Here is a 282,616-nt window from a genome sequence, read left to right on the forward strand (position 1 = left end):
AGTGGTCGGGATTACATAACAGAACGCTTGCAAAGTTCACAGCGAAAGCCTGCCACTTAGTAAGTGCTCAATAAAGTTTTTTTCCTACGGTCACACTAATATTTGGAGTTTTATGTTTGTTGTAGAACAAATACGCATACAATCGCGATTTCATTCAACAAAGAATTTAAAGAAACCTGCTGTGCTGCCCTGGGCGGGATGGGAACGCGGGTGGGGTGGGAGGAGGCGCAGCGGCGGGGCGCGCTGGCGCACCGGGAGGGCCGGGGGCGGGGTCAACCAGGCCCCGCCCACAGCCACCTGCGACAGGTGGAGCGCACGGCGCGGGAGCACGGCCATGTCCGCCGAGGGCGCGGAGCCGGGGCCTGAGCCGGGGCCACTCTGCCCCGAACACGGCCAGGCTCTGAGCTGGTTCTGCCGCTCCGAGCGACGGCCCGTGTGCGCCGCCTGCGCGGGGCTGGGCGGTCGCTGCCGGGGGCACCGCATCCGCCGGGCGGAGGAGCGCGCAGAGGAGCTGCGGGTGAGCGGGCGTGGGTGCCGGAAGGCGAGGGCTCTGGAGGGACTGGGCGCGCCTGGCGGGACCCGGCAGGGACTGGGGAGCCTGGGGCTTGGCGGACACGACAGCCGGCCCCGGAGCCCAGGCTCCTCTGTGGCTTTGGCTGTAGGACTAGGCGGTTAAGGGTGTGGCCTCTGAAGTCAGGCTGGCGTGAGTTCGAATCCACTCCCTGTGAGTCACGTAACTGAGCCTCAGTGTCTTCATCTGTAGTTTGGGGACAACAACAATAGTACTAGCGCGTATTTATTAGAGTTGTGAGGTATAAATAAGATAGTGGGTAAAATGCTTAGCGATAAGGGGATCCAGGCTCCCCAGGCCCCTTCCATTGCTCTGTTGTGGGAGCTGGGGCTGGCATAGGACAATGAAAGTCTCAGCTGCTCCAGTTCTCAGCGCAAGGTGTGCCCCAGCTCCTGCCCCTGTGGAAACTGACACTGATAAAATCCAGCGCGTCCTTATCCCTTAACCCCTGGACTCAAAGCCCTCCTCCTCCTTTCTCCTCTTTCCCCTGCTCCTGCTGCCTTCTGGCGTCTGGTGCGGTGATCTTTTTCCCTTTCAGGATTGGCCTTGAGTGTACTTCAAGCTGGTTTAAGGGTTTCAACTGGATAAACGCAGGGAATAGGGAGAATATCAGGAGACTCCCCTTCACCCAGGCTTTCTCCCCACCTCCACTTCCCCCTCAGCTCCAGGATGGCCACCTCCTTGTCATCGCCATTCTCCTGAGCTGCTGAGACTGGAAGAGTCGGAGTCACCTTGGGGCTTCTCTGTGGCCCCTGGGGATTTCCTTGCAATTTGATTAAACAGCTTGTTTCTCCCAACCCCACTCTGGAGTTCAGCCCTGCTGTGAAGCCTGAGGGCTCTCGCTGGGGACTTCACCTACTCAGAGTGACCTGTAATAAACACATCTTATATAGGGTACTGGGCTTGGGAGGGGTTCAGTTTTTCAGCAACCCCCAAAAGTTCCTGGTTGGTCCTACCTGTTACCTCTATTAACAATAATGATGACGAAGATAAACCTGGATAATGCGGTGTAATCAACTTGCATAACAGACAAAAACTGCAAACTCCAAAGTACTTAAATGTCTGTCATCTCATTCTGTCTTGACCACGCCTTTGAAGGGGTCCTACTTACATTTTACAGATGAGGCACCTGAGGCCCGGAACAAGGCAGTAACTCCTCCAAGCTTCCTAATGTTCAGGGGTGGGACCCAGGGAGTCACTGACTAGGCAAGAGGAAACTGCTGCTTTGCTTCGGCGGTTGGAGGGAGGAAGTGATGCTAATGGGGGTGAGAATGTCATGGAAACCTTAAAAGTAGCTATCAGGACTGGATTTGAGTGGTGGAAAGAGTGAAGCCTGGGGCAGGTGGCAGGCCTGGTGCTAGTTTCGGTTGTACTCTACCCCAGGGAGCCTTCTTTGAACCCCTCTGAGGCCCTATGCATATTTATCTCCTTTGCCTGAAGGGAGGTGGGTCTTACCCTCTCTTCCTCTGTATTAGAGTAGATTTCTGTATTTTGCACATTCCTTCCTCTATCCATCCAGTCAGCAAATAAATCTCACCCTAGGGCAAGATTGTTACCAAAACCAGCACCAGTTCTACTGCTCTCCTACCTCTGGATTCCTGCCCTGTGGTTTTTCAGAAGCCTTCTCAGTGCTCTCAATCCATGGTGCATGGTGATCACAGCTTCCTCCTAGTCAACTCAGTTCTGTAACTTTGTATTTGGACCTGTGAAATGTAAGACTAATTTCTACTTCTGAGTGGAAAGATTTACAAGGGCTTCCTGGAAGAGGTAGCTAAGTTGACTTTTGGCAGATGGAACTGAGGCAGAACTATTAGGGGAAACAGTGGAGGGACTGTTGCTTGGACAGGCTTTAGGTATTACCTGGAGAAAAGGAGAGCAAAAGCAGGGCCCTGGCCCATACCTTCTCGGGGAAGTCACAAGTCACTTCTCTTTGGGCCTCAGCTTTCCCATTTCTTTTTCTTTCCTTTTTTTTTTTTTTTTTTTTTTTTTTTTTGAGACAGTCTTACTCTGTCGCACAGGCGTGAGTGTGGAGTGCAGTGGCACTCTTTCAGCTCACTGCTACCTCTGCTTCCTAGATTCAAGAGATTCTTCCCACCTCAGCCTCCCGAGTAGCTGGGACTACAGGCACATGCCACTACGCCCACCTAATTTTTGTATTTTTTGGTAGAGATGGGGTTTTACCATGTTGGCCAGGCTGGTCTCGAACTCCTGATCCCAGGTGATCTGCCCACCTCAGCCTCCCGCAGTGTTGGGATTACAGGTGTGAGCCACCGTGCCTGGCCAGCTTTCCCATTTCTAAAACTCCCCTGAGCTCATGGATGATGCTGATAGCTTTGAGAGCCTTGAACTGCTGAACCTCTTGTGGTCAAGGCAGTGGGTGTTCATTTATTCATTCAACAAACATTTATTCAGGGCCTTCTATGTTCAGAAACTCTCTTTGCGGTACTAGGACATAGAGAAGTCAGACTTATGGTGCTTCTGTTTCAGTGGTGGGAGAGACAGATACCCCAAAAGGTAAACAAACACATAATATATATTCAGAGAGTTATAAGTGCAAGGGAGAAAAATAAAGCAAAGTAAGAGATTGGGTGAGGAAGGAGATGGTCAGTGAAGACCTATCTGAAAAGGTGACATCTGAATGGAGTTGGGAAGTGAGACACACACACACACACACAGACTGGTGGAAACGGTACAACAGGTGCAAAGGCACTGAGGTCAGGTCAAGTTTGGTGCATTTAAGGAACAGAAAGAAGGCCAGTGGCCAGGCGCAGTGGCTCATGCCTGTAATCCCAGCACTTTAGGAGGCCGAGGCAGGCGGATCACGAGGTCAGGAGATCGAGACCATCCTGGCCAACATGGTGAAACCCCGTCTCTACTAAAAATACAAAAAATTAGCCCGGCATGGTGGCAGGTGCCTGTAGTACCAGCTACTCGGGAGGCTAGGCAAGAGAATGGCGTGAACCCGGGAGGCGGAGCTTGCAGTGAGCCGAGATCGTGCCACTGCACTCTAGACTGGGTGACAGAGCAAGACTCTGTCTAAGGAAAAAAAAAAAAAAAAAAGGCCAGCGTGGAGAGAGGTAGAAGGTGATGTTGGAGAAATAAGGTAGGGCTAGGTTGGCTAAGCTAAGAAGCCTGATGTCATTGTGAGTGTACTGAAAGCCATTGGAGGGTTTTGCACAGGGGCATGACCTGGTCTGATTTCCTTACAAAAGGTGGCTCTGGCTAGCTGGGGGGTTGGGGGTGCAGAGTACCCAGTTAGGAGGTTCTAACAGTGGTTCCTGTGAGAGATCATGGCAATCTGGATAGAATAACTGGAGTAGAGGTGACCAGAGGAGAGAGAGAGACTTTGGAGATGGGGTTGATAGGACTCACTAATGGAATTGATGTGGGGTTGGAGACAAACTCCTGGGTTTTAGGTCTGGATAACAGGTGAATGATTGATGGTGCTGCTTAATGAATGGGGATAACTTGGGGGAGAGCAGTTCTGGACAGAACAGAAGATATGGACAGTCAGGGACCTGTCTGTATGACAGAGGACCAAGAGTGTGTGCACCAGAAAGTGATTATAATGGGCTGAGCATGGTGACTTATGCCTGTAACATCCCAGCACTCTGGGGGGCTGAGGTGGGAAGATTGCTTGAGCCCAGGAGTTGGAGACCAACCTAGGCAACATAGCAAAAGTCCATCTCTACAAAAAATGCAAAAATTAGCCAGGTGTGGTGGCACGTGCCTGTAGTTCTAGCTACTCAGGAAGGACATGGGAGGATCACTTGGGCCTGGAAGGTCAAGGCTGCAGTGAGCCTTGATCATGCCACTGCATTCAGCCTAGACGACAAGCAAGACTCTATCTCAAAATCAATACGTAAATAAATTTAACAAGAAACAAATGGCCAGGTGCGGTGGCTCACGCCTGTAATCCCAGCACTTTGGGAGGCCAAGGCGGGCAGATCACCTGAGGTCTGGAGTTCGAGACCAGCCTGGCCAACATGGCGAAACCCTGTCTCTACTAAAAATACAAAAAGTAGCTGGGCGTGGTGACACACACCTGTAATCCCAGCTACTTGGGAGGCTGAGGCAGGAGAATCGCTTGAACCTGGGAGGTGGAAGTTGCAGCGAGCCAAGATTGCGCCACTGCACTCCAGCTTGGGCAACCAAGTGAGACTCTGTCTCAAAAAATAAATAAATACATACATACATACATACATAAAATTAAATAAAAATAAACACAAGACAAAATGGACTTTAAGGCAAACGTACTACTAAAGATAAAGTCACTTAGAGAATGTGCAGTTCACCAGCAACATAAAATGATTCTAATCTTAAATGTTTCTAAATAATATAGCCTGAGAATGTTCATAAAGGAAAAATTTGTTTTAAAGTTATTATAATGATAGGCTGGGGTTCTGGGATAAAGACGGAAGTCAGGTCACAGAAGGGGATGATGGACAGTGAAAGGTGTTCCTACTAATGTGTTGGTGGCCTCAACTGAGCTGTTGCTGGAATAGGGATCCTAGAATTAGGGAGTGAGAAGGATAGGGCATGGTGGGGAGAGTGTGGATCCTTGAAGTGGAGATTTAGGAGGTGGTGTAGTTTTTGATAATCATGAGATCTGGGCTATGACCATGGGAGTGGGTGGCTGAGGTGTGGTAACAGGAGAAAATCACTGGGATGGAGTGAATGGCTCAGGTACATGGACCAAGACGCCATGAGTGTTGTTTGTGTTGCAGAACAAGATTGTGGACCAGTGTGAGAGGCTGCAGTTACAAAGTGCTGCCATCACCAAGTATGTGGCGGACGTCCTACCAGGGAAGAACCAAAGAGCAGTGGTAATTCCTCTTCTTTCCTCTCTACTCGGCCCCCTTAGACTTACGGACTTGGGCAAGTCTAGGGTCCCTTACCAACCTCACAGACTCATTGTGCTACTAGCAAAGCTTCCAATCCCTCAGAGACTCAATTTTACCATCTGGGCAGGGTAGACTTGTTCCTGTACCATACTTGGTGCAAAGACTCTGCTAGCAAATGACTTTCTTGGGTATCTTGGCAGAGGGGATCAAGAAAGGTCATATTCACCTACCATGTAGTCATTTTCTGCCCAGCTCCAGAATTATAAAATAACCTAGGACTTTTACATTGAATATTCTCTGTGACAATCTTATGAAGTAGGTAGCAATAACATTCCCATTTACAAATAGGAAAATGGGTCCTTGTAGAGGTTAAAGAGGTTAACTGACCTGCCCAAGGCCGCCTCCTGGCAGTGGGTTCCGTGACCTGGATATTCTGTCTCCCAGGCTAGTGCTCCTTCTGCTACATCCCACTGATGATTCTTTTTTTTTTTTTTTGAGACAGGGCTTCACTCTGTCACCCAGGCTGGAGTGCAGTGGCGCAATGTTGGCCCACTGTAACCTTTGCCTCCCTGGTTTCAAGCAATTCTCCTGCCTCAGCCTCCCAAAGCTCTGGGATTACAGGTGCCTGCCACCATGCCTGGCTAATATTTTTAATTTTTATTAGAGACGGGGTTTACCATATTGACCAGGCTGGTCTCAAACTCCTGGACTCAAGCCATCCTCCCTCTTTGGCCTTCCAAGTGCAAGGATTACAGGTGTGAGCCGCCGTGCCTGGCCTCCACTGCAGATTTTTTGTTCAGTGGACTCAGACCACTGCTGTGTCATCACTCTTAAGTATGCGTATCAGGGGAAGAGCCTATGAATTTCTTTCTGCACATCCCCTCCCTTCTTTCCCTATAGTACATGGAGCAGACTTGGTACCACATTAGTCAGGCTTCTTTTAATTACATGAAACAGAACCCAGTTGAACAAGCATAAGAAAATGGGGCATTTCCTGACAGGACACTAGGGGTCCTCTTAGGACCTTAAAGGGGCTAGACTAGGAACCAGAAAGCTGCTAGAAGTCCAGGCAGCTATTTGTTGCCCATCTATGCTTCGCTTTGCATGATGGTCTCCATCTCCCTCCTCTGCCCTCTTCCCCTCTTCTTCCTTATCCTTTTTATTTTATTGTCTTAATGCACTGGTTATGACCTTAGTACTGTGTTAAATAGATAAATAGAAGCTAGTGTGGCAAATTCTGGCTTTTTTTTTTTTTTTGAGACAGAGTTTTGCTCTTGTCGCTCAGGCTAGAGTGCAATGGCGTGATCTCGGCTCACTGAAACCTCTGTCTCCTAGGTTCAAGCGATTCTCCTGCTTCAGCCTCCCATGTAGCTGGGATTACAAGTGCCCGCCACCACACCCAGCTAATTTTTTGTATTTTTAGTAGAGATGGAGTTTCACCATGTTGGCCAGGCTGGTCTTGAACTCCTGACCTCAGGTGATCTGCCCACCTCGGCCTCCCAAAGTGCTGGGATTACAGGCGTGAGCCACTGTGCCTGGCCTGACAAATCCTGACTTTAAGAGAAAAGCTACCAACATGCCACCAGTTATTTATTTAACAAATCTTTATTGAGCACCTACCATGTGTCAGATACTGTTGTTCAATGGGTTAGGCATTCCCCAGTGAACAAAACAGAAATTCCTATTTTCGTGAAGCCTACATTCTTGTCACAGAAGAGGGACAGTAACAAATAAAATATATGTTATGTCCAAAGGTGATATGTGCTTTGGGGAAATATAAAACAGAAAGGGGAATAAGACGGATAGCAGTTACATGTGCTGTGACCAGGAATGACTTCATTAAGAGGGTCGAGGCTGGGCGCAGTGGCTCACGCCTGTAATCCCAGCACTTTGGTAGGCCGAGGTGGGTGGATCACGAGGTCAGGAGTTTGAGACCATCCTGGCTAACAGGTGAAACCCTGTCTCTACTAAAAATAGAAAAAATTAGCAGAGCATGGTGGCGGGCACCTGTAGTCCCAGCTACTCGGGAGGCTGAGGCAGGAGAATGGTGTGAACCCTGGAGGCGGAGCTTGCAGTGAGCCGAAATTGCACCACTACACTCCAGCCTGGGTGACAGAGCGAGACTCTGTCTCAAAATAATAATAATAATAATAATACAAAAAGTTAGCCAGCTGTAGTGGCAGGCACCTGTAGTCCCAGTTACTCGGTAGGCTGAGGTGGTAGAATCGCTTGAACCTGGGAGGCGAAGGTTGCAGTGAGCAGAGATCGCACCACTGTACTCCAGCCTGGGGGACAGAGTGAGACACCATCTCAAAAAAAAAAAAGAAGAAGAAGAAGGGTGACATTTGCACAGAAACCTAGGAGATAAGGGAATGGACCACACATCTGGGGAATGAGTGTTCTGAAAAGAAGGAATGGCAAATGCACAGGCCCTGAGGCAGGAGTGTACCTGATATGCTGTAGGAGCAGCAAGGAGGCCTGTGAAGTTGGAGCAGAGGAACGCAGTGAGAAGGCAGTAGAAGATGAGGCCAGAGAAGCAATGAGCTGGATTGTATCCTCAGTGGCGACATAGGGATTTTGCCTTTTATTTGGATATGATGGGAAGCTTTGGAAATTTTTGGGCAGAGCATGATAGTATAATTTAAGATTTAAAATAAACACTTTGGCCGGGCTTGGTGGCTCACTTCTGTAATCCCAGCACTTCGGGAGGCCGAGGTGGGCAGATCACGAGGTGAGGAGTTCAAGACCAGCCTGACCAACATAGCGAAGCCCCATCTCTACTAAAAATACAAAAAATTAGCTGGGCGTGGTGGTGGGTGCCTGTATTCTCAGCTACTCGGCAGGCTGAGGCAGGAGAATCACTTGAACCCAGGAGGCGGAGGTTGCAGTGAGCCGAGATTGCGCACTGCACTCCAGCCTGGGCAACAGTGCGAGACTCCATCTCAAAAAAAAAGAAACACTTCGGCTGCTATGTTTAGAAGTGATTACAGGCAGCAAGGGTTAAAGCAGGGAGACCAGTTAGGAAGCCATTGTGATAATCCAGGTGGGAAACAAGTGTGGTCTGGACCCAAGCAATGGTGGCAAAGCTACTGAGAAGTGGCTGGATTCTGCATATATTTTGAAGAGGCAACAGGATTTGCTGATGGACTAGATGTAGGCTATGAAAGAAAGAGAAGATGTGTCAGGATAATACTTAAGTTCTTTTATTTGAGCAACTGGCAGGATGGAGCAGCCATGAACTGGGGTGGGGAAGGACTGCATGTGGAGTGATGGTTGGCGGAGGCGGGGAGGGGAGTGGGGGAGACCAGGCGTGTTAAGTTGTTGTGGGCATGAGATACCTATTTGACATCCAAGTGAAGATGCTGAGTGGGTAGCTGCATATATGAGTTGGGAGAGGGCTGGGTTGGAGATAAAAATTTGGGATTTATTAGTGTATAAATAGTATTGAAAGCCGTGGAAGATGATGACATCACTAAGTGAATGAGTGTAGACACGAAAGAGCAAGGATCCAAAGACTGAGTTCTAGGGCACTTCACCTCCTATTGAGAAGACAGGAGGAACCAGCATAGGGGACCAAGAAATCAGCTAATGAAATAGAAGTAAATTAAGAGAACAGAGTGTCCCTGCATGGGTTCCAAGGACGTGGGAGAGATCACTGCTCTCAAATGGTGTGTGTTTATTTAACTATCTTATCACAGGTAGAGATTCACGTGATTACTGCCACAATTAAAATACAGAACAGTTCCATCACATGGACTCCTTGTGCTACCCTTTTATAGCCAATGTACCCTTTCCTCTCCCCTTGTATTATTGTTAATACAAAATTTCTGAATTTGGATTGCTAATCTCAGTAAAGCATTTTTTATTTTTGTTTTAGGATTTTTGCATGTATGCTCAGGAGTGAGATTAGTCTATGAATTTCATTTCTTGTACAGTCCTTATCAGATTTGGTATCAAGGTTATGTAAGCCTTATTCAATGGATTGGGAAACAGAACTCTTTTTTCTTAAGGGTTTACTTAAGATAAAGTTGTTCTTAGTTTTGATCAAAGTTGCCACAGGTTTGACTATTAGTCTTTAGAACCAGCTTCTAGTATTTTTGATCTGCTCTTTTGTATCTCTGTCATAATTTCATTATTTATTTCTTTTTTTTTTTAGACAAAGTCTCACTCTGTTGCCCAGGCTGAAATGCAGTGGCGCAGTCATAGCTCACTGCAGCCTTGAACTCCTGGGCTCAAGTGATCCTGCTGCCTTGGCCTCCCAAAGTGCTTGGATTACCAGCATGACCCGGTACTGTGCCTGGCCTGTAGAGTTCTATATGTATGTCTATTAAGCATATTCATTGGGCTGAGCATGGTGGCTCATGCCTATAATGCCAGCACTTTGGGAGGCCAAGGCAGGAGGATCACTTGAACTCAGGAGTTCAAGACTATTTTGGGCAACATAGGAAGACCCTATCTCTACAAAAAATTAAAAAATTAGCCAGACATGATGGCATGAGCCTATAGTCCCAACTACTTGGGAGGGTGAGGTGAGAAGATCACTTGAGCCTAGGAGTTTGAGGCTGCAGTGAGCTATGATTGCGCCACTGCATTCTAGCCTGGGTGACAGAGCGAGACCCTGTCTCAAAAAATAAAACACTTATTAGTTGGTTCAAATCTGCTCTCTACTTAATAATTTTTTTTTTTTTTTTTTTTGAGACAGAGTCTCGCCCTGTCACCCAGGCTGGAGTGCAGTGGTGTGATCTCAGCTCGCTGCAGCCTCCACCTGCCAGGTTCAAGCAATTCTCCTGCCTCAGCCTCCTGAGTAACTGGGATTACAGACTCCCACCACTGGCCCAGGTAATTTTTTGTATTTTAGTAGAGGCAGGGTTTCACCATGTTGGCCAGGCTAGTCTCAAACTCCTGACCTCGGGTAATCCACCTGCCTCGGCCTCCCAAAGTGCTGGGATTGCAGGTATGAGCCACTGTGTCCAGCCACAACTACACTTTTAAAAGGATGCTTGGGCTATTTTTCCAGCATTTCTCTACCTTATTCTGAGAGGGTTTTTGGTTTGTCTCTCTCTGTCATGTGTTTGGAAAGGGAAGTTTTTTTTTTGCCTTGCTCTCCTTTTCTGGGAATGGCTCAAGAAACTTGTTGAGATTGACTAGAGTCTTTTAGGCAGGAATCAGAATCTGATTCATCTTGGGTGAGGATCTGTTTTGATCCAGGATCAAACAGTACAACCATGGTTTCAGGGGCTCACCCTGTGGGTAAGGCATTAAGGTGGGATAAACAGGAGAATAATAGTGGGCTGGATATAGTTGCTCATGACTGTAATCCCAGCACTTTGGAAGACTGAGGCAGGAGGATCACTTGAGCCCAGGAGATCAAAGCTGCAGTGAGCTATGATAGTGCCACTGCATTTCAGCCTGGGCATCAGAGCAAGACTCTATCTCTTAAAGAAAAAAAAAAAAAAGATGAAGAAGAGCAATAGTGAATGAATGTTATTGAACACATAATGTGGCAGGCTTTGTTCTACTTTATATATATTAACACATTTAACCCTCACCATAGCCTTATGAGGTAGGTACTATTATTATTCTCATTTTACAGATTAGAAAATAGAGGCATAGGGAAGATAAGGAAGATGTTCCAAGTTCCACAGCTAATGAGCGGAGCAGTTAAGATTTAAATCTAGACAGTATCTCTAAAGCTTAATTTCCTGACCGCTATGTTATGTTGCCTCAAGAGCACACTATAAACTTGGAGTCTTACCTTCTGGGTTCACTTGCCATTCACTTAGCTACTCTCTCCTCCCTGTAAGGCAAACTGTGGGTCTCAGAGTTTTCTGTGAAATAGGAATGACTGCCCCGTGCACTGTACAGAGCAGGTCTTCAGGGACAGGGCATAGGGAAGCTGCTGGCCATCCCTGACTTTCTCACATGAAGGAGGCAGTTCTATTCCCACTTGTCTGGCAGGAGTACAAGTGCAGCTGCTTATGCGACAGGTGCCTTTGGGGAGGATTGGTTGCCAGGTGGCATCTGGTGTAAGGGAATGGGATTGGACTGAGAGTCAAGAGAACTGGGTTCCAGTCTCAGCTTTGCTACTGAATTGCCATGTGAGCACTACCAAGAGATCTTTTCCTAAGTCAGAAAAAATTTCCTGGGTGGGCACAGTGGCTCATGCCTATAATCCCAGCACTTTGTGGGGCTGAGTTGGGCATATTGATTGAGCCTAGGAGTTTGAGACCAGCTTGGGCAACACAGTGAAACTCCATCTCTATTTTAAAAAAAAATTTAAAAAAAGAAAACATTTCCCATTCAGTCAATATTTGAGTACCTACTGCATGCCAGGCACTGTGCTAAGAATTACAAGAAGACACCTGTTAACTTAATTGTCTGAGAATTGATTTCAGGCCTCTTCTGTGGCAGATAAAAATGCTACCACATAACCAGTTGAAATGGACAGCTTTAGGAAGCCATCAGTTTTTTCCCTCAAAATGGTGAAATATCAACTCTACCACTGCTGGTATGGATCCTGCTGATGCGGATGACTTTTTAGGCCCTCTGCTCTGCAATTCTGTGATTCTCTGACCTTGATCCTTTGACCTTGTATTCCCAACTGTGATTAAGCAGAGTATTCTAGTCGGGCTCTGAGTCCTGCCCAGGTCTTCCATTATGTGATCATGGCTCCCTGAGATATGGCCTATGTGTCTGTATCTCAGATTTCTTTATCCTAAACCATATTTGGGAAGTCTTAGGGCAGAGATGTCAAAGTAAAAGGCTTACATGCTATTATTTTCATTACTAAGCCTGTGGCAGACATTGCTAATCAATCTCAACACTCCTTTCCACTGAGCCTAAACCCTTTTATTCCTGACCGGGGCTTTGCACAGACCACCCAGCTCCTCATTTTATCCCTCATCAGAGCATGGCCAGTGCAGCGAGGGAACTGGTTATCCAGCGGTTGAGTCTGGTGAGGAGTCTTTGCGAGAGCGAGGAGCAGCGGTTACTGGAACAGGTGCATGGCGAAGAGGAGCGGGCCCACCAGAGCATCCTGACACAGCGGGTGCACTGGGCCGAGGCACTGCAGAAGCTTGACACCATCCGCACCAGCCTGGTGGGCATGCTTACCCACCTGGATGACCTGCAGCTGATTGTAAGTCAGGCAAGGGTGAGGGCATGACCAGTTGGCCAGGCTCCCCGAAAGTCTGAAAATATGGAGAATGTTTGTCAGTGTGAGGAGGGTGGAGATGAGAATTTGGAGCAGGGATGAGTGACAAAGATTCTTTGCTTGGCCAAACTTTAGTCAGGCTTCTGAGCCTTCTCCCAGGCCCATCTGTGCACTTCATTATAAAATCTAGTTTTTACAAAAGAACCCTGCTAAGTCGGCGTAGCCAGAAACCCCCATCTTTGATATCTGATCATCGTTGATATCTGATGAGGTTCCTCATCCACCACCATCCCCCAGGTGATGTCTGATCACTGTGCTCTGTCTGCAGCAAGAATCCTGTTAGGTAGGCTTAGCCATAATCCCCCTTACCCCCAATGTTTCCTCTTAGTAACTTTCCATCCATTAACCCCCGACCCTGCTCCTTAGCTATAAATTCCTACCTGCCCACGCTGTGTTCAGAGTTGAACCCAGTCTCTCTCCCATTGCAAGACCCCATTGCAATGAAGTCTTGAATAAAGTCTGCCTGACTGTGCTCTAACAGGTATCATTGAATAATTTCTTCTCTAACATGAGGCAAGGGAATAAAACTATGTTTCTTTGGCACTGATAATAGTTTTCTTTTGATAGTGAGTCAATGTGTACTGAGTGCCTATTATATGTGAAGCGCTGTGCTATGGGGCAGAGTAACCAGATGCAGCTGTCAGCTGCTCCCAGCCTTACAAAGGAGACAAATACACTAACTGACAATTAGGATATGGAAGGATATGTGCTGCAGTAGAGGAACTCACCCATGCTGGGGACTGACAATTCAGGCTAGGGGAAAGAGGGGTCAGAGAAAAGTCGCTTTCCCGATGAAGCGACTTAGAAGCTGATGCCTGAAAGATAAGAAGACTAGCTGTGTCAAAGGAAGTGAGGAGGTGGAAAGAGTTCAGGAGCATGTAGAGAGAACACTGTGCTCCAGGGAGCTGACGAGGTCTTCGATATGAAAACACAGAGCTCATCCTTAATCCTACCACCCAGAAATCACCATGATTCATATTTGGTACATAGCCTTTCAAAGTATTTTATATAGATAGGCAGCTGCCTGCAGTTTTGAGGGGAGAAGGTGGCATCTGAGTCACAAGCAGAGGAAGGAGAATGTGGAACACCTGAGCTGTCCCACTGCCTCTGCAAGTAGGGCAGTTTCCATGACTGCCTGAAACCGTGCATTCATTTAGTCACAGCGTCCATGGACAGAGCTTGCTCTTTCACAGACACTGGGACAGTCACAATAGAAGACTCAGAAAGAGTCGCAGCCATCCAGAAGCTGGCAGTCTTCATGGGGGATGCTGTCGGTAAACAGGCGATGGTCCTGAGTGGAGTTGAGGGGAATCCAGGATGCCCTGGGACATGGGGCAGAGGGATTCATTGTGAGCATGTGTTATGGGTGTGTGTGTGTGTGTGTGTAGAACAGCCTAGAAAACTTCATGCTGGTCTTAAAGAGTAGAAGTTTTTATTCTAGAGTCCACATGGAGCCCTTTCTGGTGGTTAAATCTGTCCTAGCATTGACTCCCTGCTGGGTATCTGGTGCCAAGCTTGACTTTGTTTTCTTTTCTCACAGCAGAAGGAGCAAGAGATTTTCGAGAGGTGAGTATAGACCCTGTGATTTGACTGGGTAGTCTTGGAGACCCTTAGGCCTCTTCACACCCCACTGCCTTCAGGCCCTGCTGCTCTTGGGAGAATGCACAGGGTATGCAGCTGAGTGGCTTTCCTGGAGCCCGGCTCTGTGGACAGGGAATCTGTCTGCCCTTGGCTTAGAGAACTGCTTTAAAACACATGGAAAGGCAGTGGAATACTTAGTAATCCAAGGCTTGCCACTGCTTTCTTAAACTTCCTCTGTAAAAAGGTAGTCACCCTGTTGGAGGGTTTTACCACCTCCATCTGCAGATGAAAATGTTGACACTAAAAGGGGAAGGGACCTCCCTAAGCCTGGAACCAGGGGGTTGGACCCGTCTAACACCTGTCCTAGTACTGTCACCTCTGCCTCATTCTTCCTTTCCCCGATGGAGGAATCTTTGAAACTTAAGTCTGCATTACCACTCAAATTTTGCATTTTAGCTCTTCAATAATAAAAGAATTTCACCAGGTCCTGCCTGAGTTCTAAAAGAGCTGAGTGCCTGAGGAAGTGGTCAAGAGGACATAATTTGCCAGGCAGAGTAATTCACAAACCTTCTGTGTGAAATTTCAGAGCTATACTTAGGGAACACAGTCCGTTCTTCTTATTTACTTAGTTTTCTATATTTCAACGGGTATAAATTATTTATTTTCATATATAAGTTTCAATAGCAATACATGTGCATGAGAGAAAAAAATTCCACCAATATAAAGCCATTTAAAATGAAAAATGAATCTTTCTGGGCATGGTGTCTTACACCTGTAATTCCAGCACTTTGGGAGGCTGAGGCAGGAGGATAGCTTGAAGCTTGGAGTTTGAGACCAGCCTGGGCAATACAGTAAGACCTGATCTCTACAAAAAAATAAAAAATTAGCCATGCATCATGCTGAGAACCTATAGTCCCAGCTTCTCAGAAGGCTGAGACAGGATGATCACTTGAACCTGGGTGGTTGAGGCTACAGTGAGCTGTGCTCACATCACTGCACTCAGTCTGGGCAACAGTGTAAGACCCTGTCTCAAAGAAAAAGAAAAAATGAGTCTCCATCACCCTTTCCCAGTCCCATTCTCTGACAGCAATGGGTTTGAATAGATGTGCATTTGTGGACTTATATATAGTCATAGGAGGGTATGGAGGTTTTTTGGTTGTTGTCTTAAAAAAGTTTTTAGGCCTGGTGGCTCATGCCTATAATCCCTTCACTTTGGGAGGCCGAGAAGGTGGATCACTTGAGGTCAGGAGTTCAAAACCAGCTGGGCCAAGATGGTGAAATCCTGTCTCTACTAAAAACACAAAAATTAGTCAGGTGTGGTGGTGTGCGCCTGTAGTCCCAGCTACTCAGGAGGCTGAGGCAGGAGAATCACTTGAACCCAGGAGGCGGAGGTTGCAGTGAGCTGAGATGCTCCACTGCACTCCAGCCTGGGCGACAGAGACTCCACCTCAAAAAAAAAAAAAAAAAAAAAAAGAAACCTGGGCATGATGACTCACGCCTGTAATCCCATCACTTAGGGAGGCCTAGACAGGCAGATCACTTGAGGTCAGGAGTTCACAACCAGCCTGGCCAATATGGCGAGATCCCTTCTCTATTAAAAATACAAAAATTAGCTGGGTGCAGTGGCACACGCATGTCATCCCAGTTACTGGGGAAGCTGAGGCAGGAGGATCACTTGAGTCCAGGAGGTGGAGGTTATAGTGAGCTGAGAGCCTGTCACTGCACTCCAGCCTGGGTGATGGGACTGAAACCCTATCTCAAAAAAAAAAACAAAAAAAATTAAAACACAGATAGGATCATGTTATACCTGTTGTTGTGAAACTTGTTAGGCTATCTGGGACATCTTTCCAAGTCAGTACATTTAGATTCATGTCACTTCTTTGAAAGTTTGTGAAGTATTGCACAGTGTAGATGGATCATATTTATTTTACTGTCTCCTAATGCATGCTTGGCTTGTTCCCGCTTCTCCCCTTGTACAATGTTTTCACACTTCTGCCCATCTTCTCTATCTCCTTTATCTTCATCATCTTCCTTTAATACAGTGTATCCTTAATATCAAGCTGATCTGAGGTTTTTAAATTGATCTTTAATTTTTTATTCAAATGATTTCAAACTTAGAAAAAAGTTGCAAAAGTAGTATAATGAGCTTCACCTAGAAAATATCAATTGTTGACATTTTGCCACATTCATTGTCGCTCGTTCTCTCTGTCTTCCTACTTATCTATCTAGTATATATGTTAGAAACTTATTTTTTTATGGCCTATTTGAGGGTGAATTCCAGAAAACATGAACTTTTCTTTCAAAATACTTCAGCATGTTTCTCCTAGAAACAAAGACATTCCCTTACATAACCCCGGTGTAAATTGAGGAAATTTAACATTGATATAATACTATAATCTAATACACAGTCCATATCTGACTGTTTCCAATTGTGCAAATGTTCTTAACAGTGTTTTATTTTGTTTTCCTAATTCAGCTGGTCTTTTTAAGTCTAGAATAATTCCTTAGCTTTTTTTTTTTTTTTTTAACATTTTTAGAGTCAAGGTCAAGGCCAGTTTATAGGATCTCCCTCAGTTGGGTTTATCTGATGTTACCTTATGATTAGATTCAAGCTATACATTTTTAGCAGGAATACCTCATAAGTGATGTGTCTTCAGTTCATCATATCTGGGGGCACATGATGTCCCTTTGTCCGTTATCAAGGATGTCCATTTTGAGCACTTGGATAAGGTGATGTCTACTAGGTTTCCTCATTATAAAGTTACACTTTTCCTTTTATAATTACTAAGCAGTCTGTGAGGAGACACTTTCTGCATATATATCCTGTGTCCCTTCAGACTTTCTCCCAATACTTTAGCAACCCTTGGTCATCCTGCCTGAATTATTCCTTTATTTATTTGCTTGTTTGTTCTCTTATTCAATATTGATACAGACTCATGGATTCTTATTTTATTCAATACATTATAATCTGTCACTGTAATTACTAATTTTGACATTCAGACTGTCCCAGATTTGGCCAGTAGAAGCCCCTTCAAACTGGACCCTGTGTCCTTTTGAAAAGTTCCCATCATTCTTTGAGCACTTTCTTGCTCTCTGGCACAAGAAGCACAAGAAGAAAACCCCAGCTCAACTTGTGCTTTTCCTGCCCCTGAATCAGCTGCTTCTCCAGGGGACCTGGTTGTTTTTAGTGGAGAATGATATTTAGAAACCAAGATCTGAGCATTAAGGGTACTCAGTGACCTTGCTTCCAGGCCTCACTCAGTGTATAGCAGATAGAACTAGGAAGAGAGAGAGAGAGTGAGTGTGCATGTGTGTGTGTGTGTGTGTAGCTATTTGATGCATGAGTTTGAGTTTGTATCACAGCTTCTTTTTTTTTTTTTTTTTTTTTTTTGAGACTGAGTCTCGCTCTGTTGCTCAGTGGCACAATCTTGCCTCACTGCAACCTCCACCTCCTGGGTCCAAACGATTCTCCTGCCTCAGCTGGCCAAGTAGCTGGGATTACAAGCATGTGTCACCACACCCAGCTAATTTTTGTAATTTTAGTAGGAGACAAGGTTTCACCATATTAGCCAGGCTGGTCTCAAACTCCTGACCTCAAGTGATCCTCCCGCCTCAGTCTCCCAAAGTGCTGGGATTACAGGCATAAGCCACCATGCCCAGCCCATATCACAACTTCTAATTCCAATGTAACACCTCAAGGTTTTTCCTTTGCCCTCTCCCTTTCTACATTTGTACCTTTTATTATTTTACAGTGAGGACCGCAGCCCCCAACAACAATATTTGCTCAATCTTACAATACATACAAAGTTGTCTGGGCATTGCAAAGCCCATATTACTATTGACAAGCCTATCCATAGAGTTCCAGATTTGTCTGTATGTTCTGTATGCCCCCAGGCTGAGGGAATATACTCTCAAAGTACTGTGTTCAAAAGTTGTCAAGCCCCATCTAGCTGGAAACTCACTTATCTGAGAAGTGCCTTGTTGGCTCTGGTGTTTCCACGCTCGAGGTTGGGCTCAACTCTGACCGGACACTGCAGCAGATCCTGCTGCACCGTCTGGGTGTTCTGATCCTGGCCGGGGCATGCTGTGTTCAGGCCCTGTTTCATTCCCACCCCTTTGGGGCCATGAGTTTTGTCTTTGGTACCATAGGGCATCTAGCCCAGGTGGTTTGCTGTAGACTTTACTCTCTATGTTCAGCTTCAGATTTGCCCTGGGATGACAGCTTAGCACCACTGACATCAGCTCCTCTTTCTTACCCACCTGTTGGCTGGAGCTCCTGTATTCTGAGAAGATGGCAATAGACCCTCTGTTGTCCTGACCACAGAGAGGCTTTGTTACTAAGCTTGCTCCCAGCATTTCTAAGGCTCTATTCACCTCATGCCTCCCAAGACAGAACAGTCAGTGACAGTCTTGCAAAGAGCCATCAGGGCACATGCCCCACCCCTGTTTCCTCACTCCATTTATAGGCAAAGCCATGAGATATGGGGAGAGAGTGTGTGTATTCAGAACCACTGCCTGATCTCAAAGCCATCTTCAGGATTGGAGGCAGTAGGAAAGGTCTTTCTCAGCACCTGGGTCAAAAGGCTGCAGAGCTCCATGGTAAACTCCTACTTTGCTCTATATTCCTTTGAGATTTCACTCCAGGTCAAGGAAAAAATTATGTTGAATGCTGTCTGGGCTTCATCCCAGTTTTGTTCTATTTTTGCATGCAGGAAGGACTTGAATCCAGCTCCCCTTTTTAGCTCTGAATCTGTTCTGTCCTGTCAAATCAGATAACCACTGTCTCCCAGGTTATAGCAAAGGAAGTGTGATTCTATAGAGAAAACAGCAAGCCCAGGGCCTCGCTGCTGATACGTGGCAGTTTTCAACTCCTAGGCATCATATTATCCCAAATTACCTCTCCAGCAAAACCCAGGTCCCATTGTGAGCTGAGGAGAGAGTTATTAAGAGCACAGTGCCGTGATTCATTTGTGGCTGGGGTGATAACTGATGGCCCTTTCCTCTGTGGACCCCTCAGGTGTTTGCATTTTTAAAGTAGAGGAGTGGCTGTACCTTCTGACAAAACCCAGGGAAACATGACTGCCCCAACAGGTCTGAGAGGGAGGTGAGATATTTTCCAGGCAAGGGCAAGACGTTGGAGTAGAAAGACTATCGTGCAGGGGTTCCAGAGGCCCAGGTCTTGGCCCCAGCTCTGCCATTAACTTACTGAGGGACTCTGGCAAGTTGCTTCCTCTGCAGAGCACACCACCTTCAATTTCTAATACTAGCACCAAGAATACATCTCCCTGTAAACTGTCCACCAGCTTTGCTAAAATTAAGGTTTCTGCGGGGGGGAACAGGGGAAATGGCCACCTTCCCTTTGGGCCCAAGCCCCTGTTTGGGGCCTGGATGCCACTCTTTTTTTTTTTTTTTTTTGAGACTGAGTCTCGCTCTGTTGCTCAGTGGCACAATCTTGCCTCACTGCAACCTCCACCTCCTGGGTCCAAACGATTCTCCTGCCTCAGCTGGCCAAGTAGCTGGGATTACAAGCATGTGTCACCACACCCAGCTAATTTTTGTAATTTTAGTAGGAGACAAGGTTTCACCATATTAGCCAGGCTGGTCTCAAACTCCTGACCTCAAGTGATCCTCCCGCCTCAGTCTCCCAAAGTGCTGGGATTACAGGCATAAGCCACCATGCCCAGCCCATATCACAACTTCTAATTCCAATGTAACACCTCAAGGTTTTTCCTTTGCCCTCTCCCTTTCTACATTTGTACCTTTTATTATTTTACAGTGAGGACCGCAGCCCCCAACAACAATATTTGCTCAATCTTACAATACATACAAAGTTGTCTGGGCATTGCAAAGCCCATATTACTATTGACAAGCCTATCCATAGAGTTCCAGATTTGTCTGTATGTTCTGTATGCCCCCAGGCTGAGGGAATATACTCTCAAAGTACTGTGTTCAAAAGTTGTCAAGCCCCATCTAGCTGGAAACTCACTTATCTGAGAAGTGCCTTGTTGGCTCTGGTGTTTCCACGCTCGAGGTTGGGCTCAACTCTGACCGGACACTGCAGCAGATCCTGCTGCACCGTCTGGGTGTTCTGATCCTGGCCGGGGCATGCTGTGTTCAGGCCCTGTTTCATTCCCACCCCTTTGGGGCCATGAGTTTTGTCTTTGGTACCATAGGGCATCTAGCCCAGGTGGTTTGCTGTAGACTTTACTCTCTATGTTCAGCTTCAGATTTGCCCTGGGATGACAGCTTAGCACCACTGACATCAGCTCCTCTTTCTTACCCACCTGTTGGCTGGAGCTCCTGTATTCTGAGAAGATGGCAATAGACCCTCTGTTGTCCTGACCACAGAGAGGCTTTGTTACTAAGCTTGCTCCCAGCATTTCTAAGGCTCTATTCACCTCATGCCTCCCAAGACAGAACAGTCAGTGACAGTCTTGCAAAGAGCCATCAGGGCACATGCCCCACCCCTGTTTCCTCACTCCATTTATAGGCAAAGCCATGAGATATGGGGAGAGAGTGTGTGTATTCAGAACCACTGCCTGATCTCAAAGCCATCTTCAGGATTGGAGGCAGTAGGAAAGGTCTTTCTCAGCACCTGGGTCAAAAGGCTGCAGAGCTCCATGGTAAACTCCTACTTTGCTCTATATTCCTTTGAGATTTCACTCCAGGTCAAGGAAAAAATTATGTTGAATGCTGTCTGGGCTTCATCCCAGTTTTGTTCTATTTTTGCATGCAGGAAGGACTTGAATCCAGCTCCCCTTTTTAGCTCTGAATCTGTTCTGTCCTGTCAAATCAGATAACCACTGTCTCCCAGGTTATAGCAAAGGAAGTGTGATTCTATAGAGAAAACAGCAAGCCCAGGGCCTCGCTGCTGATACGTGGCAGTTTTCAACTCCTAGGCATCATATTATCCCAAATTACCTCTCCAGCAAAACCCAGGTCCCATTGTGAGCTGAGGAGAGAGTTATTAAGAGCACAGTGCCATGATTCATTTGTGGCTGGGGTGATAACTGATGGCCCTTTCCTCTGTGGACCCCTCAGGTGTTTGCATTTTTAAAGTAGAGGAGTGGCTGTACCTTCTGACAAAACCCAGGGAAACATGACTGCCCCAACAGGTCTGAGAGGGAGGTGAGATATTTTCCAGGCAAGGGCAAGACGTTGGAGTAGAAAGACTATCGTGCAGGGGTTCCAGAGGCCCAGGTCTTGGCCCCAGCTCTGCCATTAACTTACTGAGGGACTCTGGTTAAGCTCTGCCAGAGCACACCACCTTCAATTTCTAATACTAGCACAAGACCATGCCCTGTAAACTGTCTACACCAGCTTTGCTACAAAATTAAAGGTTTCTCTTGGGGAACAGGGGAAATGGCCACGCCCTTCCATACGTTTGAGAAAGCCCCTGTTTGGAGACACAGGATTGCCTCTTTTTTTTTTTTTTTTTTTTTTTTGAGACAGGGTATCACTCTGTCACCAAGGCTGGAGTGCAGTGGCATGATCTCGGCTCACTGCAGCCTCGAACTCCTGGGCTCAAGCAATTCTCCCACCTCAGCCTCCCAAGTGGCTGGGACTACAGGTGCATGCCTCACCATGCCCAGCTAATTTTTAAATTTTTTGTAGAGATGGAGTCTTATTATGTTGCCCATGCTGGTCTCAAACTCCTGGGCTCAAACAATCCTCTCCCACCTCAGGCCTCCCAAAGTGCTAGGGTCACAGGGGTGAGCCACTGCACCTGGCCCTAGCTGCCAATCTTGGTGTCACCTGGATAGGAGGATTTTACTTCTGTTCTTCTCTTCACCCCATATTGATGCAGATATATTTCCAGAACCATCCTGAATCTCTGTCTCTGTTTTTCCCCATATAAGGACTGAAGAAGCAGAGGGCATTTTGGATCCCCAGGAGTCGGAAATGTTGAACTTTAATGAGAAGTGCACTCGGAGCCCACTACTGACCCGACTCTGGGCAACAGCGGTTCTTGGGTCCCTCTCAGGTTAGCAGCAGTAGAGTCGTCCAGGATCATTAGGACAACTGGGCTTCTGTCTGTCTGTCTGGGGTTCACTCCTGGTTCACAATGGGGACTCGTGCTTCTGAAATGGTAGCTTAAACAAGTCATCCTGGATGCAGGCTGGTCAGTAGGGTCAAGGTTCCAGACAGGCCTGGGGCAGCAGGGCCAAGTCCTGCCCATTTCCAGACTAACATGTTCTGAGGTTGGGTCAAAGATAAATCTCATTCCTATAAGTCATGTCTTCCTTATATCCTGACCTACTAGGGCAGCTCAGTATTATTTATTGGAAACCTGGGGTTTCTCTTTAAGAAGATATAATTGATGGCCAACTGAAGAACATCTGGACCAAGAATCAAGCTGCCTGATTTGCCTCACTTACTCACTTTACACACACTGACTCAGACCAACTGTGGGCCTCACCTTGTGCCGCATGCTGGGGCCACAGAGGTAAACTGACATGGTCTTCTGCCTCCAGGAATTCCCACTTAGCACAGGGGTTCTCCAGAGCAGGCCTCCTCCAAGTTAGATGGAAGCTTCCATTCTCCCATGATAGTCTTTGCACAATTCATGGAATAGTTAGGTTAATAGACTGATTTTTTTTTTTTCAGTTTTAATCCTCCCTCCTCATATTATCCTTACAATTTTGGTACAAGCGTAGCTTGTCTACTGTAGATTCTGGTATCAAATGATGCCTGATTTACCAGCAGTTTAGATATTTGCTAGAAATTGCTTATCTCATGCTTCCTAGCTCCCAGAGGCTGTGTTTCTAGGACAAGTCCAATCTGGAGGTCACAGATATGACCAAGTAGAAAGGAGTATAATCAGTGCTAGGTATAGGAACAAAATGCTTTGTCTTCATTTTGCCCCTGCCACCAACTCAGTGTCTAAACTTGGGCAACTCCCTTTTTCCTCTCTGGGCCTTATTTCTATCAGAGTTTACAGATGAGGGTCTTGACTGATAGTAACTATTGTTATAAAGGCTACAGTTTACAGAGCACTACATGCTGGGCACTTTACATGTATGATTCTGTTTAATTCTTGTGATCACCCAATGAGAAGTCCTATTTTGACCTCCATTTTATAGATGAGGCTCAGAGAAAGTAAATGGCTTATATGAAGTCACCATGCTAATGAGTGGTGAGGAACTTTTGCTACCTGGCAGGACCAGGTTAGGGCAGGGTGGGCCCTCGGCAACTCTGAGAATTCTTTCTGGCAGGCACAGAGGACATACGGATCGATGAGAGGACAGTCAGCCCCTTCCTGCAATTGTCAGATGATCGAAAGACCCTGACCTTCAGCACCAAGAAGTCAAAGACCTGTGCAGATGGCCCAGAGCGCTTCGACCACTGGCCCAATGCCCTGGCTGCCACCTCCTTCCAGAATGGGCTCCATGCCTGGATGGTGAATGTCCAGAACAGTTGTGCCTATAAGGTGGGCGTGGCCTCAGGTCACCTGCCCCGCAAGGGTTCTGGCAGTGACTGCCGTCTGGGCCACAATGCCTTCTCCTGGGTTTTCTCTCGCTATGATCAGGAGTTTCGTTTCTCATACAATGGGCAGCATGAGCCCCTGGGGTTGCTGCGGGGCCCAGCCCAGCTGGGTGTACTGCTGGACTTGCAGGCTCGGGAGCTGCTCTTCTATGAGCCAGCCTCCGGCACAGTGCTGTATACCCATCACGGGTCCTTCCCGGGGCCCCTCTTCCCAGTCTTTGCTGTGGCCGATCAGACCATTTCCATCGTCCGCTGACTTCTGGCCACAGGAAGCCAGGTCCACCTCCCACCATCCTTTCAGGCCATGTTTCTACTCAGTGTCCTTTTCCCAAATGATGTGTGTGGTGTTTCTAAGGGAAACAAGGCCCACAACCAGTGGGCAGCTTTAGGAGGGATGGGGATCTCTTTCAGATCTAGGCACAACCTGTAAATCACAGGTGTCCAAACTTTTGACTTCTCTGGGCCACATTCGAAGAATTTTCTTAGGCCACATAAAATATACTAATGATAGCTAATGAGCTAAAAAAACAAAAAAACAAAAAAACTCTGTTTATACATTTTCGTGATATCTGCCACCACAGATAAGCAAAAAAGTCCTTGCATTCAAAGGGTTGGAGATTGCTGCTCTGAATGCTGGCTATCTGTGGGGAACCCACTATTCCCTGGGCCTTAGTCTCCCAAATCCACCATGCATCTGCCCCTCTGAGGGTGTCTTCACTTTGTCTCTGGCATCCAGCATGGTGCCTGGTGCATAGTGAGTATGCAATAAATATTTGGCAGGTGAGTGGATGGATAGATGGATAGGTGAATATAGGTGGACAGGTGACTTGGGTGGATGTGGTGGTCTCTGGAAAAGCACTGCCATTCAGCCTCCTGCTCCAGCTTTGCACATGCAGTAGTGCTTCTCTTCACAGGCAGAGGAGCCTGTGGCGAAAGTTTCCACATCCCATTAATTCAGTGCTTCTTTTTCATGACATGGCACATAGAGAAAATATTTTTTCTAGCACACAAGAGCAACCTGAAAGGCTGCTCCTGGCCAGCGGACTCTGTCCTAGAGGACCGTGTCCTCCCCCATGTCCTGCCTAGGCCCTCAGAGGACCAGGGGATCGTGTCTCCAGGTAACCTGACTGCAGCCCCATCATCAGCATCTGTCTCACACCTGCCGACTGAGCTCCAGCCTGTGCCCACCAGTAATAGCAGAGACAGCCTTTTCCCTTAGAGAAGCTGCTAAGTTTCCCTACCTGATGGCCCCCTCTAACATAAACTGCACACCTGGGGTGATGGCTTAAAGCCAGAAAGAGCTGAGGAAGCAAGAGGGCCAACCTCAGGGCACGTGGCATTATTAAAGGTCTTGAAAGCATTAAAGATTTATTCCATGTTCTTTGTTGCTAATTGGGTATATACTGTACGCTGGCCTGTCTTCATACCCTTATTGCATTCTCGGAAATAAGTGGGCGGCAGCTCAGTGTAGCAGAGAGAGCCTGGAGATGTTACCAAGACCCAAGGCAAGTCCCTTTATGCTTGTCTCCATGAGAAGTTCACCCTAGAACAGTGGTCTTCAAACTTTTATCCAGGAACTCTCTTCTAAAGTAATCTTACCTACAACGTTAGGCTCCTGGGTCCAAAGAAGATGAAAGGCAGAGCCCTCCCCACTTTCTTTGGGAGCCACAGAGCAGTTTGAAAACTAGTGTTTATTAATTAATTTTTGTTTTGAGACAGAGTCTCAAAGGGAGGCCAAGGCAGGTGGATCACCTGAGGTCAGGAGTTCAAGACCAGCCTGGCCAACATGGTAAAACCCCATCTCTACTAAAAATACAAAAAATTAGCTGGGCATAATGGTGCACACCTGTGATCTCAGCTACTCGGGAGGCTGAGGCAGGAGAATCGCTTGAACCTGGCAGGCGGAGATTGCAGTGAGCCGAGATTGCAACACTGCCCTCCAGCCTGGGCAACAGAGTGAGACTCCACCATCTCCAAAAAAAAAAAAAAAAAAAAAAAGAAAGAAAAGGAAATTACTGCTGTCTGGCCTTGGTGCCAGTCCCAAGGAAGACAGACCAAAAGGGGTTTGGTCAAGTCCCAAAGAGATCTTCCCTGCCTTTGCCTGGGCACAGCCCCTGCTCACAAATCTGGGTCAAAGCCAAGGCTTTTCTTGACACCTGAAGGTCCCCATGCCATGTTTCTCCCAACCCACCAACCCGGCTCCTCACAGCAGCCTTCATTCCACAGTTCATGGGCCTGCTGCAGGAACATCCTCCTCATCCCCCTGCTCATCTAAAGCCACCCCCAGTGCCACTCCTCAATTCAGCATCCACTCTAGAACGCTCCCGGGCTGCTGGCACCAGAACACACTGCCAGGAGTGTGCCTATGTTTTTAATGTGTGGCATCCCCTGGCACTGGGCAAGGCACAGAGATGTCCAGCAAATACCAAGTAGAAAGGTGTGGGAAGGTGGGGAGGCAGGAAGAGAAATTTTTGTTTTTGTTTTCAGAGACAGGGTTTCACTCTGTTGCCCAGGCTGGAGTGCAGTGGCATGTAGCTCACTGTAACAGAACTCCTGGGCTCAAGTGATCCTCTCGCCTCAGCCTTCTGAGTGGCTGGGATTAAAGGTGTGTGCCAGCACACTGGGCTAGTTCTTAAATTTTTTGTAGAGATGGGGTTTCACCGTGTCGCCCAGACTAGTCTCGAACTCCTGAGCTCAAGTGATCCTCCTGCCTCAGCCTCCTAAAGTGAGAAAAGGAATTGAAAAACCCAACCTACTTCAACCTCCAATTGTTCCCCCCTCCCCACAAACCTACTCCCTACACTCCAGTCCTTGTTCCCCATACTTTCCTACCTCCACACTGGTCCCTGCAACAGAGGTGACCTTCGAGATTGACATTCTTTAGGACACCTCCCCTATTCTCCCAGAATCTCCACTGTACCATGTTTCACATGACAAGCATCCCCATCTACTTACAACCTAGTGGTCAAGCCAATGGGCTTTGGATTCAGATGTGCCTAAATTGCAATCCTGGCTTCTTTGCATGCTGGCTGTGACCTCGGGCAGGCTGCTTAACCTCTGAATTTCAGTTTCCTCATTCGTCAAGTTGTGGTGGGGGTCAAACCACCTAGGCCCAACGAGGTAGCTTTGAGGGTTATATGTGCATATAAATAACTTAGCACATTACCTAACACGGGGCAGGCATATGTCAACAGGATTTCTTCTCATGACTGTCATGGGGTTCCTTGCTTAAATTCTCTTCATACTATGTGGTACTAATGGACAGTGTCCTTATAGGACGGCTTAGCATCCTGCTTTTCAAACTAAATGCTGACCCCAGGCTTCCAGAGGGAGGGTGTTTCAGAAGCTGAAAGAGAGACCTTAGGACCTCTGCTTCAACTCCAGCCGTTTTTCAGTTTGTTTTTAGTTTTGCATAATGGGGTTTCAGACCTCCCATGACAAAAGGCCCCTGCTGCTAAAACCAAGTTTGAAAGTGCCTGGTTTTGAAGCTAGTTGGGCCTTCTGTGAATCCTGTTGGATGTGAAGAGGCCTCCTAGTGGAAAAGGGTGCGAATGAGAATGAGGGAAGGCAGAGGCTAGGAGCTGGTTAGTGGGGCAAGGCTGAGAGCTCAGCACTCACTGCTTTATTATCAGAATAGGTGACAAAGGCTGCAGGCAGAGGGGGAAAGTCCAGAGCTGTGGAGAAAGAGGCTCCCTGTCTCCAAGCTTTGTTTAGGGTTTTCTCCACGGCCTAGGGCCTAGCCACTTCCCTCACCGGCCTCAAAGCCCTGGGGTGGAGCCCTCTAGGCAGTCAAGGGCAGGCAGGAGATGGGCCAGAGAGGGGAGGATGTGTTCTTTAGGTACAGAATCCCTGACTACAGGGTCCAGTGCCTGTGGGTCAACCACCAGGAAGCTGTGCATGCCCACGGCCCGAGGCCCCTGGTAATCGCAGAGGTAATTATCCCCAACATGGGCTGTCACTACCGGTTCCATATGAGCAAGCCGCAAGGCCTCCTGGAAAATGCGGGGGTCTGGCTTGGGCCAGCCAACAGCCTCAGAGGTCAGCACAAAGTCGAAGTGTTCACGCAGGCCAAGGCCCCCCAGGATGCCCTCTAGCCGTTGGTCAAAGTTGGAGATCACTGCCAACCTTAGACCCCGTGAGCGGCACTCCCTCAGGGTGTCCTCAGCCCCATCCAACACCTGCCAGGTGCAGGGGCGGCTGAAGTCCTCATACAGCTGTTCAGCGATGGGGGCTACAGCCTGAGCATCCTGGACACCTGCCAGGTGGAAGGTCTGCAGGACCACGTCCAGCCACCACTGGCGGGAGGTGAGGCCATGGCTCAGGCCGTAGTTGGGGAAGCTGTGGCTCTGGACCCTGTATGCCTGTCTGAAGCCTTGTTCCAGGGCTGAGGGCTCCACCTCCAGCCCATGGGCCCGGGCCTTGGTGGCATACTCCTCCCCTAAGGGGTGGCGGAGCTTGAGCAGCGTGTCCTTCACATCCCATGTCAGCAGTCGTATCTGCAGCCGGTGTGCCATGGAGGAGGCCAAGTCCACCCCAGTTCTGCCTCAGGTCCTACAGTGGGTCCCAGGGGACGCTGAGCTGGATAAGACCACCTCTGCACAACCTAACAATCACCACTTTCCAGGCCTTGTGGGTCAGATTTGCTGGCTAACATGAAGCACTTGGGAAATGTCTTCACAGCACAAGATCCTAGAATGAAAAACAGCAGGTAAGGTGAAAGCTCAGGCCCTGACATCAGACAGACTGGGTTCAAATTCTGGTGCTGCCAATGGTGTGACCCTAGGAAAGTCACTCTGAATCCACAACACATTTCTGAGCACCTTTTTGAGCTAGCTGCTAGCATATGGGACAGATTTCCAGCCCTTATGGCATTTACAGGCACTGAAGAACAGGCATACAGATATTAGGCAAAGAACTACACAAATACTTAAATACAATGAAGTCAATAGATACCATAAGGATATAAATCCAGGGAATGCATCTAGTCTGTGTAGTTAGGGAATGTCATAAGCAAGTGAAGTTTCTTTTTATTTATTTTTAATTTCTTTTTTGAGACACGGTCTCTCTCTCTGTCTCCCAGGCTGGAGTGCACGGCTCATTGCAGCCTTGATCTCCCAGGCTCAGTCAGTCCTCCTGCTTCAGCCCCCCTCGTAGCTGGGAGCCACCATTCCCAGCTAACTTTTGAATTTTTTGTAGAGACAGGGCAGTGGGGTGGGGTGGGGTGGTGGGGATCTCACTATGTTGCCCAGGCTGCTCTCCAACCCCTGGACTCAAGTGATCCCCCACCCTTGGCCACCCAAAGTACTGGGATTACAGGCGTGAGCCACCATTCCCGGCCCTGCAAGTCAAGTTTCAATGGAGATCAGAAGAATGAATGTGCAAGAAGCAGAGGTAGGTGAGTGCTCCCATCAGTGGAAATAGCAAGTGCAAAGGCCCTGAGGCAGGGCAAGGAGTCTGGTGCTTTGGGTTGACAGAGGCCAGCTCAGGCAGGACCTTGTAGGTCAGGACACAATTATTATGATTGCTATTATCATTATTAGGGATGTCAAAGACAGAAAGGGACTTGCAGAGCATCTGAACAATATCCTGGCTGCTGGGCGGAGTAGACTGAGCCTGAAAGGGGCAGGTACTTACCTAAGGTCACAGTGGGTCAGTGGCACAGCCAGGACCAGAACCCAAACTTCAGACTCTCTGACCAGTTCTTCCACTGTACCATGAAATATATTTGGATTTTTAAAATCCAGCACAGGAGAAAAGACAGGACAGAGCAGGCTGTCTGTCTCTAGCCCTCTCTGAACCCCAACTTTTCGATCTTTACTGGAGGTAATAACACTGGCCTAGGAGGAGAGCCGATGAGAGAACTGACTCAAGGCACAAGAAACAAATGACTCAGCCTGCTATCCAGAGGCTGGTGCAGCTTCTTTCCCCAGACAGAACTGATCCCAGACAAGGCCTGTTTGATCCCAGACAAACCCTTGAAACCTGAGGGGCCAGAGTTCAAAGTACAGCCAAGTTGATACTTAGGGAGGGGCATCGCTGGTGAATCTGGGGAAGCCTTGGAGGAAGCTTGTCTAGGAAATGAATTAAGGAGACTCATCCAAAGACCCTCTCATTTTGCAGGTGTGTAGACAGAGACCCAGTGAGGGGCAGTAATTTACCCCCCAAATCACACAGGGAGTCACGGTGGCACAGCTAAGACTAGAGCAGAGGGTTCTGGCTCCTGACCCTTGGCTTTTTCTTTTTTTTTTTGAGACGGAGTTTCGCTCTTGTCACCCAGGCTGGAGTGCAATGGCGCGATCTTGGCTCACTGCAACCTCCACCTCCCAGGTTTAAGCGATTCTCCTGCCTCAGCCTCCCCAATAGCTGGTATTACAGGCATGTGCCACCACACCTGGCTAATTTTTTTTTTTTTTTTTTTTGACGGGGTTTCACCATGTTAGCCAGGATGATTTCGATCTCCTTTTTTTTTTTTTTCAATTCTTAGTAGAGACGGGGTTTCTCCATGTTAGTCAGGCTGGTCTCGAACTCCCGACCCCAGGTGATCCGCCCATCTCAGCCTCCCAAAGTGCTGGGATTACAGGCGTGAGTCACCACACCTGGCCGGCTCTTTTTTTCTTTTTTTTTCTTTTTTTTCTTTTGAGACAGAGTCTCACTCTGTCACCCAAGTTGGAGTGCAATGGCATGGTCTCTGCTCACCGCAACCTCCGACTCCCAGATTCAAGTGATTCTCCTTTCTCAGTCTCCCGAGTAGCTGGGACTACAGGCGCCCGCCACCACACCTGGCTAATTTTTGTATTTTTAGTAGAGACAGGGTTTCACTATGTTGGCCAGGCATGTGGGGAAAAGGAAGAGAGATCAGCCTGTTACTGTGTCTATATAGAAAGAAGTAGACATAAGAGACTCCATTTTGTTTTGTATTTGAAATGCTGTTAATCTGTGACCCTACCCCCAACCTTGTCCTTGCAAGAGACATGTGTTGCGGTGACTCAAGGTTTAATGGATTTTGGGCTGTGCAGGATGTGTCTTTGTTAAACAAATGCCTGAAGGTAGCTTGCTGGTTAAAAGTTATCACCATTCTCTTAATCTCAACTACCCAGAGACACCTACACGGCCAAAGGTCGCAGGGACCTCTGCCTAGGAAAGCTAGGTATTGTCCAAGGTTTATCCCCATGTGATAGGATGAAACAATGTTGCTAAAAGGTTTATCTCAAGGCACAGGATTTTCCTTTGAACTTATTCATATCACAGAGGTTTTTGTTCATATGTCTTACTGCCGATTTCCTCTTTTTCCTTGATCCTATTGTCCTGCCACTCCCCTGTCTTTAAGATGGTAAAGATAATTATCAATAAATACTAAGGGAACTCAGAGACCGGGGCCGGCGTGGGTCCTCTGTAAGCTGAGCGCCGGTCTCCTGGGCCCCGCTTTTCTTTCTCTATACTTTGTCTCTGTGTCTTATTTCTTTTCTCAAGTCTCTCGTTCCACCTTACGAGAAACACCCACAGGTGTGGAGGGGCAGGCCACCCCTTCAAGGCAGATCTCGAACTCCTGACCTCGTGATCCTCCCGCCTCGGCCTCCCAAAGTTCTGGAATTACAGGCGTGAGCCACCGCGCCCGGCCTGGCTTTTTCTAGTTCTAAAAGCGCGGGTTTGGGGCTCTGCGCTGCAGGCATGAACTGCTCGCCCTTCTTCCCCACCTCCAGGGCTCGGGAAAGGCGAAGTCCAGGAGCCCGAACCTCACGCAGAATCTCTACAGCTGCCGTTAGCAGCGTGAGCTGGCGCGGGGGTCCTAGGGACCTTTGCCGCGGCCGACCCCTTGGATCCCCTTCTCGCTGTAGCGCATCCACGGCTCGGCGCCGGTTCCCCGGCCCAGGACCTACCTGAGTTGCAAGGAAGCCGGTTGAGAACGCAGCCGCAAGTCCCGCGGGCTCGGGGGAAGGCGCGCAGGCGCCAGGAGGCGGGGCGGGGATCGTGCGGGCCGCCCCTCCCTCCCATCCCGACCCGCCTCTGTCTGTCCTTGCCCCTTTCCCCGCCCTTGTCCCCTCGCTTTCGCCCTCTTCCAGCCGCCTCTCTCGTCGTCCTCGCCGTCCCCTCTCCCTCCTTCGTCTCACTGTGCGCCTCTCTGCGCCTGTCACCCGCCTTCACTGCGCGCTTCCGTTACTGTGCACCCGCTCCGCCCCTTATTCCCTCCCCGCTCCCTCTCGGTTCCCCAGCCCGCACACCCTTCCGCGCTCTCCAGCCCCCGTTACCAGCACCTTCTCTGCCCTGTCTGCGCACCCCCTGCCCGCCATACCTTCCCTCCCCACCGCGCTCTTCCCGCTCCCCATCCCCCACCCCGCTCCTTGCCTCCTTTGGATCGCATACCCCCGAGAAGTACCTGGTTGACTGGGAGGAGGGGAGCTGGGACCCAGCCTTGCTTGCTTAGTGTTGTGTGAACCTGGGCAAGGCCCTGCCCCTCTCTGGTCTCAGGGTCCCCAGTTGGTATTGGAGGAAATTGCTTTCAGTTGGAAACTTGTTAAATCCAACTTGGTGAGGTTAAATCCAACTGCAGTAACCTGCTTTTTTATTCTTTCTTTTTCTATTCTTTTTTTTTTTTTTTTTTTTTGAGACGGAGTCTCGCTCTGTCGCCCAGGCTGGAGTGCAGTGGTGCGATCTCAACCCACTGCAACCTCGCCTCCCAGGTTCGTGCGATTCTCCTGCCTCAGTCTCCCGAGTAACTGGGATTACAGGCGCATGCCGCCACACCCAACTAATTTTTGTATTTTTTTTTGTAGAGACAGGGCTTCACCATGTTGGCCAGAGTGGTCTCAACTGATTTGCCCGCCTCAGCCTCCCAAAGTGCTGGGATTACAGGCCTGAGCCACTGCACCAGGCCTATTCTTTTTTTTTTTCTTTTTTTGAGACAGAGTTTCACTCTTGTTGCCCCAGGCTGGAGTGCAACGGGAGCGATCTCGGCTCACTGCAACCTCCGCCTCCTGGGTTCAAGCAATTCTCCTGCCTCAGCCTCCGGAGTAGCCGGGATTACAGGCCTGTGCCACCATGCCCGACTAATTTTTGTATTTTTAGTAGAGACAGGGTTTCGCCGTGTTTTCCAGGCTGGTCTTGAACTCCAGACCTTAGGTGATCCGCCCATCTCGGCATCCCAAAGTGCTGGGATTACAGGCGCGAGCCATTGCGCCCGGCCTCTTTTTGTTTTTAAGAACTCTGTGGTAAGAGCCTGGAATCCTAACCACTAGACCACCAGGGAGCTTTTTTATTCTTTTGAAGAATAAAAAAAGACTTTTATTTTTGTTTGCAAAAGTAATGCATGTTGGCCGGGTGCGGTGGCTCACGTCTGTAATCCCAGCACTTTGGGAGGCTGAGGCGGGTGGATCACCTGAGGTCAGGAGTTTGAGACCAGCTGACCAACATGGTGAAACCCCATCTCTACTAAAAATACAAAAATTAGCCAGGCATGGTGGCAGGCACCTGTAATCCCAGCTACTCGGGAAGCTGAGGCGGGAGAATCACTTAAATCTGGGAGGCGGAGGTTACAGTGAGCCAACATCATAGCACTGTACTCCAGCCTGGGTGACAGAGCAAGACTCTGTCTCAAAAAAAAATAATAATAATGCAAAATACAAATGTGTACAAAGTAAAAAGCCAGCCCCCCACCACCCAACCTCATTCACTGAACACCTAGCATCTGTGGGCTCTGTGTCCCCTGTCCTTCTCTGAGGATTCAGTGGGAAACAAGGTGGTTCCTGCCTGCATGGGACATGGAAGGGGCAGACAACCATCGAGTAGATACATAAAGTGATTTCAGAAAGTGAGAAGTGGAAGCAGTAACACAGAATCATTTTATGAACAGTGACAGGGTATCTCTTTGGACGAGGTGGTCAAGGGAGGAACAAAGATCTGAATGGTGAGAAGGAGGTTGTCAGGTTAAGATCAAGGAACAAGTACTCCAGGTGAGGAACTGGCAAGGAGAAGGGTGTGGAGCTTCAGCCTGCTTACTGAACAAGGGCAGCAGCCTTGGGGCAGGGAGAGAAGGGCTTCGCCACCCCCATCTTTCTTACTCCCCAGGGATTGCTGAGGTGACAGTTTTGGTTATGCTACAACACAGATTTCTAGGAGCACACAAACATGCATCTAATTTTCTTTCTTTCCTCTTTCTCTTCCTCCCTCCCTCTCTCCTTTCTTTCTCCCTCCCTCCCTCCCTCCCTCCCTTCCTTCCTCCCTCCATCCCTCCCTTTCTCTCTTTCTCTCTTGCTTTTCTTGCTTTCCTCTCCCTCCCTCTCTGTCTCTTTCTCACTTTCTTCCATTTTTGAGACGGAGTTTCACTCTTGTTGCCCAGGCTGAAGTGCAATGGCGCCATCTCGGCTCGCTGCAACCTCCACCTGCCGGGTTCCAGTGATTCTCCTGCCTTAGCCTCCCGAGTGGCTGGGATTACAGGTGCCTGCCACCATGCCCAGATAATTTATGTATTTTAGTAGAGATGGGATTTAATCATGTTGGCCAGGCTGATCTTGAACTCCTGACCTCAGGTGATCCACCTGCCTCGACCTCCCAAAGTGCTGGGATTACAGACACGAGCCACCGCGCCCAGCCCATTTCTTTTTTTTCTTTTTTCTTTTTTTTTTTTTTTTGAGACAGAGTCTCACTCTGTCACCCAGGCTGGAGTGCAGTGGTACAATCTAGGGTCACTGCAACCTCTGCCTTTCAGGTTCAAGCGATTCTCCTGCCTCAGCCTCCTGAGTAGCTGGGATTACAGGTGTGCGCCACTGTGCCTAGGTAATGTTTTGTATTTTTAGTAGAGACGAGGTTGCACCATGTAGCCAGGCTGGTCTAGAACTCCTGACCTCAAGTGATCCACCCGCCTTGGCCTCCCAAAGTGCCAGGATTATAGGCATGAGCTACTGCGCCTGGCCTAATTGTCTTCCTTTCAACTCTTAAAAACAAAAAAACAAAACTTTCTCCTGTGTTCCAAGTTGGTCTGTTCACTGGGTTCAGGCCTGGGAAGAAACACGAAATGCAGAGTCACAGACTTTGGCCCTGCAAGAGAGAGCCCGACTCACTTGGGGACTCACTTGCAAAACTGGTTTTGTGTTACAAGCATGAAGCACAAGTAGGGGTGGGAAGGGCGACTGGGAGACCAGAGGTTCAGCTGCATTTCACAGAATCCAAGAATGTCTGATACTGTCCACTTTTCAAGGTCACTGGAAACCTAACCCCTTAGGTTCTGGTCCCAGCTCTGCCATCTGTCTGTGAGCTCTCCATTCAATTATTTTTCTCTCTGGGCTCAGTCTCCCAATATTCAAAATGTGAATTTTCACAAAGTGAACATACTCATGCAACCAGCACCCAGACCAAGAAAAAACAATTTCCAAAAACCCCCCACAGCCTGTCCACTCCCAGTCACTTACCACCCAAAAGGTAACTATCTTGACTTCAAATTGCATCGTTTTACTTGTTTTTGAACTGTATATAAACAGAATAATATAGCATGCACTCTTTTATGCCTTGCTGCTTTTGCTCAAAATTGTATTTGATACATTTATGTTGCTACGTGTAGTTGTGGTTAACTCATTCTCACACCTTTAATATTCCATTATATAAACAGACCACATTTTACTGTTGATGAACATTTGGGTTATCTCCAATTTTGTTTATTACATTTCTTTTTTCTTTTTTTTGGAGATGAATTCTCACTCTGTCACCCAGGTTGGAGTGCAGCGGCACCATCTCGGCTCACTGCAACCTCCCACCTCCTGGTTTCAAGCAATTCTCCTGCCTCAGTCTCTCAAGTAGCTGGGATTACAGGTGCCTGCCACCATGCCCGGATAATCTGTGTATTTTAGTAGAGATGGTATTTCATCATGTTGGCCAGGCTGGTCTTGAACTCCGGAGCTCAAGTGATCCGCCCACCTCAGCCTCCCAAAGTGCTGGGATTACAGGCGTGAGCCATCATGCCCAGCCTTATTACATATATTATAAAATGCTGCTATGAACACTGTTGAACATGTCTCTTGATGAACATAGGTGCTGTTGGGTAAATACCTAGGTGTGGAATCATAGGGTCATAAGATATGCAAATGTTCAGCTTTAGTAGAGCCAGACATTTTTTTTGTTTGTTTGTTTGGAGACAGGATCTTCCTTTGTAGCCCAGGCCGGAGTGCAGGCCAAACATGGCTCACTGCAGCCTCCACCTCCTGGACTCAGGCAGTCCTCCTGCCTCAGCCTCCCAAGTAGCTGGGACCACAGATGTGTGTCACCATGCCCCGCTGATGTTATTTTTATTTTTATTTATTTTTTTGAGGCGGAGTCTCGCTCTGTCGCCCAGGCTGGAGTGCAGTGGCCGGATCTCAGCTCACTGCAAGCTCCGCCTCCCGGGTTCACGCCATTCTCCTGCCTCAGCCTCCCGAGTAGCTGGGACTACAGGTGCCTGCCACCATGCCCGGCTAATTTTTTGTATTTTTAGTAGAGACGGGGTTTCACCGTGTTAGCCAGGATGGTCTCAATCTCCTGACCTCGTGATCCGCCCATCTCGGCCTCCCAAAGTGCTGGGATTACAGGCTTGAGCCACCGCTCCTGGCCTTATTTTTGTTTTTTAGTAGAGACGTGGTCTCACTATGTTGCCCAGGCTGGAGTGCAGTGGCATGATCTCAGCTAACTGCAACCTCCGCCTCCTGGGTTCAAGCAATTCTCCTGTCTCAACTTTCGGAGTAGCTGGGATTACAAGTGCGCACCACCCACCTGGCTATTTTTTGTGTGTGTGCGCTTTTAGTAGAGATGGGGTTTCACCATGTTGGCTGGGCTGGTCTCGAACTCCTGACCTCGTGATCCACCCACCTCGGCCTCCCAAAGTGCTGGGATTACAGGCATGAGCCACCGCGCCCAGCCAGTGTTAGGCATTTTTGTGGATATATTGTGGTATCTCATTGTGGTTTTAACTTGAATTTCTCCACTAATGAAGATAACACCTTTTCATATAGTTTTCAATTTTTATTTACATAGCCACACATGAATATATCCTTGTTACATATAATACATGAATAGAAATAATACATATAAAGCTCAAGTTCCTCTAAAACGAATCCCTTCACTAGTTTTATTTTTAATTGAAAAAAAAATGTTTTTGTAGCAATGGGGTCTTGCTTTGTTGCCCAGGCTGGTCTTGAACTCCTGGCCTCAAGCAATCCTGCCACTTCAGCTTCCTGAAGTGCTGGGATTACAGGTGTCAGCCACCATGCCCAGCCCCTTCCCGAATTTTGAGCACTGGGCTTGGAGTTAAGAGACCTGAATTCTAGCCTTGGTCTGCCACTGATGAGCTTGCTGTCTGATTTTGGACAGTCACCTCTCTGGGTCTGTCTCCCCATCTATAAAATCAGAGTGTTTAACCAGATAGTCTCTAAGGATCTTTTTTCTTTAATATTCTGACCACTGTTTCTGTGATCCCAAGAACCTCCATTAGGTAGAAATGGCCATTTGCCCCACTATCCATTCTCTCCATTTTCCTTAGTAACTGAACTCTGGAGTTTTAGTTGAGCATATGCCTGGCCCACTAGACTATTTCCAGCCTCCCTTACAACCGGGCATGACCATGTGACTAATTTGAGACAAGGGTGTGTAGACAGAAATGATGTGTGCAACTTCTGGGTCATGACTTTATAAAGAAGGGCCACGCCCTCCACTTGTTCTTCTCTTCCCGCTGGCTGAAAAGAGGACCTGATGATGGGAACTGGCCCAGCCATTTTTTTGTTTTGTTTTTGCAATAGGGTCTCACTCTGTTTCCCATACTAGAGTGCAGGGGCTCAATCACGACTCACTGCATCTTTGACCCCCTGAGTAACTGGGACTATAGGCATGTGCTACCACACCCAGATAGTTTTGTTATTTTTTGTAGAGACGTGGTTTCCTTATGTTGCCCAAGCTAGTCTCAAACTTCTGGACTCGAGTGATCCACCCATGTCAGCCTCCCAGTGTTGGGATTACAGGTGCGAGCCACTGTGCCCAGCACAAGCTTTATTCATGAGATGGAGGGCAAGACGTGTTGACGATGACAGAACAAGGCAAGAGCTGAGACCCCCTCACAACATATCACTGACATATCAGCCCTGGATTGCTTAGAAGTAAATTTTCATCTCAAGTTATCAGTATTTTGGCTTTTGTTACATCCACTGAACCTGAATCCTGATTAATACAGAGTGATGGAGAATGACTTTTTTTTTTTTTTTTTGAGACAGAGTCTGATTCTGTTGCTTAGGATGGAGTGCAGTGGCATAATCTCAGCTCACTGCGACCTCTGAGTCCTGGGTTCAAGCCATTCTCCTGCCTCAGCCTCCTAAGTAGCTGGGATTACAGGCACCTGCCACCATGCCTGGCTAATTTTTTGTAGTTTTAGTAGAGATGGGGTTTCGCCATGTTGGCCAGGCTGGTCTTGAACTCCTGACCTCAAGTGATCTGCCTGCCTTGGCCTCCCAAAGTGCTGGGATTTCAGGTGTGAGCCACCACACCCAGCCACAAGAATGACTTTAGATTGAGTGTTGGGTCAGGTTTCTCGGAGGAAGGGACGCTTTGAGCTGAGATCTTAACAAGAGAGACAGCCATATAGATTTAGGGGAAAAGCATTCCAGGCCAAGGAGGCCACTGGTGCAAAAGCTCAGTCCAAGACAGCATTCTGTATAATGAGGCCTACCTGGTGCTCCCATCTCCCATCCCATTGTTTAGTGACTGAACCGAGTGGACCATGTGACCTGAACAGGCCCAGTCAGAGCCCTCCAGAGATTTGCTATGTGAGTGATGGGACAGAAAGGCTCTTTCTCTGGGATTACAAATCTTAACGACTACTTAAGCCTAGAGTTATTGAGGATCATGTTGCTGGCAAGTGGCAAAAATCCACCTGAGTATAAAGCTGGGGAAAACACAGATGAGAGCTAGAAAGGGACAGAGTCCTCCATGGGGTTTGACCCTGGGTCCAACCACACCTGTCCTTATCTCAATCTAGTTATGAAAACCAATCATGTCCTTCTTCACTATTGAACTGGATTTCCATCACTTGCAACCAAGTAGGTGCCTGGTCTCCTTGGTCTCCCCCTATAACTGGAACTAACTGCAGATGGTCGCCGAATTATGATCATTCAACTCACGATTTTTGACTTTGCAACGGTATAAAACAAGACATTCAGTAGAAACTGTACTTCAAATACTGAATTTTGACTCAAAATTCTTTATAACTTTATTACAATATAGATTTTGTGTTGGATAGTTTTGGCCACTGTAGGCTAATGTAAGTGTTCTGAGCATGTTTAAGGCAGGCTAAGCTAAGCTAAGCTATGATGTTTGGTAGGTTAAATGCATTTTTGACTTATGATCATATTTTCAACTTATGATGGGTTTATCAGGATGCAAACCCATCACATAAGTGGAGGGGTATCTCTATAACATTGTAAGACCCATACTTTTGCTGCTGATTATTGGGAGGTGGTATGGCACAGTGGTTAGGGGCAGAGGCCTTGGAGTTGGACTACATGGGTTCAGATCCCAGCTTGGCTGTTTTCTGGGTGGTTCTAACCCAGTTCTGCCACAAACTTGTTGAGTGGCCTTAGGTGAGTCCCATAAGCTCTCTAGATATAGCTTCCTCGTTGCAAAATGTCTCAAGCTAAGTTTAGTATTCTCCCTCCACCCTGACCCTGCTTCTGTTCCTCTTCCAGGCTGCCCCAGCTCAGTAAATGGCCCATCAGCCACCCAGAAGATCAAGCCAGATTCATCCCTCGCATCTAATCTACCTTCTAAACACATCCACAATCCATTCCCCTTTTTCCATCCCCACTGTCCCCGCTCCAGTCCATGCCATCAAGACTTTTCATTTCCACTTTGCCACAGGACTGTTAAAATACTTTTACAAACTGCAAAATTTGATTGAGTCGCTCTGAAAAGGTGAATGTGGCCCTTGATCTCTGCATGGTTTGGTCCTGGTCTGTCTCCACTCAGTTCAGGCCATCCTCTCAGTGCTCCAGACAGGCTAGCCTTGCATTCCTCCAGCTAGCAGCCCCAGGGCCTTTGCACAACTCCTCCCTCTCCCTGTAACGTTCTTCTCCAATTATGTCTTAGCTTGACGGCTCACCCTTCAGGTCTAGGCTCAAATGTCAGTACTTCAGGGAAGTATTTTCTGATCCTTCAAAGCAGGTCAAGTCCTGGTGACTTCCTTCACAGCACCTCTCACCACATCACCGGTGCATGTCTGCCTCCTTCCCAACTACCGTTTCAAGAGAGGCCCCCTGCCCTGTTGTTCTTTGTCTCAGACCCCTTATTTCCTTCAGAGCACTTATCACAAATTTGTAACTGCTTTATTTCTTTGTTTTCTTCTTAGCTGTCTCCCCTATTCTCTTTGTATAATTTCTATGAAGAGACAAGCTGAGGTCTGTCCTGCTGTATTCCCAGGACCCAGCACTGAACCTAGGAACAGAGCAGAGATTCTCAAAAAGTATCTCTTGAATAAAAAGTATTTGTGGTGGTGGCATCTCCAGCAGTCAGGAACTCCCTCTTTGCCTCTGAGTTTTGATCCTCAGGCAGCATTTCTGCTGCTTAATGAGTAATTCTTCTCTGGGTTTATGGTTCAGAGTAGAACAGGAGACCTCAGGCAGCCTGGCAACCTCTGGCCTGTGTGGGAAATGCCTTCCAGTGGAATTGCAGCAAATTTCAACTCTAACCCAGGGGTATCGATCTAGGCCTCATTCCCACACCCAGCTCTGCTGCCAGAAGCGTTCCAAGGCTTCTCAGGCCCCGAGATCCCTCTGCTCTCCTCTTCCCCTAATGCTCCAAGACTCTCTCCCAGCCATGCCCCAAAGCCTGTGCCCCCGATTCCAGGTTGCTTTCAAGCTGAAGCCACACCAGAGGAAAGAGCTGAGGGTGACAAAGGTGAGCCTCATGGCTGACCCAGGCGAGGGGCGGGGAAGCTTGGGAGAGCTCATAGGATGCAGCTGCGAGTTCCAAGAGTCAGCACGCTGGCAAAACCACCCAGGGCTGCTGGGCCCCGCCAGCATGTGAGCAGGAAGAGGGCACGAGGGTACAGTTCTAAAAGCAGGATTTACTTTGGTTTTCACTTCTCTGAGGCCCCGGGAATGTTTTCAAGTTCTAGTTCTCAGGCCTGCACTGTCTCCGTCATTCCTTCTTCAGCCACTGCAGCAGCTGGGGTGTGTAGTAGGTGATGATGATGTCAGCACCTGTGTTGGGAGAGATGCGGAAAGTTGCGGGGGACGGTGATCAGCTCCGAGCACACCTTCTGGGATGGGAAGGCCAGGCGGGGAAGAAGGCTACCATGAAGAGGCACAGCCTGTGGGCACACCACATGAGACAGAGTACCAGCTTTGGGCAGCTCTATTTCTTGGGCAAGTCATTTTCTCTCTTGGGACCTCAGTTTACCAAAGAATAATATGCACAGTGAAGGATATAGGTAAGATGCAAGTTCCCTTCCTGTGCTGGTGTACAGTTCTAACAAAATGAGCCCCCTTTATGGAGTGATACTACCTCATTTAATCCTCAGGACAATCACGCACCAGGTATCTTGTCCCCAGTTATCCAGTTATGGGTGAGGACACTGAGGTTCTAAGAAGTGGCTTGCCCACGTTCTCACAACCAAAAATGAATGAAGGGCTCTGCTTGCTTCACCATGTCGTGTTCTATGCTGCAGTTCCATATCTCTTCCTCAATGTGTGTCTGTTTAGATCACTAGTAATTCCCGAAATAAGACTCCAAGCTCTCAGGACTTCATTCCTTGATCTAGGCAGAGTGCTTATCAGTCCCTGTGGCACAGGTCAAAACACCCAACCCCTGTCTGCCTACCTGCTCTGCGGAAGGCAGTCATGGCCTCCAGTACGGCAGCCTTGAGATCAAATGCCCCAGCCTGGGCTCCGTGCCACAGCATGGCAAACTCTCCAGAGACATGGTACACGGCGAGAGGGAGGTCGGGGTGCTGCAGGGAAGCAGACAGGGAGACAGGCTGAAATGGAGGGTTAATGTGGCTCTGGGAGCGTCCCTTCCCCCTGCTCAATCTGTGACCATCTTGAGCCCCGTGTCCTGGGTTACTGCAGCCAGCAGCCTGGCCCACTCGAACTGTTAAAGCAGGGCTGTTTGAGGCTCCTGCAAGCCCTGACACAGAAGGCCATGGTGGTTCCTGGGCAGGGATGGGGAGGAAAGGATTTCTGCTCAAGGGCAGACTGCTTCCAACATTGAGATTCCAGAGTCTGCGGAAAACTCTGTCCCAGCCCTCTGAGCCCCCTTTGCCTCGGACCTGCGCTCACCTTGTCCTTTACCTCCCGCACGATGTCCAGGTAGGGCATTCCCGGCTTCACCATGAGTACGTCAGCTCCTTCCCGTACATCCCGGTCCTAAGAGATGAGGGTCGAGTGTGGGCGGTGTCTGGGAGGGGCTGAGGGTGGGGCTCAAGTCCTAGTGACTCACCACAGCTCGGAGGGCCAGGCCTCGTGCTCCAGGGGGCAGCTGGTAGCAGCGGCGGTCCCCAAAAGCTGGGCTTGACTGAGCTGCATCCCTGCAAAACAGAGTCATCCGGGTGGGCTCCAGCTTTGGGCCAAATGGGCAGGGATTTAACAGCAGACCCCTGCCCACCCCGCCAACCCCTGCTCACCGGAAAGGGCCATAGAAACAGGAAGCAAACTTGGCACTGTAGCTCATCACTGATACCTATGGGGAGACAATGGGGATCTTGGCTTAGTCGGCCCTTGCCAGGTGTCCCAGGGTGATGTGGCAGGGAGAGAAAGAACCTAGGCTGGGAGGAAGAGTGCCTGTGTTCTGGTCCTGTTGGAGTGCTGGGCTTGATTTCCCCATCAGAGGCCCAGAGGTTGACATGGTTCCCCAAAACCTCATCCAGCACTGTCTTCAGTTCTGTGATTCTTTTTTTTTTTTTTTTTTGAGATAGAGTCTAGCTCTGTTGCCCAGGCTGGAGTGCAGTGGCATGATCTCAGTTCACTGCAACCTCCACCTCCTGGGTTCAAGCGATTCTCCTGCCTCAGCCTCCCGAGTAGCTGGGATTACAGGCACCTGCCACCACGCTCAGCTAATTTTTGTGTTTTTAGTAGAGACAGGGTTTCACTATGTTGGACCTGGCTGGTCTTGAACTCCTGACCTCAAGTGATCCACCCGTCACAGCCTCCCAGAGTGCTGGGATTATAGGCGTGAGCCACTGCTCCCAGCAGTTCTGTGATTCTTAGCAGACACGGGGGCAGGGCTGGTGCAGACTCTCTCCTCCCGACCCCGTGCTGCACTCCCTGCCCTTACCCTGTTGCCAAGTCCATGTGCCATCAGGGCCTCCTTGATGGCTTCCACACGTCCATCCATCATGTCTGACGGGGCTACCACCTGACATCCTGTGGGGCAGAGGGTGGCCTTCAGAATTCTGGGACCCTCCTAGCCACTCTGCGACCTCCCTGACCCAGAGGTACCCATCCCTGCTGGTGGTTCACTCACCTGCCTTGGCATATGCCAGTGCTACCTCAGCTAGCCGCTGGCGGCTCTCCTCAGCCCGGAATGCTCCATTTTCACTCAGGAGCCCTGCAGGAGAGATGACTGAGTTTTAGGGAGCACTTTGGGCCCTGGCCTGTCCCCACCCTGGTGAGAAGTGAACAGTGGGAGTGTGGGTGCCAGCAGGGCTGGAGGAAGGGAGCTCACCGCAGTGACCATGGGAGGTGTAGGGACATAGGCAGATGTCACAGGCCACCAGGAGGTTGGGGAAGGTCTTCCTCAACAGATGGATTGCCTCAATAGCTGGGGACTCCTCGGAGTCAGCTGCGGAACCCCGCTCGTCCTAGGGGCAGGGGAGGGACAAAGCAGTGTCTGTTACATGTTGCTTCGGAAGGCAGGATGGCAGCCATCACAGAGCACAGCCCTGGCCCTCTCCTTCCTTCATCGTCACAGCCCCTGGATAAGGAAGCACAGAGGACTGACCCTACTTGGGTGCTGACTTAAGGGCAGGGACCATGTCCATTTACCTGTGGCCCCAGGGCCAGCATCATATGGGAGTAAGGAAGCGGTCAGTGTGGACCCTCAGCTCACCCTCGCCCAACCTCCCTTCCTTTTTCTGGTTTGTTTTTTTTGGAGATGGTCTTGCTCTGTCACCCAGGCTAGAGTGCACTGGCGCGATCTTGGCTCACTGCAGCTTTGTCTTTCTGGGCTCAGGTGATCCTCCCACCTCTCCACCTCCTGAGTAGCTGGGACTACAGGCACGCACCACCACACCCAGCTAACTTTTGTATTTTTTTGTAAAGATGGGATTTTGCCATGTTGCCCAGGCTGGTCTCAAAATCCTGGGCTCAAGTGATCCAACCGCTTTGGCCTCCCAAAGTGCTGGGATTATGGGTGTGAGCGCAACCTCCCTTCTTAGCCCTTCCTTTGATTCTTCACCTTGGGAACTCTGCTGGGGACGCCAAAGATCAAGACACAGCGTAGGCCCTCTTCCACCAAGGGCCTCAGCATCTCTTCCAGCCGGTTCACACCATACCTGTGTGGGGGTGGGTAGAGGGGTTGAAGGAAGGCAGGTCCCAGGCAAAGGTCCTCTGGACTCCACCACACTGTGCCTCTGTTAGAAACCAAGCTGCATATGGCACCAGGAGGGTTCAAGCCCCCAGGACAGGAAGGGGCAGGGACACGTCCACTAAATAGGAGGGAAGACCGAGGCCCTGAGTAGCAGAGCTCTTCTGGAATTCGGCTGTGGAAGGCTCCTCCAAGGCCCTCTTATTGAACTCCCATCAGCAGTTCAGATCCCTTCTGCAACAGCCTCTGCCGCGACGCCTCTGGTGATGGGTAGCACATTACTTTATAGGGCTGCCCCTCCCACTGTAGAACAGCTCTGGCCCCGGGGAAACCCTTCCCTCTACTGAGCTGATGTCTGCCTGTCCGCATCTTCTACTTCCTAGGTCTGCTTTTACCTCCCGGCACTTCCACCTGTGGAATCTTTCCCTCCACCACCCCCTGGCCCCCCAACTCCATGTCTCCTACCTGGCCACTCCTGGGAGGCTGGCGATAGGCTGTATGTCATCAGGAACATCCCTGCAAGAGTGGGGGTGGGATATGGATTGGTGGCTGTGGGAAGGGCCAGTGGTGAGGGGGCAACTGAGAGGGATGGTTGGGAAGCAGGGAAGAAATATGGCAGTGGAGATGGTGGGAGGAGGGTGGGATCCAGTGTCTGGCTTCCCTGCCTGGTCAAGCCCAGGGCCTGAAATAATAATAGGAACAACAAAAATAACAGTGACAACAGTAGCAACTGTACTAAAAGAATGGTAATTACAGGAAAGAATTAAGTGGTTAAGAACTTGGACTCTGAATTTGGCAGGTCCTTGCTTCTTATCCCAGCCACTCACTGCCTGGGTGACCGTGGCCAAGTTCTATCATCTCTTGGAGACTTAGGTCTTCATGTCTATCATGCGTGGTTAATTCATTCATTCAACAAATATTTATTGAGTACTTATTATGTGCCAAGTACTGTTCTAGGCCCTGATGATACAAAAGTGAACAAAATAGACAAACATCCCCACCCTCAAGGAGCTGATGTTCTAGAGGATAGCTACTCCTTCTTCACACAAATGCTCTCAGAATTGAATGAGATCATGTGTGTAGGTGCTTAGCGTAGTACCTGGTACAGAGTAAGTACTCAGTAAATGTCTGCGTTATCATTAACAATCACGATTGCCATCTCTTACAGGTACATAGCACTTTACAACCTACAGAGCACCTTCTCAGCTTCTGTCTTATTGCAAGAGCTCAGGATGGCAGGCAAGGGTTATTCTTCTAATTTTCCAAATGGGATGAATGAGTTCTTTCAAAGTTTGTTTTGTTCCTAAGATTCCTGTCCTTAATCCAAGTAGGCTGCTTCCAGTACCTTGAATTTCAAGCTGACAGCTCACTTTGCCACCCCCAGCAATACTGATGCCCGCTGCAGTCAACACTCCCTCCCCAACCCCAACCAGCAGAGCAGAGGTCTGGCCAATTCCTGGAGACTCACGTGACAAAGATGGGGTAGATGAGGTTGGAGGCATTGAGGGTGGTGGTGGCTGTCTGCCAGGCCCGAAGCAGTGGGTGGAAGTAGCCGCTGTGCAGAACGGACTGGGGCTGCATGGCATGGGCCAGTGGGCACAGGGGCATCAGTTGGTTGGAACCAAGGGCTCCTGGGGCGTTGTTGGCTGCAGGTTCTGTCTGTGGGGCGAGATGGGCAGCACATGAGACATGGTCCCTGTCCTCAGGAGATGGTCACATCTGGAAGACAGCTCTTCCAGATTCCTGCCTCCCCTCTCTCTAGCCTAATGCTACTCACAGCATGGTTCACCAATCCCTGCTGGTCAACAAGGTAAGTTGAGAAATGAAAGTAAGTCTTTAGAAACTTTCATAATAATCAGAATCTAATGATATAAAATTTGGGCTTGTATTTTATATGACTGCTTTCTGTTCATTATTATCTTTTAAAGTAAACATCTGAGCAAGCAACGACTGTTTTAAAAAAATTATTTTCTTTCTTTTTTTTTTTTTTTCAGACAGGGTCTCTGTCACCCAGGCTGGAGTGCAGTGGTACAATCTCGACTCACTGCAGCCTTGACCTCCCGAGCTCAACTGCTTCTCCCAGCTCAGCCTCCCAAGTAGCTGGGACTACAGGTGTGCACCATAACACCCAGCTAATTTTTGTATTTTTTGTAGAGGTGGAGGTCTTGCCATGCTGCCCAGGCTGGTCTCGAACTCCTGGGCTCAAGCAATCTCCCTGCCTTGGCCTCCCAAAGTGTTGGGATTACAAGCGTGAGCCATGGTGCCTGGCCAAAAAAATAATTTTCTAGCTGGGCATGTTGAGAAGCCAATATTTAAACTTTGTTTATTCCACAAAAAATGCCCATGTTCATGGCAGAACTTTTAGAAAAGTGCAGATAAGCAAAAAGAGAAAAATCCCCTGCAATTCTACCTCTAGAAAAAGTACTGTTGGCCAGGCATGGTAGCTCACGCCTGTAATCCCAGCACTTTAGGAGGCTGAGGTGGGCAGATCACTTGAGGTCAGGAAATCGAGACCAGCCTGGCCAACATGGTGAAACCCCACCTCTACTCAAAATACAAAAAAATTCAGCTGGGCGTGGTGGTGCGTGCCTGTAATCCCAGCTACTGGGGAGGCTGAGGCAGGAGAACCACTTGAACCCAGGAGGAGGTTGCAGTGAGCCGAGATCGTGCCACTGCACTCCAGCCTGGGCGACAGATCAAGACTTCATTCAAAAAAAAAAAAAAAGAAAGAAAGAAAAGAGAAAAGTACTGCTAACACCTTGGGACATGGACTTCTTGTTAGGTACAATTCACACCAATAGGAGAAAATAGTACCATTCATGTCAGATGGACAGACAGACACATACATACACTGTGTAGAGTGCCACCAAATCTTTTCTAGCCCAAGGAGTTTCCTGGGCTCCACGAGCACAAGTACACCTTCTTGCTTTCCTCACTTTGTCCCTTTACCTGAAAGGCTGTGCTCTCCCCACACCCAAATCTACAGGGTTCTCCTTCCCTCTCCCACTGAGGCTTTCTTGTCCAGATTGCAGTCTCTCTTCTATAAGTTATTTGTGGACCTGTCTTATCTCGTGCCAGTAGACAGAGCTTCTGCAGGGCAAGGTCCAGAGTTGGTTCATTTTTGCCTCCCCCACAGTGCTCTGTCACACACTGACCTTGGCACACAGTAAATATTTAATTACGTGAAGTACAAAAATATGCCCCAAATGCCAAATTCGTGGATACAAGACAGAAGGAAGCTGGGGCATTAACATTTGTTTCTTGAGCACCTACTGTGTGCCAGACCATGCCTGGCATTTTCACGGGTGATTTCTCATTGAGTGGGTACTGCAGTCCTGCGAGGCAGGGCTGACTGAGTGCATGGAGCCTGACCAGAAGTGAGCCATGGCTCCAGTGGGAGTGAGGAGGTCAGAAGAGGCGTATTAGAAGAAGACAGGGGCCAGGTGCGGTGGCTCACACCTGTAATCCCAGCACTTTGGAGACCAAGGCGGGTGGATCACTTGAGGTCAGGAGTTTGAGACCAGGCTGGCCAATCTGGTGAAACCCTGTCTCTACTAAAAATACAAAAATTAGGCCAGGCACAGTGGCTCACGCCTGTAATTCCAGCACTTTGGGAGGCCAAGGCAGGTGGATCATTTGAGGTCAGGAGTTTGATACCAGCCTGACCGGCATGGTGAAACCCCATCTCCACTAAAAATAAAAAAAAAATTAGCCGGGTGTGGTGGCGCATGCCTGTAATCCCAGCTACTTCAGAAGCTGAGGCAGGAGAATCGTTTGAACTTGGGAGGCAGAGATTGCAGTGAGCCAAGATGGCACCATTGCATTTCAGCATGGGCAACAAGAGAGAAACTCCATCTCACAATAAATAAATAAACAGAAATAAAAATAAAAATAAAACAATTAGCTGGGTGTGGTGGCATGCATCTGTAGTCAGAGTCTGGAGGCTGAGGCAGGAGAATCACTTGAACTCAGGAGGCAGAGGTTGCAGTGAGCCGAGAGTGCACTACTGCATTCCAGCCTGGGCGACAGTGTGAGACTCCATCTCAAAAAAAAAAAAAAAAAAAAAAAACACGAAATCACAGGGGGTTCAACTTGGTTTTGCAGGATGAATGGGTTCAGCCTGGTGGAGAGAAGGGGGCCAACATTTCCTTAGGAAGGGAAGAAAGGGGCAAAGGTGGGGAAGGAGGATGGCTGTGGACTGTTCTGAGGAGCTGAGGAGGCAATCGGGGCAAGTGTGTATGGAGGGGATGGATGAGAGGGGGCCAGGCTGAGGCTGTGGGAAGATTTCTGAACAGTGGGTAGGGTTAGTGGCCTGGTTGACACCTGGCTTTAGGAAGATCAGTCCTGCAGGCTGAGCAGAGCAGACGGGAAGCAGAGGAATGCAGAGGCTGGGGGCAGAGAAGAAAGGGGCGTCTTAAGGCAGCCAAGAGGCAATGTCTCAGGGTAGATGCTCTAGGCCTGCCTGCCTGACCTGGAGGGCAGCGGAGACAGGGACAGGGCAGGAAGAGGGCAGTGGGGAGCTGGGCTTGGAGAGGAGGTGGAGAGCTCTGTTTTAGACACTTCCTTTTGGAGGTGCCCGGGAGAATATCCCATAGCCAAAGGATGGGGGGAAAAGGGCCACAAAAATGGGGGCTGGCTGGCCTGAGTCCAACTACACTTTGTATGAATGGGACCTCAAAGTCCAGAGAGGGGCAAGGACTTACCCAAAGCCACACAGCAAGTAAGAGGACTAGAACCCTGGTGTGTTAACTCCCAGGTGAACTGGGAGATCCTTTGGTAGGCTGGAGTCAAGTCAGATGTTGAAGCCAGGTCTAATCCCTCTGATTTGCTTCCCAGAAAACCACCTTTGTAACAGGCCCTTGACTTCTGGAATCCAAAGCTACATTCCCATGGCCTCAACTCCTCATTGCTTTCAGGAGGCCGAGGGAACAACTGCCTCCTGCTTATCAGAAACAGTGGGGCAGGGCTGCCTAGGAACTGGCTGTCCTTCTCCCCATAGTCTCTTAGGCCCCTTTGGCTCCCCACAGCCATCTCAGGGGCCCATTTTATCTGGTCTTCCTCCTTGGTAGGGTGGGGTTATCACAAGTCACACAGGGGCCAGCCCTGCTGCCACACCCCTGGGTGGGCCAGCCCCATCACCTGATACAGGGGCAGGCCAGGCCTCCCCAATCATGTCTCAACCTCCAGACAGACAATTACTCAGTAGATAGTCCTGAGTACCCATTTTCTACTTGATTTTGCTCTCATGTCTGCTAGAAGTTTCTTTATCTTTTCTTTTCTTTCTTTTTTTTAAATTGAGATGGAGTCCGGCTCTGTCACCCAGGCTGGAGTGCAGTGGTTCGATTTTGGCTCACTGCAACCTCCACCCCCTGGGTTCAAGTGATTCTCCTGCCTCAGCCTCCTGAGTAGCTGAGACTTCAGGTATGTGCCACCATACCCAGCTAATTTTTGTATTTTTAGTACAAACAGGGTTTCGCCATGTTGGCCAGGCTGGTCTCAAACTCGTGACTTCAAGTGATCCGCCAGCCTCTGCCTCCCAAAGTGCTGGGATTACAGGTGTGAGCCACCGCACTTGGCTGAGAGACTATTTTTGAATATTGAGAGAATTACCAAAATGTAACCCAGTTGCCCAAGACCACATAGCTACTTAGTGACCGAGCCAGAATTTGAATTTGTTCTGGACTCCAAATGCTGGGTTTTATACACTGTATTCCTTAATACTGATAAACACCTGATTCAGTAGGCGTCTCTTTGCCCATACTATTTCTGCTTTGGGCGCTGGAGAGACAGAATAAACAAAAGGAAAACATACTGAGTGTATTCATTCTGTGCTGGGCACAGCACTAAGGTACTTCGTAGTAGTATCTCATTTCATTGCAAGAATTGTTCTAACTTTTAGTGATAAGGAAACGGAGGCTCTGAGTGGTTTAGTGACTTGCTTAATGCCATTCTAGAGTCTAGTCAGATGTTGAAGAGAGGGCTAATCTCTCTGATTCACTTCCCACAAACAACTTCTGTTGTTTTCTGGCTTCTAGAATCCAAAGCTGCATTCCACTGGCCTCAACTCCTCATCGCCTTTAGGAGCTGAGGGAACTACTGGCTCCTGCTTAGCAGAAACCCTGTGGCAGGGCTGCCTAGGAGCCCCTGAGACCAGGGCAGGGTTAGAGTAAAGGGAACAGTCTCACTATAGCAGTTCACTTTGATCTGTTTTTGAATTTTAAGATTCAGAGAGAGATTTGATTTGAGAAACGGGTGTCAGTGCTGAAAATATTAAAAGCTTGAAAATTGCCAATCCTGTTTAGTCCCTTACATTTTAATGTGGTAAATGGGGTATAGAGAGGCAACGGGACTTGTTGGAGATCACAGTGAATGATATACAGAGCTAGAAACTGACCCTGCAGCTCCTGACTTCTATTTCAATGCCCTGATACCTATACCATAGAGTCATTCCGTTGTTATTAAACTCGCTTAATAAGTGGAGTTTCCCACTCCACTTGGCAGCGCCAAATGCAGGATGGGTTTTGCTTTGCAAAAAGGCCCTTAGAGTTTGGGAGGATTTCACAGACTGGGAGGGCACTTCTCCCAAATCAAGTGAGCTTGCAAGCCACAACTTAAATTCCTGTGACATCATCACACTGAAGACAGGAGCGAGCCACCAGGAGGTCCAGCACCTCTGTCCACTCACATCAGACAGGTTAGCTTTGCTGGGACGCAGAGTATAGGGCAGTGCAGAAAGAACTATGTTTCAGGGTCAGACAGTCCCAGTTACAAAGGTCTATGTTCTGCTGTGTAATTTTGGACAAAGTCATTGACCTTTCAGTGTTCGTTTCATAATCTACAAAATAGGCATGATATCTCTAACTTGCAAGGCTGTGGAGATTATTGATAGGGCTGAGGTAGGTGTCTGGCACCAAGTAGCTGCACAGTAAACATGTAGCTAATTTTATTACTATTAGGAGTGGGGCTGGGTTGGAACAAGATGTCCTGGTACAGCTCTGTACCTTCTTCACCACACCAGATGGGAATATGCGCTCAAACCCTTGAGGGCCACAGGGTTTTCCAAGATTTCTGAAGTGGAGTCTCTGCCTTCCAGCAGGTTATGTGGTGAAGGAAAAACAAAATAATCACCATCCAGCTGCCAGAGTAGAGGGGTGGCCCAGGTGCTGTGAAAGGGACTGTGTCTCTGAGTCAAGGGTAGTTTCATGGAAGAGGGGACAGTGAAGGATAATAAGTGTTTCAGATTTAATATGAAAGCATCTCCTCCCATGGAAGGCAACATCCCCAAACTGGGAGTAACTGAAGTTGGGCCCTGAGCGCTGCCACCAGGAGGGGCTGAGACAGAGCTTCATACACCACCCCCCACCCCCGCATGTTGTACTATGCTGAGGATTCCAGAGGCTGTGGGTCTTGGCACAGAGGATTAGGACCTGCTGCCAGCCCTGGCAGGCTCTGCCACTGGTCAGGGAGGAGGCAGTCAGGAGAGCCAGCTAGGTAGAAGGTGGCCAGAACTGAGAAATCCAAAGCCCCACAAAGGCCCAGGAGAGTGGCTGTCAAGCAGTTCTCAAAAGGGACGAAGTGTTCATTTAGCCAACCCACACTTCCTGAATATCTACTATGGGCCTGCTGAAGTGCTAGACACAGGGATTAAAGCGAAGAATGAGAACCCAGCCTTGCCCTGGGGTTTTGAAGAGCCTGACCCTCTCTGGGGTTAGCCATCTGGACGTAGAAGGAGAAGCTGCCATTCCCAGAATCCTAGAATATCTTGGCTAAGAGGCTTCTTAAAGTTTGCTGATTGAAACAAGGGTGAAACTGGGCTCAGAGAGGGGTAGACACAGGTCCAGGATCAAGCAGTGGGTCAGCGGCAGATCTGGGGGAAGGTCTCCAGCAGCCCGGTCCTCAGTGCCCACCATGACACCTCCATACTTTAAGGATAGATATCAAATCTGTTTCCCAGCATGTTGGGCTTGTGGAGAGCTTTGGGTGAACTGACTCTGGACCTGGTTGCTGTTGGTAGCAGGATGGTTAAGTGTGTGGGCTCTGGAGTCTGATAGATGTGGGTACAAATCCTAGTTCTGTAGCTTTCTAGTTGTGTGACCTCCGTTTCTTTGTTTAGTAATGGGGACTTGAACCGACCTCAGTGGGTTGTTGTAAGAAATGAATGGGTCAGGCCGGGCGTGGTGGCTCACGCCTGTAATCCCAGCACTTTGGGAGGCCGAGGCGGGCGAATCACCTGAGGTTGGAAGTCCGACACTAGCCTAACCAATAAGGAGAAACGCTGTCTCTACTAAAAATACAAAAATTAGCCGGCATGGTGGCACATGCCTGAAATCCCAGCTACTTGGCAGGCTGAGGCAGGAGAATCGCTTGAACCCGGGAGGCGGAGATTGCAGTGAGCCAAGATCGCGCCATTGCACTCCAGCCTGGGCAACAAGAGCGAAACTCCATCTCAAAATAAAAAAAAAAAAAAAAGGATCAATGCACGCAATGCTTAGTACAAAACGGCTGTTAGTGTTTTCACCTCCCTACCCGCCCCCCAACCACCAACCACCAACCACCACCCACACCTCGGGCTCTGCATCGATGGAGTCTGCCCCGGTGGTATCCGAGGGGCTAAACCCCAGAGAAGAGGCGCGGAACCCCGAACCCGGGCCTCCAACCCCGGCTGCAGTGGGACAATCTAGACCAAACAATCTAGACCAAACGCTCCACGGGACTCCGTACACGGCTGCACCGCCAGGGCTTCAGGCGCACAGCACAATCTGGGGACGCGGGACTCTTGGTGCCACAGTCCCCGCCTCGCCCTGGAGCCGTCCTCCAAGTCCGCCATCTCCCCGCATCCAGCCCCCGCTCACCTGCCTCCCTAAGGCCTCCCGGTCGCTGCGCCTGTCACCGCTGTCTCCCGCTCCAGTCTCCCAGGGACCATGTGGGGGGCGGGGGGGCTCACCCGGAAGCAGCTCCCCCCACGGCCCGCCCCCCCACAATCCAGGCCACGCCCCCTGAAGGCGCTCTTCAGGAGACTCCTCCGCTCCAGCCGCAGCCCCGCCCACACGCGCTGAGGCCTGGCCAATTGGGTGTGCCGAGTGCCTGGAGGGCCCGCCCCTCCCCGCTCCGGGTCCTGCGCTTGTGCAGCGAACCGCAGGAGGGAGGCCACGAGGGGGCGCAGGAACCGCGTGGGAGGGTCCCTGGGTGTGAGCTGGAATCGGAGGCGGTTACAGCCCAGGGTTCACTTCACAGCAGTCCTTTTCCCAGCCTAGGGCAAACTCGGCTCTGGTTAATGGCTTGGTGAAAGAATAATTGGATGTCAAAGCCGTTAAAACAGCACCATTATGCCTAACACAGTATTAGCTAGTCCATTTTTGCGGACTAAGCTAAAGTTGTTGAGTTCAGCGCCAGACTTCTAAGGTTTCAGAGAAATTTTGTACCAGTGTCATTTATTTCTCAGGGTACGGCAATGCTATGAGTTGAGAGATGTGATGTGAAAGACATGGGCATTAGGAAAACTCCAAGTCTTGATAGGGGCATCAGACCTACGATAGGTACAGTGATAGATCCGACCAAAGGTCTGTATGTGCTGAGGCAGGAGGGATCTGATGAGGCTTATGGGGGCTTGGGTAAACTAGTAGGATTGGATGGGTAAAATAGCGATCGGGGATCATCGCCCTAGCGAAGGAATGCCTTTCAAGTAGTTCTTCAGGGATTATTGAAAAGTTGACTTCGAAATGTAGAGGACACTAGTGGGTCACATTACACTTACTCTCAGATTTTATTTCTCAGCCCGATTCGGTGGCTCACTCCTGTAATCCCAGCACTCTGGGAGGCCAAGGCGGGCGGATCTCTTGAGGTCAGGAGTTCGAGACCAGCCTGACCAATATGGTGAAACCCCGTCTCTATTAAAGATACAAAAAATTAGCCGGGCGTGGTGGCAGGCTCCTGTAATCCCAGCTACTCGGGAGGCTGAGGCAGGAGAATCGCTTGAACCCGGGAGGCGGAGGTTGTAATGGGCTGAGATCATGCCACTGCATTCCAGCCTGGGTGACAGAGGGAGACTCTGTCTCAAAAAAAATTTTTTTTTATTTCTCAAAATCTGTACCCCAACCTGTTGTATACTTTATAATTTTAAATTTAAGGGGCATAGCGGCCTAAGGCTAGGGAAATATGACACTGCTTAGTTTCCAGCTACTAGAGTTCTGATCTGTATTCAACAAGGAAGGGGGTAGAAAGGAAATAATGTTTGCTGTGCATTAAAGAGTCAGGGACAGTACCATGCATTTTACATTCATTTATCTAATCTTGACAGCAACGATGTTACTGTTCTCACTTTACGGATTGGGAAAACAATTGCCAGCTAGATTAAATAATTTGCCCCATGTTACATTGGGCTCTCTCTGCAATGTCTGCTAATAACCACGCTCCATAGGGGCAATTATTATTTGTTTTTTCCCAGATTCCCTGCCCAACATTTCTTTCCTGACACCGGTTCTGTCCCTGAGGTTATTGATAACTAAAAATAATTAGGACCATCTAAGAGCCCAAATAGAATGGGAAATTTTAAAATGTTGCTGTTTGGTGTAGCCTATTTCCCTTATGTCTTTTCTTGTTCTTGACGGAAAGACCTGTTCCCACTCTCCCCCCAGCCTCCACCTTTTGAAACATTTTACCTTAATCTTTCAGTATTGTGAATGCAATAATATGAATAAATCTTAAACACATTGTTGAGTAAAAGAAGTGAGACACAAAAGAGTATATAATATGATTTCATTTATATTAACTACACAATCAAGCAAAATTAAACTGTGCTGTTAGGACTCAGAATAGTGATTTCCACTGGAGAGATGGGGAGGATTGAAAGGGAGATTAGGCTGGGTGTGGTGGCTCATGCCTGTAATCCCAGAACTTTGGGAGGCCAAGGCTGGTGGATCGCTTGAGCCCAGGAGTTCAAGACCAGACTTGGCAACATGGTGAAACCATCTCTACAAAAAGTACAAAAATTAGCTGGATGTGGTGGTGGACACCTGTAGTCCCAGCTACTTGGGAGGCTGAGGTGGGAGGATTGGTTGAGCCTGGGAGGTCATGGCTGCAGTGAGCTGTGATCGTATCACTGCACTTCAGCCTGGGTGACAGAGCAAGCCTGTCTCAAAAAAAAAAAAAAAAAAAAAAGGGCCGGGCAGCAGGTGGCTCAAGCCTGTAATCCCAGGTCACTTTGGGAGGCCGAGGCGGGTGGATCATGAGGTCAGGAGATGCGAGTTACTATGCCTGTGTCTAACATGGTGAAAATTCATTCAGCTCCACACTTATTTGTATCTTTTGGTTTGTATATTATATTTCAATAAAAACAATTAAAACTAAACTATTGTGTCTCCTAGGTAGGTATATGGCATTGTGCTAAATGCTGTGAAAAGCATAAAAAAGGAACAAGAAAGAAAGCAGACTGCTGATTACCAGGGTCTGAGGAAAATGTTTCCAAACTAGATAGAGGTAGTAGTTGCACAACATTGTGAATGTTCTAAATGCCACCGAATTGCTCATTTAAAAACGGTTAATTCTATGTTCTTTGAATTTCATCTCAGTCTTAAAAAGTGAGTTCACTAGATACAATGTGGTATTCTGGGTTGGCCCCTGTAATCGAAAAAGGACGTAAGTAGAGAAACTGTTGAAATACAAAAAGCTTATTTAAAAAAAAAAAACAAAAAACAAAAAACAAAAAAACCCAAAAAACAGAGCAAGGCCAAAGGTCTTTGGAACAGAATCCCAGTTTTCATAAATTCATGGTAAGGTCTTGAGCAAGTCACTTCTCTCTGAAGAACCTCAATTTCCTATCAGTAAAAATAGGAGGTTAGGCTATAAAAGTAGCTTTGAATGGGTAGGGACGAGAACCACCCCCCCCACCTCCCAAAACCAAATCCGCATCTCTGGGCATGAAGGGCTATGGTTTAAAAGTGTAACATTACCTTAGCCTAGTAAGGAACTTGAAAAGTCCAGATAACCACTATAGTAGTGATAGAAGTGTGGTGGGGGAAAAACTGGTGGGTAATGTCAAAGATTTTTCCCAGTTGTTAAATTCTGTAGTTTTTGTTTTGTTTTGTTTTGTTTTCACACAGAGCCTTGCTCTGTCACACAGGCTGGAGTGCAGTGGTGCAGTCTTGGCTCACTGCAACCTCCACTTCCCAGGTTCAAACGATTCTCCTGCCTCAGCCTCCCGAGTAGCTGGGACTACAGGATACCATGCCCGGCTAATTTTTGTGATTTTAGTACAGAAGGGGTTCCATTTTGGCCAGGCTGGTCTTGAACTCCTGACCTTCTGATCCACCTGCCTCAGCCTCCCAAAGTGCTGGGATTACGGGTGTGAGCCACCGTGCCCGGCGAAATTCTGTAGTTTTAAAGTAATAGTCCCTATTCTCAGGAAACATGTTTTTCTTAGGTAGTCCAAGTTTGGTGACGAATGGGACAGAATTAACTAAAGCCATATGGAAGAGTTCTTTTGGGGATTCATCGTTGACTAGAGCACACAGCCTTGTTAGAGTGGCCGGTTAAAATTGGTAGCAGGGCGAGCCCTTCTCATGCAGGCTTTGAATAATAGGTTTAAGTATATATTTAATAGGAAACTAGGAGGGTCTGTAACCCAGCAATGCTCCAGGAAGATCCCCATGCCAAGTAATCCACAGAGGAAGCTAGGGGAAGAGGAGATGAGGCAGGGGACTGAGCTTAAAGGAAGCCACAGGAGTTGAGCAGTGCTCATGGGAATTAAGAAAGGATGTTTCTACTGCGAAGGAAAAAGCTATTAGATCTAATGAGTATTGGGGGTTGTATCTTTGTGAAATGTTATTTATAAATTTATGATTTGAAAAAGCTATGTAGATTTGGCCGGGCACGGTGGCTCATACCTATAATGCCAGCACTTTAGGATTCCGAGCCGGGCAGATCACTTGAGGTCAGGAGTTCACGACCAGCCCGGCCAACATGGTGAACTCCTATTCTACTGAAAATACAAAAATCAGCCAGGTGTGGCGGCGCAGGCCTGTAATTGCAGCTATTTGGGAGGCTGAGGCAGGAGAATCTCTTGAACCCAGGAGGCAGAGGTTGCAGTGAGCTGAGATGGCACCACTGTCCTCTAGCCTGGGTGACAGAGCAAAAGTCCTTCTTAAAAAAAAAAAAAAGGAACGCCTGTAATCCCAGCACTTTGGGAGGCTGAGGCAGGCAGATCACCTGAGATCAGGAGTTCGAGACCAAGACCAACCTGGCCAATGTGGTGAAACCCCGTCTCTACCAAAAATACAAAAAATTACCTGGATGTGGTGGCTGGTACCTGTAATCCCAGCTACTCGGGTGGCGGAGGCAGAATTGCTTGAACCTGGGAGGCAGAGGCTGCAGTGAGGCAAGATCGCACCGCTGCACTCCAGCCTGGGTGACAGAGCGAGGCTCTGCCTCAAAATAAAATAAAATAAAATAAAATAAAATAAAAAAGCTGCTTACATAGATAATAAAACACTGCGGTTAAGAGATAATAGAGGTAACAGCAGTGCTGCTTCATAGGGTTTAAGAGTTAATACTTAGGGCTGGGTGTGGTGGCTTACGCCTGTAATCCCAGTATTTTGGGAGGCCGGGGCAGGAGGATTGCTTGAGTCCAGGAGTTGGAGACCAGCCTGGGCAACATAGACAGACTTGTGAAAAGTTCTTGCACCGGCCGGGTGTGGTGGCTCACTCCTGTACTCCCAGCACTTTCAGGCATGCGAATCACGAGGTCAGAAGATTGAGACCACCCTGGCTAACACAGTGAAACCCCATCTCTACTAAAAATACAGAAACAAAATTAGCCAGGCATGGTGGCGGGCGCCTGTAGTCCCAGCTACTCGGGAGGCTGAGGCAGGAGAATGGCGTGAACCCTGGAGGCACAGCTTGCAGTGAGCCAAGATCACGCCACTCCAGCCTGGGAGACAGAGCAACGATCCATTAAAAAAAAAAAAAAACTTTCAGCAGGTGTGGTGGCTCATGCCTGTAATCCCAGAACTTTGGGAGGCTGAGGTGGGTGGATCACCTGTCAGGAGTTCCAGACCAGCCTAGCCAACATGGTAAAACCCTGTCTCCACTAAAAATATAAAAATTAGCTGGGCGTGGTGGCGGGCGCCTGTAATCCCAGCTACCTGGGAGGCTGAGGCAGAATTGCTTGAACCTGGGAGAAGGAGGTTACAGTGAGCCGAGATAATGCCACTGCACCCCAGGAGGTTACAGTGAGCCGAGATAATGCCACTGCACCCCAGCCTGGGTGACAGATTGAGACTCTGTCTCAAAAAAAAAAAAAAAAAAGAAAAAGAAAAAGAAAAAAACACTCTTGCAGTAGTTCAGAGCCCTTGCCTGTGAATGAGCAGCACCTGCTGGTCATCCAAGGCGATGCAGGATCTCATGTTTACAAAGGTTTGGCCAAGTCCACATGCCAAAAACTTTTATGGAGAGTATCATCAGGGGTTCTCTCCAAAAACACACTACAAACAAGCGGCATGAAACAGGAGGCATCATTTTTTAACAAGACTTTTATTTGTACAAAGCATTACAATCTTCTCAGCATTCTTCACTCACAAACTTTTCACTGTATTTAACAAGTTAACAGTGTCAAACTACGTCACTACCTGTCAAACCCCAAGCGCTCAACTTAGAGAGAAACAAAAAGTGCTTGGAGCACTGAATGGAAACAGAAAAAAACTAAGAAAGGCCAACAGAGATATTTTAGAAGCAGTTAAAGAGGATGGTTTAGGGACAGTTAGATTCCTGAGCACCATCAGATTTCCCTTAAGGTTCAGAGGGGCTTCACAAAATAATTTTTAGAAGACACGAGACAAAATTAGCCAGGCTTGGTGGCACGCATCTGTAGCTCCAGATACTCAGAAGGCTCAGGTGGGAGGATCACTTGAGTCCAGGATTTCAAGGATGCAATGAGCTATGATCATGCCACTGCACTCCAGCCTGGGCCACAGAGAGACCCCATCTCTTAAAAACAAAACAAAACATGAGATTAGAACTAAGGAAACAAGAGATCAGAGGAACTCACACTTTGGAGTATTAAGCAGGTAATCAAAGCTTCCAGACTGACAGAAGTGAGAAAAGGAGGGAGAGGAGAAAGTGGGATGGGGGACAGAGGAGAGGCAGAGGAGAGAAAGGAAGCAGGAGGCACAGAGGGAGAAAGCTGTGCCTACAGGAAATAAAGTTCGGAACTCATGAATTGAAGAATGAAAAGCTATCGTCACAAGTCTGGGAGATGGACTTCAAGAAGAGAAAGCCTGGGGTTTTACACCTTCCAGGAGGTGATGACAAATCCTAAACCTGTATAGTGACAGAGAGTAAGGTACACCTGACACTATGCCATCCGTTTCTGTAAAAGACAGACACTGGCACCCTTGCTTGACTAATACCATTCTACACTGCTGATTTAAGAGTATCTGTGATCAGATTACCACTACACCAGCAGGTCAATCATCTGCAGGCAATATAGAAAGGTTTTGAGCCAAGCGGGTCTATGAAAAACAAAACCCAGTTAATGCTCCTGTCAAGTGAAGAGACAGATTTTGTTATTCTCCCACAGCATTTTAGTACTTTCCTAAAGCTTACTCATTCTGAGCAGTCTTAGTAAGCTACTGTCAAAGACTGTGCAATCAAACATAGGCGACCATAAGCAAAGCCCCAATTTTTCCTGAGCCCTGGCTGCTTCTGTGATCTGGAACACAGCAGGCAGCATGGAAGTTATTATTACTTATTTGGGGGAATAGGGAAGACTGCAGATCAAAAACCATCTAACCATACATTTAAGTAACCAAAAGCGATCAACTGACTAATTTAGCCGCTCAGAATCCCTCTTGTCAAAAAGTCATAATCTTCAGATTGATGAAGGAAAACAGGATTCTGCTACTCAGATGCTTTCAGTGTGGTGAGTGCTGGTTTGGATGGTATTTCTAGTCAGTTTTTATTCCGATCTTTTCAGGCACTTTTGCCTGAGACTACTCTGCCCAGCATGGAAAAGCTTCACAGAAACACGTAGCACGTCTCATCTCAAGTGGTACCTTCCAAGCTGCTACAGTCTCCCACCCTATTCAATTGTCTACTTCTTCCTCTTCATTCTGTTCTTCTTCTTCCAGCCTTTCTTCATCTTCGTCATTGTCCTCATCCCTGCTCTTGTCTTGCTCTTCTGAGTCTGTTTTTTTGTCTTTGTCCTTCTTCTTTTGCTCTGAGGCCTCCTTCTTGCCTTTCTGCTCCCGCCTATATGCTGTAAGGAGGAAAGAAGGGGTTAGGAGACAGAGCTGAAAGTGAGCCAGACAGACTGCAGGAGCTAATTACATTATACAACTGGAAAAACAGAGGCAGGTGGGTGCGGTGGCTCACGCCTGTAATCCCAGCACTTTGGGAGGCTGAGGCGGGCGGATCACCTGAGGTCAGGAGTTCAAGACCAGCCTGGCCAATATGGTGAAACCCCATCTCTACAAAAATACAAAAATTAGCCGCACGTGGTGGCATGCACCTGTAGTCCCAGCTACTTGGGAGCCGGAGGCAGGATAACTGCTTGAACCCAGGAGGAGGAGACTGCGGTGAGCCAAGATCCCACCACTGCACTCCAGCTTGGGTGACAGAGCAAGACTCCATCTCAAAAAAAAAAAAAAAAAGAAACGGAGGCAGAAAAGGAAAAATAACTTGCTTAGCATCACAAAACAGATCCGAGGTAGTGTCCATCAAACTGGGTCGAGTCACATCAAGTGCTGGCTTAGAGAACTTAAAGGGACCCGCGCTGAGAAAGTCTCAGGGCCAGATGAACAGGTCACACAGGATGACCATCTACGTGGTTTTAGAAGACAGAAGGCTCGTTACCTTCCAGAGCTTCCTTTAATGGGGTAACGAACCGCTGGAACTCCATCTCTTCCATGGCTGAGAGCACATCACTGGCATTCAGCGTCTTGCGCTTTCCTTTCATAGCAAAATTGTTGGCACTGAGAGAAGAGAAAGGCTGTCAGACTCCCTCTTGTTTGTAAGGGGTGAGTGGGAAAAGGAGCACCCAGAGGTGGAAAGGGAAAACCTGCCTCTTACATGCATGGATTTTGGTGTGACATGGATAAGTCCTTCCCTTCTCTGCACAAAAAAAGCTTAAGCAAAGTTATTTTGTTGCGTTACTTTGCTTCAGAACTTGTAGGAACTGGCTGAGGACTGTGAACCTGTCCCGACCGAGGGAGGACATAATCGTTGGGGTTTGTGGGCTCCCGGCCAGGAACTCCCAGCCAGGTATCCCCGCGCCTCCCTTATGCCTCTGCCCCGCTCACCAGGATGTGGCGTACAGCACGAAGACGCTGGCGGCGCGGGAGATGGCGCTCCGGGCCTCCTTGGAGATGTTGACACCGTCCGGGAGCTGCGAGGAGACCGGAGGTGAGCAAAGCTGCCGGTCCAGCACTTGCTTCCCTCCTGCCCGTTCGTCCGCCCCCCCGAGCTGCTCACCGCCTCCTTGATGATCCTGGTGATGACGGCGTTGGGCAGGTTTAGGTCCTCGGGCCTCTCCGCCATTGCCGCCGCCTGGGCTGAGCCTCCCTCTCGCCTCCGCTTCAGGCAGCTACTGCGTCCGGACTTCCCGCGTCGCTACGGTCTGACCCTCCGGAGCTTCCGTCCCGCCCCACGTGGCCCACAGTGTCCTACAGTGCTCTGCGCGCCATAGCCTCCCTCTTCCCCCTAGCCCCGCCTCCGCCTCAAATACCGGCGCATCCGGATTTTGAAGCCGCAGTGGTTTTGGCCCGCCGAGGCTTCCATCCAACCCCACCCCACCCCGCACGCCCCTCCCCAGGTCCGTTTCTTTGCCTCTCGCCATCGCTGCGTCGGGAACCTTCTCATCAGCTTATTATGGCTCAATGGAGTTTCCGTCCGTTTTCCATGGTGCTCTGCGCCGCTGCTTGGCGACGGTGCAGCCGGGCGCAGCGTGTGGGAGACGGAGGAGTGGCTGACGCGGCTGGGCGGGTCCCTTTAGGGCCGGAGGCAGGGTGTGGCCGGCCGGGTCCGTAAATCTCCTCACCGCGCCGCAAGGGGCCGCGTTTTACCACTTCTTTTAGCAACCCTAAGCGGTTTGGAATCCGCTTTGCTCTTACAGGACCTCAGCCCATCGTGATCAGATTCTCGCACTTTTTTTTTCTTTCCTGGAATGGAGCGGGCAATCTTTTTCCATCTCTACCGAAGTTGATGTTCATTTTTAATATTTTCGCCCCTCACACCTTTGTAATAATGGTACTAAAACTGAGTGTTATTTAGATTTTTGTTGTAGTTGTTGTTTGTTTTTAACGTGAACTATTTATGTAGCCCGGGGATAATGTTGGCCATATAGAGATGCGCCTGATTAGGTCTCAGGAGTCTATTCGGGCTGGGCAGGTAACGAAAGGGCGAGAAGCAGCCTTTTCATTGTAAGAAGAATGCAACATTACATTCGCTTTCAAAAACAAACCGTGTTAAAATTGTATTTATTTTTCAGTTAAATTGTTCATCATACCTCTTTTCCAGTTAAAATCATTCTCAAGGTTTTGCAATGGCGTTTTAAGTTGTTTTAAAGTTATTTTTATATTATGTTCGTGGAAATTCTCACTCCCACTGATTTGTATGTATGTATGTATGTATTTATTTTTGACAGGATCTCTGTCCCCCAGGCTGGAGTGCAGTGAGGCGGTCTCGGCTCACTGCAGCCTCGACCTCCTGGGCTCAGGTGATCCTCCCACCTCAGCTCCCCTAAATAGCTGGAGCTACAGGTGCATTCCATCACACCCAGCTAATTTTTTTGTATTTTTCGTAGAGACAGGGTTTCGCCATGTTGCCCAGGCTGGTCTCGAACTCCGGGGCTCAAGTGATTTGCCCTCGGCCTCGCAAAGTGCTGAGATTACAGGCGTGAGCCCCCGCGCCCGGCCTCCCACTGAGAATTAATGCTGCTTTTTTCCCTTCAAAACGGAAGTCTCAAGTCGCCATTTAGTTTTCCTGCTTTCGATAGAAGCCTGTTTACAGAGAAATATTTTAAAACAAAACAGCAAATGCTATGATAAGTGGCAACTGAAAGTGCTTCAATTAGAGACCATAAGGTCTGGTGGGGGTACTCCGCTTGGATAGAACAGACCTGGCTGAAAACAGGGCTGCTCAGCGCTAGTCAGTTGCAGTTCAGCTGGAATTGGGCCCAGTGTTGTCAAGTATTTTGGTCCCTAAAAGGAATCAGAAATCTGGACATTGTGGGCTATTTCAATTTTAAAATTGGTTTAAAGTGCCAGCCAAACAAAACAAGTCATAGGCCAGGTGCAATCCTAGGCTGGTAGTTTATCTTTGATCTAAATTATAAACTGTTTAGAACAGGGAGTTTGTTTATTACTGTTCATGTCCAAAGCAGGTCCCCTCACATATTTAGTAATCAATAAATGTGTTGAATAAAAGAAAGAAATGGACGCTGTCCTTAAAAAGTTCTTAGGGATGTGGTAGTGGTTATTGATTGCCTAAAACACCTCTAGAAAGGAAAAGATGATAATATTTATTGAGCACCTCCCATGCGTAAAAGTACATTATCTCATTTAATGCTTGTGCAGTCCTACTTAGGGATTCCCCTCCTGCTTATTTTATTTATTTATTATTTTTTTGTAGAGAGGGGGTAACTCATCTTGGCCTACCAAAGTGCTGTGATTACAGACCTGAGACACCAAGTCAGGACCCTTCCCCCTACTTGAGAGAGAGGTGTGAAGTCACTTGTCCAAGGCCATATGGCCAGTAAATGAAAAGCTAATGGCCTCTGATGCAACTAGGAGTGTCTAGTGATTTGCTATTTGAGCAAACACATTCATTGCTGGTGGGTATTTTATCTGCCTGCGTGGGAACTGAAGCACATTGAAAAACGAAACATGTCTTCCAGGAGTTTGGGCCTTCTGAGACACTTCTGTGACTACTTTGGTCATAATTTGATAATGCTTTTTGGAGATGGTGACATCTTCTCCCTGATGACTAACAAAGGGGAAAAGGAAAGGATGGAAATATTTATTTGGAACAATATGCCAGGCTTTTAATATTCATTAACTAATTTTTGTAATGACCCTGTGAAATAAACTTATCCTCATTTTACAGTGAAGTCAACAGGCTCCGACTGGTTAAGTCCCAGGTCACTCAGCTATTAAATAGCCAATTAGGAGACCTGAAGTCATTCTGCTCTCAAACTCTTGCCATTCTACCTCATTCTGAGATATTTTCATACTTGTTTGTTATCCAATCTTTAACTATTTTGTGGCCATCATTTACCTGTATAGGTTCAACAGAAATGTGTTATACTTTGAGTTCAAATTAAGATCTGGACCGTATGGCTAATGTATAATACTCCCTAATTATGTGGTTGTTGATTTTCCAGAGGACTGGAATGCTGCAGGGTTGGCCTTTGGCCTAAACCATTTCTAGGTATGGACTTGCCAGATGAGAGCCAGTGGGATGAAACCACCTGTGGCTTTGCTGTTTGTCAGCACCCACAATGCTGGGCAACTGTCCGCCGCATTGAAAGGGGCCATCCTCGAATCCTTGGCTCAACCTGCAAAACTCCCCTGGATGCTGAAGGTGAATTAGCCAGCTTCTGTCCTCTCCCTCACGAGGTCCTTAATGTATTTATGTATGTGACTTCCTTTCTCCAGGCAGCATGTTAACATGTTTTCTTCTGGTCTGTCTTCTCAGATAAACTCCCAGTGCTCACCGTGGTAAACATCTCGGATTCCTGCTTTGCACCTCGTCATCTACCAGAATGTACCGTTACTAAGGCCCGTTCTTTATTGTCTCGGAGTTCAAAGTTTTACTCCAAATTTAATGGCAGGTAAATTATGATGGAATCTTCCTTTAACAGCCTATTGTCTCAAAATTCTGGCTTATGATTTTCCTTATCCATGTAGTATACTTTGAGAAAGCCAGATTAAAAAGAAAATACCAATTTGGTTAAAGAAGTGGTGAATAGGCAGTGGGAGACAGAAAGAAACACTTCCTGCTTGTGCTGTAGGAATTGGTTAATTTGGGAGGTATATTGGTTCGGAAGGGCTGTCATAACAAAGTACCATAGACTGGGAGGCTTAAACAACAAAATTATTTTCTTATAATTCTTGAGGCTAGAAGTCCATTATCAAGGTGTTGCCAAGATTGTTTGCTTTTGAGACCACTCTTGGTTTGTAGATGGTAATTTTTTATTCCCTGTGTCCTTTTTATTTATTTACTTTTTTTGAGCCAGGGTCTTACCCTGTCACACAGGCTGGACTAGAGTAAAATGGTGTGATCATAGCTCACTGCAGCCTCAACTTTCCGGGCTCAAGCGATCCTCCTACCTCAGCCTCCCAAGTAGCTATGACTGCAAGTGTGCATCATCGTGCCTGGTTAATTTTTTTGTTTTTTGCTTTTATTAGAGATGAGGTCTTGCTTTGTTGCCTGGGCTGGTCTTGAACTCCTGGCCTCAAGTGATCCTCCTGCCTTGGCCTCCCAAATTGTTGGGATTACAGGCATGACACACCATACCGAGCCCCTCTCCCTATGTGTTAACATGGTCTTCCCTCTACGCGTCTGTGTCTTAATTTCTTCTTACAAGGACACCAGTCTTACTGGGTTGGGGCCCCCCCATGTGACTTCATTTTTACTTTAATAACTTCTTTTTTTTTTTTTTTGAGATGGAGTCTTGCTCTGTCACCCAGGCTGGTGTACAGTGGCCTGATCTCAGCTCACTGCAACCTCCGCCTCCCTGCTTCAAGCAATTCCCCTGCCTCAGCCTCCCAAGTAGCTGGGATTACAGGCGCACACCACCACGCCCAGCTGATTTTTTTGTATTTTTAGTAGAGACAGGGTTTTACCATGTTGGCCAGGCTGGTCTCGAACTCCTGTCCTCAGGCAACCCATCCGTCTTGGCCTCCCACAGTGCTGGAATTACAGGCATGAGCCACTGCGCCTGGCCCTTAGTAACTTTTTAAAAAACCGTATCTCCAAATACAGTCAAATTCTGAAGTACTAATTGGGACTTTAACAGACGATTTTTGGGAGGACACAATTCAGCCAGTCTTATCAGCATCTGTAGATCAGAAAACTGTCCATATATGCCATCTTTCTTTTTTCTTTCTTTTTTTTTTTTTGAGACAAGAGTCTCACTGTGTCATCCAGGCTGGAGTGCAATGGCACGACCTCTGCCTCCCACGTTCAAGCAATTCTCATACCTCAGCCTCCCGAGTATCTGGAATTACAGGCATACACTACCATGCCTGGCTGATTTTTATATTTTTAGTAGAGACGGAGTTTCACCATGTTGTCCACGCTGGTCTCAAACTCCTGACCTCAAGTGATCCACCCGCCTCAGCCTCCCAAAATGCTAGGAGTACGTGTGAGCCACCATGTCCAACCCTGTCTTTTTTTTTTTGGTGGGGAACAGGGTCTTACTTTGTCACCTAGGCTGGAGTACAGTGGCACGAACTTGCTCACTGCAACCTCCACCTCCTGGGTTCGAGTGATTCTCCAGCCTCAGCCTCCCAAGTAGCTGGGACCACAGGCACGCACCACCACACCGAGCTAATTTTTGGATTTTTTTGTATAGACAGGGTTTCGCCATGTTGCCCAGGCTGGTCTTGAACTTGTGAGCTCAAATAAATTGTACACTTAAAAATGGTTAAAATGGTCAATTTGTGTTATGTGTATATTTACCACAGTAAAAAACTCATATCCTTATATTTTCATATCACTTGCTATTTTCCTTATTTTTTAAAAGACATGTTACATGCATGGATGAATGAATAACATAAAGGGGTTGCTCTGTAATCCCAGAGTGTTGGGGTTATTCTGTAATCCCAGAGTGTTGGGATTACAGGCGTGAGCCACCATGCCCGGCCCCTGTCTTTCTATAATGATATTTTATTTTTAGGTATGAAACTATTTGTAAGCTCCATGCCCGGTATGGATATTTTGTTTTTAGGTATGAAACTATTTGTAACCATCATGCCCGGCCACTGTCTTTCTATAATAATATTTTATTTTTAGGTGTGAAACTATTTGTAAGCTCCTAAAGGAAAGAGCTGTGGCTTTTTTTTTTTTCTTTTCTTGAGTCTCCTACAATGTCTATGTACCCAATGAGTGCTTGCTGATACACGAAACTAAGGGACAGGCATCTGTGGAAAGCTTAGACTTAAAAAATTCAAAGACTTTGTTACCTGGAATCAAAGCACCAGTGATGGCTCTTATAGTAATTTCTTTTCTCCTGTTCCATTTAAGTAGCCCCTGATGATTTCTCTTTGGCTAACGATGGTATAGGAAGAGGCATGACTACTTTCATGTTCTCTAGGACTTGAATTTTGGTTAAACAGCGGTGTTTCTCAGTCAGGACCTATGATGTGCTTCACATTCACACGCAGGGACACACTCCACCCCTGCCATGCCCTCCGTGTATAGCGCAGAGCTGTGAGAGAGCTGCCTCCTCTAGTCAGTTCCCTGTTTCCACATCTTCTTCCTTCAGTGTGTCTGGCTTTCTGCTTCACACTCTGTGTCGGAGACCAGTCCCTCATGACATGGTGGGTGTTTGCAGTGGCTTCTGAACTGGCTTCTCTGCCTTTTCTCCTCGAAGCTATTTTACATATGGCCAACAGATTAATCTTCCAAAAATACTGCTTTGTTCATTTCCTTGCTCGAAAAGCCCCTTTATCAGCACTTTGTTTACTAGAGAACAGACTCAAACCTCCCAACTCTGGACTGGTGGCCTCTCTCTTTACTGTCTGGCTTCTCTAATCAGAGTCCTCTCTTCTTGAACACCAATTTTTCCTCTGTGCGAGACTGGTTTTCTGATTGTGCTTTTCTGTTATGCAGTTTCCTTAACTGTAAAGGCCTTCTTCCCTCCTGTCGCTTCATTAAGTCCCTGGCCTGGCCTTATCTGGCCTTCCTACTGGACCTCATCTCGCACTTCTCCCTTCCTTGTTGAATAGGCTCAGGCCACACTGCTCTTTCAATTCCTCATCTATGCCACACCTTCCACCCCAGGGTTTATGCCCCTACTGTTTCCCCTGAGTAGAACACTTTTCCTCTTTTTTTTTTTTTTTTTTTTTTTTTTTTTAAAAAAACACTATTGACATTTTGGACCAGATAATTCTTTGTCCCTTGGGGCTGTCTTGTGCATTATCTGATTTTAGCTACTTCCCTGGCTTCTACCCACTGAATACTAGTAGTACCCTGCCTCCAGTTATGACAACCAGAAATGCCTCCAGACATTACCAGATGTCCCCTGGGGGCAATATTGCCCCCTCGTTGAGAAATACTGCCCTAGATCCTTCCAGCTAATTCCTTTCGGTCCTTGAGTTTAAGCTTAAATGTTGCTTTTTCACAGAAGTCTTCCTCGACCAGTCTATTGAAAATTTTCTTACACCCTCATCATCATTTAACCAAGCATCCTTTTTCTTCAGTTCTTCTGATCTGAAATGATTTTTATTGATTTGTTTGCCGCCTCTCATGAGAATGTCAGTCCCTACAAGAGCAGGGACCGTATATTTCTTTTGTTGGCTGCTCTGTCTCCTATGTCTTCAATAATGCATGGCATATAGTGGAAACATAATAAGTATTTGTTGACTGAGAGAATATGGTCCTTTTCTTCTGTCAAGGTTGAGTTTTCTCATTTCCCATTAGCCTCTGATATTCTCTCTTCCAAACTACCCCTAGTACTTAGAGTCCCTGACATGCTTATTGATATTTATATGTTTATCTCCTAAGTCCAGCTGGATTTTAGGCCCTTTGAAAGCAGGGGCCATGACATTTGTTTAGTCATTCAATTCACAACTGTATGTTACTGGGGGCCACTGCGGCGAATGCTGGGGATACAACAGTAACAGCATACAGTCTTTACCCTCAAGGGACTTTCAGCCTAGTTGGGGAGGCAAAGAAATAAGCAGGTCGTATGATGAGTGTCATGAGAGGACTGCCCCCTGGTGTGTGGGAACACCAGAAAGGGTTCCCAAACCAGGGCACTGTCTTCTGTGTAAGTGGCATCTGTGCCTAGACCAGAAGTCTGAGCAGTCTAGTGAAATGGGGGTTGTAGGTGGGAGGTTGGCAGGAAGAGATTTCTAAACCATAGGAATGGCATATCCAAAGGCTTGGAGGCAAGAGGAAATTCTATCTGTATCAGGAAAATAGTTCATTGTGCCTAGAACATAGAGCAGGAATGGAAGAGTGGTCAGAGATGAGGCTGGGGAGCTGCGGTAGAAATAGGAAGCAGGTGTCTGTGTCATGTAGAACTTCATAAAGCAAGCTGAGTGTTAGGTCTTTATCTTTTTATTGTTTTTAAACTCGTCTTACTATCATTCCTAAAGGTCGTTTTCATTTACCCCTTGACATTATTCATTCATCCATGTATGTAACATGACTTTTAACAAATAGGAAAAATAGCAAGTGATTTGAAAATATAAGGATATGAGTTTTTTACTGTGGTAAATATATGCATAACAAGAATTGACCATTTTAGCCATTTTTAAGTGTACAATTCATTGGCATTAAGTACATTCACAATGTTGTACATCCATCACCATTATCCATTTCCGAAATGTTTTCATCTTGTCAAACAAAAACTGTATCCATTGACGGCAACTCCCCATTCCCTCCTCTTCCCACCCTCTGGTAATCTCTATTCTGTTTTCTGTCTTTATGAACTTTCCTGTTCTAAGTACCTCATATAAGTGGAATCACACAACATTTGTCCTTTTGTGTCTGGCTTATTTCACTTAGTATAATGTTTCCAGTGTTGTAGTATATACTGTAGTCCCCCCTTATTTGCAGGAAATGTATTCTCAGACTCCCAGTGGATGCCTGAAACTGTGAATAGTACCAAACCCTATATTTACTATGTTTTTACATATACATACATGCTTATAGTAAAGTTTAATTTATAAGTTAGGCACACTGAGAGATTAACAACAATAAGATAGAACACTTATAATATACTGTGATAAAAACTCATGGTGTGAATATGGTCTCTTGTGGTCTCTCTCTCTCTCTCAAAATACCTTACTTACAGGTGCTCCTCTATTTTCAGACCATAGTTGACTGCGGGTAAGTGAAACCATGAATAAAGGACTACTGTATCAGAATTTCATGACTTTTAAAAGCTGAATGATATTCTATTGTATGTATATAATGCATTTTGTTTATTTTATAATAAATTTTTAAATTTTATTTGTTTTTATTTGTTTATTATTTATTTTATGTTTTATGTTATTTTATATTTTGAGCATCTATCTCAAAGTACTTAAACTTTTATTGATGGTGATATGACTGTCTCTAGCTGGAGAGAAGAGTAGGCTGTGAATTCTGTTTGATGGAACAAATAGTTGTGAAGTGTTTGCAGTGTGCAATGTCTGTTTAGGAGCTGTTCCAGGAAAAACAAACAAAACTTAAGGATATGGTGAGACCCTACACTCGTTTGGTAAGCATAAAGCCCAAGGTTTTCTGTAGATAAGTAGAAGGGTTTCCTCTTAGCACTAACTTTATCATTCCAATAAGTGTTTTGTATTTCTGTTTTATGTGTGGAACTCATTTTTTAGGCCTCCGAAGGGTTTACCTGACAAAAGTTTGATCAACTGTACTAATAGACTTCCCAAAGTAAGTCACAGATTTTAAAAGGTACTTGCTCAACAATTTTTCTTTACTAGTGGAAATAAGCTATTCTGCCTTTATTTGAAATTATTCCTCAGGAGGACTATAATCTGAATAGTAATGTTGATAGTAACCATCTAATATTGGGTCCTTGCTATATGCTAGACTCTGTGCTATCTACATGCCATATTGTTTTCAGAAATCCTAGAAGTCAGTGGGATTGATTTGTATAGGTTAGGTGTAGGTGAGAATTTTCTGTCTCTTTCCTGCATAGAACATGTTCAGCTACTCAGTAAATACTGTCATCTCATAATCAGGGAAACTGGAATGCTGGAATGTCAGACCCAAATAGGCCTTAAGGTCATCTAATCTGATAACTTACAAACTGTTCAGCTTATGATCTACAGTAAGAAATAGATTTTACAAAAAAAAAAAAAATCATGGAACAATCCTTAACTATGAGTGATATACTCTAATATTTTCTGTCCTATTCTGTTTTATTCTATTTCGTTTTTAAACAATATGGTCTGTGATTCAAAAAACTTGATTTTATGACCTATGAATAGTTGCAATTGCAGTTTGAAGAACACTACAATGGTTTGATAGACCACAGTCTATCTTATATATCTTACAGATGAGGAAACTCAGTTGGGAAGTGATTTGCTAAAGCATACAGCTAGTTAGGGGTAGAGCTAAATTAGAACTTTAGAAAGAAAAATCCCTCCTACTTAACTATGGTAAAGAGAGATTTACTATTCTTTGCAGTCCTACTGGATGCCTTTTATTTTTTTCATGAGATGCTTCACTTTTCAATATTATGTGTAATGGAGAGTATAAGGAACTGCGATGGTAGATGGTTTTGAATGGACAAATTGACTAATCACTTTACCTCTTTGACTTCTTTAGAACAAGAGGATTAGATTAAATAATAACAACAACAATAATAATGATTATTATTATTTTAAGAGACAGAGTCTTGCTCTGTCACCCAGGCTGGAGTGCAGTGGTATGACCATGGCTCTCTGTAGCCTCAAATTCCTGGGTTCAAGCCATCCTCCTGCCTCAGACCCCTGAGTAACTGGACTATAGGCACACAGCACCACACTTGGCTAATTAAAAACTTTTTGTAGGAACAGGGTCTCACTATGTTTCCCGGGCTGGTCTCAAACTCCCAGCCTCAAGCAATCCTCCTACTTCGGTCTACCAAAGTACATGAGTTGTCATGCCTGGCCTAGATTAAATTATTTTAAATTAATTATTTGGAGAGATAATGTATGAACATGATTTTTAACTTCAAAAAGCATTAAAAGATTTATAATGAAAAGGAATCTCTCCTATTACTTCCAAGTCCATCAGTTCGTCTTCACAGGGACAACCTTATTTTGAATAGTTTTTTCGTATGTGTATCTTACCAGGAATATGAACTAGGTGATTTACAAGGTTTCCTTGAGCACTAGTGTTCTAGGATCCTAAATAGCTAAATGTGAGAAGAGTTAGCCTTTGACTTTTATATAGATGCCTATAATTGTAGTCAGATTGTAAAACACCTTGCGTCTGTTTCTATCAGTTCTCTTTCTGCTCCCAAGCTACAGATTGTAATGTCTGCAGGATCTAAGTCTTTGGCATGGAGTAGGCAGGATAAGTAGTGTTCCTGTAGGCAAGCCCCAGGGCACCCTCATATGGGATCGGATTGGGAGTTGCTAAATGCTACCCTAATGGCACAGGGAAGCAGGGGAGATTATTTGCTTATTAATACTAACTCTTGCAGATACCTATACTGATATCTGATGGAGGAGGCCGGTTTTTTTTTTTTGGGGGGGGGAAGAATATTATGAAGATGTCTTGGAGATGGGAAACTTAAAATCATCTTCTGTGCCACCAAACTCTTTGCTTAGCATATCCTTAATCTGATACAGGAGTTTAGCACCTCAAGCCATACATGGGCTTTATATCTTTCTCTTAGCTTCCAGTGTTGAATTTGAATGAGACGCAACTTCCCTGCCCTGAAGATGTTAGAAATATGGTTGTATTGTGGATCCCAGAAGAAACAGAGATACATGGGAGGTGAGTATCATATCTGGAACTCAGAGGCCTTTGACTCTATAAATCTCTGATGTCTTCTGCAGGCCTCCTTTTTGTGATCTTCCTTTTCGCCAACTCATTGCAAGTAGCAGGAGGCCAAGCAGAGAAGGTTGTGGTCTTTTGCATCTGCTTTTTGCTACACTGGAATTTTAACGTAATGCATTTTGAGATTCATGCTGTGGGATTTCTCCATATCAAATTTCACATGGCAGTAAATAGCATACAAGATAAGGCTCAACTTACTTGTAAGGCTTGACTAAGAAATAAATGCTCTCTCTTAGTTTTTCTGGTTAACCACTTGCAACAAGTGAAAAAGTTCTCAGTGAAGCATGTGAATCTCTGATCTCAACCCCAGGGCCTAGTACAGTGTACAAAAGCAATAGCATGTAGGACTTGTGTACAAAACAGAGTATGACAAAGATCATTTGGTGAAGGCCCAAAGGCTTGCTAATATTGACAACCATCAGGAAAGTGTTTGGTTCTTCTTTCCTGATCCTTGAGGCTTTCAGGTTCTTAAGTGACATTTAGAGATGATGAAACTTAAGAATTTCTTTTTATTTCATTTTGTTTTTCTTTTTAAAAAATAATGCTATGAGTGCTTCTCTCTATATATGTATGCATTTGTGTGTATATATGGTATAAACAAATGAAACACAACCCTAAGGGTTTATTTCCTTTCATGTGAAAGAAGCTCAGAAGTAGGCAGGCTAGGGCATGTGAGCTTCATGAGATAATCAGAAACCGGGGCTCCTTCTAGCTTTTTGGGCCTTCTCCTTAGCCCATGAATTGCACCTTCTAAGGAGTTTCATGGGTGCTTTTAAGGTATAAGTTGGCTACTAGAGCTTCCACTATCATATCCATGTCCCAGGCAAGGAGGAAGAGGACAGAGCAAAAAATACTTCTTACGAAACCTCTCTGTGTCAAGCAGCGAGGATTTGGTGAACCAAATAGATTTGGTCCCTGTCCTGTTGGAGCCTTGTCAGGGCGAGTCAGCCATTACAGACATAACCACACCTACGTATATCATTTCTAATTTGGATTCATGCTATGAAAGCAGATAACTGGATTGCCTGAGAGATTAATGGGAAACCTAATTTAGATAGGAAGATGGGGGGTCTTTTTAGCAGAAGGTGCTTGGGCAGCAGGTACTGCTGGGCTCCCGACCAGCTATCTTCAAGTACTGATCAAAGATAGGAATATCCTTGGAGCTTCTGTTTAAGATATCTGGGAATAAGTTGTGCTTATTCTTATTTCAAGTCCAGCTGAGAAGCATGTTTTGTTTTGCTTTGTTTTGTTTTTCTCCAGCCAGCATGGGAAGAAGAAAAGAAAGAACTTGACAATGGTGAGTTTGATGTTTTTGTGCAAATCTTTATAATATTGCTATGTAGAGTTTTGTTTTCCTTTCAGGTCTCCTCCACCTTACCCCCATTCTTTCCTGAAATGATCCAAATCTGCTAAAGAAAACCCTTCTTTAGGAATAATTAACCAAACCATTCTCTATTCAGAGACTCCTTTTCTCTGTCTCCTCCCTGTAGGGAGATGAAGAGCACCTTGAGATAATAGGAGGAACTGTTGTGTATTCAGGGGAGTTTTTGGTCAATTAAAAACTAATCTCCAATGTGATGAGATAGAATTTCAAAGGACCAGGAGTTATAAGACCTGGGCTTCTAATTCTAATTGTACCATTTGTGAGTAAATGTGACCTTGGATAAGTCACTGTAAGACTTCTATGTCCATGAGAGTAGTGTCTTGGTTCATTTTGTTCATTGGTGAATCCCCATCCCCAGCCCTGTGCCTGACACACAATTAGACAATAAATTTTTGTTCAGTTTGTTGAGTGAAGAAATGAATGACCTTTCGGGAAAATGAAACAAAACAACGAATCCCTGTGTGATCAGTATACAACAATAGAGTTGGGAGCTTGAGAGGGAAACATGAGGTGGCCTTCATCATTTAGAGGAGGCAAGCATGGCTGGAGTACATGCCAGGGTAGTATTGAGAGGCAAGAATGTTGATGGAAAGGACTAGGCTCAAAAAGAGCGCTTTGGAGAATTCTTTCCATTGTTTCTCTTCCAGAAAAGCAAGTCATTTCTGGGTCTCTCTGGAAATCAGTCCGCAGAAACACGAGTAGGAACTCCAGGGATGACTGTGCCTCCCCCAACCCCAGTGCAATTGTCTAAACAATTCAGTTCAGATTTCCTACCTCTCTGGGCTCAATCCGAAGCATTACCTCAGGATCTACTGAAGGAGTAAGTATCATGTAGGTCTGTGGGAGAGCCAGAGCACCTGCTTTTCACTGAAGCTGAGATGGTTCTAAATGGTGTGCTTTTTCTGAGTAGGGCTGGGAGAAAACGATCACCCCAACTTGTTTACTGAACTCTTAGACTTACCAACAGGCAGGGATGACCATCATAACCACCACTATTTATCACACTTACCGTTTGCCCAGCCCTATGCTAGGCACATCACATGTACTTTCATTTAAATTTCCACTAGGAGGTAGGCACCGTCACTCTCTTCTTTTTATAGGTGAATTATGAGTAAGTGGTAGGCAGAATGTGTGGTCTGCAGTGAGATGACCTTTGAATTTTACATTGAAACTTAACTGGCTATGTGAATTTTGGTAATGTATTTAGCCTCTTAAAACTTCATTTTCCTCATTTGCAAAGTGGAAATAATATCTGTTCTCAGGTGTTGTAAGGATTTGGTGTTATAAAGCACATGAGTCTGACATAGAATCAGCACTGGGTATATGCAGCCATGATGATCGTAGTTGCATCAGAAAGATGTTACCGAATGAGCACTTGTTGGTACAGGCCTTTTCAGACCCAAAGTGGAGATTTCTTGGAGCCCTTTACATCTCTTTCTCCTCAGTCATGCTTTCCAGGAAGAGCTGTTGCTGACTGTCTGGCTGTCCTCTGTCCCCTTCAGACTTTTGCCAGATAGAAAGCAAACCATGCCCTGCCTGGAGATGAAGATAAAATTGGCCATGATGAAAAAGAATCTTCCCTTGGAAAGGAACCGACCTGACAGTGCGATTTCTTCTAAGATGTTTCTATCTATACACCGCCTCACCCTGGAAGTAAGAGCAAGGAAGCAGCAGGGAAGAAGCCTATGTGAAAATTCAAACCCATCTCTCCTCAAATCTGGAAGAGTTGACATTCTATTCCTTATCTCTCTTCTTCCTTTCCACTCTGAACCCAAGCCCCACAGAAGGCTGGGCTCTATGTAGGTAAAAGTCAGTCAAGGGGGAAGTGTTGAGAGAGCAATGTTCTCTATTTCTTTCTTTTTTTTCTTTTCTTTTTTGAGAGACTGGGTCTCACTCTGTCACCCAGGGTGGAGTGCAGTGGTTGATCATGGCTCGCTGCAGCCTTGACATTCTGGGATGAAGCCGTCCTCCCACCTCAGCCTCCAGAGTAGCTGGGACTACAGGCGTGCGCCACCATGGCTGGCTAAGTTTTAAGTTTTTGTAGAGACAGGGTCTCACGATGTTGCCTAGGCTGGTTTCGAACTCCTGAGCTCAGGTGATCTGCCCGCCTCAGCCTCCCAAAGTGCTGGGATTACAGGCATGAGCCACCGTGCCTGGCCATGTTCTCTGTTTCTTCTGCACTTTGTTCCCCACACCTTTTCCCTTCCTCCGTAGCCCCTGGTACAATGCTGCAAAACACTGGATTCTTAAAATGTGCTTGTTGACTGGATGAATAAACGCATTTGGGGGATACATTTGGAGAAAAGGAAAGACCTGCAGTAGAGCTTTTCTTTTTCTTTTTTCTTTCTCCAGAGACCCGCACTGCGATATCCTGAACGTTTGAAGAAATTACATAACCTGAAGACAGAAGGTAGATTTGCTGTTGCTGCTGGATCGCTAGGCACCATTTTCTGTTAGCCCACATTTCTCATACTTTAACATGGTCCAGTTCAGTTGTATTTGTGGCCACAGTCATACAGGGTCACATGTAGAACTCAGGAAACAATGGTTTCAGGAAGCAGCCCCTCTGGCTTGGTCCTTACCAGGGAGAGTCACCATTGTGAAGGAAGGCACAGCAGGCATTCCAGTGGGAGAGAGGGGGCTGTTAGAAGAGGATCAAGCTGGCTCTCTGGTCCCCAGGTTACAGGAAACAGCAGCAGTGGCAGCAGCAGCAGCAACAGAGGAAAGTGAAAACACCTATTAAGAAACAGGTAGAGTGGCAGTGAGGGGCTTGCTGGGACTGGGATAGGTAGCTACAGTCTGGAATGGGAAGGGATGTGTGAAGGGTGGGAGTCTCCTTGTTTTCTATCTGGTTATAGATATAAAGTTCTTGTCTGGTTGTAGATGTTAAATTCCTTCTTTTTGATTTCTTTTGAAAAAGGTTTTCTTTACTTCCAAAAATCCTAATTTGTTCCTCCTGATGTGGGTTTCAGGAGGCTAAAAAGAAAGCCAAGAGTGATCCAGGGAGCCAGAGCACTTCACATAAACATCCAGTTACCACTGTTCATGACCCTCTCTATGGTAAGGGGAATATATGCTTGGTTGGGGGTGATAGGATCCCTGAGGGGTAGGTATCTGAGGGCTGGAAAAGCTAAACATGCTCTTGTCATTTTGAGACCTGCCTTTGTCAGGCACTCAGAATTTCTTGGAATGCTTCAGTCTGTCTGGTCTCTCATGCACCATCCTTCCTTCAGAAATTTACTAAACAAACAAGCTGGGCCAGATGTCTGCTTCACATGGGGGCTTGAAAGATGACCATGAACATGAATCACAGTCATCTTTTCCTCAGGTTCTACCTTAGAAAAGGCAGAGCACTTTGAGGATCAGGAGAGCAGCAAGCCCAGGTTATTGAAGAGAAAACCCTGAGGGCCCATTGTCCAATGAGGCAGGGAGAGCTGGGGCTCCTCACTAGAACCCCAAAAGAGTTCTAAGGAAGCAGAGCTCCAGGGCCCCCTAACTTTCCTGCCACAAGGTAGAGAGTCTCCGGAGCCTCATGGTAAAGTCACACACATTGTCTAGCTCCATCCAGGAGTCAGGGAGACAATTCTCGTCAGGCAGTTCTTTTGCTCCAGTGCTCAGGCTGGACACGAGAAAGAACATCTCCCCTTTTTGGAGTCCTTATCATGTCTGAGCTCAGGCATATACTTACCCCTATCCCTCTGAAATTTTTCAACTTGAGTGGAGAATGGGAGGAGGGAAAAAGAATCCCCCCAAACCTTGGAGAATGGTTGTGCCCTTCTCAGACTAGACATTGCTGACTTTAATATGAAAACAACTGTTTAATCATCAGAAAGAGCTTTCCAATCCTGGGGCACTGGGGGAGCTGAGATGAGGTTTCCTGTAGAAGGATGCTGCCCTCTTGCTTTTCTTCCTATCTCACTTAGTTGTCTGATGCCAATGATCTGCTCTAACCTGAAGGTTAGAAGGTTCCTGCCCTTCTCATGGGAGGTGGACAGAATCAGGGCTTGGCCCCGGGCAGGAGGTGATGTATCCAAGGTTAGCACTCCATCTAGGGTGACCACTCTGAATTCCATTCTGGTGCCTTTTGTACCCCTTCCCAATGCCTCCAATAGGAGCAGTTTTGCTTGGGTGACTGGGGTGCCCCTGTGAGTCATGTTCTTAGAGCAGTGGTCAGTCCTCACTAAGTTGAGAAAGGCTTTATGGAAGAGATGATTTTTGCATTGGATCTTGAATATGTGTGGGAGTTTTCCTGATATGGAAAATAACTCTTGAGAGGGAATAGCCTGTGCAAAGGCATCTAGGAGGATCATAGCTGCTCAGGAAACACTGAGCAGTTGAGTGTGGTTGTGGGGTTGGGTATTTAAGGGAGAGTGGTCTACCACGCCAAAGAGGTAGGCAGGGGCTTGTGTGGACTGCTGAGTCATTTGACCTTTATCATCCAGGCCAGTGGTGCTCCGCCTTGACTGTACACTAAGACCGATTATGAAGCTTTTATGTATGTATGTATTTATTTATGACGGAGTTTCGCTCTTGTTGCCAAGGCTGGAGTGCTATGTGTGATCTCGGCTCACCACAACCTCCGCCTTCTGGGTCTGATTTCAAGCGATTCTCCTGCCTCAGCCTCCTGGGTAGCTGGGATTATAGACATGCGCCACCACGCCTGTCTAAGTTTTTGTATTTTTAGTAGAGATGGAGTTTCTCCATATTGGTCATGCTGGTCTCGAACCCCCAACCTCAGGTGATCTGCCCACTTCAGCCTCCAAAAGTTTTGGGATTACAGGCATGAGCCACTGCGCCCGTCCAAGAAGCTTTTAAAACTCTAATACTCAGGCTGTATCCCAGCTGTTAAATCAGAATTTCTGGTGGTAGAAACTAGGCCTCAGTGTTTTTTGTTTGTTTGTTTGTTTGTTTGTTTTTTGAAGCTCTTCAGTTCTCCCAGTGTACAGCTAAGGTGAGAACCAGTGCTAGTAGGGAGTCGATGGAAATGCTATATTTTAGCATAATGCCTCAGGTGGCAGCTTGGAAGATGTTTGTTTAGGGAAAGGGAGATTGAGAAAAGAATGAATGAATCTTCTTACGGACTAGTTGGGGAAGCAGCTGATGCAAAAGAAACATAAAACTAGAGGTTTTTGTTTTTGCTTTGTTTGTGGGTGCATGAGGGATGGCGCAAGAAGATGAGTCACATTCTGGTAAGATAAGTCACATTCTGTGAAAAGGTAGATTAGGGTTTCTTGGAGGAATCCTGGGTCTTTTAACACACACTTGACCGTAATCTCTAATTCTGTAATAGATTAAGTTACAGTCCCAGGTGAGCAGAATCTCAAATAAAACTCAGAAGGTCTAACTACCTTTTACCTGCCATCAAGGTCTTGTCTTTTCCTGGATGTGGAGTCACTTGTAGACTAGGGGTCACCTAGAAGCCCCAAAAGAGGATATGATATGCCAATAAGAGGAAGATTGAATTGACTTTTTGGTTACTAGGTTACAGAACTCTGCCAGGTCAGAACAGTGACATGAAGCAGCAGCAGCAGATGGAAAAAGGAACCACCTCGAAACAGGTGACAATGTACCAGGCCTCTGCTAGGACCCGGTTTCAGTTATCTATTACTGTGTAACAACCTCAAAGCTTAACTGTAGTGATTTGTTATTTCTAATGATTCTGTGGGTGACTGGATAGTTCTTCTTTCCCTGCTTGAGGTCACTTAATGCAGCTGGGCTGAGGCTGTTGGCCAAGTTGCTGGTTTTCCTTCCTGAGGCCTCTGCATGTGGTTTATTTGGGCTTTTTGATAGCATAGTAGTCTCATGAAAGCAGTTTCTTAAGGGATGGGCCTGGAACTAAAACATTGTTACTTCTGCCACATTTTCTTGGCCAAAGAAGAAACAAGTCCATCCCAGAGTAAATAAGAGAAGAAATAGGCCCTATCTCTTGATGGGAGGAACAGCATGTGCATACTGGAATGGGATGAATTGTTGGAAGCCATATTTGGAGGCCATCTGCCCTTAGTTGACTGCAGGGAATGGGAAGGAGTGGTTCTAGGTTCATTTGGATAGCATGGAGGGCAAAGAATGTGTGATACAAGCTTCTCTTCAGTCCCAAGAGGTGGGTCTCTGGCTCATCTTAGATGTTAATTTCTTCAAGAAAAGCATCTTTTAGAAAAATCCTTTTAGTTTCCTAAAGTCTTGATTCAAATTTTCTTATACCCCGATGAATTTCAGGATTCCACAGAGAGACCAAAGATGGACTACTGTGACCATGTGGATTTCCACCACAATGTAAAAAGTAAGTTACTAGAGTAGAGGAACCTTAGTAAGTGACTGAGGATAGGGAGAGTTGAACCTGTGTTGTCCAGGATAGTTTACCTCCCTGAAGGCACAGTTCCCCTATCTCAGACAAGTCCTAAAAAACATCCCAGTTTTTCCTTTTCTGTCCTCCATTTGTCGTAGTTATTTGAGAGGAGTTTACAGGTGCAATTAATGACTACATCTTCTTTTAGGTCCTGAATTGTATGAAACAGAACCCACTAACAAGGACATTAGTGCTCCGGTGGAAGCTGTGCTAGAAGCCCAGGCTGCCAGGCAAAAGAAGATCTCCTTTAACTTTTCAGAAATCATGGTTAGAACAGGCTGGAACTCTGAGCTCAAACTACTGAGGATTCTTCAGGAGACTGATGATGAGGATGAGGAGAACCAGTACTCTGAGGCAGAGAAGCCTCTGGAGGAATAGACTGAAGGCATCCCCTGGGGCAGCCGTGTTCCAAAGTGGGATGGTTGGTATCCTGAGGGCAGCAACGTTTCACGTAAGGGCAAGAGGAGAGGGGCTTCTGCTCTCTGGAGCCTTTACCAGGGCCTGAGATCTGAGCTTAGGGATTCAGTTTTCTTTGTTCACCTCTACTTGCCTCTAAAATAAATGTAGGAGAAAAATCCCCAGCCCTTTTAAATTTAGATTATTTCTCTTGCATTAGGGTCAGTATAATTTTGGTGATTAAACACAACTGCTTCTCAATTAAAAGACTCATTTTCTGTTTCTAGGAAGAAGGGAAAGATGTCTCTTGGTATCTGTTTTCTTGGGTCACTCTTATCTCTGAAGCTCTGAAAGGTTTCCAGTTGGAGGAGGCTGAATTTGGCTCATGGGAGCTGCCATGGTGCTCCCTAGATTTTTCTCTCATTCCCTAGAAATGGTTTCTTTTGGAGATGGGATCTACATTGTTATCAAATAATGTTCATTGTGTCACTGGTCTTAAGCTCCTAGGCTCAAGCAGTCCTCCCTCCTCAGCCTCCCAAAGTGCTGGGATTACAGGCAGGAGCCACTGTGCCCAGCCAAAAGCTCTAGTTTGTTTTTTTGTTTTGTTTTTTTTTTTTTTGGATGGAGTTTCATTCTCGTTGCCCAGGCTAGAGTGCGATGGCATGATCTTGGCTCACCGCAACTTCCACCTCCCGAGTTCAAGCGATTCTCCTGCCTCAGCCTCCCGAGTAGCTAGGATTACAGGCATATGCCACCACACCTGGCTAATTTTGTATTTTTAGTAGAGACAGGGGTTTCCCTATGTTGGTCAGGCTGGTCTTGAACTCCTGACTTCAGGTGGTCTGCCCACCTCAGCTTTCCAAAGGACTGGGATTACAGGCATGAGCCACCATGCCCGGCGAAAAGCTCTAGTTTCTAAGGAACTGAGTCTTCAGGAAAGTTTCAGTGATGCTCATAAAGGCTCAGAATTTCAGAGTCTCAGGGAATCTCTAACTTGGTTTTGGAGGGTTTTTTTTTTCATGTTTTAGTCCTAATGTAAAAATTTCAAAATTACGTAAAGGGAAAGAGAATAATATAATGAAACTTTGATGTATTCAGTATTTTAGATCTGGGCAAGGAAGGCCCTTGGCCCCATGCTTTAGAAAGTCCTCTGGTGTTCTGGCTGTGCTGCCCCTCATGGCGGGGAAATCTGCAGAGCCAAGTGAATGTATACCTAGCTGGAGTCTGTGACTCCCCTTTTAGACTTTGTTCCTGGTATTTGGAACCCTGGAATTCCCTGCCCAGTGGCCTCTTGCCTACTTCCATGGCTTCTGCAGGCCTCTTTTGTGGGTCCATCCTCCCAAGAGTGGACTATCCCACCAGTATGTGCACTGCTGGGTTCAGAGGGATAACAGGAGGGTATTTGGAGAGGAATTTGTCCAGAGCTTGAGCCGATGGACTGGCGTATCAGCATTTGTGGCCTTTCCCAGTAAGGATGGGATTATGAGAAGTGAGGGCTGGTTCTTCTAGTGCTGCATGTTAGTGTGGAACTTCAAGGAATCTGTGGATTTTGAATGAACCTGGCTTTCTAGATCATGACGGTATACTGATCAAGATAGCAAGTTAGAACATGTTTTATTTAACAATTTGTTAGCTTAATTTATAGTTTTTAAATGTTCAGACATGGTTAGTAGACCTGTTTTTGTACAGTTATCCTGAGTCCTGCAAAACATTAGGACTGCCCAGAGCCATCATTTGGGACAAATTTTAAGGAGGAAGAATTTAACCACACAATATAGAGATCATTAATTTGCAGCCCCATTTTAAAGGTAAGGATAGCAAGGCTCAGAGAGGGGATATGTCTGGACTGAGCTCATGAGCTGGGAAGTGGAGCTGAGCTGGAATCTGGCTCTCCTAGTGCTAGGTCAGAGCTCTTTTCATTATTCCACTCTGCTGTTCTCTCACCTCATTCTCCAGAAACAATGGTAGGTTATTCATCATCATATTTAACCTGAGTCTGACTTCCTCTCCTTCCTGGTGTGCTGTCTGTCTTCCTCTATAATTGATTAATGTGGGTCCCGAGGATGCTGGCTCCATTTTTTTTTAAATCAGGAAAATTGGAAACATACAAAAGTTAATGAGCTCCCATGTGTCCATTACCTAAGAATTATCAATTTATGACCAATCTTGTTTCATATATATACACCCCCATCCTGAACAAGGTTATTTGAAGCAAAGGTCATTTTATCCATAAATATTTCAGCATACACTTCTAAAAGAAAAGTGTTAAAAATAACTACAAAAATTAATCATAGCTGTTTAATATCAAATATCCAGGCAAATTCAAATTTCCCTCTATTATTAATTTCTTTTCACAGTTGATACCATCAAACTAGAATCCATATAAGGTCCATAAATTGTATTTAGTTGATATGCTCAAAAATTTCTTTCTTTTTTTTTTTTTTCTTTTTGACACAGGGTCTCACTCTGTTACCCAGGCTGGGGTGCGGTGGCACAATCACCGCTCACTGAAGCCTTGACCTCCTGGGCTAAGGTGATCCTCCTGCCTCAAATTGTTGGGACCACAGCCATGCGCCACCACACCTGGCTAATTTTTAAAAAAATTATTTGTAGAGATGGGGTCTTGCCATGTTGCCCAGGCTAGTCTCAAACTCCTGGGCTCCAGTGATCCTCCCATCTTGGCCTCCCAAAGTGCTGGGATTACAGGTGGGAGCCACCTGGCCCCGAAAATCCCTTAATCTATAGGTCCCACTTTCTCCTTTTTCCTTTTTCTTTCCTTGCAATTTATTTGCTGAAGAAACTGGGTTGTTTGGTCTGTAGATTCCTACATTCTTGATTTTGCCAGTTGTATCCTCATGGTGTTGTTTAACACATTTCTTCATTCTCTTTATTTCCTGCAAACTGTTAGATCCAGAGGCTTGAACTGCTTCACGAGTTTTTTGGTTTTTTTGCAAGAAAATTTCATAGATGGCATTGTGTTCTTCCATCAGGAGGCCCATAATGTCTGGGTGTCTCTTCTCTGGTCTTAGCGGCCAATAATAATCTTTGCCTGATTTTTGCATGTTGATCGTGTATCCCACAACATTACTTACCTTGTTATTTAGTTTTGGTAGTTTTTTATTGGATTTCTTATTATCTTCTTTCTCTTTTTTGGAGTGTTTTGCCTTTATTGATAGTGTTGTTGGGGACAGAGGAAAGATTTCTTTTCTCTCTTATTGCTAGGAGACATCTATAGCAAAGGACAGATTAGCAAGAGAAAAACATACACATTTATTTAATATAAGTTTTACATGACACGGGAGCCTCCCTATTGAAGACAAAGAAACAGGGAAACCTGGGTATTTTTGTGCTGTTTGATGAAGAGTAGACAGTTGTGGAGAAATGTGATTGGAGGACAAAAGAGTATGATCTAATGGTAATAAACTGGGGGAACTTAGCAAGGCCTGTTTGTGCAGATTCTTCTTTGTGTCCCTTGTGTCTTCAGAGCTAAGGATATTCTTTTCCTTTGGGTATAGGGAGGGTCCCTCTCAAAATGAGAAACTTGTTTTGGGGAGAGGAGGGAATGATGAGAGTGACCTTCCTGGTTCTGCTGTGTTTTCAAACGGCAAGGTGCCATATTTTGGGGTTGCATGTCCTAAACCCCATCATTGTCCTCTTCCAAATTCATCCCTAACATGTCAAGGTGACTTTAGGGTGGTCGCATGGTCCTGAGGCTTCCATTTCATGAATGAAGTGTGTTTTTCTAATGTGATGCTCCTGCAGGCAAAGTAGGGAAAGATGCCTTCTGACATGCAGCCCAACTCGTTTTTGGCTTATCATTCTTTTCATCTAGCAGGAGCTAATACTGCACCTGCCCAATTGCTGGTTTATTATACTACAAAGGATACGGATGAAGAGATGTGTAGGACGAGGTATGGGGAAAGGGGCTTCCATGCTTTCCCTGGGCGAGCCACCCTTCAGGAATCTCCATGTGTTCGGCTATCTGGAAGCTCTTCTTAGGATTTTCTATATACAAGATTATATCATCTGCATATAGAGATGTTTTTGTTTCTTTCCTTTTAATCTTCATGCTTCTAATTTCTTTTTCTTGCTTAATTGTCCTGGTTAGAACCTCTAGTACAATGTTGAATGGAAATAAAGATATTAGACATCCTTGTTTTATTTTTGATCTTAGGGCAAAGCATTCAGTCTTTCACCATTAAGTATGATGTTCATTTTGAGTTTTTCATAGAAGCCCTTTATTATATTGCATTCCCTCTTTTCTTCTTTTTTCTTTTCTTTTCTTTTCTTTCTTTTACAGACTATGTTGCCTAGGCAGGAGTGCAGCGGCACCATCATGGCTCACTGCAGCCTTGAACTCCCAGGGCTCAAATCATCCTCCCAGCTCAGCCTCCTGAGTAGCTGGGACTACAGGTGTGTGCCACCATGCCTGGCTACTTTGTTGTATTTTTTGTAGAGATGGGGTCTCACTTTGTTGCCCAGGCTAGTCTTGAACTCCTGGGCTCAAGTGCTCCTATTGCCTTGACCTCCCAAAGTGTTGGGATTACAAGTGTGAGCCACCACGCCTGGCACTACTTTCTCTCTCTCTCTCTCTCTTTTTGAGACAGGGTCTCCCTCTGTTGCCCAGGCTGCAGTACAGTGGCACAATTATAGCTCATTGCTTGCAACCTCGACCTCCTGGGCTGAGGTGATCCTCCCACCTCAGCTAGGACCACAGGTGCACCACCATGCCGGGCTAATTTTTTAATTTTTATTTTTGGTAGAGACAAGGTCTTGCGGTGTTGCCAAAGTCCTGGGCTGAAGTGATCCTCCTGTCTCAGCCTCCCAGACTGTTGGGATTATAGGTGTGAGCTATGGTATACCCATCCTTGAGTTCCCTTTTTTGCCTAGTTTGTTGAGTGCTTGTGTGTTTTTTTGTTTTTGTGTGTGTGTGTTTTAATCATGAAAAGGCATAGGATTTTGTAAATGCTTTTTCTGCATCTATTGTGATGATCATGTATTTTTGGTTTTTCTTCTATTGAGATGGTGTATTACATTAATTTAATTTTGAATGTAAGCCAGTCTGTGTTCCTGGGAGAAATCCTACTTGATCATGTTGTCTAGTTATTTTTATATGTTGTTAGATTCAGTTTGCTAGGATTGTTTTTGCATCCATGTCATAAGAGATATTGTAGTCTTCTTGTGATGTCTTTGGTTTTGGTACGAGGACCTCGTAGAAGGAGTTGAGAAGTGTTTCTTTCTCTTCAGTTTTTTTGGAAGAGTTTGTGAGGAGTGGTAGTATTATTATTTCTTTTCTTTTCTTTTTTGAAACAGAGTCTTGCTCTGTTGCCCAAGCTGGAGTGCAGTGGTGTAGTCTCAGCTCACTGCAACCTCTGCCTCCTGGGTTCAAGTGATTCTTCTGCCTCAGCCTTCTGAGTAGCTGGGATTACAGGTGCCCACCAGCGTGCCTGGCTTATTTTTACATTTTTAGTAGAGATGGGGTTTCTCCATGTTGGCCAGGCCAGTCTTGAACTCCTTAAGTGACTGCCTGCCTTGGCCTCCCAGAGTTTTGGGATTACAGGCATGAGCCACTGTGCCCGGCCTTGTATTAATTCTTTAAATGTTTGGTAGAAGTTACCAGTAAGGCAATCTGGGACTGGGCTTTTCTTTGTGGGTAGTTTTTTTGATTATTTGTTCAATCTCTTTACTGATATAACCCTATTCAGATTGCCTATTTCTTGTTCTTGTTGTTGTTGTTCTTCTTTTTTTTTTTTTTTTTTTTTGAGACGGGGTCTCACTCTGTCACCCAGGCTGGACTGCAGTGGCACAATCCTGGCTCACTGCAACTTTCACCTCCCAGGCTAAAGTGATCCTCCTACCTCAGCCTCCTGAGTAGCTGGGACTACAGGCATGAGCCACACCATACCTGGCTAATTTTTGGTAGAGACAGGGTTTCGTATTGCCCAGGCTGGTCTTGAACTCCTGAGCTCAGATGATCTACCTGCCTTAGCCTCCCAAAGTACTGGATTACAGGCGTGAGCCATCACACCTGGTCCTATTTCTTCTTGAATCAGTTTCTGTAGTTTGCATGTTTCTAGGAATTTGTCCATTTCGTCTAACTTGTTGAATTTATTAGCATATATTTACTTGTAGTACTTCTTTTTCTTTTCTTTTTTTTTTCAGACAGAGTTTTGCTTTTGTTGCCTAGGCTGCAGTGCAATGGCATGATCTTGGTTCACTGCAACCTCCACCTCCCTAGTTCAAGTGATTCTCCTGCCTCAGCCTTCCGAGTAGCTGGAAGGCGCCTGCCACCATGCCCGGCTGATTTTTGTATTTTTAGTAGAGCCAGGATTTTACCACGTTGGCCAGGCTGGCCTCGAGCTCCTGACCTCAGGTGATCCACCCGCCTTGGCCTAGAAAGTGCTGAGATTGCAGGTGTGAGTCACTGCGCCCAGCCTACTTGTAGTATTTCTTTTAATCCTTTAAAGGTTGGTAGTAATATCCCCTCTTTTATATCTGGTTCTAGTAATGTGAGTCATCTTTCTTTTTTTCTTGGTCAGTTAGGTAGTTTGTCAATTTTGTTTATCTTTTCAAAGAACCAGTTTTGTTTTCACTGATTTTCTGTTTTTTAAAACATTCTTGATTTTATTAATTTTCACTCTAATCTTTATTACCTTCCTTCTGCTTGCTTTAGGTATAATTTGCTCTTCTTTTCCAAAGTCTTATGGTGGTATAAGATTGCTGATTTGAGGTCTTTTCTTCTTTTGTAATATGGTCATTTACAGCTATAAATATCCCGCTATGTACTGTTTTAGCTGTAGCCTGTAAGTTTTGATATATCTTCATTTTCATTCACCTCAAAGTATTTTCTCTTTTGATTTTTTAAAAATCCATTGGTTGTTTAAGACTGCGTTGTTTAATTTCCATATACTTAAGAGTTTCCCAAATTTCTCTGTTCTATGACTTATATCTGTATCTGAGGAAATCTCTGAGCCAAATTCCTGGTGGTGGGCATGGGAACAGTGATGTGCTTATTCCTGAGTGACACCCCATATTAGATTCTAAGTGCTTGGTAGATGGGAGAGGCAGCAGTCACAGGTCTCCTTGGCTTGCCTCTCAGCGTGGAACTCTGCCCATGAGCTGGGGCAAACTCAGAGTCCTAGGATTTTCAACGGTACCATGCCCAAGGTAGAGCCTATTTCCACAAGTGGAGGTTGGATTTATATCAGTTGTACTCACCTGGAACTTTGCCTACAGCAACAAGTAGTGGGGAAGGATGAGAAATGCTGACATCCTGTCCCTCTTGGGAAGATAGCTGAGGGGAGAGGCAGCCCTGTGTTCCAGGCTGAAGCAGCCTGAAGTATAGTTTTTGCCTCACTGAATTGAGGGTGGGAGGACAGAGTGGGCATGGGTCTTGGTTCACATACCTCAGATTCTTGAAATTCTGAGTTTTTGTAGATTTTTCTTGAACAAATATTTCTTCATTTGTGGTATGTCCTTAGGGCCATTTCCAGAGTCTTTAAATGTTTGTTTGTTTTTGTTTTGTTTTCTTTTGTTTTTTAAACAATTCTCACTAGTTTTACTGGAGAGCAGACCTTGGAGGTCCTCAGTGTCACACTGAAAGTGGAACTCTGGCTTGGGCCTGAGAGTGACCCAAACAAATAGAAAAACATTCCATGCTCATGGATAGGAAGAATCAATATCATGAAAATGGCCATACTGCCCAAAGTAATTTATAGATTCAATGCTATTCCCATCAAGCTACCATTGACTCTCTTCACAGAATTAGAAAAAACTACTTTAAATTTCATATGGAACCAAAGAAGAGCCCGCATAGCCAAGACAATCCTGAGATCTTTTTCTAAAGTGAAACTTCTCACTCATCAATTATTCGGTTCCCCTGAGTACAGTTCTTACAGGAAAGGCAGATTAAATGTTCAACTCCTTGAAAACATTGTCTCAAAACAGGCCAAATTAGAAAGTGAAATCTGCTGCCTGCTCAGGCCTCCTCTTTTCCAAGCCAAATCAAAAGTATATGACATCATTCGTGTTAGTAGAGTGAGCTATACTTAGCTGAATCTTCATAGGGAGAGGAATCAACAAGGTGTTATGTGGGTTGTTTCCCTGAAAATAATTATTTCTTGAATGTGCGTTACATTGCAGAATGACTTATGTGGGCTGGGTTTTAAAAATTTACAATTTTCGGCCGGGCGCGGTGGCTCAAGCCTGTAATCCCAGCACTTTGGGAGGCCGAGACGGGCGGATCATGAGGTCAGGAGATCGAGACCATCCTGGCTAATACGGTGAAACCCCGTCTCTACTAAAAAATACAAAAAACTAGCTGGGCGAAGTGGCGGGTGCCTGTAGTCCCAGCTACTTGGGAGGCTGAGGCAGGAGAATGGCGTGAACCCGAGAGGAGGAGCTTGCAGTGAGCTGAGATCCGGCCACTGCACTCCAGCCTGGGTGACAGAGCAAGACTCCATCTCAAAAAAAAAAAAAAAAATTTACAATTTTCTTTCTTTCTTTTTTTTGTTTTTTTTTTTTTGAGGCGGAGTCTCGCTCTGTTGCCTAGACTTGAGTGTAGTGGCACTATCTTGGCTCACAGCAACCTCCACCTCCTGGGTTCAAGTGATTCTCCTATCTGTCTCAGCCTCCTGAGTAGCTGGGATTACAGGGTGCTCGCCACCGCGCCCTGGCTAATTTTTATATTTTTAGTAAAGACGGGGTTTCGCCATGCTGGCCAGTCTGGTCTCGAACTCCTGACCTCAGGTGATTTGCTTGCCTCGGCCTCCCAAAGTACTGGGATTATAGGCGTGAGCCACCGTGCCCAGCCTACAATTTTCTTCACTTCTTATTAGCCTACCCTCAGACCTGTCCACTGGAGCAAACCCAATTTCTAATGGTCAGTGGTGGAGATGAGGACAAGGCAGGGTTTGCCTTCCATTTGCTTATTTTATCTAAAGACTCACGCAGAGAAGAGAATTTGTAACTATTTTATAACTAATTCAACTACTTTATTGGTGAAGCAACTCTCAGAAATTGGAACATTCTTTTAAGTCCTGTTGATGAGTACACAGTTACTTTTTAAATCCTGGTGGAGTTTGAGAAGATATGCACTATCTGAATGCTGACTTTTGTGTCTGTTTTCAAAGGGAGATAAAACACTTGCAGACTGAAACTTGTTTTACCTTTCACATAGCGATCCCTCAAATTTAGACGATTACAAACAGAACCCTGGGAAATATAATCTCCAAACCATGTTAGTTTTCAAGGGGCTTTACACTCACTATTTCAGTTGGTTCTCTGGCCAACTATATAGATAGATGTGGACTATATCCAGTTGATAAATTAGGCTCAGAATACAGGGCTGATGAGAGCCCATTTGGGACCTTTGAGTGAATTAGAAAAAGACACCCTTTAAAACACTTTACTATCATCTGTTGAAAAGTAACTCAATGACTATACAAATCTAAGATGGTTGTAATATGAGCAGCACTCCTAGAGTTGGTCCACAACGTTCACAACAGACCTAGTGGCCCTGCTGGAGAGGCCAAAAGTCAAAGGCAAGCAAGTAAAGGGGCCTGGGCTTAGAACCTGTCCTCACCCACTGTATCCTGACACCTCTTTGACTCCTCCTCTTTGATGTACAACTGAGACTGGGATACCCTTAGACTGAAAGGAAGGACAAGGCCATGTAGAAAAGAATTGACAGAAGGAGAGGAACACTCACGAACCCCTTGCTTGAGCCTCCCAATGTTCTGAGAGAGGAGGAGCCAGGTAACTGCTGCTAACTGCCATTTTCCCACCATCTGGACCTAAGGAAGCAGAAGTAAGGCTTCATTAATAGCCAGGATTGCTTGGAGATTCACTTTACTTATTTAAATCAACAAGAGGATATAAGATTTAACCTGTTGGAATATGGTTCAAAGAGGCTTATATTCCCAAGAAACTAGTCCTTAGTTTCTTTTGTTCTTTGCTACTTTGTGATCCCTGCTAGAGACAGGCCACTTGCTTTGGGTTACCATAATTTTCTTTTCTTTTTCTTTTTTGAGACAGAGTTTTGCTCTTGTTGCCCAGGCTGGAGTTCAATGGCGCCATCTCGGCTCACTGAAACCTCTGCCTCCTGGGTTCAAGTGATTCTCCTGCCTGAGCCTCCCGAGTAGCTGGGAATTACAGGTGCCCACCACCACGCCCGGCTAATTTTTGTATTTTTAGTAGAGATGGGGTTTCTCCATGTTGGTCAGGCTGGTCTCGAACTCTGACCTCAGGTGATCCGCCCACCTCCGCCTCCCAAAGTGCTGGGATTACAGGTGTGAGCCACTGCGCCCGGCCTGAGTTACCATAATTTTCTTTTCTTTTCTTTTTTTTTTTTTTTGAGACAGAGTCTCGCTCTGTCGCCCAGGCTGGAGTGCAGTGGCCAGATCTCAGCTCACTGCAAGCTCCGCCTCCCGGGTTTACGCCCTTCTCCTGCCTCAGCCTCCCGAGTAGCTGGGACTACAGGCGCCCGCCACCTCGCCCGGCTAGTTTTTTGTATTTTTTAGTAGAGACGCGGTTTCACCATGTTAGCCAGGATGGTCTCCATCTCCTGACCTCGTAATCCGCCCGTCTCGGCCTCCCATAGTGCTGGGATTACAGGCTTGAGCCACCGCGCCCGGCCCATAATTTTCTAAGCATACTTGCTAGTGACACCTGGCCCAGTTTGACATCTGTGTAGAAGCAAGAGTCAATGAAAGCATCTTCAGACATTCTAGGCCCATACTCTCAGAGCCAGCTGAACTTTGTTTTGGTATTGGTCCCGACCTCTGGGGTGACATATGCTGTTCTTCATTGATTTTGTTTTTGTATGTTTTGAGACAGAATCTCCCCTTGTTGCCCAGGCTGGAGTGTGGTGGCGCAGTCTCTGCTCACTGCAACCTCTGCCGCCTGGGTTCAAGCGATTCTCATGCCTCAGCCTCCTGAGTAGCTGGGTTTACAGGCATGTGCAACCAAGCCTGGCTAATTTTTGTATTTTTAGCGGAGACAGGGTTTCTCCATGTTGGGCAGGTTGGCCTTAAACTCCTGGCCTCAAGTAATCTGCTCACATTGAGCTCCCAAAACGCCGGGATTACAGGTGTGACCCACCGTGCCCAAAATGTTTTTGAATTATAGAAAGCCCCTTGGGTTTGGTGGGAGGGAGTGAGGATTTCATCCATGATACAGTGACACTTAAAAAATCAGTTTATTCAAATACACCTAAAGGAATTGCTTGATAAATTAAGGACAGCAATACTTCTGGCCTTAGATAGAAATGATTAGAAGGTCCTTCTTAGATAGAAATGGTTAGAAGTCCAGAGGAATCTGGGAAGGAATTTCTAAATTTTCTCTTTCCATTGACATAAGGTACCAGGGTATGAAATTAATTTGTCCTGGTATATATGCATTTATTTAACAGATATTGGGTACCTAATACATATTAGAGAATCATCCCCTAGATTATCTTGATAGAGAAAGGAAAAGTTCTGGAGAAATGGTGGAGAGTCATTTCCAGGAATATAGCTTTGTAAGAAAATTTTCCTGGATGAATTGGTAACGTTTTCTGGAACCACTAGGTGGTGATGCTACATTATGAAAATGACATGCTTTCCTTGACACCTTTCAAATAACTGCAGGCGTCTGGTCACTTCTGAGGCCAGTGTCTCCACAACCAAAGAAACGTCTTAGTGAGTAAATGAAGAAAAACATATTCCACCATTTACATGTATAAATTTACACATGTAAATTTAAATGCTCCGGGGTACTGGTAGTTCCTTGAGAGAAGGGTGGGTGCCTATCATTTTCATGGTTACAACCCCAGGTGATAGCCCTGGCATGTAGGAAGCCCTTGATCAATGCTTGAGGAATGAATCCATCTCTGAACAATTTCGATGATCATTGAAAGGATCATTCCAAGAGTGTGGCAAAAAGGTGGCACATGTCCAAAAGGCCTAGGAGTTTGGGAAGTTAGGAGCTATTGATGATCCTGACAGATCATCAGTTGGGCAGAGACTCAGGAAGGCAGTATTTGGAAGGGCAGAAATACCAAAAGTGATCCGAGGCACTTATAATTCTTTGTATCCCCTAAGCTTACCTTGGCCAGATTTCATCTGTTAAAAAATACAGGGAGGGGCCGGGCATGGTGGCTTACGCCTGTAATCCCAGCACTTTGGAAGGCTGAGGCAGGCAGATCATGAGGTCAGGAGATCCAGACCATCCTGGCTAATACAGTGAAACTCCGTCTCTCCTAAAAATACAAAAAAAATAGCTGGGAGTGGTGTCACGCACCTGTAGTCCCAGCTACTCGGGAGGCTGAGGCAGAAGAATTGTTTGAACCTGGGAGGTGGAGGTTGCAGTGAGCCAAGATTGCACCATTGCACTCCAGCCTGGGCAACAGAGCAAGACTCTGTCTCAAAAAAAAAAAAAAAAAAGAAAGAAAGAAATAAAAATACAGGGAGGGTGTAAACCAGTAAATTCTGAGAGAGAGATATATATATAAAATTTTTGGGGGGTCTGTATTACTTCTTGGGATGGCTTTGCCTTGGATGGAATCCTCTTCAAAAATCATTTTTAAAAATTCTTCTCTGCCTCTCATTCGTTGTTTTATTTGCTCATTCATTTATTTGCTATAAATTCATTCCTCAAATATTTATTGAGCACCTACTATGTACAAAGCACTGGTCAAGCTTGTGTGATCATCTTTGACCTTTTCTTTTTATGACCCATCTGAATTCGGTTAATCACCAAGTCATATTAGGTGCAGCATCCAAATCTATCCACTTCTCTCTGCTTTTTCTGCTATTACCCTAGTCCAGGTCTCTGTCTTCTTGCATCTGGGTTACTGCATTAACCCCTAGTCTTTTTTTTTTGTTTTGTTTTTTGTTGAGACAGCTCTGTTGCCCAGGCTGCCAGGTTGGAGCGCAGTGGCGCAATTACGGCTCACTGCAGCCTCGACCTCCTGGGTGCAAGCTATTCTCCCATCTCAGCCTCACAAGTAGCTGGGATTACATGTGGGTGTCACCATGCCCAGCTATTTTTTGTAGAGATGGAGTTTTACCATGTTGCCCAGGCTGATCTCAAACTCCTGGGCTCAAGCCATCCTCCCACCTCAACCTCCCAAAGTACTGGGATTATAGGGATGAGCTACCGCGCCAAGCCTAACCCCTGATCTTTACCCCGACCATCCATTCTTCCATCTTTCCACCATGTGAATATCATGATACATCTTTCCTTAAAACTTTCCTTTCCCCTTAGGATCAAGCCTAACCTCTTTCACTTGGTTTACAAGCCTCACAAGGCAGGGCTATGACCTGGCTTGTCTCCCACCAGCCCCATTGCTGCTCACTCTCACCTTATTCTGTGTGCTCCAGCCAAGATTTTTCCTTTAGGTTCTTCTAACGAACCATGTCCTCTCTTACCTTCTGACTTTTTTTTGGTACTTTTTCTTCCACTTCTTCTTCCCCCTTCTGTCTATTTTCTACTCATTCTTTAGGTCTCAGCTTACATATGACTTATTTGGGAATAAGCTTTTTCTGACCACTGTCAAGATGAGGTTCCCCTCTTTCACTTTTTCTCTTATAGCCACTATTAGGGTTCACAGCTTGTCTGTTGCCACCCTCTGCTGCCAGACTGACTTCTGCAAGTGGCAGAGCTCTCTCTGTCTTCACTGTATAAATATCCAGCACCTCACTGAGCGCCTGGCACACTGTAAGTGCTTAATAATATATGTTGAATGAGGGAATAAATGAAAACAAAATATAATGTGTCTTCTTTCTTCAGTGTACTTATAATCCAGCAGTGTGAGATAAGTGGTACAAAGAAAGAACTACAGTGATGAAAAGAAGGAGAGGTCACTTTGGATATTACCATTTAAGGCTGGGTTGGGTTTTGGCAAGTGAAGATGTTTGTGGAGGTGGTGTTTGAAGTAGAGGGAAGTGACATAGGTGGGAAAAATTTGGGGAGCGGGCAAGGAGCATAGTGTTCCTATCTCAGAAGAGTAGGAGTGGTATTGAAGACAGCTTGTGACTAGATTGTGCAGGGCCTCAACTGATAGCCAATGGGGAGACATTGATGGCTTTTGAATCAGAGAATGATAGCACTAAATCAATGCCTTAGAAAATGCTAATCTAATGGCAGAGTGAAACATGAATTGGAGAGAGACCAGCAAGATCAGTTAGGAGGCTATCATAGAAATCAAGATGGGAGGTGATCAGGTCTGAATTATGTAGATGTCAATAAGAATGGAGACAAAGGGATACTATGCAAAGGAAGAATGAACCAGAACCTGGAAACCAGAAAGGAAGAGTAAGGGAAAGGGAGTAGTGAGGTGCTGTATTATTGGAAATGTGAAGTCAGGAGGAAGAACCAATTTAAGGAAAGATAGAGATCATTAATCAAGCCTTTACAATGAAGTTGTGGTTATATATACATTTTACTTATGAAAATTCAATCAATATGTGGGGTTAAAACAAAAGCCCAAGTGGGAGGGAGTGACAAAGAAGATGTACTACAACTAATGGGAGCTGTTCCAGCTCTACCACTCTGAAAATATGTCCCAGAGGGAGTGTGAGATGGGGAAGGTCAAGTTGCTGTTCCTCATTTTATGTCAACCATGTGTATTTTATGGTTGACATAGGGATTATTTAAGGATAACTGTGGTTATTCATGATTTATGTCTTATACACTGATTTTAGAACCAAATTCTCAAGCCAGATTTTGCTTTTTATTTATTTATTTTTAATTTAATTTTATTTTTTGAGGCAGAGTCTCACTGTGTTGCCCAGGCTAGAGTGCAGTGGCTCAATCTTGGCTTACCGCAACCTCTGCCTCCTGGGTTCAAGTGATTCTCCTGGCCTCAGCCTCCTGAGTAGCTGGGACTATAGGTGCCCACCCCCACTCTTGGCTAATTTTTTGGTATTTTTAGTAGAGATGGGGTTTCACCATTTGGCCAGGCTGGTCTCGAACTCCTAACCTCAGGTGATCTGCCTGCCTTGGCCTCCCAAACTGCTGGAATTACAGGCATGAGCCACCATGCCTGGCCAGATTTTGCTTTTTATTTTTGTGTATTTTTATTTTATTTATTTTTACTTTTTTGAGACAGAGTCTTGCTCTGTTGCCCAGGCTGGAATGCAGTGCTGCGATCTCAGCTCACCGCAACCTCCCCCTCCTGGGTTCAATTGATTTTCCTGCCTCAGCCTCCTAAGTAGCTGGGACTACAGGCACATGCCACCATGCTGGCTAATTTTTTTTTGTATTTTTAATAGAGACGGGGTTTCACCGTATTAGCCAGGATGGTCTTGATCTCCTGACCTCATGATCCACCCGCCATGGCCTCCCAAAGTGTTGGGATTACAGGTGTGAGTCACTGTGCCTGGCCAGATTTTGCTTTTTAAAGCGTGTGCCAGGCCCCAGGTTGGGCAGTAGACTAAGAAAATGCATGTCAGTCACTGCATTGGAGCTGCTGACAGTCTAGTTGGGTAGAAATATATGGAAGCAGACAATGAGCACTACAGTCTAGGTGAGCAGAGAGAAGGGTGGAGGCAGAGGGAAAGGAGACTGGTGGCTGGTGTGTCAAGGCAGAGGTGGTGCTGGGACCTGGGAATGGAGAGACATCTGGGAGTCATTAGAACAGGTGGTGCATGAGCTCTCAGAGGGAAATAATATTGAGGAGGGAAGAGGACTAAAGGCCACAGCCAGGAACACACAAGAAGGTAAGCAGAGTCAGAAAATAGAGGAGTTGTCAGAGAAGCAGCAGGAAAATTCAGGCAAGGGGGTGAGGACTGTGAATAGGCAAGTGGTCTGCATATAAGGAAGAAGACAATGGTGACTGCTGAGTGAATGAAGTTTCAGCAGTGTGGCGAGGGCAAAAAAAGGGGTCCCCAGGCTGGAGGCGGTGGCTCATGCCTGTAATCCCAGCACTTTGGGAGGCTGAGGCAGGCGGATCACGGGGTCAGGAGTTTGAGATCAGCCTGGCCAATATGGTGAAATGCTGTCTCTACTAAAAATACAAAAATTAGCTGGGCATGGTGGTATGCACCTGTAATCCCAGCTACTCAGGAGGCTGAGGCAGAAGAATTGCTTGAACCTGGGAGGCGGAGATTGCAGTGAGCTGAGATCGCACCATTGCACTCCAGCTTGGGTGACAGTGCGAGACTCCCATCTCAAAAAAAAAAAAAAAAAAAAAAAAGTAGAAAAGAAAAAAGGGGTCCTTGAGAGATTGGAAAGAATCTGAAAGCAAAGGGAATACATGCCACTTCTCTAAGTTCCAGCTCCAGTACAACTAACTTAGATATGTCCTCTAGTTTCCAATCAGATTTCCCTGGAGAACGTTTGGGATCCCTGGATGCCATGACCTCTGCCCCTGTTTCTTTACAGTATGGTCGGCTATGTCCATTGGAGGGGTACTTCACCATCACAGTACATGGATCCAGAAACAGGCTTTACTCTACATAAGCCTTACGTTCAAACCTGAGTGCGATCCAGCTGATCTCAACTGTGGTTGTTGCATTTTAGACTACACATATTTATATTATTTTCTTCCATAAGTAGAATCCATATTCCCACATGACTGCTATTGCTAACTTGCTAATAGCTTCCCTGGAGTTTGCTTCTTGCAATTATCTCATCAGAAGGCAACATATGCAGTTTATTACGGGATGCAGGGAGCTTTGGTTTTTTTTTTTTTTTTTTTTTAAGTCAATGGTTCCTATCCTAGTTATATTGTTCTTTTAAACGGATTTAAATAATAAGAAAAACTCTTTTATATATACCCACGTAGTTAGCATTTCCAGTGTTCTCTTTATTCCTTTGTGTAGATCCAGACTTCCATATGGTACCATTTCCCCGCAACTTGAAAGACTTTAACATTTCTTGTAGTGCATGTTTGCAGATGATGAATTCAGTCAGCTTTTTAAGTCTGAGAAAAATCTTTATTTTGCCTTCATTTTTGGAAGATATTTTTTGCTGGGTAAAGAATTATTTCTTCTTCTCCTTCTTCTTCTTCTTCTTCTTCTTCTTCTTCTTCTTCTTCCTCCTTCCTCCTCCTCCTCCTTCCTCCTCCTTCCTCCTCCTCCTTCCCTCCTCCTCCTTCCTCCTCCTCCTCTCCTTCCTCCTCCTCCTCCTTCCTCCTCCCTCCTCCTCCTTCCTCCTCCTTCTCCTTCTCCTCCTCCTCCCCTTCCTCCCTCCTTCTTCTTCTCCCTCCTCCTCCTTCTCCTCCCCTCCCTCCTCCTTCCTCCTCCTCCTCCTTCTCCTCCTCCTCCTCCTTCTCCTCCTTCTTCTTCTCCTCCTCTTCTTCTCCTTCTCCTCCTCCTCCTCCTCCTCCTCTTCCTCCTCCTCCTCCTTCTCCCTCCTCCTCCTCCTTCTCCTTCTCCTTCTTCCTCTCTTGCCCACGCTGGAGTGCAATAGTGTGATCATAGCTCACTGCAGCCTCAAATTCCTGGGCTCGATCAATCCTCCCACCTCAGCCTCCTGAGCAGCTAGGACTACAGGCATGCACCACCATATCTGGTTACTTTTTAAAATTTTTTTTGTAGAGATGGGTCTTGCTATTATTTATATAGCCAGGCTGGCCTCAAGCCATCCTCAAACCATGCGCTTGCCTCGGCCTCCCAATGTGCTGGGTTTATAGGCATGAGCCACTGCACTCAGCCTGTTTTTTTCTTTCAATACATTAAAGATATTGCTTCCCTGTCTTCTGGCACATAGTTTCTGATGAGAAGTCTGATGTCATTCTTATTTTTGCTCCTCTGCGTGTAATGTGTAGTTTTTTTTTTTTTCTGGCTGCTTTTAAGATTTTATCTTTTTCACTAGTTTTAAGCAATTTGATAATGATGTACTTTTAGGTTTCTTCATGTTTCTTCTGCTTAGAGTTCATTGACTTTGGATTTTTGGGGTTTATAGTTTTCATCAAACTTGGAAAAAGCCCAACCACTATTTTTTTTTTTTTTTTTTTTGAGACGGAGTCTCACTTTGTCACCCAGGCTGGAGTGCAGTGGTGTGATCTCGGCTCACTGCAAGCTCCGCCTCCTGGGCTCATGCCATTCTCCTGCCTCAGCCTCCCGAGTAGCTGGGACTACAGGCACCCACCACCTCACCTGGCTAATTTTTTTGTATTTTTAGTAGAGATGGGGTTTCACTGTGTTAGCCAGGATAGTCTCGATCTGCTGACTTCGTGTTCCACCTGCCTTAACCTCCCAAAGTGCTGGGATTACAGGTGTGAGCCACCGCACCTGGCCCACTATTTCTTTAAATGTATTTTCTGTCCCCTACTTTCTTCTGGGATTCCAGTTATTACACATATCTATTCCAGTTAATAATAGGTATCTATTAGGCTGCTTGAAGTTGTCCCACAGCTCACTGATGATCCATTTATTCATTTATTTTGGTCTTCTTTGTGTTTAATTTTGGGTGGTTTCTAGTGCTGTGTCTTTGAGTTCACTGATCTCTTTTTGTGCAGTGTCTAACCCACTATTAATCCCACCTTTTGTGTTTTTTATCTCAGGCATTATATTTTTCATCTCTAGTTGTTCAATTGGGTCTTTTTTATATATATAAATTTACATATATAAATATATTTATTATAATATATTATATATAATATACTCATTATATAATGATTATATAATATAAAAAATATATATATCTTCCATGTCTTTACTTAACATATTCTTTTTTTATTTTTATTTTTAAACAGGGTCTTAGTCTGTCACCCAGGCTGTGATTATAGCTCACTGCAACCTTGAACTCCTGAGTTCAAGCCATCCTCTCATGTAGCTAGGACCACAGGCATGTGCCATCATGCCCAGCTAATTTTAAAAGTTTTTGTAGAGATGGGGTCTAAGTTGCTCAGGCTAGTCTCAGATTCCTGGCCTCAAGCCATCCTCCTGCCTCAGCCTCTCAATGTGCTAGGATTACAGGTGTGAGCCACCACACCTGGCCTACTTAACATGTCATTTCTGAGTTGGTTTCTATTGATTTTCTCCTTATTATGGGTCATATTTTTTCTGCTCTTTGCCATATCTGTTCACTTTTTATTAGATACCAGATGTTACAAATTTTACCTTTTTGGGTTCTAGATATTTTTATATTCTTACAAGTATTCTTGAGCTTGTTCTGGGATGCAGATAAGTTACTTAGAAACAGTTTGATCCTGGCTGGGTGCAGTGCATGCCTGTAATCCCAGCACTTTGGGAGGTTGAGGTGGGTGGATCACTTGAGGTCAGGAGTTTGAGACCAACCTGGTCAACATGGTGAAACCCCATCTCTACTAAAAATACAAAACTTAGCCAGGTGTGGTGGCATATGCCTATAATCCCAGCTACTTGGGAGGCTGAGGCATAAGAATCGCTTGAACCTGGCAGGTGGAGGTTGCAGTGAGCTGAGATCATGCTACTGCACTCCAGTCTGGGCGACAGAGCGAGACAGTCTCAAAAAAACAAAAACAAAAACAAAATCAAAAACAGTTTGATCCTTTTGGGTCTTGATTTTAAGTTTTTTTCATTTGTTTGTTTGTTTTTTTAGATGGACAAGTGCAGCATTTAATCTAGGGCTGATTATTCCCCACAGCTGAGGCAAGACCTTTCTAAGTATTCTATCTAACACCTTCTAAGGAATTAGAAGGTCTTCCCACTCGGTTGATGAGCTTAAGAACTATTCCTGGCCCTGTGTGAGCTTTAAAAATTGTTCCCTGTAATTCTTTGGTGGTTCTTTCCCCAGCCTTGGGATACTTTCCTCAAACTCCTGAGCTCGTAAGCACTTAGCTGAAGATGTGAGTGGGGACCCTCTGGAGACCTCTGGGGCTCTCTCTTTGTGTGACTGCCTCCTCTCTGGTACTCTGCCTTGGAACTCTAGCTGCCTTGGCCTCCTGAACTTCTCAGTTCAGGGATTTGGAGTTGGCCTGAGTTCCCTCTCCCTCTTGGAAAGTCTGTCCTGGGAATAAGCTGGGCTGATCACAGGGCGCAGCTTGTCTGTTTTCTGTTTCTCAGGGATCACTGTCCTTCGTTGCCTCATGTACGATATCTTAAAAACCATTGTTTCATGTATTTTGTCCAGTCTTTTAGTTGTTTCAGGTGAAGGGAAAATCCAGTTCCTGTTATTCCATCTTGGCTAGAAGCAGAAGTCTATATTGTTTTTTAATTTTGAAAAACTGAGGGCCTCTGGAATGTAGGATTATGCCAGGCCAAGTTCTCATTATCAGGCCAGGAAAAGCAGCTCTTGAAGAGGCTGAAAGGGCTTCCAGCCTAACTGCGAGGGCGCTGAGTCATTCTAGCAGAGACGGGGCACTCTGCTTTTCTGGCTCTTATCAAGTCTTTAGCTTTTATCTTTGGACTTAACTTACTAGTTCACATTCCTTTGGTGGTGAAGGTTTGGTCTTTTCCACTTTGAAGCAGTATCTCTCAGCTTACACTTGAAATCTTGAATCTTTTACTTGGTTCTCTTCAGTCCCTGTTTGTGTATTTAGGTCACTAGAGGCTTTTACATCTGGGGCAAATTAAAGTTCCTCAGTGATATTTACAGCAACCAGCATCTGTTCCTGTAGAGAACAATTAACCCAAAGATACTATGTTGTTCTACCTTGAAGATGACTTGCAGAGACACTTTTAAAAGGCAAATCCTTCATTTCAAGGGTGAATAAAATACCACTTAATAAAGCATTCCAGCTGGTTAAATTTAGGACATGAAAAAAAACCCGCCCCAAGAATATGGTCTGGCTTTGAGCCCAGGGTGTTTTTCCTTTTAGAGTATATGTGGTACCTTTTCATTCATGTGAAGTCGTTGCCCCCCAGCATTTTATTTCGGGATGAAAGGTCAGCAGGGACTGTCTTGCTGCTAAATCTAATGGACACTTCTCAGTTATTAACCTACTGGACCTCTTAACAATATTTGACACTGTTGACTGTTATTTCCTTCTTAATACATCCCTTGACTTTTCCTTCCCCTTTCTGGCCTTTCTTCCTCTGCCTGTTTTTTCAGTTGGTACGATTCTTGGTTCTGTCTTGAGCTTTCTCACATTAAACATTCCCTGTGGGCTGTCTTATGCGTGCCTATGGCCTCACAGGGAATTCCTAAATCTATATTTCTAGCCTAAGTATTTTTTGCTGAGCTTCAGTCCATTGTGTTCAACTCTTCACTTGACATCTTCACTTGGGCGGCACGTGGGTCACTCAACCTTAGCAGGCTCACAGTTGAACTCATCCATTCTCCCCTCAGTTCAGCCCTGCCTCCCATGTTCTTCATCTCTGTAAAGGGCACTTCTAAACAATTTCTCAAGCCAGAATTCCTTGCATTCCATCTTCTACTCAATCACCATGGCCTATTGATTCTATCTCTTTCCATCCCTACTGCCATTTCACTAGTTTGGTCATTGTCATCTTTTACCTGGATGACTAGAAAAGACTTCTAAGAGCAATTTTTGCTTCCAACCCTCATGTCATGCAAATGCCCCCACCCCTAACCAATTCATTTTTTTTTTTTCATATTCTAGCCAGAGCAATCTTTCTAAAATGTGAATTAAAGGCTGTTGAGATCTTGCTTAAAATCTTTGACAACTGCTGTATGCTCTTAAAATAAAGCCCAGGCTCCTTATAATAAAATATGAAGCCCAGTATGAATTTTTTTTTTTTTTTTTTTTTGAGACAGAGTTGCACTTTTGTCTTCCAGGCTGGAGTGCAATGTGGCGACCTCGGCTCACTGCAACCTCCTTCTCCTGGATTCAAGCCATTCTCCTGCCTCAGCCTCCCGATTAGCTGGGATTGCATGCATGCACCACCACACTGGCTAATTTTGTATTTTTAGTAGAGATGGGGTTTCACCATGTTGGCCAGGCTGGTCTCGAACTCCTGAACTCAGGTGATCCACCCGCCTCAACCTCCCAAAGTGCTGGGATTACGGGCATGAGTCATCACGCCTGGCTGAGGCCCTGTATGATTTGGCCCCGTTTGCCTTTTTGCATATTACTGATTCCCTCACATTCTAAGTTCCCTACCACATTTCCCATTGTTCAGTTCCTCAAACGTACAACATCCCCTCTCACTTTCTGGCCTTTAAGTGTTTTGTTCTTTCTGCCTGTAACCCTTCCTTCCTCTCCTATACTTGGCTAACTCATCCTGCAGGTGACTTTCTTTGGACAGTCTTCCCCGATCTCCTTTATCATCTTGGTCTGCCTAGCTCCCCAGATTAAGTGAAATGTTATTCTGTGCTTCCGGAGGTTGCTGTGTTTCCTCTATTGTAATGCTCACCCAATCTCCCACTTGACTATAAACTCCATCTTGTTCACTGCTATACGTGTCCCCAGTGCCCAGTTACAAGGCTCAGCTCCATAGGTGCTTAGCAAACACTTGTTGAATTGAACTTTAATGTGTCAGTAGCCACAGAAGTCTCAGTCCTGCTAGACTGCTGCCTCGCCACTCTGAGCAGGAGGACTGCTGGGAGAGATGGTATTCTATAATGGTTCTCTTGCTGGGAGCTGGCTTTTTGTTTCCCCACTGTTTATTTACTAGCTTAGCAACCTGATTCAGTTAACAACTCTGCATCTTTGTTGCTTTGTATATACATACAAATGCTTGAACTTTCTGAAAGCAAATGATGTGACCAGATTTTTTTTTCTTTTTTATTTCCTTGGTTACTAGAAAACCCAGGTAGTTTTCGAGGCAAATTCTATAAGACCTTCAAGAAACAGATGATGCCAATGCAATTTTGGCTATTTCAGAACCTAGGGAAAAAATGAAGGGTTGTCAGCGCTAGGTAGGAAACTAGACAAAGACAAAAACCAAATAAGGTTAGAAACAGGAAACTATAGACAAAAGGTCAAAGGTAAAAATCCCAACATAGACCAATTTGACTGATAACTATAGATGTAAAAATACTAATAAAATATTAGCAAACCAAATCCCACAGTATATGCATGATCAAGTTGGCATTGATCTCAGAAATGCAAAGATGGTTCAAATTTTGCATATTACTAATTGTAAAATTTGCAAATTTATACAACCAGTTTGCAATGCTTTTCTCTTATAATTTAAAATGTCTTTGTATCTTGGCTTTCTTTCTCTTTCCTAAAGCTGTTTATTTGTAGTTTTCTTTTTATGCATTAGTCAATTGTATTTCCTTTCTTGTACAATGCTTATTCATGTTCTTTGGTACATCTGTCTTTTTCTACTTGACTTATAAGATTTCTTTGTACATATTTGCCATATATTTTATAAACATTTTAAATTCTTTTTTTTTTTTTTGAGATGGCGTTTCACTCTTGTCACCCAAGCTGGAGTGCACTGGCGCGATCTCAGCTCACTGCTACCTCTTTAACTTTATTTCCTTTTAAAATTTTCTTCTGGCCGGGCTCAGTGGCTCACACCTGTATTCCCAGCACTTTGGGAGGCCAAGACGGGGGAATCACAAGGTCAGAAGATCGAGACCATCCTGGCTAACAGGTGAAACCCCATCTCTACTAAAAATACAAAAAATTAGCGGGACGTGTTAGCGGGTGCCTGTAGTCCCAGCTACTCGGGAGGCTGAGGCAGGAGAATGGCATGAACCTGGGAGGTGGAGCTTGCAGTGAGCCGAGATTGCGCCACTGCACTCCAGCCTAGGTGACAGAGCGAGACACTATCTCAAAAAAAATTTTTTTTTCTTCTGAATTAGCTTATTCCTCTTCTGACTTTTTGGAATGAATTTTTAGTTAAAACACTTTAAATCTTTGTTATTTTCTAAATAAATTATCCCCTTGAACTTTCTACTCTATTCCATTGATCTGTCTTTTCTTTCTAGTTTTATTTTCTAGTTTTATATTATTTAACACCATTTAACATCTGGTAGTCCAAGTTCCCTTTATTATTATTTTTCTAAGTTTTCTTGGTTATTATTGGGCTAGATGATATCTTAAAGTTACTAAGATTCTTTGAGAGTTATTATGAAAATGCACCCAAATAAATCCATTTAGTCCCTTCCTTTCAAAACTCAAGTATTCCTTATTCTTCCAGATATAGTCAGTCTTTAAAAAAATGCCTAAAATCCGCCCGCCTTGGCCTCCCAAAGTGCTGGGATTACAGGAGATCGAGATCATCCTGGCTAACACAGAGAAACCCTGTCTCTACTAAAAATACAAAAAATTAGCTGGGCATGGTGGCAGGCACCTGTAGTCCCAGCTACTTGGGAGGTTGAGGCAGGAAAATGGCGTGAACCTGGGAGGTGGAGCTTGCAGTGAGCCGAGATCGTGCCACTGCACTCCAGCCTGGGCGACAAAGCGAGACTGCATCTCAAAAAAAAAAAAAAATGCCTAAAATCATTGCTTGATACTTTATTAAGTGCTTCAAATCAATCTGTGTATATGAATATGGTATATATGTAGTGTATGTGTTTTGTGTGCATGTGTCTGTGTGAAGTGTGTGCTTATATATATGCATAGGATGCATATATAATGTGTGGGGTGTGTTTGTATAGGTATGTGAGGTTTGTATGTAGTGTGTTTATGTATGTGTATATGTGCATATGATGTGACTGTGTGTGTACATGGGATATGTTAAGGTATGTGTATTTATGTGCACAGAGTGTATTATTGTTATAATGTGTGTGGTATGATGATGTATGTGTGGAGCGTGTGTGGACATGTGTGAGGTGGAAGAGCCCCAGGGGGTGCTAGAATGCTCAGAACATGTGAGAAAGCCAGGCTTGGTCAAACTCTCCTGCCTTCTTGGGGAAAGCAGGGCCATGACCATGAGCTTTTCTGGATGTTGCTTGTGGACAGCAGTGTGGGTTAATAGCGCCAGTATCTCCTGAAGTGCCCTGCCCAAACTCCCACTCACCTCTCTCCTCCATCTCTTGAGGAAAGGGTAATCGACCTGTCCTTTTAGGAAAAGGAAGCTTCCAGCATGCTACTAAGTAAAGGAGCCTTACTGGTGGTGGTGAAGGTGATATCACCAGAGGGGCCAGCTCAGGATCAGGCTGGCCTTGCAGTCTTCCAACTGAATAGGTTAGCTGCTGAGTGGGGCAGGAATCAGGAGGGGACCTACAAAGCAGTGGGATCTTTGTTCCCATTACCGGGTGTAAGTGCCCAGTGTGGGCCTCGGTCTTTTCTCTCCTAGGTCACATTCAGACAGCACACCTCTGCCCAGTTCTCTTTCTGGATCTCACCCTCCTAAGTGTTGCACCTGCAGGTTGCTCACAGCCTCCTGAGTCCAATATAGTCTCCCCTTTGGGAGGAGGCTCTACAGTGGTCCCTGGCAAAGTTGTGAAGAAGTGACTGTCATCTTGGGCACATCACCTTTCCTTTCCCTGTGGGCCTTGCTTTGCTCTGTTTCCTGAACACCATGCTTTCTAGTTCCTCCTGGGAGTAAATACCCCTTGCATGGGGCATCTTCAGGCCAAACTCATGCTCCCATCTTGCTCCTGCAGGTCTGCCACGTCTCTGTGCTCAGTGTCCTGTCTACATCCTGTAGCTTGAGCCTGAGGTTGCCCATATTCCCTGGTTGGATGGAGTGACTGAGCCATGATATCACTCTACCCAGAAGAGATGAGTGAACTCAAACTTCTCCAGCCAGGAAGAGGATCAGGCATGCCCAAGTCCAGGGTGCAGGTAAGTCCATCTGTCATTGGCTTGAGGCTAGGAGAGTGGACCTGCTCTTGTTAAAGGCAGTGTTCACTGTGTGTGTGTGTAACCGGGGTTGGAGGGGGAGAGCGGGGTGGGGGGTACAGTAAAGAGCAGGGCAGGACTTCACGAAGTGCCAGGATTCAAACAATCCTATGGCATTTATGTGACTTATCACCAGTTTGCTGATTCAGGGCTCCTTCTCCAGTTTCTGTTCCTCACTGATGGCCACCTGACCCTGTGGCGTTTGCTCTCTGCACCTGCTGTTGGCCATGGGGCAGATGTGGAGGCCAAGGAAGAATAGGACAATGGTGTTTAGGGCAGACAGGCCTGGGTTCAAATTTCAGCTGTGCCTATTCCTAGCTCTACAAACCTTGGGCATGTCACCTGTCTTCTCTGCCTGAGGTTCAGATTTCTTCCTGGTAAATTGGGGCTAATACTTATTAGACATACTGTGAAGATTAACTGAGATGATTTGTGTAAATTGCCCAGCTCAGCCTCTGGCATCTGGTACTTGACACATAACTCTTCTCTCCACTTTCTCTCTTGCATCTCCCCATCTTGTTTTTGAGTGGATCACTGAACCACAAATATCCACTTGGCGACGAAGTCTGGGGAACAGGGACAAATACCAACACTTCCCATTTTTAGATTTACGAGACTAACAGCTTTCCTTCCCACAGTGGCAACAGTCAGAGATTTGCAGAGCAGATGTCTTGGTGTGAAACTGCTACCCGGAGGTGTCCTGTAAATGTTTGCCGACAAAGCAGCACAGGGGTTGACCTTCCAACTCTGCCTCACTGCAGCAGGCTGGGGGATTCACCCATCCCCTCTGTTTCCTGTGCCTTCCTCTTTCTCAGAGGCTGTGGGCCTGTCCTGCTGTCCGGTGGCATCAGGCTGTGGGATGGGGGGCCATCAGGTTGGTTGGAGCAAGCTGCTCCCATCTGGACCTGTGTCAGGCAGCACTTGTTCAAGAGGAGGCTCAAGAGAGTGATCCAGGACGCAGGGTTTGGGAAGAGGATGCAGCCTGGTGGGGGGCAACTTGTCCAAGCGCAGAGAACACTTCTCCAAACCTCATTGCCCTGGACCATCGGGTGCTCCTTTGCCTTTGCTTGGATCTAATGATTATAGGTGTGAGCTTCAAAGCAGGTTATAAACCCGACTAATTGCTGGTCTAGGAGAGCTGGACCAGGAGGCCAAGCCTGCCCAGAGTAGAGTGGGCACCCCGGACTGGGGCCTCTCGTGGGACTGGCCCTTCAAACTGGGAGCGCGGTGCTGGGGCCGGGAGCCCCGGGGTGGCCGCACGGTCCTGCCGGCTCCTGGGGTGGCTGCCCTCTCTGCTCAGCGCGGGTCGGCGGCGCCGCCTCTCCCACCCCGGCCCTGCGCTGCTCTGGCAGGTGGAACTCTCCCCATTCAAACCCGCGCGGGCCAATCAGGGCCGGGCGCGCCCGGGCCGTTCCAACGCGCGGGGCAGCCCTGCCTCCCGCTCGCGCTCCTCCCGCCCTGGAGACTCCGGCGCAGGGGGCGGTGAGCCTGCTGCCTCGGTTACTGGGGAGCAACACAGCTGCCTTGGGTTGCAGGCACTCCTGTCCGAGTCGCAGTGGGACGCCATGGAGCGCTCCCTGCACCGCGTCTCCCTCGGGAGCCGGCGTGCCCACCCGGACTTGTCCTTCTACCTCACCACCTTTGGTAAGTGCCCGCTGGGGCCGGCGGCAGGGGCTGCCTCACCCTGTTCCCAGCGCCCGGAAATGCAGCCCCTCGTGGTGACAGGCGAGGCTGGGAGCAGGTACTCTTTCTATCTGGGGTCACCTTCTCTGGCCCCTTTCTCCTGTGACTGCCCAGGAGGGGCTCAGGGCACAGGCTCAGTCCAAGCAAGCTGCTGGACACCACCTGCTGTCCGACCATGGGTGCCAACTGCAGTTGGTTCTGCCTCACTTGGCTGGAATAATCACACTCTAGTTAATCTTTCAGAGACCCGGGTTGTCACCGCTGAGTTTCTCATTAGCAAGCAGCTCAGGTTAAATCAAGGTCTTGTTATAGCAACAGGAGATCTCATTCACCCACTTTCCTTTGGCTCAGGGAGCGGACAGGTGCTGGATCCTTTGGCTCTGCTGCCTTGCAGGCTCACCTTGGAGGCTGCAATCTGACTTTGTTGGGTATCTGAGCCACAGTGGAGATGGGAGAATTCTCTCCTCCAAGACAGAACAATCCCTTAGGAGGGTCCCAGGGCTGCCTCAGGGTTTGAGGTGGAAAGAAATGAACAGCAGGCCTCACTCCCAAGCCCCTAGGTAGCAGACTGAGTTCCCCCAAATAACAGCTGGGCGGCAGCTGCCCAAAGGCCTGGACAAACCTGTCCTTCCCGATAGCCATAGTAAAGATAACAACCCTACCCTAGAGGGTAGCCCTTCATTTCCTCACTGGTCCTGCAACTCTCTGTGGAGAGGGGTTATTTTTCCTCTGTGAAGACTTGAAACTAAGAAGTCTTCCATGAGCCAGTGGCAGAGTTGGTAGCTGAGCTTAAGCCTTCAAGAGATGACCCGTCCAGCGCATTTTTGTTTGAACTTGCATACAATTTCCTTCTAAAGGTTGGGGCTGTTATTGCAACATAACTGGACATTGCCCAGCTTTCAAAGACAGACTGCCCAAGGAGTTGGTCCCTCCCTGGGGTTCCTGGCTTTTCTACTTTCAGGCTTACTCCTGCCCAACACACTTGGTTTTCCACAACCTGATTTTTTTCCCTAGGGGTAGAGGGAATGATGGAAGAGCAATGGCTTGGCCCCTTGAAATTGCCTGACGTCTGGCAGCAGGAATTCTCTGGTCCAGTTGGTGGAAGATAAAGGGCAATTAACTAGCCATCATTTGTTGAGCACTTACCATTGCCATTCCTTATGTCAAGTGTTTTACCTGCATTATCTCACTTAATGCCCCAGCCTAGGAGGCAATTCCTGCTAACCCCATTGGGATGCAGGGCTCTATGAGACAAGGGTGGTTTCCAGGATGATCTGTGTTGGCTGGGCTAGGAGTGGTCAGGAAAGGGTGTCAGGAAGCTGTGAGGCCCTCTTACCTTAGCTGTGTCCTGATTAAAAAGTAAAAATGTGTTTGCTTTTTTCCTCCTTATTATCATGGTAACATGTGTTTACTGCTGAAAACTTAGTTAAAAGAAGAAAGTGAAAATCACTTGTAATCTGACTTCCCAGGGAGACAGACCACTGTTAACTTTCTGATTTATATCCTTCCATGCTTATTTCCATACCTACTTCTCTCTCTCTCTCTCTCTCTCTCTGTGTGTGTGTGTGTGTGTGTGTGTGTATTTAGACATGAGATTTCAATACAATTGAGATCAAGTTTGTATGGACAATTTTGTAACCCATATGTTTTCCTTAGTGGCCTGATGTGAATATTTCCTTGCATTGGTCCATGTTCTTCTATTGGATTAATCTCCCTGCCAGATCTGGGAAGTTGGGGAGGATTCAGGCCCAGCAGGGAGTGGATCTTCCTGCCCAGCCATGGCCTCAGGGCTGAGTCCGATGGGTATCAGGGAAGGTTGCTGCTTGAAGAAGTGGCTGTGACCTGAGTGTGCAGGAGGCAGGCAGGAGCCTGGGTGGGGTGGGAAGCCACCTGCTCTTATTTGTGCAGGCTCCTCTCACATCTCTCATGAGAGTATTTGAGAAATTCTCTCCTGTTTCCTGCACTGGCTGTGTTTCCCTGGGTGCCATTTGTCGTGGTGCCCCTCTTTCAGGCTGCTGATTTTCTTTATCCACTATGATCTTTGCTGATCTGCTTATGAGCAAAGATTCTTATCAGTGGTTTCCAAACCTGGCCAAATATCAGAAGCATGTGGGGAGCCTGTTAAAAATACACAGATTCCTAGAATCTTCTTCCGGAGACTCTGGTTTAATAGGTCTGGGGTGGAGCCTGAGAATATGAACATTTAAGAAGCTGCAGAGTGTTCTGACTGTCATCCAGGTTTGGAAGCTATGGATTCAGCGTCAGTTTTGTAGCCAGTGGGGACCACTTTTACTGTGAAGGTTTTGGCTAAGTTTTTCAGTCCACTGGCCTTTCCTTAGCATAGTAGGTAGCCCCTGGCCTTATACAGTGAGCTTTGCCTTGGTAGAACCAGGTGAAGATGTTGCTTAGCTGGTAGTTTCCTGAACACAGACATGTAAAGGGAGCGTAATCATCTATGGAAATATAAAGAGACAAAACTGTTTTGATCCGAATTCCCTTTGGGGAGAGTATTGCATTTTATATATATATATATATATTTGTGTGTACACATGAACACAACCCCTTGTCCCCCAAAAGGGGTATGTTCAAGTGACATTATTGAAAGACACTGCCTTCTGAGGAGGTGGCCTTACTTAGAGGGACTAGGCAAGTTGAAGCTAGGATCCAGCTACTCTAGAGGGATTTTTTTCTTTATTGTAAAAACTGATGTAATGTGAAGTCATTGTAGGTATACATAATATTTTTCTCCAGGATTATGTATTTTCTTTTGATTAGGATATTTGCTGGTTTTTCTTGTAATAGCTTTATTGAGATATAATTCAGATATATGCAATTCACTCATTTAAACCATGCAATTCAATGGTTTTTAGTATATTCACAGAGTTGTGTAACTATTATCACAATTTTAGAACATTTTCATTCCCTCAAAAAGAGATATTATGCTCTTTAGCTTGTACCATCATCCCTTGTCCCCAGCCCTAAGCAATCACTATTCTCTCTCTCTCTAGATTTGCCTATTCTGGACATTTTGTATAAATGGAATTGTATGTTTTTTTGTGACTGACTTCTTTCACTTAGCGTAATGTTATAGCAGATATCAGTACTCCATCCATTTTTATGGCTGAATAGTATTCATTGTATCGATATACCACATTTTAAAAATTTATTCATCTGGTGATGAATATTTTGGTTGTTTCTCCCTTTTGACTATTGTGAATAATACTGCCATGAACATTTGTGAACAAGTTTTTGTGTGGACAAATGTTTTCATTTCTCTTCATATACACATAGTATATACCTAGGAGTAGATTTGCTGGGTCCTATGGTAACTCTGTGTTTAACTATTTAGGGAGCTGCCAAACTCTTTTCCAATGTGTGTGTATCATTTTACGTTCCCATCAGCAGTGTATGTGGGTTTTGGTTTTTCCACATCCTCACCAACACTTCTTATTATCTGACTTTTTAATTCTAGCCATCCTAGTGGGTGTGAATTGATGTTCATTATAGTTTCGATTTGCATTTCCTGATGACCCATGGTGTTGAACATCTTTTTCATGTGCTCATTATTTATATATCTTCTTTGGAGAAGAATGTATTCAGATCTTTTGTTCATTTTAAAATTGGGCTCTTTGTCTTGTTATTATTGAGTTGTAAGATTTCTTTGTATATTCTAGATGCAAGCTCCTTAACAGATATATGATTTGCAAATATATTCTCTCAATCTGTGGGGTTTTTTCACTTTCTTGATAGTGTTCATTGAACCCCAAGCTTTTTTTTTGGGATGGGGTCTTGCTCTGTTGCCCAGGCGGGAGTGCAGTGGCACGATCATGGCTCCCCTTTGACCATGCAGCTTTGACCGTCTGTGCTCAAGCAATCCTCTCACCTGAGCCTCCTGAGTAGCTGGTACTATAGACTTGCACCACCATAGCTGGCTAAATTTTCTTATGTAAAAAAAACTTTTTGTAGAGATGAGTTCTCCCTATGTTGCCCAGGCTAGTCTTGAACTCATGGATTCAAGCAATCTCCTGCCTTGGCCTCCCAAAGTGCTGGGATTATAGGCATGAACCACTGTGCCCAGCCAGAACCCCAAACATTTTTAATTTTGATGAAGTTCAATTTACTTTTTCTTCTGTTACTTGTACTTTGTGTTATATCTCAGAATTCACTGCCAAATCTAAGGTTCTGTCAGTTACCAAGAGATTTACCTGTATGTTTTCTTCTAAGAGTTTTGTAGTTTTGACTCTTATATTTAGGTATTTGATCCACTTTAAGTTAATTTTTGTGTATGGTATGAGGTAAGAGTTCAGCTTCATTCTTTTGTGTGGCTATCCAGTTGTCCCAGTACCATTTGTTGAAAATACCATCATTTCTCTGTTGGATGATCTTGGTACCTTTATTGAAAATCAATTGCCCATAGACCCACGGGCTTATTTCTAGGCTCTTAATTCTATTCCATTGATCTGTCTGTTATCATTCCAGTATCACACTGTCTTGATTACTATTGCTTTGTAGTAAATTATGAAATCAGGTTGTGTAAATCCTCCAATTTTTTTCTTCTCTTTTAAGATCATTTTGGCTGTCCTGGGTCCCTTGAGTTTCCATATGAATTTTAGGCATAATATTTTATATAGAAAATAAAAAACCCAAGTTCGCAAAAATGTTGGATAAATAGTTTTAAAATATCATCTTGAAGGGATACCAACTTATTAGTTTGACTGATGAATCAGAGACCTGGGGTCTCTGAACCAAATTTTTAACTTGCTTGGGATCTCTAGTCACCTGGATGTGGTGAGTGGTCAGGAGAGAGAATAGGTTGCCTTTTCTACAGGATATCTGCATCTGGAGATGATGGGCAAGCTGGACATGTTCTGAGGTCCACAGGTGGCTGTGGACATTTGGTGACACAACGCACCTCTCTTTAGAAATGCCAGCCCCCTGTAAACCTGCAAAATGAAAGCTGTCAGGAGCAGCTATAAATGCAGGCTCTAGAGGACTGCCTGGAGTCCCTGATTTGCCAGAGGGAAGTTGGGAAGATGTGGTTCTGGAGAGAGAGTAGACTTAAGAGTGTCATTGATTTGCTTGGCATTGTAAATTTTTTTTTTTTTTTTTCCTCATGTTTGTTGTGTTGGCACAATGTTAGCTGGGGCCCGTTCCACTCCTGTCTCTGCCTCTCTTTAGAAGCCATGGAGATAAATAATTCATTTTCTGTAGTGAGAGTGAAGCTTGGGAACAGATGCCAGCCAGCTGCGTGGTGTGTTGGGCAGTGCACGGTCAGGCCTTGAGCTGGAGGCCTTCAACGTGTCCCTGCCAGCTGCCCCTGACTAGCACGTGTTTCCATTCCTGCTGCTCTGAGCCTGGGAGATTCCCTGGCATGGCTGGGGAAACCTATCCAACTGTTTCTCAGGAGCTCATCATTTGCTGGTCATACTCCTCAGTATTTGTTGGCTTTTGTGTCATTCAGAGTCCATCTGCTCGGGAGCTTTCAGAAATTCCTCAAAGTTTCTGGCCTGTAAATAGCCCTTTGTCCTCTTTTCCCATTCGGCTTTGTATGTTCTTTTTAAACATTTAAAAATTTTTGAAATATTATACAGACAGACAGAAAAGTGTCCCCCCCAATAATGTGCAATCCAGTGACTTATCACAAAGGAAATACCTTTGTAACTTTCACCAGAGTCAAAAATTGAACAATTCTAGTATTCAGAAGACTTATGTTGATAATGTAGTTTTTTCTTTATCATTTACTTCAAAATATTTTCTAATTTTCATTGTCATTTCTTTTTCAATCCTTGGGTTAGTTAGAAGTATGTTTCTAAATTTCTAAATATTGGGGATTTTCTGGTAATATTTTTATATTTACATTGCATTTTAGTCAGAGAATATAACCTCCATCCTTTTAATTCTTTGAAATTCATCAAGATTTACTTGATGGCTCAGCATAGAATTAGTTTTTTGTTGTTGTTGTTGTTGTTGTTTTGAGACTGATTCTCACTCTGTCACCAGGCTGGAGTACAGTGGCACAATGTAAACTCACTGCAGCCTCCCTTCCCGGGTTCAAGTGATTCTCCTGGCTCAGCCTCCTCAGTAGCTGGGATTACAGGTGCCCACCACTGTGCCTGGCTAGTTTTTGTATTTTTAGTAGAGGTGGTGTTTTACCATGTTGGCCACACTGGTCTCGAACTCCTGACCTCATGTGATCTGCTTGCCTTGGCTTCCCAAAGAGAGTAAGTTTTTATAAATGTTCTGTGTGTACTTGAAAAGGATTCTGCAGCAGTTGGGTGCAGTGCTGTTTGTGTATGTCAAGTTTAGGTCAAGTTTGCTCTTTATATTGTTCAAATATTCTGTATCCTTGTTGATTTTTCCTGTTTTCTCTGTCAGTTACTAAGAGAGATATATTCAAATTCCCACTGCGATTATAAAATTGTCTATTTCCCATTGCAGTTCTGTCAGTTTTTCCTTTACATATGTTGAAGCTATATTAACAACATACAGATTTAGAATTATTATCTTTCTGGTGAGCTGAAATTTTTATTATGAAGTCTATTATTGTTGTGAAGTCTTCTTTATTTCTAGTAGGGATAAAGTCTACTTTTCCTGATATTAACATAGCTACCCATACTTCTTTCAGTTAATATTTGCCTGACATATCTTTTTCCATCCTTTTTCTTTCAACCTTTCTGGATCTACATTGTAGGTGTATTGTGTCTATAACAAAGAACAGGCACATGGCTGGGAGTGGTGAGTGGCCCATGCTTGTAATCCCAGCACTTTGGGAGGCCGAGGCGGGAGGATCTCTCAAGCCCAGAAGTTTGAGATCAGCCTGGGCACCATAGTGAGACGTCATCTCTACAAAAAATAAAAAAAATTAGTTGGGCCTGATGGCATGCACCTGTGGTCCTAGCTACTTGGGAGGCTGAGGCAGGAGGGTCACTTGAGCCTAGGAGGTCAAGACTACACTGAGCTATGATTGTGACACTGTACCCTAGCCTGGGTGACAGAGTGAGACCATGACTCAAAACAAACAAACAAACAAACAAACAGTACAGGCACAGAGTTATTATTTTCTTCTCAATGCAGACCTAGGATGATACTTTCCTTCAAAAAAATCTTTGTTTGTCAGGTGCTTAGGGTCACTGGGATAGTCTTAATTCAGGGTTAGGACTGAGAGTACTTGAAGTCGAGCTGTAGTCCCTGGAGGAGCTGTGTCTGATTACAGTTCATCCTGTTCCTATGGAGCAACCCTTCAGGGTCCCTACGCAAAAGGTGGGGCTCAGAAGAACCCTGCTTCTCGTTGGGCCCTGGTCCCTAGTTCCTATTCCTGTAGCCCTGAGAGGCAGGCAGAAACTCAGCCTCTTGATCTCTCAATCAGCCCTCTGGAATTTGAAAACACTCCAGGAGAAAATTAGCCCAGAAAAACACTAGGCTTCCTTCTACAGTCCTCCATCCCCCTAGATCCTGCCTGGTAGCTCCTCTCTCTCTCGTGTATCTAAGAAGATGCTTTAACATACTTTGTTTAGCATTTCTAGTTTTCCTCAGTGGACCTGTCATCCCAGAAATGGAAGTCCCCTATATATGTTTTTTAAGCTTTTTGAGTTGGTTTTTGTTTTTTTCCTCCCTTTCTGCCTCTCTCGGTCCTTTTCTCCTCCCTCCCTGCCTCTTCAGTCCCTTCCTTCCCCGCTCCCTCTCTCCATCCCTCCTTCCTTTCTCCCTGCCTGCCTGCCTACCTGCAGTTGCCCGAGCAGGCATTACTGGGGCTGGAGAGTCCCTTTCCAAGAGGGCTCATTCACATGGCTCTTGGCAGGAGGCCTCAGTTCCTTGCTACCTGTAATTAGGAGGCTTCTGTTTCTCATTGCATGGACCTGTTCGTAGGATTGCTTGAGCTTCCTTATTATGTGGCAGCTGGCTTCCCTCTAGGCAAGTGATACAAAAGTGAAAGCAAGAAAGAACTTCCATAAAAAGATGAGTAACCCGGTTCAAAAATGGGTGAAGGATTTGAATAGACATTTTTTCCAAAGAAAAATGGCTAACAGCACATGAAAAAATACTCAATGTCATTAGTTATCAGGGAAATGCAAATTAAAACCATAATGAGATACAATTATACTAGAATGACTATAATAAAAAAAAGAGACAATAACAGGCATTGAAGAAGTTGAGGGGAAATTGGGACCCTTGTACATTGCCAGCCAGAATGTAAAATGGCGCAACCACTTTGGAAAAGTTTGGCAGTTCCTCAAACAGTTAAATGTAGAGTTACCATTTGACCCCGCAATTCTACTCCTAGGTATAAATCCAAGAAGAATGAAAACACATGATCACACAAACATATGTACACACGTGTTCAAAATGGCATTATTCATAATAGCGAAAAAGTCGAAATAACCTGAAATATCCATCACCAGATGAGTGGATAAACAAAATGTGGTATATCCATACAATGGAATATTATTTGGCCACAAAAGGAATAAAATACCGATACGTATTTGGTGAACCTTGAAAACATTATGCTAAGTGAAAGAAGTCAATCACAAAAGACCACGTGTTGTGTGATTCTATTTACATAAGTATCCAGAATAGGCAAGTCCTTAGAGACAGAAAGCAGATTAGTGGCTGACAGGGGCTGAGGGGAGAAGGGAATAGGATGTGACTGAGAAAGAGTATGGGATTTCTTTTAGGAGAGGATTAAAATGTTCTAAAATTAGTTAGAGGTGGTTGATTACAGAATCCTGTGAATATACTAAAAGAAAATTACATGCTTTAAATTGGTGAAGTGTGGCCGGGCGCAGTGGCTCAATCCCAGCACTTTGGGAGGCTGAGGTGGGTGGATCATCTAAGGTCAGGAGTTCGAGAGCAGCCTGGCCAACATGGTGAAACTCTGTCTCTACTAAAAATACAAAAAATTAGCCAGGTGTGGGTGGCGCATGCCTGTAATCCCAGCTACTCGGGAGGCTGAGATAGGAGAATAACTTGAACCTGGGAGGCAGAGGTTGTAGTGAGCTGAGATCATATCATTGCACTCCAGCCTGGGTGACAGAGTGAGACTCCATCTCAGTAATAAATAAAATCGATGAAATGTATGATATGTTAATTATATCCCAATACAGCTGTTAAAAAAAGAAGGAACTCATAATGCCTTTAATATCCTAATGTTGAAAGTCATCCATTGTAATTTCCACCACATTCTGTTTGTTAGAAGCAAGTCACTAAGTCCAGCCCATGTCTGAAGGGAGGAACTAGGCTTCACCTCTTGAAAGGAAGAGTATCAAAGACTTTGTTGACAAATTTTAAACCCATCATAGGTATAGAGAGGCTAACAGTGGGGGCCCTGGACTGCCTAAATGCAAACCCCAGCTCTGCTACTTACTGGCTGTGTGATTTGGACAACCTGTTTTAGCTCTTTTTTTTTTTGAGCTGGGGTCTCACTCTGTTGCCCAGGCTAGAGTGCAGTGGTGTGATCATGGCTCACTGCAGCCTCAACCACCTGGGCTCCGGTGATCCTCCCGCATCAGCCTCCTGAGTAGCTGGTACTATAGGTGCACACCACCATGTCTGGCTAATTTTTAAAAAAAAAGTTTTTGGAGAGACAGAGTCTCGCTATGTTGCCCAGACTGGTCTCAAACTCCTGGCCTCAAGTGATCATCCTGCTTCAGCCTTCCAAAGTGTTGGGATTACAGGTGTGAGCCACCATGCCCAGCCAACCTGTTTACCTCTTAATAATCTTCAGCTTCCTTGCCTGTAAATTGGGAAAAAAAGTAGTAACCATTTCATGGAGTTATCATGAGGAATAAAGGAAATAAAAAGCTTTTAGTAAAGTGCTGAGTACCTAGTAAACCTCTAAGAAACACTGACTTTGTTCTCTCCATGTGTGTGCCTAGCCTGTTAGTTCACTATGGCCCTGAACTCTGGGTTGAGATGTGCATGAAGCCTGTAGGATGTTTGGGTCTGAGCCCCCACAGGACTGCTAGCCAAGATTAGATGCTGACTGCAGTAGATTCAGGAGTTTTATTTTACCAGCTTGCCCAGATGGACCTAGAATCCCTTGTGAGTGATCCATGGGAATCTAAATTATCAAGAGACCTGAATGCTAATTTATTAGTTTATGCTGAAAAATAGAATTTCTGACTTATGCTGGCCAGAGCAATCTCTTTCTGGAAGGAAAAAGAGCTCGGGAAACCACATTAGTATCAGCTTTCACAGGAAGCAGAGAGTCCAGGGGATTGAACTGACCCATCAAAATTTTTATCCCGGCACTGTGAGTCCTATGTCCTCACCTTCACAAACCAGGGCCACTTTTTTGAATGGAACTCAAGGTTCTCCCTCTTTTAACACAGTAGCCATGGGAGATTCTCCTGGGTTATGTCCGTAGAGCTGTGTGGCTGCCTGTTTCCCAGTGCCACTATAGCCTACCATTTCTCCCTTAGATCAAGCAGGCAGTGAAATTGGTAAACACATGCTTAACCCTTTCTGAGCCTGGATCAGGGCTGGGGTGCGGATGAGGCAGCTGAAGACCACAGAGAGAGGGCGTGCCTGGCATCTGGCTGGGCTCCCTCTCTCCTGTGAGCAAGACTTGAGTACAGACGTGTCCTCATAAATGGAGGGGAAATCTGTGGATGTTAGTGGCTGGCTAGGCTCCATGTAGAACCAGCTGCCTTTGTATGTTCATCTGGATATTATCACCCTTCCTGTAGCTTTTAACATGTGACAGTTCTTAAATGGGCAGCAGCTTCTGGGGTGAATTGGATTTTAGGATGCCTGCTGCTTCATGCTAACCAGGCAAGTCCATCATAGATATATTCTCTGCACATCTCAGGGTGGCATGGGCTCCCCCTGGGACACATTCCAGCTGATCCCTGAGTCTAGCAAAGGTGGGCAGTCCCCATCTACTTCCTTTACTGTCTGAGTATGTCTCTTTCTAATGGTGGCCTGCGGGTTAGAGTTCATCTTCCTATGGTCCTCTATTGAGTGTTATCTGCCAGATTGAATTTCTTTAGCTGGTGTCCACATCCATTTCCATGGTGCCCAGTAAGTCTGAGCTCTTCAAGTCCTGTGCCCAGCAGAATATGGGTTTGTTGCCTTTTCCAGGCTTTCTGAAGCTGACTCCCGTCCAGTATTTTTCCTGCCATATGGGGCCCTGTCTATTTTCCCTTTGGCTCTGGGCCCTGGTACATGCTTACAGCCTCTCTGGGCATCCATCACCACCTTTTGCACATAGTGTTGGTGCCCAACTGCGGTCTCATTGGAACAGGGAACATGCCCTGTCCAAGGGCCCTGCCCAACCTTGATGAGGATGACTTCAAGCCGTTTAGCCCGAACACTCCCCGAGTCTAGGGAGGAACTGGGAGTGTTGAAAAAACCAGAGGTGTAGGGGCGGGAATATTATTGAGAAAAGTTTTAGGTTTTGGTTTTTTGAGACAGGGTCTGGTTCTGTCATCCAGGCTGGAATGCAGTTGTGCAATCATAGCTCACTACAGCTTCAACCTCCAGGACTCAAGCAATCCTCCTGCCTCAACCTCCCAAGCAGCTGAGACTACAGGCATGCACCACAGTGCCCAGCTATTTTTTAAATTAATTTTTTGTAGAGAAGGGCTCTTGCTGTGTTGTCCAGCTTGGTCTCAAACTCCTGGGCTCAAGCGATCCTCCCACCTCAGCCTCCCAAAGTGCTGGGATTACAGGCACAAGCCACCACACCCCACAAAGACAAATTTTTAAGGGAACAAGCAAATTTCAGAACAATACATAGGGTATGTATCTGTGGAGGGAGGCGAGTGGCGGGGTGGGGGGCGGTTCTGAAAGGATGCCAAATTAGCTGGTGCCTAGGTGAGCTGAAGACTCCAGGGATTAAGCCCAACTTCCCCTTCACCTGGAGGTTTCTTTCTCTAGATTGGAGACATTTCTAGGAGGCTGCCCTCTCTTTTTTTCATTTTCTTTTCTTTTCTTTGAGACAGGTCTCACGCTGTTCCCCAAGGTCCAGGCTGGAGTGCAGTGATGTGACCATGGTTCACTGCAGGTTCAACCTCCTGGATTCAAGTGGTCCTCCCACCTCAGCCTCCCAAGCAGCTGGGACTATAGGATGTGCTACTATGCCCAGCTAACCTCTTGGTTTCTTGAGAAAAGCTGTGGCACCTGGTACTGTCCCTGATGGCTCTCTCTGCCCCTGGACCTGAAGGTTGTGTTGGCAAATACAGCGGGCACAGTAGAGAAGGTGCATGCTAGAGGGCTGTGGGTGTTCCAGAAGACTGTGCACAGGAAAGAGTGCTGGAGTCAGGGTGGAGTTCTAGTCTCCAGCCCTGGATTCTCTGGGCCCAGAGCAAATCACCTTCCATTTCAGGCATGACTGTTCTGGCTACAAAATGAGGAGACTGGACAAGATGACTTCAGGGACCTGTGTGTCAGACATTTGGTGGAGTAGCCTGATGAGGGGAAGGAGGGGACAGGCATGGCCGAGGGAGGGATCTTGTGAACTGGGGCTGGTGTGTCCTGGCCTGGGGAGCCTGGAGTCTGGTCTGCTGGGTTTGGTTTCTCTGCTGTAACAGGGTACAGGGCACCCTGGCCTTCCTGAGAAGCCCCTGGCTGGCAGGACCTGGAATGGGAGCTGTGCAGTACGGTGCAGACTCGTCTCAATCCCGAGTCAGCCTTTGTCCCTAGCCCTTCGTCAGCTCCAGCTTCCTGCTTGGCCTTGCCCAAGTCCCTGTCCTAGCCACTGGGCTGTGAGCCCTGTGAGGGCAGGTACCTACCCTGCCTCATGCAGATGCCCAGCAAATATTTGCTAAATGGAATTAGTGACCATTTGTGTCTGGAGATGTCTTGACCCTGACTTCTGGGCAAAGGGCCACTGTTTGTTAGGTGATAGGTGTTGTGGAGCACAGGGCTCTTGTGGCTTTGGGAGCTGGCTTTGCACAGGTAGTAGTTTCAGAACAAATGTTTCATATTAAACATAGGTGTCTTTGAGTTGGTGAAATTCAACCCATGACTACTGGCTTCATTTGTCTGTTTCCAAACCTCCCTCTCTCCCACCCCACACTAGATCGGGCACAGTTTTCATAGGTTTCTTAACTCTAGGGAGCCACAGTGAAGTAATTGCTCAAACTTCGAGATAATGATACCGTCAGTTCTCCCGGCGCCTTTCATCCAAGGAGTCCTCCTCACCCACCAGCGTTATCTGATCACAGCTTGGAGAGTGCCATAACCCCTATTATTAGCTCCACCTCACATCCATGGCCACTGTGGTCCTGAAAGAAGAGGGCAGTTAGGGCTGGAACTGAAAGAGGATTCCTGGGCTTCTGAGATCTGGGTCCTGGACAGGAGAACAGCAGATATTTCTGATGGATGAAGGGCTGGACCAGGGTTTGCGGGAGCCTGAATTACTTGAGACTGAAGCTTAAACATCAGAAGTATGAGGGTCAAGTGATGTCTGGGTCACAGTGATTGGTGGACTTATTCAGAGTTAGGAAACACGAAGGGTTCTCCAAACCTGTCCTCTAACCAGCAACAAAGCACAGCCCCAGCCGCCAGCCTAGTTTCATGAGGCGTGTCCAGAGGTGCCAGATGGGATGATGAGGGGATGTCTCACTGTGCTGCGAGGGATTGTGGAAGGACTTTGGAGTTCAGGTCTAGAGGAAAGAGCCCAGAGAATGCAGAACTAGATCCGGGCAATGAAAGTTACTGAGCAACCACTGTCGGCTTCATATAAGATGCAGCATTGAATAATCAGAGCTCTTTCAAAGGGGAAAGGGCTCCCACCACAGGAAGCAAGCTGCCCATCGCTACAGGTGACTGGAAAGGGGGAGGGCACTGCTAGCCAGGTTCGTCATAGATGGAGCCATGCCTGGGCTTTCTGGTAGATGTGCCCTGCCCTGCTCTCTGATGTCTCCAGTGCCTGTCCATGGGGTGGACTGAGTTCAGCAACTTTTTGAGGTCCCAGGGAAAGTCTACTGGACTGAGAGAAACATTTTCGATGTCTCTCACTGAGGAAGAGGAGTGTGGCCCTCTCTCTCTTCTCTGTCTTGGCTGGAGGCCATTGGGTGTCTGTGAGGATGACCTGAAGTTTTGTCCTGTTTTTTCTTTTTTTAAAAACTTTAAACAAAAATGGAAAAGCCAGGGGATAAGCTTCACCTGGCCACTCATTCTTGCCCTGCCTTCCAGCCCCGTCCTTCTGTTTTATTTACATGTCCCCTCCCTTCCTGCTCTCCTCCCTTCCTCCCTGCTCTCTCTCCTCCTCCCCTCCTTTCTCCTGCCTCTTTCCTTCTTCCTTTGTTTTCTCTTTCCTTTCTTTTTAATTATAGAAATGCTATAGTTCATTGATTTATTCCAATTATTAAAACAACAATGGGGATAGACTGAAATTCCTCTTGACTACCCTCCTCCAATTCCTAGTCTGTTCTCTAGAAGGGATCACTGTTTTTAATTTGGCATCCTTTCAGAAACCCCCCTCCCCTGCCAGATACATACCCTATGTATTGTTCTGAAATGTGCGTGTTCCTTTAAAAACTCGTCTTTGTGGGGTGTGGTGGCTCGTGCCTGTAATCCCAGAACTTTGGAAGGCTGAGGTCAGAGGATCGCTTGAGCCCAGGAGTTTGAGACCAAGCTGGACAACACAGCAAGAGCCCTTCTCTATAAAAATTAGTTAAAAAATAGCTGGGCACTGTGGTGCATGCCTGTAGTCTCAGCTGCTTGGGAGGTTGAGGCAGGAGGATTGCTTGAGCCCAGGAGGTCGAAGCTGTAGTGAGCTATGACTACATGACTGCACTCCAGCCTGGATGATAGAACCAGACCCTGTCTCAAAAACAAAACGAAAAAACCTAAAACTTTTCTCAATAATATTCTCCTGCCAGGTCATATGGAGCTCCTCCATTCTTTATAACAGCTCATACTATTCCATGTACAGCTATAGATGGTTTACTTCACTATTTCTATATTGATGAACATTTCAGGTATTTCCAGTTTTTCCTTAAACAATGCTGTAGTGCCATCCTTTGTGTGCACATGTTTGTGTTTGCCTACAATAGTGACTTGGAATGAAGACTTTTAGGTGGAAGAATATGCATATTTAAATTTCAGTAGATCTTGGCAGAAATTACCCTCCATTTACACTCCCTCCAACAGAGAATGAGAGTACTTGTTTTCCTACACCTTTACCAACATTTGACAATGGCCCAGCAGTGAGAGCTCCCAGCATCCACCTGGCTGCCCGTACAGTAGTGAGCTTCCCATCACCAGAGGGGCACAAGCAAGGCTAGACAACCACTGCTGGAGGCATTCGAAAGGGACACCTGATGTGGTGGGGGGGGCTGAACTCTGAGGTCCCCTCCAGCCAGAGACTGTGTGAGTCTTTGAATGGCTTCACACGAACAAAACAGCATTCCTGTCACCTTTCCTCCAGTTTTTTCCACCATACCCACCAGGGAGCTGAGGCAAGGTTGTTTCTGTTGCTATTTCCTTAGGTCAGCTGAGGCTGTCCATTGATGCCCAGGACCGGGTTCTGCTGCTTCACAGTGAGTACGGCTTTGTGCAGGCTCACCAAGGAAGGGGCGGGCCACTCAGCTTCCTGCCTGGGGCTGGGGTCAGGGGGTGGTGGCACCATGAGCCAAGGCTTCTTTTCTCATCCTTGTATAGTGTCCTGCCATGTGTCTATTGATAAAAGCCAGTATTCACCTGGGGCTCTTTCTACAGAGCAGCCCTGGTCCTGCCTTGGATATGTCTGGAGTCCACATGGTAGACCTTTCTCACTGACAGGCTACAGTTGCCCCTGGGTATCTCAATTTCCTTCTTGGCCCCAGTGGAGCAGGGTCACAGAAGAGTTTTCCTATCTTCCCTCCCTTCTTTAATTCCATCTTTTCTTCTTTTCTCTATTTTTCTCATTCATTCGTTTATTCATTGGTTGACATGCAGCATAGTATAATGGCTAAGATCACAGTCTTTGGAGCCAGACCACTATAATTTGAACCCTGGCTCTGATTACTTGCTGAGTGGCCTTGAACAAGCTCAGTTTTCTCATCTGTCAAGTAGTGGTGGTAATAGTATGTATCTTACAGGTTGCTACAAAGATTAATGAGTTACTATTAGTAAAGTGCTTAGAACAGTGCTGAACTTGTAGTCAATCCTGTATAAGTTTTTGTTACATAAAATAGAAAACTGGCTGGGCTCGGTGGCTCACGTCTGTAAACCAGCACTTTGGGAGGCCGAGGCGGGTGGATCACGAGGTCAGGGGTTTGTGCCCAGGCCTACGTAGTGGCCAACATAGTAAAACCCCATCTCTACTAAAAATACAAAAAAATTAGCTGGGCGTGGTGGCAGATGCCTGTAATCCCAGCTACTTGGGAGGCTGAGGCAGGATAATTACTAGAACCTGGGAGGCGGAGGATGCAGTGAACCGAGGTCATGCCACTGCACTCCAGCCTGGGTGACAGTACGAGACTCCCTCTCAAAAAAAAATAAAAACAAAGAAAACCATACATTCCAAAAATAGCAACTGAGCATTAGCTCTGTGCTAGGGGCTGGGAACACCAAGGAGAAGCACCCACCCCTGTCCAGGTGGTGTTGATGGGATGTCAGGGAAGACTTGGTGGAGGGGGTGATAACTACACAGTATCCTGAAGGAGGAATGGGCGTGAGCCAGGCAGAGAGGAGCAGGGAGGGTGTGGCTAGCACTTCATGCACAGGGCTAGCAAGTGCAAAGGCCTGGGGGTCAGAGAGAGCAGGATGCATTTGAAGAGCTGTCTAGCATGGCTGGAGCACAGCACAGGAAGAGTTCATACTCCACCTGTTTGTCTGTCCATGTGTCCATCCTTCCATCCAGCACATAAATAGTTACATGAGTTGCTCTCATGGCCCCCACTGCCAGGACGCTTCTGTTTAGCGCAGAAGGCCCTATCTCTCCAGCCTCCGTGGCTCTTGCTGCTGAAGGTACCCTCCACGCCAGCTCTATCCAGTTACATGCATTCCCTTGAATTCATCTTGCTTGCTCCTGCCTCTGTGCCTTTGCACCCGCTGTTCGCTGTGCCTGGAATAACCTATCTTTTTTTTTTTTTTTTTTTAACCTCTTTTGAAAAATAACTTTCTCTCTGCTCTGATTTTGCAAGAAATATGCCTGCCTTCATCATCATTAAGACTCAGGAAGGAAGGCTCATTTTGCCTTATTATTTCCCCCTCCAGGAATCTTCCCCCCGACCCACCTGTCTGGGCTGGGTTTATTGCTTTCTCCTTTGTGTCTTTGTCACAGCCCTGACTACACTGTGCCACCTGTGTCTGGTCTCTCCGTCAGACTGAGAATGCAATGAGGGCAGGGACTGGGTCCGGTTCATTGCCACTGCTGGCCAGAGAGACCCAGGAGGTCACCAGGCCTGGGTCCTGCCCTCAAGAACCACGCCCTTGAGGGAAGGGATGCACACAGGAACAGTAACTAGGATACTGGGCAGAGTAGACTAGTAGGCACTTGGGTCCTCTGGTCCTGGCCATGGGGGGCTCAAAGTGAAGTTCCCAAGGAGCAGTAGAGGGGTGTTCTGTGCCTGCCAGGGCCTGACTCCGGCTGTGCAAACAGTTTTTGCAAAATGCATCTTGGACTCCACCACTCCATTTGTCCTGCACAGTTTGCTTTGGCTTCACCCCAGTCTCAGGCCCTTCATCCCTTCCCGCCAGTCCCCACTCCTTCCTTTGGCTTCCCAGACCTTGCACCTCAGACTACTGGGAGCACTGTCTGAGCTGAACCCTAGGGCTCAATGAAAACCAGACATAAGGCTGGGTGCAGTGGCTCACGCCTGCAATCCCAGCACTTTGGGAGGGTGAGGCGGGTGGATCACCTGAGGTCAGGAGTTTGAGACCAACCTGACTAACATGGAGAAACCCTGTGTCTACTAAAAATACAAAATTAGCCAGGAGTGGTGGCACATGCCTGTAATCCCTGCTACTCGGCAGGCTGAGGCAGGAGAATCATTTGAACCCGGGAGGTGGAGGTTGCAGTGAGCTAAGATGGTGCCATCGCACTCCAGCCTGGGCAACAAGAGGGAAACTCCATCTCAAAACAAAAACAAAAACAAAAAGAAAAGAAAACAAAAACAAACAAAAAAACAGATGTAAAAGGAGATAGAACAGAGGCTCAGGTTCTATCAGGTCTATTGTCTGCTTTCTATAGACCTCAGGCAAATGGTGCTGCTTAGTGTTGGGACCACACTTGCACCCACCCCACACCTCTCCCCTTGCCTTTATTTATTACCTCTCCCCTTGCCTTTATTTATTATTATTTTTCTTTAGAAAACATGTTTTGAGCAATTACTTATTTACCAGGCACTCCTCTGAGCGCTTCAGACACATTACCTCATTTAATTGGCACAACTACCATGTGAAGTGCATGTTAATATCACTAATCCATTAAAATGGCAAATTCTGTCCCAGGCAAAGCAACTCACTCTAGCTTATATGGTGAGTAAGCAGTGCAGCTAGATTCATGCCTGGGTCCATCATCCCCTGAGGCCCCAGCTTGTGACGCCTGTGCTGTGCTGTCTGCCAGCCACGGCAAGGCTCATGGCACACCGTGAGTGCCACAGCATGGCTCATGGCACACGGTCAGCGGCCCCTTCATTCCTAGAAGGCAGTCTTGTGTGGTAGAGCACTGGGCTGGGAGTCAAGAGACATGGGTTCCAAATCCAACGGTCATTCCCATTGTTCTGTGATTGTGGGCAAGTTTCTTACTATCTTTGTGCCCACCGAAGCCTCATTTTCCCCATTACATGAGGGGTTGGATTTTATAAACTGTAGTTCTCTTCCAGCTGTAAGATTCAGGGAATTGAATATACTCCATTCATTTGGTGAGTTGAATTGGCAGCATTGGTGAGGGTGCTGCCAGAGCGTGGGAGATGGTGGGAATGGCCTAGACTGGAGCAGGTTAATAGCCATTGGTGGTTATGCAGGTTAAGGGCCTGGTAGTAGGGGTCATAGCCCTGCTACTCAGAGATATGCTTTTCTTTTCAGGTCTCTTTATTTGTGTGGGTGGATATTCCTATGTGTGTCTCTCTTTCTCGCTGTGTGTGTGTATGTTTCCATTCATCCACCCCAATGTCTGAATTCTCTTTTAGTTATAGAAGGTAAAGGCCTGATCAGCAAACAGCCTGGAGCCTGTGATCCGTATGTAAAGGTATGTGGTGGGGCCAGAGGTGGGGAGCTGGATATTGAGGGGTCATGTTACTGGGCTCAGTCCCAAGGTCCCAGCACACCTGTGGGGCTGGTGACCTTTGAGGAGGCAGTTGCCATCTCACTCATCTTGTCAATAGACATTTATTGGGCCCAGTGCTGGAACAGACCCATTCCCTTAGCTTGGCTGGGTCCCTGGCACTTCCTGCAATAGCCAAAATCTTAAGGGAGATCTTGGTCATCCACATAGGTGGGCACAGTGAGTATATGGATGGCTGAAATCCACAGGCGATCCCAAGCCTTCTTGTGAAAAGCACCGTTTTCACCCACTTTCCCCCCAAACTAGGGGCAGGATGGCCAGATTTGGGCAGTAGAGTGGAGGGAGTGTCTCTGAGAGCTGGAAGATCCTTCTGGCTTGGCTTTTGCTGTAAAGACAGGGTCCTTGCAGGAGTGGGGCTCTACTTTCACTGAGAGCCAAAGGCCAGGAACTTCCTAAAGTGTGGCAGCTGGGGTGCCAGGTGCTGGCACTCAGCGTTCTTCCTGAAGGCTTCAGGCTGATCAGAGGCCCCTGCTGGCAAGGACTTGATCAGGAGCAGGGCTAGAACAGCCCTGGGGTGAGAGCATGGATTTGGGGCCTTGGCAGGAGGCTGACCTGGAACCTTTGTGAAGGGAACATTCAGCAGCTGCTGGGAACTTATAAGAGAGGAGGCCTTTCACTTCTGGGGAAACCATTCTGCTTGGGGGAGGAGCAGAGATGATAAAATTGTACCACAGCTCTGGCTGAGCCGTGGCTGCCTTTTTGGTACCACCCACCATGAGGCCCTGTCCTGGCATCTGCTTCCAATGCCTCTTGCTCTGGGCTCCTTGTTCCAACTTGGAGATGTGCAGAGTCAGCTGCTGAGCTTAGGTGGGCCATGAGATCCGCTAATCATGCTTCCTTTTTTCCAATTCAAGATTTCTTTGATCCCTGAAGATAACAGACTACACCATCAGAAGACGCAGACTGTTCCAGACTGCAGAGACCCAGCTTTCCACGAGCACTTCTTCTTGTAAGAGTCTGGTGCAGCTGGGCCCTAGAGAGGAGAGGGAAGGAGTGTTTATCTGGAAACAGCTCTGTTTGCCAAATCTAGAACTAGGTCTATTAAAAAAAAAAACAACAAAAAAACCCCACAACAAAACAGTGCCTTCTAAAGGATGTCTTTGTTTTCTCACTCACTCGTGTCCTTGCATCCCTGGCACCGGGCCCAGCCGTGAGGTCCACGGTGATAAGGTATCACTTGGCTGGCTCTCATAACTAAAATGCCCAGCCTGGGTCTGGCAGCCCCTAAAAAGTGTAGGCAATTTCCCACTGTGCTTTGGACCAAGCTTTCTCCTTTAGCTGAAGGAATTTTCCAAGCTGAAGGATGTTTTACCTCCCTGCCCCCCTTTTTACTTCAACTTTCTAACCTCTCTGAGCCTTGGCTTCCTTATTTGTAAAATGGGGCTAATAATAGTAGCAACCTCAGAGAGCTGTGGGGTATAAATGGGACAGTATAACATAACACAGAGTACCAGCTATTATTATTTCTTTCCCCAATCTCTAAACTCTGGGGCCAATGGGAAGGTAAGGGACATTTTGTATTTTCCTATTAGTGAAAATTAATAATAATATTTTGGTTTTTTTCTTACTACATAAAGTAATTTTGGTTATGATAGGAAAATAGAAAATATAGATGAGTAAAAAGAAGAAAATAGAAAACACCTATTGCCTTCCTACTCACAGATATGCCCTACTGTATTTCTTTTCAGACCTTTTAATTTGTGTGGGTGTGTGTGTTTGCATGTGTGTGTATGTCTGTGTGTGTCTGTTTACAAAAATGGATTTTTTTTTTTTGAGACGGACCAGGCTGGAGTGCAATGGCGCAATCTCGGCTCACTGCAAGCTCCGCCTCCTGGGTTCCCGCCATTCTCCTGCCTCAGCCTCTGGAGTAGCTGGGACTACAGGCGCCCGCCACCACGCCTGGCTAATTTTTTTGTATTTTTAGTAGAGACAGGGTTTCACTGTGTTAGCCAGGATGGTCTTGATCTCCTGACCCCATGATCTGCCCGCCTCGGCCTCCCAAAGTGCTGGAATTACAGGCGTGAGCCACCACGCCTGGCCCAAAAATGGGATTGTTTTATAAGAGCATGTTGTAACCTCCTTTTTATGCTTAACAACATAATATAAACTGTTTTATGCATGGAGGTACTCATCTCTTACTTTATTTGTAATATAGTTTATTTAACCAGCTGTTGATGTTACTTCCACATTTTTGGAATTATGACTGACTCTATGAGTCAGCCATGGTCTAGAGCTCGGCCCTTACTAACACTCCAATGGTCTGATTGACTTTGCAGTCCTGTCCAAGAGGAGGATGATCAGAAGCGTCTCTTGGTTACTGTGTGGAACAGGGCCAGCCAGTCCAGGTGAGGAGAGCTGCTGAGCTGGAGGGGGACTCTGCTCTGGGCTAGTGGGTGACAGCCAGGTGGCCAGCATGCAGCAGGGGTTCGATTAGTGCTTTCTGGATAAATGAGTGTTAGTGGCAATACTAGATTGCAGAGGCTGCCCCTCCTTGAGTCCCCATCACTCCAGGTGTTATCAAGGACTGTGTTATCAATGAGCATTTGCTGAGCACTTGGTATCAAATGAGGCACTGTGCTGATCACTGGGATGCCGACCAGCCTACACACGAATTTTATTCTCAAGGTGCCCACTATTCAGGTGGGGACACCAGGCACTGCATGGAGAGAAATTACAATGACAACATGTACATGCTCAGTTCTATAGGACTCTAAGCACCTTGAAAAACAGGCTTATTTCTTTTTTAGTCATCATGGTACCTAGTGCCTAGCACATAGGTATTTATTAGATATTAGCTGCATGAATAAAAGAATGACATGAGTGATAAAGACCATCAGTATGGGAAGAGGGAGAGTTCACTGTGGTCTGAGATGATCAAGGGAGGCTTCATGGAAAAAGTGGAATTTTGAACTTGGGCACAGATGAAGAATAATACAACTAAAGGTCGGAAATGACGTTCCAGGCAGGGCACAGCATGAGCAAAGGCAATGAGGCAGAAATACTCGCTGTAAGCTCAGGCTGCCATGATGAGACCAGGTGGAGGAGTGTAGAAGTTTTGTGTAGGAGAATCCTAACAGGCTGGTCTTGCAGGCAGTGCAGGACACAGGAGGGCAGAAGTGGCCATTAGTGATGGCAGTTAGAGCGGAGCAGGGGAGGAGTGCTGGGCAGGTGAGCATGATAATTGTCTGTTAAGTGACAGCAATGGACTGCCATGGCCCACGGTTAGCAGGCAGTGGCTCATTTGGCTGGTGCAGCGTAACGAATCTGGGATACCCCATTGTCAGGATCATTTGTGGAGCAATCACATCACTGAATGGTGACTGAAAAGGGGCTTCCATGAATGAAAATCAGCTCAAGTCAACATCTGAGACCTGGAAAACATTTTTGGGTTCAATGCTCTTTAGTACCCTAAATGTTATTAGCTAATATGATTTTAAAGTCAGGGTGCATTTAATCTACAAAATGAAGGATTTCCTTTTTAATAAAGTATCCACTTTTCATCATAGGGTAGTATAGTATAATAAACCTCATTCATTCATTCATCCATCCATCCATCCAGCCGCCATTTCCTGGGTATCACTGTGGCAACAACATGCTGGGGATGCATGCATAGGGTCAAAGACTTTCCTATTGGATCACTGATAGAGACTTGGAGCTGCGAGTGAGGAGGGGGACATCATGTTAATAACAAGAGCAATGGCTGACTGAGTGCTGACCTAGAGCCAGGGGTTAACAGTGCAGATTAAAAATCTCATTTAATTCTTACAACAACTCTAAGAAGAGTATGGTTTTGTCCTAAGTTTTCAGAAGAGGAAACTAAAGTTTTGAGAGGTTAGGAATTTGCCTAAGGTCATACAGCCAGTTAACAATAGAGCCAGGATGGAATCCAGGCAGTCGGACCCTGGGGTCCTTCCTCTCAACACTGTACTGACTCATGGGTGGACAGGTGAAAGGACAGAAGAAAGAGCCAGTAAAGTAGAGAGGGCAGGGCAAGAGTGGAGTGAGGAGGGATCTGTAAACTCATTGATGTTGCTGGAAGGTTAAGTACAAAGTAGGGACTGGCTAAAGATTAGCTGAAGAGGTTGGTATAAGCCAAGTCAGATGATTCTGTAGATTGTCTTTGGAGTGTGAGGTTTCTCCTAAGGGCCGGTGGTTCTCGATCCTGGATATGCATCAGAATTCCTTGGGATGCTTGTCAGGAACCTGGATTCTCAGGTGCCATGTCAGATTAATTACATCCAACTCTTCATGGGCAGGGCTGAGAAATCTGCATTTAAACATGTTTGCAGGGTGAACCTCCTGCAGCCACTTTGGTGTTTGGGAATGTCTGGCCATTGGGAGATACTGAAGTGTGTCGAGCCAGGGAATGACGGATGCACATTCTAGATCTATCGCGTTGGTAGGTCTTTGGAAGGTTGGGGTGAGAGAGAGGCTTTGGGCTAGGGAGGGGAAAACAGACTCAGGCCATATTTAGGAGATTAAATCAATAGTGTTTAGTGGTGATTTGGCTGTGAGAGCAGTGTGAGAAGTCAAGGGTAACTCCTGGGTGGCTGGCGGTGTCTCCACCTAAGACAGAGTTACTGGAGGTGGAGGTGAGTCAGCTTGGGATATGATGAGATGCAGGTGCTTGGAGGGGAGCCAGGTCAGAGCTGTGAAGGAGGGCTTGTCTTTGCCTACCTGTAACTTGGGAGACAGAGAGATGGGAGCCACAAGCAGGAAGGCAGTGGGTGAAATTCTGAGCAAGTGAGATGTCAAGGAAGAACATCGAGTGCTAAGGATCAAGGGTCTGATCCCTGTCTTTGAAGGGACAGGCCAATGAACGGAAGGTCCTGAAGGAGACAGCAGAGTGTCAGAGAGGCATATGGACACCCAGCAAGCCCTTTGGGTGGAAGCAGACACCAAACTGCTGGAGAAGGAGCCAGTCATGCCCTTCATGGTTTTTGGAAAAGAGAATGAGGCCAGGGAAAGTGAGTCAGCATCATGGGGCAGTGTCTCCACGTGTTGCCTATTTTGGGAAAGTGAGATGCCTTATTAAAGAAAATACAGCCAAGCTCACAGTCACAGTCCCAGCCCGAAGCTCAAGAGGATCAGAGCCTTTGGAGCAGAGGGCCCTGTGAAGCTGTGAGCAGTATGCAGGCTGGCCCGGCCTCCTTGCACTCTCCTCATCCTCTCTCCTTTGTTGATCCATTTCGGAGCAAGAAGGCCTCTGAGCTGGAGGAGGCAGACAGAGTGATTGCAGGAAACTTCGGCTCTGCTGAATGCTCTCAAATCAAATTGTGCCTCTCCGAAGGACGGACATTCAACTTATCAACATGAAAGACAGTTGTGGAAGGAAGGAAACAAACATTTACGGAATTCTTCTCTGTGCCAAGCACTTTACATACATTACCTCATTTTATCCTCATCATGATCCTGAGAGGTAGGAATTATTATTGCCCCTCTCTTTAGAGAAGAGGAAACTGAGGCTTATGAAAGCCGAGGCACTTGCTTGAGGTTATGTAACAGACATTAAGCACATGGCACACATTATGCAATTTAACCCTCACAACACCATAAGAGGTAGGTATTATTATTACTGTTCTTTTATAGGTGAGGAAACAGGCACAGGGGCGTTAGGTAACTTGCCTAAGGTAACACAGATAGGGTGCCATGAAAACAAGATGTAAATGCAGGCAAGCTGACGCCAAGCCCAGGTTCTTGTAGCCACATTACAGTACACTTGACCATCTCACATGGATGATAAATGACTCCAGAGCATACTCTTTCTGTGTCAGTATGCTTGCTCCTCAGGACTCAGGCTGCTTCTCATTGCATTTATAGTGTAGTTTCATTGACTGATTGTTTGATTGATTGAGACAGGATCTCACTCTGTCACCTAGGCTAGAGTGCAGTGGTATGATTAGAGCTTACTGCTGCCTCAAACTCCTGGGCTCAAATGATCCTCCAGCCTCAGCCTCCTGAGTAGCTGGGACTACAGGTGCATGTCACCACACCCAGCTAATTAAATTTTTTTTGCTTTTGTGGAGACGGTGCCTAGCTATGTTGCCCAGGCTGGTCTCCAACTTCTGGCTGCAAGTGATCCTCCTGCCTCAGCCTCCCAAAGTGCTAGGATTACAGACATGAGCTACTGCAGAATTTATAGTGGAGTTTTATATAAATTATTCAGCCAAATGTGTGGTGGTCACCTTTTGAAACTGATAGGAGATAACAGGAAAGCGTCTGTTTCGCTAATTCTCACTATCCTTCCGGGGATGACTGTGAACTTGTATTAGAGAACAAGATGATCTACAAAGAAGTTCTGGGGAGGGCCAGATGATTTTAGTTCATCATGGTGATCACAGTGGGAACTGAGGAGAACCAGGCCTCAGCACAGTCGATTTTGGCTTAGCTTTGACTAGCTGTGTGACCACGGGTCAGTCCCTTTCCCATGCTGAGCCTCAATTTCCTTGTCTGTAAAATGCAGTGATCACTAATGTTTCTTTCAGCTTCAAGGTTCTGTGAGCTTTTTTATAGGCTCTTTCAAATGCATGCAGAGGTACAAAGTATCATATAATAAACCCTCATATACTCATAGCACAGTTTCATCAATTATCAATATATGGCCAATCTTATTTCATTTACACCCATCCACTTTCCCCTTCTCCAGTGAATTATTTTAAAGCAAATTTAATTATTTTAAAACCTCATCTCATCAGTATATATTTCTAAAAGATGGCTTTAAAAAATAATCATGATGACATTATCACACTTAAAAATTAATAGTAATTCCTCAATATGCCATTGAATATGGAACTCAGCTATTTAAAAATTCTGTTTGATAATACGGCGAAAGCCAAATTGAAGCTTCTAGTATTAATCGTAGCATTTTCAGAATTTGTGGCCAGGGAACAGACTTGGAGAGAATTATAATGTTATGTACTAAGGTAAAAAATGCATATATGTATTATATTTATACCTCCAAAGATTATCTTCAATATATATTACATATTATTATAAATTATATAAAATATAAAATATAACTTAATTATAATTGTATATTGGTATATATAATTATATATAACTTAATTATAATTATATATTGATATATAATTATATATAAATTATAATTATATATTGGTATATATAATTATATATAACTTAATTATAATTGTATATTGGTATAAAATTATATATAATATACAATTCTTTATATATTATTATATTATATAAAATTAAAGAACATTAATTATATATATAATTAAAGAACATTATATATATGTAATTAAAGGACATAATCTTTTTTTTAAGTAATTTTTTTTTTTGAGACGGAGTTTCACTCTTGTGCATGATCTCAGCTCACTGCAACCTCTGTCTCCCAAGTTCTAGCGATTCTCCTGCCTCAGCCTCCCAAGTAGCTGGGACTACAGGTGCACGCCACCATGCCTGGCTGATTTTTGTGTTTTTAGTAGAGATGGGGTTTCACCATGTTGGCCAGGCTGGTCTCCAACTCCTGACCTCAGGTGATCCACCTGCCTTGGCCTCCCAAAGTGCTAGGATTACAGGCATGAGCCACCATGCCCAGCCAAGGACATAATCTTTTTTTTTTTTTTTTTTGAGATGAAGTCTCTCTCTGTTACCCAGGCTGGAGTGGAATGGCGCGATCTTACCTCGCTGAAACCTCTACCTCCTGGATTCAAGGGATTCTTCTGCCTCAGCCTCCCGAGTAGCTGGGATTACAGGCGCATGCCACCACGCCCGGCTGATTTTGTATTTTTAGTAGAGACAGGGTTTCACCATGTTGGCCAGGCTGATCTCAAACTCCTGACCTCAAGTGATCTGCCTGCCTTGGCCTCCCAAAGTGCTGGGATTACAGGCATGAGCCACCATGCCTGGTCAGGGCATAATCTTTTATACTAATAGTAGCTACATTTAAGGAGATTCTGCTTGTGATTTGCCCTGCACTGTCCCAGGCACTGTAAGTGTACACTGTCCTTTAATCTGTTTGTTTTTTTTTTTTTTTTTGAGACGGAGTCTTGCTCTGTAGCCCGGGCTGGAGTGCAGTGGCCGGATCTCAGCTCACTGCAAGCTCCACCTCCCGGGTTTACGTCATTCTCCTGGCTCAGCCTCCGGAGTAGCTGGGACTACAGGCGCCCGCCACCTCGCCCGGCTAGTTTTTTGTATTTTTAGTAGAGATGGGGTTTCACCATGTTAGCCAGGATGGTCTCGATCTCCTGACCTCGTGATCCACCCGTCTCGGCCTCCCAAAGTGCTGGGATTACAGGCTTGAGCCACCGCGCCCGGCCTAATCTGTTTTTTAAATGAGATTTCAGTGCCAAGTACAGTGGCCTAATGTTAGAAAGCTTGTGACCAGCAATGGGTACTGAGCTTAAGGAAAAAGTGAATGAAAAAATCTAAGTTCAATTTAAGTCATCAAATTCAAAATCAATTAGGATTAAATGGTATAACCCTATAAGAGAAATAGTTTACCTGAGAGGGAGAACTAAAGTGCCTTTCCTCAAAAAATAATAGATTTTTTCATCTTGTAATGAGTCTGCAACCCTATGCTCAAAAGTAAACTGAATACTATTCCCCATATGTGCTGCATGAAGTTACTTCTAAGCCTTTATGCTGGCTGTTCCCTCTGCCCAAAATGCTCTTCATTCTCTCTGGCTCAATTCATAGGTCTTCTTCCAGCCTCTCAGCCTGAAGCTACCTCTTGTGTTCCTGAACCTTCAGAATATGTTGCCTGCACTGTTCATCTGTCAATCTCACCCTGTCTTGTGACATCCCCTGTATTGCTGTCTTGAACTGCTATTTAAATTCCTGGATGTTTGTTTTGTTTCCTTAACACTGTGGCCCCTTGCCCAGTACCTGCCAACCATGGGCGTGATAGGTTCATCCATTTGTCAAGCCTTCACTAAGTGCACCAAGCCCAGAGCTGAGGGATTGGTAGTCAGAATTAACCAAGGCTTGGTTCTGGAGACTTTGCATCTAGTGAGAGTTCAGGCACTCCTCAGGGTGAGTGCTAGTTCCCAAGTTAATAAACTGACTGCTGTATTGTCATATACTTAGGTTGCTTTAAAAGAAGTCTTTCTTCCTCCAAAGATTTTTCAAAAGCAGGCGTAAGAAATAGCTAATTGAAGAACACTTAGAGAGAGGTTCCTGCTTATGGACGTTAATTGTGGCAATTTACCCTGCCTGAGTTATGGTGAAATCATAGGAGGCCCCTTAGCAGGAAGTAAAACTCAAGGGAGGCTATTAACCATTTAACATTCTCTAAACAACAGGGAATGAAAATTTCACTTAGTGAAGAGCAGAGAGAGGCTGCCGAGCTAATGCATTGGCCTGGAGACTTCGAAAGTTTCAGCCCTACCCAGTAGGAAAGAAGTATACAGCAGAGTTGTGTGGGCACCTGGATAGCAGCTGGATTTCTCTCAAATGTGTGACAAATAAAATGAAATCGGTTTGAGGACTTTGGCAAAGTCTTGCCAAGGCTTTTCTGGAATGGCAGCTCAGATTAATGTCAGCTGTTTATGATAGTCACTGCAACTGCCTCCTATTGGTGCTGACTTGGCTACTTCCCAAGAGGGAGGAGTATTTGTTTTTGGTGGTGGGCTGGGGAGGTGGATATGGAAGGGTCGTTTTATTGGGGTGAACGCATTGTCCCTTTTGAACAGGTTATTAATAAAGCCTTGGATGATGAGAGAGGCAAGGAAGAAAAGAGCAGGTGGAGCCAAGGCTGGAGGAACTGGGAGCAGGAGGAGTGATGAACTGAGAGCAGCTGTTAAGAGACAGCCAGAAGCAGGGGCCTCAGCCCTGGGCCATGGGGCAGAGCATGGGTTTGCAGGCAGGTGGACCAGGTTTGAGGAACAATCCCCTGGCATCCTGCCTCCCCATCCCTCGCTTGACTTGGCTGCCTTTGAGAAGCTAGTTTTGTTTTGCTTAGGACTGTCAGGTGGTAAGCTGCCACCCTTTCCGGAGAATCTGAACAATATGTCTTTATCAAGACCTTCTAGATCACTGGTCTTTGACTGGGGCAGGTGTAAGTGGGTGTTTGGCAGGATCCACTGGAAAGCTTTCTCCAGGCTCCCATGCTTAAACCCCACCTTGGACCAACTAGTTTTGGGTGCTCAGGAAGAAGTCCTGAGCCATATACCTCAGACAGGCTGTTCAGGTGGATTTGTGGTACGCTTCTGGCTAGAACCACTGCTCTAGCAGTGGTTTCCCTTAGACCAGGTTCTGGAAAATGCATCTCTAGGGAGTTTACTACCTATCCTGCAGCCTGTTCCATCTTTGGCTTTGATATTGTGCCTTCCATAGGACATGCCAAATCTCTCAGCTATATGGGTCCTCCAGCTATTGAAGCCAGCCTCCAGGGTTATGCTCCAGCCTAAATATCCATGATGTTTCTTGATTGATAGTTATTAAACCAACCTGTGAGGGAGTCCAAGTTGAGAATGGGGTAAGAGAGAGGAGAACAGAAAGATAACATTAAAAAAAACCCTACTGTCAGGATAAAACAGGTTGTGGCACAATAAAAGTCCTTAAAAGTAGACTGATACTGTCTTTTTTTTTCCTGATTACAGAAAGGGTACTTGTTCCGTATGAAAACAGTGAAAACCCATAAAAGAAAATTAAACCCCTAGTAATCCCATCTACCAGATATAACCATTGTTAGTATTTTTGTGGGTATCTTTCTCATTAAACTCACATTACTCATTAAATTTACAGCTTTGTAAACTTCCTTTTCTCTAACAATAGCAAGATATTTTTGGACTTTATTAATATTAATCGATGTTATCATTATTATTTTTTTGAGACAGGGTCTCGCTGTGTCGCAGCAACTGCCTCCTGTTAGTGCTGACTTGGCCACTTCCCAAGAGGGAGGAACAGTAACACACAATCACAGCTCACTGCAGCTTTGACCTCCCAGGCTCAAGTGATCCTCCTACCTCAGCCTCCTCAGTAGCTGGGGCTACAGGCTCATGCCACCATGCCCTGCTATTTTAACAATTTTTTGTAGAGATGGTGTCTCCCTATGTTGTCCAGGCTGGTCTCAAACTCCTGGGCTCAAGTGATGCCTTCCAAAGTGCTGGATTACAGGTGTGAGCCACTCCACCCAGCCCGTGCCATCATTATTAAAAGCTGCCAAATCTTAGTCCCTGGTTATTGGACATTGAGCCTCAACGATGGACATTCTTCAGGAACTCTGAATTCTTCTTCTTCTCCTTCTCCTTCTCCTCCTCCTCCTCTTCCTCCTCCTCCTCCTCCTCCTTCTTCTTTCTTCTTTCTTCTTCCCTGATTATTGGACATTGAGCCTCAATGGTGGACATTCTTCAGGAACTCTGAATTCTTCTTTCTTCTTCTTTTCTTTTCTTTTTTTTTTGAGACGAAGTCTTGGCTCTGTCACCCAGGCTGCAACCTCCACCTCCTGGTTTCAAGTGATTCTCCTGCCTCAGTCTCCTGAGTAGCTAGGATTACAAGCATGCACCACCATGTAGTGCTATTTTTGTATTTTTAGTAGAGATAGGGTTTCGCCATGTTGGCCAGGCTGGTCTCAAACTCCTGACCTAAAGTGATCTGCCTGCCTATGTCTCCCAAAGTGCTGGCATTACAGGCATGAGCCACCGTGCCCAGCTGTGAATTCTTTTTAACCAAGAAAATTGAACTTAGCCCCTTGCCATAGTCTGACATCCCCATGAAGCGTGACCCTGGCCCATGCCTATCTGCCCTGCTGGTGGCCAGGTCAGATTGGTCTCAGCAGCTTTTGTGTCAGGTTGGTTTGGATCTTGATGTGTAGCCATCTAAGAACTGCTCAGCTCCTTCCTGGATCTGAGACAAAACTTCTTGAGCTTGAGGTCCCATAACTGTTCTCCACTGAGCATCACCAACTGATATGGGCAAGGAGGTTCCCTCTGGGGACCAGCTCTTCAGATCTACCCAGCACCAGAACAGTTAAAACTCGTGAAGTACCTCTGAGCTTTTGTGTTTGGTAGAGGGAGTGTTGAACTTGTCCTATGACCTTGGGAAAGGGACCAACTCTGAGTCTCCATTTTTCCCTCTGTAAAATGGAGATAATAGCTCCTCTCTAGCCTGCCTCACAGAGTCAGAAGGATCAAACGTGATGATGCGGGTAAAGTGCTTTGTAAACCGCAGTGCATCAGGCAAACCCATGCTATACTTGATAATGGACCTCCCAGTAGAGCCCAACAAAAAGTACTGACTCAAGCCTCAATTGTTCTCCCAGACAGAGTGGACTCATTGGCTGCATGAGCTTTGGGGTGAAGTCTCTCCTGACTCCGGAGAAGGTGGGTCCTAAGGACGCTTCTGTCAGGATCATCCCAACTGGACCGGGCCGGTACAGGCAGGGTTTCTCTGTCAGCCCTTGATTAAGGCTTCTCTCTGTGAGATGGTGCCCCACTGAGACAGTTGCCCAGTGGGGTGGCCTGCATAGCAGCACTTTGTTTGTTACCTGCCTAGCTGAGAGTCTGGGTCCCCTTCTTGGTTTGTCTTGCCAGAGAGCAGTTGTTAGGCAGCCCCAAGTCTTCCCAGGAGGCTCTGAGTCTGGTGTCTGCTGTTGAAGATACTGGCAGATCCTTTGGGGCCCAGAGCACTCCTGGGCCTGCCCCAGAAGATGAAGGCCAGGTGCGCCCATGGTCCGTACCAGGGGTCCTCTTCTTGTGTCTACCAGGCCTGATATTTCTGGGCCTAACAAGTGCTCAAGGATGGAGTGAGCAGCACCATCCTCTGTGGAACTTTCCTTCAGGCTGGAGGAGGACTCTTTGGGACCCAAGACTCCTTGCTCTGGGTCACCGGTCCCTTATCAATTTCTATGCTGCACTGGATCCCTGGAACTGGAAGGTGGAGGGTGGGGGGCACTCCTTTTGCACATCCCTGGAAATGTCCTGGTGGCCTGTGGCATGACCTGCCACGCAGATTTGTGTCCTGGGGTGGGTGGCTGAGGAACCTTTATCCTGCTTGTGAGTCCTAAAGAGTTTCTCTCTCTCTCTCTTTTTTTTTTTTTTTTTTTTGAGATGGAGTCTCACTCTGTTGCCCAGGCTGGAGTGCAGTGGTGTGATCTTGGCTCGCTGCAACCTCCGCCTCCCAGGTTCAAGCAATTCTCCTGCCTCAGCCTCCTGAGTAGCTGGGATTATAGGTGCCTGCCACCATGCCTGGCTAATTTTTGTATTTTTAGTAGAGACAGGGTTTCACCATGTTGGCCAGGCTGATCGCCAACTGCTGACCTCAGATGATCCACCCGTTTCGGCCTCCCAAAGTGCTGGTCTAGAGCTTCTCTTGACTGCAGCCTTGGCTTCATTCTCCTGGAAAAGATGTTCCCCCTGGAGACTGCTCAGGAGCCACAGGATGCCTTTTGGCCTCTCCATCCCTCTTTCACTCCTTCACTTCTGTTCTGTCAACAAATATGGCTCCTACTGTATACCAGGCATAGTGCAAGGCACATCAAAGAGCCTGTGCACGACTTAGTGGGGGAGACAGGCAAGTAGATGGTTGTCCTCCAGGGATAAGAGGCTGTGGGAATTCGGCAGAGGGGAGAGCCAGCTCTGCCCTGAGCATCATGGAAGGCTTCCTGGAGGTACAGGTGTGGCAGCCCAGGGGCAGGAAGGCTGGAGAGTCTTTCTCTCCTGTGGGAGGGTGTCCAGTGGCTACTTTTGGAGGGGGATTGGTGGCTGCCTGACCTGTGCCTCTGCCTCCTGTGTCTGAGTGTGTCATTCCTTCTCTCGTGACAGGAGATCAGTGGTTGGTACTACCTCCTAGGGGAGCACCTGGGCCGGACCAAGCACCTGAAGGTAGCCAGGCGGCGACTGCGGCCGCTGAGAGGTACCTGCACACCCCCTTCAGTTTCCCTTCCCAGGACCTGCCCCCTCCCTCCTTTCCTGCATAGTGGCATCAGTTCTGATATTTGGTGGCCCCTGCCACCCAGGCTGCTATTAGCCTGCTGGGTGCAGGGACTTCTCAGGAGCACCTGCTAGAGTGCACGCTGCAGGCAGCCTCTCGCCCATGCCTCCACTGCTTGTCTGGTTGGACTTTCATTGGAGAGGCTATGGCCTGACCCCATGTAATTTAGCTCCCTTGCTTGTGGGGTACTTTATGCTTCCCCAATGGCTCCTTCCCAGCTCCATGTCTCAGGGATCCCCCAGGTTGCCTTGCTCACCTTGGGATACCCACCTCTACAGACAGGGCATTTAGGTCCTGGCATGATCCCTGAGGCTCAAAACACGGATTTCATGGCCCTTTTCTATGTTCTGCCTTTCCCACATGCAGCCCTGGCTCCTGAGTCCTTGTCTGGATCGAGCCTCAGGTGTCCCCACATCCTGAGGCCAGGAGTGGTCCTGGGCAAACCCATGGGCCTGTTTCCCAGCACTGTCCTCTGGGTGGTCTGAGGAGGGGAGCCTTCTATGCCACCAGGCGTTTTCTGATTCTGTTCTGTTGCCTTCCAGACCCACTGTTGAGAATGCCAGGAGGTGGGGACGCTGAGAATGGGAAGAAACTAAAGGTAGGTGGGGACAAGCTAGGGCATTGCTCCAGAGGCTGGATCTCCTCCTTGTCAGCCCCTGGGCCCAGGAAACCCCTAAAGGGGTAGCATTTGGTGCTTGAAACTCAGCAAGTCATGCACTTGGAAGGAATGATTTCTTGACTTTCCTGAGATGTATTACAGGAAATAAATGCTCTTCTTGGGGTATCCATGATTGTGGCAGGGGTGGGGAAAGGGCCAGGCACCCACCTCTGGAAATGCAAGCATCTGGATCTTACTAACTTTGGGCCTCTAGAAACCGAGTCCTCCCCTTCCCACAGGCCTTCTTGGCCCCCTGCTTCCCCTGGGACTGAGGCTGAATCACCCTCTCAGGTTAGACCTGCTTGATGTCAGGGGGCAGCTGTGATTCTGAACCTGAGACCAAGGGGTTCTCACTCTATTAGGGCTTAAAGTCTGGAAAGGAGCCTTTTTCACATAAGGAGTTGGGAGAATTCTCCAAAATTCATTCCATCTCTTTGCAGGGCATGGCAGGGGATCTATGGTTTTCTTTAACAAATAAGAGAGGGAATTACTTGGCCAGGCATGCTGGCTCACGCCTGTGATCCCAGCACTTTGGGAGGCTGAGGCAGGTGATCACCTGAGGTCAGGAGTTCAAGACCAGCCTGGCCAACATGGTGAAACCTTGTCTCTACCAAAAATACAAAAAAGTTAGCCAGACATGGTGGCGGGCGCCTGTAGTCTCAGCTACTTGGGAGGCTGAGGCAGGAGAATCACTTGAACCCGGGCAGCGGAGGTTGCAGTGAGCAGAGATCATTCCAGCCTGGGCGACAGAGCAAGACTCTGTCTCAATTAAAAAAAAAAAAAAAGGGGCCGGCCATGGTGGCTTACGCCTGTAATTCCAGCACTTTGGGAGGCTGAGGTGGGTGGCTCACTTGAGGTCATGAGTTCAAGACCAGCCTGGCCAATATGATGAAACCCTGTCTCTACTAAAAATACAAAAATTAGCCAGGTACGGTGGCACGCACCTGTAGTCTCAGCTACTTGGGGGGCTGAGGCGGAAGAATTGCTTGAACCTGGGAGGTGGAAGTTACAGTGAGCCGAGATCGCACCACTGCATTCCAGCCAAAACAAACTCCCAGCAATTCATTAGCCCCTGTATACCACGTGCTTTTACCTAATCTTAACTGCCCACTGTGAGGCAGGTGTTACTGCGGCATCTCACAGATGAGAGGGACATACACGGTTCAGAGCATTAGGCCCTCTCCGTGGCCACACAGCTGGCAGGTGGTGAAGGCAGGCTCTGAGTGAGGGCTGGCTGCCTTTTCAGTGTGCTGTGGCACACTGCCTCCTGTGCATGGCCTAGCTGGGAATATACGACGTTGCTGTAGTTCCTAATAGTATCTTACATATTACACAATATCGGCATATTACAATGTACCAAACATTTTCACGTTCACTGACTCAAGTCATTCACTTATTCATCATTCATTAAATATTTACACCTAGGGCTGGGCCCTGTGCTGGGTGCTGGGATGCATTTCTGGACCTGTCCAAGGCCCTGCCCCATGGAGCAGTCTAGAGCTGTGCTGGCCGGTGTGGTGACCACCTGCCACCTGTGGCTACTGAGCACTTGTAATGTGGCTGGTGTGACTGGGGAACTGAGTGTCAACTTTAGTTTTAAGTAATTTCAGTTTACCAGGCACATGTGTCTAGCTGCGACTGGGTTAGACAGAGAAACTTGCCAGGAGTAACTTGTCAGATTTGTTTTCTGTGGTTTCATTAGTTGAGAAGCTTTCCTCTGCCTTCTGTGGGGAACTGCAAAGACCTTTCCCCCCGTCTCTCTACTTGCCACGCACAGAGAGCATGGTGATCAGGGGGTCTCCCTCATGATTCATGGAAATTACATGGGTGTCAACACCATGTTTGCTTCCTCCAGCATCGTAGGTTTCTTGGTGGCTTGTAAAATCCTGCTGCATGCTGGATTCTGCACACAGGCCTCAAGCCCCTGGGGGCCTTTTTCTGAGGTGTATTGGATTTTCCTGAGCTTGTGTGCTCAGAGATGTCTGTGGGACTCAGCAAAGAAGGTGTCCTTGTCAGAGGCTTGGCTGTGGCTCGGGGAGAGCCCCCGGAGTCCATCTCTTCAGCTCCTGTGCTGTGCAGGTGGGGAGATGGAGGCCCAGAAACCTGGGTGACCTGCCCACAGTCACACAGCAACAAAAGCTGGGCTGAACCAAGGAACCCTCTGTCATCAAGGACTTGAGTGCGTGGCTGGGCTTCCCCAGGGGCTCTGAGATGGGCAAAAGCAGCTGGGCTCACCATGTGCTACTCTGCAGGATGCTATCCTGGGACTGCCAGGCAGGAAATAGGACCCGGGTTCTGGTCCTAGCCCCACACTGCCCTGCTGTTTGATCATAACCTCTCCAGGCCTCAGTTTGTTTGTCAGTAAGATGAGGAGGCTGGATTGTCTGATGGCCTGGAAATCCCTTCTACATTTGACTTCATGGTCCATGTATCACCAGATCCTGACAGCAACCCACTTCCATGGACAGAAGACAAATGAACTGACTTTTTTGTTTTTTGAGACAGAGTCTTGCTCTGTCGCTCAGGCTGGAGTGCTGTGGCATGATCTCAGCTCACTGCAACCTCTGCCTCCTGGGTTCAAGCGATTCTCCTGCCTCAGCCTCCTGAGTAGCTAGGACTACAGGTGCCTGCCACCACACCAGCTAATTTTTGTATTTTTAAAGTAGAGACAAGGTTTTACCATGTTGACCAGGCTGGTCTCGAACTCCTGACCCCAAGTGATCCACCTGTCTCGGCCTCCCAAAGTGTTGAGATTATAAGCATGAGCCACTGCACCTGGCCGAAACTGACTTTTAAGTAGTTTCCAAGTGGCAGGCAGGTCTTCAGACTCCAAATGTTTTATGTTCCCTGTCTTCAGATGGGATGTCTGTGAGTGTAACCCCCCAAGGTGTCCTGGGATTCTTTAGGCTGGGGTAGTCTCCTGGATTTCCAGTAGGGACCCTGGGACTTGCAGAGGGGAGGCGTTGTTATAGAGCAGCTGCGTTTTCTGCCTGGGTTCTCCTCCAGTGAGGGGTGTTTGTGAGAACATTGGAATCACAAAGTGGCCCATGGCAGAGAATGCAGCCAGAACAAAGGCGCCCTCTCCCCGCCGGGCCCGGGGAATACTAACTAGTTGACAGGAATTTTAATATAAAACTCTCCCTCTTCCTTGTCATTCTGAGGTTTCAGGAAGCCTTCAGGCTTATCGTGCAGAGGCACACAGCACAGACAGGGCTTGGGGAGGTGAGAGGTGATTTCCTGCCATTCTTCTGTAGGGCGGGCTTCCCAGGGTGCTCATGCCAGGCTGACGGGTCCAGTGTGGGCTCCCACTGCTGGGGGAGAGCTGGGTTTTCATGGGGCGGCAGCCGAGGCAGGACCCGCAGCCATGAACCGCTTCAATGGGCTCTGCAAGGTGTGCTCGGAGCGCCGCTACCGCCAGGTGGGTGCTTGGCCTCTTGTGGGGAGCCTGTGGAGTGTTCAGGGATGGGGGTAGAGGGACCATCAGAGCAGGATCTTGCTCCCAACAAGGTCTTCTGTTACCCCCTCCTGCTCCCTGCAGGCTCACTTGGATATGGGGAGAAGGATAGAGGCAGGAGCTGGACCCAAGGCCCCTTTAGGGCCCAGCTCTGTGTGGAGTACTAACCACTGGCTGGGTGGTGTTTTTGGTGAGATAATCCAGCTAGCTTTCTGTTCTTTTTATCAGGGGAGGGGCTGTGGGTGTGAGATTGAAAATGCCGTGGTTGCAGAGCAGCTGGGAGCGGAGTTTGTATTTTTGCTAACTTTCCTGCTTCTGACGGGACAGCAGTGCCCATTCTGCCCCCTGTGTGTGTGTGTGTTGGCGTGTGCTCGTATGTGAGGTCGGGTGTTTTTGTGTTTATGTACATACATATAACTTTCCTCCCCCCTACTGCTGATGCCTCACTATGGCTCAGGATTCCTTTGGCTTTGGAATCCAACTTTACAGTGAGGGTTTGGCCTCAGCCTCCGGTCTTGGAAAGGGGGCAGAGTGGACCATGATGATCCCATTAGCCCCCCTGTGTCTCTTCTAGAACTACGATGGACCATTTTTTCTCATAAAATAAAATAGGAATGGGATCCGGGATGGTGAAGGCAAGTGATATCTAATCTGGAAGGGAGTTCTGAAATTGTTCTGATTTTTAAAAAATCACATAGAGAAGCCCCTCTATTTGTTTTAATGACCAGACTGGACTGTGGGTCCTGACTCCTCTGACAGGCAGTGCTTAGGTCCCAGGAGGATGCCCAGAGGGGCCTCTGCTCCCCCGCCACCTGCCTGCTAGGGGACCCAGTATTCTCTCTCTAGCCCTCCCCAGCTCTCAGGCTCTGCCCTGCAGGCCCCACTCTGTGTTTCCTGCCCTCCTGGAGCTGGGAAAAGCAGCCCCTGCGACACTAGCATCTGGATGACAGAGTGGTGAGACAGAGAGAGCACTGGATGGGACATCTAGAAGTTCTTGGTCACCTTGGGGCTATGGGCTAGAAGATGGGGCATGCTCGTCATCAGAGTGGGGCCAGGAGCAATTGTGGGCTAGACCTAGGGCTCAGGGACTCAGAGTTCAAGATGGTTTCTGTGTTAGAAACCAGTGCAGAATTGAGAGCAGCAAGCTTTTGGTCAGGTCTGAGCTCAAATCTAGCTCTGCTCCTCTTTAGCTGCAGCTTTTGAGCAAGTCACTGTTCCTCTCTGAGCCTTTATCTCCTAGTCAGTAAAATAGGGATAATGAAATCCAGCGATGGTGCCGTGGGAGTGAATGGGATGATGTGTGCGAAGAGCCTGGCTCAGTGTCTGCTGTGCTTATCTATCTAGGAGATGTTTAATACATGGCAGCATTTGGGGATTACAGTCTAGGCAGGACAGAGGAGCAGAAACTAGGCAGGAGAGCAGAAGTGAGGGGCTGGCATGGGTGAGACCTGGGAGCAGTGGCTGTTCCTGCCCTGGACAGGAAAGAGTGAGAACCACCCGCAGGAAGGACAGGCTCTGTCAGAAGCTGCCAAGGACTCGGGGCAGGGCTGCTCCCTTCACCTCCTAGTCAGAGCAGGGCGGAGAGCAGGAGGGTGGAGGGGGTGGCACTTGGGGTCTTATCTCCTTTCTGTAAAATGGGTGTACTCGTTTCCCTGGGGGCTGCAGGGATGGTCAGGTTCTTTGGACACTACCTTCTCAATGTGGTCAGTGATCATGGTGGACAGAGCATAAATTCTGCTTCCTCCGAACTAGGAGATGAGTTTGCCTCCTGGCACCCTCTCCTCTTCCCTTCCTTCACACCCCCAGCTGGCTGGACTGTGGTCTGGGCTGGCACAGGAGGGTAAGGGGCCCCAGCCCACAGTCCTGCTTGGATGTGGGGTCTGGGTGTGGGAGGAGGAGGCTGTTTTCTTGGAGCACACTCCTCCCCAGACCCCAATCTCCAGCTACTGCCCCAAAACTGGCCATCCAGAGCCCAGGGTGCCGGCATGGGTTTTCTATGCAGGAGGCTTTGGCCCTGGGTGGGGTAGGGGTGGGGAAGTGCTGGATGGGCTTTGGGACCCCGGCTTGTGCTTGGGTTGAGGGTTGGCTTGTGAGACCCCTAAAAAATCCTCGCTGGTTCCATGGAGGGGGCCAGGCTCCTGGCGTCTTCCCTGGCCTCAGGCGGGCCTGGCAACGAGTGGCTGCTCCTTTCCCCCAGCTTTCCACACTCGCACCCGCATTTGTTTTTCTTTCTTTCTTTCCATTTTTTTATCTTCCTGTCTTAGCTGCGTGTTTTCCCAGAATTCTTATGGGAACAGGGTATTTTCCTGCCTCCTCCCCCTTCCCCTTGTCTGTCAGATTTCCTGTTTTACAAACTCGCTTTGAATCCAGGCCCGGGGCTGGTGGGAAGCAGAGCCTCAGAGGTCCCTGCAGCTTCCAAGGCCCTTGGTCATTCTGGGCTCCCTCCCACTCACCTTCCTCATGCCTGGCCCTGGGATGGTTGGCAGGTGAATGAGTGCAGGTGCCCAGTCTTGCAGGGACAACCCTCAAAGGAAGGAGACAGAAATCTCCTGACAAGGCCGGCACCCTTGACCTTTTCCAGGCTTGCTGAGCTGCCTCTTTCTCAACTTGTGTGGGACACCCTTCCCTGTGCCTCACTAGGGCCCACCCCAAGTCCCACTTTCTCTAGGGGGTCTCTTGGGACCCCTTGAATCCCTTTTCCGATTTGTGCTGCCTTTAGCAGCCAGAATTGGCTGGCATACCACCCTACATCCTCCTGTGGGTGGGAAACTGCTAGGTTGTCCTCCCTACAGTAGCCTCTGCTGAATTCCTATCGTGTGCCAAGCATGGCGTCCACAGTCGGAGCATAAAGGACTGAGAATGGCCCAGTCCTCCTGCTTTACTTTAGTGCCTGCTGTGCCCTGCTTTGCTGTGGAGAGGTTTGTGTACCCTCGTGCTCCTCTGGGAGCCAGAGACCAAGGCTGTGTGCCTCTGTACGTCTGCAGAGCCTGGCATGCAGTAGGAGCTCAATAATTGTGTGCCAATTTGAAAAGAAAAGAGCATCCAGATGGCAAGGCCCTCTCATGGACTTCTGAAAGTAGGAGTTGTGGACCTGTCAAGCCAATGGGCCTCAGCAGGCACATGAGTCAGTGGCTAGTTCAGGTCACAGGAAGCCTATCTGTGACCTTACCTGCCCCTTACCTGGGAGTCCTCACTGGATGCCTTGGGGCCCTGGCCACAGATGGGCCCCCAGAACCCCAGCTCTCTTCCTCTGACCCTTGGCCTGAGATGGAGTGAGTGTGTCCCAGTGTTCCCTCCTCTGTGCTCTGGGAGAGCAGTGACCAGGCTGGTCTTGTCTTTGGGCCCTTAGCACAGGGCCAGCCCCAGGCTAATGCTCTGTGAACTTCTGTGAGAAAGGAAGAAGGGAGCCAGGAAAACAGTAGATCAAAGATGAGGCCGAGTTGTGCAGTGCTGATGGGCCCTTGGGTCAAGGGCTGAGCTGCTGGGGCTCAGGATGGCAAGGTTTGCTTTTCCAAGACCTTGTCCATCCCAGGCCCTCCCCACATTGGCATGAGTTTACCTGCTGAGCTCTGGCCTTCCTGCTTGGCCCACAACCCAGTGCTCAAGTTGTCTGGGCTGAGATAGGGACACTGAGGGGCTGGCCAGCTCCTTTGTGGCTCTGATTCCTTTGGAGAGGAGGGTGGCTCTTGGCAGGGGTGGGCTGTGGGCTTCCTGACCTTGGGATAGAGGCCGGAGCCTCCAGCTTCTGGCAGTGACTGGGCAGGACTGTGTCCTAGATCACCATTCCGAGGGGAAAGGACGGCTTTGGCTTCACCATCTGCTGTGACTCTCCAGTCCGAGTCCAGGCCGTGGATTCCGGTAAGTGAGTGACAGGGGGATGCCAGCTCCCCTTGCCCACCACACATATGGGCTTTGCTAACAGAGGCTGGAACTAAAAGGGGAGCCCCAAACTGGAGCAAAGTGTCCTGGCTTTTCAAAATATTTTTAAGTGACCATAGATGAAACTGCCATTTATAAAATATGCCCACTTTTTTTGTTGTTTTTATCAAAATGAAAATAGGTTTTTATATTTTGTTTCCCAATCAGTTTGAACAGGAACTAAACCTATATTTTCAGCAATGGCTGCATGGGAAAATGAGAGTCATTTGTGAACTCTATTTGAAGCTGGTATTGTATCCTATCCTGAGCCTGATCAGCGCTTAAAAAGAGCCATCCTTCCCTACTTTTCACAAGTGAAGATTTCTGTTAATCACAGAGTGAGCATCTCAAAGACAGAAGCCAGGGCTCAGTGGTCAGGGTGTTTGCAGTGCCTGCACAGGGGTGGGCATGAGGTTTGTGTACAATGATTGACAGAGAAGGAATGAATGGAGTGTGGGAGCCTGGCCCTAGGGAAGGTTCTCAATGGAGTAGGAGGCCCTGGGGAGGGGTAAGGGCCTGGGTGGAAGGGTGGACTGCAGAGAGGTGAGCCAGCAGTAGGGGAGGCAAGCAGGGAGAAGGGAAGGCAAAGGGATGCCTTCTTTCAAGACTCTTAAGAGGCACCAAGTTCAGCCCCTCATTTCACAGATGAACAAACTTAGAGAAAAAGGGAGGTCCTTGTCTGAGGTCACCATGGCAGCAAAGGACTCCAGGTCCTTTGAAGGGGTCTTGGGCTTCAGGGGCCCCTGAATGGCTTTTCTTTGTCCCTGCAGGGGGTCCGGCAGAACGGGCAGGGCTGCAGCAGCTGGACACAGTGCTGCAGCTGAACGAGAGGCCTGTGGAGCACTGGAAATGTGTGGAGCTGGCCCACGAGATCCGGTGACAGGGGGCAGCGGGTGGCCTGGGGCCTCAGACTGATGGCACACCCTCCCCACCTCTGGGCACACTGCCTTGCCTGGCCCAGCTCTTGCTGCTCCCTCCTTTGCCCAGCTGTGAGCAGGCAATTCCTTTTGCTCCTCAAGGAATCTGTTTCTTGGCCTGAGAATGGAAGATTCAGGCTCAGAGCACTTTCGGATTCCAGAGCAAACAGCAGGGAAGATGCTCTCAGACTCTGTGGTTCAGGACGGGGCACCAGGGGGTTGCTTTCTGCTTTAGCTAATTATTTCTGCTACCTTAGAGCTAAGTCCATTTGTTATTTAAGGACTTGAAGATGTTGCAAATGTTTCAATTGTGCAATTAAAAAATTATTCTTGAAAATGTTGGAGTCTCCCAAATTTTGATCCCCTAGGGTAAAACCCCGATGGCCTGATTTTAGGTCTGCTTCTGGAATGCCAGATGAGGGCTTGCACTTAGGGAATCTCCGAGCTTTACTTGCTTATATCTTGCTTATGACAAGCATCATGGATTGAGTATGGAACTCTTTCCTGTTGAACCTGGCGTTGACCTCAGGGTCCTTCTCAGCCACTGCCCATCAATAGGAATTGACCTAGGTGACCCATTTGCTGTCTCTTCTTTAAATGGCTTCTTGCATCCCTTCCTGCCCCAACACTGGGGGCTTCCCTGCCGCATCTGCCTCCTCTTCCCCCCATCATCCTCCCTGCCCTGTGGGCCCTCACTCTGGCTGATACTGGTTTTCCCCAGGCTCAACCTCTCTGTGTGATCCCCCAACTTCTAGGAGCTGCCCTAGTGAGATCATCCTACTCGTGTGGCGCATGGTCCCCCAGGTCAAGCCAGGACCAGATGGTGGGGTCCTGCGGCGGGCCTCCTGCAAGTCGACACATGACCTCCAGTCACCCCCCAACAAAAGGGAGAAGAACTGTACCCATGGGGCCCAGGCACGGCCAGAGCAGCGCCACAGCTGCCACCTGGTATGTGACAGCTCTGATGGGCTGCTGCTTGGCGGCTGGGAGCGCTACACCGAGGTGGCCAAGCGCGGAGGCCAGCACACCCTGCCTGCACTGTCCCGTGCCACTGCCCCCACCGACCCCAACTACATCATCCTGGCCCCGCTGAATCCTGGGAGCCAGGTATGGACAGCTGGTGTGGGGAAGGTGAAGGGTATTGGGTCCCTGTGGGAGGCCAGGAAGACTTGAAGACCCAAAGTTGTGTGATGAGGAGCCTGCGAGGGGCTGTGATGTTGGGCAAGGAGATGGGGTATGTGCTAGCTCTGCCTTCTGCAAGGCTGTTCTTTGTGGGGAGGACGGATGGGTCTATGTGGCCTCAGGGCACAGATCCAAGAGCAGGGCATGCACAGGCTGGAAGATTTCAACTCACAGAAGGAAGAGCTTTCTACCAGCCTGTGCTTTTCCCCAGTGGAATGGGCTGTGTTGGTAGGTGGTGAGCCCCCATCATAGGACGGGTGAAAGCAGACACTGCATGATTGCGTGGTGGGATGATGGAGTGCACTCCCCAAATTATTAGTCCCATGAGATACTCTAGAAAAAAGGTGTTCTGAGGTCAGATAAGCTTGAGACATATCCTGTACTCTCTTCCTCATCTAGGAGATTCCCAGTGCAAAGGAGCCTAGTAGAGGCTCTGCTGGCATCCTGTACTACAGCAGGTGGTGTCACCCAAATAACACCGCATTTCCCAAACTTGCCTGATGGGGGCACCCTTGAGGGCATGGTTGGTACCGTCTTACCATTCCAGTGTTCCATGGAATGCACTTTGGAACGAGCTGCTGTAAAGGAAGTTGGGGACTTGCCAAGGGGTTAGACTTCATGACCCATAAAGCCTCTTTTAACTTGAATATTCTGGGATTTTGTGTTCTCTCCCTGCCTCCTCCCTCAGCTGGTTACCAGAACTGCTGTTTTTCTCTTGTGCCCTGAGGTGCTCCACTTCCTCTCCCCTGGGGCCCCTGTGTCCAGCAGCCTCCTGGGCTGTCCTGCCCTGCTCCTGGGGCTGAGGTTGTTCTCCTGTCTTTCCCTTGCAGCTGCTCCGGCCTGTGTACCAGGAGGATACCATTCCCGAAGGTGAGTCTCCTGCTGCTGCTGTGCCCTCCTAGCTCAGAGAGACATCAAGAATCAGCTAAGGCCTGGCCCAGCCTCTGCCCCTGAGTTCTGAGGCCTTTCCAATGGAGTCAAGGTCACTTAGCCTATCGACACAGACTCTCTTTCCATGTGGTACCTTCTCTCCCTCACGGAACCAATGTCTTTCTTCCTTGAAGCCAGAACTAAGAAGGAGGAGAGGGGATCTTACCAGGGCAATTTAAGAGACAGTGTGTCCAGGCCTCAGGCATTCAACTGAGATTCATCCAATTTTACTAAGCAGCTGATATATGTTAGGTGCCAGAGGCAATGTGGTTGGGCTTGCATGGAAGGGAGTCATGGAGCGTGGAGCTGGGAGGTCTTGAGTTAGAGTTCTAACTATGTGATTTTGAGTAAATCATGTCCCCTCAGCTGGGCATGGTGATTCATGCCTGTAATCCCAGCACTTTGGGAGGCCAAGGTGGGTGGATCACCAGGTCAGGTGATTGAGACCATCCTGGCTAACACAGTGAAACCCCGTTCTCTACTAAAAATACAAAAATTAGCTGGACGTGGTGGTGCACACCAATAGTCCCAGCTACTCGGGAGGCTGAGGCAGGAGAATCACTTGAACCTGCGAGGCGGAGGTCGCAGCGAGCCAAGATCATGCCACTGCACTCCAGCCTGGGTGACAGAGACAGACTCTGTCTAAAAAAAAAAAAATCATGTCCCCTCGCTGAGCCTCAGTTTCTTCATTTATAAAATGGGGTCAATAATTCCTACCTCAGAGCGTTGTTGGGAGGATCCCATGAGAGAATGGTTGTGAGTAGTTGCCTGTATACTGAGAGATGCTATACAGAGGGTAGCTGTCTTTGAAATGCACAGATGTCTCTGCTGTTGGATGGATTCTTCTTTGGCTTTTAAAATCGGGATGGAGGCTGAGCTCAAAACCACTTTCTTTTCCCAGGAAGGCTGAGATATCGGTCTTGAGGCTGAAGCTGGCTGGGCAATCCTTGAGATCCTTCAAGTGCCTGCCAGAGAGCTTTGACTCAGAAGTCCATCTGGTGTCTGGACCGCCTTCCTTGACAGTGGCTTTTGCTTAGCCACTCATAGACTTTTTTCCTTGCTGTTCCTCTCTCAGTGGTGTGAAGGCGATGCTTATAGGGGTAGTTGGAAAAGTGCTTGTGCCTTTTGCGTGTGTAAAGCACTCCTATCAGGCTCAGGAACGCTGATGGAAGACACCTTTCTCTCCGGTCTAGGGCATTTGGGCAGTTGAGCCTGGTCAGTTGGAAATAAATCTGTGTTCCTTCTGGGGAGAAGTCCCACAGCAATTCAATGATGAGTTTTATTTTTATTTTTTATTTTTCCAAAGATTCTTGGGGTACAGGTGGTATTTGGTTACATGAGTAAGATTTTTAGTGGTGATTTGTGAAATTTTGGTGCACCCATAACCTGAGCAGTATCCACTGCACCCTATTTGTAGTCTTTTATCCCTAGCCCCCCTCCCACCCTTCCCCCTAAGTCCCCAAAGTCCATTGTATCATTCTTATGCCTTTGTATCCTCAACTTAGCTCCCATGTATCGTTGAGAACATACAATGTTTGGTTTTTCATTCCCGAGTTACTTCACTTAGAAAAATAGTCTCCAATCTCATCCAGGTCGCTGCAAATGCCGTTAATTCATTCCTTTTTTTTTAATGGCTGAGTAGTATTCCATCAACGATGAGTTTTTAAAAAGCTTTTGGTTGGCACATTAGGTTAGAGTGGAGATGCCGCTGCTCAATAGGGACTTCATTAGGGTTAAGGATTGGGCCTGGCTCATTTGTGTAGGTCCAGTGCAGGACGCAGGGCCTGGCAGATAGCAGATACTCAGTAGAATTTTGGTTGTGTGACTGACTGAAGGAGAATGACTTGGGTTGCCTCTGAGGCTTTGGAGTCTGGTCATGGAGGAGGGGGACTGGAGAAGTGTGCTGCCTGGAGTGGGCCCATGCACACAGCTGGTGTCTGGGGTTGATCCCTTCTCAGTTTTAGAGGTACCTCTGTGTGTCCCTGCTGTGCTCCTAGTCTGTATCCATGTTGCATTCCCCTCTGAGAGTATAATACATAGTAAGTCAGCAAGAGCACAGTCATATGAGCCATGGGGAAAGGGACAAGTGAGGAAATGATGATGATATTAATAACCATGGTAGCTCTTTGAATATATTGTGTTAAGATCTTGACTTTATGTATTCTTCATAATAATAAATCTTCACTCTTTACCAGGGATGAAGTCTTTGTAGCTCATAGTTTTAGGATTCAGAGGAAAGGGTGAAATTCAGGGCACATAATTTCCCTTAAACACACTTGGGGTTGTCCAGAGGTTAAGGCTGTCACCAGGGTGCTGGCTTCTCAGTCCCCCTCCTCTGGCTGGGCTGCCAAGACATAGCCCTTCAGGAGTATTGGGTCATCCTGAGTTGAATAGAAGGGAGAGTTAAGCCATCCTGAGTTGAATAGGGTCTGGTGCCCTTCCGGAGCCTGGAGTGCCTGCCTGGCTGTGGTTGGCATGTTTCCCAGGGCTGCTGGTGTCCTTGGCATTGTCCCTGCCCTGTAAAGGTGACCTGGCCTCAGATTTGCCACTGTCAGGGCAGGGTGGCTGCCAGGGCTCGCCTCAGAATCTGGGAGCAGAGCCCTGTAATTACTGTATTTGGTCAGTGAAGCAGGTGTTGGAGGAAAAAAGGGTGATATGGGGGTTTGGACCAGACATCGGTAGCAGGTGGGAAGTAAATGAGTTTGCCTTCACAGAGCTCGGTAACTGGGTTGCAAGCTGTACTGTTCTATAAAAAAAAAAAAAAAAAAAAATCAGTTTTGCAGAGCCAGAGCCACTCCCACTGGCCACATATTGTCCAGGGGTGGGTGGAGATTGGACACGAGGGCATGACTGCTGCATGGGTTGGGTTAATCCTGCCTTGTATAATTTACTGACCAAATGACCAGTCACCCTACCATTCCAGACCTCAGTTTCCTTGTCTACCAAATGGGGCTGAGCCAACTTTTCCTCTCTGAAGGCAGAGTTATGTGTTGGTTGCTTTAGGTGAGGCCCTTGGTGAGGATTCTGTGACAGCCCTGGGCTCCTGAGCTAGAGAAGGGAAGAAATCAATTTTTTAATCTGAGACTGGGGGCCCAGGACCCAGATTTTGGCATCTACAAAGGGTACCCATCTTTAATTTTGGTCTATTTTGCTCCAGTCACCTACTTGTCAGTCCTGCATGGTTTTGCCTTCTCTGCTCTAGGCTTGACCATGTTAAATTAGACTGTCTAGATCCAGGCTGGCCTTGGGGTTTCATTCACAGCACAGTTTGAGACCCAGCAGCCTTGCCTGTCCTTCTACTAGCCCTGATAGGTGGATTACTTGGAGGCTCAGGGTTTGTGATAATGCCCTGACTACTCACACTGTGGTACAATCCACCAAGCTCTCTTCCGTCAGGTCTCTTGTGTGAACCTCCCACTGGCCCTGGGGCAAGCAAGGCAGCAATCAGTATTATCTCCACTTCAAAGTGGAGAAAACTTTGATTCAGAGAAGGAAGGAAGCTGTTCAGGGTTACACAGACTGTCTCTGACTTGGGAAGTCAGTGATCAAGCTTGGGTGTCTTATCCAACTCAAATTCAGTGAGGATCTTGAGACTCAGGATGGTGCTTTAAGCAAAGGGTCCAGGGCCTGGCAGCACACACCCCTCTGGGGCTGATGTGCAGGGCCAGATCAGACAAGGAGCTATGTGACATCTTCCTTGTGTCTGTTCCTCCTGTGCCCATCCTGAGCTCATGCTCATTCTACTCCTCTCTGTGTGACTCACAGAAGAGGCAGGAAGTGGTTTGAGTTATGGTGGTTTGAGCACTGCCCCCAGATTCGTCTATGATCAGTGGTCACTTGTCAGGGGCATGGGGGGAGTCAACTTGTTTTTCTCACCTTGCTCAGTGAGAAGGGGCAGGCGGTGGGAGGAGGAAGCAAGTGTGAAACCTTCTGAGGTGAGTTTTTCCTCCGACACTGTGGGTGCGCGTTGGTGGGGAGCTTCCCTGAGGTATAGCTGGGGTCAGGCCACTGGCTCCCCCGTCGCGGCCAGGGCTGCTGGCAGCAGAAGGAGGCCTGTGCCCGGGACCAGGCTGGGCACCCAGGTCACTGAGGACCTGGTAGTTGCCACGCAGTAGCAGGAATGCCTTAGAAGGGGCCCAGGAGTGTGTGGAGTTTCCCCTGACTGCTCTGGAGTTTCCTTCCCACCTGCTTGGTCCAGGAACCCCTGACTTTTTAGCGACTTTGTGTTTTGTCCCTCTGCCCACTAGATGGGACGTGATAAAAACCTGTGCACAGGCTGGGCATGGTGGCTCATGCCTGTAATTCCAGCACTTTGGGAGGCTGAGGTGGGCAGATCACCTGAGGTCGGGAGTTCAAGGCCAGCCTGACCAACATGGAGAAACCCTGTCTCTACTAAAAATACAAAATTAGCCAGGTGTGGTGGCGCATGCCTGTAATCCCGGCTACTTGGGAGACTGAGGCAGGAGAATCACTTGAACCTGGGAGGCGGAGGTTGCAGTGAGCCGAGATTGGCCATTGCACTGCAGCCTGGACAACAAGAGCGAAACTCCATCTCAAACAAACAAACAAAAAACAACAAAAAACCTGGGCACCATCCCTTGTTCAGGGTGAGGGGTGTGTGTCCATCAGTGTGCCCTCAAAGAGGGACCCCTCCCACCGCCATTACAGCTTCTGCTCTCCTTCCTGGGGGTGGCCTTGTTTCTCTGTTTCTCTCTCTGTCTTTCCTTATGATTACAATGATTTGTGAGTTGGTGGCCAAGCTGGAGTACCTCCTGAATACAGTGAAGCCTGGGACTCCCAGAGTCCTACGGGGCACCTGACTCCCAAACTTGCTTTTCCAAGTGGAGAAATCACAACAACAAAACAACGAGTTAGCAGCTAACTTTTATCACACACTTACTAGGTTCCAGGCACTGTTCCAAAGACTTCACTTAGAGCATTTCATTTAATCCTCACTGTAACCCAGTGAGCTTGGCACTGTTATTACAGTTGAGGAAATCAAGACTCTGAGGGTGAAATAAGTTGCCCAAGCTCACCCAGCTGGTAAGCAGGGGAGCAGGATTGAGCACAGCCACCTGGCTTCGAAGCTTGTGTGCTTTACTGTGACCTGGGGCAGCAAGTGCTACTCCTTATTCTAGACTGACTGGAGTGGGCCAGGCTGCTCTAGCTCCCTTGGCTGCAGAGGGCGGACTCCAGTACATCCTGGGAAAGCCTTTGGTCTCTGCTGCTGCTGCTGTGGATTTTTGTCTGTGGGGCAGGGAGGGAGGAAACAGGTTGGGCTGGGCTGAGGTTGTGCAGGGAGTAGTGGGAATGGTGTGGGGGTCTGGTGAGGAGAGCGTGTGCCCTGCCACACAGGCTGGTCACACACTCTGCTCTAACTGATTGTTCCACATGGGACTGTGGGCTCAGTGAGGCCAGATCTTCTGATTTTTCAAATATGAGCGATTTCTTGATTTTTAAAAGCGTAAGGCTGAACTGGAAAGTCCGATCCAGGCCTGGGGCAGCAGGTGGAGCATGCTGCCTCCGTCATAGCTGGTAGTGCCCAGCGCTGTGCTAGCCCTGAACTTGCTTTCTCACGTGTCAACGTCTCTCACTAGAGCGTGAGGGAATTCCTTGAGGCCCGAGCCCATGTGAGGCCTCCCTGTGTTTCGCATCATGCGCAGGACCTGGCACAAAGTAGCTGCTCAGTAAGTGGTTGTTGACAGAATGAGTCCGTGTCCCGTTTCTACAGAGGGGACACCTTTGCAGGAGTGATGAAAATGTCTCATAGTCCCCCATCTCTGTTTCACAGAATCAGGGAGTCCCAGTAAAGGGAAGTCCTACACGGGCCTGGGGAAGAAGTCACGGCTGATGAAGACAGTGCAGACCATGAAGGGCCATGGGAACTACCAAAACTGCCCAGTCGTGAGGCCGCATGCCACGCACTCAAGCTACGGCACCTATGTCACCCTGGCCCCTAAAGTCCTGGTGTTCCCCGTCTTTGTTCAGGTAAGCCCGTGACTGGTCCTAAGGGTTCCCTCAGGAGGAACGGAGAAAGAGGAGGGCCCTTGCCCCAGGACTCAGGGATGATGCCTTATCCCAGGACTGAGGGCCCCGTTTTGGGAAAGATAAGTAGCTTTAGATGCACAGGATTCTAGGGGCTTATACTGAGGGAGCAGAGATTTCCAGGGAGATACACAGGAAAAAGTGAGGCCGGGGGAGCCCAGCAAGGAAAGGGTCCTCTCCTTCCCCTACCTTGCCTCCCCTTTCTCTGGGGACAGGGCAGGTGGACCCCAGCTGCTTGTTGCCATGTCACAGGGCCTGTTTGCTGATGCTCCCACTCCCTGGCTCACCCAGTGGTTTTTTTATTTGGAAACAACTGAGGGGCGACCCTTGGGGTCTGTGGCTTATCTGGTCTCCCTGGTCTCTGCAAACATATTTGACCTGTATTCACTGGTGGCCTGCCATTCACTAGATCTCTCTTATTCTCCAACGTCAAACAAAATGCTTGAAGAAAGATAATGAAATGAACAGCAAGCTGGGCCTGAAATCCCAGTTACTTGGGAGGCTGAGGTGGAAGGATCATTTGAGGCCAGGAGTTTGAGGTTACAGAGAGCTATGATCATAACACTGTACTCCAGCCTCTTCTTCTTTCCCCTCTTCCTCCCCATTTATCTCTCTTTCTCTTTAAAAATAACCTTTATTGGACCGGGCATGGTGGCTCGGTAATCCCAGCACTTTGGGAGGCCTAGGTGAGTGGATCATTTGAGGTCAGGAGTACAAGACCAGCCTGGCCAAGACAGTAAAACCCCGTCTCTACTAAAACTACAAAAAAATTAGCTGGGCGCGGTGGCAGATGCCTGTAATCCTAGCTATTCGGGAGTCTGAGGCAGGAGAATCACTTGAACCTGGGGGGCGAAGGTTGCAGTGAGCCGAGATCATACCACTGCACTCCAGCCTAGGAGACAGAGTGAGATTCTGTCTCAAAAAAACAAAACAAAATAAAACAAAACCCGAAAACCTTTATTTATTCCAACACCCAGATATGATAGTGTGAACATTTCAGCATCTTTTCTGTGTGCATGTACACATTAAAAAACAGATCTTATTCTATATTTTATGTCATGTTGCCTTTTTAAAATGAAAATTGTAGCATGAACCTTTCCCACACCACTAAATGTTCTGTGTTTTATGGTAGTTGCCCTCTCTTCTATTATGTGAGTATACTGTATTTATTTAACCAGTTCTGTATTCAGATACTTCTGTCTACTATTTTGCTATCGTAAATAACACTGTGATGAAAATCCTTGCTCATGGATTGCCTCTCTGATTATTTTCCTTGGGAGAGATTGCTGAAAGGGAAATGACTGGGTCATGGGTCATAAACATTTTAAAGACTCTTTATACATATTGACAAATTGCTTTGCAGGAAGATTCTAATGGTTTATCATCTTACCAGCAGCATAGACGTGACTTGGCCCCAAGGGCTTCATTTCTGCCTATGCCTCTCTGGTCTCCCTGGCATCCCAGTCTGGGCCTGTCACTGTCCAGTAGGCACACTTTGTTAGGATGCAACACATCTCTGGGAGCTCACATGCCTCCCCTTAGACAACTCTGTCAGCAGGTCCTGGCCTTGGCCTTTCTGTTGGTCTCTTCTCTGTCTTAGCATGCGACACAAAGTTCTTGGCATCTACAATGTCTAATTTTCTTTCTTTTTTTTTTTTTTTTTTTTTTTGAGACGGAGTTTCGCTCTTGTTGCCCAGGCTGGAGTGCAATGGCGCGATCTCGGCTCACTGCAACCTCCACCTCCCAGGTTCAAGCGATTCTCCTGCCTCAGCCTCCCAAGTAGCTGGGATTACAGGTGCCCACCACCATGCCCAGCTAATTTTTTGTAGTTTTAGTAGAGATGGGGTTTTACCATGTTGGCCAGGCTGGTCTTGAACTCCTGACCTCAGATGATCCACCAGCCTCAGCCTCCCAAAGTGCTGAGATTACAGGCATGAACCACCGCACCCGGCCTGTGTCTAATTTTCATATTCATTTTAATATTTGTATAAGAAACTATTTTTATTCAAGAGACAGTCTCTCGCTCTGTCCCCCAGGCTGGAGTGCAGTGGTATGATCATAGCTCACTGTAACCTCAAGCTCCTGGCCTCAAATGATCCTTCCACCTCAGCCTCCCAAGTAGCTGGGATTTCAGGTCCAGCTTGCTGTTTGTTTCATGATCTTCCTTCAAGTACCTTACTTGATGGCATGTACTTAGAAGCCATGTTAGAAATATACAGTCATAAGGACAAGTGCTGCTGGGTAATCCAGAGCTTAGGGAGCTTCCTCTGGGCTGGGCTAGGCAAGGTGATGGAATAGGGTGAGAGGTTTGGGTGTGAATTGACGCTATGGGGATTGGCTGAGAAGGAGACAGTCAGTTCAAGTGTGTTATGAATGCAGAGCAGGGACTGGCCTGGCCTTGAAGGAACTCAAGTGACCAAATCTCGTGGCATGTGGCTCTCAGGATGCCTCCTAGTCCTGTGAGGCATGAACAGGATAGATGGGGGATGGCAGGGGCTGGGAGGGCCCAGGAACCCAGTGCAGTGTGGGGTGGGAGCTGGGACTGAGGACTGCAGAGGGCCTAAGCCTGTGGTTAGACTTCCTGTCAGTGAGTGTAGCTCTCACGGAGAGGGTTGATGGGGAAGGTGGCAGCAACAGTTCCACAGTACAGCAGCGTCTGTCTTTCTGTTTCCATCTTATGTATGAGGGGGTGTGTGGGTTCTTGGGTTGGTGGCGGGCTGACAGTCTTCTCTGGGTCAGAGGGTTCTCTGTGGCTGGCTTTGACAAGCTGCCGCTTCCTCCCCCCAGCTCCTCACCCAGCCTCTTTTTGAACTGCCCACTCAGCCTGCTTTATTTCCAGCCTCTAGATCTCTGTAACCCTGCCCGGACCCTCCTGCTGTCAGAGGAGCTGCTGCTGTACGAAGGGAGGAACAAGGCTGCCCAGGTAAGACTTTCACCTGCGTTTTTTAGGGGGCTTTCTCTGTGGGCTTCATTGGCATCCTCCAGGACCCTCACTTGGGTCTCTTTCTGAGTATCTTAGAAGTGTACACTCTCAAGGTAGGGGAGACCTGAAATGGACTCCTCCACTCTCCCTAGCAAAGGCTACAGCTTTTTCTTGTACATCTCTTTTCAAAGCTGTTGAATCCTTCTTTGATGGTTAGAAGGTTTCCCCAGCCCCTAAAGACACCCCATTGTTTACCCCACCTTCCTCTCAGGAGCAGAAGAGATGGCAATTTACCCTGGCTGTGGGGGGTAACTTTGGTGGTGGGAAGAGTAAAGCTATTAGCCGAAGTGAATTTTTAGACCAGCATCAGTTTACCCAAGTTTTCTGGGCCTGTCTGTATTAACCCAAATCCCACATCCTCTTCTGAGAGACGAGTCTATGATTTCGCCTGGGTTCTAGCTCTCCCAGCAGGGTGCTGACATGGGAGCTGTGCCACCCTTCTGGGAGCTGGCCTGGGATGTTTTTCTCTAATTGGGAGAACTTCATTCATCCACACAACCCCGGAGCTGGCCAGTTCAGTCTCTGAGCTTAAAACTACTTGGGTATAGAAGTTAGAGCCCTGGGCTCTGCCCTGGCTACCTGGGGCCATGGGGTGAGGGTAGCAGACTCTTTGCAGATCAGGCGCCAGTGTAGAGCTGCCTTGGCTGAGCCGAGTGGCAGCTTGGGGTAGTGGAAAGATCAGGAAACTTGGAGACAGGAAGTCTATATCGAGACCCAGCTCTGCTGCTGGCTCACATGTGATTTCTTCCTTCTTCCTCAGTCTTCCCATCTGAGCAGCAGCAGCAGTATGTGTGTATTTGAGGCAGTAAGGGCAGGGTCAGAGGTTGGTCTCTAAGGACCCTTTAAACCTCAGCCTTCTGGGACACTATGTGTGACTGTGGCTGAAGCAGGAGGTTGATTTGTTTTTTAAGTAAGCAGACTGGACTGGAACTCATCTATTCCAAATGCACATTATCTTTTTCAAGGGAGTGCCCTGGGGGGCTGCATGCTCCCTTCCACCGCTCGCTATTGTCTGCTGTGTGTCTGGACCTCCCCTTCTCCGAACCTCTTCTTGGGAACTTTGCAAACTTCGGGAACTTAAAAATCTTTGCATATCTTCTGAATTGTCTCAGTAGGAGTAAAACTTCATCTGTTGGGAGGGATTTCAGTTTTAGGGATGAGAAGTCACTTAGAGCCACATTTGGTGAATGAGAGCGTAGTGGAGCTAAGTCAGGCATCCAAGGGTCAGAAATTGAGGTGTGGCCCTAAATTCACCAGACTCACAAGAAGCCAGTTAGAGATGGCAGCCACCCTGAAACGTATACATAAGTCTAAATTCACTCTTCTGTTTGTGCACTTACCCTTGAATCTGCAAACATTGAGCACTTACTGTGTATCCTCATTGTGTATGCATTTTACGTACTTGACCCCAATTAGCTCTTGCAGCACCCCCATGAGAGGCACGATTGTCCCCACTCTGTAGTTGAGGCAACTGAGGCTCCAGTGAGATTCACCGGGACCCAAGAGTCTCCAGGCTGGTAAGGAATGGAGCCGGGATTAGCACTCTGGTCTTTCTGGCTCAGCGATGCTTTCCATGACCCCACACTGCTTCTGGCATGTCTGCATAAAGACAAACTAAGGAACACAAGCTGAAGCCAGAGCCTTGTGACAGTTGCAATTCGTCCAAAAACCCTGTTTTATAGATCTCTGGAATCATAGAACAAAGAAACTCCTTTCCCTTCGCCTTGAAGATTGAAGGAAGCAATTTGAAGACAAGTAAAATAAATATTAATATATTCCTTTTTCTTGAAGTATGATAGCAACCAAACATGTAGATCTGGGCACCCTGTCATGCTACTCACACCAAAAAAAAAAAAAAAAAAAAAAATTCAAAGGGATTTGGATAAATTCATAAAATTTCAGCGTTGGTTAGGCTTTCAGGAGTCATCCATTCTAACTGCTTCCTTATAACTTTCCAGTTAAATGGTTTTCTGATTTAATTTCTGATTTAATTCTGCTTGAATCTTCTAGGGTAGCCATTAGAGCAGTGGTTTTGTTACTGGGGAGGGCTAAATTGTAGAGCATTCTCCCTTACACTCAACAGAAATCTTTATATGTGGAATGTTCCTCCTTGGTTCTTTGTCCCATCACTTCTCTGGGCATACTCAAGTTTGCTAACATCTGTGAGCTGATCCAGTCCCACACCATGAACTACCCTCATCACACCCCCTTGCAGAAGTAATAGACTTGATTAACGTGCCCTGAGGTCTATCACCCTGTTCGAGGTTCTGGGAATACCATGAAGCACAAGACAGACACACCCTCCCTTTACACACTGACTCATGGAGTTTACCATTAACTAAGGCACCAATGTGTTTTCAGTAAACCCTGCTCTTAGGTCAGATTCCCAAGAAGAAGCTTGATTAGGGCCACTTGGGAGAAGCCACCCTCCAAGTGGTAAGGACCCCCTTACCAAGTGGTCCCTCAACTCTGACCCTTTGGAAAATCAGATGTGTCCCTGGAGCAAGTGTGGGAAAGACACCGGGTGACCCCTGTGGCCTGCTGTGGAACGCGACAGGTGATTGGGCCATGGAGATGGGCATCACTCTCCCATGGACTGCTGTGGCCCCTGCTGGTGCTGGTGAGATGGGGGAGTCTACATGCCCTCCCTGGCGCGCTTGCCCCTCTGCTCTGCCTCTAGCTGTGTGCCAGTTCTGGCCTTTCCCTGACCCAACCTTTGGGAAATTTTTCATTTATGTCTTAATCACTTCCTGTCTAGACCATATTCTCAGCCCTGGGAATCTGAGCCAGAGTGGTGGCCTGGGCCTTTTCTCACCTTGCTCATGGTTCTTCCCCAGTTGCTGGTGGCTCCTCCCACTTGCCCTACTTCCACCCCTCTCTGGGCCTGGGCTGTTTTTTTGTTTTGTTTTGTTTTGTTTTTCTTTTCTTTTTTTTTTAACTTTCTAGGCTCCTGACAGATTGTTGGCTCTAGCCCTTGCCCTGCCAGCCTCCCTCTGGGTCTGGAGGTGACTACCAGATTTCCCTTGAGTCAGGGAAGACACGTTTTGTGGGACTCTGAGGGTGTTTGCCTTGTGTTTCTGGCTAGTTTAGAGCCTTCTTTCCATCGCTCAGACTTTGAAGTCTTCTCAGACAACCAATTCCTTGACTCCTTCTGAGCTCTTGGGTCATTTTCTTCCCCTCTTTTCTTAACATTATTATTATTATTATTATTATTATTTATTTTTGCCTCATTTGCTCCTTCTGTTTGGTCTCTGGATTCTTTCACATTCAGGAACTGAACAGCTGTAGGCACATTGGTACCTCTCTGTATAGTAAGAGCTTTAGGTCAGCCATACCTGGGTAATGGTCCCTGGCTGTGTGGCCATGGACAGGTCACTTAACCTCTCTGATCTCTAGGGTCCTCGTCTGTAAATGAGGGCAGTGGTGTTATTTACAAGTGAGGATCCACTGAGCAGAAAGTAAGCGTTCAACACATGAAGGCTTCTCTTGGGCTGCATTGAGACAGGCCTGTGGTGGGAAGAGTTAGGGTCACCACCAAGATGCCTTATAGCCCAGGATTCTGGAATCTTCATGTTTGGGCCCCATCGGAGAAGCCAAAGCCCCTGAGAGCTCCTTCAGGGACATCTCCCTGTTGTCTCTGCAGCCCAGATTTCCTCAAGCCTCTGTATTTGTGCTACACTCAAGAAGCCAAGCCATCTTTTAATATATATTCTATATCTTTAAATTACAAAAGTAACAGTGATTGCAAATATAATACACATTAAATCAAAATGTATCAATTAAAATCCCACTCCCTGGAGTGAGGAGTGTGGCATCTTAGCTATTTTAAAAAGGTATAACTATGAGAAATGTATCGTTTTGTTTTACAAAATTGGACTCTATGCTAGGTATTTTTGCACATTGCACTATTTTGATTTATGATAGACAGATTTCTGTTTCTGCCCACATAGCTCTACTTAATTTTTTAATAGTAGCATACAATTCTGCCATATGAAGGTAGCATAATTCATTTTATTCATCTTCTCTTGATGAATGTTTGTCATTTTCTTTTCTTAAATTACAAAAATGCTGCTGAGAACATCCTCGTATGTTCATACTGATACCTCCTTGTAAGTATTTCTGTAGGACAGAGTCTCAGAAATGGGGCTGTGGGGTCATTTTTAACAGGTTGATAGCTGAATGTTAACCTGTTGGCTTTGTAAATGTCACCAACAGTGCAACACACACTCATGGTACCCTTCAGTGCATGCCAGGCCCTTCTGGCTGGTTCTTCTTCAGAAGAGACACGGTGTCAGGTGTTTGATACCTCAAAGGGAAGTTCATATAATTAATAACATTTTGTTTTATTTGGAGAATCTAAAATTGGATTTTATTGCTTTTGACTAAAGTCCGCTGCAGGATTTGCAAAACAAAGAACAGTGTAATCTTCAGTGGCATTAGAGGATCAAGTGGATTTTCTTAGCATAAAAATATGCTGAGCGTGCCTGTTGGTTTACCTATGAAGTCTAAGAATAGCCTCTGCCTTTATTTTTGGAGCAGCTAATGCATAAAAGAGATAAAAGTGATGTGCATGTCTGTACTAGAGTGTGAGTAACTGGCTGTTTCTTGAACTGACTTCTCATTAATGCAATTAAACTTATCTGCAAGGAATTTGGTAATATTAGCTCACATTGTGTGGCGCTTTACTCAGTCTGCAAAGAGCTTGTGGAAGGAGCTTGTAAGAACGCCAGGCAGGGACTCTTCTCCCTGTTTGGACTGTTAAGAAAACTGAAGGGGTTAGGGAGTTTAAGCCAATTTTTTTGTGGCTAGTTAGTGGCAGAGCTGGGGTAGGAGTCTCCTGACTTCTGACTCTCAAGTCCAGTGCTCTTTCAGCCAGACACTTACAGCAGAATAAAAGCAAATATGGAAAATCTTACAGCTTAAGGGTGGCTCCAAGCCCCAGGTGCTGGGCTGGAGACTCCAGGAGCATTTGGTCAGAGAGGTAGGCCTAGGGGATCAGGCTGTGAAGAAGCTTGCAGAGACCAGCTGCCATGAGGGCCGCTTTCCCCCCTTCTGTTTGCTTTTTTCCTACTTTGAGGAGTAGAAGTATAGGAAACTGGAGGGTGGTGGGGCCATCTTGACTGCAGGTCAGGTCTGCCCTTGACTGAGGCTGTACTGAGCACTGCTCCTGGTTCTGTGTGAGATGATGAGGATGTGTTACCTGGGGAGGCTGTGGCTCCCCACCTTCTCGGGGAGGTTGTGGCTCCCAGCCTCCAGAGGACAGCAAAGTAGCCAGTTCTGTTTGCTCTCTGTCAACCCAGGTGACATTGTTTGCCTATTCGGACCTGCTGCTCTTCACCAAGGAGGACGAGCCTGGCCGCTGCGACGTCCTGAGGAACCCCCTCTACCTCCAGAGTGTGAAGCTGCAGGAAGGTAAGCAGATGCTCTAGGTACCCAGAGCCCCTCTCAACTTGCCCCAGTCCCTCTGGGCAGCCCTCTGGGCCCTGGCTGCCAGTCATCCACAGGGCACTGGAGTGTGTGCTGCTGGGCTCTGTCCATGGGCCAGTAGGTCTCAGACACTGGCATTTCTTCCAGGCTGGTAAGCCTTCTGATATACCTGAGCTTTTCAGGGAAGTTTCTATTCTAGAGACTTTCCAGGAAGGCTATGGAGTGGGGTAGGAGGAGCTTTGGATTCAGACAGACCTGTGTTCAAATCTTGGCGCTGTCCCTCCATACTGGGATGACTGTGGGCACTTTTCTCAGCCTCTCTGAGTCTGTTTCCTCCTGCATAAATAGGGAGAAAAATAGTCACTCACAAGGTTGCTGTGAAGATTAAGCTAGGTCATAAATGCAGAGTGCCTGGCCCATAACAGGTGCCCAATAAATACTTGTTGCCACCCACTCACCCTACAGATCTGTGGACAGAGACCGCAACTTGGCCCTACCCAGCTACATGGTCCTGCAGAGCCCAAGCTGCTGGGCCTCAGGTGCATGTGGGAGTGTGGAGGGAATTTCTAACCCAAACTTTCCACCATGCCCTCCACTCGTGGGAGGGGAAGCCAGCTGGGAGTATCTGTCGGTGGTTTGGTTTGGCGCCTGAGGTCTCCGCTGAGAGGGGCTCGGTTTCCTCTCCCAGATCATGAAAACAACAGACCTGTCTGAGGATGAGTGACAGGGGCAGAGAGGAAAATATTACCCAGTGAAAGAATTCTGTTTTGGCGGGGTTTGCTCCGGGAAAGCTTCCTGGCTGTTTGCAAACTATCCTGTGTGCTCAGTGCCCGAGTATTCCTCCTCCTCGGAAACCCATTCAGTGTGAGAACCTCCACTCTCACTTCCCCACAGGAAGCCACTGACAATTTCTCCATCTCGGGCTCTGGCCTTTCCCCTGCCCATGGAAGGGAAAAGCAAGTCACCTCACTGGGTCAGCTCTTCCCTCCAGGCGGGCTCAGCCTGACCACGGGGCAGTGGGAATGAGCTGCCTGAGCAACCCAGTTCCAGCACTGGCGTTCCCAGAGTTCCCCATGCCTGCTGGAGGCAAGCAGGTTGGAGCTCCAGTGGCCTCTGTTCCTGGGCTTCCGTGCCATCCTCTCCATACCCCCCAGCCCCTCTCTGGCTCTGTCACACCCAGCTTCCCATATGCCCATTCTCCCTGTCGCTCCAGCCTGGCTGCAGTGTGCATATTCACACGTGCACTCACACTGAGTCCTTTCTTCTCTGCTTCCCCCTCCCTGGCCCCAGCCCAGACAGTCTAGACCCTGTCACATTTGAGGGAGGAGCACTGGATGGGGCAGGGCTCAGTAATATGTGCTGGTTGGTATAAGTGGTACCCTCACTCTGTTTTGCACGTTACAAGACTGAGGCCATAACCTAGGACCCTGGTTTGCTCAGCTTCCTGCGAGGAGGGAGGGAAGAGAAGGCTCACACTGGCTGTAATTTGGGTGGACATGGAGGTTGTAGGAAGAAGGCAGTAGAGGAGCTGAGGGCAGTGACTGGGAGTCTGGGGTCTGGGTGTGGTGCTGCTGTGCTGTGCTGTGTGGCTTCAGCTGGCCCTTTCCCTTTGCCAGGCTTCAGTTTCTCTGACTGGGAACTAAGGGTGGGGCCAGCGCTTTGTGTCCCTCCCAGCTCTGACACCCCCACACAGAACCCCAGAGCTTGCTGTGAGCAGCTGGACCATGCCTATACTATCCTGCCTCTATCCCTCTGGGGGCTGGATGGGGAATTGGTTGGGATCTCCCCTTCTGGAGGCCCCAGGCCCAAGACTTGAAGCTAGGGGTGGGGTGTGCTCCATCCTCCACTGGGTGTTGGTCAAGGCGGGTGGTGTGGGGACTTGGGGTGTCACAGAGAGCCTCTCCAGGTGCTGAGCTATGTTTGAGCCGCAGCCTTGTGCAAGCCTGGCACTGTGGCTTCCTCTCCCTGCAGATGGAGTGCGAGCTGCACAAGGGCTGAGGATGGCCAAGGCAGCACTTCTCAGGAGAGACCACCATGGCCAGAAGAGCCCCTTGGGTTGGCGTGGGAGAGGGGCCTGTGTGTGCGCGTGCATGTGTCTGCCTGCCCTGGATTTTTTGGACAGATGGTTTGGGGCCGAACTCCAGGAAGCCTGAGAGCTGCTGAGAGGATGGAAATGGCTCCGTTTATAGGTGCACAATCCAACGCTTAGATTTCTTTCCAGGCACCGATGGAGCCCTTGCCTTCCCCCAGCTGCCCCCACTCCCCTGAGATAGGCTTGTGGGTCCAGAGGCTCATGGAAGTTTAGTGACCCCTTCTCCTACAGTCCAAATTGGAGCCACAGGACCCAATGTTCTGAGTCCTGGCGTCCAATTTCCTGCCTGCCTCCCCTGTGCCCCAAGAGACCCGCTGCAGCAGCAAGGGCCTAAGGCTTTTAAGGGATGCATTTGGGACCTCAGCTGGAGCCTCTGTAGGCAGAATGGTCTCTGATTAATATTGCTTATGACTCCTAGGTTTCTTATTTGTCTCTTTCAAATCACCATGTATGCAGAATTCAATTTGGGGCAAAGAAGATGGCAAACAAGGAATGCACCCAACCTTTCTGGTTGGCTGGGGCTGGCAAGGGCTGCTCCCTGGCCGGGGAGAAGCAGCCCCACGCTAGGGACCAAGGTCTGCCTGTGTAACTTGTCTGAAGAGTCCTTAGCTCCATTGGCCAAGCACACTCCCAGGGCCTAGCCTGGGGCATGGAACACTGTGTGTACCTAATCAATGTTTGTTGTGTGAATGAATGACTAAAAGAGCAGAAGTGTTGCCTCAGTTCGGGAGCTGGGGGTGCACCTCTCCCCCAGGGTTCCTGGGTGGTAGTCACTTAAATCTTGTTGCCCCCGTCCTGCCCAGCCTCCCCCAGGCTTCAGCAGGGCCGAATGGCAGTGTAATGGGAACAGGCGGAGAGCTGGCGCTAACAATTGGGACATCTCCGGTCAGCCGGGGCCCATTGTGGTCTCTTCCTGCCTCTGCCGCCCTGCTGGCTTTGCTACTCTTTGTGTTGCTGCCTCCCAGGCGGCCAGCGTCACGCCCATAGTGTGTCTTTCTGGCCTGCTCTGGTGTCTCAGAAGTGGCCTGGAAATGTTCTGCTGCTTCTTGGGCTCTCCATTCACCTTGGAGCCAGGTAGGCAGTTGCAGAAAGTCAGTTGCATTGGTCTCAGCTGCTGCAATGTTTGGAGTTAACTCTTGGCTAGTCCCCATTTTCTGAGCATGTCCTCAGAGCCCACATCAGTGATAGCAGTGCTGGGGTGGTAGCAGTGGAAGGGACACATTGCCACCTCTGGGGCTCATAGCCTGGTGGAATGTAGATGAGTAACCCATGGAGGGGTAGAAGTGTGACAAGGCAGGCAGTCCTCAGTTCAAAGCTCGGCTTTGCCATTTACTCACTGTATGTCCTATTCATGTTGTTCTCCCTCCGTGGGCCTCAGTCTCTATATCTGGAGAATGGAGACAATACCCCTCCTGCTTGCCTCAGACAGTGAAGGGGGTTTGCTTAATTGTTGAGTTTTGGATCGCAGACCAGGTGAGCGAGGGCTCTGGGAAAGTGATGGAGGGGTCAGACCTGGGCCAGGAAGCTATCTGTGGGGTCCACCCAGCCCATGATTGGGGATCCCTCCTGCATGGTCCATGTATTCCTTGCGGGAAGTGAGGCCCACTCTGGAACCTAGTGGCTAATTGTTGAATTTCAAAAGGGCCAAGGCAGTTGGAATGTTTAAAGGAAAACCCAGATGTGTGCTGCCGTTCTCCTCCCTCCTAGCCCCCAGTTCTAATGTTCTAGGAGGGGCAGAATTTCTCTCCTGGGTCAGCCCCTTGCAGCCTGCTTTTCTACAGCTGCAGCTCCTCTCTGGCACCCTTGGCTTCTTCAGTTTGTTGTTCTTTTATGAGACTCTGAACCATGCTGAGTGCTGCCCCCATTCCATCCTCCTCTCAAAGTGCTGCCAGCACAAGGCTGTGACGTGGAACAGATTTCAGGGAAAGTTTGCAGTAATGCAGGGAGGATGGGGAAGGAGGCAAGGGTGTCACAGCACAGAAAAGTTGTCAAGGCAATCCATCCACCATTCCCTGCCATAGGGAATATGTCTCACGGAGTGTTCCCCCAACCTCAGCCTCCTGTTTCCCTGAAGCTCTCATCTCCTGGGCTTTCCTCTCCCTTCTAGAACCTTCTCTTTTCTTGCTGCCAGCTTCTAACCCCCAAATTTCTGTTATTTTCTTACATAGATCTTTTTGACTCTCACTTGGCACTAGGATCTGCTTCTGGAAAGCCAAAGAAATGTCCCAGTGTGTTCTCTTAAACAAAAGAAACCACCTCCTCTTGTCTCTACCCTCAGCAACACAAGGAACCAGCAGAAGCTTTGAAATTACAGTTTTCTTAAACATGATGGACTTCTTAGGCAAGACTCCCTCCCTCCCCAGCCCATCACTAGGTGGGAAGAAGTAGAAAGACTTATTCTCCCTAAGTCTGAAGTGAACCCTCATTTACTTATGGGAGATTTTTTAATCTGGCTCTGGCTGGCAGCCCCTGACCCTAGGGATAGCTTTGTCTCAGAACTGCCCATATACTTTGCTTCAAGGGGCCCTGGACTTCACCCACACCAGGGCCCTTATTCACTGCTTTTCTTAGGAATTGACTTGACCCACAGTCTCTATTTTTATCTTGCTGTCTTCTCTTTGCAACTAATTTTGGTGTCTTTGACAATTTCTTTACTTCAAGTATGTGTTAAGGGTCCTACCTTGAGCTCAACACTGGTCTGGTGCCTTGAGAGGACAGAGGAGCTGGATAGGGCCTATGTGGTGGGCATCTGAGGTGGGGTGTGTAGTGGTGGGAGTGTGGGCTCTGGATCCAGCCTACCTGGGTCTAAATCTTGATTCTCTTTCTTACTCCTGGGCAAGTTACTCAATTCATCTGTGCCTCAGTTTTGTCAAGAGTCTTGGGTGAAAAGAGCCCTGCCTCCCAGGGGTTGTTGTGAGGGTCAAGCATATCCATGGGAAGCATAGGGAACAGTGGTTGGCATGGAGCACTGTGGTGTGCCAAGGTCCTATCCCTTTAAGCATTTACTGTTTCATGTGCTTGTGGTTGCTTCCCTCAACAATGACGGTTTGCCCAACGAGGCCCATTGCACGGTCACAGGGAGAACCATCCCGGGCCCATGCCCAGACAAGTGCCCTAAGCGGGAGTGCTGCCAGGCCCTGAAGAGTGGCTGCAGTGGGCAGGGCCAGTGTCCTGGAGGAAGGGAACAGTCTGCTTCTCTGCACTTGCTCTTCCTTGAACACAATTTGTACTTCTCTTGGAATGTCCTTTCTTCTCACCTTGAGTCCAAATTCAACAGGACCCTCCTTCAGGAAGCTTTTCCCAGAATCTGAGTGTTATCTCCTGGTCCTCCTGCTTCTGAAGCACTCTGAGCAATCACCTTCCCTCGGGGTTGACACTGGACCTTAGCTCCTCTGCTGGAGGAGGGAGTTCCCGACAGCCCTCCCAGATGCCTCCCAGGTAGAGAAGAGCTAGTGAATGGTTGCGACTGAGATCCTGGACCAGGGGTTAGAAGTCTCTAGGAAAACACACAGAGAGGTGAAGCCTGGGCCTGGAAGCCATCTCTGGGCTCCACCCAGTCTATGACTGCACAGCCCACCATTCCTTGGTGGAAAACAAGCCTCCCTATTGAATTTCAAAATGGCAAAGGCAGTTGGAGCATTTAAAGGAAAATCCAGATGTGTGCTGCCTCCAGGTCTCTTACTGCAGAAATCATGGAAGGGAGGAGGCCTCCTGGGATGGATGAGGGCTCCCTCCCTGTACCTCATGCCCAGAGGGTGCTCCTGGCTACCTCTCCTAGGGAGGAGATTTCAGCATTCCTTGGGCCAGGCTGACCCACAGGCAAATGCCTTAGAGCTGTACATTACCCTGGTTAGTTACTTAGCCAATTTTCCTCCAGAGACTTCCCTGCCTCCCATGCCTGCCTCTCTCTTTTCCCGGGAGGTGCCACACACAGCCTTCTGAGCAAGACAGCTGACTCTGCTGGAACAAACTACTGAGGCTCTTTAGCCAGTTCTAATGCAAATCTTACTTTTTGTTCCCTCAAAGGTTCTTCAGAAGACCTGAAATTCTGCGTGCTCTATCTAGCAGAGGTGAGTCCTTTCCTCTGGATTTGAGGAGAGAGATCTTCGACCTGGTGCTTGAGGGGAGACACTGGGCTGGGATCTAGACCAGTGTTCTAATGCCAGCCTCCACACCCACTTATGCCAAAGTCCTGGGCAAGGCCAGAGTAGCAGTTTTTTTGCTAGGTAGAATGGGACTAGCTGTTCCTACCCCATGCCTCTCTCACCTCTGTGTTAAAGAGCAGTGGAAAGGAAAGTGCTTAGAACAGACCCCTGAGATTTTCTGTGCAGGACCTCCTGAACTGCAGGAATCTCAGTGGGGGTGTGGCTGGGCAGCTGTGCATCACCCTGTTTACTGGTTAATAGCCCTTCCTCTAGAGATCACCATGATTCTTACACCTGCCTCTTGCTTCCATGTTTCCCAGGAAGTACCACCCACGACCCCTCGTACAGGGTCTTGTCAGTGTTTCAAAAGGTCTGAAGGTATTTGTACCTTTACCTGGGCCAGATAATACAGGCTTCAGCAAACATCAAGTGTCTGGGTTTCAGTCTGGAATGATACCCACTCAGTGTGGTTGAGATTCCTGGTTATCTCAGTCTGATCAGAAGCTTAGATAGGCAGTGCTATGCCTTTGCTGAGCAACATCTGGCAAGTAACTTATTACTTGATATGGCTTGGTAGATAAAATATCATTCAGGCTGGGGTTTCACTCAAGAGATCCTTGAAGATGAAAAAATTGAGAGCCACTGAGCTATACAAATACTTTTCAATTTTCAGTGAATTTTCTGTTCACCGCAGGGCAGTGTCTGTTCCAAGCAAGGATGCATTAGACACATTCCTGCCCTCTGCCTTCGCTTGTTTGTCTCATGCAACAGTCCAGGGAACCTGTTTTGTGGGAGGTGGGACATAGTCTGTATTGGGCGGCCAAGAGGAACACACCTCTTTGAGAAGGAATTGTACACAGTTTGTGACTGAAAACCATTCCTTCAGTTTCTGGCTAAGAAGTGCAAGGCCAACAGAGAGTCTTTCAACAGCCCCCTGGAGGAGAAGACAGTTGATGTGAAGTTAGCTTTAGCGGAGGGCAGAGAGTTCCAAAGAGGCAGTGGACACCGCTGGGGAACTGGGCTGCCTGAAATGCAGACCTGAGGACCAAGAGGGCATTGGATATCCTCCCCTGTGTCAGCCACATTCCCCTTGGGGTACATGGCTGGTGGAAGTGGCTGGTGGAATCACTTCAGTGCTGGAGGGTGTTTAGTTCCACAGAGCCAACCAAGCAGAGAGGAGAAGCCATGACCAGGCTAGGCTCCTCCTCCAGCCTCACCACACTGGGTTCTGATTCTCTGGGGCAGTCCCTGAAAGGAGGCTCCAGGTTCTTTAATGCCAATAGAGCTTCCTGCCAGGTTGGGTTAGTGTTTCCCAGAGAAAAGGACTTCTGCTCTATTGGTTTCCTGGGATCTGTGATCTCCCAGCTTCCAGAGATTGTGAAGGGATATTGATTTGGGGCTTTTTGTTTCAGTAAAGTGCCAGGTGATCTGATCCCCAGGGGCTGTGGGATTGAGCTTACAGGCAGTTAGAAGCCTCTCCCTTCTCTTAGTGGGTTGCTATTTAGGAGAAGCACATCTGTAATTCAGGGAAGACAAGATGCCTGTTTGCTCTGTAGCCTGGGCCACTCTTAACATGGGTGGTTTTGGATCCTATCAAGAGCCTGAAACTCACATCTTAGTTGGAACTTCTGAAAAGTGATTTCTCTTCATTGCCTGACATGCAGGTGGCACCCAGAGAAGAAAAAGAGAATCAGGATTTAGAGACATTTTTTGACTCTGCATTGAGAAAGGCCCAATTGCCTGGGTGGTGGCAGCTCTGATTGTTCTCTAGCTGCAAGGTCCTGGGTGGTGTTATCCTAAAGTAGTCCTGGGCTCTGGGTCTCTATTGCCCGGACAGATGTGTTTCTCAGTTCCTGCAAATCCACTGGACAGATGCAGCCCACAGTTGGCTTCAGAACACAGGGGGCTCTGAAGTCAGTTGGGTCCATGGGCACATTGGTCGGGGACTATTCTCTAACCTAGACTCTGATGTTGGCTCCATTAATTTAAGAGTTTTGGAGTTAGGAAGACCTAGATTTGAATCTTGGCTCTTCCATTTTCTGAGTGATCTGGGGCAAATTACAAACTCATCTCTGAAATGGGGCTGATGAGGCCTACCCTGCAGGGTTGTGGTAATGATTAAATGAGATTCAGTAAGACTTGCATCCAAAGCACTTAGCACAGAGCCTGGCACACAACGAGGGCTCAATAAATGGTAGCTACTGTTATTGTCAATTCAAAGTAAGGGGAAGGGCTTTTCATATTCATTTACTCTCCATTAGAGAAATCACAAATGATTTATTGGTCTTTTAAAAAGAAAGCTAAGAGGAATAGCTCATATTCTTTGTAATGTGCATATACAGTTATACAAATATGGTAAGATCACAGGCTCTGGAGGAGGCAGAAGACAAACAGTGAATCTCTCTCTCCCAAGACCTCCTGGGGCCAGTGACATAACCTCTTTGAGCCTTAGTTTTCTCATGTGAAAAATGGTAGCAGCTGCTTTCCTTCCTACCTATGTTATAGGGTCATTAGGAGAACTGAATTAAATGACAGAATTTTTATCAAAGCAAATGAACCAACTTAATTTATGGCTGAAGAGGTTTTGGTTTTTACAAAGATATAGTTAATTCAGGAGCAAGGAGGTAAGGCAAGAGGGGATTTTAAAGAGGTCAAGAGGAGCTTGGTGTCTGGTTGAATTTCAGGATGCCCGTGTTTAAATACACAGGTCTGTGCCCAGTGCTTCTGGGCCAGGGCCAGTGGATCTGAAAGGTCTGTGCTTGGCTGACCACTCCATAGTCAGGAGGCACCGTCTGAGTGAGTTACATGAAGAGGCCTTCAGGGCGGCTTATGGCCTTGACCCCAGAGCCTGGTATTGAGGGCACAGTGGGCATCAGTGTTGAGACCGACGAGTTGGATCACACCTTGGATTAAAAGAGATGGGTTACTTGTGAGGGAAGCCAGGAAGGTAATGAGTGTCCCCAATTAGACAGATTTAGGCAGATGGGAATTCAGCCTCCCTGGAGGGAGCTGGCTTAGTGCTCTCTCTCTTGGCCTGGCCAAGAGAGAGAGACCAAAGCTTAGGTCTCCCAAAAATGTTTGCCCGTCTAAGCCAGTCAGTTCTGCCCCTGCCTTGGAAGCCTTCTGGGTCCTCTAGTATTACAGCTTCAAGCTCTGAGAGCCAGAGACCCAGCCCTACACTCTGCTGTTGAGACAGGCAATATGGTCACTATCTCAGGTGAAGAAATATGGCTTTCCGAAGGAGATTCCCATGGTGCAGGGCAGCGGAGGGTGGTTCTTGTGGTGTCAGTAAAACGGGCAAAATCACGGCTGTTACCTTGCAAAGTTGTTGGAAGAAGTGTCAAGGTATCACTGGTAAGTGTCTTAGCACTGTGCAGGGCATGGGATTTGAGGGGGCTGCCTCTGTATTGAGGGTAGGTGGCTCTCACTGTGAGAGGCCCTCCCAGCAAGGGGGGAACTTTTCCATACTTTTGTAGGGAGGGGGACCCCATCCTGGAGCTTAGAGCAGTGGACAGTTATCCAAAAAGCTGCCAGCGAACTCTGCAGCTGCTCTGAGACCCAGCTACCTACAGAATTTCTCCTGGAGGCTTTGCATTCTTGTTGCCTCTTGGTCTAGTCTGCAAGGGAAACATTCCTGCCAGCCACAGATGTGGCAGCCTGACCAGGTGATGAGACCCCCCCAGGTGCTGGAGATGAGATCCCAGCATGTGGTTCTCCAAGGCTTTGAGCTGCAGCTCTGCTCCTCATTGGCGATGAGACTCAGGGAGGTCCTTAGCTACTCTGAACCTTGGCCATTCCCTTCCATAAAATGGGGACAACAATCCATACCATCCCTGCCTCTTCACTGCATTGCCGAGATCAACATGAGATCATGGCTGGGAAAGTTCTTTTTGTTTTTCTTGAGACAGAGTCTCACTCTGTCACCCAGGCCGGAGTACAATAGTGCGATCTCAGCTCACTGCAACCTCTGCCTCCTGGGTTCAAGCGATTCTCCTGCCCCAGCCTCCCGAGTAGCTGGGATTACAGGTGCACACCACCATGCCTGGCTAATTTTTGTATTTTTAGTAGAGACAGTGTTTCATCATGTTGGCCAGACTGGTCAAACTCCTGACCTCAGATGATCCGCCTGCCTCGGCCTCTTAGAGTGCTGGGATTGCAGGCATGAGCCACCGCGCCCAGCTGGAAAATTCTTTTTAAAATTGATAGTTAGACAAAAGGCATTATTAGTAAGGCAGAATTCCTGCTTCAGAACAGAAAGAGAAGAGGACATGGAGGCTCAGAGAGATTAAGGAATGGGCTAAAGCCCACCCAGCTGGGTAGAAGCAGGACTGGGAGGCTTGGGCCAGGGCCAGGTTCATGGAGTGATGGCCTTTCCAAGCTGGAAGGGACCACAGTTCCTGCCTCACCCCCAACCTTTACATGAGAACACTGGAGACAGGGAGCAGAGAGCCTTCTGGTCAGCATCTGCCTCACCCGGCTTCTCCCTGGGAAATCTTGGGGTCTTCTGCTGGCCATATCCTTCCCCTGCCATGGGCTAGAGGGTTCTGGGCAGCGGAGGGAAGCTGTTAAGTGGAAGCTCCAGGAGTGCCTCAGCGCACCACCCAGTTCCCTGAAACCAGTGGGCAGGGCTTTCTTTCCTCTTTCCCCAAATGCTTTTAGGAAGATCAACTTCTGAGCACTTTTGGGCCTGAGAGGAATGGCTGGCACTCAGCGTGGGATGTGCCTCCACTCTGAAGGGTGGCATTCCTAAGGGTTGGGTCGGATGCGGGGTAGAAGAAGTCCCTAGATGCTATCATCTGATGCGATAGTCCACCCCAGCTCAAGACCTGCATTCGCTGTTTCTGGAACAGCTTCTCCCAAACATTGTTTTTGCTGGCCCCTTCTTACTGTTATGTCTTAGCTTAGCTTGTGTATTGGCCTGTATAAAAGGCCTGCATAAGAGGCCTTTTCTGATCACCTCAAGTACGACCTCTCCCTTTATGACCTTGATGACATTTTCACAAGTTGTAATTACAGCTGTCCCTCAGTATCCACCAGGGATTTGTTCCAGGACCCCACAGTTACCAAAGTCCAAAGATGTTCAAGTCCTTGATACGAAATGGGGTAGTATTTACATATAACCCATACACATCCTTCCATGTACTTTAAATCATCTTTAGATTACTTATAATACCTAATACAATGTAAGTGCTATGTAAATAGTTGCTAAACTGTATTGTTTAGGGAATAATGGCAGGAAAAGGTATCTGTACATATTTAGTTCAGATGAATTTTTTTTTTTTTTGAGACAAGGTCTGCTCTGTCACCCAGGCTGGAGTGCAGTGGCACAATCATTGCTCACTGTAGCCTCAAGCTCCTGGGCTTCAGCAATCCTCCCACCTCAGCCTCCCAAGTAGCTGGGACTACAAGCGCACACCACCACACCCAACTAATTTTTTTTTTTTAACTTTTGTAGAGACTGGGTGTCACTGTGTTTCCCAGGCTTGTCTAGAACTCCTGGGCGCAAATGATCCCCCTGCCTTGGCCTCCCAAAATGCTGGTTTACGGATGGGAGCCACTGTGACCAGCCTATAATATTTTTTCAAATAATTTTCATCCTCTGTTGGTGGAATCCATGGATGTAGAACCCATGGATAGGGAGGGCTATATATTATTTCTTTAATTGTTTATTTGTATAAATAATAAATATTGTTGTATTTGCCCCTCACCTGAGAGCCCATGCTTAGTCTGTCTCATTTACCTCTTTATTTCCAATGCCTAGGACTGTCCCTAAGAGATAAATGTCTCATTTATCTCTTTATTTCCAATGCCTAGGACTATCCCTGTCACAGAGCAGGTGCTCAATAAATAGTTATTTTATTTTATTTTATTTTTCAAGGCTGAGTCTTGCTCTGTCACCCAGGCTGAGTCTGGCTTTGTCACCCAGGCTGGGGTACAGTGGTATGATCCTGGCTTACTGCAACCTCTACCTGCCAGGTTCAAGTGAGTCTCCTGCCTCAGCCTCCTGAGTAGCTGGGATTACAGGCGTGTGCCACCATGCCGGCGAATTTTTGTATTTTTAGTAGAGACGAGGTTTCACCATGTTGGCCAGGCTGTTCTTGAACACCTGACCTCATGATCCACCCACCTTGGCCTCCCAAAGTGCTGGGATTACAGGCATGGGCCACTGCGCCCAGTCAATAAATAGTTATTAAACAAATGAATTGCTGAATAGTAATACTAGTGACTGTTTGTTGAGGCCTGATTGTTGTCCTCCTTGCTTGCCCTCCTAGTAGCTCTGAAAGCCAAGTGATGCCATTATATCCCCATTTCACAGGCAGCTTGGGACTTTCCTGAGGTTGGCAGCTGGGAAGTGGCCCAGCTCGGATTCAAACCAGGCCTGTCCAACTGCAAAATGAGAAAGGGCTGGATAGAAACACTGTCTTTTTTTTTTTTTTTTTTTTTCTGTTCCAAGGGATCAGCTGATGCTCTTAGCTCCCTGGCTGAGTTCATCTAATCGTAGCCCTTTGGGGTTATAATCAAATTCCAGTGGAGGCAGACAGAGCTTGTAATCCCCTGATGAGAGTACCCGGTTGTGGATGGCAACCCTGGGCATGTACCACCATCCCTACCCCACCCCTAGCACACTCTGACTGCTTTAGGGGCAACTCTCTGGGTCCCTGAAGCTCCCTGGTGCTTGTGCCAAAGCTGACCTAGATTTCACCTCATCCCAGAAGTCCCTCCTGGCAACCAGAGCTTACCAAGGCCATTGCTTGCTAAGCACTATACGAGGCCTAGATGAAAAAGGCCTTTCTAGAAGGGGTTTATAGTTTAGTTGGGGAGAGGAGACTGTAGTACTTAACAAGGTTAAACAGTGAAGCGGGACCTAAATGTCAGCAGTGCCGGGGATGTTGCTGCCCTCGACTGAGCCGAACAGTCACTAATTAGACTGAGATCATGTGCTGGGCAGTGGGGCTGCAAAGGGCCACATCACCCTGCCCGTCAAAGACTTTCCAGAGGGCCCTGAGTTGCTATTTGGGTTCTATTGGTATGCCCGTCCAACCACCCGTTCAGCCTTGGCCTTGGGATCAGAGGAGAGCGCTGTGAGGGAGATGGGTTCTGTGAGCCAGGGGAGGTGGGGAGGGTTCCTGGCTCCACAGAGCATCAGCCCGAGGCCCTGGCCCTCTGGGCTCCCCACGTGCTCTCCCAGCTGCTGCTTTGTGCTGCCTGCCCCTAGGGGTGACCTCATCGGCTCTGTCCTGCAGCTCTTCACAGGCTTCTGCTGTGTTGGGAGCCACTGCCTCCCTCCCCTCCCCCAACCTGTGGGCCAACAGCTCGCCAGCTGGCCCTTGAACCCACTTCCCTGCGCCTCTGGCTGCCTCGATGTCACTGGGGATTAGTGTGCATTTGCGGCTTTTGGCGGACACTCCCCTCCCGCCTGCAGCCTCACCCTGTGGAGCACAGGGATGGGCTTGGGCCTGGGAGCCCCCTGAACCAGGGAGCAGCCCTGACTGTCCATTTCTCTATTTTCCCTGACGTCAGAAGGCAGAGTGCTTATTCACTTTGGAAGCGCACTCGCAGGAGCAGAAGAAGAGAGTGTGCTGGTGCCTGTCGGAGAACATCGCCAAGCAGCAACAGCTGGCAGCGTCACCCCCGGACAGCAAGGTAAGGGCCTTGACAGTGGCTGTGGCCTGACTGCCTTGTTTCCCCTCAGCCAGCCTGGACCCTTGAGCCTCTGCATTGAGCTGGGGGCCAGCCTGAGCTTCCAACTTGGCTCTGGGCAATGAGCTCTTGGCAAGCGGGGGCCTGTGCCCGAATGTCTCTCCCCCTTGGCATGTCATTGGGTCTGCTGAGTGGGTCTGACAGTGCTCACGTAGAACGACAGAGCCAAATTAAGCGTGGCCCATCAGTTCTGCACTCTGTTCTTCGGTTTGCCTATGGCAAGGTTTAATTTGGGCTGGCCTCCCTGATGCTGCCTGGCATGTGTTCACCTCTGCCATTGGGTAGCCTGTGCCCAGGGGCAGCACACTGGTGTTTAACATTGGCCCCAGGCGGATGTGATAGAGGGGATGTTTGCGGCAGAAGCTGTTGTATGCTGTATAGTTCCATGTGGGCCAGAGCCAAGTATAGCCGACTGCTGGAGGCTGGGGACTGGCTGGCAGGAGCATCAGGGAAGATTAGAGACTCCCAGGGGGAGGCTGTTCTGGGCCAGGCACTGCTCAGCCCATCCAGTGCCTGGGGAGAGGGGATAGAATAGGAGCTGGACCACACAGCCTTCCCCTTTGACACTCCGATGCCAGCCACAACATACAGTTATATTACCTCATTTGTGAGTCATTCGGGTCCCTTCTCTTGCTAAGAGTGCTGGGCATTTGGGAATTGGGTCTGGTTGGCTGCAAAAGTTGCTGAGGTGGTTGCTCTGCTGGATCTAGGGGAAGAGGAGAGATGAAAGAGAGCTGCAGCCTATGAACTTGCTGGCCTTTTTGCTTCTCCCTGGTGCGCTCAGGCCCCCATGCCATGGGCAGCAGGCCTATGCAGGGGCAGTGGGGGTCAGGCCTTCTGAGGCAGGAGGTGGGGAAGAGGCAGTTGGCAACCTCTTCTGAGGGCCAGTGGTGGACAGCAGCTCCCCAGCTATTCCCGAAAGGAGTGAGGGTCTGAGAATTACATCATCTTAGCTGTGAACGTTCTCTTGTTTTACACTAGCTAGTGGCAAGAATAACTTGGATGAGGGAAGACAGTAGGAAGAGCACGGACTTCTGAGCCACCCTCTACCACCAACTGGCAGTGGGAACTTGGGAAAGTCACTTTGCTGCTCTGTGCCTTGATGTCCCCACCAGTAAACTGGGACAATAATCCTTCCCTCAAAGTGTTGTTGTGAGAATGAAATGAGAGGGTGCATATACGGGCTATAGCACAGTGCCTGGTATGCAGTAGGCACTCGCTCAACCATAGCTGTGGGGAATGCATTGCCCCCTGCCCAGCCCCAGGTGGTTTGTTGCAACACTGGCTGGTTGCCACTGTCAGGTTCTTCTACTGAGCAGAAACCTGTCACCATGCCTATAGGTTGCCCTGCCCCACTGATCCTGGGTTGGTCACAGTCAGAATCCAGGCCACTCTTCTTCATTGGGGTGGCCCCTGGGACGTCGAATGGCTGAACCCATGCCCTCAGTTTGTTTTCCTTTGGGCTTGTGCCTCCTCTTCTCGGGGAAAGAGCTCTTTGTGCCTCACCATCAGAGTTTGCTGACTTTGGAGTGTGTTAGCAGCAGCCTTCTCAATACCTTGGAGAATCTCTCCATCTTCAGGTTCGGGAGGACAGAGGGTGACTGAAGGCAGGCTGTTTCTGGGTCAGACTCTGGTCCCTGAAGGGCTTTGGGCTTGGCTGGCTGACCCTGGAAGGGCCCGAGGGTTTGAGGCCTGGCTTCAGGGCCACACTAGGATGTATGGGAATCCTGGGCAGAGCAGTTTGGACACGTCTTCAAACCCAAACTCTTCAAATGCGTGTTCCATGGAGAAGCTGTGTGCTGGACAGGAGAAGGATGAAGGAGGGGGCCCGAGTGCTGGGACAGCCTCAGAATTATCTCCCAGGCCTAAGAACTGGGCCTGGCGCCACACTGGCACACCCCACTTGGGCCACCCTCCTCAGAAGCCCATGATATAACTGTCTTTTGTCAGGCAGGCCCTAGAGGTCTCACTGCTCAGCCTTCCCCATCCCTACCGCCAGCATGCACATGCAAAGAGTCTTAGCAACTTACTCCTTCTAGACACTTATGGAATGCTTCCTGAGAGGAATTCCAGTAAATATGATTCTCTCCAGCCCTAGGTAGTTCTAGCAGTGCTTTAGCAACCTTACTGACAGGGCCCACCTGGCTGTCCAGCTGGTCCACAGCATTGTCCACTTGTGCTCAGTTCCATCAGGTCCTGGCAGCCTCGGGCTGACCAGGAACCTCTTTACCAAGGGCTGGCCACTAAGGTCTCTGTCTCCAGGGCAGAAGAAGAAGGGCCAAGCAGAGCTCGGAGGCTGACTGCTTGCTCTTCAGGTGTAAGGGTCCTGCTGGACCGATTTGCTCTGAGATGGAGTGTCGCTCTGTCAGCCAGGCTGGGGTGCAGTGGTGCGATCTCAGGTCACTGCAACCTCTGCCTCCTGGGTTCAGGTGATTCTCGTGCCTCAGCCTCCTGAGTGGCTGGGACCCCAGGCACATGCCACCATGCCTGGCTAATTTTTGTATTTTTAGTAGAGATGGGGTTTCACCATGTTGGCCAGGCTGGTCTCGAACTCCTGACCTCAAGAGTAGCACACCTTTGAATGGCTTTTCTGTGTTCTTTCTTCTTTCTGCAGATGCTCCACCTTCTGCTGAACAAAGGAAAACACTGCCTAGACCCCCCCACCCTACCCCTGCCCCACCCAAATGCCTCTCAGGCAAAAGGGGGTTTGTAAGGCAACTCCCCAAACTTCCATGCTCCTTTCAATAGTGTCTGCTGACACCCAGATGTGGGGGCTTCTTTAAATATCTTAAGGAATGTAAAGCTCTTCCCAAATTCACAAAACATAGTAAGTGCAATTTACCTTAAAGATGAAATATATGCTTGTTGGGAAGGTGGAGGGAGTCAGGGGAAGATGGACTTAAAGAACAGTTGGGAGGTCACACCCTTGCTGTGGGACCTTCAGCAGCCGCTGACTGCTGTGGCCTCAGTAGTCCCATCTGGGCACTGGGCCCATGGCTCTTTCTGTCTCTCCAAGCCTTGTGATTTTCGTGAAAGCCGAGGGCCAGGGGCCATCTAGTCTCCATTTCTTGTAGAAATAAATGAACTACTTTCTCTCTTGTCTCAACTTCCTACTCCTGTTCATCACCCCCTCCTTCCTCTTCAGAGCTCTGCCCCTCTGTTGCTTCATTATCTGTAGCTGGGGGCCACCTACCTTTCTTCTTCTGCCTGGGAATTCTTGTACTAAACTCCCTGCATGGGGAACTGCTGCGAGACTTCTAATCTAGAATAACCCAGAGCCAGGCCCACCTGTGGCTATTCAGGTTCTAAGCTAGAAGGGAGAGGCAGTTATATATTCTTTTGATTATTCAAGCAAATATACATAATAAACGCCTTCTCAGTGCCAGATACTGGTTTAGATCCTTTGGGGTCACAGAGATGAATGAGACCTGGTCCCTGTCCCTGTGGAATTCTCCTAATAGGAGAGAGGTGAGGAGGGCACTGGAGTGGTGATCTAAGCATGAAAGCCATGCTTGCGGGTCCTAAGAAGGATCCAGTGGGGTCCTGGCTATCCAAGCATCATCTATGCCATGAGCCTCCTGCTCAGTACCCTTCATGTGCCTGGTGCTGCGCTGGGCTCCAGGAAGCCTTCTGAGAAGCATGGAAACCGAGCCCTTAGGATAAGGGCAGACACAGTGCAGTGGGGCCTGGCCCTGTTCTCAGGGCAGGTCCTGTGCTCCACTGGGGGGACACACAGAACAATTCATCACTCCCTTTCCTCAGGAGATCACAGTCTGGTGGCGGAGACAGACATGACAGATAGTTCAAAATAACGTAGTAAGCGATGTGACCTCAGGTGAGCCACTTAGCCTCTCTGAGACTCAGTTTTTGCATCAGTAAAGTGGATGGATTAAGAGGCTTCTTGTGAGGATTGAACTCAGGATGTGCTTTGCAAAGTGGCATGCAAGATGAACTCTGAACTAGCCGCTATCATTCTCACTGTCATGGTCTTAAAGTGCTGCCCATATGGGAAGATTCATCGGGCCCTTGTTCATTGAAGCTGCTGCTGGTGCTCGGAGCACATGTGACAACTGCTCCATGTCACTTCCTGGTAGACACCTGCCATATTCCAGGGGCCCAGGCAGGGAAACTGAGGCCTCCTTGTCTGCTCTGGCTCTAAGACTTCTCCCAGATGTGACCAGTGAGGTGCGTGCCACCTTGTCATCTCCACTGGGGCCACTAGAGACAGCCCTGGAGATGCCAGGGTGTGTGAGTGCATTAGAAAGGAGCAGAGGCAGGTCCTGCAGTCAGGCAGCCCGGCCTGAGTAGAAAGCGAGCTAATTCCAGTTCTGTCTGGTTCCACAGAAACTCCACCCTTTCGGCTCTCTCCAGCAGGAGATGGGGCCGGTCAACTCAACCAATGCCACCCAGGATAGAAGCTTTACCTCATCAGGACAGACTCTGATTGGCTGAGCAAACCCAAGGGCGGGACTCTGCTTCTGGCAACTTAACCCTTTCTTGGGCATCCCCTACCACACAGTAACCTCACCTCAACTGGACCCAAAACAGAGGACCAAGATGGTGGGCCTAGGGTCATCTGAAGGGAGTGGTCCCAAGGGTGCGTCAACAGAAGGACCACAGTGGTGTGAGAGGCCTTGTGGGCATGCAGAGACTGGCAGCAGAAAGCCCCAAGAGGAGAGGACTCAGAGGCTTCTTCCTTCCAAGGAGGAGGAGGAGGAGGACATTCCACATCTGGGCTTCCAGGGATGGCTCCTGGACCTGCCTTGGGGGCAGCAGGAGAGGTTGGGAGAAGTCACCCTGATGAAGAACAATGCCATGATCTGCTGCTGCCAGAGGACATCTCTGCCCATTCACTCATTTTCCACCTGTACACATTGGCTCATTCATTCGATGGATATGTCGGGTGCATCTACTTTATGCCAGGCTCTGTGCTAGGAGCTGGGTATACTGTGGAGAAAAAGTCGGATACCGTCTCGCTGTCATCAAGATTTCAGTCCAGCTGGGAGTGAGCACTAAATAAGTCAGCACCAACACACACATGCACACACGTGATGGCAAGCTGTGATCATCTATGAAGGAAAACACAGATTTCTTCAAGAGGGAATTGTACTTAGATTGCTGTGTGTGGGGGTGGAGATGGGGAAGGACATAACTTTTAAACCTAGACTTGTGGGCTGGAGAGGAAGGAGCCAGTCCTGGACTTGGGGAAGAGTGTTCCTGGTAGATGGAATAGCACGTGGAGAGTCCCTGAGATGGGAAGGAGCTTAGCGGGCTGGAGGAATGGCGAGCAGGCCAGTGTGGCTGGAGCTTAGTGAGGGGCAAGACACAGTGGGCGAGGGCCTGACTGTGCAGGGTTTGGTGGTTGATGTCTTGTTGATTTCATTCTAGATACACTGGGGAGCCATTGAAGGCTTTTGAGGAAGGGAGTTGCAGGTACATTTCTACAAGATCAGTTTACACATAGGAGGGACCCAAGTGGGTGTGAGATCAGTTAGAGGGCTCGTTCAGTTAACCAGGTGAGGTCTGTCCTGGTGGCTTGTGCTGGATGGTGGCTGGGGAGGTGGGTGCCTGAATGCCAGGCTCTGGAGGAGAAGAGATGACTCCCTGCCTCATCCCCCTGCCTACCCTCCTCCTCAATGGCCCCTCTCTCAGTGGATGTGAGTGAGGATTAGGACCTTCCTCACAGAGCCACCTTTTGGCCAGGCCTGGGTAGGGGGCCAATGCTGAGTTCTAGGAATGTTCCTGGAAGTTGGGAGCAGTGAGTGCTCGGCCTGGGCTAGGTGGGAGAGTTCACGGCTGCCCAGGCCTTAGCAGGGGCCGCTGTGCTGTCTTTCCGTCCTATGCTGAGCATTGTGATAGAAGCTGCCACACAGTGCCCTGGAAACTGACTTGGCTTGCTTTCTGTGGGGCTCCCAAGGGCCAGGGACTGGGCTGGAGGTGGCCTAGCAGCTCTAGTGGAGACTGTCCTGCCACAGGGCTGAAGGAAGACCAACCAAGGGGACAGCAGTATGAGCCCACCCCACTGACTGCCTGCTGCACGGCTCATGGGCAAAAGTGTATCAAGAGGATTAGAGTCACTTGCATAGGAAAAGAGGATCAGAGAGGCTGAGGGCTGGCTCAGGCCAGAGAGGCTGCCTGACCATGGACATTCTTCATGTTGTGTAAGACCTCAGCATCTTTAGAGAAAGGTTCTTGTGCCCCTGTGAGCTTGCTCAGCTGCTATGGCCACTTGAACCCCAAAAATAGTGGCCTAGAAGAGAATACACCCCTTACCTCCCACTTATCCTCCTCTCAACCTAGGAAAGATCAGACATATTGACTCAGCAGTCTAATAGGGGATGGGCTGGATCTGCCCGTGACCAGACCAATGCCCCCCACCCAGCAGGGGAGTAGAGGCTGCCTGGACTGGGACCAGTGATACACAGTATCTCTGTCTTCCAGGGCTCAGCCTGCCGGCCGGGGAATTGTGAGAGGCTGAGCAGCTGGGTCTGCACAGACAGCAAGCTGCACTTTGATTTCATTTGATTCCCTTACAAAATGACATAAGGGGAATGTGAGGCACAGGAGCCTCGCCTGTCTGGGAAGGCAGCAAGCTCGTCTCTCCTGGACCTGGTGACCTACCTGTGTCTACCAGACAGGTACAGAGGACAGAAGCTCTGGCCACAAAAAAATGGACAATCTGAATGCAGCACACAGCCCTGGGGACAGGACTTTTCACCCAGCCTGTCCTGACAAGCTGCTGAGTCGAGCAGATGCTCACATCAGGGTCCCAGGCCCAGCTGTTAGGGAAGCAGACATCAGTTCCTGGTGGGCCTTGGGCAGTGACTGTGGTGAGCCATAGCACCGTTGCTGCTCTGCCTCTCAAATCGATGGAACAATTAATTTGGCTCCACAGGCTCAAGAAGATGAAACATGACCTGATGGCCACTGCTGTCCAGCATCCCAGTCCATCCTAGCTGTCCAGGATGATGAACAAGCTATCGAAATTGCACTTGAGAGCTATAGTCACGGGAAGCATTGCCGAGCCCCTCCCTACTACATAAATCATGCTAAGAAGCACACAATGGCCTCTTTCCTGATGGGCCAATTGTCTTGGTTTGGTGTCTTAGGCCCAGGAGCTGGGAGGATGGGAGCACAACCATTTATTGTTGGAAAGACCATCTGTGCAACTTGAATACAAAGTTATTCTTTAGTTCACCACTCACCCCCGACTCTCTGATCCTATTTTCACGTTTGTTTGTTTGTTTGTTTGTTTAATGCCTCAGGCTCTGGGTCTTTTAAAACTCTTCATCTATCCTGTAAGCCGTCAGTCCTGGATCTCTGCTGACCTGGGTCTTTTGGCCATTTGGGAGTTGAGACATTGCAGACCTTTTGGAAATAATGACATTTATTTATATATGTCTTGTATTTTTATTCTTTATTTTTTCCCCATGAATTCTCCCACCAAAGTCCTCATTTGTCACACATGGCACCAAGGCACCAAGAGGGTTTTGCAAAGTGAAGATGCAGGCAGTTTTGCAATGTGGAAGGACTCCCCACAGCGAAAGCCCCACAGTGAGAGCCTGAACTTTGGAGACAGCAACTGGGGTCCCCAGGCATGATCTCCCCTCAGCTTCCCAGCAGCCTTGTTTTATGAGTGAAAGAGACCAAGGCTCTGAGAAGTTAGATGTTTTATCCTAGGTCACACAGCTGGCAAGGGCCAAGCTTGCCCTCAAGCCGAGGCCTTTGAATCTCATCTACCGCTCATTTCAGATAAAAAGGTTTGCCTTTTAGGGACAGAAGTAAGAGAAATCAATCATCTCCAGGAAGAGGCAAGAGAGGGATATCCGGCATGTCAGAAGCGGTGGCCCATCAAGCTGTAGAGGGGATGCTTTTAGGATAAATAAAATGAGATGCCTTAATTTCCACCCAGTGGAGAATAAACTTCCAGAATGCATTTTCCTGAGGGTGGCACAGGCTGAAAAGATCAATAGCTTCCCACAAGATTTGAAAAAAGACTAAAATGAGAGATCAGATTGAGCTCCTTAAGACAGGTTCTCTGGGAGCTCTGGAATGGGTAGCTTACACCCCTTCCCCTTTTGAATTTGGCATCAAAAGGATCAGCAGACAGAGTCCTGAAGTGCTTGGCAGTGATGGAATGTTGGCCAAAGGCAAAGAGGTATAACTTCAGGCTCAGGGTGGCTTGTGCCCAGCTTAAGTACTGGAAGGAGGCCTTTGACCTGAGACCAGCTGAGGGCAGGGAGAGAGCCTGCCCATGCTGAACCTGCCAGGTTTTGTGCCCAGGTTTTGCTAATTGACTGATTTAGACTCTCAGCCCTGAGTAACAGGGAATTGGATCTGATTTCAGCCATCTCCCCCAAGAGATGCAGACTCTTCTCCCTAAAAAGCTGTTTCCAGGCAGCCTCCAGCTCTCCTCCCCGTTCCCTGCTGCTGCCCTATTGGTGGACAGACTGCCTTCTTCGCTGTCTTGCTCTTGGTCTCAGCTGTCTTGCTATTGTTTTTTTTAGCTCCTGAAGAAGACAGTGCAACCTTACCCTCTATCCTGTCTTTGCCTTCTCTTCCCTGAAGACTTTCTCTCAATAGAGCCATCCATCCTCCAAACTGTTCCCAGATCCTTGGTTTTAAAGGTAGAATGATACCAGAAGGTAATCTGATGGGCTCTTACAAGAGGAGCCAGGCACAGGGCCAAGCTTTTCACCTACCCTATCTCATCTAATCCTCATGCAGACTTATGAGATGTGTTATCCCTGTTACACATTTACTCTCACTATGCCCAATTTAGAGATGAAGATGCTGAGTCTCAGAGAAGTTAAGAAACGTGCCCAAGGTCACACAGCTAGTGGGTGGCTAGGATTGAAACTTGGGCAGCCCAGCTCCAGAGCACCTGCTTTGGATTATTTAGCTATACAGCTTTCCTGTAAGTCCGGACCATCCAAGCTGGGAGGGCCAGGGAGGCTGGGCTGTTACACTCCTGCTTAAAGACCATTGTGGGAGGCCACTGTCTTCAGAATAAGGCTTGGCTTTCCAGGCTCTCCTTGGTAGCACTACACTCCTGCTTTGCACCTGGAGCCCAGCCACACCGCACTATTTCCCCTTCTCTAAACTCACTGTAGACATTCACAGTTAGGGTGTTTGATCTGCCTGATGTTGACTGCCCTGCTTGGCTGTCCCCGCCGGATGTAATCCTCAACCTTCGATGCTTAGTGGCTCCTCTGAGAACACCTTTCTCAGGCACGCATCAGGAGTCCTGACTTCCCCCTTCGTGGTTCCCAGAGTACTTTTTCTGCCTTAGCACAATTCATCGTTAGCACCTGGATGACTATGAGCTTCCTTCTTGGGAGCAAGTGGATGTTATATTTTATTTGTCTTTGGTTCTATTGTTGTTTGGTCCATAGTAGGTGCTCCGTAGAGGTAGGATTGAATTAGGCTGTCCAGTTCAACTCTCTTATATTCTAGAACTAGAGGAGGAAACAGGTGCAAAAAGAGAAATGACCTGGCCAGGATCATGAGAAAGGTTAGTATCAGAGCCAGGACCAGAGCTCAGGTCTCCTGATTCTTTGGATTCAGAGCTTCTTCTGTTGCACCTCAGCTTTGTGGAGACCAGAGCATGGATCTACACTTGGTTTATGAAGGTCTGACCAGTTTCACTTCAGGGTCATGGATACCACCGTGTTCCCACGCTGACGCTGGGGAATTCCCAGAGGGAAAGGAAACCCAGTTGGAGCTGCTGCTGTGGGTTGCGGAGCTTACCTCTCACCGGGCCCCTTGCTCGCAGAGAAAACCAGCGGGCGATTCTGAAAATCTTGCCTCGAGTCCTGATTTTGCTGGTACTTACCATGTGACCTTGAGTAAATTGCTTCACATCTCTGATCATCCGTTCCTTTACCAAGAAAAATGAGGGAGTTGAATTCAGATGGTCTCCAGGAGTCATCTGATTCCAGATTATCAGGATAAAACAATAAAGATGAGTATGATAAAGTAGCTACTCCCCTCAGAAAAGGTGGAGATCCTGGTCTAGGGGGAGAATTGGCTAGGTTCTTCATCACAGTCACTGTCTGGAGACACATAGGTGTTCCATAGAAACAGCTCCATGAGGGATTTCAGAGGGGAGAATGGGTAGACTGCAAAGCCTCGGTACTCTAATACCAGGCGAAAAGAAGAAAGGGAACAGGCATTTTAGTTTTCACATTGAAACAGAGTATATGTGTATGGCCCTATGCAAATGTTGTTCCTGGTGAATATTCATCATGTACTCATCACACATAGGTATATTTTAGACAGAAAGTGGTCCTCATCACAGACACCCAAATTATGAGCACATTACTGCCTCCTCTCCCCTAGAGGTGCCTCTTCCAGCCTCCCTCGTGGGAGGCCAGCACAAGACGGGCTCTCCAACCCTGTATCTTCCCATTCCCTCCTTCCTTTCTGCTCAGGTGGCTGGGCACACACACTGAACTCTATGTTTCAACTTCACGTATATATAGGTTGGTGCAAAAGTAATTGTGGTGTTTTCCATTAAAAGTAATGATGAGAACTGCAATTACTTTGGCACCAACCGAGTATGTATGCAAGTACATTCTTTAACCTTTCCAACTCCCAGTCCAATGCATCAGGCTAATTTCTGTGTGGAATTTGTGGTCACTGGTTTGCAGTCCTTTCATTTCTGGTGTGGTCAGAAGTCTCCTTCAGACTCTTCCCCATAAGTTGCCATTGACTTTTTCATTACCTTTAGTACCTACCCACTTCTGCTGGGATAACCCTACCCAAGATAAATTTTCAAGAAAATTGTCCTAAATGTTAGTGGGTTTCTGTTTTGGTTTAAGTCTATTATTGCAATATGGTTTTCTACTCTTTCTACTTGATGGAAGACTATTAAGGGTTAAGTAGGCTGGCCTAGGAAGCTGACCACCATTTATAACATACTTTTGAGTGCGAAAATGCATTCAGAGGCCTATAATCAATACTCAGGTGGACTTTGGGAATATAACATTTATTTTATGAGTGACTAGAATATTGGTAGAACCCTAGAAACTTTGAACATGGAGCTGGAAAACCTCCTCCCTCCCTCACTGAGATCAATTGATTAACAAGCTAGACTGTAGAAACCAAGTGAAAGAGGCAGAAACTTGGCCAAGGGCATGTAGTTGGTGACTTCTGAAGATTCTGCTGGGCTGGGGGTGGAGGAGGGGCACAGATGGTCTCAGAGTTGTCTCACTCAGCAACTCACTGTGTTGGCCTTAGGAAATACAAGTCACCATGTTGGGCTGTAATGGAAATAGTGAGAAAGCAGCTCAGCTAATGGTGTGGGGAGAGGTTGTCTAGTCCTCTGGCTTGTCTGTAAATTCCTGGCGTGTGCTTGCTGGAGCAGAATGAATGGGGCTGCTGTGTTTTACCTGCAGCTAGGAGCATGGCTGGACTGGTGGAGACGCTCCCTGAGGTCTGTTCTAAAAATAGCAGTGGGAATGGAGCTGAGGGGAAGAGGAGGGGGCTCCTTCAGGAGCTGGGTGGGGAGACCTCACCCCCTTCCTCTTCCTGCCAGGCCCGATGTGCGGAAGTCCCATGGAGTCACATAATTCCATCTGGGAGGGTCCTGGAGCCATCAGCTCTCACACCCCCTCCTCATACAGGTGAGGAGGCCCTGGAGGCCCGGAGAGCAGAAAGCACTGGCTGGTGGCAAGCAAACCCAGGGAGAAGGGCCCAGTTGGCAGGCCGTTTTTCCCTGGCTGTTTCAGCACAGTGGCTGCAGGCCTTGTGAGGTTTGCTGTCACCGCCTTTGGGCGCACAGAGCCTGGGAACTCCTGGGACCGGATGTGGTCAGGCTTCCTGAGAGTCGCCTGGCAGGCGAGGAGTCCCCGGCTAGCCCATCCTGAGCCCTGACCTCAGCCAGCCGACTGTCCAGTGCCACACCTCCTCTTGCTGGTGTCCCCTCCCTTGCTGACTTGTCCTCCTTTCTTTGGACTGTCTGCAGGGAGGAAGGACAAGGACCAGCCTAGATCTGGCCTGCAGGACAGAGGCCTTAGTAGCTCAGGATCTTTCCCTGCCCCTCCCCAGGAACAGAGGCAGCTGAGGTGGTAGCAGACTCCTACAGGTTTAGAGACAGACAGGCCAGGGTTCAAATCCTAGCTCTTCCTCTCACTAGCCGTGGGATTACTGGTGGGTCACAGAACATCTGTAAAATGAGACAAGAACACTGATTTCACTGCGGTCTTATGAAGATCAAAGGGGATCTGTCGTAATGCCTGGCATGCAGTAGGTACTTAATAGTAGCTCTTGTTGCAAAACCAAGCCATGAACATGTATCTGACTTTCTATAACCCCCTTCCTTGGGGCCTCCACTCATGGGGCATGGGAAGTTGTTTTTTTCTTTGTTTGTTTGTTTTAATGCAGTTGACTTTTGTTGTTGTTGTTGTTGTGTTGTAGCAAAAGTAATCCATGTGATTGATGTTTATTATGAAGAAAACATTTAATACAGATGAACCAAGAACAGGGAATGAAGTTCATCCTTAATCCCAGCACCCAGAGATAAACCACTGTTAACATTTTGGAATGTGTCCTGTCAGGCATTCGTTTATACATACATATATCTTATTTGCAAATTGGGGTTACTGGTGCAATTTTCTAACCTGCTTTTTCTCCCCCATTTAACAGCGTAGTGTATCCATGTTTCCATTTCAATAAATATTCTTCTACAACATCATTTTTAGTGCCTGTGGAGTATTTCATTGTGTAGATGAAACATGCTTTATTTAAGTAATCTTCAGTTGTTTATCATTCAGGTTGCTTGCAATTTTTCTTTGTTACAAAAACCTCAGATGAAAGTCCTTGTACAGGAGGCTGAGGTGGGAGGATGGCTTGAGCCTGAGTTCGAGGTTACAGTGAGCTATGATTACACCACTGCACTCCAGCAGTGAGACCCTGTCTCTGAATGAAAAAAAAAAAAAAATCCTCTTAGGTGTATCTTGGCATCCCCAGCATCCAGCTCAACACCTAGTACACATTTGACTCTAAATAAATATTTGTTGGGTGCAGTGGCTCATGCCTGTAATCCCACCACTTTGGGAGACCAAGGTGGGTGGATCACTGAGGTCAGGAGTTCGAGACCAGCCTAGCCAACTTGGTGAAACACTGTCTCTACCAAAAAATACAAAAATTAGCCAGGCATGGTGGTGCATGCCTGTAGTCCCAGCTACTGGGGAGGCTGAGGTGGGAGAATCACTTGAACTTGGGATGTGTAGGTTGCAGTGAGCCGAGATTGTGCCACTGCGTTCCAGCCTGGGCAACAGAGTGAAACTTCATTTCAAAAAGGAACTAAATAAACAAATATTTGTTGAATGAATGAATGTTTTGTTAAAATAAACGCCCTTTAGTAGAGTTTTGGGTCAAAGGTTATATATTTATAAAATAGATTATTGATCCTATTGCCAAATTACCCTGCAGAAAGGTTGTACTGATTTCTAATCTCATCTAGATTGACCAGCTCATCCTGCTTTGCCTGGGATTTTCCCTTTTTAGCACTGAAAATCTTGTCAAATCAAGCAAACTGAGATAGTCTGGATAAGAAAATGTTTATTCCCCCTCATCATTACCAACGCGGTATATTGTTACATTTTTTAATAGGTTCTTTTTTTCATTATTAGAGATGTTGAGCATTTATTTATATGCCTTCTAGTCACTTGTGTTGCCTCTTTTGGGAATAGCCTGTGCAAGTCTTTTGCTCATTTTTCTATTGGGACTTTTATAGTTTAATTATTAATTCACAAAGAGCTCTTTCTATAATAAGGATATTTGTATGTTAGCCTTTTATTTTTATAATTTCTTTAAACTACAGATGTTTCTGACTTATTAGTCATATCTATAATTTGTTTTAGAGTAGTTTTATTGAGATTTAATTCAAATGCCATACAATTCACCCATTTAAAGTACACAATTCAATAATTTTTTGTGTATTCACACACTTGTGTAACCACAACCACAATCAATTTTAGAACATTTTCATTATCTCAAAAAGAAATCATACTACTTAGCTATCATCCATTAATTTCCCCATCTCCTCCAACCCGAAGCAACCATTAGTTTATACTTTTCATCTCTGTAGATTTGCCTATATTGGACATTTCATATAAAGGGAATTATATAATATTTGGACTTTTGTGACTGGCTTCTTTCATATAGTGTAATGTTTTCAGGATCATCCATGTTGTAGCATGTATCAGCACCTAATTCCTTTTCATGGCTGAATGATACTCTGTTGTATGGAATATCACATTTTGTTTAATCGTTCATCAGTTGATGGATATTTTGGGTTGTTTACACCTTTTGGCTATTCTGTATAATGCTGCCATACATATCTCTGTGCAAGTTTTTTTGTATGGACATATATTTTTATTACTCTTACGTGTATACCTAGGAGTGGAATTGCTGGGCCAAATGGTAACTAATGTTTAACTTTTTGAGAAACTACCAGACTGTTTTCCAAAGTGGCTGTACTGCTGGGCACGGTGGCTCAAGTCTGTAATCCCAGCACTTTGGGAGGCTGAGGCGGGCCGATCCAGAGTCCAGAGTTCAAGACCAGCCTGGGCAACATGGTGAAAACCTGTCTCTACTAAAAATATGTGTGTATATATATATAAAAGCTGGTGTGGTGGCAGGCACCTGTAGTCCCAGTTACCATAATGTATTTAGTGTATTGATGCATGATTAGATTGTTTCTAATGTTTTGATATTCTGAGCAATGTTGCAGTAAGTATCTTGCTGTGCTTTTCTGTTAGGAGTGTGGCACACACTGCCGAAGTGCTCTAAAAATGCTTTCCTTCTGTTTACACATGTCATCTCCCCAACAGTATTGTTCTTATCCCATTTTTAAATTGAGAAACCAAAGGAACAGAGGTTAAGTACATGTACAATTTGCATTCCTACTCACAGTGAATGAGAGTTCACCCTACGTAAAATGGAATGTTAAATTGCTTTTAATTCTTTGTTGGTACAAGAAGTGAAACTTTATATTTAATCTTAATTTACATTTATTTCATTATTAGTGAGGTTGAGATTCATTTTATTTTATTTTTTGAGATGGAGTCTTGCTCTGTCACAGAGGCTGGAGTGTGGTGGCGCCATCTCGGCTCACTGCGACCTCCACCTTCTGGGTTCAAGCGATTCTCCTGCCTCAGACTCCTGAGTAACTGGGATTACAGGCGCATGCCACCATACCCAGCTACATTTTTGTATTTTTAGTAGAGATGGAGTTTCACCATGTTGGCCAGGCTGGTCTTGAACTTCTGACCTCAAGTGATCCACCCACCTCAGCCTCCCAAAGTGCTGGAATTATAGGCATGAGCCACTGCGCCCAGCCTCTTTTTATATTGATCAGTCACCTATATTTCTGCTTTGGCCTGTCAGTTCATGTCATTTGCCCAGTTTTTGACTGAGGCATTATCTCATTTGTAAGAGCTCTTTATGTGGTTAGAATATTAACCATGTGCTTATTATATGGGTTATAATTATTTTTCTAGTTTGTCATTTACCTTCTAACTTTATAGTATCTTTTATCATTTAGAAGTAAACTTTTTTTGTAATCAAGTTTTTTTGGGGGGGTTGGGAGCACCTATATTTTCTAAGGTCTTTCCTACCCCTAGATTATGAGAAATATTCATCTAAATTTTATTCAGGTACTTTTATTCTTTTATTTTTTGCATTTATATTTTAAATTCATCTGCAATTAATTTAGTGCCTGGTGTCAGATGGAACTCTTATTAGTTTTTTCCCCCAAATGGTTTGGCCAGTATTTCCAACCCAATTTTTTTGAATTGTCTTTCCTTTCTTCACTTATCATAGACCAAATTTCCACATATGGGTGGTTTGGCTTCTAAGCTCTCTCATCTCCCTCATTGATCTGTCTATTCCTACATCAGGTTAGACTTAATGACTTTAGCTTCAGAATATGGTTTAGTAGTAAACATCCCAAGGCCAACCCCTATTATTCTTCTGCAAAATTTCCTTTGGAGTTATACACCCTAATTCTAGTCTGCTAGTGGCTTTACCGTTACCTTTGTCACAAACATATTTCAACATCAGGAATGACACCAGATCCATAGTAGCCTGTCCTCATGGCCTCTAACCCATAATGATCATGTGGGCTGGACTATACTTCTCTGCTTTCCTCCATACCTCCTAGGTATTGTTCTAATTATCTGGAATTTCAGTTTCCGGTTGTGGTGCAATCTCAGCTCCTGCAACCTCCACCTCTCAGGTTCAAGTGATTTTCCTGCCTCAGCCTTCTGAGTAGCTGGGATTACAGGCGCCTGCCACTACACCCAGCTAATTTTTGTATTTTTAGTAGACAGGGTTTTATCCTCTTGGTCAGGCTGGTCTCAAACTCCTGACCTCGTGATCTGCCTGCCTTGGCCTCCCAAAGTGCTAGGATTACAGGTGTAAGCCACCGTGCCCGGCTGGTTGTGACTATTTTTAAACATTAGCACTATTCTGTTTTGAGAATCATTTACTTAAAATTGCACTTTTAGTTATCAGTAGTTAAGGCTCTAAATGTTTCTGTTTTCATGGCTTGCCTCTGTCTCTCACATACCACATCATCTCATTCTTGACTTCTCGATTTTAATTCACTTTTGTCTGTAGAGCTTTCTTGAGTAATTTTTCCAGAAAGGGTCTGTGGGTGGTATCCTTTCTTATCCCGGTAAGCCTGAAAATATTTGTCCTCATGTTTGAGTCATAGTTTGCTTGAATAGAAATTTCTGAGTGAATCGTCCTTCTCTCCCAGAAGCCTGAGAGCAGTGTTCCATGGTTTCCCCAGTATTTAGTGTTTTAAGAGCAGTTTTTCCTTGATTTTCTAAAATTTATTTATGGAAACAGCCAGGATTCCTCTTTCCAATCTTTGGAATTCAGAAATTTCCCTAGATTATTTCTAGTTGTTTGTTTTCTTTTGGCAATTTTTCCTGGTCCTAACTAGGTAAGTCCTTTCAGTCTGAAGACTCAAGTCTTCCTTTAGTTCAGGGAAATTTTCTATTAATTTAGGAATGGTTTCTATTCTATGTATTCAATCTCCTCTTTCTGGACTTCCTACTACAAATAATAATAATAATAATAATAATAATAATAATAATGGTGCCTAACATTAAAGCATGCTTTCTTTCTGTGATAATGTATAATCTTCCCAGCACAATTGTTATTATCCCCATTTCATAGATGAGAAAACAAAGGAAAAGAGAGATTGAGCAGATTATACAAGGTCTCCTAGTTAGGAGGTGCAGGCCAGGTTCTAATCCCGAGCACCTGGCTCCAGAGCCCGTGTCTTTAGCTGCTATACTATACTCCCTGCCTGTTGGGTCCCAACCCCAGAGCCCACCCTGCCCTTCCCCTCAGTACTCTCCAGTGACAATGTTGAGTATCAACAGGCAGGGACTCTGTAATCAGTGGGGAAAGCTTGGGGATGCTAGGATGATGGATCTGAAACAGACTGGGCTACTGAGGCCAGAGACGGGCAGGGATTGTCAGAGGTTCTCCGGTGAATTTAGAGTTGGGACTCTTCCCCTCCCTTCTCTTCCCTTGGTGTCAGCCACCCTCTTCAGGCCTCCTCTTTGTCCCTGGGACTGCTGCATTGCTTCTTGTGGGTCTCCCTCTTCCTACTCCTGTTCATGTAGTCACCACTGTCAACAGCAGCCACGATGACTCTTCTTATAGAACACACGTGGTCACCTTCACGCTGCTGAGTGTTTGTTGAATGACTGTGTGAGTGAGCAAAGAAGTTTACAGTGCCTAATGTGCATCAAACACTGTGCTAAGTACTGGCAATGCAGTATGCATAAGTGACAAAAACCCAACTCAGATTAGCTTCTAGCAGTAAATGGAATTTACTGGATTAGGAGGGATAGCCTTCAGGCCTAGTTGGATTCAGACCCTTGAGCAATGTCACTGAGAACTGGCCTCAGCCTCTTCATCTCTTGGTTCTATTTACTTAGGTGTTAGCTCACTCCCTTAGTGGTAGCAGTGCTGCTGCCAGAAGGGGCAGGGTTATGGCCATGGCCTTGGAGTTGGACTCCCTCAATCATTTCATCAAAGTCCCTGGGCCTGAGCCTCATTGGCCCAAGTAGGATCACAAGCCCATCCCAGCCACTGAGGACAGTGGGATGGGTTAAACTAATGGACTGAGTCCTGGGTCATATGCCTTTCCTTGGAGCAGGAGTTGGGTCGGTTCCTTGTGAATCACCTGGCTTGAGAATGAGAGAGGGAAGGTTAGTTCCTCAAGTAAATGGGGTCTGGTTAGGCAGATCTCAGATGTCCTCTACTTCCTGGCTCATCAACCAGCATGGTCCTCACCCGACAGAGCTGACAGTCTAGTGTGGGGCCAGGGCACCAGTCATGAACAGCATATAATAAATCGATGACAGTGGTGACAAAGAGCCTAATGAGAGCGCCTACTGGGAGGACCTGGGGAGAGTTTCTGAGGCAGGGGAGGCTTGGGATGTAAGGATTGTTCTAGGTGGGGACCCTAACGCAGGCCAGCATAGGCGGGAAGACAAGGAAGGAGAACAGAGCCTGAGATGAAGCTGGAGGTGTGTTCAGGATCAGACAGCGCTGGTCTTGAGAAGCTGTAGGAAGAAGTGTGACTTTATCCTGAGCGCAGGTATTGATGGGTGTTGCTGATGCTGGCCTTATAGGGGAGAATGGTGAGGAGGAAGGCAAGGTGAGAGGCAGGGGGCAGTATGGAGCTATTACCCTCGGCCAGGGAGAACTGATGGCGTCTCGGACTAGGGCGGAGGCACCAGGGATTGAGAGAGGTGAGAGATCCACAGGATGTATAGCAGAAGGGGTCTGCAAAATTCTATGATTAATTTCATGGGGAATGTTTGGGAGAAGAATGGTGCTCAAAAGTCTAGCTGAGGCCAGGCGCAGTGGCTCACGCATCTAATCTCAGCACTTTGGGAGGTCTAGGCAGGTGGATCACTTGAGGTCAGGAGTTCGAGACCAGCCTGGCCAACATGATGAAACCCTGTCTCTACTAAAAATACAAAAAATTAACCGGGCATGGTGACAGATGCCTGTAATCCCAGCTACTTGGGAGGTTGAGGCAGGAGAATTGCTTGAACCCAGGAGGCGAAGGTTGCAGTGAGCTGAGATTGTGCCATTGCACTCTAGCTTGGGCAACAAGAGTGAAACTCCGTCCTAAAAAAAAAAAATAATAAGTCTAGCTCAGGGAAACAGTTGGTGCCATTCTCTGAGTTGGGAGCAGTGGAGGAGGAGTGGTTTGGGTGGCAGGATTGAGTCCTACTGTATATGTAAGTATCATGATAGGGTCTGAGTTAGTGAGTTCTCGTGAAACAAAGCCATTTAAATCAGGACTCCTTAAGCTACCTATGGTGAGGGACTTTGACATTTTGTAGCATCACACTGCATGTGATTTATTATGCTGGCTTGAGAACACCTGAGCCAGCTTATGCCCTATTCAGTGAGACCAGTCCACTCATCTCATGCTTGGACGTAGCAATGTCAAGTCAAAGGTCTTTAAACACACTCAGTCTTGCTACCTATCTCACTGCAGACTGGTAACAAGCAGCCTGTGAACCCATATGGTTCTGCAGAACACATTTTGAGTGGACTGATCTAGTTCAACCCCAGTGCATTTTAGAGACAGGGAAACTGAGGCTTGAAGGTGGTGGGGGGGATTGGCCTTGCCCCAGGGTTCACAGAAGGCAGCAGCAAAGTTAGCATTTCGGTCTTTCCCCCACTGACCCTTTGTTTTGATGGCTTGGGCTCAACCCCAACAGTCCAGGCAGTGGGTGGACCCAGGGGAGTGTGTGGAGAACTGTTTCCAGCAACCAAGGTCACAGGCCTGGTCTCCCCGTAGCTGAGTCAGTGGCTTTGTGCTGAACACTTCCCAGGAACATGGGCTGACAGGACACAGCCTGGCCCTGGAGCTGGCACAAGCACAGTGGGTCGAGGATTGCTCCCAAAACCCCGAAGTCTCCGGCCAGCATGTGGCTGGTTGGACTGGAGCCAGGAAGGGAGACAGTCATGGCTCCCAGCCATCCTGAGCTGCTACAGCTGCCCAAGGTCAGACTGATACTGCTGAGGTGACTGCAAAGCGTGCCCCAGGATGGAGGCAGAATCCAGCCAGCAGCAGGCCTCGGGGCTAGCTCTGTAGGGGGACATTTGGTCTCCTGGCTTTTGCTGCATGTGGGCTTCTCCTTGCTGGGTTGGGAGCCACCATTTCCGTTAGCAGGTTGGGAATCGTCCATTGCTGCCTCAAGTTGCTGAGGAAGAGGCAGATATCAAGGGGGAGACAGTTGGGGAATAAGAGATTAGGGGCAGAATATACAGTTAAGAGCATGGGCCTGGGAGCCATGCTGCCTGCTGGGCTTCCGCCTTGTAACTTTTCTATACCTCAGTTTCCTGATCTGTAAGCTGGGCATGATGAGAATAGCCTGTTTATCAAAAAATGGAAATGATTCTCAGCTGTTAGAACACACCAGGCCCTCATCTGTTAGCCCCTCAACAGGTGTTACCACATTTAATTTTACTATTTACATTAACCGTCTCAAGGTGAATTCTGTCTTTTCACAGATGATAGCAACAATGACATCATAGCAATAACAATGATGGCTCTTATTTATTGAGCACTTACTGTGTACCAGGCATTCCACATATACCATGTCATCTAGTCCTCCTCCGGGTCCAGTAAGGCCCATTTTACAGATGAGGAAACTGAGACTCAGAGATAGTAAAGGGCCTTGCCCAGGATGATTCACACTCAGATTGTTTAGACTCCAAAGACTGTGCTCTCTCTAAATTCCACTGGCTGAGCTGATTCCTTTAGTGAGAGGGCCTGGAGGGGCATGGGACTGTCCATGGGAGGGGAGGAGTAGGGCTAGGGCCACTGGACACCCACTTCCTGGTCTCATTTTAGAGATGGAGGACTGAGGTCAGGAAGGGGAAGGGGCTTACCCTGGGTTCTGCAGGCCACAAGCCACAGCTCCCTGTGAACCTGAACCTGAGGATACCTGCTCTGTCTTACCCCACCCCACCACTTGTGGCGGGTGCCCCAGAACAAGGCCCGTGCCACTAGGAAGAGCAAGACCTACACCAAGCAAGCAGTAGGAGAATGTGTCCCTTGCCTGGGTGCTAGGGTCCTAGAGTCCAAAACATGGCAAGGCAGCCCCCGCCTGCAGCATCAGTGGCTTCATCTGCCATGACCGCCTCCAAGTTCCATCCCATGGGTGGGCTGCTCTGGCCAGCTCTGTAGCCTTAGTTCCTAGTACTGGCTCCAGCACAGAGCAGGGATTCAGTGGTTATTGAAATAACTAATTAACGTTTCTTGGCCTATTCTGCAGTGGGAGGGCCTTTTTGCATAGAATCTCTAGACCCCCAAACCAGGGCTGTGAGCCCCAGGAAGTAAAAGCTCAGAACTTTCTAAGCGAGTTAGCAGATTCAAAGCTTGGACTGGGGTGGCCATGTACAGACACTTCCACAGAGTTTCAAAGAGCAGCCAGGGGTAGTCACTTTCTTCTGTAGTGAGTTGGGACAGTGGCAGGGCTCTGCAGAAGTTGAAGCCGGTGTGTACCCAGCACAGTCTTGGGGTGTCTGGGGGTGATGAAAGCTAAGCAGCTTAGTAGGGGCAAGGGGCTAGTCTTACTCTGAAGTGCTCTGGAATTCCTGGGACCACACCTTTCCCTGGCTTCTCTCTCTCTCTCTCTCTCTCTCTTTCTTTTTTTCTTTTTGAAATGGAGTCTCGCTCTGTTGCCCAGGCTGGAGTGCAGTGATGTGATCTCGGCTCAGTGCAACCTTCACCTCCCAGATTCAAGCAATTCTTGTGCCTCAGCCTCCCAAGTAGCTGGGATTACAGGCGCATGCCACCATGCCCAGCTACTTTTTTGTATTTTTAGTAGAGATGAGATTTCACCATGTTGACCAGGTTGGTCTCAAACTCCTGACCTCAAGTTATCCGCCTGCCTCCACCTCCCAAACTACTGGTATTACAGATGTGAGCCACTGTGCCCGGCCCCTTGCCTTCCCTTCCCTTCCCTTCTTTTCTTTTTCTTTTTCTTTTTCTTTTTCTTTTTCTTTTTCTTTTTCTTTTCTTTTCTTTTCTTTTTTCTTTTCTTTTCTTTCTCTCTCTCCCTCTCTCTCTCTCTCTCTCTTTCTCACAGGGTCTTGCTCTGTCACCCAGGTGGGAATGCAGTGGCACAATTATCATGGCTCACTGCAGCCTCAACTTCCGGGACTCAAGCATCCTCCCACTTCAGCCTCTTGAGTAGCCGGGATCACAGGCACACACCACCATACCCAGCTAATTTTTATTTTTTAAAATTAATTTATTATTTCTTTTTGTAGAGATGGAGTCTTCCTATGTTGCCCAGGCTGATCTCAACCTCCTGGGCTCAAATGATCCTCCCACCTCCGCCTCCCAAAGTGCTGAATTACATGCTTATGATGGGGTCTTGGGAGCATAAACCCACAAGGTGCATTAGTCTTCACGCAGTGGAAGCAGTAAAGGAAGACAGTGGAAACCTCGCTGTGGTGTGGCCTGTAGGGGAACAGCCTGTCTCTGGCACCTGGCTGCATCCCAGGCTGTTGCTGCATCTCTGTCTAAAGACCTGGGCTCTGCTTGAGGGTACTGTATTCCAAAAATAGGAGGCGGGTCCCTGCTGAACCTCCTTGGTTCTAGCCCTGGGAGCTGCTGCCAACCTGTGTGAACAGTGGGGAGTTTGTTCTCCACCACATCCCCAGGGCCCAGCACAGTGCCTGACCTGTGTGGTTGGGCTGTACAGTTCTCCGTGTAACTGATGGGCTCATCTGTTCCATGGGCTGCCCTGGGCCATGGTGCAGGACACAGTAGAAAGTGAACTGGGCTTCATCTGTAGCCCTGCACTTACTAGAGTGTGACCTTAGGCAGGTTTCGTAGTCTCTCTATGCCTCTGCTTACACATCCATAAAATGGGGATATTAGAAATCATATCTGAGGCCGGGCGCGTGGCTCTTGCCTGTAATCCCAGCACTTTGGGAGGCTGAGATGGGCAGATTGCTTGAGGCCTGCAGCAGTTCGAGATCAGCCTGGCCAACATGGCAAAACCCCATCTCTACTAAAAATGCAAAAAATCAGCTGGGTGTGGTGGCGCACGCCTGTAGTCCCAGCTACTTGGGAGGCTGTGGCACAAGAATTGCTTGAACCCAGGAGGCGGAGGTTGCAGTGAGCCAAGATCTTGCCACTGCACTCCAGCCTGGGTGACAGAGCAAGACTCTGTCTCAAAAAAAAAAAAAAAAAAAAAAAAAAGAAAGAAATCATATCTGATAGGGTTATGAGGATTTAATCAATCAATCAGTATTCAGAAAGTACTTAGATCAGTGCTATCATGTGTCAAATAAGTGTTTGTTATGTGAAATATGTGGATCAGTGACTGGGGCCCAGGTCCTGAGTGCCCGGGTGCTGACCCCTGGGCCTATAGGCCGCCTAGATCTTATCACTCTCGAGATCCCAATTTATCCTGTACTGAACAGCACAATCATTTAGGTACCTCTGAGAAGCATTGGGATGTGGTGAAAGGAGCACTGGACTGGGAGTTAGCAATCCCAGCCCTGCCACTCAGTTGCTGTGTTTCCTTGGGAAAGCTACTTTCCCTCTCTGGGCCTCAGTTTCACTGGCTGTAAATGGGAAACAACAGTGAAAGATCTCTGAGGGCCCTCTGGCTTAGATAGCTTGGCTGCCAGTGACTCCCCTATCCTGCCCTAGGCTATACACTGGGAGGCCCCCCAACCCTGCTGATTTGTGTCTGGAGCTATGGGAGGCAGAGGGCAGTGGCTGCCCCAGGGCTCCTCCAGTCATGGGATGCTCTCCTATCCAGGCCTGGCAGGCTCTGGGCCTTGGGGCACTGAGCTGCTCTACCCTTTCCTCACCATACTATGGTCCAGAGCATTGATGAATGTATTCTGGACTCGTTCTGGACCTAGCGCACTGGGTTGGCAGAGCTGCTTTGCCCATCACAGCATAGGGTGTAATTTTGGAGTCATTAGTCTCACTCCATGGCTAATGTCTGCCTCCCTCACTGGACTGTCAGCTTTGTGAATGCAGGGCCCAGCCTATCAGTTCTCCACCACATCCCTGGTGCCCAGCACAGTGCCTGGCACACAGTCTATGCTCTGTAACTGTTTGTTGATTGAAAGAAGGTGACAACTCAGCTGAAGCTCAAGGGCACCTCTGACATGAAGGAATCCTATATTCAGGCTCCCCACCTTAAGAAAATCTTATCCCATGCACCAGAAATTCCATCCTGGAAACCAGCCAGCCTCATTGGTGATTGGTCAGCTCCATTGGAATTGGCCATCTCTTGAGACTCACCTCCTTAGCTTCCCAGGCCAAGGGTGAATCCTGCTTTTCAGGAGCCAGCAGGATGACAGCCTTCCAATCTAGAAGGTTCCTGGGCCCTGCAAGGACTGCCTTGGTTCTGCCCCCAGGGACAAGATGAAACACTGGTTGGAGTTTGTGAGTGACCAACTCAGAGGAGGGCGAGTCGACCTGATAAAGAATGTTTTCTTGTAGCAGTGTTCATGTGTATGCTTGTGTGTGTGAGAGAGTCAGGAACAGAGAGTCAGAGATAGACAGAGGCAGGGATACAGGCAGAAACATCCCGAGACCCTGGGGGGGGGGTCTCTACCATAGGGAGAGAAAGAGACAGAGAGACTGTGCTTCAGCCTAGGTGGCCAAGGTGGGCGGGCTGGGCACGGGAAAATAGAGGCTCCTTCAGTCCATTTTCTCTGTGCCATCATCCCAGGATGCCTGCTGCTCTGGTGGGAGCCAGTCACATGTTGGGCATTCCCAACTTGGGTCTCAGGGACAGCCCAGGGTGCATTTGTTGACATCGTGACAAGCTGCAGTGCCAGAGAACAGCTCTGTGCTGGCACAGCAGCGTCTTGCAGTTGTCGGGCTGTATGGTGGTTAAGAGCGGGCAAGGTGAGTAGGAGCAAGTAGTTTTCAGTCCTGGCTATACAGCCAACTGGCTGTGTGACTGTGAGCAACTTCCTTTGCCATTCTGTACCTCGGACTCTTCATCTGTAACTGGGATAATCATAGTCCTCCTCACAAGCTGCTGGTGAGGATTCAGTGAATTAATGCAGGCAGAGCTCTGGGAACAGGGCCTGGCACGGAGTTCATGGTCAAGAAAGGGTAGCCAAGAGCCAGCTCAGAGAATCCTCTATTCATCCCACAGGTGGGTGGGTCAAGGTTAGCAGCCCCATTTTACAGGTGAAGAAACTGAGGCTCAAAGAGGGGCAGGAACTTGTTCAGTGACACCCAATCAACTAGTGCTGGAGCTGGAACTGGAGCTGGGGACCCTCTCCTCCCAGTCCAGGGCTTGTTCCACTGCCCCCGCAGTTCCTCCTTGGGGATGTCTCTGTCATTCACTAATTGTAATGGGCTGTTACAGTCCAAATTGCCCTCCCAGCTGTCTGTCTCCGGGAGAGGAAGCCCCAAGTTCTCTTTCCACCTAGGATTCCCCAGAGTTTAGCATTCAAAGATTCAGCTGTGTGCTGGGAAGGGACTGAAGCTGCCACCCGCCCCCCACCCTGGGGGCGGTCACATTCTGGAAGTCAGCGTGTGCTGGCTTCAGGACCCTGGGTTCAGTTGTAGCCTCCCATTGGGACAGGAACGGCATCGGGGTGGGGGTGTGACAGGGAAGCCTCGGTGATGATTGGCTTGGTCTTGTAGGGAGCGGCAGCCGGCAGGCTGGCTGGAGGCGGCTTTGCGCTGCCCCAGCCTGGGAGCCCTCAGGATGTGTGTGGGGTGGAGCCTGCTAGGGATCCCAGTGCCACGGGGTGCTGCTGTGAGGGATGGACGCCTCTCCCCCTGGAGCAGCACTTTGGGGCCAGCTTGGGCCCTGGGGACAAGCCACAGGGGACCCACAGCCCATGCGTGTGAGCATGTAACCCGGGAGCCAGCTGGGCCCCTCGCAGGGTGGGCAGAAGGACGGGCTGGCCCAGGACTCTTCTTTGAGACATCCCGGACTCCATCTCGGATGAAAGTGCTTTGAGAAACCACAGAGTTTTCTGTTTAATGGAAGAAAGAAAAACAGCCTCTCTCCAGAGTGGCGGTGGCCGGCTGGACAGGGTGTGTGTTTGGGAAAGACGCTGGAGGAGGAGGAAGAGGAGGAGGACAAGTAGGAGGAGGAAGAGGAGGAGGGATGGGTGATGCAAGGGTTTTTAAAGCGCTACCTAGATGTGGGAGGTGGAACCTGGTCATTTGGTTCTGCTTTTCCTAGCAGGTATTGCTCCCCTGGGGAACTTGGGTAAGTCCATAAATAGCTCTGCTGACACAAAGGAGCTCTGTCTGGGGAAGGCGGCCGCTTGACACGGCCGCCAGGAGCTGCCACAGCCACGGCCGCCCGCCTGCGGGAGGAGCCGGGTGGAGACCCGGGCGGGCGAGCTGGCAGGAGCAGCAGCCAGGAGCCGCCTGGGTTCCTGCTGGAGTGTGCTGGGTAGGTGCCTTGGTGACAGGGCTGTGTATGTGGCGGGCGGGAGTCCAAGCCACCCTGTGCCCCTGTTTCTATTGTTTCTTCCCCAGGGCAGCCATTGATAGGCATGTTGCAACCAAACCATTTGTGCTCTGTTCTGAGATAGCTGTGTGTGTGTGTGTGTGTGTGTGTGTGTGTGTGTGTGTGTGTCTGTCCAGCTGTCTGTCTCAGGGGCTGGGAGCCCTGCAGGTTTCGGGGGATGCTTCCTCTGTTGGCTGCTCCCCACTTCTAGGCTGGCCAGCCAGCTTTTCTTTCTGGGAGAAACAAGAAATGTTTGGTGGCCAAGAAGTCAGGACACTGCACGGGAGGGGAGCGCTCAGTCAGCAGGGTTTGCTATTGTGTCAGGGGTGCTGGCCGCACACCAGGCACCAGGGATGGAAGCTTGTGTCTAGTTTCACTGGCGGGGGAAGAGATGGTCTCTGGAACTAGTCTCAGTGGGTAGCCTTTGGTCCCAGAGACGGTCTCTGCTGAAATGTCCACTGGAAGCACAAGCAAAGATGCTTTGACTCCGAGCTCCAACCCCGTGGGAGAGGACCTGCACCTGCTTCCTTGGCTCCAGTTGAGACCCATCAGGCAGGAGGTGGTGGTAGAGACAGGCTCACACCACAGAGTTGGTCACTGTGAGCAGACAGAAGCTAATTATTTTCCCAGTCTGGAGGGTCCACATCTCTATTCTTGTTCCGGGGTGTCCAGGAAGAACCCTTGAACCCTAGGACTCAGGGCAGGAGGATAAACCTGGACCCAGAAAGGGAGGAGCCTAGTCCAAGTTTGAGCAGCAGGTCTCTGGCTGAGCAGGACCAGGATGGAGGACTTCTGCCTCCTAGAACAGCAAGAACAGGATATGTGGGAAATCATTTCCCTGACCTGAGCTAAGCATTATAATTCAACTTTAAATCTGACCCTCCTGGCCTGAGAAGCTTGGTACACCAGGCCCCGCAGCGATGCTTGAAAACTTTCCACATCCTGCTGCCCTCAGGCCTTCTGGCTGGGTGGCTATCTGGCTCCCTCTCCCAGTGCTAGAGTGGGTACATCTCCTCGAGGGAAGGAGCTGCAGAGGCTGCCCTGCTGGTGCCTGCGGGATCCCAGCCAGGGCACTGCAGGCATAGTCAAAGTTTCCACCAAGGCCCCTTGAGTCCTCTGCGCCCAGCCAAGGGGCACCTCCCCTTTTCCCTAGCCCTAGCACGTGGTGTGGCTTAGCCTAGGACAGGCCCTTCAGGGAGCCGAGTTCCACAACAGGGCTCATTGCAAGCCCAGACTGGCTTCTGAGAAGCAGGCAGATGGTGAAGATGAGGCAGTTGAGGCAAGTGACCGCTCCTCGTGAGAGGTCTCCAGGGCTTTAAGCCAGAAATTGTTGATGGGGCTTCTGATTATAAGTACGTGGTATCAGTGAAATCATTGCACTTCCAGGCTTCCTTGCCTTTGCACATGCTGTTCCGGCTACCTGGAAACCCCTCCCCTCCTCTCCCCTTCTCTCCCCTCCTCTCCCCCCCGCTCCCCTCCCCTCTCCTCCCCTCCCCTCCCCTCTCCATGTCTTATTCTATCCAAACTTCCACAGCTAGAGCAAATACTCCAGCCAGAATGAGTCTGTCCATTGGTGGTGGTACCCATGAATATTGTTTTGTATCCTATTTATGCAGAATCTGGGCCTTATTCATTCCTTAGTCGCAAGGACCTGGCCAGGGGCCTGGGGCATGGTTGGAGAGGGGCTTTGCATTGTCCTGGCTAGGGCAGGTTTTCTTTGAGGACAAACACTGACATGCAAGTCAGCTGTGTCTGCCCATCTCCTAGCTCTGTGCCTGGCATAGAGGGCCTGTCAGGGAGCCCCTTTAGGAGAGGCCTAGGCTCTGAATGTCAAAGTTGTGTCCATAGGGCCAAGGGATGTGGGCTGGGTTTGATAGGAGGTGAGGTGGGGAGGATTTTGGCTTCATCGTGGCAGGGACCATAGGGAGAATCCACTCAGGGGTCATGCTGGGCTAGGTGGTATCCACAACATAGCCTGGGCCATGAAGAGTGGAGGGGTATCCCTGGCTGGTTGAAATGCAGTGCTCAAGGTCCTTTGAACAGACTACAGGGGGTTGGAGCTCAGCTCCCTGGACCCTCTTGGGATGGTGCCAACCAGAGTAGGTCTGGGGGGATTGATCCTCAAGTCAGTGGTCTGTGTGGCTCCCTCAGAACAGGCACAGCTGAGGAGAGAGTGCCTAGCCCCAGCTGGGTCCCTGGGGGCCAACAGCTGCCTCCCATTTGGCCTCTTAAGGCCCTGGAGATGGCAGTCTCTTTGCCTTCTATTAGGTTGGTGTAAAAGCAACTGCGGTTTTTGCCATTAAGAGTAATGTAAAACCACAATTACTTTTGCACCAACCTAATAGATAGCTAGATAGAGAACTGAGGCAGGAGAGGAAGGACTTGCCTGAGGTGACGTGCGACTCAGCAGGAAAGCAGAGACAAAAGCTCAGGTTCCCCAACCCAGGCCTCTCTGTACTGCACCAACTGGCTGTCTGAGTATCCAGGTTTCATCCTGGGGCTCTCTTTTTCTGGACTCACCAGTTACATGTCCCTTTTGGACCTTCGGGCTTACTGACTAGAGCCCTGCTATCCTCTGGGAAAAGCAGCATGTGCAATAGACAAAGCCCTTGGTCAGTGGGCTGGAGACTGCAGCACCTTCTAGTCCCTTCTTACTGATGATCTCAGGCAAATATGCCTTGTTTCTCACCTCAGTTTCCCCTTTGTAGCAACCAGGGACTGGGCCAAGTATTGCCAGGTGCCTTCCAAATATCCAGTTCTTTGATTCTCTGCAGGCCATTTCCTCTTCCTGGCTTCCAAGAGTCAATGGTCAGGGCCAGGGCTTGGTGCAGCAGGGAAGCAGCCCCCAGCCTGTTCCCCAGGTGCCTCTGGGCAGGAGGCTTCTCATTGCAAGCTGCAGCCCAAGCCGAAGCTGGGAGGTTTGTTGTTGTTTGTGGAGCCAGATGGTTTCCAAGATGTCATTGCTTAGGGAAAACCATCATTCCTCCCAGGAATAAACAAGGCTGCTTATGGCTCAGCCCCCTAAGCCTGGAGAAGCTGGAGCCACTCACAGCAGACCAGCCAGGCTCAGCCCCATGGAGTGCTGCCTGCCCCTACACAACCAGCTGTACCCTGGCTTCCAGGATTGGAGTGGGGATGGGGACAGGATGGTGGGAGGGGTGTTAGAGCCATAAGCCTCTTGGGAAATCAGAGCTTCCAGGCACAGACGAGAGGGAAGAGGGTCCCAGGATACCCTCTTCCTTCTGGCAGTGGGCCTAAGTCATCACTTGAGATGTATGGATAGCTGTCAGGTATGCCCTGTGCTCCAGATGGCCAGGGCTTCTCCCCTCTCCCTGCCCTCCATGGGCCAGCCCGCTTGCACCTGGCACCATGGCTCAGGCTGCTGCTGGAGAACTGTCAGCGGCTCCCAACTTAGAAAGGGGGGTGTGCAGGAAGTTATTTGGAACTGGGCATGCTTTTCACTACATAACCAGGGCTCTCTGTGGTGTCCTCAGTTACCTCTTACTGGGGTTAGCTTTGGGCAAATAGCAGAGCTCGGGGACTTGGGGAAGGGTGGCAGAGGGTAAGGGAACAAGGGGAGAGGCAGAGAAAGGTCTTGGTAGCGCCTCTGGGGACCAAATGACTGGCAGGAACCTTGACAGCAGGCTGGAGGCAGCCAGGAGAAGGACTGTGGAATGGGAGGTGGCATGGCTGTGCCACCCGTCAAGTCAAGGGTTGTAAGCAATGTCCAGCCAGAACATGAAATCTTCACTTCTCAGACCTCACTTCCTGCAGTTAGTTCCCAGTTGATTCAAACAGCAGCAGCTCTGTACTGTACTCTCTGCCTCTCTCCCTTCCTTGTCTGCCTGCCTTCCTTCCTTCCTTCCTTCCTTCCTTCCTTCCTTCCTTCCTTCCTTCCATGTGTGTTAAGCACCTACTGTGTGCCATGTACTTGCAAATTACTGGAGGCATAGATCTAAAAGTTCCAATCTTTAATCTAGGTCAGGTAATGGACATTAACAATACAGCTTTAATGGAGAGGCACGGGGTGGTGGGGGGGAGCTGTGGGACCCGCCAGGGAAGCACCCAGTTCAGACTGGGAGCCTCAGCAAAGCTTCCTACAGGAGGTGAAGCTGAAGGTGATTGTACAGATTCTTGCCCTTTGAAGAGCAGGTCTCCATTCCAGTCTATCCACCCCTCTGAGATGTAGACGTGAGTCCCTCCATGGAAATTGTTTTTGTGAGTCCAGCCTCATGCTCCTCCTTGTCTAGGGAGGTTGTATAGGAATATGGGCTCTGGACTTGAGGGAAGGCTCTCTCCTACCTTACAGTCGTGTGCTCTTGGACAAGAATGGAGCTTCTCCTACCTTCATGTCCTTGAGCAGTGGTCTAGCCTCCTCGGGTTAAATGAGATGATAGCTGTAAAGCACTTAGACATGTTTCATGTGAATGGACTCTGTGTCCTGCTAGCAGTGGGAGTACCACTAGCGCCTATCTCATGGGTGGCTGTAATTAAATGCAGCGATGTACGTGAGGCGCTTGGCATGAGCAGGCATTCAGGAGGCAGCACGGCAGCGTTTTGCTGGAGGGAAGCAGTTGGAATGCGCAATCAGAGATGTGTACAAAGCAAGGAACTCACTGAGGAGCAGTGAGCCTCAGCCCAGGGAGCAGAGGAGGAGACACTGGGATGAGGGGTTTTATTTGTTTTTAAAATAAACCTTTTAAATCGAAGTATAGCATACTTCCAGAAAAATCAGAAGAATACAGCCAATGAATTTTCACAAACCATATACCCCATCCAGGTCAAGAAATAGAACATTCTGGTACCCTTGGAATCCCCACAAATAACCCTCTTTTAGTTTCTGTGACCTCAAAGGTAACCCCTGTCCTGACTTCCTTTTTTTTTTTTTTTTTGAGGCAAAGTCTCGCTCTGTTGCCCAGGCTAGGGTGCAGTGCACTGCAACCTCCATCTCCCAGGTTCAAGCAATTCTCCTGCCTTAGCCTCCCCAGTAGCTGGGATTGCCAGCGTGTGCCACCATGCCCAGCTAATTTTTGTATTTTTAGTAGAGACGGGGTTTCGCCATGTTGGCCAGGCTGGTCTCGAACTCCTGACCTCAGGTGATCCGCCCTTCTCGGCCTCCCAAAGTGCTGGGATTACAGGCATGAGTCACTGTACCTGGCCCGTGTCCTGACTTCTCTCATTGATGAGTGTAGCCTATCCTTTGTGTAAATGGAATCATTGAGTACATATTATTTCATGCTGACTTCTTTCGATCAGCATTTTGATGGCAAGATTCATCAATAATATTGTATCAAGTTGTATTTTGTTTATTCTTGTTGCTCTGTGGTATTTCCTTGTATATACCACCACAGTTTATCTAATCTACTGTTGATGAACATTTGTGTTGTTTACAGTTTGAGACTAGAATGAATGGTGCTGCTATGAATATTCTCATACATATCTTTTGATATACTATGGATGCTTCTGTTGGGTAAATAAGTTTTGCAATTGCTGAGTCATAGAGTTGTACAGAGTTAGATTTAGTAAATACCATGATATTATTTTCCAAAGTGTGACGGGAATACACTCACTTCAAGCTGTACATGAAAGAGCCTGTTATTCCATGTCCGTACCAACATTATTGGTATTAGATATTGTGATATCTAATTGTGGCTTTAATTTGAATATCCTTGATGTCTGGTGAGGTCGAGTCCCTTTTTCATGTGTTGACTAGCCATTTGGATGACCTCTTTTGAAAAGTGCCTGTTCAAGTCTTTCCCCCATTTTCCTATTGGATTTTTTTTTTTTCTGATTAATTTGTAGGAGCTTAAACAATATTGTAGATATGTGTTTATTGTTGGATATGCACATTCCAAATATCTCTTCCCACTCTGGGATTTGCCTTTTCCCTCTCTTAAGGGTATATTTGAAGAACACAAGTTCTTCATTTTAACGCAGTCCAATTTGTTAATCTTTTTTCTTTTATGGAGAGTGTTTGTTGAGTCCGGTTTCTTTGCTTATTACAAGGTTATGGACATATACTTTTATGTATTCTTTTAGATGTTTTATGTTTCATATTTAGATCTAAAATCCACTTGAAATAGATTTTTGTCCGCTATATGAAGTACAGGTCAAGACTCATTTTCTCTGGATAAATATTCAATGTATTCAAAATCTAGCCTGTCTCACTATAGGGCAATGTCACCTTTGTCAGAAATTGAGGGGCAATACATGTGTGGGTCACTTGAATTTTGAAGGATGAGTAGAGCTTCGGCAGGTGGACGGGAGAGGGGAAGGTGCTCTAGGCAGGACGTATGGTGTGAGCATAGGTTTAGAGGAGCCTGAGGGTAGAGTGTATCAGACTGGCTGGAGGGAAAGGAGGAGAAACAGTGTGGTGGAGAGGTTGGCGGGGGCAGAACACACAGGGTTAGAGGATGGGACTTTATCCTAAAGGGATGGAGGCATTTTGAGCAGGAGAACAATATAGGCAAGTTGGTGCAGGGCTGAGGGAGATAAGATAAAGTCTTATGACAGAGGGAGGCAGGAGGGTGGGTTTGGAGAAGATGGTAAATTCAGCCAAACCTAACCCTGACATCACCCCCAAGCAGAGATAGGGTGCGCCTACCTCAGAAGGCAGCAGTGAGGCCAAGGGTACCAGAGGCTTGGGAGGGTGACCTTCAGCCATAGGGTTGTGGCTTAGTCTCATGTCCACATGTCCATTCTGGTGTCCTCGAGTGAAAAAGACTCTTTTTTCTGGGTGGACCCCCACCACCACCCAGTTCCCCCAGAGCTGCAGGCCCTGAAAGAGGAGGGCAGTGGGGCAGACTGGGGCAGACAGAAAAGGAAGGGAGCATATCTGGAAAGGGGGACCTTTCTGTTCCTCCTGCCCTTGATGCCCCCACAAGGAGACCTGGCTATGCCTTGGGCCCTGAACTCTGATCTTTCTAGGCTAGCTGAGATGCAGAGCTGGACAGACATGCTGGGGAGAGCAAGACCCAGTGAGGGGAGTGATTTGGCCCAGGCCATGCAGTGAGCCAGTCTGACCCAACCTAGGGGCAGGCTGAGCACAGACTCGTCTGCCTTCTCAGCTTCCAAGTTTCCTCCCCTGAAACCTGCAACTAATAGGACTCCTGTTCTAGGCTGCTGTAAGGGTCAGAATATGCCAAGTGCCCTGTCCCGGAACTGGATGCAGGAGAGGGAGCTGATGATGTCAATGATCATGATGAGAGTAACAATTATGATTATAGAAATTGCAGATGCTTATTGAGCACTTACTAGGTGCCAGGCCCTATGCTAAGCCCTCCCCACAGAGCTGTGATGTAGATACTCAGTATTCACATTGCCATTTTACAGATGAGGAAACCTGAATAGGTTAAGCAGCCTGTGCAGTGCATTGACCTAGGAGGTGGCAGAGCCAGGGTTTGAAGCTAGATTTGCTGGTCTCCAAGCCCCAGTTCTTCATCAGCAATAGGCTTCCTTCCTTCCACCTCTGGCTTTCAGTTGTCCCTATTCTCAGAGCTGTTGCTTGGAGTTAAAACCTTAGTTTTTGAGTTGGTCCCTGGTGCCCACTCATGAGAGAGTCAAGCTGTGGAGAGGAAGGCAAGGAGCAGAGGCGCACCACCATGGGCTACTGTGTGCCAGGCACTGCCTCCGTATGCCCCATAGCAGCCCTGTGAGGAAGCGGCATACTGGCTGTGAGGGAGGTGGCACATGGGTAGGAAGTAGGATTCACCCCCAGGCCCTCCTGCTTCCAAATGCTGACCTCATGACTGCAGCGCTATTTGTGTCCTTCCCTGAGGTCGTCCTGGCATGGCAGAGCTTCTCTGATTAACCTAGCATAAAACATCACAGAGAAGCCACACGCTTCTAGCTCTCCCCACCTGGAAGGGGCCCCAGGAGGGAGAGGATTTGGGAGGGTCACCAGGTGTACAGAATTCTGCACTGCCCCTCCCAACACCAGGTGTCATTTTCCTGCCCCTCAATATCCAACCATGTGGAGTTTGAGCAGGGCCCCTGCGTCTGGTATTGCTCACCACTGCCTAGCACAGAGCCTGGCCCAGGTTTGTCCTCAGGAAGCATCCTTTGAAGGAAGGGAAGGAGGAAGTGAAGAGAGCAGGAAAGGAGATCACAGAGGAGTAGAAAGAGCAGGGCTTTGGAGTCAGGCAGACAGTGGTTTCAATTCTGACTCTTCCACTGACTTGCTTTTTGATCTTGTGTAAGTTACTTAACATCTCTAAGTCCTAGTTTTCTTATTAAAAATGATACTGATCTCACAGGATTGTTGGAAGTAGAGCCTAAAGTATAAAGCAACTGTCACAGTGTGCGGCGTGCAGTAGATGCTCAGTTAATGATCTCTCTCTCTCTCCTCTTTGTCATCATTATCTGTTTCAAACACCTCTAGCTTTACTTTCCCTACCTCTGCAGCACTAAGTAAAACTGCTTTCAGGGTAACATCGGAATTCCTTAATATATCCATGCTCCTGCCCCATCCACTTCCACTTCCTTGAATGTTCCCTGCTGGCTCTGGCTCAGCCTGGAATATCTTGTCCCATCTTTTCCCCCATTACCTCCTCCCAGAGCCATCCTAGTTGTCCCTGCTGCCTCTACTTCCACAGCCTCCTAGGGTGGTAGCAGGTGGGTAAGAGATTGATCTGGCACCTCCAAGGCAGGGAACATGGCTTGCTGCTGTTTGGCAGCAATAGCCAGCACAGGCCCTGGCACATGGCTGCAGCTCTGTCGGTATTTGCTGAGTAAGTCTTGAGGGAAATGGTGTGAATAAGCCAGACATGATTCTGACGAGCCAAACAGGACCTGCCCAGGGCCATGACAGCAGGGCAGGCTGGGTCTTGGCAGGGCAGCAGAGAGCCTTCTAGCCAGGGCATCCGAGGCAGATTGAACCAGTCCTCACAGGGATAGGCAGGAAGTGGACTTGAGGGATAGAGAGCTTAGGGAAATGAGATGGCCCCAGCACACACACACACAGAGCAGGCAGAAAAGCAGAGTGTCGGGTGGGAAGGGGAGTGAGGATGGATCCCACAGGCAAACCGATTCCTCAGCAGAGCCCCAGGGGGGCCTGGAGTTCCCCTTCTTACAAGGTGTCAGTCACTACTAGCTCAGGAAGAGACTGGGAACTCCCCTGCTCTCAACTCTCAACTCCCTGCCTTTCAGAGAAGAGAGTTGGAGGTGTCGAAGGGGTGTTTGGGGTGGTGGGTGGGGACAGAGACTACGAGTCCACCCCACGTTGAAGCAGTGGTGTCAGAAACAGAGGCGAGAGGAGAAGGGGCCTGGTGGGGGGGGGTGACAGGGCAGCACCGTGCTGAAACCTAGACCCCAGGAGCCGCCTCCCCGCCCAGGGAGAAGCTGGGCATCCAGGCAGGTGGTGGTGGGTCTCCAGCAGGCTGCAAATGGCATGTCCTTCTGGCTTGGTCAGGCGATAGCCAAGAGTAGGGAGGGTTTCTGAGGGGCCCTCGTATCTCCTCTTTCCTCAGGGATTCCCTTTCCGTGAGTGTTGGCTTTGTCCCTGTGCAGGGGTGAGCTAACCTTCTGTTCCTCAGTATTGCTTTCTGTATAGTGGGTGCGCTCCCTGCTGTGGTGTGCCGCCCTCCTGAACCTCTGACAGAGGAGCTTCAGTCTGTGGTTGAATTCCTCCTTTGCCCCTCTCTCCTCCTGCAGTTGGGCCTCTGTTTGGGAAACATGAATGGGTAGCTGCCTCCAGGGAACTTGCCAGCCCCCAGTCCTGCTCCAAGGTCATGCCTCTTCTGCATAGGCTCCTCATTATAGAGAGGGTTTTATGTGTTAGAACTGGTCCTGGGCAAGGTTCTGGGCTGGATTTTAGTGCTGATTCTGTTGTATGACCTTGGCCTTATCACTTCCCTTCTCTGGACCTCACATAACAGACAGTTACCTTGCCTGTTACCTGATGCCACTCTCCAGAATTGTCTTGGGAGTCAGAAAAAAGTAAAAAGGCCTGGGCCTTACTCATAGGGAATGTGATGCAGTAGGTCTTAGATTGGGTCCAGACAGGCATTTTTACGATGCTCCTTAGCATTTTAAAAAAACGAGTGTGTATTTTGTATAAGCTCCTGGGTGCTGCTGCTGCTGACTCTTGGGCTGCACTTTGAGGCTAAGAGTCTAGATGGTCCTGTGAAGTTCACTGGATTGTTCTTTCTTCCTTTTTTTTTTCTTTTTTTTCTTTTTTTTTTGAGACACAGAGAGAGTCTTGCTCTGTCACCAGGCTGGAGTATAGTGGCGTGATCTTGGCTCACTGCATCCTCCCCCTCCCGGGTTCAAGCCATTCTCCTCCCTCAGCCTCCTGAGTAGCTGGGATTACAGGCACCTACCACCACGTCCAGCTAATTTTTGTATTTTTAGTAGAGACAGGGTTTCACCATGTTGGCCAGGATGATCTCGAACTCCTGACCTCGTGATCCGCCCTCCTCAGCCTCCTGAAGTGTTGGGATTACAGGCGTAAGCCACCGCGCCCGGCGATTGTTCTTTCATTCATTTATTCATTCATCAAACACTTCAGGTGGGGAGTGATCAGATGTGAGGCTGGAGGGAGACAGAGCCCAGGGTCTTCCAGGGCTACAGAATTTGGACTTTATCTGAGAGGTATTGGGGAGCCAGCCACAGCAACGTTTTAAGCAGAGGAGTGACAAGTTGAGGTTTGCATGTAGACAGCTCCCCTGACATAGCACAAAGAATGGCCAGCAGGGTCTGCACTGCCACTGTGAGCCCCGCATCATCCTGATGGGAGATGACAGTGGTCTGGAGGGAAGTGGTGGCAGTGGACATGGAGAGAGTAGAAACATTCTTTTTAAAAAAGATGAATCAACTTTTTAATTTTTTAATTTTTTATTTTTTGAGACAGTCTCACTGTATTGCCCAGTCTGGAGTACAGTGGCGTGATCTCGGCTCACTACAACCTCTGCTTCCTGGGTTCAAGGGATTCTTCTGCCTCAGCCTCCTGAGTAGCTGGGATTACAGGTGCACACCATGTCACCTGGCTAATTTTTGTATTTTTAGTAGAGACGGGGTTTCACCATATTGGCCAGGCTGGTCTCGAACTCCTGACCTCAGGTGATCCACCTGCCTCAACCTCCCAAAGTGCTGGGATTACAGGCTTGAGCCATGGTGCCCGGCCTCAATGTTTATTTTTTAGAGTAGCCTTAGAAATTAGCACAAAGTACAGAGAGTTCCCATATACTCTGTCCTCCTTATTGCCAACCTCCCTAGTGAAAAGATCCTTGAAGTTGTATAAGTGATGATCAGGATTTGAGGACTGACCATGGGAGTGGCCGTGGAGGAAAAGGAGGAGAAAATGCTGGCCAGTTCCCTGGTTTGGGCAACTGGTGGTGGCTTCATTGAGAGGAGGGATGATGGACTTGTAGGGAGATCACACATTCAGTGTAAGGCTTGTTGAGTTGGGGGCACTGATGGGATATGCAGAAGGAGGCCTCCATCCCTGTCCCTGGGCTGCAGCCACACGGCTGTCCTCTGTCTCAGCAGCATGCTAAGGCTCTTCCTGGTCTGGGGCCTTGGCCTATGCTGCTTCCTCCTCTAGTGAGCCCTGCCCTGCCCCTTGAGCAGATTTCAGTCTCCACCCATTCCACAGGGTGGCCTTCCCAACACTCCCCTGGACTCTCTCACAGCACCCGAGGGTTTTCCTTCACACCGCAGATCTTGGTTTCTGTTTAGCCTGTGTTTACAGCAGTGATGACTTGGTCAATATCCCTCCTTCCTCTCTAGTTTGTAGGCTCCATAAGGACAGGGATCGTGTCTTTCTTATTCCTTCCTTTATGCAAAGAGCCTAGAACAGTGTCTGGATGCAGAACTATTCCATGAGGATTTGGTGAATGCCTGTGGCATCTAACTCAGGAGAGGGGTCTGGGCTAGCGGTGTGGACTGCGAGTCATCAGTAGCCAGATGGTACAGATAGCGATTGTGGCCCGGGGAGTGGATGGGTTCCCAAGGGAGTGGACAGGACTGTGATGAGAGGGGCCCTGCAGCAGGTCCTGAGGGACAGGCAGACAGGCCCATGAGAGGATGGAAAAGGGGTCAGTGGAAATTCAGGGAGGGAGCTGTTAAAACCACGCCATGCTGGGGTGACTGTAGCTATCGTTTATTGGGTGCTCATGTGTGCCCTCATGGTGCTGAGCTCTGGATACTCGTTAGCTCATTTATTCCTCTCAACATTGTGAGGAGGTTCTAGAAATCCTGTATTCTAGAAATCCTGTTATGGCTAAGGAAACTGAGGCACAGAAAGGTTAAGCCCAAGGTCACCCAGCAAGTAAGTGTGAAGTTAGTATCTGGAGCTCCCCCTAATGTAAGCACCGCCTCCATCCTCCTGAATTTTGCCAAACCTGCTGTGTTGGAGAGAGTGGAGGTAGAGGGGACAGGAGAATGGCCTGGAGGGTCTCTGAGCTGGTGATGGAGGAAGCACTGGGTGTGCCAGCCTCTGGGTGGTCAAGAGGCCAGACCTGGAGGAGCTGGGCTGACGCTGAGCTGAGAGAGCTAAGTGTTAGCTGAGCCGTCAAGGTTCCTGGAAGCTAACATTGAGTCAGGGACCTGAAGCTAGGGAACCAGAGCATGCCACGCTTGAAGGAACAGCCCATCTTGAAAGCCTGGAGGTCCAATGTGGGGCAGGAATTCTAATAGCCTCTCCCTTTCTCAAAGGACTTTACAGTTCACAGAGTGCCTTCCTGCCCTTTCTCAGACTTGGTTCCCTTAGTCTCTGGCATAGGAAGCCGTAGGCATCCTCACCCTCTTTCATGGCAGAGAAAACCAAGCATGGAGTGGGGTAGCTTGGGGTCACACAGCTAGCAAATGATGGAGTGAGGATTCCAGTCCAGGTCTTCTGGCTGCATGTCCAGTGCTCTGTTGGTAAAATCCTGGCTGTTAAGGGCCACCCTGAGACAGAGGCAAACCCCAGTTTACACCCCCCAGTGCAGGAAGTGGTTTTCGAGGGCAGATGCGGAGCCCGGCATCCATGGTGGCTGTGATGAATCATCAGAGTGAGAGCTGCAGGTTGTCCCTGGGTCAGCAGACCTGGCTGCTCAGTGAGTAGCTGTGTGATGTTGGACAAGTCACTTCCAGCAGCCCACCACTACCCCCAACCCAACAGCCAGTGGGCGTCTGGGGCCCAGGAGCCAAAGCTGGTATGAGTGTGAACTCTGGGTGTTACAGCTGCCATCCCTCCTTAGCCTGTTCCGAGCTCTGGATTGGATTTGGGAGAGGATTTGATTAGGTCCTAAACAGTGGCTCCATTTAGAGGGCCTGGTTCATTTCCTGTGTGCTTACAGCAGATGAGACACGGGCAGAATTAACCTGGTCTAGTCAAGCCAAAGAAGTGATGGATGGGAAAGACACAGACCCGCACCTCGGAAGGGCGGGGCAGTGGCTTCCAGCACTCTGGACCCAAGGCCCTGGGTGAGCAGGCTGGTCTCCCTGGCACCCTGGCTGGATTCTTATTACTTCAGCTGGTTGTAACAGCTGCCTCACAGGGTCCCCAGCTGCCTGTACTTCCTCTATCAGAGCAATCCCCATGCTCCTTGAGACTAGTTGTCTAACCTCTGTTTTTTCTGCTTAAGTGAGGGCAGAGATTGTGTCTGACTTGTTCCCTGCCGTCCCCCCAGTACCTACCTCAGTGCTTGGAGAATGAATGAATGAATGCATGAATGTGTGCATGCCCCAGTCCTCCCTGCCACCTACAAATCCTGCCCACATTCCCCAGAGCAGCTTTGACACAGCACAGCTCTGCCTGTGGCATTTCGTTGCTCACAGGGCAATCCCATGCCCACTATGTGTTCTGCAACCTCCCCCTCATCTTTGCCTCCCCTCCTGTCCTAATTTTCTCCTACACTTGCCACCCCCACCCCTGGGTGTCCTGTAATTGCTCCAGAGCTCCCGTCAAACCACTTCCCACCCCAGGTCTCCCAAGAACACAGGCCGTACCAAACCTGCATGCAGTCCCTGTTCATACAGGCCTGCCTGGGAGCACAGAAAACCATGCGCTCTGGGCCCTGTTCACCAGCATGTGCTGGTGTGGGATGCACCCAGGTGAGGGGCCTCAGGCAGGACTCCGGGCTGTTCCTCCTCCCTCTACAGCCCCCTGAGGGCCCCAAACACTTGTGTGTAAGGCTGCAAGGAAACAGGGAGAGACCCTGGGCAGGAGATGTGAATTCTAATCTTGCATCAGCCTCTCATTCTTAGGTAATTCCCATACCCTCTGGGACCCCAGGTTTCTTATCTCTAAAATAAGACCATTGATAGCTCCCATTGTGTCAAAAGCTTTTCCAGGGCCAGGCACTGTGAGGAGACTCAAACAGTCCTGTAAGTCCAGTGTGATATCACTGGGCTCAATTCCAGATGAGGAAACAGAGGCTCTGAGGCGTTGAAAGGCTTGGCCGGAGTTGCACAGCTAAAAAGTGGCCCCATTGGGATCAAAATCAGCCTGGCTCGGGTATCTGAGCACATAACCACCGGGCCCTCTGCGAACCTTCCGTCTTGGTTAGTTTCTCAGCTGATCCCTCTGGGTAGGGGCCCTCTGGGGACAGCACCCCTTCCTGAGCGGCACTTCCCCTCCTGGCTTTGTTTGGTTTGGCCTCGATTTAGAACAGAGTTGGCAGAGGCAGGCTGACTTGCATTTCTGGTTTTGGGTTTGTTGCTGCACTTTCCCCAAGGGGTGGGCGGGCTCCGACTGTCATCACGGCTGGGACAGGCCTGGGCCCCACCCTCACCACCCAGGAAAGGGGAAATGCAGCCTGCTCCCCACTCAGTGCCACTCCGTGCCAGGCCCTGAGGGCACCCGGTTGCTGCTTCCTTCCGCCTTTCCCCAAGGACTATCAGAGGCAGGTGGCTGGGCCGGGGGGGGGGGGGGGGGGAGGTCTGGCCATGCCGTAGGGTGATAGGACTGAGGGGCCCCAGGGAGCTGGCTGCAGGGCAGTTTGTTCCTCCTGATGGAGAATGCTCCCTGGAGGGTGGGGAGATGGGCTGGGGACTGGGTTGCTCATGGGGACAGAGATCAGAAGTGGGCTTGAGAAGAACAGGGCCAGAAGGCCTAGGCTCTGGCCCCAGCCTAGCCCCTGATTTGTGCAGGGTGGCTTTGGGCAAGTCACTAAGTCACTGTCCAGACTGGGCCCTCAGCCTTCCTGTCTACCCAATGGAGGGTCTTTCTGTCCACCTGGGAACAGCCTGATGGGACTGAAGCACAGCCCTTAGTTTCCAGATGAGAATTCTGGACTGGAGGCCCTGACATTCCAATTGCCAACACTGACTCTGGTGTTTGACAGAGTTTGGGGTACGTGGGAAACATGTGCCACTGGTTAAGGTCCTTAACTTCAGAATTTCCCTCTAGATCAATGCTTTTTAAATCACTACCTCCAACACCACCATCTCCTGTAGGAGCTTTCCGCCTTCTCCAGCATATGCTCCTGATCTGTTACTCAGGCACGCTGGTTATCCCATTTCATAGGTGGACACCTTGAGGCCTGAAGGTTGGTGACTGGCTCTACCTGACACCCCTGTGTGATTCTAGGTTGCCCTTTGCTCCTCTGGGCCTCAGCCTTTCTGTCTATGCAGTGGGGATTTCGGATCGCTGTTGTTCCAGAGTCTGAGACTATAAGGTCTGAGAGGGCCCTTGTGTGGAGTCACCTCTGAGCTGCAGGCAGGATTTCCAGGGCAAGGCCACAGCATCAGTAGGTACCTGTCTTTGGCCTATGAGCCACAGCCTAAGGCATGCCCTTCCTGACCTTGGCCAGATCATGCTAGAGTCCTCCGAGGCCTCCCTTCCCTTGTCCAGCCACCGTCTCTGCTCTACAGGGCTCCACTTTCACTTTCACGCTCCCAGGCTGTGGCTCTTACCCGTGCCGCGCTTTCACATCCGCTCACATCTGTGCTCCCAGATGCCAGCGTGACCCCTGACACGTGTGTGCAGCAGCCTGCAGCTGCCCCAAGCCATGGCTGATCACTGACTCCCAGCTGTGGGGCTTCACCATTACAGACCCCCCGGGGCTTCAAAGACTTCTCAGCTTCGAGCATGGCCTGTTGGGTATCAGGGCAGCTGTATAATAGTGGGTAAGTCACTGGCCTTTCGACTCAGTGTTGTCATCCTTCAAATGGACATTAATAATTTCTACAATGAGAGCTCTTAACCCACGTTCTGGGGGTACTTACCTCTGAAGTTTTCTGCCAGTGTGCACATGTGCCCACATGTGCACACATTCCCAAGCATCTGTTCAGTTCCTGAGTATGAGTGGGGTATTTCTCTTTCATTTGTTCTCAGCAGCTATGGCTTCTTGAAGGACAGAACCTGGGCTCTAAATAGTTCCACCTCCCGCATTCCTGGACCTTGAGTGGGAGGGGCCCAGCCCAGGCTTGAGAACTGCCTCCCTGTGTGGTTGTGGCACCATGGACACTCCTGACTTTCTCGGGGCCCCAATCTTCTGGTGACATAGCTGCTATTCAGACTTTCATCAAGAGAAACATTCTTCTCTTTGTGCATGAAATCTACTGTTGAGACTCAGCAAAACCCCCTGGGATCCTGAGGGTTGTGTGTGAGGCAGGAGGTGCTGTGTTTTTTGAGGAATCCTTGAGGTTCCTCCAAGCAGTTTAAAAATCCCTGGGTGGGTGATTCCTCAGGGAGGTTCCATGTTTCTGTGACATCTGGTGGGTCCAGGTGTGGACAATATTTTAAAGTTCCGGTTTCATTCCAGTTTACTAGTTTCAAAAAGATACTTAAGCGTTCAGAGCATATTCTTGTTTGAATGACTCATTAGGATTTTTTAAACTTTAGTTCAGGTAGGAGACACCCTGGGCTGGGTTCAGTGACTGCCCTGGGTTTGGGGCTTGACTTGGTTCTGGTCCATGAGCAGAAACTGCCTGTTCTCCTTTATCCCCAGAGGCGACTTTGACCCTGTTTCCTTTTCTGTAAAATGGAGACAGTGATGCTTCTTTTATAAGGTTGCTGGGAAGGCCATATGAGAGAGTGGGGTCAAGCTGCCCTGGCAACTGCCAAGGCAGGAGCTAGATAGACAGTGGTTACCTCTCCCTCTTCTCCTGTAAATGACCAGCTGTGTTTTTGATGGAGCAGAAAGTTCAAGCAAGAAGACAGGGTGAGAATTGTTACACAGCTAAGTCAAAGGGGCTTTTGGGGTTCCATCTGGCACCTCAGCTTTCAGACTGGGGGGCCGGGATTCAGGGTACTGCCTGATTTCATGTCAGCTCATGCATGGTGTCTGGCATCTCGGAGCCTCCTCTTCTGAACCGTTCTTGTTTTCTTTTTTGTTTCCCAGATGTTTGAGACGGAGGCAGATGAGAAGACGGAGATGTCCTTGGAGGAAGGGAAGGGGCCTGGTGCCGAGGATTCCCCACCCAGCAAGGAGCCCTCTCCTGGCCAGGAGCTTCCTCCAGGACAAGACCTTCTACCCAACAAGGACTCCCCTTCTGGGCAGGAACCCGCTTCCAGCCAAGAACCACTGTCCAGCAAAGACTCAGCTACCTGTGAAGAATCCCCTCCAGGCCCAGACGCCCCACCCAGCAAGGATGCACCACCATGCCAGGAATCCCCTCCAGCCCAAGACCTCTCACCCTGCCAGGACCTGCCTGCTGGTCAAGAACCCCTGCCTCACCAGGACCCTCTACTCACCAAAGACCTCCCTGCCGTCCAGGAACCCCCCACCCAGGACCTTCCACCCTGTCAAGATCTGCCTCCTAGCCAGGTCTCCCTGTCGGCCAAGGCCCTTACTGAGGGCACCATGAGCTCTGGGGACCCACTAGCAACCACCGGGGACCAACCTGCGGCCTCCAGACCAGCCTTCGTGATCCCCGAGGTCCGGCTGGATAGCACTTACAGCCAGAAGGCAGGGGCAGAGCGGGGCTGCTCAGGAGATGAGGAGGAGGAAGAGGCTGAGGAGGGGGAGGAAGGGGAGGAAGGGGAGGAGGACGAGGATGAGGACACCAGCGATGACAACTATGGAGAGCGCAGTGAGGCCAAGCGCAGCAGCATGATCGAGACGGGCCAGGGGGCCGAGGGTGGCCTCTCACTGCGTGTGCAGAACTCGCTGCGGCGCCGGACGCACAGCGAGGGCAGCCTGCTGCAGGAGCCCCGAGGGCCCTGCTTCGCCTCCGACACCACCTTGCACTGCTCAGATGGTGAGGGCGCCGCCTCCACCTGGGGCATGCCTTCGCCCAGCACCCTCAAGAAAGAGCTGGGCCGCAATGGTGGCTCCATGCACCACCTTTCCCTCTTCTTCACGGGACACAGGAAGGTGAGAAAGCTAAACGGGGAGGGAGAAGGATACATGCAATGTGGGGAGGGCTGGCCCAGGGGCTGCAGGGAATGAGCAGTCACCGTGTTCCACCCCCACTGTCCCAGCAGCCTCCCAGCGAACCTTCCACCTGTTGGACAGAAGGTAAAACTGAGGCCCACTGGGACCAAGAAGGCAGAGCCTGGACTTAAACCCATGACTTTAGGACTCTAGATGCTGTGTTCTTATAGCTCCACTGGTCCCCACAGAAAGCAGAACAGGTGTAGCTTAGCCCAGGCCATTGTGTATTTGGATTTAAAAGATCTGAGGTAGTAGCTGGAGAAATAGAGTTACAGCTTAGCCAGACTAGAAATCCATCAGCCAGTCACAACAACAACACACATTTATTCCGTATCCGCATTATCCTAAGCAGTTTACATTAACTCATTAACTCTCACAACGGCCCTTTGAAGTAGATAGTATTTTGGTGCCCATTTTACAGCAGAGGAAACCGAGGCAAAGAAAGGTTATCTAACTTGCTCCAGGTTACACAGTTTATCAGTGTCTGAACCAGAATAAGAATCTGGTTCCAGGGCCAGTGCTCTTAACCAACCACCACAGTGTTTGCCTCTCATTAATATTTGTATGTAGATAAATAAGTATTTATCGATTTCCTGCTGTGTACCAGGCCCTGCGCTCTGCAACAAGGCAGGAGCCACAGAAGTGTGTGAGGCCGGTCTTAGCCTGAGAGAAATAAGTTATCTGTGTGAGCCTCGAAAGTGGCCTAACAGTGAACAGATTGTGCCATGATCTTGAAGTCCACGAGCTAGTTTGGGTCTGGGCTCTGTTTCTTACTACGTGGCTTTGGTTGAGTCACTCAACTCCTCTGAGCCTTAGTTTTCTTCTCTGAAAAGTAGGGGTTAATAGCACTCACATCCCAGAACAGTTGAGGATGAATGGAAGAGGCTGGTGCCTGACAACACTAGCCACATGAGCGGTGGCCCTCAGGGAATGATGGACCCCACTCCTTCTCTTGAAATGCAACAGCCTGTGCAAGGTGTTGGTGTGAGGCCAGGTGAATAGGGATGGTCAGTGCCCATGGAGTGCAACTGACTCAGAGATCTAGAACTTCAGGAGGACAGACCCCAGGGCCTAAGGTCATCAGGGAAAGCTGCTGGAGGAAGATACCTCTCAGCCTGGCCTTGAAGGTTGAGCAGGATTAGAATAAACAGAGAGGTAGAGGCAGGCATTCTTTGGCTAGAGCAGAGCATTCCTAAAGGGCAGATGCCTGGCACAGGTGCTGCTATTCCTCCCTCCAACCAGCAGCAGACATCACTAACGGATTCCAGCATACTTCTTCACCAAGTTGGGACATGTCCTCAGAAGCCTGCTTAGCTTCTTAGCCACTAGCAAGAAGGCAGACTTGGCATCTGGGGAGATGCCTTCTGCTGAAAGCTAGTCATTCTCAAAGGGCAGGCTGGGGCCCTCCAGAAAAGGGTCTTGAACTTTGGCCTGGGAACTGAATCTCCTTTTCCTCATCTGTAAGCATGTGTGGTTCTCACACTGTGGTGTGCTCCGGAATCACCAAGGGGAAGTTATTAATATATGATTCCTAGTCCCCATACCCAGAACTCTAGAATCAGAATCTCTAGGGGTGGTTCCCAGACCCTGTATTTTAAACATGCCCTGAGGGATCATGATCTTGCCAAAGTTAGAATATCACCATCTTAGGCCATTTCTTGATGGTTTCTACAAGAGAGAGTCCGGAATGCTGTCCTTCCAAGGCAAGGCCTCAGGCTCACTCAGATCAGGCCTGGCCACTCCTCTTAGGAGGGCGGTTGAGGCCCACCTGCCTTGGGATTCCCAATCCTGATTCCCCCACTATACCCTTCCCAGTTCCATTCCCCCCACCACACTTGCTCCAATAAAACTATTTATATACAGATAAATTCACACACATTCATGTGTATGCATCTATCTAATTCCCCGGCTCTGTTGGCCTCAGCTCCTATTTTGGGACAGATACTTATGCCTGGGAGTCCAGCAGGCCTGGACCAGCTCTCTTTTGTCTCAGCTTCCTCCTTTGGGTTTCCAAGGTTCCCACTGGCACCCTCCCCTGTCCCACCAACTTTTAGCCGGTCACTTCCTTTCTTGTGTTTGAGTGGCTGAGCTGGCAGAGACATCTGAGACTGCCTCCAGCCTGGTGGTGGCCACCCTTCCATGTGGCTTCCACACCCCAGTCCCTGAACCCTTTGCCATTCACATCCTGCCCTGTCCTGCCAGCAGCTTCAGTACGAAACCCACCCTTGTCAGAAGGAGATGAAGCCCAGATGGGACAAACACCGTGGTCTAGCTCCATCTCTTACTGGTACTGGGCCTTGGGCAAGTCCCTGCCCCTCTGTGAGCCACAGTTTCCTCATTGGTGAAATGGGTATGGTAATAATCCTTCCTAGGGTTGCTGGGAAAATTAAATAGCTTAACACAGGTGAAACATTTAGGGGAGTACCTGGCGCTCAGCACCGGGGGGGTGCTGCATAAATGGTAATCATGTGATGAGGAGGGGGAGGGAGAGAAGAGCAGTAACCAGGGTAGTACTGGCTGTGCCACCATTCAAAGTATCAGCAGACCCCATTTCTCACCTTCCTGACGCTGCTGCAAGGTGGACAGGCACTTGTCTTACAGTGGGAGGCTGAGGCTAGCAAGAGATGTTTTGTCCCCAGCCACACAGCAGCAAGTGATGATGGCGCTGGACAAGGCCTCACCCTTGTCCAGTCACTCCTCTGTGGCTCTACTGCAGACCCTGTGACCTCATGCTGATGAGGGTCCAGGGGTGGGGGACTGGCAGAGGGACCGCGGTGGGTTCCCCCATGACTTCTGTCTTCCTGGCTTTGGCCTGGCTCTTCTGGGAGGGTTCCCTGATGCTGATGGGCCACTATTCCCAGGCAATGCCAGGCAAGAGGTGAAGAGGGCAGGGGTGAAGTGTTCAGGCTGTGGAGTCAGACAGACCCAGGTTCAAGTCTCAGCTCTGCCTCCTCCTCCCTGGCTCTGAGACCTTGGCCAAGTTGCTTCTTTCTCTGAGCTTCGGTTTTCTCTTATAAATGGAACACAGGAGTTGTCCCAAGGGTTCCAGGGAGCAGTACATAGAAAGCTCGGGCTGGTCATTTGTGCTGCCGTGCAGATAAACTGAGGCTGTCCAGAGTGCATGCTGCCTGCCACAGGATGACATTCAGTCTCGCCGTTGTCACCACTCCACACTCCTGTTATCCTGCTGTCTTGTGTGCTGAGTAATTTCTACTGCGAGTAGGAATGTCAGAACAGGCAGACCTCAGAGATGGTCGGCTCGGCCATGGTGATCTCACAGATGGGCCAACTGAGTCCAGAGAGAGAGAGCACCCCCTCCGCCACCCCTCACCCCGCCCCCGCTGCCACCCCCCATCCCCCACGATTCTCCAGCTGTCCGTCCTCTGGGTCTGGCACCCTGTGCTGAGTTGAGTGGTCTCATGGTGCCCCCTGCCGCCAGACCCCTGCCTTCCTGGCTGCTCCCTGGAGGCCCTGCAGAGCAGATCCACAGGCGTTTTTCCTGGGGAGTCAAGGAAGCCCTGAAGAATCATTGTGTTTGGGTCCAGGATGCTGCCATTGAATTCTATTCCAGCCTTTCTCGCTCAGCTGAGAGGGTCATGGGCTATTCTTTGACAGTGAGGAGACCACAGGCTGCAGCCCTTCCCTGGCCCTGCTTCCTTCCTCCCGTACAGGGGACTGGTCTGGGCAGAGGTGGTCCACAGAGGGTGCCAGCCCTGTTTCATAAGCTCCCATGTAGGTCAGAGGTCAGACAGGAGGACCCAAAAAATGCCTTCCAGCTCCAAGATGATAATACCTTCAAGTCTCCTATTTTTAAAAAGCCTAAAGAATTATTTCGGATGTGTAAACAAGTAAGTATAGAGTTTAGATCCACTGTTTCCACGTGGTTCCATGGGGCCTGCCAGGCTGGGCTGGATCAGAGAGGGCAGCCATGGATGGCCAGGGAGCCCCAGAAGTTCAACCAGGACCAATAGGGGAAACCAGCTGAGCCCTGCTTACAGACAAGCCTTCTGTCACCAGTGGGCTCTGGACCCAGACCACAATTCTCTGCTACTTGCCAGTTCAGAGAGCCCAGGCCAGTTACCAAACTGCCTTGGGCATCGGTTTCCTCAGCTGCACACTGAGGGAAATATCAGTAACTAGCTCTTAGAATTGTTGCCAAGATTAAATGAGATAAAGTATGTTAAAACACTTCGGCCCAGCGCCTGGCATGTAGTGAACGCTCAATAAATAATAGCAAAACCCACATTAGCTGAGAGTACTTGCTCACTGCTGTGTGCTGGTTGCTGTGCTGAGCACATCCCCTGTGTTAACTTACATAATCCTCACCACAGCCCTTTGAGGGAGGTCCAGTTATTATCCACATTTTACAAATAAGGAAACTGAGGCACAAAGAGGGATGTAACTAAGGTCAATGAGCTAATAAATGATTGAGCTAAGCTTCAAATCCAGGCAATGAAAAATCTACACTCTTAACATTACTATAATTATAGTTATAATTACAGTAAGAATTATAATTATTATTCCAAGAGGTGGTGAGCTCCTAGTCCCTGGAGGTGGCTGGATGAGGCTGGGCAGGGCCCGGGGATTCTGCCTGGAGTGAAGGAAGGGCTGCATGATCCTGGACTCACCTCCATCTGCTTTTCAGCTGGACAGGGTCGCATAGTGAGACGGTAGGGAGAAGATGGAAAGGAGAATTGCTTTGGAGGGCCTTTGCAGGCTGGGCCCTGGGCAGGCCTTGCTGCAGCTGTGGGAGGGAGGAGTCGGGGGGGCCACTCTGGCCCCCTCCAAGGTCAGAGGCCAAAGCCTCCTGGCAGCTATGGGGAGTCCCTAGGGCTGGGAATCAGAACCCAATTTTTTCACCTCAATTTCTCCTTGGCCCACAGCCTCTTCTTGGTGCTGGGGTTTCCCCAGCAGCCCAGGGGGCCGACTCCCAGGGCCAGAGCTGCCCAGCACCTCTGTCAGGCTGCTGGGCTTGGGTCAGTCCCTGCTGAAGACACTCCTCCCCTCAGTGGAAGGAAGAGCCCATTTCACAGCAGCACAGAGGCTGGGGATGGCCGCTGGGTGGGAGTGGTCCCCAGGCCCATTGTGTGGAGCCGATAAAGTACGGAAGCTGAGGTTAGAATGGGAGGAAGCCCAGGGCCCGAGGGCTCTTTCCCACGGGTGGGGGCCTTGGGCATGGCCTCACCGGGCCAGCATGATTGCAGCCTGTGTGTGCACTGAAGGGTGCACTGAATGGTGACAGTGGTAACACTCACTGGGCAATGACCACTGGTTACTGAGGTTAGTGTAGGTGCCAGGACTGGGCCTTGGGGTCCAGAGTTTATCCTGGTGAACCTTCCATCAGCCCTGTGAAGTGGCTGTCACTATGCCTAAGCCATAGCTAAAACAATGGAAGCCGAGAGGCTAGGAAACTTACCCAAAGTTGATGAAAGCAGGATTTATATCCAGGTCTGGTTCCAAACCCTTGCTCTAAAATCACACACCATATGGTGTGTGCCCCTGTGTGCACGTACACACATGTGTGTTTACAACTCTGGTGGGGCAGCATTCTCAGGAAGGAGGCAGCACTTCCCCAGTCTTTCACGGGAAACATTAAAATGTGTTCTGACCTTGCATTTTTGAGTAGCAGCATCATCTGGTGGAGAAACACAGGTCTTGAACTGAGGCAGATTCCACCTCTGTCACTTACATGCTGGGTCTCCTTGGGGAACTGACTTAAATTCTCTGAGCCTCTATTTACTTTATAGGTTTATTGTGAGGTTTAATGAGATAAGTATCTGAATTATGCCCCATCCAGGGTCTGGCCTATAGTATGAGCTAAATGAAGGTATAATTCATCCATCCATCCACTCATCCACTCATTGATCCATCCACCTACCCACCCACCCACGCATCCGTCTATTCACCCATGCATTCATCTGTCTATCCACCCACCCATCTGTTCATCCATGCATTCATATATCCATCCACTCACCCACTCTTCCATCCATCCACTCATGCATCTATCCATCCACTCATCCATCCATCCACCCTCCCACCCACCCACCAACCCATATATTCATCCATCCATCCATCCATCTACTCATCTATCCATTCACCTATCCATCTATATCCATCCATCCATCCATCCATCCATCCAGGCAGGCAGGTGGGAGACTCACAAAAGCATTCTCCGGGGAAGGAATTGCACATGGAGATGAAGACCTTCTGTTGGTTGGAAGGCAGAGTTGAGGAGGTTGCTGAAGTAGAGGCCAGGCTGGAGAGAGAACTGAAGGAATTGTAACTGATGTTAAAATGGAACTTTCTGCCCTAATCCTAAGATGGTAGATCCAGTCATGTTATGGAGTTTGGACGTTATCCTGAGGGCACTAGGGAGCCATGGAAAGCTATAAGGCAAGAGACGTGCGCTCAGGCCTATGTAATGATTTATTTTATACACTACTGACCATCTGAGGTTTCCTTTGAGCTTCAGAATCCTGACTTAGTCATTATGATCCTGATTTTAGAAATGAAGGAACAGAGGTGCAGAAAGAGGCAGGGATTGGCCTAGTGACGCAGCAGAAGCCCTGCTCTCTCACCTGCTCACTGCCTGCAATGAAGCCTCTGTCATGAGTGCCAGCTGTCTGGCTTCTCCCCAGTAAGCTGGGGGCCTGAATGTCCCAGGAGGAGATCCCTGTGGCCAGAGGGTCTGCCAGGCCGATTCCACTTCATGGCCAGGCTGTTCCCAGCAGGGGGGTTTCCCTCCCTCACCTGTGTGCCGGGGGTGGGGGCTTTGGGGGTGGGAGGAGTTGGTGGCAGGGACTGTTGGGTCTCCAAGCCTCTCTTTGCTTAGGCAGGAGCTCCTGAGTGCCCAGACTGCATCGTGTCTGTCTTCTCTCCACAGATGAGCGGGGCCGACACCGTTGGGGATGATGACGAAGCCTCCCGGAAGAGAAAGAGCAAAAACCTGTAAGTTGGGAAGATCACTGGCTTCTGCACTCCTCTTCCTCCCCTGCCCCAGGGGTCTCTCCTCTAGGGGTCCAGGTGGGGAGAAGGGGTTGTGCCTGGTCCCACCCACAACCCCAGACAGACACCACGGAAAAACTGGATCTTGGAACTTTGCAGTGACCCCAGAGTGGCGTTACCTGGGTCCTGAGCATTCTCTCCAAGTGAGGCAAAGTGCTGATTCAGTACCCGGAAGACAGTGAACCAGAGGCCACCAGCCCGGTTGCCCTGGCTTTAGCCCAGCTTCTGAGCCAAGCATGGACCAAATGGCTTCGACAACTCCTTTGCTCCTTCTGGGCCCACGAGTGACCTGAGAAAGGGTGGAACTAACAGTCATGGGGCTCCTCTTTCTCCTCCTGAGTTCCTGAATGTTAATAGTCTCAGGCGTTGCCGGGAGGGGGCGCTGCTGGCCCAGCTGCCGAATCCCGCACTCCCCAAGCCTTTCTGGCCACACTCAGGCCTTCTTATTTTGGGGGGTTTGTTAGATGTGTCAATGAAAAAGACGTGTGTGTGGGTTCTCCTCAGGTCTCCTTGTATCCCCAGGCCTAAGGCCCTGGAGACTCGGGGGAGGTATAGGGAGGAGGCAGTGGGGTGCGTGCACAGTGACCCCCCCCAGAGGAAGCCCCTCCCTTCCAGGTCCTGTAGCACCCACCACTAGGCAGGAATTGGGCTATGAGGAGGAGCCTCCTGCAACCCTTTTCCCTGGCCTTGACCTTGGGTGGGGTCCACTACCCTAGAAAACCTTTCTCGCCCCAGCTGCCTGGACCTCTCCAGTTTTCTGCAGCAACTGTTGGCTTCTCTTACTCCACAGCCAGTTGCACTTTCTTAGCAAGATGAAATGCACAAACCAAAACAGTCCTTTGCACCAACCATCTTCACTTAACCTTTTGTAGGATGAGAGAGGGTCCAGGGGGTGCCAGGACTGTTGAATGTGGCGCTGAAGTGGGAGGGGAGGGAAGCAGTGTGTGGCAGCAGAGGGCAGGCACCCCGGGTGCTGGAGCTGCCCTGTCTAGCCTCCTTTCAGTGTAGGTGCTACCTTTTGAATTGCCTGAAGCCCACACATTTTTTTTTTGGAGACAGAGTCTCCTTCTGTCACCCAGGCTGGAGTGCAATCTTGGCTGGCTGCAACCTCTGCCTCCCAAGTTCAAGCAATTCTCGTGCCTCAGCCTCCCAAGTAGCTGGGATTACAGGTCTGTGCCATCACACCCAGCAATTTTTTTTGTACTCTTAGTAGAGATGGGGGTTTTGCCATGTTGGCCAGGCTGTTCTCAAACTCCTGGCCTCAAGTGATCTTCCAGGCTCAGCCTCCCAAAGTGCTGGGATTACAGACATGAGCCACCACGCCTGGCCTCTGAAGCTCACACTCTTAAAAGCTTAGATGAAGAGTCTTAGAACATGTAGGGTAATAATAAAAATAATCATTATTGTTTATTATGCCAGGCACTGTTCTGTGCGTATTTCATATGTGATCTAATGTAATCTTTACCACTACTTTTATTTTACATCCCGTTCTTTCTTATTGACCTTACCCTTATTTTACAAATGAATAAACTACTGTGCAGAGGCTAAGTTACATGGTAAGAAAGTGGTGGAGCTGGGACCTGGAGACCTGGCCTGCTGGCTTCTGTTTGACAGGAAACAGCTCGACGGAGAAAAAAGCTTGATAGGAAACTTGAGAGGTCAGGAAACTTGTCAAGGGGCGCACAGCTGGTAACTGCTGGAGCTGGGATTTGAACCCAAGACTGTCTGGCTCCAAAGCCTGGGCTCAGCCTCCCCGTAGGACTCTCCTTCATTAGACAGGGTGTCTAGGTCTTAGTGCCATTTTAAGCTTGAAGAGCTTCAGAGGTATAAATGCTTCAAACTTACCAAACCCCCTTGAAAGATTAAAATTAAAATTTCTTTTGCACGTCTTTAGCTTTGTGATTTTTGAATAATCAATTTCTCATTTTCATTTTTGGTTTCAGTGAGCATTTTCCATCTTTGGGAGGATGGAGACCAAAACTTAAAGTGAAAAATTAATTATTAAAAAATCACAAAACTATGCACACAACATTACATAATTAAACTTTAAAATGGTGTTTTTGTAAGTTTATAGGACTTCTGCTTCTGAAGTTATTCAGGCTTAAAACTACTAAGACGTTGGGGAACTGCTGTATATTCATGACTAGAAGTCGCCAATGCGGGTGACTGAGGCTGAGAGGCCGGCTGGCAGGAGCCATTCTCTGGGAGGTGCCCTGTACAGGGGGTCTGGGGAAAACGGGGGCGAACGTGAGCAAGAGGCATTTAACCCCTTTCTGGCCAGCAGTTTCACCCAGTGCTGAATTCTGCTGCCTCCTTGGGGACTGACAAAGCTAAAAATGGTTCTTGGCTAAAAATAGCCAGTCTTGCCACCCTGGTGGGCAGAGCCTCCCCTGGCTCCCTCCTTCCCTCTCAGCAATTTGCTGACTTGTTGTCCCCCACCCCCAACCACTGTCTTCCTGCTGCCATAGTAACGAGGAGGCCAGTCACAAATAGCTGGGACTGGCTTCCTGCCGGGGCGGCCCCAGAGGCTGTCCCTTGCAGACACATGCCCCTTTCACGGCTCCCTCTCAGGGTTGGCCAGAAGGAATTTTTTTTTTTCCGCTCCCCGTCCTGGTCCCTCCCATTTCCTGGCTCCTCCTGTCTGAGTCCCAGCCCGGCTTGTGCCCGGGAGTCCAGTCATCAGGCCAGGATTCCAGCGAGCGCGTGTGGCTGCAGCCTGCACCGTTGCTGCCAGCTGCCCAGGACGCGGGGTAGGGGACAGGAGCCAGAGGGGTGTTTCCTGCAGACCATTCTGCGGCCCCAAGGTGGGGGGCCCTACAGAGATGCTCCGAGGCATGTACCTCACTCGCAACGGGAACCTGCAGAGGCGACACACCATGAAGGAGTAGGTGCCCTTGACCCAGCTCTCCCGACCCTGTATTTGCGGGGGGCGAGTGGGCCAGGCTGAGCAATCCTCTTTTCTGCTTCTGCCCCCAGAGCCAAGGACATGAAGAACAAGCTGGGCATCTTCAGACGGCGGAACGAGTCCCCTGGAGCCCCTCCCGCGGGCAAGGCAGACAAAATGATGAAGTCATTCAAGTAGGTCCTCCCTGGCACCCTGGGACCCTTTGGGGACTCACTGTCTCCCCGGGGAGTAGGACTGAGTGCTGGGTTGAGGGGAAGGGGCTTGCCGGCTTGATCCAGCTCTGGGGAGACAGAGGCTCTCACAGACGGAGCCGCGTACCTGGCGAGCAGCTGCCCTCACAGGGAGGGGCTGCCCTAGGGGCCAGGCTAGGTGGGATGGAGGTGGGGGCTGGAAGGGACCCTGGCCCCAAGAAAGAGGGTGGGCCTCCTTCCTGGGTGCCCCAGCTGGGCTCAGCTACAGCCTGGGCCCAGGGCAGTAAACAAAGGCCTCCAGGCCCAGCTTCCCCCCAGGTCCCCAAGCCTCTCAGTGCCCTCACTGTGTTTCTTCCCTCACCCCTCAGGCCCACCTCAGAGGAAGCGCTCAAGTGGGGCGAGTCCTTGGAGAAGCTGCTGGTTCACAAATGTAAGTTGCGCTGGCCTGCTCCTTCCCTGCGCCCTCCCTCCCTCTCCCCTTCGCCCCCATCCAGACCCTGTGTAGCTGGTGCTAGAGAGGCTGCCTTCCCTTTCCTGGGCCGTCAGGGTGTCCTTGCTGTTGCAGAGAGGCTGAGCCCAAGCCAAGGCCCTTGGTCTGGCCTTTGAGCCAGCTTCTGCCAGCCCCTCCCCATCCATGGGAGTTGGCACTGCCTGCCGGAGGCCCGTGGGACCTGTGTGCTCAGATCCATATTCCCAGAATAAGAATAAACATTTCTAAGTACTGAGGGCTTTCACGGGGAGTAATGTGCCTGCCATCTCATGGACTTGGTCCCATCGGCTCCTCTCATGGCTCCGTGAGACAGAATCGATAGTCCCCATTTCACAGATGAAGACACTGAGGCATAGAGAGGGAGAGACCCGGCTGAGACCTTGAAAGAGGCAGTGGCAGGGCTGGGGCTACATCCCAGGGCTCCTGGCTATCAGAGATGGGCATTGTACTCAGTTCCCAGCACGCCCATATTCAAAGTCCTGTAGGGGTAAGCTGGGGGGTCTTAAGGGTAGGAGAAGCTGACTCTGCCTCTTACCCCAGGATCTGTTCTCCTCACAGACGGGTTAGCAGTGTTCCAAGCCTTCCTTCGCACTGAGTTCAGCGAGGAGAATCTGGAGTTCTGGTTGGCTTGTGAGGACTTCAAGAAGGTCAAGTCACAGTCCAAGATGGCATCCAAGGCCAAGAAGATCTTTGCTGAATACATTGCGATCCAGGCATGCAAGGAGGTAGGACCTCAGGGCAGACCCTCAGCCCCTCCAATCCCCAGGACCCAGTGGCTCTTCAGCTGCAAGGTGGCAGCCAGCAGCATAGGAAGGGGAGAGTCCAGAATGACTCCATGAGCCCAGGTCCCCAGCGGGGAAGATGCAAGCTAAGATCAGGGGAAGAACAGAATCCCAGTTAGTAATAAAAATGGCCACCACCAAGGCACTGCCACATGCCAGGCATGTGCTGAGCCCTTTATGTATGTGCTCTCATGTTTAATCCTCACAACAACCTGTGGAACAAAGAGACAGGCTGGGTGCGGTGGCTCATGCCTGTAATCCCAGCACTTTGGGAAGCCGAGGCAGGCGGATCACTTGAGGTCAGGAGTTCGAGACCAGCCTGGCCAACATGGCGAAACCCCGTCTCTACTAAAATTACAAAATTAGCCAGGTGTGGTGACAGGCACCTGTGGTCCCAGCTACTCAGGAGGCTGAGGCAGGAGAGTTGCTTGAACCTGGGAGGCGGAGGTTGCAGTGATCCGAGATCGCACCGCTGCACTCTAGCCTGAGTGACAGAGCAAGACCCTGTCTCGGAAAAAAAAAAAGAAAGAAAAAGGAGACAGCCTCAGAGAGATAAATCTTAATTGCTCCCATCTATTTAGCGTCTACTGTGTGCCAGGCAGGATGTGCAAAGCACATTATATGGATGATCTTGCTTGGTTTTCACACTTTGAAAAGTTATTATTATTGCTAGCTGGTAGATTAGACAACTGAAGCTCAGTGCACTTAAGTGATTTGCTTAAAGTCACACACCCGGGTGTGGCACTGCTAGGATTTGAACCCAGGAAGCCTAACCCTCGGAGTGGTATTTTCAGCCTTATAAATGCTGCCAGCCCCGCAGGAAATGACTGAGCCAGGACTTGAATCCTCTGGTCTGAGGGTCTCCACTTCAGATGAACCTTAAGATGTGGGCAGAGGGGCTTGGAGGTGAGAGGCTGGATGGGTCCCTTCCAGGCACATGGGCCCTCCGGTCAGTCCCCAGCAGGCAACCCTGACCACGTGCCCCTTTGCCTTCGCAGGTCAACCTGGACTCCTACACACGGGAGCACACCAAGGACAACCTGCAGAGCGTCACGCGGGGCTGCTTTGACCTGGCACAGAAGCGCATCTTCGGGCTCATGGAAAAGGACTCGTACCCTCGCTTTCTCCGTTCTGACCTCTACCTGGACCTTATTAACCAGAAGAAGATGAGTCCCCCGCTTTAGGGGCTGGCCACTGGAGTCGAGCTCAGCGTTCACACCAGGCGGGCTGGGTCTCCTGCCCACCTGCCTCCCTCCCCACTGTGACGGAGGGGGCAAGCAAGCCCCCAGAGGCTGTGTCTCTGGACAGATGGATAGACATACGGAAGCGAGGCCTGGACCAAGAGAGGCCCAGGCTACTGGAGGAGTAGAAGGATGGGCCCCGTGGGGTCCCCACTGCCCCGGTACGAGGGGGCTCAAGGACCCTGGCAGGTCAGGGGCCCCGGCCGAGCCAGATCTGGAGCTGCTGCTCCCTGCTTCGGAGACCGCGGAGGCTTCATGTTGACCAAGTTCCTTAAAGAACTGGCTGATGGGGCAGGAGGTCCAGGCCTGGGCTCTCGGGCCCTCCTGGAGGGCCATTGGAGCTCGCAGCTCAGACCCCCACTTTGAGTTTTATTTATTTAAATAGTAGTTGGATGCTTGGCACGTTGTCCTGTAATAGGAAACCCTTGCCTCATCAGTTTTCCTGATTTACAAGTGCAATATTTTAGCCAATGCCTTGTGAGAAGCTGCCACGCAAAGGTGGACATCATTCTTCAGCTTCAGCGGATGTGCTTGTCCCGGGCACCAGTGGTGGGCAGCTGGCCTTCTGGACTGAGGCAGCCTTGGGGGACACTGCAGTCTGGCTGCACACAGAGATCTGGCACCCCCTGGGTGGGGTGTCCCTTGGGGGCTTTTGGGAAAGCATGGCACCCTCAGACCACACAGTAGCCGAGTTCTGGAGCAAATAAAAGGCCTGTGTTATTTCTTGTTCATGACCCTTTTTGTGTGTTCCTGGTCTCAAGCCTTCCCAGGGTGGCTGGGGCTGGGAGGGTTGGTCGTTGGGCTGTTGATTCAGCCACTTCTCTCTTGCCATCACCTGCCCCCATCCTGGAGCCAGATACACTGATACACTAGTGAGGGCTGCTTTCGCACGCCTTCCTCTGTGCCAGGCATCGTGCCACTCATTCTAGTGGTCACTGCATCTCCTCCCCAAGCCTGGGAGGTAGGGCTTATCCCCATTTTACAGATGAGGAGATGGAAGCACAGACAGGGAAGGTCACGTAGCCAGCAGGTGGCAGGGGTTCAGCCCAAGTCTGACTGGCTGCAAAGCCTGCACTCTGCCGGCTACAGGATGGAGTCCTTGCTTGTCACCAGCTGGCCACATGTCTTTCAGCAAGTTCCTTCACTTCTCTGCCTCGCCACACCCTGAGGTTCGAATAGAACTTTCACTTGGTGCAGGGATGGCTAGTGAAGGTGGATGGGGCCAGAATCTCGGGAAGGGTGGTGGTGAGCTTGTGGAGGCCTCTGGACAGAAGGAACAGCTGTAGAGACAGGAGATAGGACTCACAGAGTCTTTCTGTGGCCCTGGGCAAGGCTTTCCCCACTGTACCTTTGTTTTCCCTCCTACCTAGCAGAAGATGCAAATTTAGGAACGGCCCAGGGCATCCTTCAAGAGAGGACCTGGGCCACTTGCCTAGAAGTGGGCAGAAGAGGCCCAGAGCCCAGTATAAGCTGATGCCAAAGCTGACCCCACACATACAACCTCCCAGGGGCCAGGGCATGGCCCAGGGTGGGGTCTGGCTCAGCGGGGCTGTCTTAGATGAAGCTAGATGAAGCTAGATTGAGTTGATGCAGGAGGAGCTGGGCCCTATCTCCTTGGATCTTCTTCCCTGCCCAGGGTCTTGGAGACTTGGAGCTGCAGACGACATGTACAGCTCCCTCCTCCCCGCCCTGCCTCCCCTCATTCATCTCCCTGGGCAAGGCCAGCCCTGTTGGCCCCTCTGCACAGTGAGAGGATCAGAATTGTTGGTCTCTGGAGGCCTTCAGGGAGTTGGACTGAGCCCTCTTCAGGGTTACAGGGGACTAGGGCCAGGGCCTGGGTGTGGAGCAGGTGCTGGGTAGACCTTCATCAGGAGGGAGAGGTGGGCTGTCTGACTGCCGCTCTGACCGCACCTGACTTTTCCTGCGCCTCTTGCAAATGGGATCCCTAATGCTTGCTTGAAACATCGCTTGTAAAAAACCAGCAGATCAAACAATTGAAACCTTGTAACGGGTTTCAAACCTTGAAACCCATTTTGGAAGAATCTTCTGTGCAACAACAGTAGCCCGGGTCAGCAGAGAACCCCTTCCCTCTGCTCCCCAGCGGCCGTGGCCTCTCCTTGACTAGCCCTTACCACGTGTACTGAGTCAGGCATGGGTTCTTCTGTCTCCAAAGGCTGCCAGGCTTTGGAATCAGGCAGTCCTGGGTTTGAGTCTTATCTTTACTGATTTGCTCTGTAACCTTGGCGAGTCACTGCCCATCCCTGAGCCTGCAAAAATGGGGATGATTCTATTGTCTCCTCAGCGCTGGGATGAAGAGCCGGTGAGCCAGTTCTGCAGCAGGGTCCTAACCTGGGGTCAGGCATACCGTAGGTGCTGGATACGTGTTGGCACCAGAGTGTGAGCCCCTCCAGGAGCGGCACTGGGTCTTTCTCCAGGACCTGGCAATGAGTGTCATTGGGCTTTACAGACTGTGAAGAGCTTTCCCACTGTAGAGACTCACGGCCTCACAGAGGCTGGAAGGGCCTGGGAACAGTCGCGCTCCTAATTCTGAACAAGGGCACCTTCCAGGTTTTTTCCAGGCCTGAGATGTGGGGGCCTGACAGCTGGGAAAACTGGGGCCCAGGGAGGACTATAATACTACTCCCTACTCCCCCAAAATGGTAGAGGCAGCACTGGGTCTGAGCCTAGGACTTCCCTGCCTGACCTGGCCTCTCTCACATCTTCTGCTGGGAGGAGCCACTGGGTCCACAAGGAGACCCACCTTTCCAGTTCTTTAGATTCTAGGGATTCAGTTTAGGACCAGGCCTTCCCTCTTCCACCTTCCCAACCTCCTGGTTCCCAGAGTTGCCATGGAAACCAAAGTCCAGGAGAACAAAGTCAGGCAGATGGAATTCCCATTTCGGAAGGCCCCACTGCTTGGTTTCCATTACACACACCCTGGTTCCCTTGGCCTCCGAGCGGCTTTGGCTGTGCAGAGCAGCTGGAGGGCAGACTAGAAAGGTGTCTGGGTCCCCTTCCCCCTTCCCCCTTCCCTGGGCCCTGCCTGGGCTCCCTGGAGGACTTTAGGTACATTCTCTGCCCGCTTAGGCCTCAGTTGCCTCATCTGTACAGTGTCATTTGGGCTGGTTCCCATTTTCTTTCACAGGAGAGGAAGGAGTAGTGCTCTCTGGTCTCTGGCAATTCTAGGCGGTCAATGTGGGATCGCGGAGCTGTGAGGTCATTCCATCCAGCTCCTCGCCATCCCACAGATGGGAAGACTGAGGGGAGGGAAGGGAAGCTGGACTCTTCACCATAGAGGTGAAGGGCCTTGGAGTCAGGCTCTGGGGCTCAGTCTCTGACTCCACCATTTACTACTAGCTGCAAATCTTTGAAGAAGTCACGTACCTTCTCTTTCCCTCGGCTTTCTCATCTATAAATTGAGCACATTGGCACTTACCCCAGAGTTGCAATGACTAAGCGAGGTCGTGCATGCAACAAGTTTAGTTCAGTGCATGGCATGGGGTAGGTGCTTCATAAACATGAGCTGCTGTTAGCAATCTCATTATTCAGGGTCACACGATGAGTGGCAAAACTCATTCTCCACCTGCCCAGGCCGGAGAAGATGGGGGCCCTTTAGTCTCAGACCCCAGATCCTTGTCCTTCCAGGAACAGTTTGCTGGAGGACAAAGCCAGCCAGTTCCAGGGAGTAAGTCAGAAACAGCCTGTTCCGTACTGCTGCCCAGTCTTGGCCCTGCCGGGAGCAGTTGGGGTCAGCTGGCAAATAGGTTGTGGTGGGTGGAGAGGCAAGAAGGCACAGCAGTGCCACTCAGTTGGATGCCAGCAGGAGGGGTGCCACTCAGTTGGATGATAGCTGCAGAGGTGCCAACTGCAGCCAGGCTCCTGGTGGGAGAGTCAAGTCCCTCACGCTCTCGGCCTCTGCCATGTGAGTGACGTGCTCTCTTGACCTGTCTTGGGCCAGCTACGGCCTCCTAGACTCTACAGCTTGGAAGAGACCATTGAGTCCAAACTGCTGCCCAGTGCTTAGGACCCTTGGATTTCTGTTGATTCCTTCCATGACGGAGCTCAGAAGGGCCTGTGAGCCCCTTGGGGGTTCCAAAGTTCTCTCCATCTGAAGTCGGGTCCTGGAGCGGGGTGGGGAAGGAGGGATAAGTTAGTACCACCCCTGCAGGCCTCCTGCCCAGGCAGCCACCCCTGGACCTACCAGATTCTCCAGCTTCGCCCCTCCCTGCTCCTCTCGCTTGCACCAAGCTCTCAGCTCCCCGCCCTACCTCCCTGCCTCTGCACGCCTGGGTCCCTTAGCCTACTGTCTGCTCCCCAAACTCCTCCCACTGACGTCCCACCCCAGAAGGCCTCTCTGCTTCACCTCCCTTCCTGCCCAAACCTCAGGCTCCTGGCGTCGCCCCCACAGCCCCACCTTTCCCTCGGAGCTCTCAGGCCCTCAAGCAATGGACCTGACAGGGGTCTCAAAAAAATCACTTGTTTGTTGTTGTTTTGCTAACAACTGGCAACATCTGTGGAACATCTGGCTTTGCCTCTCCTCTCCCTAGCTAGAGAAGGGAGGAGGAAAGGGGTACCCTGGGCCCCCTGCTGCAGTGGTGCCCCCTTCCTTGGGTGGGAGGAGGCAGTAGGGGATTGAGGAACAGCTGTGGGACTGATCCCATCTGCCGGGTACAGAAGAGACTAGAGGCATGGCTGGGAGTGGGGAGGGCAGTACCAGGAGGCAGGTAGCAATAGGAGCCTAGACCACGCAGAGGCACACACCACGCATTCCGTGCCTCATTGCCATCGATCCTCACAAAGCCCTGGGAGGAAGGGCTGAGTATTATTTTCAGTTTACAAATGAGAAAATTAGGGTTTAGAGAAAGTGGACAGCCCGTCGTGGCTGAACAGGGACGGGGACCTCTATCCCTGACTTCCAGGCAGCCTCAGCCAGGCCTTTCCAAAAGAATCCACATCTCCAGTCAGTCTGCGAGACTTAGTGGTTCAGCTGGAGTTGCAGATAGGGGCTTTTGATGCTGGTTCTCTTTGGCTTGTGGGCAGAATTTTTCTAAGGAAGTCCGAGGAATAAGTGAGCTTATGAATGTGCGGATGTCCGGTCCTGCAAGGAATCTCAGTTCTTGGTAGAACTGTGTGACACGTTGCTTTACCTCTCCAAGCCTCAGTTGTTTTAACTATGAAATGGGAATGATAATTTTACCTCCTGGGACTTGTGTGGACTCGGCAGGTTCACGAATATGTGTGAACCCTCAGCACGGGGCCAGGCACAGAGGGAGCGTGCCCTGCGAGGCAGAGGGAGGGAGGCTGGTCCAGGAGGCGCTGTCAGGCCAAGCCCCAACCAGCTGTGCAGGAGGAAGCTGCCCCCGCATCTGCTCCAAGGCCAGTGACTCAGCGACATGGGCAGGGCCCCAAGGGGGTGGGGTTTGCGCCCTAGGTTCCACATGGGCTCAGCGGGGTCCTGCCTGCCTGCTGTTTCAAAGGCAACCGAATAGCATCTGCCTCATCAGGTAGCTGGCCTGGCAGTCAGGAGTTCTGGGCTCTGCGCTCAGATCTGTCCCAAACCTCTGTGTGACCTTGGATGAGGCCCCTCTCTGCTCTGGTCCTTGGCTTCTTCTCTTGACACACAAGGAGAATCCAGCTTTTCCTCCTGTGTGAGGATCTTCTGAAGGGGCAGATGGTGCTCTGTGGGGTGTGGGGGGCTGGGATCCAGGCCAAGCTGCCTCTGTACGCGGCGGGGTGTGTGTGCATGGGCGTGTGTATGCACGTGTGGATGTGAGCTGTGCATTCGAGTTGCTAGGGCTCTGCTGAGCTGCTTCCCAGGGTACTGGAAGGCCTACTTGGATGGAGCAGTCTGTTTACCAAGGAGTCCCATCAGTCTACAGGGTTCATGCCCCTGGGGACACTGCCCCTGTGTCCTCCAGCCAGGCTGGGGACCTGATCTGCTGGTTTTTTACAAGCTCCTGCCCTTGAGGCAAAGTCCATCCCCACATTACCCCCAGCGCACACAAGCACCGCACCCACCGGAGCTGCCCCTCTCAGGGGAGTCAGCGCAGTTTGCTATCACCAGGGAGATATAAAAAAGAAGGGCCTGAACAAAGGCAAAGCTGATGGCCCCCCCAAGACTGGAGGGGGATACAGTCTCTGGGCCCAGTTCTGCTGCCAATCTGTCTGTCTGTGGCAGGTCCCTTTCCTCACTGGGCCTCACATTCCCCATCTTAAAAATGGGTGGGGCATGTTCAAAGTGCTCTCCAGGAACCATTCGACTCTGACGCCTCAGGCTGTATAGCTTTTCCTTCTGAGCTGCTATTGCAGCAGGAACTGGCTTGCTCTCGAGTTCCGTCCATTCCAAGGCAGAGGAGGGTGGTAACTGGAGGCATGGGCTTCGGAGGCTGACAGACCTGGGCTTGAGTCCAGGTTCAGATGGTTCTTTTTTTTTTTTTTTTTTTTTTTTTTGAGACGGAGTCTTGCTCTGTCGCCAAGGCTGGAGTGCAGTGGCCAGATCTCAGCTCACTGCAAGCTCTGCCTCCCGGGTTCCCGCCATTCTCCTGCCTCAGCCTCCCGGGTAGCTGGGACTACAGGCGCCCGCCACCTCGCCCGGCTAGTTTTTTGTCTTTTTTGGTAGAGACGGGGTTTCACCGTGATAGCCAGGCTGGTCTTGATCTCCTGACCTCGTGATCCGCCCGTCTCGGCCTCCCAAAGTGCTGGGATTACAGGCTTGAGCCACCGCACCCGGCCCAGATGGTTCTTTACTGCGTGACTTTTGGCAAGTCACTTAACCTCTCTGGGCCACTGTTTCCGCATTTATAGAGCATTTAAGAGATTATAACTAGCTAATAATAGTTCTTACCTAGTACAGTTGTTGTGATCAAATAAAATACAGTATGGGGTGAGCTGTTTGCATTCAGCCCCTCTGGTCTGCCTTTTGGTCCTCGGATGCACCACGCTTCCTTCCATTCGGGGCCTTAGCACTTGCAGTCCTCCCTCCCTGGAAGACTCTTTCCCCCGCTCCCTTAGTTAATGAGAATGATGAGGAGGAGGATAAGGATGATAGCTAACATTTAACATTTTCTGGGCACTGTTCTTTTTTCAAGCTCCCCAAAATCCTGGGAGTTAAGAGCTGTTATTATTAATCACTACAGCATAGTGCCCCGAGGCCAGGCCTGGGGACAGATGGCTTAGGGGAACTCCCAGCTCTTCCACTTAGTTGTGTAAACTCGGGCAACTGACTTCACTTTCTGGGCCTCAGTTTACCCAGTACTCAGTACATGGGGATAGGAATAGTGCCTGTACTAGAAGGTAGCTGTAAGACTCCACAGTTACTACCTGCAGAGTGCTTAGAACCATCCCTGGCACATTGTAAATGCGATATCAATGTTTTATCAACTAAATGTCTATTTTTCAGATAAAACAGCTGCGGCGCAGAGAGACTGCGCCTTGTCCAAGGTTCCATAGTAGCAAGAGGAAATGGGATTTGAACTCAGGCTGGGCTGGCTCTGAAGCCTGTGCTCTTGAGTAGGCTGTATCCCTTCCCCCTGATAACCCTGACTATCAGAAGGCCCCTGCTGACTGCTCCCAAAGTCTCCTGCTCCTCTTTCATGGCACTTGTCGCAGGTTGTAATTATACACAGGCATGTGTTCATTCATTGCTGTCTCTTCCTTTCAACCATAAGCCCCTCAGGGCAGGAACACTGTCCGTCTTACTTCTCACTGTATGCCCAGCCTTATCAATCACAGTGCCTGGCGCATGGGAGGTGCTTAATAAATTATTTATTGGATAAAAGGCCATATATTGCTTAGCATGGTGGGTTGCACAGGACAAGCCCATGAACAAAAAGTCTGGATAAGAAGCCACTGCATGAGTAAAGACTGAGTTCTGTTGTGAGTGACAAAAACACAAGGCAGAAGTTTCTATCTCTCCCATAAAGGAAACTCGGGTAGAAGCAGCCTAGTGCTGGCGTGGTCTTTTTGTGATCATCAGGAACCCTGATTTTGTCTCTTCTGTTACTTTGCCATCCTCAAAATGTAGCTTCCACTTCCTGTCCAAGATGGCTACTTGAGCTCCAGCCATTACGCAAGGCTGGAGGCCAAGAAAGAGGGGGTAAAAGGTAAATTTCAGTTGTGTCCGAGAAGGTGCTCAGAAACTGTCACATGACACTTTCCCTTTCACCCCATTGGCCAGAACTGAGCACATGGCCACACCTGTTTAGAAGGAGGCTGGGAGCGGTGACTCACACCTGTAATCCCAACACTTTTGGAGGCCGAGGTGGGAGGATCACCTGAGGCCAAGAGTTTGAGACCAGCCTCACTATGAGCCTCACTATGGATAACATAGTGAGACCCTGTCTTTACAAACAATAAAAAATCAGCCAGGCATGGTAGTGAACTCAGGAGGTTGAGACGGGAGAAACCCTTGAGCCCAGGAGTTCAAGACTGCAATGAGCTATGATGGTGCCACTGCACTCAAGCCTGGGTGACATAGTGAGACCCTGTCTCTGAAAATGAATAAGTAAATAAATGAGAAGAAGGAAAGCTGGGAAATGTAGTGTTAATCTAGATAGCCATGTGGCCAGATAAAAATCAGAGGTTCTGTTACTCTCGGGTAATACAAAGGCAGAGCAGATGTTGGGCACAACAAGCTGTCTCCGCCACTGTCATCAATGACAGATGTCCATCCTCGTAGGGCTATGGAGAGGAAGTGGGGCAAGTGGGTATGTATCAGCTAGCTATTGATACAACGGTGCTGCAAAACAAACCACCCCAGGCCGGGCGCAGTGGCTCACGCCTGTAATCCCGTGATTGGGAGGCTGAGTGGGGCGGATCACTTGAGGTCAGGAGTTAAACACCAGCCTGGCCAACATGGTGAAACCCTGTTTCTACTAAAAATACAAAAATTAGCCAGGTGTGGTGGCACATGCCTGTATTCCCAGCTACTTGGGAGGCTGAGGCAGGAGAATCGCTTGAACCCAGGAGGTGGAGGTTGCAGTGAGCCAAGATTGCGCCACTGCACTCCAGCCTGAGCGACAGAGCGAGACTTCATCTCGAAAAAAATAATCATCATTAATCAATCAATCAATAAAACCCACCCCAAAATACAATGACCTCAAATAACCGTCACTTATTCTCTCTTATACTTCTGTAGTCAACTGACCTAGGAGGAGCTGGGCTGGACATGGCCCCTTCCTGTGGGCTGGGCTCAGATCTGCTCACTGTAACTCTTTTCCCCCAGGCAGAAGGGTCAGGGTCTACTGGGGAAAATTCTCACTGCAGTGAAAGCGTGTGTATGTGTTTTAAACTTTTAAATTTTGAAATAATTATATATTCACAGGAAATTGCAAAGATAGTATAGAGAGGTCTCATGTACCCTTCACCTGGTGTGCCCCAATGAGCACATCTTACATAATTATGGTACCATATCAAAAATTGAAATTGACATTGGGACAATACGTATGTAGAGTTCTATGCCGTTTTATCACATGCAGATTTGTATAAACACCACCGCAATCAAGATACGGAACTATTCCATCACCACGAAGATCTCCCTCGATACCCTTTTATAGGCACACGCATTCCCCATCCCTAACCCCTCGCAACCACTAATCTGTTCTCTATCTATATAATTTTGTCATTTCAAGAATGTGATATAAATGGAATTGTACAGTATGTGACCTTTTAAGATTGTCTTTTTTCACTCAGTATAATGTCCTTGAGCTTCATCCAAGATGTTGTGGGCATCCTATTTATGTTGCGTTCAATCCTATTTATTGCTGAGTAACATTCTGTGGTGTGGATGTACAACTGTTTGTTTAGCCATTTGCCTCTTGAGGAACATTTTGGTCATTTCCAGTTTGGGGCTATGACATATAAAGCTGCTATGAACTGTTGTGGAGAGAGTTTTGTGTGGATGTAACTTCTCATTTCTCTGGGATAAATGACCAGGAGTGCAATTGCTGGGTTGTGCTGTAAGTATAGGTTTAGTTTTTAAGAAACTGCCAACTAACTATCTTCCAGAGTAGCTGTACCACGAGAGATCCAATGTCTCTGCATTCTTGCCAGTATTTAATGTTGTCCCAATGTTTTATTTTAGCTGTTCTAACAGATACGTGGTGATTTTCATCCAGGTCTTAATTTGCATTTTCCTAATGGCTGGTGATATTGAACATCTTTTCATGTACTATTTGCCGTCTATATGTCCTCATTGGTGAACTGTCTTTCCATGTCTTTTGCCCATTTTCTAATTACATTGTTTGCTTTTTTACTGTTGAGTTTTGAGAGTTTATACAGTTTATGTATGAATCCTTTGTCAGATATACGACTTGCAAATAATGTTCTCAGTCTGTAGCCTGTCTTTTCATCCTTGTAACAGTGTCTTTTGCAAAGCAAAAGTTTTTACTGTTGATGAAGTACAATTTGTCCTTTTTAAAAAATGGATCATGCTCTTGCTGTTGTCTAAGAGCTTTTCACTAAGCCCTAGGCGCTGTACAGGTAGTGAGGCTGTTACATATAAAGCTGCTATGAACTATTGTAGAGAGAGTTTTGTGGGGATGTGACTTTTCATTTATCTGGGATAAATAACCAGGAGTGCAATTACTGGGTTGTACAGGAAAATCCTGAAGATTTTTTCGTTTGTTTTCTTCTGAACGTTGTATTGTTTTACATTTAAATCTTTGATCTAGTTTGAGCTAATTCTCGTATGATGTGAGGTTTAGGTTGAGGTTCTTCTTTTTTTTTTGTACAAGGATAGCCAATTGCGGCTGGGAGCAGTGGCACACGTCTGTAATCCCAGCACTTTGGGAGGCTGAGGCAACTGGATCACCTGACATCAGGAGTTCAAGACCAGCCTCGGCCAAAATGGTGAAACTCTGTCTCTACTAAAAATACAAAAATTAGCCAGGCATGGTGGTGGTTGCCTGTAATCCCAGCTACTCAGGAGGCTGAGGCAGGAGAACAGCTTGAACCCGGGAAGCGGAGGTTGCAGTGAGCCGAGATCGCACCATTGCACTCTAACCTGGGCAACAAGAGGGAAACTCCGTCTCAAAAAAATAAACAATAAAAAAGGATAGCCAGTTGCTTCAGCACCATTTGCTGAAAAGACTATCCTTCTTCTGCTGAATTGCTTTTGTTAAAAAACAGCTTTATTGAGGTATAAGTACATATGGGACAATTTACCTCTTTCAAGGTTACAATTCAGTGGTTTTTAGCGTATTCACAGAGTTGTACAATTGTTATCACAATCAATTTTAGAACATTTTCATCAGCCCCTAAAACAACACCATACCCATTAGCAGTCACTCCCTCCCATATACCTCACCCTTCCAGCCTGGGACTACCACGAATCTCCTTTCTGCCTCTACAGATTTGCCTGTTGTAGACCTTTCATGTAAATGGAATCACACAATACGTGGTCCTTTGCAACTGGCTTCTTTCGCTTAGCATAATGTTTTCAAGATTCACCGTGTTGTGGCGTGTATCAGTAGTTAGTTTCCTTTTATTGCCTAATAATATTCCATTGTGTATACCACATTTTACATACCACAGAACAGACCGCATTTGATTTATCCATTCATTAGTTGATGGACATTTGGGTCGTTTCTACTTTTTGTCGATAATGAATAATGTTGCTATGAATGGGCATGTACAAAGTTCTCTGGGGGACTTACATTTCCACTTTTCTTGGGTATTTACCTAGACGTACAACTGCTGAGTCATAAACAAGCTCTGTGTGTAACCTTTTGAGGAAATGCCAAACTTTGCCATTTACATCTCTACCAGCAGTGTGTGAGGAGTCTAATTTCTACACATCTTCACCAACACTTGTTATGTTTTTGTGTTTTTTTTTTTTAAAGACAAGAGTTTTACTCCTGTTGCCCTCGCCGGAGTGCAAATGGTATGATTTTGGCTCACTGCAGCCTCTGCCTCCCCAGCTCAACCGATTCTCCTGCCTCAGCCTCCTGAGTAACTGGGATTACAGGTGCCCACCACTGTGCCCAGTTAATTTTTGTACTTTTTGTAGAGACAAGGTTTCATCATCTTGACCAGGCTGGTCTCGAACTCCTGAGATCAAGCAATCAGCCCACCTCAGCCTCCCAAAGTGCTGGGATTACAGGTGTGAGCCACCACACCGGGACGTATGATGTCTTTTTTATTACAGCCATCCCAGTGGGTGTGAAATTTTGCACCTTTGTCAAAAATCAGTTGGTCACACCCTGTGGGTGTATTTTTCCAGTGATCTGTGTTTCCATCTCTCTGCCAGTGCCACACAGTCTTGGTTACTGTACTATATGATGTCTTAAAATCAGGTAGAGTGGGCCGGGCATAGTGGCTCACGCTTGTAATCCCTGCACTTTGGGAGGCCAAGGTGGGCGGATCACTTGAGGTCAGGAGTTCGAGACCAGCCTGGCCAACATGGTGAGATTCCCATCTCTACTAAAAAAACCACAAAAATTAGCCAGCTAAGGTGGCGGGCACCTGTAATCCCAGCTACTCGGGAGGCTGAGGCAGGAGAATCATTTGAATCCGGGAGGTGGAGGTTGCAGTGAGCTGAGATCATGCCACCGTACTGCAGCCTGGGCAACAGAGTGAGACTGTGTCCCCTCCGCCAAAAAAAAATAAAAAAATAAATAAATAAATAAATAAATCAGGTAGAGTGAGTCTTCCCATTTTATTCTTTTTTTCTTTTTTTCTTTTTTAAGTCTCGCCAGGCATTCGGGGCCCTTCTGGAACGAACCTGGGCCTCTCCTTGAAGATGCCCCTCCTGCTCTGCCAAATAGCCCTCCTGCAGCCTCTCATTGTCACACCTAGCCTCCTCCTCATCCCTTGCTTCTGCTGTCCCTGCCACCTGGGATGCCTTCCCTGTCTCTCTTTGCGTTGCCAATTCCAGCCTGTTCTTCCAGGCCCTTTCTCCCAGTCCTTGGCAGGCTGAGTCCCGCCCCACCTCTGAACTCTGAACTCCCTCTGAAAGTCTGCACCAAGGCTCTGTCCCCTGGGGAATCATAGCAGCTCTTGAATTTTCCATTAAATATTTTGCGGGTGTGAGTTTGGGCTCTCCAGTCAGGGTGATCTGGCAGTCGGCCAAGCTGGCCTTCACCCAAAGCAGTGACCAGGAAGAGCGCGGGCACCTCTTGACCCCTGGACTGAGAGAAGCAGCTAGACCCAAACACCCTGTGGGGCTATTTTTAGTTGCTGGTTCCCGGCAGGCCTGGCCTGGTTTGGGCCTGGATGGAGAACAATGAGCCATTGAACCTTATTGAGTGCCTGGGCCCTGTAAGGCCAGGAGGAGGGTAAATGATAGAGCGAGTGGGGGCAGTGCTCAGAGGTGGACAGAGGTTGTGTGGCCACCTCCCCCATGCCGACTGGCAGGAAAAGCTTCTACCCAAGCTCTTTGTTAGACTTCCTGTGGGGCCAGGTGCAGAGTCGGCAAGTATTTTGGGAATGCTGTGTTTGTTAGTGGGGGCAGCAGCCTTTCCAACAATTCTTGAGCCCGTTCTGTGGGCCAGACACGGTGCTGAGCACTGCATGTCCTCTTATATTTATCAGCCTCATTGTTCGCATGTGGAAACTGAGGCCCAGTTCAAAGAGGCCAGGAACCTACTCACACACAGCAAATAAGAGGAGGAGTCAGGATTCAAACCCAGGCCCTCTCTGTCTCCTTCCAGAGTGTGGACAATGCAGAGCCACCCAAACCAGCCTGCTACCTCTCAGGCCCCACCCCGGGACCTGTGGGCTTCAGTCTCTCCTCTCTAACGACTCTGACTCCATGAATGACCTCAGGCAAGTCACTTGTCTTCCCTGGCCTTGGTTTACTCATTGGTAAAATGTTGGGGAGCCTTTCTTTCAGGGCGTATGGGATGGTGCTTCGCAGATAGGGAGGGAGCAACGTTGTCCGGCCGCCATCTTCCCATGTCTGACGATTTAAAAAGCCGGCGAAGCCAGTTCTGTTCATCACAGAAGGTCTTCACCCAGGACACGCATTCTGGGCGTAGTGGTTTCTAGGCCCTGTGGGATGAATGGTCTGATCTGCCCAGGCTCATTAATAGGTGAGGACAGCACAATGAGCAAGATGCATGAGAAACATCTACATGAGTCTGTTAGGGCGGCCAGAATGCAGTCCCAAGCCTGGTGGTGCCTTAAGTAGCAGAAATCTATTTCCTCCCAGTTCTGGAGGCTGGAAATCCAGGATCCAGGTACAGCAGGATTGGCTTCCTCTGAGGCTGCTCTCTTTGGCTTGTCATTGGCCATCTTCTCCCTGTGTCTCCATGGGTCTTTCCTGTGCACCCTTCTGTGTCCCCATCTCCTCTTCTCATAAGGACATCTGTCACATTGGCTTAGGAAGACAGTCATTCCCACTCTAATGACCTCACTGTAACTTAATAACCTCCGTAAATACAGTGACATTCTCCAGAACTGGCAGTCAGGACTTCAACATTGGAAATGTGGGAGACACCTTTCATTCCATAGCAATGTCGATTTAAAATGACTGACAGTAGCCACTTTTGCATATTGGCAGAGAGTAAATCCTGTCAGATGAGGCCCCTCCTGGGATCTCCAAGGAGCAGAAGTTCTGAATAGCTTTGGCATTAGAAATGAGAAGGGTGAGGGGACCCGAGAAGGGAGAAGGAGTTTCCAGAACACTCTGAGAGGTTAGGTTTCCCGACTCCCAGCTTGTGAGAGATTCTCTGTGGGGAAAGATGGTTGACAAATTCCTAAGAAGCGTCATGTCTAACCCTGAATGTCAAGTTGTTTGGTGGCCAGCATTGGGATTGCTGTTATCCAAGTTAACTCAGCATTGCAAGGCCCTTGGGATAAGATGAGGGTTGGGGTGTCTCCAGAATGGAGGCCAGCAGGCTGCTGGGCAGAGGACAGCTGCAGGTGCTGAGAGCAAGGAGGACTGGCAGGTGGACACCCACATTTATGGGGAGAGGACACACCAGGATGGTGGGTGGGGACTAGTGCTATTTCATCCTGATGGGACATCAGTGACAGGAGGATCTGGGGACACCAGGCAGCTCCCCCTGGGAATAAGGTACCTATACTGGCCTGGAGGGGTGGGCATCAAGGAAGGCTTCCTGGAGGAGGTGAAGACCAAGGTGGGTCTGGACGTGTGTCATAGATTGCTAGAGAAGGGTAGTGGCATTGCAAGCACGAGACCCTGCGAGGCTGAAGCCTGGAGGTTCTGCAGACTCCGGATCACATCTTCCTGTGGCCCAGATCCCAAACTAAGCTCTTTCCATGGTGACCAAAGCAGGCGGCCATGTGGGAGTGGGGAGCTGGCTGTGGCTTGGGTGTGGGGTGCAGGCCGAAGAGGTGCAGGAAAAACAACAGGGGAAGCTGGCCTGACCAAGAAGGGCCTGGAATGCTCAGCTGCAGACTAGGGACTTCGTGCTAAATGCAGCAGTACTCTGCAGGTGTGGTGTGGTGTGGTGTGGCATGTGTATAAATGTATACGGATATCGTCCATTTGTCTGATACATAGCCTGGCAGCTTTGAGCAGGGGAGAGCTGAGCGAGATGACTTTAGGGAGGGAGGGCCTGATGGTGTTTGATGAGTCCCCAGTGCCCAGCGCGGGATAGACACAGAGTGGTGAGCAGGACTGTGGCGTTCGATGTGGTCAGCTGAGAGGTTAGGTAGGGCTACTCAGGGCCTGGCGGTTGGTGTGGATGCCAGGTGACATGTTGACCAGTGGCCCTCCAGTTTCTGGAAGGACTTGGTGGTGACTTTCCAAGAATCACTGTTTCTCCCCTGCAGCTTCTGCTGGGGTCAGGAGGGGAACCTTTGGACCAGTCAAGTCCAATTCGTGGCTGGCCAGAGCAGCTGAAGACGGGAACAGGACATACGTGGATCAAACGCCTCCCTTGTGCCAGGCCTGTGCCAAGGACTTCATGCACCCGCACGTGTTCCTCCCAACCATCCCAGGAGGGAACGGGTGGCAGCCCCATTTTACAGAGGAGGAAACTGAGGCTCAGGGAGGGAGAAGGATTTGCCCAAGGCCAAAGGACTGGGGAAGCATTGAATCTGGGCTTTTTTTTTAAAGCCCATCTTCCAAGAAACTCCCCTGGGCTGTACCTGGGCTGCCTCAGTTTCCAGGAAGTTGGAGGGTGAGCCTGTAGCAGCCCTTCCTGCCTGGGGACAGAAGGGGCTTTGTGGGGAAGAGGGTGCCTGGCCTGACCAAGCTGCCTGGGAAAGGTGGAGAGTTGGGCAGGGCAAAGGCCCATGATGCTGGTGTGCCCACCTGCCTCCTAGCTCTGACCCTGGGCAGGGCCTGTGTCTCTGCAGATAGGACAGAAAAGGCACTGCCCCTTGGCGGAGTAAACCCCTGGACCCTGGAAGCTGCCGCCGACTTCCCTACCTGATCCCCAAAGCCAGGAAGTTACCCTCCTGGCTCAGGGGCCTGCCTTCACCTCTGTCTCCCGTCCGAGCCTGTTTCCTTTGATACAATGGCGCAATGATACTCCCTTGATGGGTGAGTGCAAGAGGGAAGTAAGGCTACATTTGCAGAGAGCTCAGGCCCCTAAGAGCCAGCTCCAGGCACAGTTGCTGGGCTGTAATGATGACTCTGGGTGTGCTGTGGTTTTCGTTGTCACAGCCTTACCTCTTCTCTGCAGGCTGTCTCATTGGTACTAAAGGGCCTTAAAGGCCAGGTTGACCATGAGGAGGAGGAAGGGTCTGGGCTCTGATCCCTGTCCTGTCGGTAATGCTGGGCCATGTGCTTCTCTGTGCTTTGGCTTTGTGGCCTGCAGCTGTTTGGGCTGGAGGATTTTAAAACTGGGTGCCACCAGAGGCAAAGACTGGTCTGACATCAGGGGCAGCGGCTGGTGGGGAGCAAGTTCAGAAAATTGGTAGTAGCCAAGCGTGGTGGCGGGCGCCTGTAATCCCAGCTACTTGGGATGCTGAGGCAGGACACTCACCTGAACCTGGGAAGCAGAGGTTGCTGTGAACTGAGATCATGCTACTGCACTCCAGCCGGGGCAACAGAGCCCTGTCTCAAAAAAAGAAAAGAAAAGAAAAGAAAAGAAAAGAAAAGAAAAGAAAAGAAAAGAAAAGAAAAGGGCTCTTTCCCTCCAACTACCTTCTCTCCCCATGGTGCTTTGCTCAACAGATTGGCCTGGAACATCTCCAAAAGGTGTCACTTTGGAGAGTGTGCTTGGGGGAAACAGGGACACTCTCCTCTGCACAGCCCCCTCCCTCCGTTCCAGATGTGCCTCTGGCTGGTACCAAGAATGGCCTCTGATTACAGCATCCACACATGCCCACATCAGACACGCAACACACATTAGACACACAGCCTGTCTCAGACACACAACACACATTAGAGACACACAGCCTGTGTCAGACACACAACACACATTAGAGACACACAGCCTGTGTCAGACACACAACACACACGGCACACATGCTACACGACACACATCAGACACAACACACACTTATACATACAACATACATCAAACACACAACACACACGACATACATTGACACACACAACACACATAGGCACAGCACACATCAAGCCACACACAGCATGTATCAAACACACAGCATGTATCATACAGACACAATACACACACAGCACATTTCAAACACATATGACACACATATACACCCCATCTCATATGAAACATGTCAAACACATGCACCACACGCACACCACACAAATTATACTACAAATCACACAATACACATAGAAAAACAACACACAACCACATAATACAACAAATACACCATACATGTTATACAAATAGAGGACATACGCATACATCACACACAGATTTACACACATGTCACACCACACACAACAAACACACACACACACACATACCAGCAGAGCGCCAGTGCATTTAGTATTTTTTGATTGAGAAAATGCATTTCAACAAAAGCTCTAAGAGTTCAGAGTCTTAAAATAATTTGGTCTTTCATTCCTCCCAACAGAATCTTCAGACAATTGAAAACCAGCCGTTCAAAGATGCATCAAACACGTTCTGTATTCCAGGCCCAGATGTGCCCAGGTCTTGGGGATCCAGGCACCCCAGTGGGAATGCGGCACATCCCAGGGCTCTGGAGTGCAAGTGCGGCAACCCCTGCTTCAGGCCACCATTCAGCTACCTGCTTCCAGTGGAAGATGGGGCTGGAGCCACTGGTGGCTCCAAGTCCCTCTTGCTCCTCCACTGTTCTTACTCAGGCATGTGGCTCTCCTCTCCACACCACATGCCCGAGGTTGTGTGCATGTGCACATTTGTGTTTGTATGTGTGTCGGGGAGGGAGGCGGGCATCGTGCCGGCAGTCTCTCACTCTGCCCTAACTATGAGCTCACAAACCGCCGTCCTGAAGGATCCCCCTGCAGAGAAACTTCCCGGCCAGCTCCACCCAGAAGAGAGAGCAGATGGAAACTTGGAGCAAGCCCTCATCCTGGGTCAGGGAAGAAAAGATTCTTTTTTTCCCCTTCTCTCTAAAAATATGCTCAGGGCTTTTTTGAGCCTTGATGCAATAGAAACCAGCTGTGGCCCAGAACGCCCCCGCAGCCTCTGCCCAGGGAAAAGGAAAACAGAAACAGCCATTGGAGGCGGGATCAATGCCTGTGTTTGGGTGCCAGGCCCAGCCTCTAGCCACCTCTGACCTGGAATTGTGTCCCAAATGGGCACCAAACAGTCCCTGTTTATTTGTCCTGTTGTGGGTCCAGGAGTCACTTAGCCCTTCCTCTTTCAATTCTTGGCATAGAGGATGAGAAGAGGATAAGAAGTGGGCGTTTCTTAGACTCCGTGCCCAAGTACTTCCCCATCTCATGGAGACAGATGGGCACATGAGGTATCCAGATACAGCCTGAGCCTGCCTCCTCTGGGATCCTGGGGGAGGGAGAGGCCATGCTTAACCTGGGGAGCAGGAAGGCTTCCTGGAGGAGGTAACATTCAGATGGTCTTAAAGGAAGGAGAAGGGAAGTTCTAGGGTGGAGAAACAGAATCAGAAAGACCAGGAGATGGGGATAGTCATTACTGTGTGGCGACCAGGATGGAAGGCAAAGGTGAGGGACCCGGGGGAGCCGCTGGAGAGGAAGGTTGGGACCCTGGATGCTGGGTGAGATGTTCACTGGGTGATGGAGAGCTGTGGAAGGTTCTTGAGCAAAGGAGTGGCTTCTCTAGATCTTGGAGGATATTTGGAGGGGAGGCTGGTTACCTCATGGGAGCTGAGAGCTTTGTCGAGGAGTTCCTTAGAGAAGGAGCCACAGCTTCTAACTGAGTTTCCTGGTACTCTGGCTCATCCCGTGACACAAGCCTTTGGAGAGGTGCTAGTGTGGACAGGTGCTATGGATTTGGAGTCAGGGGATCTGGCTTTCTACTTCTGACTCTGCTGTGTGAACTTGTGTGCCCTAGAATAGACTGTCCTTCTTAGGCCTCTGGTTTCCCACCTGCAAGAAGGGATCGTGAGGGCTTTCCGTTTTCCTGGAATGTCATTGCTGGAGGATTGGTTGGTGTCCAGCCTGAGCTCTGCTGGCCAGAGGAGGAAGGTGGACTCCAGACTGGGGAAGGGACTGCCCACACTCACCCAGCGCTATCAGCAGCCAGCAGTGTGGGGACCCGCGCACCCAGGCTCCAGGCTCTAGAGGAGGATTTCCTGCTGTGGGTTTGTGGTTCTTGGAGCCCCAGGTGCTGGCCTCTGGCTACAGCTCTGTCCCCAGAGAGCTGCCTCTCTCATCTGCAGCTCAGGCCCCTGCAAGCGGCCTGTGCTGGAACCAGGTGGAGGCACCTGCTCTTCGCTCCTCGATCCTGGAAGGAACTCCAAGTGGTGCCAAACGGGACCCTCATGTCATCTTGTCTCATTCCCTCCAGCAGCAGCTCTGTGAAGCTGGGTTTGTCACCCTCTTTTGTAGAAGACAAAACTGAGGCTGGAAAGGTGGATCGACTTCTCCCAAGACCTGCAGCTGGTACTGAGCAGAGCTGGGATGTGAGCCCTGTCTGTCTGCCTCTGGCTGCTCTGCCACGGGGCCCTCTCCTTCCTGCCACACTCCCGCTCCCTCCAGGCAGACCTGAGCTCTGCCAGGACGTCTTGTTCACTATCAGATCTCAGGGCCCCAGGCCAGGCATGTAGTGGGAGCCTAGGAAATATTTTTTGGAGTGGATGCCTGGCCTACCATTGCGGGGCGGAAAATCCAGGCTGGGCCGGTGGCTCCACCTCCTTGACCAGAATCCTTTGCTGGCCGGAAGAGTTCACCATATTGGTGAACCTCAATACCATGGCCTTACACCATCTTCCAGTTCCTACGTGGCAACCAAGGGAGGTAATGTGGTCTCCCTCCCTGATGGCGCGTCCCCTGTCCCCCAACCACGGCCAGCCCAGCAAGGTGAAGGGCCCCAGGGCAGACACTTGCAGGTGAACGGAGGTGGCAGTCCGTGGTTGCCTCAGACCAGGGAGCCCAGAGGAGAGGCTGAGAGAGGGCCTGTCACAGCTGCCAAGGGTGGTTGGGGACCCTGAAAAATTAGAAGGAGCCCCGCAAGCACAGACAGCTAAAAGTCCTCAAGTGGTAAGCGCATGTACCTTGCAGACTGCTGCTTCCTGGATCAACTCTTCCATGGCCCTGGGTGTCACCCAGTGTTTTCTGAAGCCTCCGAGTGGTGTCCGCTGCCTGGCAGCAGCCCCTGGAGGCAGGTACTTCCCGGCATCGTGGCAGATCTGCCATTCTCTTGCCCTGGGCTCCTCACAGTCTTGCAACTAGGTTCCCCAGCCAGCACGGAATTCCCCTCTTTCTCTGCCTCTGAGTGCACCCCTCCTTCCTGCCCTGCTTGCTTTCCTGTCGTACCTCGCCTTTGGTCCTGATACCCCCTCTACCTTCCTCTGTAGTATCTCTGAGACCCACAGCAACCTGGAGGCCCAGAGAAATAATACTAATAACAATAACAACACCACCAACGATGTTTTCAGTACATTGTATAAGCGCTGTCAGTGCCAGCAGCTGTGCTAAATGCTTTGCACTCACCATCCCCTTTCATCCTCACAATAAGCTTAAGAAGTAGCTAATTACGCAGATTCCTGACAAAAAACACATGGCCCAGTTGAAGGATGCAATTCTGTAGGTGTCATTGTGTGTTGAAATTAGCTGGGGTGTATCAGATACGCCTTCTGCCTGTATCCTACTCCCAGGGGTTGTGCTTTAATGGCTCTGGGGAGTGGCCCGGGATTGGGAATTTTTAAAAGATCCCAGAACATTCTAACATGCACACAGGTTTGGGAACCCCCAGTTTTCCTGAAGAGAGTTTAATGAAGGGACTTTTAAAAAGTTTTATTGCCGTATAATCAACACACAATAAACTGCATATTTTCAAAAAATACAATTTGATAAGTTTTTAGAAACCATTTTAACCATTTTAAATGTATCATTCCACGGTATATTTTAAAGTATATTCATATATAAGTATGTTCATATTGTGCGAGGATCTCCAGACCTTTTTCATCCTGTAAAACCAAGACTGCACCCATTAAACAACTCTCCATTTCCCCCTCCCCCAGCCCCTGGCAACCTCCATTCTACTTTCTGTCTCTATGACTTTGATGACTCTAGGTACCTCGTAGAAGAGGAATCACACAGGCTGGGCACAGTGACCACACCTGTAATCCCAGCACTTCGGGAGGCCGAGGTAGGTGGATCACCTGAGGTCAGGAGTTCGAGACCAGCCTGGTCAACATGGCGAAACCCCATCTCTACTAAAAAGACAAAAAAAAATTTAGTTGGGCATAGTGGCGCACGTCTATAATCCCTGCTACTCAGGTGGCTGAGGCATAGAATCGCTTGAACCTAGGAGATGGAGATTGCAGTGAGCTGAGATCATGCCACTGCACTCCAGCCTGTGTGACAGAGCTAGACTCCATCTCAAAAAACAAACAAAAAAGGAAGTGGAATTACATAGAATGTCTTTTTGTGACTGACTGATTTCACTAGCAAAAGGTCCTCAAGGTTCATCCTTGTCACGTATGGCAGGATTTCCTCCCTTTTAAAGGCTGAACAATATTCCGTTGTATGTATGTACCACCTCTTCTTTATGCATTCATCTGTCCATGAGCATTGACTTCAACCTCTTGCTATTGTGAATAATGCTGCTATGAACATGGGGTTCCAGGCATCTCTTTGAGACCTTGCTTTCAATTGTTTTGAATATGTATGCCCAGAATTGGGACTGCTGGATCATATGGTAATTCTAGTGTTAATTTTTTTGAGGAACCACCCTACTGTTTTCCACATCAGCCACACCATTCTACAATCCCACCTACAACACACAAGGGCTCCAATTTCCCCACATCCTCGCCAACACTTGTTATTTTGTTTCTTGGATAGTAGCCATCCTTATGGGTGTGAAGTACTAGCTCATTATGAATTTGATTTGCATTTCTCTAATGATGAATGGTGCTGAGCATCTTTTCATGTGCTTGTCGGCTGTTTGTAAATCATCTTTGGAGAAATAATGAAAAGACCTGGTAGGGGATGACGATGCACCAGAGACTAGTGAAAGCAGCATGTTGTAACCACCTCTAGCCCTGTGGGCCAGAGGAGGGCATTGGGTACCGGAATCATCACAGAGCAGGAGCTGTGGAAGGGGCTGCCCGACAGGATGGGGGACCCTGGGACAGGGATGCAGCCACAGCCAAACTATGGCCCAGCAGAGGGAGTGGGAAAAGTCCTCGACCTCTCTCTCTTCCTGCTGCCTTCCAATATCCTACCTGGGTGAGGTCAGCCTCCTGGGGATCAGAGCAGGACAGGGAGGGGTGAGAATGAATCCGGTGGTGGTGGGGGCAGGGGGGAACTAGAATCACCCAAAAAAGAGGGATATGTTGCTGACTCCATTTTACAGTTGAGGAAACTGAGAGTCATGTTTGGCACAGTTTACAAGATTTGGACTTTGGTCTAGGTGATGCCAGCCTGGTTATTCTAACCTGTAAGCTATACTGCCTCCTGGCAGTGGGCAGCGCCCAATGAGGGAGGGTGCGGGGGCAGTGACCTTCATGCCAGATGCCACCCCTCCCTTGAGCTTGACCGAGGCTGATCTGCCTTTTCCTTCCTCTTCCCTTGTTTTTTTTTTTTTTTTTTTTTTTTGAGACAGAGTTTCGCTCTTGTTGCCCAGGCTGGAGTGCAATGGTGTGATCTTGGCTCACCACAACCTCCACCTCCCAGGTTCAAGTGATTCTCCTGCCTCAGCCTCCCGAGTAGCTGAGAGTACAGGTATGCGTCACCACACCAGACTAATTTTGCGTTTTTAGTAGAGGCAGGGTTTCTCCATGTTGGTCAGGCTGGTCTCGAACTCCCGACTTCTGGTGATCCGCCCACCTCGGCCTCCCAAAGTGCTGGGATTACAGATGTGAGCCACCGTGCTCGGCCTTCCTCTTCCGTTTAGAAAGCAACAGGTCTGAAAGGCAATTCTGTTCTTGATGAAGGTGCAGGCAGGAGAGGGAATTGTCACCCTGCTGAAGACACACAGCTCTTCCATGCTCTGCCTTATGTGTAACTTGTTCTTATCTGCTCCTGGAGCCACCATCTGCTACAGCGTAGAGAGACCCCACAGACTCTCTGGATCAAACTACTCACTGTCCAGAAGGAGAAACTGAGGTCCTATGTCTGTGGCTAGAACCCAGGCCTCTGGGGAGTAACCCAGGACTCCATCCAGTGTGACCTGAGCCTGCTCTGCTTATCAGAGCCGGTCTTTACCACCCTTCGTATCCTGGGAGCCCACAGGTAGAAAGATGGGCATTGCAGGTCACTGTGGTTCCCCCACTGAAGCAAGTTCCCTGGCTCACAATTAGCCAGCACTCTGCTGGTTCACGATGTGCTCCAAATGCTAGACCAAGAAAGGAATTGGGTCGGTGGGCAGGACACAGGACCAGCGCTCCGGGAGGAGAGCTGCTCTCAAGCAGTTTGGCGGCATCAGCAGCCTCTGTGTGGTCAGTCAAGCAGGGCAGCCAATTTCCTCTCCTTTCAGTCCTAACTCTGGACTCCTGTACCCGGAGGGGCTCCCTTTGTGTTCCTGCAGCCCAGAAGCCCTCCGAGGCTTGACATGAAAGAGTTGCGGGATCTTGGACTGTTCCAGTGGAAGGGCTCCTGGCAAAACCCAGATGCATTCTCTTTTTGTATGGATGGAAGGACCGGAGTCCAGAGAAGTGGAGTAACTTGCCCAGGGTTGTGCTGAGATTTGTGAAGGTGCCGGATGCTGGTGCGCTGGTGGCTGGCATGCTCTGAGACCTTCCTTCCCGCCGTTTCCCTGGAGCTCTGCTTGGCAACCACCCGCCTGCATTTTTGCAAAGTGATGTCATCTGCAGATAATAGTTTTTCCGTTCCTGGTGGAGCAGGAGTTCCAGATACAGCTCTTTGGGGGAGGGGCACTACAGAGCTGATTGTGCACCCCTCAGGCAAGTGGGGCTGCGTAGACCCCTCCCCTCTGACAGCCACATCTCAGTTGTAAGGCAAGGCACACTCCCAAGCCTGGAATGCCCAAAATGGCAGGGGCGCCAGAGACAAGCCTCCCCTGCCTCCTCCTTGTGCAGTTGGGAATCTGAGGCCCGGAGAGGGCAGAGCCTTGCCCAGGCTCACACAGCATTTACAGGCAAAACCTGGACTCACATCCCGACTCCTAACATCTGTGGCCACTTGCCCATGTTTGGGGGTTTTTCACCCTCAACACTGTTGACATTTTGGGCCAAGGAGTTTTGTTGTGGGGGCTGTCCTTTTCATGGCGGGATATTTGGCAGCATCCCTGGCCTCGACCTCCTAGAGGCCAGTAGCACGGCTCTCCAGTTCTCAGATCCAGACATTGCCAAATGTCTTTCACCTAAGTTGAGGAGGGAGAAAGTAACCCTCTAGCTCCTAAGACTTTTATCCACTGCCATAGATAGGCAGGAGAGGGTTCTTGAGTCCAAGCCCAAAGGGTGCTTTGTCTGAGGCTGGGACTTAATGTCAGGTACCTTCAGGATGGGAGGCAGGCCTGGAGGGGGCTGTGAGGGGCTGGAGATGGTCCAGGCCCTCCTTCTGGTTAGGAACACTGCTTCCACTGATCACTTTTCTTGGAGCAAAACTGCCGATTTATTTTCCTGGGGAAATAAAAATAAATACTGGCTGTTGTAATCTCATCCCTGATCCCATCTGGAAAAAGCAGGCTCATGAATCTTGGCCGCCTGAGCTCTGAGGACTGTGTCTGGCGGAACCTGGAGTTACAATGGGCCTTCGAACATCGGAACAGTCACGGCTGACATTTCCTTTCCTGTTACATGGCTCCTTGGAATGTGAGCCCCAGGGGGCAGCCCATGGGCAGGCGGAATTTGGTGGAAAGAAGCCCCAGGCGCAGGCCAGAGACCAGCTCAGCCTCTGACTTGCTGTGTGACTTTGAGCCACTGTTCTGTTCCTCCTTGGGCTTGATTTCTCCATCTGCAGAATGAGGGGAGCCACGTTCATCAACAAGGGGTCCATGGACCACCTCGTATCAGAATCATTTAGAGAATGTGTTTATGCCTATTCCTGATATTTCTGATTCCTCTTCCAGACCTCCTAAAGTTTTTAGGCACCTCTAAATGATTTTGATGTATGTAAGTTTTGGGACCCACGACACCAGGGACTTTGAATTTTCCACCCAGTCTCAAGTTTGAACACATCACAGTTCTTCAGCCTCCTTCCCCCTCATAACGAAGTGTAGAGTTATGAAGCTAGAGGGTAAAATTATGGGGTGGGCTGGAACTGGGCATTGCTCCTAACAATTATCTGCTTTCAAGCTCTTGGCAGGGTCTCTGGGATCCTTGATCCAACTGAAATCACTGTTAAAGCACTTTATTCCTCCAGTAATGAAACTTGAGCTGCTAGTTACAGAGTTTGGTTTCAAAATTGTGCCATTTATTATTTTTGTTGGATTGGCTTATAAACCCTCGTATAGTCATACATCATTTATAGTGCATTATTCCACAAGAATGCATTTTCCAGATGAGATTTATTTTTTCTGTTAAAAACTTAAAACTGTTCTTTTTTTTTTTTTAAATGGAAGTCTTTCCCCATGTGTTACCTATTTATACCACCTTAAGTGAAGGTCACGAAACGTAATTTTACTGATTCTCAATGCTTCAGGGTTGTCTTTGTGAGTTTTAACTACCATATGCATTGATGTAAATTTTACGGACTCCTAAACTCACTGTGCCTGAACTGTGAATGTCCCCCCAAGCTGCTTAACCCTTGTATCTGCTTTTAAAAGTTCTGCTTTGCTTCTATATTTTTAAAGATTTCTTCCTTGTGAGATATCAGCAGTTACTTCTCACCATGTTATCATGACTCCTTCGAATGAAAAACCAATAATCCATGTGTATCAGGATGGTATGTAGTGTAAGAGTTCATAATCGATGAATGAGAGGATTCTCTGATGGGTCAGGGACATGGATTTTTGACATTTATTTTGGCAGCTGAGAATAAGGCGTAGTTTTTTTTCTTTCTAAGTTTCACCCCAATACCAGATGCTTCCTGAGAGCTTTCTAGATCAATGCGAAATGAGTGTAGATAGATTTTTCCACGTAACTAATTTACATTCCGGGTGAACTCATTTTGCTTCTGACTTAGAGGTGCCTTCATTTCCTTCTCATCTGCACCCTCTTCTTGGAGAAGCTGCTCCACCCCTGGCCCATGACACAGGACACATGACCCAGCCCACTGGGCCCCCTGATGCCACCTGGGCCAATCAGATTTTCCGGTCAGGAAATTCGCAATTGGGATTCAGAGCTGGAAAGAGTCGCCTGCTCTGATGGGAGCTGCACTTGCGGACTGTGACTCAGAGGCTGAGGACCCAGGGAGCCCCACCCCCACGTTCCCTGGGCAAGCCCAGAGTGAATGTGGAAGTTGAGCTGTGGCGGCTTCCTGAGCAGACAGTCTGTGTGTGTGTGTGTGTGTGTGTGTGTGCACGTGCGCTCGTGCGTGCACACATGCTGGAAGATGGGGCAGGACACAGGGTCCCAAGCCCCTGAGGGAGGGGCTTGTCCTAATTGAGTCACAGAAATCAGGACAGGGAGAGCATGAGTCTTGTTTCCCTCTCTGCATTTGGGAGATTCAGGCCCCAGGGAGAGGAGAGACTGACCCATGGTCATCCAGAGGGCACGTGGTTAAGCTGGTCCTGAGCTCTGCCATGCATGTTCTGTTTTCCTACCCTGGCAGCTGGCTCAGAGCATGGACAGGCCTTGTCTCTCTTCCCTTTCTTTCTGCCAAATTCTTTTCTGTTGGGAATCTGAAGACTGGATAGAGGCAGTCATGGCATGATTTGCTCCAAATATCTCCCCAACAGGTGGTCACAGTGTCTACAATTCCATCACCAGGTCTTCCATTTCCAGAAATAACCCTGGGAAGGTGTATACCATGTGTCTTGTTCACAGTGGGGATTAATTAATAGTTCAAGGAGACCAAAGTAAGGAGACCCATGTTTGATGAATCTCCAGGCAATTTATACCCACCACACAGCCTTATGAAGATAGCCCAGTCACACCCATTTTACAGAGGGGAAAACTGAAGTTCCGAGAAGTGAGCTGACTTGCCCAAGGTCACATAACACATCAGGATCGGGGCTCATATCTGCATCCAGAGTCCAGGCTCTTTGCCCTAAAGCAAGCTTATCTGATCTGGGAGCTGGGGATAGGCTGAGGAGGCGAGCGGGTGACAAGATGAACTTGTCCCATGGAGTCATTCAGTGGGAAAAGTTGTGGTTTGGGAATTAGGGCCAAATGGTTCCTTAACCTTGGACATCATGGTGGGCCTCAATTTCCTCACCTCTGCAGGAGGGAAGGACCGACTAGATGCACTCTGCAATCCCAGAAAACTCAACGGGCTGAGGCAGGAGGACCTACTGGCCATTGAAGACTGTCCACTCCTGGTCCAGAGTCCAAGTGACCAGGCAGAAAGAGCATGGACTTTGGAGTTTGATTCCCTGGCTTTAAATCGCCCTGCTCCACTCACTACCACAGTGTGGACTCAGGTAGGTTAATTAACTGCTCCAGCTTCGGTTTTCTCATCTATAAAATGGGGATAATAATAGTATCTACCTCGTAGTGATGATTAAATAAGTTAATGCCTGTAATGCCAGGACAGTGCTGGGTACCTAGGAAATGTTTAATGTATATTCATTATTATTGTCATTTCTGACACCCTGTGGTGTGCCCCTTGGGGATGAGAGGGTTTAACTGAACATCTGCCTCTTCCTGGATGCAGTGGCAGCCCTGGGATCTGGCAGCAGGCCCCTGTGGGCTTGTTTCCTGGGCAGAGTGAGTCCATCATCACTGAGACATGACACATGGCCTGGCCACCCCCTCTGGGGCCACAGGCAGCTGATCCTGGGCTAAAAATACCAGTTTCATGAATGGAGCCAGGGAGTCCATTCTGGGATCCACAATTAGTGTTTGTGTTAAAACCCACTCTCTGACTCTCCACCCCGGGCGAGCCTTAGCACCACCCCTTCTGTGCTGCTGGTTCCTGTGAGACTGACCTTTTCGGCTCCCAACACTCACTCAGGGTTGGGGGTGGGGAGCGGAAAGGAAGGGGAGTATGTCTGATAGGTCCTTTAACAAGTAGGGAGGCAGCCGGTCACCCAATTCCCTTACTACCGAGTCAGGTGGGAATTAAGATCCTCCTTTATAGTGGAGGAAATGGATGTTTCCAGAGATTGCAACCTGGGGATATATAGTTAAGTCTGGGTTCTGGGCCAGTGCTCCCTCCAAAGTCTCTTCTCCCTCTACCTGGTGCCACCCAACATCCCTTTGGGGAGGGGTCCTGACTTGGAGGCTGGGAGCTGACCTCAGGCATCTTCCATCTCTCCTGAGACTTGAGGTACAGTCATCCCATGAAGGATGAGAGCTGGAAAGTGGGGGCCTGGCTCAGGGAGCAGCAGAACCAGAGCGGAAGCTGAGCTGGAGATGCCCTGATGGGGCTGAGGTGGAGGCTCAGGCCTGGGATGGGCAGTTGGACCAGCAGGTCCAAAACAGCAGAAGCCAAGGCCGGCAGCAGTCTCGGAGATGCCCTCTGACCTGCCATGGACTGGAGCCTCTAAGATGCTTTCTCCTGAGGCTGGAGCTGATGAATGGCATCCTTGGGATGTAACCTGGGTGCGGCCAGCAGGTGGGGATGCCATGCAGGGCAGGAGCTCAGGCCCCCAGTGGGGGTCACACCTGGCCGGGCCACTGCCCTGTGAACATCCTTTCCAGGGACCCTTTCTCTTACTTGTTTGTGGCCCCCACTAGGCAGTAAGCTCTCGAGGACAGAGCCATTGGGAATGAATGACAAGGTGAATCTTGGGGCCCAGGATCCCAGACAGCAGCTGTTCTTACTGAGAGGAAGGGTTAGGGCCCCCGGAGGCATGGAGAAGGATTAAGGCCCAACTTACTCCACTTGGGGACCACCCTGGTCACAGAAAACACTGCCCTCAGGGACAGCTGTGCCCAAAGGGAGGGCCTCAGCCTCTGGCTGGAGAAAAAGCAGGTGGTAAAGATGGTGGCCCTGTGCTTTCAAGCTTCTCAAGCCAGATCCTGACTAGGCTCACTGTGTGTATCTGGGACTTTTAGAATTTGGGAAGTTGAGACCTGTGAAAGTTTGAGAACCTGGGAAACTTCAGAGCTTTCAGCATCTTTCGAAATCTTGGACATTTTAGGATCTGGAGAATCTTTAAACCTGGGGAACTTTAGGAATCTTTTGATGTTGTGGAATTTGAGAGATTTCATTTTGGGGCCCTGTTGGTCTTAGAGTGGATGGTGTCCTCTTGGTGTAGAGGAGGACATTCGTCAGCAGACCTGACCCCTCTCCTCCCACCAGTCCTCAGAGCCCAGTATTTCAAATCTCAACTTGATGAAGTTTGAAACTTCAGATTTTAGAAATGAAATTGTATTGGTTATCTTAAATGTTTGATGTTATGTTTCTCAAACATTTGTTGGCCTACTGGATTTCTAAGTTTCTGGCTCTTTCTTTTGTAAATGATTTTTCCTGTCATGTCACAGATTCAACAAATATTCATGCTGGGGTGGAATGCAGAAGTCACCTACTTTCAGAGATGGGGAAACTCAGACCCAGAGAGGGCACAGCCTTTTCTTGGGGGCCTCCAGTGACTCAGAGTCTAATCTGTGCTTTTTGGCTCCTGGATCTCTGAGCTGCACCCACAGGACCCCTATGCCCACCCTAGCACCCCTGTTCTCCATGGCGGCCCCACCCTAAGGGTTTCCTATGCCATTCTTCAGAACTTTCTCCTTCTCCTAGATCCCTTTTCTGCAAAATGAGGCTGGGAAGTTCTGAGCCAAGCCCAGGCCCACGTGCCTGGAACCAGAGACAGCGTAGGGAGCAGACACTGCCAGGTCACTTGCAGCAGACTCCAGGAGGAAACGAGGAAAACAGAACCTCCACCGTAGCCTAGCCAGGGCTCTCAGAGCCCGGGAAGCTCTTAGGAGAAGTGGAGAGTTGCTCAGAGCCAAGCTAATTTGTCATCTCCAGCCCTTCTCTGGTGATCAGCTTGTCTCTTCCTCTACCTGCCCTGCTACCTCCTGTGTCTTCTCCTCCCCTCTGTGTCGCATGCCTTCTGCTTCCTGCAGCCTCTGCCTCCTTGTGGTTTCTCTTGCTGTCCAGTTCCGGTGAGCTCATGGCTTCTGTAGCCCAGTTTCTCTTTCCTTCCCTCTGTGAATCTTTCCTGCTTCGACTCTCGCTCCCAACTTCTTAACTTATACTCAGTGCCCCAGAGGGAGGACTTGATTGGTTTGGAAGTCCCCCACCAGGACAGGCAGTGGATTAAGTGAGTTCTTATATGAGGTCTCTGATTCCCTAACTCCAGCTAGGTGTTCAATTATTCAGTTCAGTTCTGACACTAACTCCGGGAGTCAATGCAGACCCCAAAGTTTAGGGCTGAGCCCCACATGGCTGTCACCCTTCAGCCACCAGTCACAATCCAGGGACCGTCTGTACATCTGACCGTCTGGCTCTGAATTTCAGGGTTCCCATAACCTCCTCTTCTAGTTAGATAATTCACTACAATGACTCACAAAACTCAGGAAAGTGCTTTACTTACTATGACCAGTGGATTATAAAGGATACTACTCAAGAACAGACTCATGGAAGAGATGCAGAGAACAAAACATGGGGTGGTTTGCACAAAGCTTCCACGCCCTCCCAGTGAGTCCCTGTGTTCACCAGCCCTGAAGCTCCCAAACCCTGTTGTTTAGGGGTTTTTCTTGCAGTTTCATTATGATTGATTAAATCATTGGCCATTGACGATTGAATTCAATCTCCAGCCCATCTTGCCCCCATGGAGGCTGGGGGTGTGGGGGTAACCAGCCCTCATCATGAAGCTCTCTAGGGCTCCTCCATAAGTCATCTCATTAGCATATGAAAGGCAATATGTTCAAGGGTTTTAGGAGCTCTGTGCCAGGAATTAGAGACCAAGACCAAATATTCATATTTTATACCACACCAGGTCACTTCTCAGCCCACTGGCCAACTTCAAGATTGGCTGCTCTTAGGTCAAAATACCCACTTGGCCGGGGTAAAGATCACTCAGTATCATGTGTGGTGTAAGCTGTTGAGATTGGGCATGGATGCTGGCAGGTGACTGACAGGCTGGACAACTGACAGATGCTCACCTTGGCCAGTGTAGGCACAGATAGGGCAGGACCCCATTCCTTTAAGCGTTCCATCTTCGGAAATCCCCTCTCCCTGCCTTCTTCCTTCTCTTCATCCCTTCTTTGCTATTTTTAAAGGGCATATTGGAAATAAAACAATTGTCAACATATTCAGCCCTCCCGCAGCGGGCTGCCAATCAGCACAGTCCATCCTATGTCCACTTCCATCCCCTCCACCTCAGCCCTCACCTCCCTCTTTGCTCTTGTCCCCCTGGGCACTCAGGTCTCTGTTAGTTTCTCAATGGCTTTGCACATGCTGTTCCCTCTATTTGGAATGCTCTTCCCCATTTCCCACCCCTGGCTGGTTTCTCCTGGCCACCCACTCTGAATGATGCGCTCCTCTTACATATGTGTCCTGTGTGTTTCCTTACTGATACTCGTCAGCCTGCTGATAGACTTATTTGCACAACCATTTAATAAATCACTGGACCGTCTGCTCTAGGTGGGCAGAGATCGGATCTGTTTTGTCTAGAACAGGCCTGGCTTGGTAGATAGCTATTGAATAAATGAGTGAATGGATGAATGTCATGGAATCAGAGATGACTATGATTCATAAAGGCTTATATGTATAAGTGAATTTGAAAAAATAGAAACAACTTGAATATTCAATAACAGCCAATTAAAAAATATATTATAGTAACCTACAATGGAATTTGCATGGCCATTAAAATCATAATTTAAAAGCATATCCATGACCAACAGCATTAGTCATTAGGGAAATGCAAATAAAAACCATGATGAATTGCCACTTTACACTCACTAGGATGGCTGTAACTTTTTAAAAAGGTAAAATAACTGTTGTTGGTGAGGATGTGGAGAAATTGGAAGTGGATATGGAGTCTGGCGGTTCCTCAAAAAACTAAACATGGATTTACCATAGGGGCCAGGCATGGTGACTCATGCCTGTAATCCCAGCACTTTGGGATATATGAGGCAGGTGGATCACCTGAGGTTAGGAATTTGAGACCAACCTGACCAAGATGTTGAAACCCTGTTTCTACTAAAAATACAAAAATTAGCCAGGTGTGGTGGCACATGCCTGTAATCCCATCTACTCAGGAGGCTGAGGCAGGAGAATTACTTGAACCTGGGAGGCAGAGGTTGCAGTGAGCCAAGATCATGCCACTGCACTCCAGCCTGGGCAACAGAGCCAGACTCCGTCTCAAAAAAAGAAAAAAATAGCCAGGCGCGGTGGCTCACGCCTGTAATCCCAGCACTTTGGGAGGCTGAGGCAGGTGGATCACCTGAGGTCGGGAGTTCAAGACCAGCCTGACCAACATGGAAAAACCCTGCCTCTGACAAGAATACAAAATTAGCCGAGCGTGGTGGTGCATGCCTATAATCCCAGCTACTCGGGAGGCTGAGGCAGGGGAATCACTTGAACCTGAGAGGCAGAGGTTGCAGTGAGCCAAGATCATGCAATAGAACACAACCCGGGAAAAAAAAAAAAAACCTCCGTCAAAAAAAAAAAAAAAAAAGAAGAAGAAGAAAAAAGAAAAAAATAGTTACCACAGGACTCAGAAATTTCACTCCGAGGTATAGATCCAAGAGAAGTGGAAATATATTCATGCAAAAACCTGTAAACGAATGCTCATAGTATATGATTAATAATTTCCAAATGGTAGAAAAAACTCAAATGTTGATCAACTGCTAACAGGATACACAAAATGTGATCTATCTAAACAGTGGAATATTATTTAGCCATAAAAAAGAATGAAGTACTGATTTATGCTACAACTTGAAATGTTTAACCTTGAAAATCAGCCAGTTACAAATAGTCAAATGTTGTAGAATTTCAAATATATAACCTATCCAGGTGCCAAATCCAGACAAATAGAAAGCAGATCCGTTGCCAGGAGATGAGGGGAAGGGAAGTGGACATTGGCTAGTATTAGGTCAGTGCAGAAGTAATTGTGGTTTTTGCCACTTAAAATTAAAAATGTCAAAAACTGCAATTACTTTTGCACCAACCTGTTAATAGGTATAAGATTTCTTTTGGAGATGATAGAAATGTTCTAGAATTAGGTAGTGAATATACTAAAAGCCCCTGAATTGCACTATTTATTTATTTATTTATTGAGACAGAATCTCACTCTGTTGCCCAGACTGGAGTGTAGTGGCACCATCTTCACTCACTGCAACCTCTGCCTCCCGGGTTCAAGCGATTCTCCTGCCTCAGTCTCCCGAGTAGCTGGGATTACAGGCACCCACCATCACACCTGGCTAATGGCTAATTTTTGTATTTTTAGTACCAGTGGGGTTTGGCCATGTTGGCCAGGCTGGTCTCGAACTCCTGACCTCAGGTGATCCACCTGCTGCGGCTTCCCAAAGTGCTGGGGTTACAGGCATGAGCCACCGTGCCAGGCCTGAATTGTACACTTTAAAGCAGTGAGTTTTACGTTATGTGAATTGTATCTCAAAAAATAAATTAAACCCTGTCTCTACTAAAAATACAAAAAATTAGCCGGGCGTGGTGGTGGGCGCCTGTAGTCCCATCTACTTGGGAGGCTGAGGCAGGAGAATGGCGTGAACCCGGGAGGTGGAGCTTGCAGTGAGCCGAGATGGCGCCACTGCACTCCAGCTTGGGCGACAGAGCGAGACTCCGTCTCAAAAAAAAAAAAAAAAGTATGTGCAGTGAGAGAAGACAGTGTTCATTAAAGGGAAAGCACAAGGCACATAACTTAGCTGCAATATCTACCATACTCTATACATACAAGAATTCCTAAAAAGTAACAGTATTAGAATATGTGGGGTGTGGGGGGGGGGGGGTGTGTGCGCGCGCGTAGCAGATGCAGATGCAACCACACACTCAGACATTTAAGAAATGTCATGTGTGTCTCAATTTTAAAATGACCTGAGAAAGAACCCTTCTGTGCACTCACTTTAATCCTCTTTTTTCCTGACTACTCAAAACTTGGCTGGGTTGAAACTGCAACCTGGAGAATGGGCTTGGAGGTGAGAAGAAGCGACATTCTCTCTATTTCTGGACCAGAGAATTCTGCAGTGGTCTGGGGCATTCTCATGATTGCCTTGGACTGTGTTTGCAATTTAAAGGAACGGCCATTACTAAGAGCAAAAAAGTCACCCCCACCCACCCTTCCTGGAGTTGTCCCACTGACTACATTTTGAAGAGATAATGGGACACAAAAATAAGGTTGTGCTTTTGATTACATTACCAATCTGGCTTGCTCAACCTGCTGGTTCCAATAGCGTTATTTCTGCACCTGTTTCTAGCTAGGCATTGGCCTGCTATAACAAAGGTTTGCCTCATTTAGCCTCAAAAACATCCTAAAGGCAGGCCATACCCTCCAGATGATCCAGAAGGAGAAGCTGAAGCCCAGGGTGGTTACATTGCATGTCCTTGGTCACAGAGCTAGTAGGTGGCAGATTTGCCTTTCTGAGCCTCTATCTCCTCATCTGTGAAATGGGGATGCTATGGTTACCTTGCAGGGTCACTATAAGGATTCACAGAGGTGAATGGGGGTGCTCTGCGCACTGTAAGGGATGCGTCAAGGATCACATCTTCCTCCTTAAGCCTGCCTCCCCGTCTCCTGGCACTGTGTCTCTGGATGAGACTGGAGCTGTGTTTGGCCTGGTAGGTCCTCACATCTGGAAGGCATAGGCTTGCTGGCACACTTGGCTTTTGGGTTCTGGAAATCCCCTCTCCTGTCCCCTGATCTCCATCTCTGGGCAGCTGAGAGCAGCTGACTTCCCACAGCCAGGCTGGAGGGGTCTCAGGCTCTGGGAAGGATTTCTGCCTCCCCAGAGAGGGCTGGCTGGCTCAGCCTTCTCGGGCAGCACTCTGTGTTAACCTCACTTCATGACCATGTTTCTGGTTTACCGGGAACCAGGCAGAATCTGCCGAGTCCTCAAAATATGAGAGGCTGAGGTTTTCTCTGCTGGTGTCTGTCTGGCATCCTGCTGGTCCTTACCAAGGGATCCAGGGAATTGGGTTTACAAAAATCTGGAGTGGGGTGCAAGATAGGGCCCTTGTCCCCTGGCTCCCAGCCTAGTGGCAGGGCAGCCTCAGCCTGCATATTGGGAGAGAGGCTCTCCCCCAGTCTGCCAGTCCTCTGTTCCAACCTCACTTGCTGTGTGATCTCAGGCAGAGACCTTTGCCTCTCTGGGTCTCATGAACCCGTGTGTACAAAGAGATGATTGGATCTCCATTCATTGTGTGTGTGTGTGTGTTCATGGGCTGTGCATGAGTGTGCCTGTGTGAGAGATGGGGAAATTTGGAAATGGGGCAGCATTTTTGGTTGTCACAAGGATGAAGGCAGGATGCTGTTGGCATTAATGCCGAGAATCCAGGGATTCTAAGTGTCCTGCAGTGCACAGGATAGTCTCATATCATGAAGGCCATTTGTGTCTTATTGAGAAATTCTGGGCAGGATCATTTCCCAGGTCTGTGGCTTTTGATATTTTAAGATTGTTATTGGAAAGGAGCTCATTGCTACTTACTCTGAGGAGGAATTTTTCTATGCTAATATAACTATCGTCACTTGAGTCAACCGGCACAGAGCCAAGGAATGAAGGAGCCCCTCAAAGACTGTCCCATAAGAGGGTGGGTCTGGCTAGCTGGAAGGCCCCTTGGTGGGCGTGACTGTGGGAAGGTTTGGGATTAAGGGTTGGAGGGATTGGAATTCCTAGTCTTAACAGACAGAGAGAGCAAGCCTGAATGGGTGCAGGGCAAGGAGGCGTGGGAGGAGAGGAGAGAGGAGAAGGCATGGGTGGAACACTGGGTCCCTGGAGGGTGGGGGTCCTCGGAGGCAAAGTGGGCAGAGGGAGGTTCTTGGAGGGGCAGAGTTGGGCAGAAAAGGATATTGAAAACCAGGGATGTCAAATGTTCAGTGTGAAGTGTGTACTGCGGTGTAAACATGCCTCCACAGTCCATCATCAGTTCAGTCTACACCCACTCACATGCTTCTTGGGAATAGGCGTTTTTCCTGGTAACTGAGGAAGGGGCTGAATGGTTTATTTTAGGAGACACACTGAGGAGCTGAGATGGTGATGAAAGGGCCACTGAGATGAACCACAGCTGGTCTGACTCAGAGGAGGCAGTGGTGAGGAGCAGAGAGACTGCGAGAAGGCAAGAGCCCCCATGAGAAAATCTCGGGGAGGGCTTGCAACTTCCACGGGCCTGCAGTGAGTTTACTGTGGCTAAACAAGCAGGTTCCCTGTTCGGGATACCTGGGCCCAAATCGCAGCCCTGCCCTTTCTACCCATGTGACCTTGGCGAGTCACACACACTTCTCTAAGTGTGCTGGTGTCCTCATCTGTGAAATGGGGGTAACATTAGTGCTTCCTTAGATTTCGTTGCGAAGATGAAATAGCAGGATCCGTAAAGGGCATTGAGTGCAGCCCCTGACACGCTTCTCAGTTGATATTAGTTGATATTGATCACAGACTATGGTTCCTATGCTCCCTTGTCTCTGGGGGCAGGGAGGCGGCGGCTGACATTTAGATTTCAAGTACGCTTTCTCATCTAATGCTCACACCAAGTCCACAAGGCAAATATTTGACTCCTCATTGTGCAGATAAAGAATCAGAAACTGGCTGGGCGCGATGGATCATGCCTGTAATCCCAGCACTTTGAGAGGCTGAGGTGGGCAGATCATGAGGTCAGGAGATCGAGACCATCCTGGCTAACACGGTGAAACCCCGTCTCTACTGAAAATACAAAAAAATTAGCCGGGCGAGGTGGCAGGCGCCTGTAGTCCCAGCTACTCGCGAGGCTGAGGCAGGAGAATGGCATGAACCCAGGAGGCAGAGGTTGCAGTGAGCCGAGATCGCACCACTGCACTCCAGCCTGGGCGACAGAGCGAGACTTGGTCTCAAAAAAAAAAATTAATTAATTAATTAAAGAATAAAGGAATCAGAAGCTCAGAGAGGGGAAGTGGCTTGCCTGAGGTCACACAGCTACGAAGCACTGGAGCCAGGGTTTGAACTCAGGTCTCTCTGACTGCACAGCCCTGCTTCCGCTCCTCCAGGCAGCCTCCTGAGTCATCTGACAGTGGAGTAAGATGCCTTGAGAGGTAATGAGCAATCTCTTTCACTGGGCCGACTAGGAGAGGACTCTGCTCTGGAAAGGAGAATAGATGGTCCTTGGCTCTAGGACTCAGCTCTTTGATGCAGCTTTGGGCTTTGGGAAGGATCGTGGGGATTGCTGATGAGCTCCCAGGACTGGGTCACAGAGTTTGAACACCAGGCATTGCTAAGAAACCTGGCTGATTCACAAGGCCCCCTTGCTGCCCTTAACACACGTAGAGCCGGGGTGGCGGGGGGGGGGGGGGGGTGTGCGCACGCATGTGCGCATGCGTGTGTGTAGATGTGCTGAGTCGACACTGCTTTCTTTCCTTCACCACTCCATGAGGAACAGTCTGCACTTGAGGTCACAAATGTTGACACAGGACATGGGCACGAAATTCCAGGAGGACAGTGACAGTAGGGCTGGAGGCTGGGAGACCACCGGATACCTGACATTCCTTATGCAAGAAAGCCTGACCCTCTGTTCTCTGAGACTGGCTGGAGGGGACCCTGCCTCAGGAGACAGGGGGAGCGAGGGCCCCACAGGTGGGCCCGGCTGCCTGGGAGCAGCAGACAGTGAGTCAGGGATCTGCTGTGCCACCAACACACTGGGTGACCTTCTCGCTCCCCATCTATCCAAGAAGGGGCCTTGGCTAGGTTCCTTCCTGTGCAGTGGGGAGGGTCGTGGAAGTCTGATTTGAGTTCCTCGGAATTCCCCAAGCTGGGAAAGCTCAAAGCATTTCCCTAAAAGGCCTGGTGGGTGAGGGACTGGCCCAAAGAAGCAAGGCTGCGTCAAAGAGAGGAAAGCAATGCTGTGCAGGAATTTCCTATAGGAAAGGTACGAGGGAGATTCCTGGGTTGCGGGGTGTGGGTGCTTTCTCCCTGCTTAGGACACAGGATTCCCAGAGGAGAAAGAACAGCTGCTTCCATACTTCTGACCGAATGTGAGAAACTGGGCTCAAATTACAAGAGGGATTACAGTTAGACACTTAGTTCAACCAGATTAAGTAGTCACTTGGATCCTTTTACGCTGAGAGGGATTTGGCCTGAAGTTGTAAACAGGTTTAACAAAGCTTAGAGAAGTCTACAAACTCTGAACAAAGAGGGAGAAGTAAGGAAAAGGGGAGGTTTCAGATCAACAAGGGAGCTCTAGGCATTGGCCATCTTGCTGGTACTGCACTGGGCATCTTGGCAGGGGCACATGGTTCCTTTACCCCAGAAATTTGTAGTACATTGCTGGAAGAATCTGAAAACTAGAGAGTAAAAATCCAAAACAAAAGGAAAAAAAAAGTCAAAGTTCAAATCCAGGACATTAAACTTGAGCACACACTGAGGGCCAAGTCCTTTGCCTGCATGAAATCGTGGAGTGTGCGGTGAAAAGTCAGTATCAGTAGAGGGGCTGTGGGCTCAGAGAGGTCGCATCCCTTGCCCCCAGGCTCACACAGCCGTTAGCAGCAGATCTAGCTTTCTCTGCTGTGCCACAGACACCCGTGCCAGGTGCCCAGGCTGGGGGCCTTTCTCATTCCTTCTCTGTGTCAGGAGCTGTGCTGCATGGTGGTGGTCGGGGGCTGTGGATCAGGAACAGGACAGACCCCATTCTCATAGTTATACACTTTCTATGGCCAGTTTAGAGAAGGAATTCCTGCCATTGGGAGCTCAAAGTCCCAGACCCATTCCAGGGACATAAAGGCAGTGGATGCAGTCTCCCGTGGAAACGTGGGTTTGAATCCCACGCCTGAAAAAAAAAGAAAGAAACATAAATAAGTAAATAGAGGCAGTGGGAGCGCCAGACAGAGCTGCAGGGGCTCAAGAAAGGTGGGCTTAGGGAGGGCACTAGGTGTGAAGCCTCCTTGTGAGAAGGTGGGCAGGCCAGGTGAGAAGACATGTCCCCAACTCCAGGATCAGCTATAGAGGGGGTGGTTCACCGTGGTCGGAGATCTTTGAGGAGCCCCAGCCACATGCTGAACACTGCCCTTGCGGGCAGAATTGCAGGCTGATTAGAGACACTGGCAATCAGGCAGATCTGGATGCCAATCTGGTTCCAGCTCAGTGTGACTTTGGGCAAATTACTTGCCCTCTCTGAGTACCAGTTTCCAAACAAGAATAATAGTACTTTCCTTGCAGGGATATTATATAGAAAGCATTTGTCCCAGCGCTTGGCACATCAGAAGTGCCCCCTAAATGGTGGCTGTTATCACTCAGTTTATGACTGGGAGAGTCCCTTCTCCACTTACTCCCTGGCCTCAGTTTCCCCAGATAACAGGATGGCCTCGGAGCAGCTCTGAGAGGCTAAGACTCCACTGGACTCCAGGCAGGGGCTAACCAGGGCCTGGTCCCCACGGAGATCGAATTTCCAGTCCCTCAATGGAGCCAAGTAAACACAGGGGAGACAGCACGGCTCCCTCAGCCGCCCACTAACAACCAGATTCCGAAGCCACCGCAGCCGCGGCTGCCCACTCTGATTGCGTCTGGCTCCACCATCCCCAGCCCTGCTGCTGTCACCCTCATGGGACCCTGGGGTTTGGGTTAGGGGTGTGGCACAGATGGTGCAAGCCAGCCTCGTGGTCGTGGTGGCGGGTAGGGCAACATTGTCAGCTGCTTCCAGAAGCAGATGGCTTGTCTCTTGGAGACGTCCTTTCCAGCTGCCACCTCCCTCTGTTGGTGACTTCACTGGACCACTAAAGCTGCTGACAGAGAAGACAGAGCCCAGGATGCTAAGGAAACTCTCTCCCCGAGTTGCACTCCATTCCCCTGAGGTCAAGACCAGTGGCCTCCGTTTTATAACCTCTCCATTCTTCTATTCTCTGGCTTTTCACTTTCCAGGAGAAACAGTATTTACTGAGCACGACTACATAGGAGACATAGGTGAGCAAGACACAGAATTCCAAGCCCTCAAGGATTTCATAATTTCTGTCTGTTGAACTCCTATCCACCCTTCAAAACCCAGTTCAAATATCCTCTCCCACCTCTCCATGCTGCTCATCTCATACTACTCCCTCACTGGTTCTCTGCACGTGGCCACGTGACCTTTCAGCAGTTGTGGGTTGAGGGGACACAGACAAGCTCCTGCCCTCCTGAGGACCTCTACTGGGTGCTGCACCCTCTGCCCCCTCTCACTCACCATGCTGAGCAACCCATGCCCACCTGTCAAATCTCAGCTCATTCGGCATCTCCAGCATATTCAGAGTGAGGGCCCATGAACTTTACCTGCAAGGCCACTGGTATGATTTGGGTCTGTGTCCCCACCCAAATCGCATGTTGAATTATAATCCCCAATGTTGGAGGTGGGGCCTGGTGGGAGGTGATTGGCTTATGAAGGCAGAATTCCCCCTTGGTGCTGTTCTCGTGATAGGGAGTTCGTTCTCCTGAGATATGGTCATTTAAAAGTGTGAGGCACCTCCCCACTCCCTATTCCTCCTGCCCTGCCCGTGTGAGGTCCTGGCTCCCCCTTCACCTTCCGCCATGATTGTAAGTTTTCTGAGGCCTCCCCAGAAGCAGCTGCTGCTATGCTTCCTACATAGTATACATAGCATTCCATGGTTCCTATGGAACCATGAGCCAATTAAACCTCTTTTCTTTATAAATTACCCAGTCTCAGGTATTTCTTTATAGCACTGTAAGAACAGACAAATATGGCCATTATTTTGGTCTGCAATTTAAGCATTTACAGCATGTTTATTTGATTCCTGCCTGTCTCCCTTCCTGGAATGTAAATTCCTTGGGGGCAGGGAGTGTGTATTTGGTTACCTTTGTCATCCCAGGGTCTAGCATGTGGAGGACTCTTAGTATGCAGGGAGGAACTCCCTCTTCCATGAAGTCTTCCTTGATTTCCTCGGGCACATATAGTTTCTCTCTCAACTGCACATCTCCCAGCATTTTCTTTCTTGTTATATTTTATGATATTTTTATTTTCAAATATTTCATATAGAGAGAAAAGGGTGTAAATATATGTGTATAGTTTAACAAATAATTTTAAAGCCAACACCTACCTAACTAACACCTGGGTCAAGATATAGAACATTATCAGCAACTAGAACCCCCAGTGCACCTTTCTCTCTCTACTAGAGTTAGTTGATTTTTGATCATATTTTGCTTTATTTTATAGGTTTGCATCTACATAGGCATTCCTAAACCACAGAGTTTAATTTTACCCATTAAAAGTCCTTTCTATTTATTTATTTATTTTTATTAAATTTTTTAGAGATAGAATCTTGGTATGCTGCCTAGGTTAGTGGACTCAGACTCCCAGGTTCCAGGTTCAAGTGATCCTCCCCTATCAGCCTCTCTAGTAGCTGGGACTACAGACATGCCACCATACCCAGCAAATTTTTCTTATTATTATAGAGATGGGGTCACCCTGTGTTGCCCAGGTTGGTCTCAAACTCCTGGGCTCAAGCCATCCTCCTGCCTTGTCCTCTCAAAATGTTGGGATGACAGGTGTGAGCCACTGCACCCAATGATGCCTTTTCACTTTCTTGATTGCACTTTCTGGTGATCAGACATATAAAAATGTAACGTAATAAATGCAGCAAATTTTTCCTTTATGCTTACGGCTTTTTAAGAAATCCTTTCCTACCTCAAGTTCGTAATATCTTTTAAAAGCTTTATGGTTACTTTTTATATTTAGATCTGCAGTGGGGTTTTTTTTTTTGTGGTGTGTGGTAGGGGGCAAGGTTCATTTTTTTCCCTGCCATATGGATATCTGATAGACTCAGCATCATTCGTTGAAGCACTGTCCTTTCCCCACCACATCACCATTGTCATAAATCGTGTGTCCATCTATGCCTGGGTCTGCTTCTGGATTCTGTCTCATTGGATGGTGTGTTCATTCTTGCACCAACATCACTCTTACCGTAGCTTTAATTTACGATACCCTGTACTATGCTAAGTCTTAACAGCTGGTAGGGCAAGTCTTCTATCTTGTTATTCTTCTTCAAGAGTGTCTTGGCCCTTTGAATTTCCATATACGTTTTAGAATGTATCTTTCAGGTTCTACTGACACACACACACATACACACACGCATGCACACACACACAGCCTTCTCTTCATCCCTGAACTCTCTGCCTTCATCCTTTGCAGCACTTAGCCCTGGATCATGGATATTTATGTGTCTGCCTCCATCCGTACTCAGCATCATTTGTTGAAACACTATCCTTTCCCCACCACATGACAGTTGTCATAAATCAACTCTGATTGCATTTGGCTCCAGCATCCCCAGCCCTGCTGGGGTATGCCTGAGTCAGCTTCTGGATTCTGTCTTATTGGATGGTGGGTTCATTCTTGCACCAACATCACAACTTACGATAGCTTTGCCACAGTAAGCACACCCAGGGCTGGGACAGTGGCATTACTTCATTTCTGCATCCCAAGGCCTGCCTTCCTTGCTGAATGGTGTGGAGGACACAGTCTACAATCATCTGTAAGGTTTCAGAGAGTGAGAGTGAGAGAATGAGAATAAGAGAGAATTTGAACATGGTCAATGCTGTGGATGGTTCCGCCCTCCACTCCATCCAAGGAATGTATGGCCTGGAGTGAGCGCGAGATTGGAGACCGGAGTCTGTCATTCTTCTGTTCTTCCTGGAGGTGTTAGTTCCCAGGTGCCATCTTTCCAGACTGAGTGTGGATCTAGTGTTTAAAACCACATGTGTTGCCGGGCACCATGGCTCGCACCTGTAATCCCAGCACTTTGGGAGGCTGAAGCAGGAGGACTGTTTGACCTCAGGAGTTTGAGATCAGCCTGGCAACGTGGCAAAACACTGTCTCTATCAAAATACGAAAGATTAGCTGGGCGTGATGGTGGGTGCCTGTAGTCCCAGTTGCTTGGGGGACTGAGGCAGGAGGATTGCTTGAGCCTGGGTAGTCGAGGTTGCAGTGAGCTGAGATTGTACCACTGCACTCCAGCCTGGGCGACACAGTGAGACCCCCCTGTCTCAAAAAAAAAAAAAAAAAAGAGAAAAAAGGCCTGGCGCGGTGGCTCATGCCTGTAATCCCAGCACTTTGGGAGGCAGAGGCAGGTGGATCACGAGGTCAAGAGATTGAGACCATCCTGGCCAACATAGTAAAACCCCGTCTCTACTAAAAATACAAAAATTAGATGGACATGATGGTGCATGCCTGTGGTTCTAGCTACTCAGGAGGCTGAGACAGGAGAATCTCTTGAAACTGGAAGGCGGAGGTTGCAGTGAGCTGAGCTCATGCCACTGCACTCCAGCTTGGAGACAGAGCAAGACTCTGTTTAAAAAAAAAAAAAAGAAAGAAAGAAAAAACCCCCCAAATGTGTGTAGGTGTGTGCACATGTGTTCGTAACAAGGCCCCAGTAAGCCAACCATCTTTCATTCAACCAAAGAAACTGCAGTCAGATCCATGCTGAGGAAAAGCTGGCTGTGATGGACATAGTGAGAGATGTTATAGAATGTTGGACTTCAACATGGTGAAATTCCATAAAGAATTTTCAGGAATAATTTTAATGGTGCCCAGTGTTCTCCTTTTATGCTGACTTTATTTATTTAAGACAGAGTCTCACTCTGTCGCTCCGGCTGTAGTGTAGTGGCTCACTGCAACCTCTGCCTCCCAAGTTTAAGTGA

General features: G+C 48.5%; 6 protein-coding genes across 27 annotated transcripts; 3 read left to right on the plus strand and 3 right to left on the minus strand.

Moving 5' to 3' along the window:
• Window positions 1–276: 276 nt before the first annotated feature.
• BSPRY (B-box and SPRY domain containing) lies at window positions 277–25,060 on the plus strand. Of its 4 annotated transcripts, none has more exons than XR_004177968.1 (6): window positions 278–517; window positions 5,299–5,397; window positions 12,323–12,553; window positions 14,169–14,194; window positions 22,069–22,655; window positions 23,425–23,533. XR_004177968.1 is itself a non-coding variant. In XM_021927240.2 (6 exons), the coding sequence occupies exons 1-6, from the start codon at window positions 335–337 to the stop codon at window positions 23,949–23,951; spliced, it is 1,191 nt and encodes a 396-aa protein (XP_021782932.1). In that variant the 5' UTR covers window positions 281–334; the 3' UTR covers window positions 23,952–25,060. The 4 variants fall into 4 exon arrangements, 3 of the variants coding, with proteins under 3 accessions (XP_021782933.1, XP_009186504.1, XP_021782932.1); XM_021927240.2 differs by having other exon boundaries at window positions 281–517; window positions 22,069–22,193; window positions 23,425–25,060; XM_021927241.2 differs by lacking the exon at window positions 22,069–22,655 and having other exon boundaries at window positions 277–517; window positions 23,425–25,060.
• A 2,215-nt stretch (window positions 25,061–27,275) lies between these two features.
• Window positions 27,276–31,700, minus strand: HDHD3 (haloacid dehalogenase like hydrolase domain containing 3). 3 transcript variants are annotated; one of them, XM_017949624.3, is made up of 3 exons: window positions 31,573–31,684; window positions 29,330–29,402; window positions 27,276–28,384 (listed from the first exon to the last, which is right to left on the minus strand). In XM_017949624.3, the coding sequence occupies exon 3, from the start codon at window positions 28,207–28,209 to the stop codon at window positions 27,454–27,456; it is 756 nt and encodes a 251-aa protein (XP_017805113.1). In that variant the 5' UTR covers window positions 28,210–28,384; window positions 29,330–29,402; window positions 31,573–31,684; the 3' UTR covers window positions 27,276–27,453. The 3 variants fall into 3 exon arrangements, with proteins under 3 accessions (XP_017805113.1, XP_009186503.1, XP_031510272.1); XM_009188239.3 differs by lacking the exon at window positions 29,330–29,402 and having other exon boundaries at window positions 31,573–31,700; XM_031654412.1 differs by lacking the exon at window positions 31,573–31,684 and having other exon boundaries at window positions 29,330–29,988.
• A 7,184-nt stretch (window positions 31,701–38,884) lies between these two features.
• Window positions 38,885–53,192, minus strand: ALAD (aminolevulinate dehydratase). 2 transcript variants are annotated; one of them, XM_003911332.4, is made up of 12 exons: window positions 53,071–53,192; window positions 45,687–45,877; window positions 44,684–44,734; window positions 44,090–44,186; window positions 43,358–43,493; window positions 43,157–43,240; window positions 42,968–43,056; window positions 42,318–42,373; window positions 42,134–42,221; window positions 41,974–42,060; window positions 41,516–41,645; window positions 38,885–40,896 (listed from the first exon to the last, which is right to left on the minus strand). In XM_003911332.4, exons 2-12 carry the CDS (start codon window positions 45,824–45,826, stop codon window positions 40,835–40,837), a joined length of 1,020 nt encoding a protein of 339 aa, XP_003911381.1. In that variant the 5' UTR covers window positions 45,827–45,877; window positions 53,071–53,192; the 3' UTR covers window positions 38,885–40,834. The 2 variants fall into 2 exon arrangements, with proteins under 2 accessions (XP_003911381.1, XP_003911382.1); XM_003911333.4 differs by having other exon boundaries at window positions 44,684–44,900.
• Window positions 53,193–53,395: 203 nt separating this feature from the next.
• On the plus strand, window positions 53,396–81,327 carry C13H9orf43 (chromosome 13 C9orf43 homolog). Of its 4 annotated transcripts, none has more exons than XM_009188235.4 (14): window positions 53,396–53,661; window positions 64,590–64,789; window positions 64,904–65,039; window positions 70,762–70,819; window positions 72,777–72,877; window positions 74,201–74,237; window positions 74,972–75,144; window positions 75,827–75,977; window positions 76,677–76,734; window positions 77,004–77,074; window positions 77,297–77,384; window positions 79,806–79,882; window positions 80,541–80,604; window positions 80,819–81,327. In XM_009188235.4, the coding sequence occupies exons 2-14, from the start codon at window positions 64,639–64,641 to the stop codon at window positions 81,046–81,048; spliced, it is 1,395 nt and encodes a 464-aa protein (XP_009186499.1). In that variant the 5' UTR covers window positions 53,396–53,661; window positions 64,590–64,638; the 3' UTR covers window positions 81,049–81,327. The 4 variants fall into 4 exon arrangements, with proteins under 4 accessions (XP_009186499.1, XP_009186500.1, XP_009186498.1 ...); XM_009188236.4 differs by lacking the exon at window positions 53,396–53,661 and adding an exon at window positions 53,697–53,778; XM_009188234.2 differs by lacking the exon at window positions 53,396–53,661 and adding an exon at window positions 62,108–62,455.
• Window positions 58,726–62,128, minus strand: POLE3 (DNA polymerase epsilon 3, accessory subunit). The gene is made up of 4 exons (XM_031654413.1): window positions 61,682–62,128; window positions 61,510–61,595; window positions 61,064–61,182; window positions 58,726–60,467 (listed from the first exon to the last, which is right to left on the minus strand). Exons 1-4 carry the CDS (start codon window positions 61,745–61,747, stop codon window positions 60,295–60,297), a joined length of 444 nt encoding a protein of 147 aa, XP_031510273.1. The 5' UTR covers window positions 61,748–62,128; the 3' UTR covers window positions 58,726–60,294.
• Window positions 81,328–104,436: 23,109 nt separating the features above from the next.
• Window positions 104,437–239,112, plus strand: RGS3 (regulator of G protein signaling 3). Of its 13 annotated transcripts, none has more exons than XM_021927235.2 (24): window positions 104,437–104,483; window positions 106,444–106,624; window positions 123,802–123,852; window positions 127,429–127,487; window positions 128,438–128,532; window positions 129,860–129,928; window positions 139,810–139,870; window positions 141,311–141,401; window positions 142,022–142,077; window positions 149,368–149,449; window positions 150,280–150,385; window positions 151,182–151,533; window positions 152,439–152,478; window positions 158,330–158,526; window positions 161,423–161,506; window positions 166,867–166,978; window positions 173,112–173,155; window positions 180,752–180,874; window positions 224,730–225,704; window positions 232,648–232,712; window positions 235,746–235,847; window positions 236,234–236,295; window positions 236,914–237,080; window positions 238,136–239,112. In XM_021927235.2, the coding sequence occupies exons 7-24, from the start codon at window positions 139,832–139,834 to the stop codon at window positions 238,319–238,321; spliced, it is 2,883 nt and encodes a 960-aa protein (XP_021782927.1). In that variant the 5' UTR covers window positions 104,437–104,483; window positions 106,444–106,624; window positions 123,802–123,852; window positions 127,429–127,487; window positions 128,438–128,532; window positions 129,860–129,928; window positions 139,810–139,831; the 3' UTR covers window positions 238,322–239,112. The 13 variants fall into 13 exon arrangements, with proteins under 13 accessions (XP_021782927.1, XP_021782929.1, XP_009186490.1 ...); XM_021927237.2 differs by having other exon boundaries at window positions 139,814–139,870; XM_009188224.4 differs by lacking the exons at window positions 104,437–104,483; window positions 106,444–106,624 and adding an exon at window positions 108,123–108,325.
• Window positions 239,113–282,616: the final 43,504 nt, after the last annotated feature.

This window comes from Papio anubis, chromosome 13, assembly GCF_008728515.1.
Source record: "Papio anubis isolate 15944 chromosome 13, Panubis1.0, whole genome shotgun sequence".
NCBI lineage: Eukaryota > Metazoa > Chordata > Mammalia > Primates > Cercopithecidae > Papio > Papio anubis.

What these genes read in the sequence shown, in the direction of transcription:
- BSPRY (XM_021927240.2), top strand. Translation starts at nt 335, where the DNA reads ATGTCCGCCGAGGGCGCGGAGCCGGGGCCTGAGCCGGGGCCACTCTGC. An exon ending in GGAAGAACCAAAGAGCAGTG is followed by an intron (nt 5,398 to 12,322) that starts GTAATTCCTCTT and finishes ATCCCTCATCAG; the next exon opens with AGCATGGCCAGTGCAGCGAG. An exon ending in GAGCAAGAGATTTTCGAGAG is followed by an intron (nt 14,195 to 22,068) that starts GTGAGTATAGAC and finishes TCCCCATATAAG; the next exon opens with GACTGAAGAAGCAGAGGGCA.
- HDHD3 (XM_009188239.3), bottom strand. Translation starts at nt 28,209, where the DNA reads ATGGCACACCGGCTGCAGATACGACTGCTGACATGGGATGTGAAGGAC.
- ALAD (XM_003911333.4), bottom strand. Translation starts at nt 45,804, where the DNA reads ATGCCATGCAGCCCCAGTCCGTTCTGCACAGCGGCTACTTCCACCCAC. An exon ending in ATCTACCCCATCTTTGTCAC is followed by an intron (nt 44,901 to 45,686) that starts GTGAGTCTCCAG and finishes TTATTATTTCAG; the next exon opens with GCCCTGGGCTTGACCAGGCA. An exon ending in ACTGGCATATGCCAAGGCAG is followed by an intron (nt 43,057 to 43,156) that starts GTGAGTGAACCA and finishes TCTGCCCCACAG; the next exon opens with GATGTCAGGTGGTAGCCCCG.
- POLE3 (XM_031654413.1), bottom strand. Translation starts at nt 61,747, where the DNA reads ATGGCGGAGAGGCCCGAGGACCTAAACCTGCCCAACGCCGTCATCACC. An exon ending in GTGCTGTACGCCACATCCTG is followed by an intron (nt 61,183 to 61,509) that starts GTGAGCGGGGCA and finishes CTCTTCTCTCAG; the next exon opens with TGCCAACAATTTTGCTATGA. An exon ending in ATTAAAGGAAGCTCTGGAAG is followed by an intron (nt 60,468 to 61,063) that starts GTAACGAGCCTT and finishes TCCTCCTTACAG; the next exon opens with CATATAGGCGGGAGCAGAAA.
- C13H9orf43 (XM_009188235.4), top strand. Translation starts at nt 64,639, where the DNA reads ATGGACTTGCCAGATGAGAGCCAGTGGGATGAAACCACCTGTGGCTTT. An exon ending in AAAGAAAGAACTTGACAATG is followed by an intron (nt 74,238 to 74,971) that starts GTGAGTTTGATG and finishes TTTCTCTTCCAG; the next exon opens with AAAAGCAAGTCATTTCTGGG. An exon ending in TTTCCACCACAATGTAAAAA is followed by an intron (nt 80,605 to 80,818) that starts GTAAGTTACTAG and finishes ATCTTCTTTTAG; the next exon opens with GTCCTGAATTGTATGAAACA.
- RGS3 (XM_009188224.4), top strand. Translation starts at nt 108,247, where the DNA reads ATGGAGCGCTCCCTGCACCGCGTCTCCCTCGGGAGCCGGCGTGCCCAC. An exon ending in TTCCACGAGCACTTCTTCTT is followed by an intron (nt 128,533 to 129,859) that starts GTAAGAGTCTGG and finishes TTGACTTTGCAG; the next exon opens with TCCTGTCCAAGAGGAGGATG. An exon ending in GCGTGCTCTATCTAGCAGAG is followed by an intron (nt 173,156 to 180,751) that starts GTGAGTCCTTTC and finishes CCCTGACGTCAG; the next exon opens with AAGGCAGAGTGCTTATTCAC.